The sequence below is a fragment of the Pelmatolapia mariae genome, linkage group LG4, assembly GCF_036321145.2.
Source record: "Pelmatolapia mariae isolate MD_Pm_ZW linkage group LG4, Pm_UMD_F_2, whole genome shotgun sequence".
NCBI lineage: Eukaryota > Metazoa > Chordata > Actinopteri > Cichliformes > Cichlidae > Pelmatolapia > Pelmatolapia mariae.
This window is the reverse complement of record NC_086230.1, coordinates 9,875,100-10,118,892: the sequence shown is the minus strand read 5'-3', so window position 1 is coordinate 10,118,892 and position 243,793 is coordinate 9,875,100. Positions and strand designations below refer to the sequence as shown.

At 42.2% G+C, this 243,793-nt stretch overlaps 7 protein-coding genes and 1 non-coding gene across 14 annotated transcripts; 4 read left to right on the top strand and 4 right to left on the bottom strand.

Moving 5' to 3' along the window:
- Nucleotides 1–225: 225 nt before the first annotated feature.
- On the bottom strand, nt 226–1,846 carry fmc1 (formation of mitochondrial complex V assembly factor 1 homolog). The gene is made up of 2 exons (XM_063470508.2): nt 1,669–1,846; nt 226–671 (listed from the first exon to the last, which is right to left on the bottom strand). The coding sequence occupies exons 1-2, from the start codon at nt 1,795–1,797 to the stop codon at nt 468–470; spliced, it is 333 nt and encodes a 110-aa protein (XP_063326578.1). The 5' UTR covers nt 1,798–1,846; the 3' UTR covers nt 226–467.
- Nucleotides 1,847–2,406: 560 nt separating this feature from the next.
- Nucleotides 2,407–140,702, top strand: LOC134625956 (glutamate receptor ionotropic, NMDA 2B-like). 2 transcript variants are annotated; one of them, XM_063471376.1, is made up of 17 exons: nt 2,407–2,501; nt 9,632–9,770; nt 10,956–11,063; nt 40,405–41,043; nt 78,409–78,552; nt 79,351–79,621; nt 87,053–87,245; nt 98,424–98,538; nt 105,870–106,078; nt 106,499–106,670; nt 112,455–112,608; nt 113,951–114,076; nt 117,412–117,641; nt 117,756–117,916; nt 118,809–118,996; nt 126,404–126,642; nt 132,885–140,702. In XM_063471376.1, exons 3-17 carry the CDS (start codon nt 11,037–11,039, stop codon nt 135,165–135,167), a joined length of 5,151 nt encoding a protein of 1,716 aa, XP_063327446.1. In that variant the 5' UTR covers nt 2,407–2,501; nt 9,632–9,770; nt 10,956–11,036; the 3' UTR covers nt 135,168–140,702. The 2 variants fall into 2 exon arrangements, with proteins under 2 accessions (XP_063327446.1, XP_063327445.1); XM_063471375.1 differs by lacking the exon at nt 2,407–2,501 and adding an exon at nt 3,105–4,023.
- A 16,856-nt stretch (nt 140,703–157,558) lies between these two features.
- On the top strand, nt 157,559–172,906 carry tcf20 (transcription factor 20). 2 transcript variants are annotated; one of them, XM_063471374.1, is made up of 6 exons: nt 157,559–157,837; nt 159,797–168,230; nt 168,496–168,589; nt 168,724–168,773; nt 168,936–169,036; nt 170,911–172,906. In XM_063471374.1, the coding sequence occupies exons 2-5, from the start codon at nt 161,025–161,027 to the stop codon at nt 168,993–168,995; spliced, it is 7,410 nt and encodes a 2,469-aa protein (XP_063327444.1). In that variant the 5' UTR covers nt 157,559–157,837; nt 159,797–161,024; the 3' UTR covers nt 168,996–169,036; nt 170,911–172,906. The 2 variants fall into 2 exon arrangements, with proteins under 2 accessions (XP_063327444.1, XP_063327443.1); XM_063471373.1 differs by having other exon boundaries at nt 168,724–168,787.
- Nucleotides 172,907–175,852: 2,946 nt separating this feature from the next.
- LOC134625290 (germ cell-specific gene 1-like protein) lies at nt 175,853–181,871 on the top strand. Of its 2 annotated transcripts, XM_063470506.1 has the most exons (6): nt 175,853–176,027; nt 176,515–176,837; nt 179,539–179,586; nt 179,687–179,851; nt 179,957–180,068; nt 180,962–181,871. In XM_063470506.1, exons 2-6 carry the CDS (start codon nt 176,543–176,545, stop codon nt 181,440–181,442), a joined length of 1,101 nt encoding a protein of 366 aa, XP_063326576.1. In that variant the 5' UTR covers nt 175,853–176,027; nt 176,515–176,542; the 3' UTR covers nt 181,443–181,871. The 2 variants fall into 2 exon arrangements, with proteins under 2 accessions (XP_063326576.1, XP_063326577.1); XM_063470507.1 differs by lacking the exons at nt 179,539–179,586; nt 179,687–179,851.
- A 345-nt stretch (nt 181,872–182,216) lies between these two features.
- Nucleotides 182,217–192,217, bottom strand: LOC134625954 (epithelial membrane protein 2-like). Of its 2 annotated transcripts, none has more exons than XM_063471372.1 (5): nt 192,091–192,217; nt 185,113–185,200; nt 184,461–184,569; nt 183,610–183,750; nt 182,217–183,509 (listed from the first exon to the last, which is right to left on the bottom strand). In XM_063471372.1, exons 2-5 carry the CDS (start codon nt 185,188–185,190, stop codon nt 183,343–183,345), a joined length of 495 nt encoding a protein of 164 aa, XP_063327442.1. In that variant the 5' UTR covers nt 185,191–185,200; nt 192,091–192,217; the 3' UTR covers nt 182,217–183,342. The 2 variants fall into 2 exon arrangements, with proteins under 2 accessions (XP_063327442.1, XP_063327441.1); XM_063471371.1 differs by lacking the exon at nt 192,091–192,217 and adding an exon at nt 186,720–186,843.
- Nucleotides 192,218–195,223: 3,006 nt separating this feature from the next.
- On the top strand, nt 195,224–206,755 carry LOC134625952 (uncharacterized). Of its 2 annotated transcripts, none has more exons than XM_063471367.1 (14): nt 195,224–195,745; nt 196,089–196,244; nt 196,422–196,540; nt 197,680–197,851; nt 197,964–198,082; nt 198,240–199,899; nt 200,169–200,279; nt 200,861–201,036; nt 201,164–201,255; nt 203,377–203,510; nt 203,622–203,802; nt 204,639–204,768; nt 204,898–204,958; nt 206,666–206,755. In XM_063471367.1, exons 1-14 carry the CDS (start codon nt 195,238–195,240, stop codon nt 206,683–206,685), a joined length of 3,639 nt encoding a protein of 1,212 aa, XP_063327437.1. In that variant the 5' UTR covers nt 195,224–195,237; the 3' UTR covers nt 206,686–206,755. The 2 variants fall into 2 exon arrangements, with proteins under 2 accessions (XP_063327437.1, XP_063327436.1); XM_063471366.1 differs by having other exon boundaries at nt 200,858–201,036.
- A 73-nt stretch (nt 206,756–206,828) lies between these two features.
- Nucleotides 206,829–215,039, bottom strand: zgc:65811 (uncharacterized protein LOC393524 homolog). 2 transcript variants are annotated; one of them, XM_063471368.1, is made up of 9 exons: nt 214,945–215,039; nt 214,529–214,643; nt 212,616–212,721; nt 212,430–212,527; nt 209,887–209,961; nt 209,692–209,793; nt 209,327–209,422; nt 209,119–209,202; nt 206,829–208,861 (listed from the first exon to the last, which is right to left on the bottom strand). In XM_063471368.1, the coding sequence occupies exons 2-9, from the start codon at nt 214,592–214,594 to the stop codon at nt 208,655–208,657; spliced, it is 834 nt and encodes a 277-aa protein (XP_063327438.1). In that variant the 5' UTR covers nt 214,595–214,643; nt 214,945–215,039; the 3' UTR covers nt 206,829–208,654. The 2 variants fall into 2 exon arrangements, with proteins under 2 accessions (XP_063327438.1, XP_063327440.1); XM_063471370.1 differs by having other exon boundaries at nt 206,829–208,058.
- Nucleotides 215,040–236,597: 21,558 nt separating this feature from the next.
- Nucleotides 236,598–239,402, bottom strand: LOC134625289 (uncharacterized). The gene is made up of 3 exons (XR_010573639.1): nt 238,452–239,402; nt 237,084–237,302; nt 236,598–237,007 (listed from the first exon to the last, which is right to left on the bottom strand). It is a non-coding gene; the product is annotated as an uncharacterized LOC134625289 (transcript).
- Between the last annotated feature and the right edge of the window lie 4,391 nt (nt 239,403–243,793).

Below are 243,793 nucleotides of genomic sequence, written 5' to 3'. Positions count from 1 at the left end.
GAAATCGAAATAAAGGACTTATTTAACTGACAGTTTAAATAACACAACATGTCTGATGATGTTTTATAATTTATAAACATCCTTCCAGAAAAGGTGTCAAAATGATTCCTGTTTTAATAGAAATAAGTCAAAAATAAAAATGTACTTACATTTATTTTTAATCATTGCATTTAAACACACAGAGCTGTGGATAAGTAGTGTGTGTGTGGGGGGGGGGGGGGGGGGGGGGGGGATATATTAATCAGAGATTTTAACTGCAGCTTACATTTTCACAGTACACTGATTTTTTTCCACCTCTTGAACACAGGTAAAATAATCTCTCAGACAGCTCACATAACATAACTCCCAACCTGTCAAAGAGTTTGATTTACATGAGGTCGACTGTCCAGATGAGTCAAACACACACACACACACACACACACACACACACGTCTCTTAAGATTTTAAAGACTGTTTGTCCAGAGTCCTCACTTCTCCCAGCCTTTGCCTCCTGGCTGGGTGGGCAACCTCAGCCCCACGAGACTAGCCACCTCTTCTGGGCTGCGCTCTCCCTTGCCATGGTAAAGATTGTGCAGGACCAGGTGGTTTCTGGTGGAAGCTAGTAAACACAAGTATGTGTGTGAGGCATGGTGCGCTTCCTGCTTGGCACGGCAGTACCTTTCTCCAGTCACCTGTGAAAGGTTGAATATAAAAGAAACAAACGGATGATAAACAATAACATAATAAGAGTCGGGGACAGAAACTGTTCCTCTAGTGCTGTTTACAAAAAACGTCACCATAAAGAAAATACAGACGAATAATGTAGAAGGTACCCTGGAATCAGCATAAAAAAATAGCCGCTTTATGATAAACAGGTATGATTTCATCAGTCTGTATGTGTGTCCCACCCCCTTTCAGGATTTCTAACAGCTGCATGGACAACATGCATTTAGTTTAGTGCCCGCAGACCAGCAGCTATACATTATAATGCCTTGGGATGCCTTTAAAGGACGATAAATGTAAAACGACAAACAAGAGTTCCTCCCAGCTGTTTTGCTTCAGTGACTGCAGATTCAACCCCCATGTTAAGCCACACTCTCCCAACCATTAATAATACACAGTGTATGCCTGTACGGCTAAATAGAGATAGAGAATCGCTTAGATGGAGATAACGTCGTCTGGACTGACTGCTTTAATGAAGCGAGTAGTTTCAGCAGCTTTGGTTCCAATTAGTTTAAATGCAAAATTACATGAATATCAGTAGATATACATTTGTGTTTGTTGTTGTTTTTTTTAAACCCACAAATATATTTAACTTACAGTTTTCCACGGAGTGAAAAACACTAACAATTTGAATCAACAACGATTTTGATGATTTTTAAGCGTCGCCTTAGGGTAATTAGCTGCTAGCTAACGTTTGCGTGCCCTTCTGCTTCAGTCACCTTGCTTTCAGGTTTTGAGCACGTGTCAAGTAGACAACAACCACTTTTCAGTGTCATGTTAGGCAGCAGGTCTGTTAGCACTGCTGTAAACGGCTGAAATATGTCCTCTTAACGCCAATAATAAAACGAAACGGAACGTTTTCATTCAATAGTTATCGGCTAGCCAATGACTGCCATGCGAGCCCAGTGCAGCAGTAGTTAGCAACTGAGCTAACATTAGGCTTTGCGCACTTACTGGTACGCTTACCTTATTCTTGCGAAACTGGTCCATAACATAGTTGTAAGCTAGTGACTTTTTGTAACTCGGTCCCTGAATTGCACGCAGTTCTTTCAAGATTCCGCGACACACTCGCAGCGGAGATGACAGCGCTGCCATCTTTGACCTGTGTTGTGATTGTAGCGGCGCACGCCTGGAGCCAGGGATGCTAAATCACACACCGCACAGTCGATCTGTTACATATCGACCACAAGGCGGCGATAAAGTTACACCGGTCCTCCTAAGTTGACTGCGTGATCGTTTCCTCCTTGCCACTGGTTGTTACCCTGCAACAGCTAAAGGTAACTTGGACTGAATTTAAACATGCACGTTGGTAATGTCGCCTTGCTATGAGAAAATACACATGTAGGTATGCAGAGACGAGCTTATGTCCGGCACTGCTCGGTGTTTTCTTTATGAACCTTGCAGGGTAAATAGAACTTTAACTCTTTATTGTCACACTGTGTACAATAGTATAACGAAATGGTCCCACATCGGTGCTTAAAGAAAAAGCAAGCATTAATCATAATAAATAACAGAAATGAGATATACAGCATATGCACAGATAAAAATAAATATGAGACTAGGGCAGGTATCTGCATTGGTTAGGCTATTGCTCTGGTGTATATAGTGCAAACACAGAGTTGACTGTGTTTTATTGTATTTCCACAGATACCTGAAACTCTGTAAATGGTCATCACAGATCTGATCTTGACATGTCCATCCAAGTCTGGCCTATTGACAGAAAAACTGCAGTAACTGCTTGTCCTCTGCCACATTTTGAACCTCTTTCACATGCATTCCACCTCCAGCTTCATTGCAAGGTAATTATTCACCTGTAATTTGGTAATATGGACCAGAAGGCTTTTGATGTTTTTGTCCACCATCGGTTTATAACGGTGCTTTATCACGCAGGAATCCTTTCAGAGAAAAGCAAATTTGATCTGTAAGACTGAGCACTGAACTGTTCTGTAAGTGGATTACAGTAATGCCGTGCCGTTGGGAGGCACGCTGCAAAACTGAGGCAGAGAACGTGTCCTCACAGGTTCTGACATCAAAGGTTTGGATGACCTGAAGTCAGGTCACGGGTCCCCGTGCTGCACGTTCCCATGGCGCTCCCAGTGCTTCCAGTTTACTTGCTCGTGTATTGATGATTGACTCTAGGGGGAGCCAGTCTCTTATCAGTTTCACACACCGGTTTGGTTCCTCGACATTTGTTGGAAGGCACCCCCTCTCCTCCTCCACCTCCTCATGTCTCTCTCCCTCTCTCTCTCTCTCACTCTCACACTCTTTCAATGAATACTAATGCAGTGAGTGGGCCCACCTCCCATCCTCCCATCTTTTTCGCAGGAATGGGCGGGAGAGGGGAGACAGAGCAATTCCAGCTCAGTATTCTTCCTCATGAGGTAGGCAGTGCTTGACTAGCAGCAACCCCAATGCCTTTTTTTTCCTCCCACTGAGCAATATTGGTGATACTGTGCGTTGCCACTGCAACAATGTCTAACCTGTGTGAGTGGCGTGTGATTTCTGACCAGAGTTGAGAGAAAGAAGGACGTCTGTGCCTGCTGCTTTTTTTCTTTTTCTATTACCCCCTCCTTTTTTTTGTCATCTGGATGGGAAGTCTTTTTTGGGAGGAGAGAAAGAAGAAAGCAGAAGGCAGCCGGGGAAGGGGAACAACTGGCAACAGCCAATCCCCCCTTCCACACACAGACTGGAGACAACGGAGGCCACTGGAGTATTTGCTTTTATCTTTCGTTTTTTGTTCTTTTTTTTCCTCATCGCGCTGCTGGGAGGTGCTTTGCCTTTCCATTTGCTCGCTCTCTCGGTCCTCTGTCTTCTTATCTATTTCGCCATTTACCTGGTCAACAATTTCTTCTGTTTATGAGCGAGACAAGGAGGGAGAGAGAGGCAGAGGGACAGAGAAAAAGAGGACGGGGATTTATTTTTTTTTGGCCCCTTTTATCCTCTTTTTTTCCCCCCTCCTCCCCTTCATTCATTCTTTCCTGCTTTCCTCTCCATTCTTATCACTTCCAGCCTTTCTATCCCTGTGCAGCCCACGCTCTCTCCTTCCTCCACCTCCCCCCTTTTTCCTCCTCCCCCCAACCCTACCACTCCAGTCACTGTCCACCCGTAACTTTGGCTACTTTTTGACTCCACCTGTTCTTTTTTTAATTTTTTTATTTCTTCGCTTTAAACAGCTCCAGTAGAGTCATTTTAATTGGCTTGCTTGTATTTTCTATTTATGCCTTTTTCACTTTTGTACCTTTTTCCTATTTTCCCCCCTTCTCTTTTTTCCTCCCACCATCCTATGCATCTTTTTTGGCCGATTCTTAATTCTAACCATAGGTAGGTCTACTTAGTGTTTAGTGTCTGTCTCAAAGTCTTTTGTTCCTTTTTTCCTTCCGTGTGTGCAAGGTGTTTTGTGTATGGGTGCACACCTGACATGCACACACATGCACGCACCTACACACACACACGCTCGCTGGCCTCCGTTCTAGCTTGGGTACGGCTCCCCTCCCATCCAGCTCTCAGCTGATTCTTGCCTCATGCCATGTCCTCTCTACGTCACCCCTCCACCCTACCCACCCACCCCCACCTCACTTCCATCTGTGTTTTCAGACTTGTTTTTTTGTGTGTGTGCGAGTGTGTTCTTCTCAATCAGGACCGCGGTGACTCATCAAGCAAGCACCTTCTCCGGTTGTCATCACGGAGACGCATCTTGATCGTCTTGTCATTTTCATGTTGTTGCACAAAAAGTCTGTTCTTCCATTAAAACATCTGAAGTGCCCCCCCCCCCTCCCCTTTTTAATCCACACACACGTACACGACGTCCTTCCTCACACCCTCACGTGATTATTCATTTATTTATTTTTTTAGCAGTCGTGCACATTGACAGACACCCAAACTCCACATCTGTTCATTAGAGGAAATGCCCGCTGGCAAACCAAGTTTTCGCTGGCTTCATGTGTATCAGGTGAAGGTCAAACTGAGCAAAAGGTCCGATTCAAGAGCGGCAGACGCACTGTTTGTGTCAAAGTACAATTCAAAGTCCATTCTGTCGGGGTGTCATCTGTGCTTATATGGTGCTCTGCCTCCCTTTTTTTTGCTGCCCTCTTTTCCTCTCTCTCCTCCCTCTCTCTCTGTCTCATATCTTTCTGAACTGACTCTCATTTCTGCAGACAGACACACACAAGCACTCAAAGAGAATGGACTAAAAAAACAAAAAGCCTGGCTTTATCATCCAGAGGATTTTTTTTCCCTTTTTTTCCCTCCACCATAATTTTCACTTTTTTCCACTTCATTCACCTCTCCGTACATCCTTTTTTTCCCCCTCTCCATCACCCCAACCTCTCTGACTCCATCCACTTATTTATTCGTACGTTGTTCTGTTGTTGCTGTTTTTTCATTTGCCGTGTAAAGAAAAACAATATGTATATAGATATATGTATTCATGTCCTGCCACTCACACCTCATTGACTTGCTTGCATCAGACTTGCTAGTTATTTTGCATTGGGACTGTTTTGACTGTTCACATTTACTGAAATAGAAAAGGCAGATTTTCCAGAAGTGATTTCCCCCCAAAAAATAATAACAGAAGATACGAGGCTTTATTGTACTACGCTGGCTTAAAAGTGACGGAATAATTTGCGTGTGTGTGCCTGTGTGTGCTGTGCAAGCTACAGAGAGAGAGGCACAGAAATAGACAGATGCATAGCAAAGTAAAGAAAATCACATAACTCATTTCTTTGTCCATCTTCTTCTTCTTCTTTTGTTTTGTATTTCCATTTTTTGTGCTGAAGGAGATTTAATGGCGCTCCTCTTCATTACACGAAGATGATGGGAAGTAGGACTTTCGAGCAACCACGATAAAGGCGTTCTGGATATAGATGTTTTCCTGTGGAATTACCCTTTAAATCCTGGATTAGATTCCAAACGACTAAAACAAAATAATTAACAATTATTAAAAAAAACCCCAATACAAACAAAAAAAACTGGTCTAAATTCTGGACTTTTTTGACCTTTTTCTCTCTTTTTTTAAATGGACTGAAGCTGATTTCAATATTTCTTTTTCAACTATTGAATCCTAATGGGATTTCACTATCGCGGATTAAAGACTCAAGCGACGTCTTTGTCAATTAGCTGATGTAATAGCCGTGATTCTCACAATTTCTCCATCCTTCCAAATCACATTTAACATTTCTCAGTGTTAAGGGTTAAATAGGTGAGTACGGACCTTTGAATCCACCCATGCTCTTGCCTTTGCATGTCTTGGATGATTATGAATGGATGCAGATATTCATATATATGTATATATATATATATATATATATATTTTTGTGAGTGACCCACTGTTTTGCGTGTGTGTGTGTGTGTGTGAGGGTGTGCAGACTCGTCCGGGATGTGTATGTACAGTAATAAGGGTGAGGTAGAATTTAAAAGGATACAGGCGGATTACCAGAGCTCAGTCATTTTCCTCACACTTCACCACCGTTTATCCTTTGTAGTATTTTCCCCTTTTCCAGTTAAAGTCTGGTTTAAAAAAAAAAAAGTTCTTATGTAAAATGTAAATCCCCTTGATGCAGAGTGTGGGATGATGTAAAAACAACATAAAGAAAAACTTTACATGCTGAAATAACGTCCCATCTTTCACCTTGGGTTTTGCACCTCCACTCTTCTTTCTGCTCTACCAAATCTGTTCAGTGCTGCTCCACGCTCTTCTTTAAAACAGCGTGCGTTAGTGTGAGAGGAATATATACGTAGATCAATAAAGTAATCTACCTGAAGAGATGGACTGCGCTGTGCTTTTCTCGGTGAAATTATTTATTTATTTTTATCTTCTGTTACTCCAATAAAATGCTTCGTGGTGGAAGAATGACTAAATCTTATCTTGCGGTTGACAGTGGCCGGAATAAAATTTGACTCTGTGTCTGCAGCAAAATGCACTTTCACATCGACTCTCTCCCTCTCACACACACACACACACACACACACACACACACACACACACACACACACACACACACACACACACACACACGCAGACTTTGTCCATCTGTCCATCGTCAGTGCAATCCTATCTGACCCCTTTTCTCTCATGAACTTTCCTGTCATTTGGCTGTCAGAGGTTTTGTATTTATTCCACATGTGTGCATGTACACGTGTGCACACCTCACTCAGTCAAGGTTAAGGCTTCGTACCTGTGAACCACACCTGGGATCTGCTCTCACAACCCAGGACGATTACCCATTCTGCTTGGTGCTGAAACACATGTGACCTCAGTAGCCGAGCTACAGATGGGCGCTTAAGCTCAGGTAGTCTGTCAAAGCTGTCACAGCCACCACGCTGCAAAATGGACGTCTCTAGCGCGAGCTCTGCCTCTGACAAGTGGCTCGCTGCTGTCGTTGCTTTTGCTGTAACGTACCCCGAAACAGTGTTTAGAAAAAGGTAGAAGCACACTTTCAGACGCACTGGTGTTGACCCGGCGATGTGTGGTTCAGGAAAGCAGTGATGTGAATGTTGTGTATGGTGGTCAAAAACAGCTGATTTGAGCTGTGATTTTGAGAGGGAACGCAGACCTCTATGAGCACAGCTGGATGGTGGATTGAGCAATTGCTTGGAGCACGTTTACAGCTGAGCATCCTTTCTATTTAAATATGGAGAACTGTTCTTTTTTTTCTCCGGATCATTTTCTTACTTTTACGATAGATGTACGCTGTTCCTTCAAATTGTTAGATTATGGTTTAAAGAGACAGTTCACACCTTATTTCTCTTCTGCTCTGCAGTGCATTTTATCCTTTTAGATTGTTTTAGGGGACATTTTCCCAGTTTTGGAGTTATCATAAGCAGCACAAGCCTCCTGTTGTGTCAACAGGATGCTTTCTTCTGTGTAGCGATAGTGCTTGATGGATGTTGACAGTGGAAAGAAAATAGGTCCTACATTAAAGTAATTGAAACCTGCTTTGTGGATTCCTTCGAGTAGCCAGGTCATGATTAATGTTTAGTTTTTTAAATGTAATTTTTGCAAACTAGCCTCATTATGTTCAAGAGATGGAAAAAATGGGTATCTTACACCAAAACAATGGAGATGAATAAGTAGCACTAAAGGGCAGATGAAAAAGGCATGCATTAGATTTCGAGGTGACTTGTCCTTTTTAAGGTTCTCCCGAGGATCCTCGTTCATTGTCACCTATTTTGCTCGTTACCTGAACAGGTGTGTCTTAATGGTTGGTGGCTCTAGGACATTTTTCATGCATCCTGTCAAATTTTTGGTGTCTGAAACTGTGCGATGCCACAGGATCTATGTGGGGGAAAAAAGTCTGCAGAACATCTTGAATCAGAGCTTAAGAGATTTCACAGGCAGCGTGTTTGCAGTCGTCATTTATAAACAGGCCAGGAGAGGAGACAGCAGGGGCTAAGGAGATTCATAATCCTATCCCCTCTTCCCACTGATTCTCTCTCTCTCTCTCTCTCTCCCCCATGTGCTTGCTTAATGAGACAACAATGCAACTCCTGCGTCTGGCTCCGAGCGCCGCATCTGCCTCAACGAAGCCAGCAATAACAGCATTTAGATACGTTACAATCCAGCTAACTTCCGCATGCGTGCCATCTAGGGATTTACAGCATCACGGAGCACCGCTTGCATGTTACCGTGTGCTTCAGAAGTCAGAACCTAAAAATGTGCAGAGATGATTTTTGATTTTTGTGTTACAAGCTAAAAAAAAAATAAAATAAAAATAAATCTTGGATTCACACGAGTGTGATTCTGCAGTATGGCACCTCACCTCATTCATCTTCTGGGTATAAATGAGGGAATCAGTCTGCGGAGCTCCATCTAAAGCTCGTGACACTCTGCGGCGCGTGCGTCTGAATCCCGAGAGCGAGCGGGAAGACTATGTGGGACGACTTAAAAAGCACATCTCAATTTTATTGGCAGTATATTCACTTCAAGGGAGCGGAATATGGGTCATGATCTGATATAAAAAGGCTACTCAATAATTCATCGGGGCTGATTAAGAGGACTTGTATCGACACAGACGCTGTCCAACGAGAAGGAGAGGGTGTACACAAAGTGCACGGAAGAGCATTTAGGCAACTTTGTAGGATTAGTATAAGCTCAGAAACAAGCTATAGTAGAATAAAAAAAGCCAGAGAGGTTCATGTGTACACCTTCTTTGATGTCTTAATCTGCTATACGTTCTTGCCTTCTGTGCCACGCAGGCGTGCGTGCGATGAGTGTGCTTTAACGGCGAGCGTACATGTTGTCATAGTTTGTGCGAGGCCCATCAATCTATTAAATATGAAAAGTACAATCTGTTACCCCGCAGAGACTGGTTCATTATTCATCGACATATTTCAATTAATCATTTATTTACCTAAAGTATGGTTCGCCCCCCCAACACACACACACACACACACACACACACACACACACACACACACACACACACACACACACACACACACACACACACACACACACACACACACATATGCAATTTGGACACTCATATGGACTCCTGATGTATGAGTTATGTATAAGAGGATTAACAGAAGCTGTTTCTTATTCCTGCTGCACATACTGTAGTTTGAGGGTGTTGTTAGGGATGTAGGAGAAGACATTTTTTGTACTACAGTGGATTTGGAGGAAATGTGTTATTTAAAATATTAGGCTTGGCTTCCTCTCGGATCAGAGAGCAAACACGCACACGGTTTGCTGAAGATGAGCTGTGAGATGCATTCAAACAGGTTTTCATTCAAAGCTGAGAGTTATGTCCAGATGTGCACATGAGCACGGCAGCTCTTGCATTTTAAGTTCCCATCATTTAATCGGGTTTATTGATTCTAAGGGGAGCGGGTCAGAGGTCGACCAGGCGTAGCAAGGCTTTATTAGAGTCTAACTGAATGTGACCTGCTTCTAACCCGCTGTCCTCCCTTTTCCCCTCTGCAATAACAGACTGGCGGTCGTCGGGAAGACGAGCGACTCCAAACGTCTTTCCAGAGGAACAGAAGTGAAGCTGCTCCTGTGGAGTACAATTACCTCGAAATTGCTGCTTTACCCCCTTGACCCGACGAGGATTTTACCTAAAACCGCTGTGAGTTCCCGGTGCCAGCTCCTTGTCACACAGTCACCGCTGAAGGGATTAGGATGCGGAGGGGGGGCGGAGATAAATGCTCAGCATCGGCGCCTTGATTTTTAATCTTACCCATCCATTCACGAACATCTGTATTTACTTCGGCAAACCCCACACACCTAATGAGGTGTCCTGGTAGAGAGTAAAACACATTTGTTTGATTAAGTGCAGCTGGTTTAGCCAAAGACAAACCTGCTGGTAGAATGACACCTGAAAATAATGAAGGGCTAATTTATTGTCCGGTTGTGAGTTAATTAAACTCGTCTTTCTGTTAACCGGCTAATGACTTTGTCATGTGGTATCAATCCAGGTGATTAATTATGTCAATCACAGGGAGAAATTCTTTTCCTTTAACGTGAAGCGCTGTTTATCTGTCTAGATTGTTGTCCTTTTCTGGAATTAAATGGCACTCACCTCATGTTTGCCAAGCAAATACATTTAAAAAACTTTATGCAGCTTTTTCAGAAATCACAAAATCCACAAACCTGGACGTGAGCGGTTTCATGTGGGGACTATATTCTTTCCAGCCAGCACACCTGCCAAACATCACTGTGCAGGAGGAAGTGCGCTTCTACCTGTGAGTGGAGGCTCCTGCTTGTGACAGCAGGACAGGATGTAAACATTAATAGTGTGTCCCCCCCCCCCCTCAGCTGAGCCGTGATGTCAGCTAGCTGCACTCCTCCGTCGGTTGGCAGATGTAGATGCGGACACTAGAATGCAAAGAAAGTTCCTACGTGAAACTGTTCACAACAAGATCTGGGGATTTCTGTTTTTCTGGACAGAGGACAGTACGCTCAGGAGAAGGCAAACATGGTATCTACAGAACAGAGCAGCTCACACCAAAAGGTTTCGGTGCTCCTCAGATCTAATTGTGTAATTTTTCCACAGGGATAACATTTCTAATCATTTCCTGTCACTTCCCGCTCTATTCCAATTTTTCCACCGCTCTGCATCATCATGGCCTGTTATGAGAGGCAAAATCACGGGAAACCCTTGAGGGGGAGACTGTCATCACCCTCGGGGACAAGCTGTGATAACAGAGAATGCAGCACTGTTTATGTACAGTCAGGAAAAAATTAGTTTTTTTTTAACAGCAGCCGCTCACATTCAATAATCATATTGTCTTTTCTCTCATGTTGACTTTAGTTCGGCCTCCCTCAGTCTGAGGCTATGAGAGGGAGAGAGGAGTCCCAGGCCGCACCATCATGCTACTTCTGAGACGCTGGGATGAGACTTTGGCTGGCAAAACACAAAGTAAGACAATATTGATGCATGGGGCCTCTTTACAGGTGGAGCTCTTCTTAGTTTTCTCGTGTTGTCCCCGTAGAGAACCGCTGAAACAGACCATCTTATCTCGGCTGTGTGTGCCTCTCCTAACGCTCAATGATGGATGTTCTTAAACTTCTGTAGTGTGTGGTTTTTTTTTATTGCTTTGTATCTTATGCCAGGTTTGCTTGCGGGTCAGGATAATGGTTCAAGGTGGAACTTGCAGATGAATGGTTTAATCCTTGGTTTTTAGCACAGTGTGCACTTTGATCAATGGCACGCGTCAGCACATGGTCATTCAACCCGACCCCGCCCACCTCGATCGACTATCGGCCTCGTTTACACTCCACAGGCATTGATCAGGCAATTAAAGGATTTGTTGAATTAGTTTTTTTTGGTTTTTGTCGTTTGTGTGTGTGTCAGCTGTTCTCATGTTTTCATGCGCCGCATGTTTGTGGACGACAGAGAGATAGATGAAAGAAGACCTCGTTCCCACTCTCACCCAGGACCAGATTACACAGAGCAAATGTTTTTACCAGGGGCAATGAGAGGTCATCATCATATCAGTGGATTTCATCATTTTCTCATCCATTACTCCACAGTAACTTTTTTTTCTCTATTTCTTCTTCTCCCTCTTCGTCTCTCTCATCTCATGCACCGTTAATCAGCGGTGAAGTTAGGAGACTGAGCCTTGGTGCAAATTTAGTCTCCTCTTTTTGTGGTGGGATGGAGTGTGTGCACACTGTGTGAGCACACTACAAACAGCACCATTGCACAGACACTCCTCTACACCTTTAACCTGCTGCCTTTTAGCCAGCAGCAGAGCAACGGCGTGGCTTTGTAACCAAGAGCTTTAGCTTTAGCCTCGGCCCTTTAAGCATCAAGTCGCTTATCTGCTTCGGCTAATGCCACACAGATATATTAACAGCGATGATGCATCTAATTAACAACAACGCCCCGCTGTTTCTGATTAAACAAAAATATAGCATTCACACGTACGCTGGCAGATTATTAGTCTGCTGGGCTTATTATTCGAGCGCGGCGTGCTTCCTGCTCTTACATAAACTGTTTAGAAAAAAAAAGGCTCTGGCTGGAATAATGGCCTAAATGAGGACATATTAGAATAATAATGTCTCATGAGTTTTTTAAAAGCTTTATCTCCAACCTTTGTGTACCTAACCTAAATGGGATTCTGGCCCCTCGTTATATCGGCGCCGTTCAGCGCCGCTAATTAAGTGCTGCATAGCTTTTCAATCATTTTTTCAGTCAAATCCATTTAACAAGAGACTTTTTATTTAGACTCGAAGAGCCCACGTCACCAGTCTGAAATGAAAGCCGCAGTCTTTGACGTGTTAAATGCAATTTGAACATTTTTAGGGTCAGCCTTCTTCTCTCTCTGCTAATGTACGGAGTGCAGTTAAAGGTAGATTTCGGCGTTGAGGTGTAACAGTAAGATAAACGTTGTCTTTCTCCTGTAATCCTGGTGTTGCAGTCTTTTGCTGAACAGGCCATTATTGCGATCGCCTTATTTTTACTGATATAATTTTTTTTCAACCTCTCTGTGTCTTTTCTAAATTGGAAGAAATTCAAGAGGCTGAGAGTCAGGAAGCTTCTGATAAAGAGAAGCACTCATAAAAAGAGACAATAGGAGGAAGAGAAGAGGGGAAGTGTTTTGGTAGTTGTTTCTGGGGATGTGGAGTAGAAGATAGAAAAGAGCGCAGCTGTTTTTATTTTTTTTCAGGGGGACAATGATATCTGTGCTGCTGTCTATTTTGTTTTTTCACCTCGTGTGAAATTACACAGCAGTGCGTGTGGGCATCTCATTGCATCAACAGCTCGCACTGGCACGTTTCCCTTTGTAATGAATGCCGGTCACATTGTTAGTTTAAAGCGTCACTGATGCTCAGTCCGCTTGCAGTCGAGTAAACTTGGAAGCTACAGAAACCCAGTCATGCAGGATAAATGTCTCAGGTGTTTAGCTGTCTCAGAGTAATGCGATGCTACATATATTAGCATTAATTAAAATTTGACCGCAAGATCACATACATGCTTGACCTTAAAACACGGCAAAGATCCATGTGGTGGAATCGATTGCTTTGAGAAACAGCAGATCAATGTGGCTTCACTCATCCTTGTCTCCAGCGGTGGAGCGGTAGCATAAGTCACCTGGAAAACGGCCTGCGGATCCAGTCATTAGCTGCTGCACATCCAACATTTGCTTTGGTGGCATCTGTTATTTTCTGGCACGTCCTCAGATGCTGCTGTGGGGAGGCTTCAGGTGCTGTCAGTGTTTGTGCTCCAATTTTTTGGACTGAACAAGTGCTGAAACTGTTAGTTGATGTTCAAGATTTGAATCTGTGACAAATGATTAATTGTTTACATGATTTTCAGTGTCAACATATAGCACAGCTGCTTTTTCTGTTTTAAATGCCTGCTAATTAAGTAATTCAGGCTGCTAAGTGTGAAAAGCTAACAATCTGATGATGTTGTCCTGTGATTTGTGTGGGCATGGGCAGATTCCTGATTTTTATAGACTAAAATAAAGAGGTCAAAGTCTATCCTACTTGAAATGGCTCAGGTGATTTGGCTATGACTCCCAGCTAATTCAGGCCAAATCAGTAGGATGGACATTGTTTTCATGCTCCAGCTTCATTTATTTTCTTTAATGTCAATGTGTGTTAATTCATTATTTTATACTTGTTTGAGTTTGTTTCCCTTAAAGAAAGCAGGGAACATAAAAGACTGTACATAGACGATGGATGCAAATGTGACCAGAACCTTACAATAGCTTTTAATACCAAATTTCTGAAAATGTGACAATGCTTAAAAAAAAAAAAAAATTGTAGTTTTGTAAGTAGCATCTTGTTTACCTAAAATATAAATTATTGTTTTTATTTTTTTATTTTTAGCTAGCTAAAATTGCTTTGGGTAAAATGTTTGCAATGGTTAGCACTTTATACATGCTTAGGCTTAAGCTAATTTAAATTAAGGCTACTTGGAAATATCCTAACATTTCAGTCTGTGTCCTGTCAACAGAATAAAATGTTGACATTTTAAAGAAAGGTCTGCAATTACCATGTCAGTGATTTAAAATGACTTTTCTGGTTTCTTTGGCAAAGCAAACCTGTTTAGCACAACAGTACATTCAGGCCAAAAGCTACATGCTAAAGAAGCAGAAAATACTTTTTAGCACAAAAGTTTATGCTTAAGCACATGGCATACAAATTGTGTAATTCTCCTGGTGTTAATACTGACTAGGCTACTAAATTTCTGGTCCATTGGTTTGTTGACTACCGTTTTAGAGGTCCAAGTAATGCTAATGCTAGCTAGCTAGTATGGTTAGCAAGGTGATTCCTACGTAATTTGGCTAGTAAAAAAAAAAGGGGGCTTAAAACAAAAGTGACACCTTAGTGTGTTTTAAGTATAAATAGTGAACAAGACAGTGAGGGCCACATTTACTAAATGCTGAAAAACAGTGTGTCAGCACAATCCCCAAATAGCACTCATAGGTGTGGTTAGTGTTATGAGCGGTTTACAAAAGTGTGTTGTTTTGTAAACAGGTGCAGTCAGATTTTGTTCATCAAACAAATCATTAAACAATTCACTGTATTTTTTCCTATATTTTACAATTGTTTGTGAATATTTTTATTAATATTAATATTAAGCTGTAATCCTGTCTTTCCTGCTGCCCACATGTGCATACGTGTCCACGTTTCCTCAAGTTTTAACTGTAAGCTTGGACAGGTATGTGACCAGTGCTCTATAAGAGCAGCTGTGCGCTCCGTTTTCAGTTGACTTGTTGTTTCACCTAGAGGTTGTGTTGTAGGAGCGTGTGACTTATTTGTTTCGGCGTGTGAATGCCACAGGTCAGCATCTTTATGCGGCCACGATAGACAGGAAACGCTTGTGCTCGTGCTTTGAGGAGTGACGTGCGGGTGAGAAAAGGTGATTGCAGCTGAAAGATGAAACGCACAATCATTTGTATGCTGCAGATTGACAGACCAGTGAGACAGGGAAATTCATATATTTCCAGGGTTTAAAATGAAAGGGGAAAAAAAACCTGTTTGCTCTTAGAACATGTAATGACTGAATCTGGGTTTTACATGACTTTATCCAACTTGGTGTCATCCCTGATTTAAAGGCAGCCACCAGGATCCTGCTTTAATTTGGAATAATAACACCTATGTCCTAGTGTGTGATTAATCCGATACTAAGAGATCTGATTAATGTGCTGTTGTGCAGGAGCTGCAACTAAGTAACGCTATTTAAACTTCTTTTTCTTTCTCCCAGCTCCACTAAGCACTGTTTTTCTTTCCCATTATCAAAGCTGTGCCAGACAATAAATCAGTGTATACCAGAAAAGAGATTACTTTCCCCAATGCAAGAGAAAGTAGTGCCCCCCTGCCATGAGACTGGATGGAGGTGCATCATCATCATCATCTAAGCTGTGCACAAACACATACACACACACACACACATACACACAAAAATCTCTAAAAGCCTGTTTGTGATGTTGCAAAGATGAAATGGTCAAGCACGGGCAGTGACCCTCAACCATACCTGAATGCACTCGCTTCTGCAAGTTGAACCCGAATGCACGGCGCTGTCTCGCAGCCCCGCTGCTGTTGAAATGTCATCGGTAATGCTCACCGCGCTTCAGTGGGCTCACTAAAGCAAAGCAAACTCCACAGCATTTTCTACTCTGCCTCTCGCCTCCGAGGCTCTCAGCCTCAGCCTCAAAGCCACCTGCAGCTTTTTTCACCCTGACTGTGTTTGCCAGAAGGTAATATTAAAAGTTATTGATTGGGTTGTGTTTAAAGAAAAATACCCAGTAGGAGTTTAGCAGAAAAAGACCCGATAGGGAGCTAATGCCTCCCTCAGGGACATCATCCACATACTGTCAAAACCCATGATGTGTGGCAACCGGGATGCAGAGCAAGGGAGGGGGAAGTGTGGAGAGGGGCAATCTGTGTCATATAGAACAACCAGATGCTGTAGTGCTTCCAACCAGGCGCACAGACAAAAGGGAGCGTGTGAGAGAGGCGATTGCGATGTGCGCTATTATACAGAATACAAAGATAATAGTTTTGTCAAAGTCTGGCTGATTAAACTGAATGGACCTGAAGACGGTGCAGCTCTCATGCAGCCATTTAACTCCTTCTGTGTGTTTAGTCGATTGTTCCTGTTTGCATCTCACATCGATTTGTGAAAGCCGGGACCAGAGTTTCAGAGCTACTGATAACGATGTAAGTGTCCATGTAGGATTGTTGAGTTGTAAAAAACGTGGCCAATATTTCTTTGCACAAGAGAGCCGATTGATTAATTGCCGATCATGCCACAGAGAAGACAGTGCAAAAAAAATACAAGTTGATCTATAGAAATTTTTCAGTTGCACTTTCATTTGATTTAAATATCCATTTAAACATGTTGCATGTTCAATATTGCTAAAAGGTACTGTCACACATCTTGGTGTTTAATTGGATTGAACTGTTTGTCATCTAACTGCATTTGGAGGTTTTTAGGCTTTTTTTTAATTTGTAGCAATAAATAAACCACAAATACAACACAAAATTATTTTGTTTCCAGGTTTGTGACAATGCAAAAAGGTCTATAGTTAAAGTGTTTGCAGACCTTAACAAACTGTTGGATCTGGCTGATTGCGAGCCGTTGAAACGATACAGACTTCTTTCAAGAAGGAAATCCAACATAAAGTTTGGCTGTTCTCAGCTGTGTTTTAAACAAGTAGAAACAAAGGGGGTTAAAGGGAAAGCGTAGGGGTAGCTGGAAGATGTCAGAGCACCAGTGTAAATGAACTGTCGAAAATGCACAAAAACCAAATGTGCAGCACAGGAGCCAGTGTTTGTGACAGAACTGCAAGAAATGGACTTAATGAAGAGGGATTTACATAAAGACAAGCCAAACAAAAACCAGCACTCACACCTACACAAGAGAACACAGTGGGATAAAGAGACGCGTTACAGCACTGTGGATGACTGGATAAAAGTGATGTTTAGTAATAAATCACAGGTCTGAGCTGGCACTGGATTTATAGTCCAGTGCTGGGGTTGAATGTCAGGGAAAGGACCAGGAGAGATTTCAGTCATTATCTCACCAGTAAATGCAAAGGTGTACAAACAAATTTTGGACATTTTGACCCCCTGAATTATTTTAGCTATGGAGACCAATACTGTTTTTTAGTATTTGTGATTTGAAGTTGGGGCCTTTAAAGGTAACGTGTGTAAAATCTCACTACTAGATATCAGTTTTTTTGCAAACTGCAGTCATATGAGTTCTGTTTCTTTATCTCTCTCAATTCAAATGTGCAATCGTAGCTACGGTAAGGCAAACAAATCGGACTGCCTTCCATCTGTAGTGAGTGTAGCCTGTCAGTCTGCTGTTTACCTCAGCTGTAATGTGTTTGTGTCTATTTACTCTGGATAGGGATAGATAACTTTGTGAAAGGAGTCCGATAAAAGTTGATAAATCAGTGAAGCTCACATCTGTCAGACGACAGAAGCTGAGGTGAGTTGTTGAGAAAATCCTGAACTTTTCTGTCGGCAAGCGCTGCTGTTTTTGCTGCTGTTAGCCTCTGTTAGCTGCTCATAGCCTGTGTTCTTTAAAGTGGATCTAATATTTTTGGAGTGAATAAACTATGTGCCATAGCCTCAAAGTGTGGTCACCTCTGGATTTAAAATAAGAGTGTGAAAAAGTTAAAGATGATCAGAGAGGCTGACTGCTGTTATAAATTCTCTGTAGCTCTGCTATTTACACAAGAGCATGGCCATCAAATCAAATCAAGTCAAAGTTTATTTCTATAGCACATTTTAAAAGACTAGTGTACATCAAAGTGCTTCACAATAATACTGCAATGCAGGCAGAACAAGAAACAAATAGTACAATTGCAATTAAAAATTACAATTACATGGTGTAGTGCAGGCTGAGTGAAAGTCAAACTAATTTGCTTCAAAAGCTAAGTTTTTGAGCTAAGTTTAAGTACGATTTGAACGATTGAATAGATTCCAAGAAATTATTCCAGAGTCTATGAGTGGCAATAGCAAAGGAACGGTCACCTCTGGCTTTTAAATGAGATCTTGGTTGCATTAGGAGCAGTTGGCTGGAGGATCTTAGTGCTCTTTTTGGGTTATACAGGTCAAGGAGATCAGTTAAGTAGCTAAGGGCCAAGTTATTTAAAATTTTAAAAGTGAGCAAAAGGATTTTAAAATCAATGCAATATTTGACGGGAAGCCAGTGTAAGTTAGCAAGGACAGGGGTGATGTGATCATGCCTTCTAGTGCCGGTTCGGAGGTGTGCTGCAGCATTTTGGACTAATTGCAAGCGCTGAAGGAGGGAGAGTTGGAGGCCCAGGTAAAGAGAATTGCAATAGTCCAATCTAAGTGATGAAGACATGAATAGGGCCATGTGGGGCTTTATTTTTGAAAATGAATTCTGAATTTCACCCGAAGCCAGTGATGGGAAGCAAGAATAGAGATGATGTCTGATAGCCGACTAGTTTTTGTTAGCAGGCTAGCTGCTGCGGGCTAATTAAAGGATGGATGTATGAATGGATGGACGTCCATGCAGAAGATCTGTAGGTGGTGAGTTAGCACCATCAAGTGTTATGCACTACTTGCAAGAGAGTGACACTTGAGCATAGTGCTAGAAGTCAGTAGACTGTCAAAATTAATTTTAAGGCAAATCCAGATGTTGTTTTAAGGCCAGTTGTTTTGAAATAAATAAAATCATATTGTGGTTGACCTTGTTCTATTCGTGTTCACAGGCAGAATGACAAGTGTGTGTGTGTGTGTCTTTTATTTCTAATGCTGTTAGTAATGCATGACAACAGCCTGCCAATTAACTTACCATTAGCAGAGATGGGCTGTTGTTGGGTGATGGGACATTAAGGGAAAGATGAGGGGGCACAGAATGATCGAAATGACAGCGACTGGTAGAGATGGGTGATGGGGAGGGGGCAGGAATATGTTTAGAGGTGTAAGTGGAGGGTGTAAGTGCGTTTGCATGTGTGCGCAGTGTTGATGGGACAGAGTGTAAATAACAGCAGCATTAGAGGTGGATTGGGTGTGAAATTAAACCTCGGCCCAAAAATGTGCCACCTCGAAAGATGAGACAATTAGAACACGCTCGCACAGCCAGACCTTGATGGTACCTCCATTAAAATGTGTACGTGTGAAAGAATACCTGTGAGTAGGTTTAAGTTCTTCTACCTAAGATTTTAAAACATGTTCTTTTTCATTACAGATCTATTAAAAACCATAAAAATTAGTAGCTGACCAGCAGAAACTTATGTTCCAGATGTATTACATACACATATATATTTAATAGTACTATAAAAATCAGTAGAGGGTAGAGACGCTTTAAAGTGTCTCAGGCCAGGAGATCCATAGAATACATATTAATACTCAAACTAAGAACTCAATGCAACATTCAGGCTTCTTTTTTCTTATAGGGCTCTCATACAATGTAACCATGTTTGGGTCTGATATCGGTTACAGATATAGAGGTGGCTTGATGACTGACAGGTTCCCTCCCACATGGGCAAGCACTCTATGTAATTCTACATATTAATGATATGTTTGCTATACCACAAGAAAGGAGCACTTTCTTGCTGCTAAGTGGTGAGTTTGAGTGTGACAGCAGTCTGCTGGAGCTCTAATATCTGTCACGACAGAATTGCTGTCTGACATTATCTGTAACTGCTGCTCAAGTGTCTGACATCTATTATGAAGAAAGGAAACCCTCGGGGTGACCTAAAATAGTTCAGAAACAATCGAGATTTACAGTTCTGCGCATGTGTGCAGAGAGAAGTGAAATGTCTGAAAGGGCAGTCAGTAATTTTGATGGGATTTTATATAGAAAAAAAGGTTATTGTTTTCATTATATAGATTAGTGTGTAATTGTGTCTTCCAACAAATTAATGGGTTCTCGTAATCTTAAAATTATTCCGATAAAAACACGTGTGAGTCGTCACCATTTTGTGGAAGCATCCATGTTCTGCCACCATATTGAACTCTCCCTTCTATTGAATCATGTTTCAAGTACGTGGATACAGACCGGCCACATGCACTAAAATGCCAAAGGTGGAAGGGAAGATAGGTCGCAAGATATTTCAATTCGTGCCCACACCTTTAGACTCAAGGGTCATATCTATGTTTTATCATTTGAGAAGGAGTCTCCTTCACCGAAGAAATGAAATGTTGAGGAAAGGGACAACGCCACCGGCGTCTTAATAAAACATCATCTTTTTCCTCCTCACTTCAAGTCTCATCTCCTACAGCTTTAACACAAGAGATTGTGCATAAACATGCATATTTTTTATTGCATATATTATTGCAATTACTGTCAACAGAGATGTGACCCTGTCTCCGGACAGCTGACTAAATTACAACAAGCTAGTTATGAGCAAATCCTATACCAGCTAATATTAATTTTGTGTCCTAAAAATCACACTTTCCCCCGATAAACAGTTTGATTACATTAACACGTATGAGAGTTTATTTGCTAAGTATCCAACAATCAACTTTAAAGTTACATCAGCTTCAAAGACAGTGTCAATAATGCTAGCTAGCAGCAGCTAAGAGAAGTTAACAGTGGCTAAGTGATGCTAACACCGGCAAAAACAATAGTCTTAGTGACATAAACGTTCAGGATATCCTCAACAACTCATCTCAGTATTGCTATCATTGGTTGAAAGTAGAGCTGGGCGATAGAACGATAACGATATGTATTGCGAAATAACTTTTTCTCGATAGAAAAAATAAACTATTGCGATAGACCTTGCTCTCTTAAAAAAAAAGAAAAGAACAGCCAATCAAAATTAAGTAGCGCAGAGCCGAACCAATCACAGCCGCAGCATCACGTCACGTGACTTGTTACGTACAGCACAAGTGCCAAGCCGCACATGTGTAGTTGTTTCGGAAGCAGCCAGCCGGGCTGCCCAGGTAATGGAGGAAATGAGTGTGCCGACTAGAGAAAAATCAACCGAGAGCGTGGGTGACCAGGTTACGGAAGAGAAAAGAGATGATGGTTCCAATGCCGGAGAGATTGTCGAACGGAAGGGCCATAGAAGTTCCGTAGTGCGAAGGTATTTCGTAGTGATGTGTCGGTCGCGACTTTTGACGTGAACGACGCGATCCGGCTCCTTATCGCGAGCCGTGGGGTTTTTTTCTTTCCTTCTCTCACCCTCTCTCTCGCACTTTTTTCCACTTAACTCTGCACGCGAGCCTTGTGCTTTGCGCTGGGAAGAGGGGGGAGGGGCGGTAGTTACACTCGCAGTAGCACAGGAACAGAGCGGGAGGGAGAGAGAGAGAGAGCCAGGGACAACAACGTCACATTAGAAAGGTATAGTAATCATCCACAACTATTTTCAGTTGCGGATGATAAAGGATTCAGAAAGTTCAGAAAGCTATACAACAAGGAGAGATTGAAAATTTCCTTTTAGTTCTCAGTTTATTTGATATTGATAAAAGTTAGTCAATTTTGTCTGTTCTTCTGTAAAACAAACTAAGATTTATTTTTAGAATTAATATTTTGTTTCTAAGTGGAATTGACAATTTAGTAGTCTGTTTGTTTGTTCTATTTTGAAACTTAAACGCTTTAGCGGCTGGCTTTTGTGTAGTTTGCAATATTTGCCTTTATTTATCTGAAAAAGTCTCATGTTCCTTAAGTACCCTGTTGAACTTATTATGGGAAATAAATATTAAAATCAAGACAAGCTGCTGATTATTTCACATTTTACTTGTGAGCAACGGCACATTTAAATCTTACAAATATAGTTATTTGGCTTATATCGTGATATATATCGTTATCGCCTGAAATGAAAAAAACATATCGTGATATGAAAAAATCTTATATCGCCCAGCTCTAGTTGAAAGTGAACTTCTTTGACTCTTTGTGTATCGGACTCCTTTCAGAAAGTTTTACAGCCTCTTAAAGAAGTAAATAAAGATGGACCCTTCTCACCCGGCATTGACAGCTGAGGTAAACAGTGGATTGACAGCCTTCCATAAATAGGGAAAAATTCCTGGGTGGATCCAGTCCAAACAGTAGAAACACATTGCCCAGCTGCAGCTGTTATGGGTTTAAGTCTAAATGTAATGTTTTTGAGCTCTCTTGGGTGACTAAAACATGTTTATCCTACAGCAGCCACCATAGCTAGGATTAAGCTCTTGAATTGTGAGGGGTAAGAAAGCAGAACTCGGCTGGCTGCAAACTACAACTTAACTGACATCTAGTGGCTAAAATTTTAAGCGCTGTAACTTTAAGAAGTGACTTTTTGCCGAGCCCTCATGATTCACAATGTTTTTCTTTCACTTAAAAGCGTGCGTCATGTATTAACTCGTATAATGACAAGAGTGAGATGCTTTTAAAATTGCTAGTTATAATCAAACAAATAACAGGTCTGTATTTTAACAGAATTGGCATCTACTTATCTTTTTCTTTCTTTCTTGTCTTTTTTTTTTTTTTGCTGAAAAAGGTCAGTTGTGTAATTTAAGAGGGACTAGGCCTGTGTGCACGCTCGAACGGTCTCAGTTGAGTGGCAACGTTTTTATGTTCATTACTTAACAGAGAGCCTGCATATAAATGGATTATTTCAAAGTATGCGTATGCATCGTTTAAAGTGATGCAGCCATCTTCCGTGTGCTTGCGTTTACCTGTGTGAGTTGGGTCAATGCTCATGATAGTGCTTTTTTTTTGTACGCGTGTGCGTGTGTGTGTGCACTTTCACTGCGGTGTTTGGATGTGAGCCAGAACTTTAAAACAGTCAATCAGCAAGAGTGACAAAAGAACAGAGAGGCACAGAAGGAAGCAACAACACATGCATACGGTGAAGCCCTAGAACATTTAGGCACTGGGACAGAAAAAAATAAAAAATGCAGGAATAAGTAATGTAGAGACACACTGTGCTTTTCTGTTTTCACTTCACTGCAGAATGAGCTCTTACTTTCCACTTATCTCACTCATGTAATCGCTTTCTTTCCCCTTTTCTGTCACTCACTGTTCTATCTCACTTCAGAACTCCTCTGCTCTCTCCGCATCATTTTTCTCATCTAATGCTCCATCTCTCTCTCTCTCTCTCTCTTTTCTGTCATGCTGTCTCTGCATTTATCTCTCCTTTCTCTCTCAAAGTTTTTTTTTTTTAATTAAAATCTGTCTGTATCGAGGGATTCTGTTATGTGGTGATTTAAATGGAGGGCCTGACATAAACGTAACATTACTGTCAGACCAAAGCAAATTCCATCAGCCCTGCTTAAATTTGCAGTGCTGGCTGTTTTCCAAAAGGCTTTTTTGTTCTGCAGCCAATATCTATACCATCTACTATCTATCTTCTGATACTCCTTTATGCTATTCTTTTTTTTTCTTAAAGTTTTCTGTGTCAGGTCAAAGGCATGAATCATGAAGGGTAACTGTTAACGTACGTGCTGGACTTGGACTGACTCTGCAGTCTTTAATTCCGATGCTGATGCTAATATTTGAAAGCAGGAACGTTATTGTGAAATGAAAGGTTTAACTGTGATAGAAGCATGCGAGTGTTTCTGCTTTGGCTGTTTTTTGGACATAAAATAAGAACCTTTTAGTCCCCTTCCTGCCCCAAACAATGCACATAGTTCATTACGTTTCTGATGTTCACTTAAAGTTCAGAAGCTTAAAAGCGCACAGTGCTTTTTCATTGGTATGTGAAGTGGTTTTCTGGCTAATCAGGGTTTTTCCATCTCTTGTATTCTCTTCTCCTGAACCCACTCCTAAATGTTTGTAAAAATAAGCTCCATTTGATTAGCTGTTTAGTTTCCAAACTTTTTGTAGCTAGAGATCACTTATAGTAAAGTAAGTTTTCTAAGTTTCCCCCCTCATAATCCTGACAGAGTTGATCAAGCATAGGCTTTTTACCATTTGCACTCTAAAGGGGGTTAGACACACAGGAAGAGATTAACAGCGAAGTGACAACAAGAGATGAGGGATTGGCAGTGAAATTCTTTGACTTACAGCAATCACTGCTACATAGGCATTAGTGATGTGAAGTCGGTGGATACCTAGTTTAGTCTACCTCTCTTATGCCCTAAGACTGCTGGGATAGGCTATACATCCTCTGCAATGCTGAACTGGGTAAGTGGAAGATGGACGGATTGACGAATTTATCCATGCAGTGGATTCCTGGGATGTCCGCTGGTCCAGAATGTTGGGAAATGAGTGAATCCCTTGAACATGGTTATAGAACCATTATATTTTTCATTTGTTGCAAATTACAACCTTTTCCACAACCAAATACTTCGGATGTGGTACAATCATATCAGAGTTTCTGTTGTCCCAAAAATAATGGGGGCGGTGGCGAGGGACTCAGGAGTTCTTGTTTTGTTCATCTGCACCAACATATAAATATTCCAGCACAATTTTATAATTTATAATAGTAAATAATTCAATTATATATTTAAATTATAAATTATTTTGCAGAACCCTTGGCTATGGATTACAGACACCTACAGGCCCCAAAACCCCACTCAAGAGATCCAGCCGTCCACAGCGGTTTATTTCCGCAGCCTGTTTCACGGGCGTTGGTTGTATCATGCACCAAATGTGACGTCACCATTCAAGAAGTTTAAACAAGAAGCAAGGGGAAGTTTAAGGAGGTTTTAGGAAAATTCTTGTCAGAAAAGTTGTTGCAGCATCGCCCTATGCGTCTAAACTCTGAGCTCCTAAAGACCAACATGGCCGTGCACTTGTGCAAAGTCTCCAGCGTGACTGAGTCAGCATAAACTAGATGTAACTGTTTCTTTGACAGTCAAAACAAAAAGGATGTGATGCTGTCATGGAATTGCAAATCTGGCGCCAATATTAGCTGTATCAATATATCGATGAGCCTCGCATGCACAGAGACAGACCTGTAGAGCTTGTCATGCGCCCGCACTCTGTCACACTTGTACTGAGTTATGTGCCCACAGTGCCAGCCACCTTGCTGTGAGAAATGAGACACTTCACCTCCTCATGAGTGTTAGCACTCCCTCCTCTCCTCTCCTCTTCCCACCCGTCTTCCTCTTGAACTCGCTCTCCCCTGGTGGATGGGAGCCTGTGGTCGGGTCTCCATAAATCAAAATGTTACCACCGGCACTATAAGGCTACTTTTTAATTAAAACTGTGAATCAGTCGGCCCTGATTATGAATTGTACTCTGCTGCCACTGAATAAAATATACAGGGCTCATTTGCTCTCCCCCTCTGACTCCTCTCCGTCTCTTTGTCTCATTCGGTCTGCTTCTCGCTCTCACTTTGCCTCTTGTTGCATGCTACTCAATTTTCCACCAGAAATTGAGAGTGTCCACACAGCAAAAGCCACGGCTACGCGCAGCCACTGAAGACTGTGACAGCATTGTGAAATAGTTGAGGAGCTTACTGGTTGCATAAACATAATAACTCAATATGGAGGGTCTGGCGCCACTGGGGTCAACGCTATTATATCACAGAAATAGCCAGGAGGACTACTAGGCCAGTGGGCCTTGTTTATCATATCATGCCACTCTTTTAGCTGTGCCGCAACAAGTGAGTTAGTAGCTGTTGAGTTGGATGCTTCCATTAAAGAGAAGCGAGAGCATTCAGTCCAGGTCACGCAATTCAAATCAGCTCTGCAGGGAAAGTAGCTCCTGGTTTTTAGCTGGAAGATGTACAAAGAATAGCGGCAAAGACTGGGGACAATGGCCGTGCTTTACTGTCAGAAACAGAGCAAACCCAACTCTATGAATACATTTATATGCAAAAGAGTGAGTCTTAAAAGCTTCTCTTTGGAGTACCATCAGGTTGAAGCTGAACAGTATCTCTCATTCAAAGGGACCTTATTGCTAATTTATGACCTTTGCGTGTCTTGCAAGTACAACTGACATCGTCTTAGGGAGATATGGGCATGAGCAAGGCCTCGGCGGAGTGGAAATTAGCTCAATGGAGCGCGGTGCAGGGGGGTGCCGCTGTGGCGCTGCCACCTCTGCTACCCTTAACTTTATATCAGCAGGCGAGTGCAGGGAGGAAGGACTAACTGGAGTTCCATCTTACAGCTTTGCACAAACAAACTCATGAATGATAATGGGTTGCTAATTGAAGGTACTGGAGCGATTCGCCCGGCTGACTACGCCACTGCAAATGGAGTCCTCCTGGTAGCCATGGCGACAGGCGCAGAGAGGCTCAGGAGGTCTCCTGACCTGAGCTAGAGTCAGATCATCTCTTACACCCGCTCCCCGTAGTCTCCCCACCATGTGGATATATTTGCATCAATGAATATTCATAAGTAAGCTGTTGGTGCATCAGAGAGCTTTTTGAAAAGTTGGTTCAAGTGTTGGGTTTGTATCATACGACGGCATTTCAGATGCAAATGTTCTGATGATTTTTTTTATTTTTTACCCTCTGTGTAATTGCAAGCAGTTAAGGTGTTAAACAAACAGAACAATTACACTTTACTTGTTGTATCCCTATTAAAAAAGATAAAACACCTTCTAATTACAGTAATTAGGAAACAGATTGTTGCCGCCTGTTTTTTATGCCTGTATCAAAGATCTCTAATGATGTGCACTGGATTTCACCACTGATGAGCAATTTAAGGAGAGCAGAAGGTTTGCACAGTAGGAACTGTGATGACTGTCTGACCTGCAGAGGTGTCCTTGAGCAAGATGCCGAATCTCTACTAGCTGGAAGGCTTTTTTGTGAGTGAAGATGGGACGGGAGCAAGCGGAGAAGAATTTCTCTACTAGTAACAGGTTCTTTTAAAAGCTGAGTTTACATACTGGATAGCTTTGCATCAGCTACATTAAAACTGATGAAGGAATAAGATCAATAATCTATTTGTCTTAAATGGCACTCCCCAATGGCAGCAACCTCATAGCAGGATAGTACACCCCACCACACTGCTAAACCTTTCAGGAACATCTCCAGAGAGCTCAAGATGTTGAGCTATATGCATGTCTCGGTGAATCGGAGCTGCTTCGGCGGCACAGGGCAGATAAATGCAATATTAGGCAGGTGGTTGTAATGTTGTGGCTGATCGCTGCATCAGTAGACATCTTGTCATACTCTTCTTTGGATTAAAAAAGCTGTCTTAGCTTTGCAGAGAGCAGTTTCACTGTGGTGCCACCCACTATGCTTAGGTGTTCACCTGTGGCAGTGTGTTTGTTCCTGTCTGCTTCCATTCCTGCTGGATGTCTGCCGATGAGCTGGCCGGTCTGACCGACTCTGCCTCTTTGTGCATCTCAGCGGCTGCTGCCTGTCGAACTGGCAAAGCTGCCTGTCTCTGCGTGTCTGTAATGTTTTTGCTGCTGTCTCTTGGGTGCATGTCTCTCCCGGGCTGAGCTTTGGGTGCGATTAAATCCAGGGGACATCCATTGGAGAGGCGCTCTTAGATGTCATTATCCCTGTGGGGAGTCTCATCATCATCCTGCAGCAGAGAGAGAGAGGCGCTCGGCACAAGCAGCCCGGGAAGGCTGCAAGAGAGACAGCCATGACAGCCTTAGGCCTGCAAGTAAATTGTGATGATCATGCGAAAAAACATCACCCCCACCTAAAAAAAAATGCCGGATATGAGGTCTGTATGTATGTGTATGTGCATATGTGCATTTGGAGCTCTTGCTGGAAAAACAGCAGAAAGCCCCGAGATAGAGAAAACCTAACCCTCCTGGAGCTTCTAATCATAGCGACTCCTGCGCAAGAACACCTGGAATTAATTGAAATGTGTAAAATTAGCAACATGAATTGATAGCCGAAAATGAAAGTCATCAGTCAATATTCAGCCTGAGGGGAGAGCAGGGAAATATAGCTCTCCTAGAGTGTGTTAGCCTAGGTGGTATGAATTAGACAGGTCTATAAAGGATTATTCGTGGATGATTTTTTTTACATAACCTCTTTGCTATTCTGTGTTTTTTTGTGAGGTTAGCTGACCAATTATCAAGTTTCCTTTTGTAAACAACTAAAATAAAAGTGTGCTAAAGTTCCTCAACACAAAATTTTACCTCTATGCACACTATTTATCGTCCTCTACTTTAGTGGTGTGTCTTGTATCGGCAGACTCGTTAGACATAGTACAGTAGTGGATTAGGCTATGTTCTTGCATAAGCATATTTCAGGGCTTGGCTTTTTGTGTATCCAACTGTTCCCATGAGATTTTTATTTCCACTTGAGGAGGCAGATTCAGAGCGTGCAGACACATTATGTCCCTTTAAAAAAAAAAGAAAAGAAAAGAAAATGGTTCCATCAAAACATCCACCTGAGGTTATTTATCCCCACAATATAGGGGAGCATGTAGATATCATTCTGTACAATATTGTTATTCCTCACTACACATAAGGACTCTCATAAAAGAAGAAAAAAAACCCAAAAAACTTGCACTCCTACTAATCCAAAAAGGCAGAATCCCGATGCCAAAAATAACAGCTTGGAATGAGATGGATGGAGGAGGACAGATTATTGGTGGCTCTAATCTGTGAAAAGCTGACAATAAAACACATTTAAAGTGATTACAGCGCTGTTATTGGCACGGGGAGGTCAATGCATCACGCTCTTCCTATCCTTAGCATTGCGTTTCCACAACAATGCAGTCTGCTGCGTAACTGCACCCATATGAATGCTGCTGTAAAGGTCTTTCACAATGACACATGGGCTGAAGCGCTAATGCTGATGTACGGCGTCAGAGGGGAGAGAAGGCGAATAGATGAAAGGAAGCAGAGGGGAAGTAAGAGACAAGTAAGGAAGGAAGAGGAAAAAGAACAAGTGGAAAAAAGGGATTTTGGAGATGAAGCCACAAATCACAGGGAAGATTAAGCGTCTCTTGTGTGCGGTGGAGGAGGTGTAAATAGAAACATGTCCCAGGGAGAGATCCCGGAGACCAAGCGCTTATCTCCCTGAGTGTTGTCAAAACACATTTGTCAGTCTGAAGTATTTAAGTGTCTCAGTGTCTATAAGAGACTTGATATGCAAAAATAAACAGCTGATAGTAGTTGGAAGATGTTTAGCTGCAACATGAAACATGCCTACAATGACACACTCTGCACGAGCACGCATACACACACCACCCGAGACTATAGGCAAAACTGCTTTCACTCCAGTGTGACCCTTGGCTTGATGGGAGATGTGTGGATGAGCAAGCTGATCATGCATTATCCCTGCATCTGACTCCCTCAGCTGAAGTACCAGCACATCATCAAACAGCTGCTGGCGCTTGTACCCGTTCAACAGCTGCCACATTTCACAAAACGATGAGGAAATGCTTCACATTGTGACTGTCTCTGCCCAGTAAATTAGCCAAGGGAGTATGGGGCCCTGGCGTTGCCGTACTCTTTCCCCCACTGGACTGCCACCTGTGGGAGCTTCCTTGAATGGTTTGTGGACTCACTCTGCAACCCTGTGGCCTGCAAACTGCCAGAAGCAGCTGCTGAGAGAATAGAAAGCACATCTGCACTGTGGTTACTTCGTTATAGGCAATATTTGGTATCAGTTGCATCATTTCTATCCTGAAGTGGCAAAGTTTTGCTCCTGCACTTACAGTCATATGAAAAAATAAGCACATCCTGTGGAAACAGGGTTCTTAGTAATGGTGAAATATTCAATCAAAGTGCACATCTTAAAGCTGCACAAATTTGAAAACAAATGACAGGAATGTTCATCTCTCCGAATTTAGCAGCCCAGCTGATAAATGCAAAGTGAAGTCTCCAAGAATCCCCCAAAAGATCTGTGGGTAACTCTTGCAGTTGTTCTTTTTCAAGTTACAGTCAGTCAGAGATTTCACTTGCATTAGGAGAAAACCTCTATGCTGCAAAAAAAGAAAAAAGTTAGAGAATGAGAGTAAATCTAAAGTTTAGTAGAGACTATAACTTTTAGAATAATGCACTTTTGGGGTTTAAATCAGTGAAGAACAGTTCTGTTGAGATATTTAAAGAAAGGCAGCAATTTCAAGTGGTGGCGGTTGTGTTATCACAACTGTAATTGTATCAATAACTTTTCTATTCAGCCAAACAAGCTTCATAACTTAAAAAATAATAATTTTGGACTACACCTCACGTAAACTATATGCCTGTTTTGGCTATATCATAGTCCCTCTACTGTATATTAGTCCAGAACTAGAATTCTGACTATAGTGCAAAATATTTAAGTATTTTCAAGGGTCATTAAAGCCACATTTAATTTGAGAGGGTACCGATCCTGACGGTACAACTTTAATGAGAACTTGGTTTAGATGCAATCCCAGTGGCTGGTGGTCTCGACAGAGGTTAGCCTTTGAGTTTGTCAATGATTTTGTTCATAATTGTTTTCCAACACCCCACCAAGCTGTGCAGGTTGTTGGGTCTGATGGTCTCAGGATCTTGTCTCTGCTTTTTGCAGACAATATGGTTCTGTTGGCTTCAATGAGGAACAACCAGGCTGAAGTGGGACAGTTTGTAGCTGCCGACATGAGAATTACCACCTAGGAGGTTCTGGCTATCCATGGTTCTGAATCAGTAAAGGGTATAATGCGCACTCCAAGTTAGGAATGAGCTGCTGTCCCAGGTATCTCAGTGTCTTGTTCACTAGTGAGGAAAGGACAAAGCGGGAGACTGACAGACCAGTCTGCTGTGGTGAAGAGAAAGCTGAATGTGAAAGTGAAGTTGTCAATTTACCGGATGATCTGCTTTCCCACCCTCACCTGTTTCCACGAGCTGTGGGTAATGAGCGAAAGAATGAGGTCGTAGCGAAAATGAGCTTCTTCTGAATGCTGTCAGGGCTCAGCCAAAGAGATGGAGTGAGGACTTCGGTTGTTTGGAGGGGGGGGCTCAGAGTAGGGCCACTATTCTTTTGACGTCAAACGGCAAATGTTTAGGATGCTTCCTGGACTTGTGTCTCCACAAACCGTCTTTGTCTTCAAACCCGGACATGCAGCGGTGGATAGATGCGTGGATAGTGTGCAACAGTCACCTGATTGACTGATTCAGCAGGACACCTTTATAAAGCTAGAATGAACAATGCATAAATGAAGAGTATGTGTCTAATATTATCAAGCCAGATAAATAAAGTAAAAAAGTTCCTTGTATTTTGGATACAAAGCATAATCCAGTAGAGAACGGAAGCACAGAAGCTTGGAGTGGATTCTAAATTCATAACACTTAATCCACAGACAGGATAATTAACTCAGTGACTTGCTTCTGTGCTTTGAAGTTTGGAATTATGATGGATAGTTGTAAATATCCAGTGTTAACTTGGGCTTTTAAACAGTTCTTTGGTTCAGTATTTACAGGGTTTTCTTCTGCTTTTTGTGACCAGTCACACATAATTTTGGGTGGCTGGAATTTATATCCTCAAACTATTATCAATTCATTAAGAACAGTTACTTCAAGCAGTCTTGTAACTGGAGGAAAAACTGCATGATTTGCTTAAGGGCTAACCTTGCATTGCATCCAGTGCAGTACCTATGATCACTTAACCGGAACAGCTGTAATTCCATTTTAACTCGTCATATTGGATCCATTCTTAAGCAATTTACTGCAAATTTTAAAAATCATAATGCATTTAATAATGCTTTATTAGGATCTTCCTATAGCTTATACTGTAGCCTGTTATTCAATAACATGCTTATATCTATCTCCTTATATCTATCTATATGTATATGTATATATATACATATAGCTGAGCACGATTGATATAGGATTTTAAAAACTGATGCAATACAGATTGCAATACAAATGTTAAAAAACCCATTTCTTTCAGACACATGAAAAATAAACACATTTCTCTAACATTTGTTAAGTGTAGTTGTCCTTGCTAAGTTAATATGACAATCAATCTTAAAAATAATATTGCTTTATTGTCACAACAAGTGGTGGATTGCTCTTTTAGGCTTTGCCTAACTCTGCTCTGATCAGCTGTATGTTTGTAGTGCTCTAAACACCTGTTGTCAGCAGGGAAGTTGCAGAGAGCCCCCTGGTGGACAAACTACGTAAACTCAACACTCAAAAGCGGTTTGAAGGGTGTTTCTCCTCTTCTGTACTTTGAAATTTTCACTTAACAATGACTGATATGTTGAAACTCATCATATCACTCCTGCTCTAATTATAACAACTGTTCTAACTGAACATAAACACACTGCCAACATATCTGTATAAATAAATGAAGGAATAACAACAGTTTAATATTAGTAGTTTGCTCCAGAGGCTACCTGAACCTCATTACTCTGCCAGTGAAGAAAATGGAGTATTAACCTTGAGCAGGACTTTCTCACCAGTCCTGCAGCAGCTGCAGAGAAAGGCAGACAGAGAGATTCACTTTTAATGTCAAACCACATCTTGTCCAGACAAAAATGGCGTAAAATAACACAGTGCGGCTCTCTAAGTGGGATTTCTGCAGAGGGGATGTCAGTTAGGTTGCCCAGTACTCTACCTGCCTACCTACCTTCACAGCAAAAGCATCGACAACAGCAGAAGCCGTACAGAACTAAACTTACATACACATACACTCGAATTATAAATACAGTATAAAATGCAGGCGTAATCATAGACCTGAAGAAGGTGATAAAGAAGGCCCCCCGCTACTTTCCTCAACAACACCTAATCTCAAACCTGTAAAAATAGAAATAAACTTATAAACTATTTTTAAATAAAGACTTGAAGGTAACAAGGATTTCAGCTTAAGGCCTGAGTAGTCTGCTCCGTTCCTCCCACCCACCACAGTGTCACCAGTTGTGTGTGTGTGATCAACCGCCCCCGTGTCTCGCTGCTGTGTGGTCAAAGAGGTTGTCCAGGTAACGTTTTCTTTCATCACCTGTCAGCAAGGTGCTGCCTGAGGGTTTAGCCTTGGATCACAAAGAACGCGCAATGTGATGCCAAACAACTCAACAGCCTTCGATTACAGCTGTTAAAAATAGTCTTTTCCCCTTCCAGAACATTTGTTTGCTGTAATGAAATCACAAGCTCGGACTGACAAACGAATTACACTCGTTAGTAGCCTCAAGTGTGCAAAAGCGGGCTATTTCTCAAACTCCCGGTGCTTATCCTAAGCGCTGCAGCTCCTGACATATGAGCCTCTCCTCACGACATTCTTATTTCAATTAAAAGGAGAAATGAGGCCGTCGCAGCACGCCTGACTTGGCGGTTAAGATAATGTACATGCGCCACAGACATTTGAATGCCATCGTCTGCATGTCTTTCCAAATATCAAAACTGGGCAATAATTGTGAAAAATGACCGAGCGCCTTTGTCCTCCAGTTTTCATGCAAATAACGCCATCGACAAACCTGACACTTACCACATAATGAGAAGAGCGTGATGAGAGAGTGCGAGCACAAGAGAGAGATAAGTGGGAGAACTGAGAGGAAGCATTGTTCAGAGACAAAACCCTAAAGCGAGAGAACGAAAGGGTTACACCGAGTTAAAATGGAAGAAAGATAAGGAGGGAATTGGGGAGGAAGGGCACGATGGGTGCTTCAGTGTCCCCTTTTTCTGGAAATAGAGACCATTATGTCAGTAGATTGGTCCTGAATCCTCAGTGAACATGTGACTGCAAAGCCTGGCCGGTCTGCTTTGCTGAGGGGGCTGGTGAGTGGCTGCATCAGAACATCATGTTCAGAGACAGGCCCAAACACATAATCACACGCACACGCACACACACACACACACACACACAGCACCTTCCACCTCCACAGTGGGCTGCACAGACAGTCTGCATGAATATTTATCAGAGCAGGTTTATAATGAGTTCACACATTAGACAAGCATTTCTTTCACATGCTCACGTATTGTAGGTTTGGCAGCGATGCTGGCGTCCAGCTGACTTCTCCTCTCATCAGTATGCTGCGCGGTGACCCGCTATGTGGCCTGGTCATGTTCCCCGGGGCGGCAGGGGCTCGCCTCCTCAAAACGCTGCCAACAACCGGAAGATATTCCTAATATTGTCAGGTGCCGGCGGATCAAGTTCAAATCAAAAGGTGTCTCTTCAGTAAAGTTTAGCGGCGAGGAGAAAGTCTTCCTGCTGGCTTTCATTTGGACAAAAGACATAAATGTCAGTTCTAAAAACGCATTAGGGAGAGAGCAGGCCACTGCGAGTGCTGTTCACAACCTTTCAAACTAAATTCATCAGCTATACACACAATTATACTACCCGCAAGCACACAAACCGTTTCTTGGCAGTAGTGTTTCCCGTCCTGTGTGGATTTATTGCTGCAAAAGGAGAATATGTTGTGATTGGAACAGATTGCTGTTCAGTCAGATATATTAAATAGAAACTGACTTTTCTGATTGACATGAAATACAATTTTCCTGATTGCATATTTTGTGTGTGTTTGGTTTTTTTTTCATACAGGACCACTTCATTTCCTTCCCTGTAACATTTACCCTGTGGACTCTTTGTTAGTTAGAAGCATGTGATTTATAGGTAGCAAAGACCCCAAAATAACAGCAAAAAGATGAACAGGGAAGCCAATTACGGCACTACAATATCTGCGTCCCTTCCTCTTTCAAAATTCCTGCAGCAGTATGAGCCGTATGTCTTTGGCGCAGCGTTTTGAGTTATGGGCTTTATTTTCTGCTTGATTTTTATTTCCTGGTTGATTTGATCTAGTTTTACATTCTCAGGTTTTCTTAGTTTTGCAGTCTTGTTGTTCCTGTTTTTAGTTCTGTTTATGTTTCATTCCTTGATTCAGTTTATCCTTCCTCCCCTGTGCTCCCCGTGTCTTCTTGTTAAGTCTCTGTCTCTGTTTTAGGTGTTTTCATGCTTTATGTTGATAGTCATTTTGTCCCTTGTGCCTTGTTTTTAGTTTTACTCCCCCCCTTGACTCATTTTCTGATTCAGTTTAGCTGTCTTATTTTTCCCAGCTGTGTCCAGCTCCCCTCGTTGCCCTTTTTTGTATATATAGTGTCTTCTGAGGAGTCTTCTCCTTAGTCTTTCTCAGTGTCTGTTTTCATGTCCCATGTGGTTTCTTGATCAATGTTCCTGTGCTTATACTTTGTGGTTCCTTTTTGGATTTTATGTTGCAGACTGTGCTTCTCCTCTGGGGCTTTGTGTTTTTGCCTTGTGTACGTTGTTACAGCCTACTAAAACGACTTGCTTTCTGTTATGTCCTGCCTGCTTTCTGTGTCTGCATTTTGGGTCCTCATCATCACGCTCTGTGCAGTCTGCATCTGACACCGTGTTGGCCTACTCTTCCCGGTTTATTGGCCATTTGGGCACACTTAGTAACAGCAGGCTTTTTTGGTTGGGATGCATAACTACTGGAAACAGTGTCTTCCTGCCTAATTGAGCGAGGCCCCAGTCACACATTCCTAGAGACCGGTCAGTGGCGCCCTGGCAACACCAAATCACTTGGGAAAAAAATGTGTATTCCCTAACTGGTTGATTTTATTTTATTGTGTTTTTTCTTTATTTTTAACAGGGACAATGCACATTAACCCATTATCATCCAAGGATCAAACAGGCTGCCTGGACCTATTTTATAATTTCAGGAGCCTTTTGAATTTTCTCTCTATCCCAAAATGTTTGAGGAATGATGGTAATGTGAAGCACACACAGTTACAGTCATTTAAAGAGTGCTTGTAAAATGGGCCTGCTGACATACCAGTGGTAAAAAAGAGTTAATAAATATTGCTGTACATGTGCCTGAGTTAGCAACAGGCTAACATTCATCCATAGTTCCGAACCAGATCTGAAAAACAACCTAAAAAACCCCAGCCTGGAGGTAGCTAGCTATTGCTCGGTAAAACGGAGTGAAAAATGAGACTGTTTGCCTTCAAAGTAAAAGTTTAGCTTTTTGAAATAAATTGTTTGTAAGGCACCACTTTTACTTCAAAGGTGAAGGTTCTCCATTTCCTTTTATAAGTTTTGCTAGTGATCGGGGTTAGCTAGTAAGTGCTTATAGACAAATTCAGCATTTTTTCAAACATACTACCGGCAACTGTGCCAATCGGCAAGTGAAAAAGGCAATCACACTGAGGTTTTTGGTACAGCAGCCTCTTTGTGAGGGCAGCCAGCAAACTCCAGGAACCGATCAGTGAATGAACATTTACCGTTATAACTGTTATAACAGTTCTCTAGGCCCCTAATGTCTTGTGGCATTACAGCAATGGAGATTGAGGCAATAGTGACTATAAGAAATGTCCTCTCCTTGATCCTGTGCATTTTACCGTAAGCATAGATTCATACTCTATAAGAATATGTTGTGCAAATTACACCAGCATTGCATCTCCAGTCATTAGGATAGTGGATGGTTTGCTTTTACATAGTCCCTGAGAGGCAAATTTGCTGGACCTTATTTTAATCTTTGGCTATTTTAAAATTTCCATAACAGTTTAATTTAGTATCATAAAAGAGGCTGATATATTTCCTGTTAATTAACCCATTGATCAGTTAATGGGCTCCAGCATACTCAGAAGATATTTGGCTCCTCAGCATCTTGACCTGCACACACACAAAATAAAGTATATGTGTGTTTATGCTGGTGTATGATGAACAGCATAAGTGCCCACCATAAATGTATATATAAGATGATGAACATGGTGTAAAGCCAAAACAGGAGCTCCTTAAGTCTGCATTCTTTCTAATGATCAGCCGGTAATGATTGCAAAAAGACCAATTACATAAAAGTCTGTGAGAAAATGATCCTTTAGCTTCCTTGATCTACAACCTCATCTCACTATTTGAAATGGGTTTATGGTCTCTAATACTAGTTTCACATCTTATTGAATAAAACATGATGTCCATTTTGTAAATTAAGTTCTCATTAGAGCCAAAGAAGGAGGGCCCACTTAAACCGGGCCTACGTTGTGAACGACAAGTTACTCCTGTATAAATGTGTGGTGTCCCTGAAGTTTCTCAGTTCGGTCCAACACTCACATATAGGAGATAGGTATTCATTTGCAATGAAAGATGAGCGTTTATAGGTGGTTCCCTCTAAAACTGTTCTTCCCTTTGTGTGTGTGTGTGTGTGTGTGTGTGGTTGGGGTTGGAGTGGGGTGGAACCTATGTGGCCTTGAGCTGGTGGAGGCTATCCACGGTCCATCCGTGTGTAACTGATATGGCAGCGATGTGCACTCGTGTGGCTAATGGAGCAAATGATGGGTGAGATGTGAGGGCCGGGCGACGGCGAATTGGGGTCATTTGGTGGCGGAGCCTCGTCCGTGTAATCTACAGTTTCATACACGCCTTTTGTGTTTCTTTGTGAAACAAGCTTCGGCTCGCTGTGGCACTTTTTAATGGCCTCATCTTTCTGAGTGATCGTTGGAGTTACACGGCGCGTTGGCTAATATAATCTGTACCCCAGGGGTGTGTGTGTGTGTGTGGCTGCAGGGTAATATATATGTGATGCGGAGAGAAAGGGAGAGCAAAATGATGAAAAAAAGTAATTGTATGTGTGTGTGTGTGTTTGTTCACATGCCGGCTGTATCAAAGGTCTCCATGTTAATGGTAATAAGTTGGTGTGTGAACTACACCCACTTTAAGGACGCGCAGCAGTGCTCTGGACTTCTGCTGCACTTATATGATCAATGCTTATTACAAAATGTGTGAGTGTGCGTGTGTGTATCCGTGTCCATCAACTGTGTCTGTGCGCATGAAGGCTTATTTTAATTGTTGCCATGGAAACAGAGTGCTGCCAGAGAAGTCCAGATTCAAAGAGGGCATCTCTCTCTCTCTTGCTCCCTCTCTGCTCGTCTTTTTCCTCTTGTTTCTCCTCTTCTCCTCCATCCCGCTCTCTAATCTTTGCCTCTCTCTCCTGCTCCTCTCTTCCTCTCACTCCTGCTTTTTATTTTTCTCCTTTTTTAAAAAAATCTTTTATGCCTCTCACAGAGGTCCTCCTCCTTTTCGTTTCCTTTGCCCGCCCTCCTCCTCTCCTTTTTTCTTTCCTCATGCCTCTTATCAGCCCTCCCTCGATCCATCCCTCCCGCTTCTCGGGTCCTTCCTGGAGAGTGGTGTGCAGTTGACTATTAACACAGGGACCTGTAATTAGCGCTGACGAACCTCCAGCAATTAGTCTCGGCTAAAGAAGTTGTTCTGTCATCTCTGCGCCCGTCCCTTTATCCCTCTTTCAATCTCGTCCTTCCTCTCTGTCATTTCCTGTCTAACTAGCTGTCAGCGTCGCTTTGTTTTAGCGGTTTTTGTTCTTCTTTGTACCTTCCATCTGCCTTGTTAACAGCAGTCATGTACAAGAGACACGCACAATACACTGCTCAGAAGCAAGTTTATGAGAAACTACACCCCCATCGCCCTGGGTATGTCTGCCCACGAAACCAAAGTGAACATCTATTCCCTCCGACTGTTACACCTACACCAGCTATATGCTGATAAGCTCAAGAGGACGCATGCCCTCCCACTCACTCAGATGTAAACACACAGAGAACACAGACATCTTCTTTTTCATGTCCGGCTTCATCGCTCCAGCTGTCTTTTTCACCTCTCCTCCGATCATTTCTCTCTTTTCCTTTCCTTCGGTCGCTCACCTGGCCCCTCTGCATCTTCGTTAATGAAAAGCTCTATAAATAATGCGCAGGGAAGAGGGAATCAGACAGCAGGCAAGAGAGAGAGAGATACGGTCAAGTAGAACGTGGGAGGGAGGTGAAAGGATGGAGGGACGGACAGCAGACGAGTGAAAGTGCTTAAACTAGGCCAATAGGGGTTGAGTGAGGTGGGCGGGTATCATATCAAAGCCTCGCGAGCTGCTCCGAGCACCTTTGCCGTCAATCCCTTAATCAATTCCGGCGTCAGTCGGTTTGTCCTCGTCTCAGGTCGGCGTGTCAGTCATCTCGCTCCAGACAGTTAGTCAGTCAGCTGAAGTTGGCGAGGAGCCGTCTCTCCCTCCATGTGCCCTTTATGGTTTTTGAGTTTGCTCGCTCTGTTCATCCCTCCTTCCTTCCCTCTGCTGCACTCTCAGGCGTCTCATCTGGAGGGAGAGTTTATATCATCCTTATACTATAGTGCTGCTTCAGGAGTCCGCATGAATAATTGATGCTTGTGAGATTATACTTGAAAACTCTGAACTTTAGCTAGATATTCATTAAAAGATAAATATAACAAAGCTATATCATGACAACAGCAACCAGCACTGTGGGTGTGTGAGAGGAGGCGCAGCTAAAGCAGTGCTTTATGTTTAAGATGAAATATAAAATATTTCTATAAACTGTTGAAATGACCAGCAGTTTGGATCTTTGCTGATATTACGCAGAGTTGTAAAACAAAATGAATACATCCAAGAATATATTTACTGATTTAATTAGTAAAACAATACATGAAAAACACCTCAAATCAAAAACTGTATTTGGCTTATTCACCTTTTCTCATTTGCACTCATTTCACTCCAACTCAGTTTTTTGCTTTGCTCCCATTTACTGCTGCAGCGGTTCCTCTTTTCTCTGCTCTCAGTGTTTGTTTATCTCCGCATACACAAAATAGATCCGACAACTCGCAGGTGAAGTGAAGGAAGCAATGATTTAGTTGATGCTGTAAGGAAGCATAAGTATAATAAAGTGTAAGTGCTTCCTATCAAGTGTTACACCCAATGTAACGTAATAAGACGTTTTTAGTCACCTGAACCCAGTTTGCAGTTAAATCACAAACTACTCCAAACAAACAGAATCTCTTAGCATAGCAAGTTTGAAATACCGCCAAACTTCCATGCTCTCGCTTGTCTTCAGTAGCCAAGGCTTTGTTATAATTTCTAAAGTGGTCATGCACAGTAGTTCTCCAGACTTGTTTCTTTCAGTCCTTGTACTTAACCATTTTCAGAGGAATTTTTTTTTTATTTTTAAGCCATTGAAAACTGACCTATGAGTCATGAGAACAATCATGAGAAAGCATCTTATTGACAGCAGCTTCGTTTTCAGCATGACAATGACCACAAACACGCTGCCAATGTACTAAAATCATACCCAGATAGAAAAACACACAGGGGAACACTATCAGTGTTACTGAAGCAGTGTTAGCTTCCCTACAAGTCGGTGTGAAGTGATGATGGGTGGAGTAAACACTGCATGAACTCAAGGCAGAAATGTAGCTTTTCAAATCGCTGTCAGTCCAATTTCTGATCCAAATATCGGATCTGTGTATCCATACCAGAAATTTGACCTCATCTCTTATCTCTATTTTCCTTTTAAAGTTTGCTTTGTCTTGATATTTCTCTTCCTTCTTTGCCCCATTTCTTTGAACTGACATTGAATTATGCTTTGATTCATATGATGCATCTAGCCCTGATTGGCAGTTCATTTGTTAACCTCTGTTTCTCTTCATCTCCCTCTTCTTTTTTTCTCTTTCCTTCTTCTCTGTCATCTTGTTTTGTCAAATCTCTGCCTACCTCCTTTTCTTCTCTTTCCTATCTCCATCTTCTTCTCCTCCTTGTCTCGGCAGGTATTACTCTCCCACTCCTACACCATGCCTGTCTGCGGATGCCGCGGCTGCTCCCCACCTTGCGGCCATGCCAGGGCTTGCTCTGGCACCCCCTCGGTTGCTCAGGAGCAAGAACGGGTCCCAACCCTACATCCACCCCCGCCGCCATTCCACCACCACCGCACCGGTTTGTCTCTCTGCCTGTCCCTCCTTCTCCTGCTCCTCTGCCTTCTCCACCTGCCCCCGGCCTGCCACTCACGGAGAGACAAGCCCGGCGGAGGAGGTGGTGGCAGCCACTATATTCCCATCCCTCAGCCTCCTCCCCACCACATGGCCCTGCCCAACATCTTGCACGTCTTCAGCATCGCTGTCGTCCTGGTGGGCAACTCCAGTGAAGTGGCGCTGGCCGGGGCCCGAGAGAAGGAAGACTTCATTCACATGGCGCCGAATGTTGAAGTGCTGACCATGAATGAGACTGACCCTAAGAGCATTATCAAGAGCATCTGCGACCTCATGACGGAGCACTGGCTACAGGGCGTGGTGTTTGGGGATGACACTGACCAGGAGGCCATCGCCCAGATCCTGGACTTCATTTCAGCCCAGACGCATATCCCCATTCTCGGAGTACGCGGAGGCTCCTCCATGATCATGGCTGCCAAGGTAGGTCACTTCCACACAAGAGGACAGCTTTTGTAAAAAGGAATTAGCACCATTTATGTGTAGGTGGTGTCTTAATATTAAGTGCCGGTCTGACATGAAAAGAAAATACAAAATATCCAATTATGCCAAACCACACTTACACCTCCATTTCAATTCCTGTCTTGTTACTGGGTGACCGGCACAGACAACTTATCAAACTGGCACGCTAGAGGAGAAGGTAACGCTGTTTTTGCTTCTCACAAGGCCAGTCCTCACTCTAACCTTAAATCTCAGCTGCGTTTCATTTCCGATTGGCTGCTGTCAATCACGCTGTTCCCGCTGCTTTCCCCCCGTGAAATCTTGTCACGGATTGATTACGTTTTCCAATCAACAAAAGATGGATTTAAACTCTCCAGACGTAGCCTAGGCAATGGAAAGCAACCCCGGCCTTAAACCTCTGCTATCAAATAGGTGAGTTTGTATTTGGCAGTAAGAGTAAAAAAACTGTGGTTCTGCACTATTCATGTGTGCAAGTGTGACTTAAAAATGACATAAAGCACTTTCGTGTAATTTTATGTTATAATGAAGCCTTAATAAAACAGAGAAAGCATAGCTTGACTGTAACAGAGGGCTTCTTGACTCTTCCTCCACCACCTTCCTGTTCCTGTTTGCAGACATGCAGACATGCAGACAGACAGACAGCAATGCTAAGCTGGGGTGTCTCACTTGAAAGACAAAGTGCCAACAGAGCTGATGCCAGTGACAGGATCAGCTGGAGATTGCACCAGAATAGAGAGCTAGATCTCTGCCTATTTACTACGCCCCTGCCTAATGGGATAAAACAATCTGCTGCTGCTTTATCTGTGTCCGCCTGGGATCTGGATTTGGACTCTGCTTCTCAAAATCAGCTCATTCATTTGGTACTGGCTGGGAAAAAAAACACACAGTTAAGGAAAAATGTATAGATCTATGATGGAGAGTGAAACCTGGCGTCTCAGTCTTATCTCTGCCATCCACGTCTTCATGTAGTCATCCTCTAGTTTGTCCGCGTACCCTCTTGGTGGCAACAGGTCGTTGCGCCAGCAGAGATGTGAGCTGCAGTGACACGCCGAGGCCAGCGGCCACCACTGAAACTCTTCTCTCTGTTCCTTCTCATTAGAGCTCTAAGGAGCGAAGTGGCAGAGAACCGTCCGCTCCCATTTAAAACTGCTCCACTCCAATTGCAGACACTGCTGCTCGGCGGACACACCTATGCTCACAGTTCAGTCCTCGTACAGACACGCACCCCCACACCCAGACCTGCTAATCACATTTTTTTTAAAGAAAAAAAAACTGTATAAATCATTTCAAGAACTCCAATCGTCATCCAACTGTGTTAACTATTAAAATTTCTATTTGTGCTTCACCGAATGCAAAAACACAGGCTGAAGAAAATCCACGAGAAAGAAGGAATGGGCCCTTGTGAACATGTTTGTGTGTGTGTGCAGCAGCGGTGTTGTTAATTAAGTGCACGTGCCCCTAAGTGCACCAGGCGGTGGAAAAAGAGCAGCGTTTTGTGGAGAAGGATTAAATGGATTTCCCCCAACCGCAAGCCAGAGACTGCCTCCCCTGAGAGCTTCCTCCTGGCTGCGCTGAGGTCCGGGGGAGTCAGGAGGGACGAGGTCGCGCTAAGGCTCAGTGTCCCCGAACGGATTTGTGTCTGCCTAATGGGCTGAGACAATGGAGTGCCGAAAGTATAGCAAGGAAGGATCAGAAGGCAGGAGAGTGAGGGAACGCAAAATACATGAGTGAAAATAGAGAAATTGAGATAGCGGGGGGAGGAAATGAGACTGAGGGGACTAAATTCTACTTTGAGGGAAAGTGGGTAGGAAGGGAGAGGTGGGACGTGGATCAGGTGGGGTTCAGATGGGGGCTGCCTGTAGACGAGACGGGCAGATGTGGCCAGAGGGCACAAAAGTAGTCAGTTTAAGACCATTCAGACTTGAGGGGAAAGGGGGGGGATACTGTGTCTAAAAGTGAGTGGTAGGTGCTGAGAGAGATAAAGAGAGAGGAAGAGGAACGGGAAAAGTTTCCTCTCCCGCGGACAGCTGCGATGGAGAAAAAGCGATAAAGTATGGAAGATAAAATGAAAGGCAGAGTTATAGAGCTTAAGAAAAATTGGCTTGTGGTATTTGTGTTTTTTTTTTCTGAGAGAGCATCTCAAGGAAATGGACTGACAAAGATTGGGAAATAGGGATGGAGTACGGGGCGTTTATCTTAGGGCTCCTAATCATCACATGCTCGCGCGCGCGCGCGCACGCACACACACACACACACACACACAAATGAGTGCATCCGCCAAGATTGAAGGCCAAATGCTGCTATTACAGTTGACAGGATAACCCCTCCTTTTTCATTACACATCCGAGGAAAGATGATAACAGGAAACGACGGAGAAGGTGGGGAATGTTGTGTTTGGGGTTTTAGTGCGTGCTGGAGAGGAGAGTTTTCAGGACTGGTACAAGATAATTCCATAAAACGGGCACTCTGCAGGAGAGTAAGTGTGAAGAGTCAAATTGGATCTTTATCAGAAAAATACTCTTTTTCATGCATGCATGAGTGTTACTTACAAAGCAGTATCATTACCAAGGAACATGCTTTGGGGCTGAAAATGACTCAGAAAAAGCAGAAACTGCAGTTCCCTAAATTTCCACTAGAGGCTGACTCCAGATGTGAGCGGATCCTCATGGAATCACATGTTCAGTAGACAGTAGACAGCGGAAAACACGGACCTAGCTTTGGGGTGGGAAAAACGCCAATGCTAAAAACTTGCATTCTATCTGAAAACCACCAGATGGCGATACCTGTGGGTGCGCAAAGACGTCCTCTAAAAGTCTATGCGAAAACGGATTTCTGTTCTGACCTCCACAAACATTTTCCTGCAGAGTTTATGAGCGCACTCGTTTGGAATCATTGCAGAAAAAATTTGGTCTTTTTTTTAGTAATCTCGGTGATACTATGTCTCAAAATAGAGGATTATCTGTGGTGTGAAACTGCACACAGTGGTTTCAGTCAGACTCGCCATCATATCCGGCTATTTGCAGCTGAGACGCCAATGGTGAGTAGCTCATCTCATTTGCCAAGATGCAAACGAAAAGCTGAGTTTACCAAAATACACGTGCACACGTGGACAACAGCAAATATCTGGTTTAATGTGCAGTTAACTTTAGTAATAGCTTATCCTAAACTCCAGCTCAAGTCAAGGTTTCACAAAGCAGTAGGTGACATCACAGCAGTTACATCCATCTTTGATACAGCCTACAGTCAGAGATCATTACCCAAAACACTAAGACTCGTTTGACATCCGTAACAAACAAAAAGCTCCAAGTGAAGGAATTACCCAGGAATAAGTGGGACTCTAGCTTCCACATTTGTTGTGTATCTCCGAATAGCTCTTAGTTGTAAGTGCATTACTTTAACAAAAGTAAGCTTGTATGAGCATGAAAGCAGAAGAGTTAAATAGATGAAAGGCATGGGCGGAGGAATCCAGGTGGGTCCATATTAGCACAAAATGAGGAAGAAGGCGGATGAAGAGGGGAAAGGTGAGCGATGGATCAAGGCAAAGGGCACTCACATCTCCCAGAAAGTTTCATCACTCAACCAAGTGACTCCTTAAGTCCCAGCTCATATAAACAGTACACAGTTCCATTAGGACATTAAAACTAAAAGTAAAACCTTTGCCTAACAATAAGTCACAAGCTTAGGTTCTTGATTCTCAATATACAAGGAGGCCTGCGGGAAATGAGTCTTCTATTCAAGAATTAAGGCATTTTATCCATGTCTCATTTACAGAAGCATTTTCTTCCATGTCTAAGCCTTTTCTAAAATTCACACTCAGGGTTCAGTATCTGCTATATTTTAGCATGCAGACTGGAGAAGCCAGGGATCGAACCACCAACAAACCAACCACCAACCGTAACCACATTGTACATGTGAAAGATGAACTCTTAGATCCCCTCCTTGGGTTAACGATGGTCATTCCCTTTTCACGTAAATGGACTCTTTGACTCCTCATTCAAACCAGTGTGCCTTCTTTTTACACTTACAGGCCCATTAGGTGTAAATACAGAGCAGAGTCCTATCCTGATGAGGTTGCTCTTCTATTTTGTGCCATCCACTTTGTCAGAGGTTCCTTGGTTTCCCTGATATATAATTCCCAGGAACCACGAACCACGAACCCGTTTTTGTAGTATTTTGGGGTTTGAACAAATGCATCTCAGCTGTTCCGATACTCCTGACACATAAAGGATCACCAATGGCTTTTGCTTGGGCAGCGTTCGTTCTTCTTCTCTTCTGAATCACCCGGAGCTTTCTTTTGGCCTCTTCCCAGCTTTGTTAAACGCTCAGCTGGGATAAGCACATTTACTCAGGGCCTCTTTGATATGATGTTCTCCTGCTTCCCTGGCTGCTGTGTCTGGCAGGGACGGTGTTCGCTCTGTGTTGTAGCCTCCTGATGACACCCAGTTTATCCTCCAGTGGATGATGATACGAGTCAAACCTTAAATACTGCTCTGTATGTGTCCACAACAGAATCAACTTTCTGGGATTTCCTTTCCTTTACTATTAAGCCTCCATTAACACTCTCACATCTATATCAATGAGTAAGATAAATGAGGTAGGGAGGGATAGAGGGATGACGATAAATAAGAGGATGAGTGCTTTGTGTGGATGGCCACATGACTGAGAAAACAGAGGGAGAGAGGGGAGTTGGGGAGTGACACAGACCTGTTTGCAGCAGTGGTGTTGCCATCTATCCAAACAAAAAGAGAATCTGCCTATGCCTGGATGGAGGAGGACGGAAGAGGAAGAAGAAGAAGACGGATCGAGCACAGCTGTCTGCACGTCTGTGAGAGACTGGATAAGATAAAGACGAAAGAGAAAACAGAGGCACTCATCTAACTGTTTAAGTGCGTGCGGGTCTATAGGCATCTGTGTGTTTGTGTTCATGTAGCCAACATGACTGTAGCTGCCAGTCCTTTTGTCACTAGTGATTTCCAGCACCACCCTGTTTGTTGTAGCACTACAGTGTCTGTTGGACTGCAGTAATCAGCATGATCTAAAGCTCTGGCTAATGCTCATATTATCAAGACATGCGGCGCTATTTTCCTCAGCTTGTCTAGAAGGTACGGCTTTGTAGTGGCACAAATAATTGTAGTTGTTGCCGATCACCCCCAGGGCCACTACGCAACAAGAATAGTGAACCAATCTGAGGGAGGAGGCAGTCGTTGTAGATTAGGAGGGAGATAGCATCTGCTTGTGCATAGGATTTAGCTATAAGATCGTCAGCAATTAACGAGAAAAAGGGGAACGCAGCCAACCCTGATTACTGGAAACTGTAATATAATATGAATAACATTTGCACACATGCAGGAGGATGCAAAATGATGGCACACATGCTCCCCCCCCCATAAATGTACAGTAACATGTGTCACAAGGGGGATTAATGGATGCATATTAAACAGATATTCTAAGAAAGTCTAAACTGTTTCCACGACACCATCGCATCCACACACAAAGAATCCACGGGGGGATGCTCGGGCGCTCGGGCACACAAACAAATCTGTTCCGTCACATCCATTGTGCGACTGGCAGCTTTCTTCAGAAGCCAAACAGCAGGATGCGATCAATTAACTTTTGCCCAAATAATTCAGCCGTTTTCACCGCTCCAAACGTGGTCATTTGCACTGCGGGTGTCCTGAGCCTTTTGTGAGGGGAGAGAGAGAGAGCAATTTCGTGAGCGCAAGTCGTCCCCGTCTGCGTGCCTTTGTGTTCAGAGGAGACCGGGCTGATGTTGAACCGGAGCCAGGCGTAATTGCCGTGGAGTGCGCAAGTAAGCCAGTTGAACCATTTAATCACAGCGCCAAGAGGGAATTCAGTGGTGCAATTAACACCCGTACCTCCGAAGAAGCATGTTCCGGTCATTCTCTGTGTGTATGTTTTACCCTATAGTTAGGAGGAGCTGTTCTTTCAAATTTTGGGCCCCAAAAGAAACAGACTTGTTTAGGCGTCGTTTCTGTGCGCTCACCGTGCCCTCTTGGGGTTTTTATCCGGGGCGGTTGAACATAAACGTTTCTGCATTTATATTCCCAATTAATGTCCTACAATAGCACCTATTGTTGCAGCAATCACCGAGGTCCTGTACTCTATTAATGTAATGTGCCGTTCGGCTTGGCAGGACCGCGTCCTCGCTAAAACATAGATGCAATTAGGAGCAATTTGTAAACGATAAGAGAATTAAAAAGCGAGTGTTCCTCTGCCTGACGTCTCTCTCTCTCTCTCCGAGTTTCTCTTTGTCTGTTTTTATTTCTTTCTTCATTCTGTTTCTGTCTGTTCCAGTCTCTCATCTGTGTCCCTCGCCTCTAATTGTTTAATTCATTTGTGGATTTTATTATTTTTTTGTGTCCAGAAAAGCATATTGAACCCCATCTAACAGCTTTCTGATCTATCCTTTCATCCCAGCTATGTTCTCTTTACTTTCTTTTCCTTTTTTTTTTTTTGGTTTCATCCCCAGGTGCATCTCGGTCAGCTCATTTACTGTCTGTGTGCCTGTAGCAGTGTCCCAAACGGCTGCTTTCAAATGCAAAAAGATTACTGGGAGATTTCTTTTTCTGGAACTTTGCACGTGTTTCGAGATTGTATATATACTTTTTACTGTTACACAAAAAAATGCTCATTGAGCACATATATAAACGCTCAGCTGAATCCCGAAATTTACATCGTGGGCCGCATACAGCCTACTTTGATCTTAAATGGGCCAGACCATTGTAACTCACCCTTTCTGCCAGTGTAAAGAAGTTTAATTACACTTTTAATCCCTGAGATATCATAACGTAGAGAAAAGAAGTGCAATTTCAACTGTATGCCTCATGATAAAGAAATACTGCTGTAATAAATGAAAGAAATCTGCCAGAATGACTTTTTGGGCTTAAACTATAAGAAATAAATGTGTAATAATGCATAAAAACGCATGTCATTGCCCAGACTTAAAATAAAAATAAAACAGATAGTTTTGGTCAACTCACAGAAAACATTTTTTGTTTTGTAACTCTTTGTAAGAAAATAGAAACTTCTCAGTTTGACAGTGAAAAAACAGCCATTTGGTTGTTTAACTGTTACTTAATTACCTTAATTAGTATGAAGTATGGGGGAGCTGCAAAACGTCTTAAAATAAGGTTAAATTTCCCAACTTTGTGCCCTCCTTTACATTTTCCAACACACTCCGATGGGCCGGGTTGGAGTCTTTGCTGGGCCTATTCTGGCCCCCGGGCCTTATATTTGACACCCCAGCTTTACATGAAGAGGATAAATCCAAAACTGTAGAAAGTTTTCTTAATTTCTGCATGGAACTGTCCCCTCGGTAGTCTGTTCTTACCTTCTCATTGTCCTGGTTTAGAAAATGTGACAGCCCACTGTGTGTGTGTTCCCCTTTCCTTTCCTCGAGCGAGAGAGGGAGCTAGGAAGAGGTAGTGAAAAATATCGAGAGCCCTAAATTTATGTGTCCTATTTTCTAACCCTGTTGGTCTCAATTTACTCCGACCATTTAGAATGTGGCCATTTTTAAACCTGCTCCATAACTTTTCATTCTACACCTCTCCCTCTCTGAACCGGACTCACTTTTCACTCTGTGATTTTTAATTTATTTTAATACCTGAAGACTGATTAAAGAAAAAAAAAACGCTGAACGCTGATTTGTCTGTCTTTTCATTCATCAGGTTGTAATGTTCTGCTGTTTTACTCTTCCTCTCCGTCTTGATTTGTGAAATTGGATTGTTGTAGATGGTCTCCTTCGTCCCGTGGCAGCTCATGAGCCAGACGGACAGATTTACACTAGATGTATGGGTTAATCCACCTTCCATGCCCCCTGTTTTCCACGCCTTGTCACTCCCCTGCCTCTCCCTGTTCTCAGGTGCCAGCAGAACTGAGCGAAATTTGTCAGGAATGGTGCATTAAACTGGGACAGTTCATCCATCCCTTACCTCCTTTTCTTTACCTCCCCTCAGGTTCAGGCATTGTCTCAGTCTCGCCCCTCCCCTCTCTTTTCCTCCTCACTTGGCCTCTTTTTTCTTAATTTTCACTCTCTGTCCCTCTGGTATGGGACCACACCTTTTCCTTCCACACCAGCCATCCCTTTAGACATGCCTTTACACCCTGCCTCAGCCTCTCCCCCTCCTCCTTCTCTTCTCCCTCTTACTTTATTACTACCTGCATCAGCCTCATCTTCTGTCCCTCTGTACTTTCCTTTCATGACTACTGCCTCTACACCCAAACGTCTCCTTCCTCTAGACACCAATAACCGAACACTCCCATCCTTTTCCCACTTCACCCAACCACTGCCACCATGATCTACTCTAAGCAACTCCTCCCTTCTTATCCGCCCCTTCTCGAACCTCCATCCTTCCCTCCTAGCCTCTTGTGGATCTTTACACCAACCCTTTGCTGGGACTCTGATTAGTCTTATCTCTGCCTGCCTCCGGCCTGATTCAGGGGTGGAAAGGGAATGTACCGCTATCTGTTCATAGGCTGGGATGAGTCAGTCCTTTTCTATACAGTATATATGGAGAGGGGACAGAAGCGGTGCAAATTCTGAACTCTAGTTAATTACTGCCTAACGACACTTGGGATACTGATGAAGAGCTACACCTTCCTGCTACATCTGCAGGATCTAGGATGATCTTTTTCCCTCCAAGTCTTTACATCTGCAAGGTTATGACACGGCCCTGTTGACATTTCCCAGCTGATCCATGATTGTTCATCTCACTGATCAGTCCTGGTCAAAGGTGGCGCGAGTATGATTTGAACATATGCAGATCGGCTCTTCACTCACTTTGCCTTATGAGTATATTTTCTGGGAAGGCGCAGGAGCACTGAAAAACTTGGCAGCATCTGAATTAGACTTTATTTTGTACTACTTGGTCAAATTTAGCCAAGTTTTGTGGCACAAAAACAAAAACATTCAGCTCATGTTTCCCAATCTGTTAGAAAGGTACGAGATGGAAATGATCACGTGCATTAAAAAGAAATAAAAAACAAAACAACAGAAATAATAGTAATTACTCTAAGAAAACATACATATTCATGAGGATAGTCATGAATATTCACCACTTTTAAACTGCGTGTCAGTCTCTGAGTGTTTTTTTCTGGCGTCGTGACAAGGCGCAAGAACAAAATGAAACTGCCGCTGAACACGGCGCTGAGACTTGAGGTCTGTTTATGCAGTAGCAACTTGGTTTCAGAGTCTGCGAGTCGAGAGGTACAGTCTGAGATAGGAGGATCGCTCTGTGTGAGTCACACTGCCTGTCTGGTCATGTCAGCGCTCAAATCCTCCACGACTTCAGCAAGTATGATTTCAAGGTGCTCTGGATATGAGCGAGAGAAAATATGGAGAAGATGGGAGAATGCATTTCCATTAGATTAAATATTTGGGCTCCTTTATTAGAAGGCACAGTGAAGAGAGAGAGTAGGAGAAGACAGAGGGCCTCGGGTCACGATCGATCTGGTCGCCTGCTCAGCTGGGGAGCTAAACGGTGCTAAAATTCAGTTTACTTTAATTAGCATAGCACCAAACTTTAACAACAGTCTTCTCAAGGTAGTTTGTACTGTAAGGTGAAGAGCCTACATCCTCAACCATCCGGAAGAGAACAGGAAGTGAAAAAAACAACTCCCTTTTCCTTGGGTTGCAAACTCATAGTGCTAGATCATCATAGATGATCCAACAAGACCATTTCTAATATTAATACATGCCACATAATAGCAAATATATTCACATTAGATTAAGTTCTATCAAGGCTTTTGGTCACGCTGCGCTGGTCATAAATTAGACAAATCTGCCACGCGACATCAGTAAGTCGATTTTATTTTAATTGCAGTTTGCTTGGATTCATTTATATGTACAATAGCATTTTATAGAACAATAACAGAATATGAACACAGCTTTGAGCGCAGTGAATACATGGAAATGTTATCGCCCACGTGTCAGTGTGAACAGTTTTAATCCGTTTTCCTCCTGATGCTTTATTTAGTCAACAGGTTCTGCCTCCTTTCACCTGCCCTTACGGCGTCCACGCTCTGCTTCACCTTTGGCCTCCTCTCTTACAAGCCATGCATCGGTTGGTGGGAGAAAAAAAAGCAGAAGAGGAAGACAGGAAATAGACAAAATTAGGACGTTAGAGGGGAAGGAGAAATGCAGATGGAGGGATAAAGGAGGGGGATATGTAGTCAAGAGGCAAGAGGCAGGGATGTGGAACAAGAAAGGCGTAAGACCACAATGTGCTCACTCAATTACTCACCAATGCTGAGCCAAGCTGGCCGTCATCAGAGCCACATGCTGTGACACACACACAGCTGCAGCTGCACGCAGCAGCCTATACATCAGACCAATATGTTCAGATGCGTTCCTGCTGACCCGCAGAGTAAAAATTATTCAACCCTGGACACCCTTGTCTTCCACGTTTATGCTGACTTAACCTCCCCCTTCCTCCATGTTCGCAGCCGTCCAAGCTCACATATACCTTAAACGTGATGGCAAATGCAAACGTTTTCACACGTCCGCACAAGCCGTGCGCCTCCCGGGTGACAGTGTAATCTCTTTGGGTGTGTAAGGTTTTCTCCCCAAGATGGATTCCAGGTGGGAAAGAAGCAGGCCAGACCCTGTTTGTTCCCCGCAACGTACGGGCGGATCAGGAGGGAAGAGAAACGCAGCTCTGCAGTGAATGTAATCATTACTGTAAATAAATCGTAATCTGTGCTCGGATGTGAGTTTGCAGATGGTGAAATCACAGGAGCGAGCTCATTTTTCCTCTTTTTTTGTGCAGTTTGTTTTAAAAGCTGCTCAAAGGGCACTGTGGTTTACCCGATAATTACAAATAGAAAAACGCACTGTTTGACTGGCAAGAATACCATATTTGCTCAGGTTGGAAAACCCGGTGCCTTGTATTTATAGATGCTGCTTCACTAAAGTATTTCTGGGGTAGAATTTAAAAAAAAAGAAAACAAGAAACACAAAAAAGATCTTTTTGCTCAACCCCATTCTGTCTCGTCTCTCCCTCTCTGTTTTTTTTTTTTATCTCAAACCGCTCGGCGCTCTCCTTCCCCTTTCTCACTTTCTCACGTCATGTGAATTGAAGCAAGGCGAGCTCCTGTGATGAATGTAAATATTGCCCATCCCCTCCCTTGTTCTCCTAAATTACAGCAAACACCACCTCCTCTTTAGTCTTCACTCCCTCTGTCTCTCCGCATTTACCCACAACCCCGCAGTTCGTCCTAGCGCGTCGACCGGCAGGCAATCTGCCCGGCCTTCAGCTTCCATACAAACACATTTACAGATACAGTACACAGACATATGAGTCAGACGTGATAAATAGACAATACTCCGAGAGGAAAAATACACCTCCGGCATGTATATTGCTCACTTTGTGGACACTATCAGTACAGCGCGAAGGCCTGGGCTGCCAGCACATCACGAATACGCTTCATCCTTGCATTGATAATCAATAGATGGTAGCCATATTTTTGTATTGTAATTACTGGGATGATTCACTATGCTCCAGCAATTTGGGGGATTGCAATTTTCTGCGAATGTTCAGACTCTGATGTGACAATGACAATGGATTTAGTAAAAATAAATAAATAATCACACTGTTAAAACTTAAACTGCAAACAGGATACTTAAATATAACAGAGTCACACAAGTAAACAGAGTTCAATCTCTTGTGTTTCCTTCACCCTAATGATACAAGCTGCAAGTGCTTTCAAATGGTATCGGACAGCAAAAATGAAACGTAATCACGGGGAAATCGCTGAATTTGGATGCTCCCTTTTATTTTTACCCTAGCCTTTGAGCCATTAAACAACTCGTGGCAGAAAGCAGGATAACTTTCTGGAGTTTACAAATTAAATTCAGCTCTGTAGGAAGCCGCTGGTGCATGCTGCTACCCATGGTGACTATTTTTTGTTGCAATCAGTTATGCCCTTGTGATGTTCAAAAAACTCCAAATCTGCTGCCAATATGGCTGACGTGCTGCCTGAAAAACAGCTGTCACCACATTAAACTCCTCAAGTCGTGCAAATGGCAAGCACTAGAGAAGAAGACACTCACCCTCGCTCGCTTTGCCAACTTGTCTGGTAGATGATGATATGTTTTGCAGGATATATTTGACTCTTTTGCCTGTAAGTGGCATTAAATAAAATCTGATTGGAAAATCAGTATTAGCTATCGTATCAGCAGTAAGAGTGTTTATACCCAGTGCCATAAAAATCCACGAAGCCTTGTTGAAGTGGTTGACTAACCAACAGACTAGCGCATGCATTGCCGTTTTAGCTAAAAATGGTTGATGAAGAACTGAAGGAGGCATTAAAGAAGTAGAAAGCAGTACAATGTAGCTGCACACAGCTACAAGCATTTGTGAGCTTTTTTTGATCATCTCTAACACCATTTCCGTGTTCAGTACCAGAAGTTATGATCGTTATCATTATCACTAAAACAACCCCCACTGGGCATTAAAGTTATTTGCATTAGTTCTCTGGCACATCAGTGTTGTGTCAAGCACTTCTTGGGTGGACCAGAGCTCCTCTCTTCTCCTCTGAAGGCTGATTTGCATTACCAAAGTCAAACAGGCTTAATAGACTTTTATTGGCATGAGGCGGCCGGGCACGGAGGGGGGGCTTTTGTACAATGCAATATGCTAATAGAAAGAACGCTCTGTACTAGGACATCAACTAGCACATCAACAACAACAACAACAACACAAAAAACAATCCCATACACATGCATGCGTCTCATAAATGAACCCAATGGCTTTTTTAAAGAGACGCTTTCAAATTAAACGCGTTGTAACTGTGTTTTCTCAGCAAACAATGGGCCATAATTCGTGTTTAAAGTTTATGCCTCTATCGTTGTGGTGTGCATCTCTTACACAGACAGAATCACAGCTGATACTGTACTAGAAGTCTTTGCATTGTGCTCTTACTCATGCCAAGGTTACCTCGTTCGATAGGAACGTGGAAGCAATAGCATCACGTCTGTGCCGTATTATCTCCTCGGTCTGGATGAGAGCCAGTTGATAGTAGCACCTACCTACAGCATGTGGGCATCGCCGTAGATTCTCCAGCACGCTGTAGCCAAACTTTTATCTCGGGAAGTGAAGCCAGCGAGAAAGACAAGAGGCCAAGTTTGCGCGATTAGATCTTGCTCCTTGTACAACATGATTTATGCGAACACACGTGTTACTTGAAAATGTAAGGGTCATGTTTTCCCCCCAGAGTTTAACATGTCCTTGGATTTCTGCCGTCCAACTTCTGAGTGGTTTTTTTACTTGGAAATCCATATTTCTATGTGCTTGCTTAAGTTCCAGGGATGTTCCGGTGTGGTGAAACAGTTTCTGTGTTCATGAAAGCACTTAGTATCAAGGCCATTATCGTCTTGAAACATGCTTCCACCTCGAGGTACAAAACAGCGGTCGTACAGACGTATGTCTTGGCTGTTATGTAACAGCGGATGATTCCCTCAAGATGGTTGCTTGTGTATTATAGATCTTTAACAATATTTTTAGGCCTCCGGGTATAAACACAGAGCTTAGTATCGTACTGTTCTTGGAGAATAACATCAATATTCAACACCTGTATGTGCTAACAGTGGACAGTGGGTTTGTTGAGGTTGGGGTTGTGCGTGTAGAATTTACAAAGTTCTTTTTTGTTGTTACAGCAACTTGAAGTAAACATGATGTGTTTCTCTTTCTATAGCCGACCGTCTCTTCTTAGTGCAAATTCTGGAAGATCCAAAATGTCTGCGGTCAGTGGAGCCAACAGCCACATCCTCTTATAGTCTGTTAATTAACCTCAATTTAAGAAAGTGACTTGTGGTATTAATTTCTTAATTTGTCAAGCTTTGCCTGTGTTCCTGGTGTCAGGTGGACTTTGAGGCTATTTTTGAGTGTGATTTTCTTTCTTTTTTTCCCCCTTTATCTATAGTTAGTTCAATCTTGTGTCTTTCAGGCATCCATATTAATATGTGTGGACTGTCAGATGCCTTTTAAAACTGACTGAGCTAATTAAAATGGCCCTTTCTTTTGTTCAGGTGTTTTTGCTGTTGGTGATCGAGTCTTTTCAAAATTCTTTTTTTACAGTGATATTTCTGTTGCGCTCACCTCTTGCCTATCCCTTTTTTGTTTGTACCTAAAGTGGTAATGAGCTTTTCTGGCTCACTAGTGTGTTAAAAATCATAATCGTTACATGGATATCTCATTAGTGGTGTGATTTTTCCTTTGACTCTAAAAAGCAGGGAGTTAAACAGAAAAGAGAGTATTTTGTCAGCGTTTGATCCAAGGTCAGCGGGGGGACGCACAAGGCTCCGGGGGTGGCCGACTTTAACCACTCAGCTATCTCTGGGCACAAGCACAGCTTTTTTCCCCCCCCACCCCTGTTTGCACCCTGCAGGAGTTTCTGTTATCAAGAAGCCTCTTCGTGCTTCTGTTTAAGTGCTGTTCTTTTTTTTGTTTTTTCCAACAAAATTCCTCCCACGCCTCTTCTTGCTGACTTAGCCGGTAGCATCGACTGCGTCGACAGAAGTGTTTGTGCCGCCGATGGATGTAACCATGAAACAGGCGGCTCACACAACCGCGCCACAAACCTTCACCTTGCACGCGCAGCTCATGCACCAATCCTGGCTTTAGCAACGGCAGCATCTCTTCTTATGCCGGCCTTTGTGTACACAATACATGTGGTACGCTGGCATGAACTGCAGTGGTTGTAATCTATGATCAGATCTGTGTTGGAGTCCCAAGTACTGACAAAGGCGCTGTGCGCTTAAGCGAAGAAAGCACAATGCACACACATAGTGGTTGTGGAAAAAGTAAGTGGACTCTTGGGTTTAATAAAAAGGCGAGCCTCCTTGGCAGCAACAACTAAAAGCATTTTAGCGAGAATTTCTCCTTTAAAGAAACTGCTTCAGCTCAGACAGGATATCTGCTGTGAACGACTTCTTGAGATAATTCCACAGCATCTCTGGGCTCTCTGGTGGAGCCACTCCAAATGATGGATTTTCTTCGGTCAAAGTGATCCCACAGAAGATTTACTTCTTTGGTTTATTGTCCTGGTGTATCGGCCAACTCCTACAGAGCTTTCGGTGGCAGACAGCCACCCTGACATAATCCTGCAAAGCTGAAGCCTGTGCACGGTCAGGAGAATCAGCCGGGGTCACTGTCCAAAGTTGTCCTTTCTTACAGGCAGCACACAGCAGGAGACGGTCTGCTTCAGCTGCTTTTTCACTGCTGTTTGGTTTGGGTGAGAGAGCCGCCTGGGTGGCCACTAGCTGTGAATTCACTGGGCTATTAAGCGCTCTGTGCTCAGATCCTTGTGGAAGTTCTGCAGTGCATGTGTGAAAAAAAGCCCTGTAACCCCAAGTGTATCATATTTGATTTATGAGTAAACCATAACCCCCATATATGCGTTTGTTTATTGTGAACAATAATTTGCACTCACATATGCAAACTGATATTTATAAATACTCTAGTTTTAAAAAAATGTGAATTTTCTGGCATTTTTTTCATCGCTCAGACTTCACAGGGTTAATGTGCTTTGATAAAAACTGATGGCGAGCTGTGTAGAGGCATCAAACCGCCTCCAAATCATGACACTCTCTTCACTGTATGGAGGAAGATTTCGTGTTGGCACTGTGTGAAGCCCTTTTTATGCCGTACACACTCCTCAACCTCAGTTTCATCAGTAAATCTTGTGGACCTTCAAGGACAACACCCATCTGTGACCGGAACAGTAATAAAGACAGATTTTTACCCAGCCCCGGTCTGTTAATCTGTGCTTTTTTAAAAACAAAATTAACTGACTGAGCAGTTTTGTGCTGTGCTTTTGGATTCTTTTTATTTTGGAGCCCATAAAACTTAATCATCTCTTTTACAGACAGTTTGTGCACCTGTGGGCTGATCAGTATCTAAAATCTCTGAGATGCATTTTTCTGACTTTCTCCAGCTTTATGCAGTTCAACAACTGTTAATGATACGTCTCTTGATGTCTCTTTTTTGCATTGCACGGCAGATTCTTCTTTTAAATTGCGAGCTCCAAACGTCTGCTTTCATTATAAGCGAACGCAGCTCTAGTCAACAGCTCAAATTTCGCTGGTTTTGTATGTCTGAACTACATGTTTGCTAACTCTTTACTGCATTTATCTTCTGTTGGTGTTGGCTGCCAAGCTACACCGTTTTTATGCAGTATAATGGATTCATTGTTGACCACAACAATACTGTGATTTCACAGCTGAAACTTCCAAAGTGTCCTTTTATTTCTCTCCTCATCACTGTACATAGACTTGCGCCTGGCCTACATGGATCTAAACAGTGTTGTAGCTCTGCGGCTCTATATGGGAGCAGCGCATGCTTGTATGGAGACAAACAACGTCTCCCATGGCCCAAAGCAATGCTGAGGTTTGAGAACGAGCTGCTACTTATACCGATATCAGCATCTTTACTCTCAGTATCAGTCGTCTGATTACAGTGCAGATACCCATGCAGTATCGGCCTACTATTTGTTCTGGCCACTTCAAGCAACATTTTCACGAGTAATCTGACCCGTAGCCAGCGAATCTTCAATCACTTTTCCATCACAAGATTGCAGGGTGCATGATTAAATGTAAATGTAATAGCGTAGCCAGATTTACAGTGCAGGGATTTCATTTCAGAGTGCTCTAGTAACTGATAGTAACCCCTGTCATGTTTTATTTTCATGCCATTACTTTAAAAGCGCTTGCCAGTTTTTTTTTCCAGTTTCATTTTGGAATGAGACCGTTTTCAACATTTGTCTGTTTGATCTCCTTTGGCAATAAGGAACAAAACAAATCACAGTGTATTTTGAGATGGAATTTCACTGACATGCAGTAGATTACGAACAAGTTCTGTTTGGCTATTCGGCCCCTGCAGTGGAAACTGGGTTATTGTCTCTGATGCCCTGGAGCAGAGCAGAGAGTGAGCAACATGCCTGCTGCCTACAGTAATATCAACATGCTGTCTTGTATCCGGGCTTAGAGAGGGTAATTTTGCACAGTGCGCATTTTAGCATCATCACACAACATACTGTTTTTTTTAACCTTAGCGTCACTTATATACTTTTTTTTTTCTAAAGTGAGGGCTCTAAATCAGAGCCGACACCCAACAAGAGACTCAGTGACTTGGCTGATTTTATAAATCAACATTACAAAAGGTGAAAAGCTTTGCTTGTATTGCATCCTCCTCTCGGCCTCTTTGTCCTGTCAGTCATTTCAAGATGCTGTTGAGCATCACTGAGTGGCGATGCAAAGGGTCAGCAGCATGCCTTCTGTATAACAAACTATCCACTTCTCTTCTGAATACTAAAGAAAACCATTTTCTGTCAGAGTCCTGTTTATTCAGCTTCTCTATGAGGCATGAATATTCTAGGTAGGAACACGTTTCTCCTGCAGTCTTAGCGCCGCTGCTTTGACCTTCACACTCCTTACTGGTGTCTGTCTGCTCGGTACGCCAGTGATTTACAAATGTAAAAGCTTTCTTGTGTGTTTCTTTTGATAAGCGAGCCAGCTGAAGGCTTAAATGTGTGCTTAAGGTCAGCAATGTGCACAACATGTGTATCAGACATTCCTTTAGCATCTTTCTTTTTAAAAAACACAGAATATAGAGGCCCCCGCAGCATAGCGGCTCAAAGTGTGGAAAGACTTTTATATAGGAGGCACAGCAGGACACGTTGCAGGTGTGAGACAGATTAATATATGTCTGTATTCACTCCTGTGTGGGCAGTGGGGAAGTGGCAGCAGGATGTGTGTTGTGAGTTGAATGGAGGGGGGGGGGATGAAACGCTGTGTGGGTGGGTGCATGTGTGTGTGAGTGTGAGACTTTTGAGTGCTTCTGAATGTTTTATTTGTGTAGTTTAAAGAAAAAAATGCATGCAGGAGACAATTGTGTTTTCTGTGTATTGTTGTGCTCCCTGAGTGTGTGTGTGCGACATGTGTGTGTGAGACACACACACGCTTGCCATACAAGTGGTGAGCGGCATTCTTTTTGTTCCCGACTAATGGCATCCTTAGCAGGGCTGTTACGATGGAAACCACGTTGCCACGGAAACGCAGCCCGTCTCTGTGAATTAGAAGCGTTTCGCTCCCTCTCTCAACCTTCTCTCACTTTGTCACCCTCTCGCTCTCTCTCTCTCGCTCTCTCTCAGTCTTTATGAGCCTCCTTTGCCCGCTCCATCCTCTCTCCGCTTCTCCTCTCCACCTGTCTCCCCCTAAATCTGACAGGACAGCAGCTGACGCCTGAAGAGAGGTTTGCATGTACACGAAAGAGCGAGGGGACAGACTGACAAGGGAAATGCAGGACGTGAGAGATAGGGAGAGATAGAGTGTGAGAGTGAGAAGAGGGGTGAGAGTGGAATTTTTTTGGTGAGGTAAAAACTCTCAGAGCGTGAAGGAAGGTGTGTGTGTGGGGGGGGATTGAAATATAGAAACAACGATGCAGCAATAAGTAAAAAAGAAAAAGACTAAAAGGCCACAAGTACAAAGATGGCTGAATGTGAGTATGTCACGTCAAATCATTTAATGTGTGGGTAGTGAGGGCATTGTTTTTTTAAGACACAGCCACAGATGCCTGTCTACACCAGTGATTTTTCCATCACTTGTCTAAATTAATTAGTTGAACCTTCGCAATCAATTCCATTTTACTAGTAAAAAAAGTTTAAAAATTATTGCTTTTAACATTACAGGGAATCTAGTATCTCTATCTGATACTTTATTTATATTTTGATTTATGTACGTTCTTTAAGTTTCACCTGTTGATTTTAACTGTTGATTCATGACTTTTCCTGATTCAGGATTCCAGATTTTGTTTTTATAGCCCAACTTTCCGAGTCCACCCTGTGAAATATTTTGGACTGTCTCTGCAGGATTTGGTTAACTTTAATCCACAGAATTATTAGCGAACTTCAGCTCACATTCCCTTTCATTCCAAAGGAGAAATGACAAAGAGGTTCAATACAGGAAACTGTGAGTGACAGTGATTTCGTTTGTGCTTCATACATGCTTTGTAGAAGAAGGAACCGCTGTGAAAAAAATGTGTCCTATACTTTTTTTGAGTTTCCCACCAGTACGCATCACATGTCCTTCACATAGACTGTATATAAAAGATGTTCCACCACGACGTCACCCATTGATTTCTAAACTCCTCTAATGAGACCCTCATGTTTGGTATTTTGCCCATGACAAGTGAGACACTGCCTACATCCTTAAGCATTCGCTGCTTTAACTTTATTTAACAGTAATTTCCAAAACAAGGATCAGCCTACACTACTGCTGAAGACCATAAACTCATCAGGGAAGTGTTTACTGAGGCCGTAAATCATGCGTCACCCACCTGCACGTGCGCCCAGTATCATCCCTGCTTATGATGATATAAACAGACATCTAAGCGCTCCCTTTAATTCCCTAATTTTCTTAATTGCAACAAGGGTCAAGCCAGGCCGTGTTGTATATGATATCGTGCCGCCATTAACCGGAGAAAGACACTGAGACAGCAGGGGTAAAATAAGGAAGAGGGGTATATTAGAAGGGAGTGTTGAGATAGTGCTGAGAATTAGAGGAGACAGGCAGTTTGAGTCCTGTTCCACATATGGAGGGAATACAAAATAGGGTGTGAAAACAAAGAGAAGGAGGGCAGGAACTGAGCGCGAGAGAGTGAGATTGATTATGTTCCCCTAAGTGCTTTCGGCATTATTGGAACTGTAATGTCCTCCCTAACCAGGCAATTTGAATTAACATTGAAGGGAGAGTGATTGAGGGTGTAAAAAACAAAAAAACAACAAAAAAACAACAACAGAGAAGCAGGACAAGGGAGAGACAGTGGGAATGAGTGAGAAAAAGAGAAGTAAGGAGGGCGAGGGGATGAAGGGGCGGGTTGGCAGGGAGAAAGATAGGAAGAGTGAGGGTCTGGAGGGAGGACAGAGAGATAGATAGAATAACTGGGTTCAAAAGTAGGACAAAAGAGAGAGATGGCAAGGGACAAAGGGAAAAAGCGTGAGAGAGGAAAGAGCATCCAGGGCTCCGAAGAATCGCAAGACAAGCCAAATTGAAAAAATCAACACGCTAAACTCTACTTTATACATTCCAGCTGGGTGCTGTGCATAATAATCCATTTGGAGGATAATAACTTTAGAAACTCCAGTTTAAATATTCATTCAAAACGCTGAATCGTCCGAACAAAAAAGCCCATTTAGAGGATAATAATAATCCAATCAGAACAGGAGGGAGGGAGAGAAAAGTAGGAGAGGTGTAACTTAAGAATGGGCGGATGGGTTTGGATCGAGTTCGGATATAAAGCAGAATGGTGTTCAGTGTACTTCCAGCAGAAATGGAGGGTAAGGACAAATGAGGACATACAAGTAGAGATGGTTCAGCGTGGGAAATGATGAGAGAGTGTGTGTGTGTGTGTGTGCTGGAGATAAAACATGCAAACAAGATAGAGACTGATAGAAATGGAGGAATGGGAGTGACGCATGTGCAGGACAAGCACAGATGGGAGGAAGGGAGAGGGATGTGAAGCGACAAAGCTGGAGGAACAAAAAGAGTGACGAGTGTTGGGGGAAAAAAAACGTCATGCAAAGTTAAACAAGATTTAGAGCATTTGTCTGTTTTCTCTGCTGCCTTCACTCCCCGCTCCCTCTGGCATCTGACCTTTTCTTTCCTGGGTTGCTTCGTTCCTTTTGCTTCCTCGCCCTTCTTCACCCCTCTCCACCTCCTGCTTTTGTACCTGCTTTCTGATTGAAGACGAGCGACCCCGAGCCCAGGAAAACACGCCACACATTAACAGGGGATTTTTGCTTCGTGTTAAATCTGTGATGTAGTTATGTAGTAATGGCAAACCCCTCTGAAACCCTACACTGTACCCTGCACTGTGCTATGATGTAACTACACCGTATCCTGTGAGGTACCTTATACTGTGCAGTGTACACTATGTGATACCTCTAGCCATATCCTACTCCATACCTCACACCACATTATAGTGTAAGCTATGCAGTTCTTTACACTGTGCATGTCGACATGCACCTCTATGCAATGCTACTGCACCTTGCTTGGACCCAGCTTTTGTGATTGGCCTGTTCAGTGCTCTCAATTCATCCTCTGCGTTTCTGGCCGCACAGTTTTTTAATTTGTCTGTCAGGAAATATAATACAAGGGATATATTATAATATATAGACTTAAAGATCACAGCAAATTCCATGGTGAAATTGCCCAAACTATCCAAGTGGATGTGAAAAAATGTACAAAATGGAAAAACTTTAGGGACAAATATGTTTGCCTCAGGAAAGAAAAGACCACAGCAGAAAGTGGGGACCCAGAAGGGAGAAACTCACAGTATTTTATGTGTTTGTATTGTGGCTGGCACGGCATATGAAACACTACTTATGTACAGTAGGTTATATCTTAGACATAACCTACTGTACCTCAGAAGTCTAAATCATCCATAAGTCACGCTTTAGCCGCACGAGCAGCGCATTACTCTGAGGAGGACGAGCGGTGGCCTGATGGAAATGAAATGCCAAATGATGGAGCACCTGCCTCTTTAGTCTAATGAGAAACATTGTCAGGTGGTTATTTAATATCACAGAGAAGGAAGGGACAGGAGAGGAGCCAGGATGCTCTACATCCGGCCAAGGGTTTTCAGGTTATTTCGGATTATAGTTCTCTTCCAGGAAGAAGAATTCAACAGATTGATGATCACAGTTTTCCCTCAAATCTTACTTATGTAAAGCTACAGGTGCATGATCAGCTAAATGTACTCAATTTCATGTAGAAGCACTTGTTATGCAGTGAAATGACATTTTATATTATATAATGTCATTTGATTGGTGTAAGCAGCGTTTAGCTCTTTTAACTGTTTTGTTTGTAGTTCGATTTTTTAGATCCAGGCTCCTCCTAAGAGCTTCATATGGACATAAAATAACAAGATGCTATTACCTGGTAAAATTTTCAGGTGAACATTTTCCTTTAAATTGCAGCTAATTTTAAAAGTGCATCTTATTTTTAATAAAATAAAAACTACATTACTTCCTTCAGAAAACTAGTGAAATGTGTGGTTAAATATATTAAGGCACTTTCCACAGCTGTTGAAGGCAAATTGAAGTTTGCATGCCAAGTACGTCGTTTAGCATTTGTCACTCGTCCTGTGTTGACAAACTGTATATGTCCATCATGTCCCAGCTGGTTAGCGTCAGCCTTGTAAGAATCTATTTTTAGACATGCAGTTTTTTCGTGTCCTGTGCACCTGCAGTTTATGCACTCGTTTTGGCCTCTTTGAAGCTCGCTCGTCTCATGATGCGTTCAAACAGATCGTTTTGCAGCCAGCAAACGCTGCTCATTTGAGCTGATCCCTGTGTGACCTGACTTCGTAGCCGTGAGCGTTGCCGAGATCATCGTTTACTTTTCGGAGATTGTTTTTAACTTGATTTTTAATACTGTTCATAATTTCCTCATTTCTCTGCCACTTTGCCGTGTGAGTTTGTGTAATTAGCCTGCATTTATTATCTGAGGAAAAGCGTGTATGACATAGAGTTATAATAGAATTCATGAAAAAATGCCTATAGCATATTAGAAGGTTGTGTTTAATAAAGCATTGTATATGCTGTGACTGTATGCCGCTCAAGTGTTTGTGTTTGTGAGCTCTAATTAAGTCTTTAATTGAATATATGCTGAATGTGTATATGAGCATGTACATGAATGCATTATTGCCACTCTGCTAGCTTTTTTACTGGACTGAAGCCCAGCTTGCCTGCTCGGTAAATACTGTTACCCTTACTTACCCTCAGCTGGTAATTGTGCAATACATTATGTCTGCTTTTAGAGTTCATACCCTGAAAGTACTCTGAGGTGAGGTAACTCATCACCCAAACTCACAATAATGCAGAGCACACCGCCTTACGGTGCAGGACTGTACCTCCATTACCTGCTGTGGGATTTGTCTGGTGAATGCCAGCCGGCCTTTTTCAGGCTGATTCATGTCATGCATTGCTTTTACTCTTTAGATGATAAGCAAAGTTTAATATACTTACAGTATAGTTGTATTCCTGTATAATTTTCATATATATATATGTGTGTGTGTGTTTGTGTTTGAAAGCTTTACTCTTATGGTGCATGGATATAAAACTGTGCTCAAACTCCACAGTGATATCATGCTCCTGATATTTTTAGGATCTTTTTTTTAATTGATACATTTTAATGAAGAATTCAGATTGTCTGGATGAAGAAGGCAAAGACAAAGCAGAGATGTGATGAAGCAAACAGATGAATGAAACACAGCAGGAGAGTAATATTAGCAAGGTGATTAAAGCCAGGCAACGCACACACAGCACTAAACTGTAGTGTAGTAGCTGGGAAAAAAGCCGGTATTGAAATCCATTCAGACAAAGAAGCTGTAATTATTTTTTCACATTCTGACATGAAAACTGGAAGATCTGCACTGCCAGTATGTCAAATACTTGTTTCTATAGACATGCACAGCAGTGAAGCGTTTGCCACTGGCATTTAATCGGCTCTTTAAGCGTGCACGTGAATGAGCGAGAGAGTCACCAGCGCGGGCTCCAGAGGCAGCTTCAGTTGTGTGACACAGCATTTAGGCAGGCAAGAAGACAGTGGATTCGAAAGCCAAAAGCTGGCTCTAGTGTCCCAGCTGGTGTGCCTGTGAAATTATACATAGGTGCACCTTATGCATATGCACGCTTAATTTCAAATGTGCTCACTCGCGTGTCCTGCAGCACACAAGTCGTGTGTCTGCGTTCATCCGCGTGTGCGCGCGGAGCCTCAGCGAGGGAGAGGAAGAATAGTTTGCACCTCCGCTGTGAGCATTCGCTGGCTGCTGTTGCAACCAACTGTCAAGAGTGGAGGAAGAGGATGGGGAGAGGGAGGGATGTGAGCGGAATGACTTTGTGTGAAATCATAACCAGTCCTTATGGATGTAGAAAACCATACATCAGAGGTGTTTATGCGTGCGAAATCACAGCCAAGGGCTTAATCGGTCAGTAAAGGGTTTGTGGGCATTCACTGTTCGCTATAAACCGAGCTGTAAATCAGAGGCTGGGAAGAGGTGCTCTCATTGAGTATTTCTAACCAGCATCATTCAGGAAGATTGAGCCCTTCTTCTTAAAATGTTTGATGCGATGCCCAAAACCTTTGGTTAATGTTCCCATCCCCGCTGCTTTATGTGCCACTGAGTTTTAAGTCTGCCGGATGTTTCAAGATCTTTAGTAAACACTGACATTCTGAGTAAATAGATTTAAAATAGGTAGGTTCACATAGATCAGGAAGACCCAAATCAGGTCAAGCTGACTATTTTTACTTTCTTTATGGAGCTCAGCTTGGCTCAAATGAACAAGATGTGATTTTTTTTATGTTGAGGTTTTAAATCTGTTAAAACGTAATAATCCACTATATACGACCAGACCAGCTGGATGCTTCTATGTCAGTAACTCTGTAAATAATTTTTTGGAAATCTAATTATATGGAATAACAACAAAGTGATTAATTGTTCCACTTAAACTAAGTCATTGCAATTATTTTCTAGCATAACCTAAAGAGGTTTTACAAGTGCTTCGGGGAATTTTAGCTGTGTTTATTACAGGCAGTAGTGAGAGAACAGGAAATGAGCGAGATGGAGCAAAAGTCTGCATTTCATTATCAAAATATTCTTTACTCTCTGTGAGTTGGCATTAAAAATGTAAGTTTTTTTTGTTTTTGATGTCTTTTATGGTTGTTTTACAAGAAAAAAAAGCAAAATGCATATTTATTTAAAAAGAAGAAGAAAGGTGAATCTCATCTGGCCTTTACTCCCTCCCCTTTTCTCAAGGATGAGCTTTATTAGCGTGACCGACGGGTGCTGTGGCCGGAGCTGTTGGATCAAAAGTGCACGACCAAAGGAAAATCTCTCTTTTATTCCTAAACATGTATCTGTCGCCTCAAATTCACGTTCTATAGCTTGACGTGCTTACGTGGCCGTTGCATCCGACTGACAAAGCTCACGACAGTGGCACGCTGAACCTTTTTCTCCCTGTTCTCCTCATTATTTTGGCCCGCTCCTTCTTTTCATCTCATCTGATTCTCTGTAAATACCGTGTCCAGCAGTGTGAAATCTGTTAATCGATCGTGACGCTGATTGCGGGGCTCTCTAGTACGGGGACTTTGGCGACAGAGAGAGAGAGAGGCTAAAACACCGGGGGGATAGAGAAAGAGAGCTGATTGGTGTGAGGTATAGTGAATATGATTGAGTGTGCACGTGCAGCTGGCAGGGTGAGAGGATGGGTGAGACAGAGGAGAGGAAAAGATGAAAGAGAGAGGGAGCATGTGCAAGAGAGACAGGAAGGGAATAATGGGTGGGTGGAAGGTGTGTGTGTGTGTGTGTGTGTGTGTGTGTGTGTGTGCAGGGGAGCGAGGTTGAATGAAATATTCCTAATTGCCAAGCCGAAGGTTGCCGGTTGCTGGTTTAACGGCTTGATGACTCTAATGGGTCTTTGTGTGCCATTTCGATATTGTTGTGGTTAAAAAGCTTTGGCAGCTACAGAGGACGCCTGTCACGGCGGCACGCGGAGGGAGAGGAAAGACGGGCTACGTGTGTGCATGCAGGTGATGGGGGTGTATGTGTGCAGAGAGAGAGGCAGAGATGGAGCACGGAGTGCAGAGTTGTGAATGCGAGAAGTAGAAAATGCAGTTATTCCCTCTTTTTTTAACAAACAGCACAGCAAAATGTAAGTGGAGTGGGGCAAAAGCAGAGACACAGACAGGTGTCTCACTCTCTCTATCTATATATAAAGCATTGGAGGTTTTCTTGGTTTGTAGAGCTGTGACCATAACAGTTTGACCGAAACAATGTACAGATGTGGTAAAAAGAAAGAAGAAATTCTAGAAGAAATTCTAAAGTTTTCCATGTCAGGACATAATAAAAATAATCTGGTCCTTAACAGGTCTTTAAATGTGGTAAATACAACGTCAGATGAACAACAACACATGAATCAAATGTAGTTGATTAACTGATGATCAGAACGTGTGAGCAAGTGGAAAACATTCAAGTCAGCAACCAGTCTTCCCAGAATGGACCAGTGGAATCACTCGGAGGTCAGAGGACTAGAGTGATTAGAGGAACTGCTAAAAACCCAAGAGCAACATCTCAGACTCTACAGGCCTCAGTTAGCATGTTAGCTTTAGACTGATAGTGGCACAGGGGTAATGTTATGTAACATAACCACCAAAAGGGGAAAATGAAGAAAAGCAATTTTAGCCGGCTCTTCTATGAGGCTGAAACTCTCTAACAATACGTGACCTTAGCACAGTGTGGAGCAACCAAGTTACATTATAGCCAGATAAAAAGAAGTACATCAAAGTCAACCGCTCTCAAACAGGAAGTCAAAGCGACAGTGTGGACACTGTGAGTGACCACAAACTGTTTTTTGTAACTGGTGGAGAAAGATGAATCTTCCAGCCCAGAGAGAAGAGCCGCTCTTCCATATGAATAAACCCTGCAGCACGAATAAAGACAAGGGAAACAAACTAATATTGCAAGAATATGACAACCAAAAAAAGAGAAAACCTGACATCGCCGAAGAAGAAGCAAAACGTGTCAGAGCCTCTTACAGCCGGAGGGGAAAAACCAACCAGCAGAACAACATATGAAACTGCGCTGATTCTTCTTTTAAAATGATTTATTTATCCTCTTTTATTGCTCTCACTGTTGTCATTTAGCTGTAAAACTATATCTCATCTCATCTTCTCACACACGCACATGTGTATATACAGACAAGATGAACAAGGTCTCTGTAAACGCGATCCCATTACGCTCTGATTTTAGTTTCAATCCATCAGAAATCCTTTTGTTTTCTTCATTTGATGATGGTGATGATAGATCAGTGTAGCTGCTTCACGCACGTTAACTTCAAAGCACGCAGAAGTCTGGTCACGAACTCGTGACTCGCAGACACGTCTGTGATTCAAGTGTTGGTCATATGTGGAGGTCCGACTTGAAACTGTGGCCTGGCAGATTTAATTTATTATGAATCTCTGCATAATGACAGTTTTAATTTAATGCATCTGTGGGGAAATTAGATAGAAATTGCCTTGATTGGCGAGCCATCGTCATTAACTTTGACCAGCTCTCTGACATCATCGTCCATCAACACAACCCTAGTGTGAAGTGTGGAAAGAAAGCGATACGTTTGCTTCTCACTGGTTGGTATCGTTGCATTAACAAATGCGAATTAAAATTCAATGAGTTTGCAAGCATGACCTTGCCTTTGACCCAGTGGGGGATTATTGTGCACAAGTTTCACTAATATCCAACCAACACTCTAGCAGGAGCAGCGATCCTTGTTGATTGCGGATGCCTCACCATGGCAACTCATCAGTCTTTGGCAAGATTACCTAAAAACTACTTTGGTTGCCGTTGTTTGTGCATATTCTTTTCTCAGCTATTGCTAGACTGGGCTTCAACAACAAAAAATGACCGGGTACAGTCCTATGGCGTATTGTCTGTCTTGTCTGTTGGTCTCAAAAGTGCCATATTTTATTACTCTTCAACTATGAAAATGTTGCGTAGCCTGAACCCGACATCAGGCATGCAGCTGAGCCTCGTTCCCACCGCTACATTTTTCTGTCAAGTGCCCTTTGAGCTGGTTTTTACCAACTTTGCTGTCAGCTTTAATACATTATTAAAGTGCATAAGAGAAAGATCTTGTATGTGTCGTTATTAGAATAGGGATTTGCGCTGATATGTGGGTGCATGTAAGATTTAGCAATATGTTGTTAATGGAAGTTACGTGACAAGGCATCTCAGGCAGTATCGCCGAGTGACGCAAAAGTAGTACGAGAACAGAGTAAACAAGTAAGGTAATGGATTAACTGTATAAAAACAATGAGTAATCTGTGAAAAACTGCAAAGAGATGACTAACAACCCCAACACTGCTCACGCAGGAGAAGGCAGTTTGAATTTTATGCTTTTATGTCTGCTTCTTACAAGTAACGACTACTCTGAGTGTAAATACATTTAATGGCCACACTTGGCAAACATGCTGTCAAAAATAGGCTACGTTTGAAAGATTTCGACTTTAATATGAGTGAGGTAGGGGAAGAGGAGCGTGCAGATTGGCTTATTGTCTTAGCCATAGTTGTTACATGTTTCTGTTGTGGAGACAACTCACACGCCAGCAAAGCAGATTTGAATTTTAATTGTCATCACAGTGAATGAAAGGAGTCTTCACTGGGGGAGCCTCACTTGTGTAGCAGAGACAGAGAGGGTGGTCTGTGTGAGTCAGAGATGAGAGATGAAAACATCAACCTCTTTATTTTTTTATTTTTAACACGTGCTTCTCAGTAATTTCTTCCAATCATAATTTCAGCGTTCGAGAATATTTGTTAGATTCGGTGTCAAAGAATGAGACTCTGCAGTTGTGCCCGTTAAGTCACTGTGGATGAGAGCAGCAGCTAAATGCCCCAAATGTAAAGGCAAAAACACAGGGGATGGGAAAAGAGCAGTGGAGATAAAAGACGAGGGAGATAGAGAGGGTAGTCTTTTGCTTTGGAAAGGATGGGGTGAGGAGGTGGAGAAGGAGGAGGAGGAGGAAGAGGGCGAGCGGAGATAGAGAGGGTGGTCTCGCTACAGACAGTGACTGAGAGCGAACCTTTATCGTGTTGCCAGGAAAAGAACACAGAAGCACATATCAATAGTACTGTTATTTTTCTCGCTGCTCTTCATCTCCTCCTCCTCCACACCCCTCCATCGTTCTCTACCTTGTGAAGATTCGGCGTTTTGCGTGTTTCGCCGGTTTCTACGATTCTTAAGGATAAACGGTGACCCGGGCCTTTGTTTTCTCACTGCACCACATACTGACGTATTGTAGATAAACTGTGAATCTGTGGGTGAGGTGAAGAAAGCCCGATAGTGGGGAGATGGGAATCTGTTTGAGTGTGCGCATGCATGTGTGTGTGTGTGTTTGAGCTTTCGGTTTTTGTAGTGTGAAGTGGTGAGAAACAACCCCAGCGTGACGATGGCTCGGGGCCTTCGGCTGACAGCGCGGACCAGGTGCACCCTGGGATGCATGATAGATGGAGAGAGGGAGGAAGAGAGGGATTGAGCCAGAGAGGAACAGAAAGAAAGCAGACAGGGACTTTAGCAGGGGAGGCCGAAGACGAGAAGGAAGGAAACAGTTAGCGGTTGTACAATACAGGGGGAAGAGGAAAGGGCTAGAAGGATAGAAGAAGGGACCTAAGGAGGGAGAGTGGGGAAAGCTGAGGGCAAGCCAAAGCTGGAGATCGAAATCGGTAGATATGCCTGGAATGGTGGAGATAGCAGCAGAAGAATGGAATGAATGGATTAATAACATCCCTCATATGGATCTCACTGACCTATGCCCCGCTCTACCTACTCTGCGTCGCTTCCCTTTGCTAAAGCTAGCATCACCTTTCCCCTCTTCCCTTTTGCTTGAACAAGGGACAAAACAAATATGTCTGACTATAGAAGCATGCTCACCCCTCTGACTCTCTAAACCACTTTACAGCCACTTTGGGACACTCTGTGGTGAACCTCAGAGTTTCCTCCATCCCCGCTTCCACTCATGAATCTGTGACTTACTCACACTTTTTATGACGGTTGTGTAGTTGCAAATAAGAGAAACGAAAACAAAGAATCATTGATCTTTTCCCCATACCGCTTCTTTAACTTTCACCATGGTGGCTTTGGGTAAATCATTTGAGTATCTATAGGCACAATGCTTCAGTCATCATGATCTGATATGATGGACAGATTAGCTTGAGGTGATGTAATTTTGTATTTGCACTGGATGTTTCCTACTTGTTTTATTTGCTGTCGCTTCATTTTTGTTTTGTTCGTACTTTTAATGGTACTTGTATACATTTTGAGCAAGCCGCATTGCTCAAATTCAAATTAAATAGTTAATAGTCTTTTACATGTAACTTGTATTGCCTGTGTGAGGTCTCTATTTTGGCTGTGCAACATACTACAAACCTCAAGTAATTAATTGTATCGAACAGCATGAGTAAGAAAAAATTGCCAGAGCAGCCTGTTCGTTCATTCACACAGGACATATTTTCCAAATCAAAACAACATAAACAGCTTTTAGGGTACATTTTAGTTTGGTACATTTTGTCCTGTCCTGGTTATCTGTTGTCTTTTTTGTTAACTTAACCTTTCCCACAAAAAATTATCAGCTAATGAAATTCTGCTCGGTTCTTACACTTGCTAACTTCTTTAACAAGTAAGCTAGCTATCGATTGCTAGCTAAATTGCTAGCATGTCCCAAAGCTGTGTGTTGCTATTTAAAGGAGTCTTTAATCTGAGTTAAATACCTACAACTTGTTAAGGTTCCACACATGAAACCTCAAAGCAAGAGAGCTTCTCCCAGTGGCTCATTCACAGAGACACAGATATAAAAACCAGAGTACACCAATTTAATTTGTAGACTCACCTTTCCCTCTAGCCACCCTGTTCAGTCTTCTTAGCCTAACTCTATGAGACACACAGACAGACACGCACAGAGAAAGACCTATTACCGTTCTACAAGGACCAGGGGACAAACAAGAGCAGCAGCAGGAAGGGCATCAGACTGCAGAGGCCCCTCTGTGGGTCGTCTGCTAAACTTAGAGCAGAAATGGGCCAGAGAGAAACAATCTGTGCATTTGTGTGTCTGTGCCTGAGTTTGTGGCGAGTCTGAGTGTTAAGTGCTATTACCTTTCACTCAGACGCTGTCTGATTGTGTTAAGACGTGAACTGAAACACCCGTTTGTTAAATTTGTTCTTTTCATCCTTTAAATACCTGGAAGGGGACGTAGCTGTCACGTCGCAACGCAATTATGTTAAAGAAAAATCTGTCAAAAATTATAAGTGCGACCTGGGCTCTTTTTTTTTCTTTTTTTAATTAACTTGAAAAGTACTTAGAATAAGGTCAGTGTTAATTAGATGATGGTCTGACAAATGTGTGAGCTAATTAAGCTTGTATGTGTTTGATTAAAGATAAGTAGACTTCCATGATAAGAAAAGGGATGATGAAGCATGAGAAGAGTGAAGTACGGGAGGGGAAAAGAGACACCGCGAGTGAGGCGAGGTTTAATTGAGGTAGAGATAATAATTGTGGGTGAAGCGAGAGAGGGGGAGAGAGAGTGCACGAGGGACGGGGAGGTGGAGGGGGGGGGAGAGGGGAGGATTCGTCATCAATACGTAGTGCATATGGTGATGGTGGCTTATGCTCACGGGCCTTATCGGAAACGAACACTTGTGTGTTTGTGTGTGCGTTGCCTCGCCCTGCTTCTAGCTCCACTGCGTGCCTGTGTGTGTGTGTGAAGGCCTGTGGCTGTGGCGAGTTTATATTTCCTGCCCACTGTCTTTTAAATTCACTATATTCAAGCGAAGGCCAGCTGTTCCCTCTTTCCTCCCGCCTCACCTCCCACTCCAGCTCTCTGTTTTTCATCCCTCCATCCTCTTTTTCTCTGTCTCAGTCGCTCTCTCTCTCTCTCTCTCTGGCTGGCTTCTCGTTCCATCAGGCAGTGCAGCAGCAGTCAATAGCACAACCCCCCACCCCCCTCGCTCAAGTTCAAAAGATCCTTTATAGGCAGGATAGAAATATGCATTGCCAAAAACCTCCCAGCAACAGACACCATCATCTCACTCTCCCTGGCTTTCTCTACCTCAGTCTTTGTCTCTCTCTCTTTCACACACACTCCTCTTTTTTTCCCTGAATGCTACTTCCTCACTAAAAACAGATGCCTCAATGACACATATTGCTCATAAAGTTAAATAAAAATAGCAGTTCTCATGAGTTAATTGGGATCTAAGCCTTGCCCCACATTCTCACATGCTGTTAAGGGGTTTTCTTGCTATTCTATGCTTGTGAATTTAGGATAAATATTCATTCTTAATATGAAGTCTGTTCCATTGTGAGCCGTGGAATAGACACGGCATAGTTAAAGATATGTAAAGTAAATACGAACCTACAGGCACAAATTACAGTGCTGCACAGTAGTCTTGAGCCACCCTTTATTCATATCATGCTTCTTGCTTCCACGGGCCAGCAATAGTTCTCCAGGCTTTCTGAAGGTCCGCTTTTTTACTCATTTTCAGTCCAGCATTTACACCTGACCATTTTTAGAGAAATGTTTGTTTATTTGTTAAGCCACCAATAAATCATTCAAGCATAAAAAAGACCTTACCCAAGTGATAAAGGAGTGTTGTGTCTACACATAACAGCAAGCTTAGCAAATAACCTATTTTAAATGTTATCTTTAGGTGCTTTGTTACTAGCAGCCTGTCACTACGGCACATAATTTGTTCCCATTTCTTTAGTTAAATCTGTGAAAAATGCCAAAGATTACACAGACAGGCATAAACTAGTATTTTTGCACCAACAAGCTGATTCTCAAAGAGCTATTAGCTGAAAACCTGGCATATCTCGACATGGTGTACAGTGTGTCCTTAAACATTTTTAACCTGGACAAAAGGACAAAAGAAGAAGTGGTGGGACTAAAAAGTATCTCCAGCAGATAAACAATATCTGCATCTGTCATGTCCTTAAGAAACAGGAAAAACAGACCAGCAAAGACTTGACACAGGACCTGCAAGATGCGTCTGACCCTTCAGTCGATCCATCTACTGTTGACTGAAGCCTCATTAGAAAGAAGTCTCAATGGAAGGGAGGCTGTCAAGAAGCCATTATTAAGGAAGGGAAACAGGGAAAAGGCTGTGTCATGCTAGATTACACAAGAACTGGGCTGAAAATCAGTGGGAACAACTTTATGGAGTGATGAATCCAGATTTGATATTTTTGGTTCGAATCATCATCAATTTGTACAGAAGAGGTCAAGACTGAGCTAAAAAAAAGTGACTCCCCTTCATTTTTAGCACACTGCCTTGTCGGAAAAATATACCTGGATAGAAAAACACAAAATTGGCCCGGACATCAACATTATTGAAGCAGTGGGGGATCATCCTGACAGAGAACCGAATAAAAGGCAGTAACATCCAAAGAAGAGCTTTAAATGTCCTTCAGAAAGCCTGGAGAACTATTCCTGAAGACTACTTAAAGACATAACAAGAAGCTGCCTAAGAGAGCTCAGACTACTGAAGAATAAAGTTCATCATACAAAATATTAACTCTCGATCTTGTTAAAGTTAAACAAACTATGTCTCTTTTATTGCTGATATTGCTGAAATATCGGCTTGGCTAAGCTAAGCTAAGCTAGCTAGTATGGCTAGCTTAGCTTAGCTTAGCCAAAAGGAAGGAAGGTTAGTTTTCTTTGCCAGGAAATACTAACTGCTTCCAGGATGGTATGCTGTGATGTAATAATTATGAGGATACAGTTAGCCAGAAAGCTTGCAGTTACAAAACAAGTTAAGCTTTCCTTTTTAAATGGTTAATCGTGCATTTACAGGGCCGTGCAGGGATAACATAGCAAAGCAAGAAGATTTATTTCAAATATATTGCAAGCATGCTTAAAATGATAAACAAATAGTTAATTAAAATTTAATTACACAAAAACGTCTTCAGAGCCACATTACATCAGCACAAACTAAACCAAAAATAAATAAAATGTTCACAATAGATCAGGTGACGAATGGACTCGCACACCTTACCTTGGAACTATATTAGTCCACTCCATTAGTCCAAATTGCTTCCCACTAAAACCTCAGCTGACACGTATCCTCCGACAGCCATGATTTATCTTTACGCAAATGACGCCATGTTGGTTTTCAGTTGCAGTAAAACATAAAGGAGCGTGAGCGTTACATCTGTAGCTGCACGTAAACATGTAGCTACAGAAAGCAAAATGCAGCTAATGTAAGCGAAAAATGCTTGCTCTTGACCCCTGTGTTCCCATTTAGTATGTGCTTTATGTGATCACGCTGCGATGCACTTTCCCGTTTAACGGTGCGCCTCATGTTGTTTTACTATGTCATTATTTGTGTGGAGTGTGCGTGAGTGCCTGTGTGTGTCTAAAGCAACACCCTGGTATTATTCTGTGATTGCGGTGTTGATTTGTCTTTTTGTGTTGGAATCCTCACTTGGAGGGTGGGTTTCGATTGCCGCTGCTACTGCTGTGTATGTGTGTATGCTAACAAGAGATTTTGTGCCTGCCTAAATGTGTTTATATGTGTGTTTAAAGCGAATTATGTGTGTGTATTTTTGTATGTGTGTGTGTGCATATTCCAGAGCGAGATTGGAAGTGGGTCTATTTCTTTTGCAGTCACTGATGTGCCCCTGTGTGTGTAATTGAAATACCTGAGTTATTGACTCTCCCTCCTCTCCAAGTCAAATAACTGCTCCAGGAGTGTGTGAGTGCACTCATTTGGAGGCTCTGGGGCAGAGCAGGCAACTCTGGCAGACCAAGACCTATCAACCACAGAATACACACACACGTGCATACCTAGTACAGAGCCTTTATGAGGCTAAATCTACTCAACTGCAGACACGCAGGCACACTGAGGCAACGTTAGAGGCAGAAAATCACACACATATGTATTAATAGAGGTGCTCACACGCACAGTCGTATGCCCAGAATACATTACATTAACTTTAGTGGATCATATAGGAATGGAGATTTGCAGATGACATGCGGCAGCCAGTGCATTGCCTTTAGTTTCCTTATTAGTCTGCCCAGTTGATGGATGAGGTAGGGGGAGTCTAAACCTAAGCTTATGCCAGCCTTTGGATACAAATTAGAGTTTTTTCATGGGACTTGCTTTTTGTCCTCATTAGAGGGATGCCTCCCATAATGTGACAGCATCCCTACAACCTGAGTAATACCTGACTTCTCTCCCATCGGCACACACAAACACATGCTCGCGTACATACATCTCTATTTTGCACAAACACACACGTTTCACACAGAGGAAGGCACACGTGTCTCTCCTCTCTCTTCCTCTTTCTGACAGCAGAAGTCCTGTCTCTGTGGTTGAACAACTCAGGCTTAGCCTCCTCTGTAAATGGGTGGCTGACTGCCTGACACACACACATACACACACATTCACATACGCGCTCACACACCTCCGTTTGCCTTCTCCTTCACTGACTCCTGGCTTCCTGCCCCTCACTCGCTCCATGCAGGATCACAGCCGTCTGCCAGCCTGCCCTGTTCTTCTCCATTCATCCCATTGTCACCACATTGTCCTCTGCCTCTGTCCCTCTGGAGGCTTCAAATCTCAGCTACATCCCCACTGCTTTTTTTAAAAACATTTTTTGTACATCTCTATCTTTTTTTCCCTAGCTTGCTTAATTCCTTTTCCCTCCCTTTGGTTTCTCTCTGCTCTTTTCTCTTATCAGTTCTCTCTTCTGTGGTTTTATCTGCTCTTTCTCTGCCTCTCCTTGTATCTCTCCATCTCTCTCTCTCCCCTGTCTCCACCGGCCATTCATCCTGGCGTATTGTGTTGTATAGTGTATTGTTGCCTGTGTACAGTATCCAGCACTGACGTCAGCTGTGGATCCACAGAGAGGACAGTGAGCGGTTCTGAGGCGTTTTCAAAGCCTTGCTGGCCGGCTTCTTGTGCCTGGCTGACTGACTTGCTTGCCCTCGAATCCCCCTGTGGGAATTTTAATGCTCGCTAATCGATCACCTCATGCCAGCAGAGGTGATAATGTGGCCAGGCCCTAATTATTGTTGCTGTAAATGAAGAGTGGTGTTTGCAGCACTTCATTTTAGTCAAGCTACCAGCGTCTTTTCTTTTTTTTCTTTCTCCAGTATCTCCAAACCCCACCTCCTGATTTTGCATTTGCCTTGCTCTTCTTTGAGCGTGTACTTTTCTCAAAGGCTAATGAAAATTCTGCAGACCTCTGGCACTCTGAATGAGTGTGCTGGACAGCACATTAATACTGCTCTTAAGAAAAGAGAGATAGAAGGAGAAGGCCAGAGGAAATGGTGGTGGGGAGGCAGGGCGGCAGGGGTGCTCTATAGAGGATAAAGTGGGGGGGAGCGGGAGTGCACAAGTCTGGAAATTCAATTATAACCGTGCCCTGGTAGTAATTCCAGTGGTATTAATGGGACGGCAGAGCGAGAGACGAGATGGATAGAGATGAAGAATGAGAGAAGAAGGGGCGGAGAAGAGACAGAAAGTTGAGCAACAAATGGATTCGAGTTAGCAGCGAAACACGGCACGACGTCAGAGCTCGCATCATTTTTTCATGATCTCGAGACACAGCTCCTGCGCCGGAGTTGTGTTTATATTTCAAGCAGCACGGGGATAATGACATGTTTTCACCCTCATGGATGCAGCACGTTACCCTCATTACTTGCGAGAGTTCTCATCTTACATGCTCGCCGTACACCTCGACATGCTGCCTCAATCGCGCAGCCCTGATCTCGTTAATGCAGCAACAAGGTAACAGATCAACCCACGTGAATCCCCTGGGAGGGCCAGGTTAGCCTTTGATGATGAATGAAGTGCAGAAAGAGTCCTAAGACGCTGGCACCAGGTCTGCCTGTTTGCCTGGTCTTACTGTCAGCTTCAATTTGCTCACATGCAATACAAAAAAAACAAAAAACAGCCTCATTCTCATTCATATCATTTGCCATATTAGAAGCATGAATGCTGTGATTATAAACACACTACTGTACATTGTGTACACGCAAGTTGGACACTCACAGAATGACTCACAGACACAAACACACATGCAAAATAACCTGCTCATGTTGCAGAACTGCAGAGTCCTGTCTAGACGAGTATTTCTCACCTCCTCCTCTTCTTCTGTCCACCTCGGTATTCTGTTTCAACACTCACGGCAAGACGCAGGCTCGGATATCAGTATGTAAGCAGTGTTTATTGGAGTGTCTGTAAAGCTGTTTGGTTTGGTGTACATTTAACGTCTCTAGACTGAGTTTCTCCCAGCAGACAGACTCGGTCAGGGGTTACTGTGTGCCATTTCTTGTTTGTTATTTAAATCTAGTACTGTGCGGGCTAAAAAAATGGCCTTGTTGGCTTTAATAAAACAAAAATGATGAACACGACCTGTGAGATTAAGGACAGCAGCTTGAAGCCCTCAGAATTTGCTCCAGCCACCCCCGTGTACAAACTCATTAACGGAGTCATAAAGGCAACTAATGAAAATCATGACCGGTATCATTACAAGACCACTGGTGTCCTCTCGCCTTTTCCCTCTGCGAGCGAGAGAATAAAGGCAACTAAATTAATGTTCACACCAATAATGTTACAAAAACACCGCCGTCCTTTAAGTAGTAGCTATTCTCCTCTGCGTGTGCGCAGCCACCTAAATTAAAGTTCAGACCAGTGTTGTTGCATAACCGTTTACACTCCACATCTTTGTCCTTCTGTGTGTCTTTCTGTCACTTTCAGGATGACAACTCCATGTTCTTTCAGTTCGGCCCCTCCATCGAGCAGCAGGCGTCAGTCATTTTGAACATCATGGAGGAATACGACTGGTACATCTTCTCCATTGTCACAACGTACTACCCGGGTTATCAGGACTTTGTCACCAAGGTAACCGTGCAGCTGATACAACACGTACAATCAATCAGGATGAAAGAGATGCAGAACTTATGATGTGGATGTGTTCCCAAAAGCCTAGGCATTTTAAATATCTAATATCTAAGTCAGATATTAGTCAGAATATTCACTTATACTCCCAAATCTTTGCAGTCAGGGATAATAACAATTAAATAATAAAAATAATAATTCAAAAAAAGTCCAAAAATAAATGTAGTTACAAGTAAGATTAAAACATAAATGTACTAACAAACAGACAAAATATATATAATATAATTTTGAATTTGATTTAGACGCTTGATTTTAACACATAAAGCACTACAGTTTTACTCACAACAACCATAAGCAACTGTGTGTTAGCCCTGCGACAGACTGGCGACCTGTTCAAGGTGTACTCCGCCTCTCGCCCTATAACAGCTGGGATAGGCTCCAGCACCCCCCGCGACCCTGAAAAGGATAAGTGGAAGCGAATGGATGGATGGATGGATGGATGCTCCAAAAGGCACGGACACGACAAACGCACTTCAGTGTTCATGGACTCTGGTTAGCCTAGCAGTCAGCTATCAGCTACAGAGGCCTGATTTAAGCCTTAAAAGTTGTTTTTAAAAAAATCACCCTCTGTATAGTTGTCGTGAGTAGAAAGATAAATTAAAAGCATTTCGTGTACCAGACTGTAAACACGTGTATTTCAGCTGCAAAGTTTTAACATGGGAGTCTTTGGAGACAGACTTTCTTTTGAAAGCGCTTGAATAATTGTCCATTGTGGTAATCAGCCCCTTCTACCCACTGCAGATTCGTAGTACCATCGAGAACAGCTTTGTGGGCTGGGAATTAGAGGAAGTTCTACTACTTGACATGTCTGTGGACGACGGTGATTCGAAGATCCAGAACCAGCTGAAGAAACTCCAGAGCCCTGTTATTCTTCTCTATTGCACAAAAGAAGAGGCCAACACTATCTTTGAGGTGGCCCACTCTGTTGGAATCACTGGCTATGGCTACACGTGGATCGTGCCCTCGCTGGTTGCTGGAGATACTGATGTAGTGCCGGCCGAGTTCCCCACAGGTAGGAAATCTGAAACTGAACCAGAATTACGACTTAAACTTGGATAACACTGTAATCTGACATAATCAAACATAATAAATTATCTTTGATTGCTTTCAGCTTAAATCCTGCACACGTTGACTATAACATTTACATAACATTCAGTGATTAGGTGAGAATTTGGAGTGTTACAAATGCATCCATTTTCAGTATAGAAGATTGTAAATGAACCACGGCAGACCCGATCACATTTTTACGCTTTTCAGCGTACTTTGTTATTACTCCGGTTGCTGTTCACAATCACAGTGTTGCAGCTTTGCAGCTTGCAGTCATACACCTGCCAACAACAACAACATAACAACAGGACCCAGTTCCCATTTTCTGCGGGGAGGCGTGATTGCGGATGCCGCTCAGGTGTGTCCACCTCCCCTGCAGCGGCACTGCAAACCACGCCCACCACAAAGATGTTGCCCTAAAATGCTTGTTTTAAATCATAATTGTACGTACCAAAGTTACCAAAAACATGTAAACGGCCCAGCTTTTATTGCTAGTTGTGCCAGCTTTAGCAACAAAGCTGCAACCGATACCTCCGATAATCAAAGATCGGCCTCTGGCATGGCTGCTGTGGAAATTTTGCCCAGTCTTCTTTGCAGAACTGCATAGTGGATGCACACTGGATCTGTTCTTTTCTCAGTTTACGCTGCAGCATGTCAGTAGGGTTCAAGTCTTGACTTTAACTTCACCATAAGTTTAGTTTATTGCTTTTAAGCTGTTCACAGAGGCGGTAATTCTTGTGTTCAGGATCACTGCACCACTGCATACCCCAGAGTGACAGACTGATGACCTGCCATTGTCCCCACTGTCACTGTCAGAGACTTGCTTTAAGGGAACAGAATTCATGTTTTCTGCAATAATCACAAGTCGGCCTGTAGCAACATAGCATCTCCACTTCATGCAGCTTTCCCAAGCTTTGACTGTAGGTATAATGGTTTGTTTGTGTTTGTTTGGTTTATGCAAACTGTGATGAGACTCTTGGCCTTGAACAAATCCATAGAGTTTTCTTCCAAAAGGTTTTGTTGAGGCAAAATTAATAAAAGCCTTAATGTACTGTTGGGATAGCACTGATTTTCACTTTACCACTTCTCGTTGCCATTTTAGCCCAGAGCCTTCAGGTTAGCAGAATAATAAACTGACCTTTGTTGAATTTAGACGTGACTTTCTTTGGATGTTTTTGTTGGGTTGTTTGAGACTTTCCAGAAGTTGTCACTGTATTAGAGGAATTCTGGAAGGTCAAGCACCTCTTTGAAAGTTCAATCTTGTTTCAAAATCTCCTTTTATAGATAAATCCTTTGTGGACGTGCCTTAGAAATAGTCTCATAAACCTTTCCAGAAAGATAATTCAATCACATTTTTTCCTTGTCTCATTTCTTTTGGCACACTGTGCTAATGTTGAGACTTTTTAAGCTAACTCCCTGCTTTTAAAAATGGTCTCCTTGGTGAGTCAATGTGGTGATTCAGTACAGGAATTGGGACTGGCAATGTATATTGTGCAGACTATATATGAAAGTTAAAGATGGCCACTCAAGTGAGGCAAAGAGTTTCTCCGCCCATAGACGTCCTTACAAGTTGACAGCCTGAGGACTCGCCCCCTGCTGGCACTTAGAAAGAACACAAGTTTTAAGAAATTTCTTCATTTGCTACATTTTTCATAAGAAGAAGCTGCAGCCGAGCTGTGGTATTTACTGCACCACATTACAGAAAAGCCTTTTGTTTCATTTCCAAAACAGTGATATGAAATATAGTAAACTTCTTTTCGACCTGTCCTAAAACCGACTCCCTGTATTTGACCACCATAATGATCCGAGTAGAAACAAAAACAAAGACGGACACAGATGGACGGCAGAACCACTGAAAAGCTATTCCTTAAATTTTCTTTGCAGTTCACTGTTGGATTGTTTTGTAAGACAAACTGACCTTTTCTAACAAGAAATGAGGGAGCCTCTTTCCTCCACAGCACCACCGGAGGTCAATCTAACCTTTTCAGGTCAAATGTGAAACCAAAGTGATGTCTAAGTTGGGGCATATTAAAACACTCAACCTGCTCACGCAATTTGTCAGGCAAACCTGTCAGGTTGACTCATCGAAAACGACACTCAGCGCTTGGGGGTGGACAGACACTTTTTAGAAAGGCCATCTCTCAGTGGGAATCAAACCTTTAACTGTTAGTGATGTCCCCACCGTGCTAACTAATGGAACTTTCCTCAACTTTTGGCTCTCTGTGGGAGAGAAAACTGTAGAGGAGGTAGTATATCTAAGCTAGACGTATGAGCACTGTAATTTGTTGGTATTTGGCTGGTTGATTTACAGCGGAGGGGAGAAATTACACTGCCGCCTGTTCTCAGCAGTTTCTGGGAAATGGTTTTCCAGGCGGAACCTGAGACCGTTGTCCCGTTCAGGCACCGTAACTCAAACCTTTTACCTCTGTTCCCCTATTGGCACCCACAGATGATTTACTCTGAGTGGGAGCTAGGAGTGTGTTTGCAGGCCGGTCTGTATGTGTGTGTGTGTGCTTTTGTTTTTGTTTCAGTGTGTAATGTCTATGTGCATTTGTCTGTGAAAGTTACGATTGGTTCAGGGTTTAATTTGCATGAGAAAATAATGAGCGAATGTAATCAAATGGGTTGTGTGTTTGCGCACTGCCGTGTACTTCACATGGTGAAGGACGACCGGTGTTTACTCGTTGGACAGGGTGAACCGAATCCTGTGCGCGTTTGTGTCCGTGCGTGTGCGTTTGTGTCACTCTGGCTGTTACAAATTAGGGTTCCACTCTATAAAGTTTGATATATCACCGTATCAGTTATGTAAATCACACAACAACGTCCCTCTTGATTTATGTTGCCGCTGAGATAATCGCGTCTCGCTCATGTACCGCCTGGATGATTGCAAAGTAGAGCTGCGTCGATGGACACACACAAACCTCTTTCAGTTAACACTCAATTATCATGACATGACTCACATGGGACAAAATGACACATTTCAGGCTAAATGTCACCCTCCTGTTTCATGCGTGATGAACAGGATACAGAATGTGCCAAAATAACTGCACAGAATTCTCAAAGTAAGACGACTTTTTATGACGTCGCTTGTGTCAAATACAAGATTATTTAGATCATACCTTTACTTAAAAATGTCATTAAAAATGGCATATTAAGAATATAATACAGTGTTGTAAGACAGCATGCAAAGAAACCATGAGTATCCAGATGGCCAAGCTTTGATTCACAGCTCTTCTCCTGTAGGATCTGTGCTTGTTCGTGCTGCTCCTGCCAGAAATATGAAAGTGATGGTTAGCTGATGAGTTTCTTTTAAACAGCTTCAGCAGTGACAGTCTGTAAAACCTGTACTGAGAACAGCCTCACCTTTCTAATCACTAAAATGCTAAAGCTTTCCAAATGCCTCTGCTTTGTGGTTTTGTCTGTCTTGAAGTGCAAAAACGTAGAAGAACAGCATCAAAATCCTAGCAGCCTAAGAAAGTTAGCAATTGTTAACTCGATATTGCCCTGACAGATATTTATCAGCTTGATGACATATTGGCCTATAACAAACACGAGTCTACATATGACAACATATGAGTTGTCCAGAAAGACGCCAATTTAAAAACGTTATTTTTTCTGGAGTGAAGCAGCATCTTTGTTGCTGGATCCTTTTTTTTAAAAAATTATTCTTATTTATTTTTTTGCCTTTCAGCCTTTATTGGGTAGAAACAGTGGAAATAGTCAGGAAAGGGGGGAGAGAGGGGAAGACATGCAGCAAAGGGCTGCAGGTCAGACTCGAACCCGGGCCTACTGCTCTCTGGTCAATACTTCCAGGCATGTAGACATGAGTAAGAAGATCTGCTGAAGTTCTAACTGAGTATCTGAATGGGGACGAAAGGTCATTTCAGTGACCGAACGTGACGTAGCTGTTGTTGTCAGAAATTGCTGATCCACTGGGATTTTCCCACACAACCATCTCTAGGGTTTACAGAGAATGGCCTAAAAAAGTGATCGAGTAAACGGGTGTTCTGAAGGTGAAAATGAAAATAACCCCTTATTACAGCCGAGGTATTCATATAAACACAAACACATTAAATCTTGAAGCAGATGGGCTTCAACAGCAGCTAAGAGCAGGAAACTGAGGTTACTGTTTTCACAGACTCACCAAAATTGCACAATAGGAGGTTGGAAAAACACCGTCTGGTCTGATGAGTCTTGATGTCTCTTAAAGCATTCCATGTGAGTGTCAGCTTTCATACCGTTAAGGTATGAAAACATGGATCCATCCCGCCTTGTATCAGTGGTTCAGGCTTGTGGTGTTGGTGGAAATGGTGTTGGGGACGTCTTAGTTCCAATTAAGAATTACTGAAATGTCACAGCCTGCCTAATTATTGTTGCTGAACATGTCCATCCTTTTTTGACCATAGTGTGTCCATCTTCTGATGGCTGCTTTCAGCATCATAATACATCATGTGACAAAGCTGAAACCATATCAGTCTGGTTTCTGAGTTTACTCAGCACCTTGTTAATTCTGAATAAGCAGTTCTGAAGACAAAAGGTGATCCAACCCAGGACCAGCAAGGTGTACCTAATAAAGTGGCTAGTGAGCGCATGTAGGACATGTTTGTATGTGTTTTTTTTTTTTAATTTTCTGTGTGGCATTTGACATAAGAATCCTGTATCAGTTGGGATAGTTCTGGACAAACCAACATGCCTAGTGTAAGCATCGAGATCAGAAAAGCCACATTAAGCCTGTAGCAAGTGGCAGTCAAGCGCACCAACTTCTGAATCAGCACAGAGTGAAATGACACCACGACACCGCATGTGACTGTTGGTTTCGCTGGTTGTGTCCTCTGTGGACTCTGGCGGTTCAGGGTTCACCAGGAGGTGCACGCTAGCTGTGGGCCTAATTTGCTTACAAGGCACACTTAATAATTTGCACCGTGTGTGATGAAGAGCCTCCAAATCTCACGGGTAATTCCGCTGATCCCTTCCTTAAGTAGCGCTTTGGGAAACCATCTCTTCACCCACTCCTTCTTCCTTCTTGCTTCTCTATATTTTGCTGCTGTTCCCTCACTTTTCTGTTTTTTTTCTTCTGTGTTACTATTTCAGCCTCCTCTGACTTGCTCCCAAGTCTCAGCTCCCTTCATCTTCCTGTGTTTCTTGAGTCTGTATCTTTGTGTCTCTGCTGCTGCCTGACTTTCTCTCTCTTCTGCTCATTCTGTCACTCTTTCCCCTCCTCGTCCCTCTCAGCTCTCTCTCTCTCCTACTAACAGCCTTTCTGTCTCTTTTTTCCCTTGATCAAAGTTGCACACTACTGCCACACACACTGTGTTAATGTAACCACCCAGTCTGACATCACTGGCAATAATAAACTGTTTTCAGAAATATCTGCTGTTATGCTTTCCGATCAGTTTGCTTATTGTGGATACGTTATGTCCGCAGTATGATTTTGGTTGTATGTGTGAGAGGGAGATGTCCTGCCACATTGTAATGCCTTGTTACACGCCCAAAAGAGAGCTGCGACAATAAGACATCAAACCGTCCGCCCGCGTGCTCCCGACACACACGTCTCGCCTATGTCTTCCTGGGAAGAAAGTCGCGCCCTTAAAGCAATAAAAAGTCAAGCATGTAAAAAGGAACGGGGAACGGAGCGAGTGAGCGGTGAGAAAGTGTCGACAATGTGTGACATGAGATGTGGTCCTGAAGGGCCCGAGCTGTCAGTGCAGAGGCCCCGTGAGGAAGGCAGGTTGCCAGGCTGCCTGTCTATTTCTGCACGCTGACATGGTAGCGGGCTGGCTGACATGTGGTCATACACTGTCAGATAGATGCAGACCTGCTGATGGACAGAAAGATGGACAGATTAAATAGAAGAGAGTCAGATAAATTACAAGCTTACAAACCCTGAGAGCTTGAACCCAGGGGGCCTCTAGTGGCTCCTAAACAATCAGCTGTTGGCTGTTTTCAGAAGTCATAAAGGCATTTTTGTAGCCAATTTTAAACCTGGAGGTAGTTAAGACTTTTGACTTGAAAGGTTTGAGCATTAAATTGTTTGTTCGGCAATGCCTACCACTGATTCAGCCACTGCTGTCACACCTTCTCTAACATGACCACCGAACACAGAAACGCTTGCTTTTTTCTTAAAAGAAAAAAAAAAGATTTCCATGTTTGCATGTTTGCTGATTGGATCCTTTTAGTAATAATTGGGTGGTGAACATCTTTACACCACCCAATTAATATTAAAATTACACCTGCTCCAACTTTGAACTGTAACCTAAGCCAAGAAGGCATGAAATTGTTACCAAATGATGCTCCAAAATGAATCCTTGTGTACCTTGCTTAAGGACAATCCCCTTGTTAAATCCAGCATGATGAAGTCCTGAACCGCTGAACTTAATGACTGGTCATTAAAAAGAGATAAACACTGTGCACAAGGTTTATTGCTGGGAAACATGCACCATGAGTAATCAATTAATGATGACTATTAGTCATGGGTTTATCGTTATTAAAATTGAATATTGTAATGGATTTTATTGCCAATAACAGCAGTTTAATATCAGTGAAACTCATTTTCATAGCATCTGTGTTTTAATACATCCAAAAGAGCCTAACAGTAAGTTAATGCCTTTTTTTTTTTTTTTTTTACAAAAAATGTAACATTAAGAAAATATTTTCACATTCATGCAAGTTATTGTCAGGTTTTTAGGATACCTACAGGAAATTTTGTGTTTGCGATTCGCTGCCTGCCACCAGGCTGTTTACATTTTTCAAGCGACTCTAGACCAAACGAGAGACTTGTAAAATCGAGCGCTGTCCTCAGCCTCGAGAATGCTTCGAATACCTACAGAGAAGGACGTGGTGGAGGAACGACAGGTATCCTGGCAAACAGCTGAATGGGCTGATGGGCACTTGGAAGGGCATCGGGAGAGATGGGCATGGCGGCACACAGGCAGAGAGAGACCTGCAAATAAATGTTCCTAAACATTTGACAGATTGTCAAATGCGAACAGGAGTCGGGCAGACAGAAGGACAGATAAGCAGGCGTGCGGAGAGTGCAAAGGCCGACAAACAGACAGTACAGAACGTACTTTAGACAGACAGATGGACAAACACAGCAAGGTGATAGACTCTTAGTTAGTCAGAATGGGAGTGCTATTCATCTGCTCTCTGAGTCACTACGTAGTGTATGCTCTGTCTCTTGGAGTGTGTTCAAAGCATGTACACTCTATATATCCTAGCAGACTGATCCCCCTGTCTCCCCGGTTTAGTTTCCTCCATCTGCCCGTCTCGCTGTGTCTTCACTTTCCTCCGTAGAATCACTCCTTCCCTTCTCACCTCCCTTTAAAACAAAAAAACCCCTCATCTACCTTCTTTCTGCATTTCCTCTAAATTGTCTCTCTCCTTTTCTTGCTTCCAGGCCTGCTCTCTGTCTCCTATGATGAATGGGACTACGGCTTAGAGGCGCGGGTTCGCGATGGTGTGGCGATCATCACTATGGCGACTTCTACCATGATGATGGACCGCGGGCCTCACACCCTCTTGAAGTCTCAGTGCCACGGAGCTCCTGACAGAAAGACCCCCATCTCAGGCAACCCCAACGAAGTGCTCAGGTGAGTGAAGGTGGAGAGGGCGTAGCATGTCAACGCAGCATGATCACACTTAATGGACCCTGGTGAGCAGTCTCAGTTAGTTTATCTGGTTTGATCGGCACTTATAGTATTGCACGCAAAGCAACACTGTGACATTTAGATGTACGATTCATAATGATTGTTGTCATTATGCAAGGATAACGAAATTATAGTTTTATTTTCATTTTCATTTTTCTACATTTGTGACACAACTTCCAGTGATGCTGGAAATAATTAGAGTCCGTCTGCTATCAGTTTACAATGAATGGAGTCGAGTTGGCAATGGCATGCAGTCTGTTGCGGTGATTAACACAGTGAATTAAATCAGTGAAAATCACAAGTCTGTTGCTGTCTGCATATACAGAAATTTGCATTAATCACAAATTCACATTAGCCACTTATACTCAGAGTCCAGCCAGAAACAGAAATTCATGCCCCTTTACTGTTACCTGGACAAATACCTGTTAGTTAACAGAAGTCTGAGATTGAACTATGATCCGGCACATCTTCATTCAGTTCTGAAACCGCAAAAAAACTTTTAAGCAGGGAAAACAAAAAGATTAAGTAGTATTAAGTGACATCTTGGATCTTACTTTTATTAATTACAGAGCTTCTGGTGGTGTGGTTTGCGTTCTTTATCAGTAAGCCTGCTTTCCCATAAAACCAGCTCTGTGGTGCAAACCATACACTTCTATACAATAAAGAAGAAATGCCACAAAGCACTGGTCGTGTTTGTTTAAAGCTGCTTATTCACGCTAATGTGTCTGAGTTGATGTGGGAGTCATTTGTGGATGTTGCTTTAAAATCGCAACGTTCTGGTGGTCTAACATCCCCACGATCACCATGGCACCGTCATCATTGGTGCAGCAGATGTTGCAGCACGCGCGTGCAAACACGCACGATAGCATCTCCATCCCCTGCACGCTGTGATCATCCTCCCCCCACGTAATAATACCCTACGCGCACAAACACCCCCTTCACATGCTGCCATCTTCAGGAAAACCGACCCCACCCCTTCAGCTGTCCGTCCCAGCAGCAGGCCTTTTGAACTGGATGTGAAGCCTAGCATTCGGCTGCGCTTTGCTCTGCGCGCTGCCTAATTGGTCCCAATGGCGTTTCAGTCGGCGAACACTATCCCCTGTCGTGCTGCGCTCCAGAGCTCAGCGCAGCATTATATTCAGTGGCGGTTTCACCCCTCCGCCACTCTGCGCGTCTGCTGGAGATAGATGTGCGTGGGTATGTGTGTTTTTATTGCCCTAAAGAGAGACAAACTGTCAAGGAAAGCCACATGTGCATGTGTGCACAGGTGTAGTACAGGGCAGCATATGTGTGTATGCTTGCTAAAGAGACTGTCAGTATCGCTTCAGGACACCGGTGGCAGATCACAGACACTCGCACAGAAAACGAAATACACTGACCCCTTTTGGCTGATTCAGACAGATGTATAGATGCATAAACAGTCTTTTTCTGCCTTCTCTTGCAATTTTTCTGCTGATTGCAAGCATGCATACATCCCGAAATACTCTTCTCACGCTCATAAGATGCCAGAGAAACCTGGAGCCTACTGTGGAAACTCGGGCTCTTCTTTTGGGATGTGTGTAATTTTTTTGCTCATGGTCCGAGCTTAACTGCATCCTGCACAAAGGCAACAAAGCTTTGTTGTCTGTTCCAGTCTACTCTTTGGATGTCATTTCAGCCCCTGCCTGTTGTTCTCTCCTTTCTGAACCTTTTGCATTTGTTTCACCACTGCTTACTGCTTTGAGATAACAGTGGTGTTTATGGCAGCTGCTCTTGCCCCAGAATACAACCCCCCTCCTCTCTCTTCTGTTCATGTGTTTGCCTCGCTGTGGTCCGCTGCGCACTGCTTTGTTCTTCTCAACTCTGCTGTGGTCTCTCTGCCGCGTTCTCTCTGCTCTGCTCAGCTTCCTCGTAACTCTGTCCTCTCGCGCCCCGTAGACTTCTGTTTTTGTTCTGCCCTGCTCTGCTTCTTTTTCCTCCGACATCTGCTCTGCTTTGTTCCACTTTTATTCTGTTCTGTGGAGGGCTGCTCTACCGTTTTATCTTCTCACACCTCCTCGCCTCTCCTCTTGTCTCCTCTCCTCTCTTCTCTAGTGATTTTTCCTCTCATCTCTACCGTTCTGCTCCTCCCTAGCTGGTGCCTGCGCTGCAGACCTGCAGTTTTATAATCAACTTAGCTGTGTTGTTGATTAGATCAGTTGCAAGCACTGCTAAGATCCTTCACCCCTTTTCTGCTTTAACTAAATTTGTTTGGTGATAACCTTTGTCTTCAAGTGTTCAATCAAGAGATTAGCATTTGGCCTAGAGTCTATATATTAGAAAGTGAACGAACGCCTAGTTGCCCGGCTTGCGTGGCTGCTTGGCTGCATGGACCGATGCCCTCCCGCTCGATTCGTTCACTACTAAGTGAGTCAACAAATGAAAGATGGATGGAAGGCAGCTCAATCAAAAAGCTCTTTCCTGCGTCTGGGAAGCCTTACATTCTGTGTTCTCTCCAGTGAATACAAACTCCATTTGTAAAAATTTCAAGCAGACCTTTAAAGTAAATCATTAATAAATCAAGCAGGGGCACAATTAATTCTAAGCTGTCAAAAATGGCATTTAGCAGCTAAACCTAAAAACAAAGCCTTCATCTCTAAAGCTCAACATATTAAGCTGGAAAAACATCCATGGAAAATGGACCAATCAGAAACTTCGGCGATCAATATAGGTCCCGAGCTTGCCCCACAGCTAAGTCACAATCCACATGTGCCAATCTGAAACATTTAGGTAAATAAACTAACTATTAGTGCTAAAAAAATTGGGTGCTTTAATGTTTACACACACATGCTACAGATTTTACTTTTAAACCCATATTTTTACTGTGATCTACGGTGGCCCTGAGAGGTCAAACGTACTTAAGAAAACAGCAGCAAATAGAAAAGTGCCGCAAAACACACGAACCACAACGGAAATAGAAAAATACACAGCAAAAGCTCACAAAAACCAAAAACAATCTCACAAAACACAACAGGAGTGTTTTCAGGGACACAAGAATGTGTCGGACCAGGTGCAGAAGTGACAAGCTAACAGTAAGCAAACATGCTAACAGCAAACATGTATCTACAGTATTATATGACAACACGGATGAATCCTCAGCTTCTTTTCTCCATGCGATCCTTTGCATTTCTTAGTTTCTGGTACATTATAAACCACGGCCACTGCAGATAGCCTACAGGGTAGAAGTTCTCTGGTTGGGGATCTCAGGTTTAAAGAGTGGTAGCGAGTAGCGAGAAGTACCCGTACCTTGTTCTTGCTTTAGATATATTCCACAACATTTTTTTTAGGACATCTTTGAAGGGCGTGGTTAAGAATCTGAAGCAGATGGTGAAGAAATCAAGGAAGGACGGTGGCAGTTATCCATTTTTAAACCTTCTTAAAAGCCGATGATTATATGGAAATACATATGTCCCAAAGTACGAGTGAAAAATTTGTATTGTAGCTCCAACACAAGTTGGTCCAGCTTGTGGATTATACATGAGCTAGGTCAGTAAGAGATGCATGGGGAATATGTAAATTGAATCTAGTTTACATTTCAATCTGCTGGTGAACGAGGAAGACTGGCTCTAAGGTCACGGTCATCTACTCGAATTTATAAGCCATACATTAGCATTTTCTTGTTCGGCCCTCAGTGCCTCATAGAATACCACAAGAGAAGGACGCGTCACTCCACTAAGTAAATTAAGTCCATTGTAGCCAGCGCTGTGACATTCCAGCTAATTCTACAGCATGAGCCTGACAAATGAAGATAGCAGGAAGGGGAAGAAGAAGAGTGCAAAGCACAGAGGAGAGGGAGGGAGAGGTGGCAGTAGAGGCCAGCAGCGAGCAATACACAACAGTGTGAGAATCATGAGTTTGACAACACTGGCCCTGACCTTGCCAGGCGTGGACAGGTTCCAGATGAGGTTGGTCTTGGAAAGGTGTCAAGTGCTTTTAAGCTCCGTGGGCATTTTTGAACTTCTGTGGCCTCAGTAAGGCTTTCAATATGGTGTATATATATATATATATATATTTAAGTATATACACATGTGTGTGCGTCAGTGTGTTGGTGTGTGTTTGCACGCGTACTCTGGATATAGAACAATCTGCAGTTGCATTTTGACCCTGTTGCGCTGAGAAATGCCAACTCAATGGGACTGGTGTGTCCGTGTCCGACTCGGTGTTTGCGTGTGTCTTTGTGTGCGTGTGTGTGTGAGTCTGTGGAGCCCAGCTGGATGTGTGTGTTTATGGGGCAGGCAGTGGGAGGTGGCAGAAAGGTACCTGTTTTTGATGGGGCTTGATTGGAAGTAGGTCAGGAATCCTCTCTCCTCTTTCTTCCATCTCCCGTCTCTCCATCTTTATTGCCTTGCTCCTCCTAAATCTTTTCATCTGTCCTGTCACTAAATCTCTTTTTGTCTGCCAGGTTTATCCAGTCCTCTGCTTTTTTGTGTTTCTTATTTTATCTCACATAATCTTTTCCTTTCCCCAGTATTTTTTATTACATCCTTCCCGCTCTTTTTTTCCCCTCCCCTCTGCTGCATCCCAGTTTCACCTACCTCCTTTTTGCTTCAGGCTATTATAATTTTCAATTTGTATAGCAGTACAGTACATAGGTTTGTCTTTTAAGGCTTTTGAAGTTTTATTCCAAAATGCTCTGAAATTAGAAAATCAAGAGGAGGAGAATATTGCCTCAGGTATCCATTATCTGTGCAATGTAGACAATCCAGTCTGTTCGAGGGCTAGCGCTTTAAAGAAATTTCACTGTAATTAGTTTTAATTAAGTGCTGTCAATCATGTGTCAAAGCCACATATTGATGTCCACGCTTCTTCCCTCTGCTCCTATTAGCGCAGCTTTGTTTACACATTCACTCGTCGTATATGGATGCCGCTGAATGTATATAGTCACACCTCCCCTTGCATTCACACACTATACCCCAAGTGTGCACGCAACAAAGCCTCAGTATGTTTTTCTACCTCAGCCGCACGGAGCCCTACAAGGCTTGTTATCACTCTCAGTATAGATCCCTCCTCTTCAGATCCAGTGATTACACTGTACCACAGTAATTGCTAAGGAGTGTAATTCATAATTAATTCATGTCAGGGTTAATTTATTAAAACTGACTTATCAATATTTTACACAACTCCTCCATTATTCACACCAGAACATGCGCTAAAACCTATCTGTGTCAGGCCATGGAGTTAGCATGGGAAGTGTGCTGCTGCGTGCCGTGTTGTTGTGGCACAGCGTTGTTCTGGTTTGTCTTTAGATAAACCTATGCATGCAAATGGATTCGCTGCATTGTGGTTCATGCTGCAAAAAACATGAGCCGTTTCCTGAATATAGAAATCGTTTTCTGTAGATTTGATTGGAGTAGTACATGTCGGACTCCGGTCAGTGTTACTAGCTCTTGTTCGCCAGGTGACGACAGCTGCTGCTGTTTGAATTTTAATTCACCTCGTGTACAGCACAGCTGAGATACTCTCCTCCGGCTCATGCAGGAAACTGACAGGTTCAACAGGATATCAAAATATGCATTTTAGTGGGGAAGGTGGATGTGATTCTGTCTTATTATGCTAGTCACACCTGCGTATTCAGATTCCTACCATCCACATAACTTTATACCATCTCATGACACATACAGTAACTTCTGGAAAAGCAGGGATCGGTTTGTGTTCACATTACAGGAAGGCAGCGATGGTGACATGCAATCATCCTGTCACTCAGCTTTGGAATAACAGTCACCGCATGCTTGCAGCTCTAGTCTTTATATGCCTCTGTGAGTTTTACTGCATAGTAAACTGCATGGCCTGTAAATAAAAGATGGAGATATCCACCGTGAGTTATTCACTGTCTTTTAAAGATCTGTTTTCAAGCCTACATTTGAGCCATTTTGGGCTTTTTCATCTTGGTTCTTTAGAGACAGAAGTGACCATTTTTGGAGGAGAGGGCAAATACCTTAATAGTCACAGCCCGTTCTCACTCCTGAGGCCTAACATCCTGACGATTTGTCACGTCCCGCAGCGTTTCTGAGGAACGCGAAAGGTGACCTTCTGCAATCTTATGCTAAGCGCCGGGTTATGGGTGAAATCCAGTAGAATGACGGTCCCGCGGTAATACACATTCCAGCCATGTATTCCAGCCCTAACCCTAACCATAACCTTATCCCAAACCTTAACCAGCACTTTAAGGACATCAAATAGTGTTTTCCAAAGCAATTTAAGTAAAATGAACGAACATGTATAGATTGAGTCCAAACAGTTCTTATGTTTCCTCATTTTTCCAGTCTCACCGTTTAGGGACGTGTTTGGTGCCCGGAAGCGTAATATGTTGACGATTTGTCACCTAGCGTAAAATATTACGGTTTGGGAGTGAGAACGTGTTGGTAGTTAGCTAATGCTAACAAGCTGCATATGTGGACTGTACACCAATCAGGCCTCTGACAGGTGAAGCGAATAACACTGATTATCTCTTCACCAGTGGATGGGATATTTTAGGGAGCATGTGAGCATTTTGTCCTCAAAGTTGATGTGCTAGACGCAGGAAAATTGGGCATTTTTCACATCATGTAGATGCGTGTGTGTGTTGCTTACCTGGAGAACACCTGGCACCAGGATGCACTAAGGGAAGAAATAAAACTGACGGAGGCAGTCTGTTGCTTTGGACAATGTTCTGCTGGGAAACCTTGGGTCCTACCATCCATGTGGATGTTACTTTGACAAGTAACAACTACCTAAGCATTGTTGCAGACCACGTACACTCTTTCATGGAAATTGGTATTCCCTGATGGCTGTAACCTCTGTCAGCAGGATAATGAACCCTGCCACAAAACAAAAATGGTTCAGGGATGGTTTGGGAGCACAACAATGAGTTTGAGATGTTGAGTTGACCTCCAAATTCTCCAGATTTCATTCCAATTCCAACACAACATTAGCAAGGTGTTCATAATGTTATACCTGATTAATATACCTATACCTGTGTGTTGTACCTATATATTAATATATAGGTACAACACACAGACGCAGACAACTGTTAATTTAGTGCTAAGTTACATACATTTAAAATACTACATGTTTATTTGGCAAAACTACACCATACAAACACCTGAAAAGAAAGCCATTTTAAATGTCATAGTTGCATTAAAAGGCTCCAGAGGGCACCAAAAACATGACCCAAAGCTCAGTTCAGTGACCACAATGTGCTGAGGTGACACCTACTACACCGCTTGTGGCTAGTCACCTTTGTAGGTATACAGTCAAAGCAGCCACGCCCCTAATTTTGAGCCTTCAAAACCTGAAAAGGCTGAGTAACAGGAAAAATTGTCTGGTACAGTTGTTATAAATGGAGAAATTGGCTACGGAAACCAAAAATATTTTTTGTACCAAGCAAGAAACATACTTTTTTTGAACTTTTAACAAGGGACCCTATGGGGATTGACTCTCTTTCTTTTTAAGTCTCAAGTGGTCTTTGAAGGAGCTGCTCTTCTGCTTTGGTTTCATTTGTCACTCCCAGAGACTGCTGCTTACTAAGCTGTTATCACTGTGTCTGGAGATACGTGTAGGTCCAGTTTTATTATATTTACAGGAAGTTCAGAGAATGTGCTTGAATGAAGAGAGGACACAGATTGCTTTCCTGTAAACACAGAAGTTGCAGGATGATGAGGGGAAGAGAGACGTGTGTGTTGAAATCTGCCTGTACTATGACCCATCCCCTCCCTCTTTTTCTTTGAATCCCACCCCTCTCACTCTCTCTGTGTCTCTTTCCCACCCTCTGCGAGATTACCATTACCATAGTAACAGTGGTTGTGGCTGCTATGGCAACACACATATGCTTGTGTTTCCTTGCTGTCAGTGTGTAGGATGCTCACGTGCACACTCATAGACACACACACACACACACACACACAGGCTCTGAATTGCAGCATGTAACAATAGCTTGCTCAGTAAAGATTAAAGGGACCGCAGCGTCGAGTCATTTTGTAAATGGCTTATGATTTATGCAGCAGATTCTATGCACTTTGTATCAGTGCCAACGCTCTACAGGAGCGGCTGTAAGCCGGACACATGGGGCTGCATGAGACGGTGTGATGGTGGATGAGTGTGATCATCACAGCCCATTGAAAATATCAATTTTTGATAGAGAGGAAAGAATAAGAAAGCTGGCATTAGAGTAATTGCTGGATTACATAAGTCATTTCATCATAGATAGATAGATAGACAGACAGATAGATAGATAGATAGATAGATAGATAGATAGATAGATAGATAGATAGATAGATAGATAGATAGATAGATAGATAGATAGATAGATAGATAGATAGATAGATAGACAGATAGATAGATAGATAGATAGATAGATAGATAGATAGATAGATAGATAGATAGATAGAGAGATCCCATCAACATACAATCCTCTACATGCACACACTTTCAGATGCAGTATCTTTTGCCATGTATTTATTCATCTCCATATATATATAGCGTGCATGCTTTTGAGGTAGAGTGTTTCCATGGAAACAGTCACAGAGCGGGAAGGCTAGGGGTGAGGGAGTGAAATAGTTAAGAGAGAGAGTGTGTGTCTGTGTGTGTGTGGGATGACAGTGAAGTGAATTCGAGTTCATCTGACATAAACATTGCTGTCCTCATGTACATGCACTTACACACTCCCACGCACAATAACCATACCCTCTGCATGAGGGTATGGCACTGCTGAGTGCTGTGTGTGTGTGTGTTGTTTTAGTTGCAGGGAAGTGAAATTATTCCACCTGACACACACTTCTGACACCTGATAAAAACTGCATTGCTCATATGTGTGTCCCTTCAGCTCCAGGAAAAATTAATTTCAAATTGCTCATAGATTTTAAATTATGTCCGAGCAGTTATTTCAAATTGTATATTTAGTGAATATTTAAGCTGTTTGGTTGTAGATTTTTTTTCATCTCTTTGTAATTATCTTATGATGAGGACAATGGATAAGCTGGATTTTAATAATGTTTTTTAATCACAGTTCTCATGGCTGTGTTTGGCAGCCGTTCATGCAGAAATCTCCCCCCAGACAGGATGACAGAGAACATAATTTAGCTTAAAGTCTGAAAACAGAGTGAAGCAACTACCCCGTCTGTGTGAATAAAGGTAAAAAAAAATCCACCTGCCAGAACCTCTAAAGCTCGCTAATTAGCTGCTTTTTTCAGAGTGTGGTCTGACTGCTGTTTCTTGGTCAGAAACAGTAACTTAATGGAATCTCTGCTGTTTGCATGGCAAAAGATTTCAGCCCAGAATGACTGCTATTTTCAAATCACTTGTTCGTGCGCTTGTTGCACGTGTTCATATGTAATGTGCACTGGATTTGGTCCTCGACTGTGTTAGACAGCAACCCTTCGACTTGATTACGATTTGGGTCTCTGACAAAGAGGACAGAGAAGCAAAATTAACCACAGAAGGAAAATCCTGCCAACGGTGTGTGCTGCCCCTCGGCGACAGTCACAACAGTTTCTGTCTTTTCTTCTCAAGGTTGTCTCTTGTGTTACAGTCACCATAGGGAGAACAGTGACTAGAGACTGTAGCAGAACCGCAGTTAAGGCCGTAAACAAAGAACTTGTAATCACTCGCAGTTGTCGTCTCCAAAGTGACTTTGGCACATTAAGATGATGATAAAATGGCAATAAGACGAAGTCAGTCTGCTATCAGTTTGATTGATCGTGGTCGAATTGGCAGTTACATGCAGTCTTATGCAGTGTGATAAATTAGCTTACAGAATTTCGCATTAATTAGAAATTCACAGAAACTAATTACATTCAGAGTCCAGACAGAACATGAGATAGATTTGAGACATTCCTCCACAAATAGAGACATCGTTGCGGCAGGATTGTGATTTAACTGTAAAATGATTAAGGAGCTTGGCAGCCTTTCTTTTTAATATAAGAATAAAACCAGAACACAACTAGCTGTGTCTCCAATTGAAAAGAGACTGGTTGCAGACTTACTCGGATTGATCGCAATGTGTTGGGAGTCTCTCTGCAAACTTAAGCCACTCTGATCATTTTCATTGCACTCACTCTGCTTTGACAGTCTGATCCTGTGAGATGAATTCACAGTGTGCGCACTGGTAAATGTCACAAAAAAAGCATATTCCTCGTCCACGCTGACCTTAACCGTCACCTTCAGGCACTGCAGATTCATCCATGTAAAAACTCCTGTTTGCTTCTAATATTGTAGTTGCAGAACCAGCTGTCATTACCAGCGATGATCAGAGACATGGTAGCTGACTCAGTTGGACACAGATGTTCTTAAATGATGTATAAGTGGTGAAATCGCAGACTCAAACAGAGAGACTGATCTAAAAAGAAAATAGCAGCTACTATCAAAACAATCCAGAGATAGGTACATGTATGTGATTGAATGATAAGGGTCAGTCTTCAAAGTCTGATTGATATGGTTGTTAATTGTTTTTAATGCTGGAGATGTCGAATTTTTTTCTCACACCTTGTACAACGTGTGAATTTCCGTGTTTGTTACGTTTGAAGGATGAAGTACTGAGTGACTAATGTTTCCCTGTGTATCCAGTCTTTGTGCTAAGCTACCTACCTGCTGACTGTAGCTTTTATTTAACAGATAGAGGTTTGGTATCAACTTTTTCATCCAGCTCGTGATGGGGAAATATCAGAGGGCAAATACACAAAATATCGCACTGAATGTCACAACAGAAAAGGTGAACTCATTGGCAGCGATTGAAATGTAATATTTGACATTTAGGGATGACATAATTTGCTGAAATTCATTTTCTTTAGTCCCGTCTTAAAGACATCATCTGCTGTTCTGTTGAAATGTTTATCCAAGTGATGACTAATGTATATCTATTTATGGAAGAGCTGGTTCGACATTAGTTGATAGCTGTTTCTTGGCAGATGACGAATTTATGCAATATCACTGGGTTTGTCAGAAAAGATGCTTAAAAAATAAGTCGATGTGCAATAAAACTTTAATGATTGGAGAACTGAGTAATGGAACCTGAATGGATGTAGATATATAGAACAAATAAGACATTTGTGAAATGCCAGTGACAAGGATATTTTCCAGCAAGTGATATATGCGTCAGTCTGTTTCTCTCCTCAATGTTTTCTTCTGCAGGTACCTGATGAATGTGACGTTTGAGGGACGAAATCTGTCGTTCAGTGAGGACGGATACCAGATGCATCCCAAGCTGGTCATCATTCTGCTCAACAAGGAGAGACAGTGGGACAGGGTGAGACAGAGGGAGACACTGACGGTCTGTGTGTGTGTCGGGAGGGAGGATAAGACACTCATATGAAAAAAAAAAAACAGCCGATGTGCATAAAATTATAAGTCCTGACTAACCTAATTGTCCTCTGTTGTTAACAGTAAAACATTTTGTAAACTGTTAAAATGAATAGAAGCAATGAGTTAGCTGTTCCCTATGAAGTCCGCGAGTATCTGTGTGTTTTTATCTGGATCTCTTATCGTCTGATTTTCACTTTTCAAGCATTTTAAGCCTTAAGCCTTATAGACGCTACTCTGATTAGATATTATCAGCTCAGTGAAGGTGCCTTTGAGCAATGCACTGCAGCAGAGGCTCCAGAGTGGTGATGTGTTATTTGAATGCTGCTCCACAGCTGTTTTAATTTCAAAACTTGGTTAACAGTTGCCTATTTATTATGCGTCTTTTTTTTGTTACAAAATCATTCCTGGTTATGCGCTGTCTCCAAAAAAATCTGTTTGTTTCACTAAAAAGATGTCAAGACACCCTTAAGAACTAACAGGCATCGAGTTATTGTAAAGGCTGGGTGGGACAAGGAGATCAAGGTAAATATATGGAGTGAAACTGTATTGCCTGAGTAAAATTTGTCATTTTTTTATACCATCCCATACATACAGATATCCAGAATTCACCAATCCTCATCTGCTTATAAAGAAATTATTCATTTTCACGTTCATCTCACATGTGATGATGTTATTAGTGTCAGAGTTGGTTGATATAGCATGTTCTTCCCAAATACAGGCTTGTTAAGAAAGTGTACCCTCATTCATTTAAAAATGTTTACATTTACAGACATCTTGATAATAAAAAAGTATAAGGCTAAATGCAGAAGCAGTGTGTGAAAAATTAAATCTCTCCTTACTGCTTCCGTAGGAATGGGGGGGTATGTAACAGGCAGGTGCCACTCACTGGTCTGGAGCATTCAGTTTTGTTTTAGAAGGCCAAGAAGGAAAGACATCAATGATCTTAGAGAAGCAATTGTTGCTCCGCATCAATCTGGCAAGGGTTATAAGGTCATTTCCAAACAATCTGAGATGGATCATTCTGTTATTTACAAGTGGAAAACTCTCAAGACCTACACCAAACTTACCGGGAGTGGAGGTCCCAGTAAATTCACCCCAAGGTCAGATCGTTTAATGCGCAGAGAAATTGCTACAAACATTAGAAAGGTGCTATATCTCAGACTCTTCAGACCTCAGTTAGCATGTTAAATGTTAAAGTTCATGACAGTACAATTAGAAGTCGACTCAATGACCTTACAGCCATTGAGTCGACCATGACTCCTCTGCATACCAAAGTATTCTCGAGTCAAATACGAGTCCATGTGTCTGACATCTAATGCTTGGCTTAATATTGGGCCATGGAACAGGACGACGATCCCAAGCACAGCAGCAAATGCTGCAGCAAAAAGAAAAGTATTGCCCAGTCACATACAACCTGATTAAAATGCAGTCGAATCTTAAGTTAGCTGTGCATGAATGAACACCCGCAAATCTCAATGAACTGAAGCAACATTGCATAAAAGACTGGGACAAAATTCCTCCACACCGACATGAGAGAAAGTCATACAGAAAACAATTACTACAAGTTATGCTGCTAAATGTGGTTCTACAAGCTAGTGAATCATGTGGTCTACGTAGTTTCTCACCGTGCATTTTGGCTTGATTTTTGTTAAATAAATAAAGATACGGTGTAATGAATCATCTATTCTGGTTCATTCTGCTTACCTAAACCTCGTGCAGACTAGATATTTAAAACTTAGAACTGACAGAGGATGGGCATTTTTAAAAACTGCAGGGTAACAATGTTAAAAACAAATAACAATTTAAAAAAAAAGTTTCTTATTAATTAAAAAAACGTTTTAGAGGCAGCAAAGGCAAAGAATGTTCTGGACAAAAAAATGTAAAAAAAATCAATGAATCCACATGATGTCAGAGCTACTGGGACACGCCCACCCTGTGGGCAAAAACAGTACTGCTGTCCTTTGCCTTCCACTCATCCTTTGAATGTCCTTGAACATACAGCTTTACAGCTGCTAGAACTGTGTAGACATGGCACCAACATGTAAACACACCTCTGCTAACCCTGCCTTACAGGCCACTAGTCCCGAGAAATGAACAATTTCTCGTTCTTCACCTCAAAAAAAACAAAACAAAAACAGAGAGCTGTCCTTACTTTGAAAGCTTTCATCCTGGCAGCAGTTTAAGGTGAGGGATTTTTTTAAAGATTCTCACTGAACAGGAGCTCTGCAGTGGCAGAATATGGAGCACAAATCACCAAAAACACCTTCGTTTTTCCTCCATGGATAGATGAGCCAAGTAGTTTTGACTCAAGACAGGTGAAAAAAACAACACTTTTGTTCTGCGTCCATTATTTGCGCTCATGTTGGAGTAAGGTTTGCCTGCCAGGGTAGTGAGACGGTCACATGACGATCACATGACTGAAAACTATGGATTCATAAAATAATGTAATTTTGGTCCTGTTGAAACAAAGAACGCCTTAAGGGTGTGATCTGGACTTGCTGCCATTAGCAAAGAATTTACAGTCAACTGACACAACGTTGAGTTGAGCCGTGATTGTGATGACATTATTTAACACAATGTGTGTAGAACAAGTTGCTCAGACACTGATAATATTCTAAATGTTACTTGCTGTGGACAAAAGTAGACTCCCAACTTCCAGTGGCTTTTTTTGTTAGCATGTTCTGCTAACGCTTCCGCGCTCCCACAGAAGAAAGGCATGCAGGTTTGAGTAACTGTGTGGTAAAATTGCCTGTGAACACAGAGGTGAATGGTTGTCCGTTTATGTGTCAGCTCTGTGATTGACTGCCAGGCTGTCCAGTTTGTATCCTTCCTCTTGCATAATGCAAACTGGGATTGGTTTCCACCTCCTTATACCCGTCACACATAAGCAGTTATAGCTAAAGAATGGAGAGATGAAATTGAGTCTGATGCACCGAAATGGTTCAGGCACCGCACTGTGCCACAGGCCTTTAAAGCTGAAAGGTTGAAAGTTCAGCTGTGAGGGACTTGCTGACTCGCGTATCGAAACGTACGACTTAATGGATAACAACTAAATGTCAGTCAAACTTTAAATGTAAAACTTCCGTTCAGTGAATGAAGGTGCAGATTTTTCATTGTACAGACTGGGAAAAAAGTCTCCAAGCACAGGTGGAAAAGAAGATGGTAGTGAACATATGGCAACAATAATCCCGTGTCCACAACCTTAAATGAACCTGACGCATCACCACCTGCCAAGTCACCGGCATGCATCTGTGTTTCCTGATGCTTACCCTCCATTGTTTCTGTGTCCTGCAGTCTGACTCCTTTGACTCTCCCTATTCTTTATTCTCTGTATTTCTCTCTTTCTTCTGCCTCTCTAATCTATATTCTGTCCTCTGATCGGAGAACAAGGTGAGACTCTCCCCTCCTCTCTACCCCACTCTCTCTCTCCTTTCTATCCCCTTCTCCCCTTGCAGCCCGAACCACCCCACCCCTTTTCCTCCACCTCCTCCTCCTCCTCCTATTCCCTCGCTCATGTTTAATTCTTAGCTTGACTTCCAGCTGAACCACTTTTCTTGGATCCTAATGAGTTCCAGCTACAACCATCCTTCCACTGTACCTTTGAAGTAGCAGGTATACTGTAGTATCCAGTCCTGTCTTTTGCCCTGGCTGGTTGATTTTTACCCTTCTCCTCCAATACACCCCACTCATTTCTTAAAGTCCCCCACCTCCATCTCTGTCTGTCTCCATCACTTGCTCCAGCTCACTCCCCCCTTTTTTTGTCCCAACAGGAAAAAGGCTGCATTGTGCCCCAGAGATACACAGCCTTAGTTTGTCCACTCCAGGCAGCCTTGCCAAGTTTGTGCTCCCCAGAGTCCAATGTGTTTGAGCACATTTACATATTTAATGAGAGTGCAAACCTAACTTTACATACTCACACCACAGCTCCCTGTCCTCCCCTGCCTCGCATTATACCGAGTCCAATTAGCTGATGATCCATTCCCACTTCCACCCACATCTTTCCGCTCATAAAAATGGCCTACTTGGCACAACCAGAGGAAAGGGCACAGGCATAGTCTCCAGGTATGGTTTTATGTGAGAGCCATCTGGGAGAAATTGACTAATTGATGACGCCTATTCAGTGGAGTAGAGCCACAAGGGCTAGAGGGCCCTCCAGACCTACAGCTGGACACTCCTCTACAGAAGAGCCCGTATTTTGCATTTGAATGAGCTCCATCTCTGGCTTTCTTTCTCTGTCATCCAGACACTCACTTGGCTCTTTCTCTTCCTTTAAACTCTCCCTTTCTCTCTGCAAAATTAGCTGCTTCTCATCTCTTTTTTTCTTCAATTAATCTCTCCATCCACTTCTGTATTTCTCTACACGTCCTCTACGCTCTATCTGAATTCTGCACTTTGCCTCTGTTTCAGTCTCGCCCTTCAGAATAACCTTGTTCTCATTCTCTACTCTGTGTCCCAGTCCTCTCCTCTCCTCTTTTTTTACACACTCTCTTGAGATAGTAATTTCACTAACTGAGTTGAGAGGTGAACAAACAAAACAAAAAAGTTATGGCATCTCTCTCTGTGAGTGTTCTGCTCTCCTGTTAGACATGAGGCTAGAGTGCAAGGAGTTGTGCACGAGACTGACGAAGTGAAAGGTAGAAGCTCTGGTCAGGATGACAGAGAAGTGGAGGACAGTGAAGGTAATGGACAGACGAGAATAAAGGCAGCTGAAGCTGGAAATCAGAGCATAACTACAGGTTGTTTTAATGCCATAAATCTTGAAAATAAAGAGTAATAAATGCTTGAGGGTGAGTTTTTGTAGCAATCCTCAGATACTGTATCATGAGACGAGCGTCAACAGTCGTACTCCTGTTACTTTTTTGATAAAACCCTTGGAAGATCGTCTGTGGGAGTCAGACTTTTCCCCAGACTTTTCTGTTTTAAAGATGAGGAGAGCAGTTGGTCACAACCAGCTAAGTAAACAAAAAGGGTTTTGTGTAAAGAAGATACTGACTAAACTCAGGAAGGAAAAACGGGGGAAAGCTCATATGACAATAAAAAGTGTGAAAAACAGAAGATAGTTTGCTCTTGGAAGGGTTTCACTGTCCCGTCTTTCTTCTTTTTCCTCTCTGCTCTGTATGGGAGATTTGAGGATAGGAACTTTAAATATCAGTGGGGGCAGGGATAGAGAGACAAAACTTGCTCAGCTTGGTTCTCCCCAAGATTTCTTCCTGTTAAAAGGGAGATTTTCCTTCCCACTGTCGCCAAGTGATTGCTCATTGTGGGTCATCAGGTTGTTGAGGCTTTTTTGAGGCACACTGAGACAACTGCTGATGTGATTTGGTGCTATATAAATAAAATTGACATGAACTGAAAAATTAAATGATAAACCAAAACAGTTAAATAACAGCTCAGTAGTAGTGGGATTGTAAACGTACCACCCATCCTTCAGCTGGTAGAATTACAGGGGAACCTTATACACCTTCAGCTTCCCTTCTGTCCACTGTCATTATTAAAAATGGTCTTAGAGACATCTGGAGGAAGCTTCATCCATCAGTCAGAAAATACACATATGTGGAATCTGTGAAGGCAGCTGGAGGGCAGCCAGGCTTGATAGAATTTAGGTTAATCAATTTTACAGTAATACGCTGGTTAAAGCAGCAATACCACCTGTTGGTTTCTTTGATCACCATTTAGTGATTTTTAGCATCTCTTTGCTGGCATGCTGTTACCATATTGTCACTTTAATGTGCGACTGACCCATAACAGAGAGTTCTGGCAGGCTTTCTCTGACTTCTGGAGTCACTGGAGACTTGAAAACAAAAAGATGTTGAAAATCTGTCTCAATGGTGAGATCTAGGAAAAACACAGGTTAGTTTTGTTGTTGGAATTCTTCTCACCAAGAATACACAGTGACACAATAGCTATTGGACAAAACTGTTTTCAGGAGTTAGAAAAGGATATTATTAGTTTGATAGTGAAAACACGACGGGATAGCAGGAAGTGGCTTTAGGTGGGGTTCTTCTAAAAATGTGATTTAATTAAAACTCAGGAAACTGGGGTAAGATCTCTACAACTTCTGGACAAGCTACGAGAAGAAGTCTGTAGAAGTCCCTATTGCCTCTCTAAAAAGCCATCCTGGTATCTTTAGAGAGAAAGTAGGGACTCATTTTCCAGACAACAAGTGGATCTTGGTGCTTGACTTTCCATCATTATTCATTTGTGCTACAGTCGGGGAGCAGGATGAAGAAGGATCGCCATTATCTTTTTTTAAACCTGAACTATTTAACTGGTGTTGAAGAAAGCTTTGTACGCCGTGGCTGGCCAAGTTGTCAAAAAAGCATCACTGGCCGGTTGAGGTGGTTTGGCGTGTTGGCTTGGGGGTCGTCTCCTAGGGGCAGTTGGAGATCCTTGTAGAAACCTCCCATAGAGAAACACCGTGTGGATCTCCAGTGGTGTGTTCACCAGAGAATGGTGTGGCTAGAAACAGACATGTGATCCAAGAGCAGGAAGTCACTGTTTTCTTTCTGTTAGAAAACATTGAAACACCTGTGGCTTGTCTGTCCCACACTAGCTAACCTTTTTTCTTTGCTCCAGCACTGGTTCATGGGTAATTTTAGGGGATAAGCTTTCTGCAGTGTAGGAAGGTTTGTTTAATGACCATCTAATAGACTAATATAAGCATGGGCTCATGAAGAGTAACCTAATGAAGGAGTGAGGATCTCTAAATGTTAAATTTATGTATTTTTTTAGTATAAAAATCAAAGAATATGCCATCTATTTTAGTGGGTTTCTCCTTGGGTGGGTGGAGCAATTGCACATATATTAAACTTTCATTTGAATTTTCTTGTTTTTATTGGAAAGTTTAACCGATAAAGAATCTGTCAAAGGTAAAAGTCACCTCTCCTCTCATCTCAAAATCACAAAAATACAGAAAGTAGAAAAAGAAGCTCTAAAATTATATTGAGATATTTTTGCTTGAACACCATGCAGGATCGCTGGTGATATATTTCAGAGCTGTTTGCAGTTGCAGAGCTGCAGTTATTTTTTTATGGTCTTGAGTTACTGCAGTGTGAAATTTAATCCAAATTCTTGTTTTTATTTTGATTTCTGCCAGTTGATGTGTTTCACTGTTATTTTCGGCACTTCAAGGCTCAATCACAAAAGACGAAAATAAAAAGACTGCAAGTCTCTCCATGATTGCTATTAAGCAACTACATAAAGGAATAAAGTCTTACTTGGTGTGTGATTTTAAAGGCAGACTTACTCTCTTTTGTTTTCTCAATGTTTCTCCAGGTGGGTAAATGGGAGAACGGTTCCCTGTCCATGAAGTACCATGTGTGGCCTCGCTATGAACTATACGGGGGACCAGCAAACAGAGAGGATGACCACCTGTCCATCGTGACATTGGAGGAGGCTCCGTTCGTCATTGTGGAAGACGTGGATCCGCTTAGTGGGACGTGCATGAGGAACACTGTACCCTGCCGCAAACAGATCAAATCAATGTGAGGCTCAAATTTCACGTGTATAAAATCTGTGTCAGATTAATGCTGAAATGCCTGAGAATCAAACGTAAGAATGCACTACAAGACAAAAACGAATTTCCACCGAGTAAAAGGTTAGATTAGTGTGAGTTTTTACACATATTTTTTCTGCCATCTGCCACAGTAGCTCACAGATCCACCTACTGCAGAACTGACCGAAGCAGAAATGAAAAGCCTGGCAACTGCCTAAAATTTGCTTGTGAATGATGTTAATTTCCCACGGCAGCTTTGCGGAGCCCGAGGTGGAATCATTTCACACATCATCGGTGTGACAGTGACAGTGCCAGAAACACCAAATCACTTTTACAATTAATGATTCATGGCCATTCACACAGATGTACATTTTTAATTAAATAATTGTCCATCTGTCCTTTTATGCAGCAATCAGACGAAAGAGTCAGGGATCTACATCAAGCGTTGCTGTAAGGGTTTCTGCATCGACATCCTGAAGAAGATTGCCAAGTCAGTCAAATTTACCTATGACCTTTACCTGGTCACCAATGGAAAACATGGCAAGAAAGTCAATGGAACTTGGAACGGCATGGTGGGAGAGGTAAGGATACGTCTGTTTGTGTCTCTGTTGTTTCTTATTTTTTAGTTTTGCACACCTTGACTCCATTACATGCAGAAGTGACAGTTCTGCATATCATCAAAAAGGATATCCACTAATAATGTTCTGGGGAAACGGAATAAAAAAAACCTTCTCATTGTCATGCATGTGCAAATTATATGACAGTTGCACTTATTTCCATCAGGACTGCTACTGTCAAAATAAAATTATTCCCATCTGCAGTCATTTCTTGCAAGACCCCCCATACAAAACAGAGCAGACATCAATGACAGCAGAGACAGCATTGATTAAATAAGGGCTTAGTCATACAGACCCGGAGGCCAACCAACTGTCAACCACCAGTTGTGACGGAAAGATAAAAATGGATGTTCCTGACCAGTTGCGAGTGGTTGGTGGAGTTTGCTGTCTGATGCTAGCATCAAAAATTCCTTGTGATTTACTCTCCGAGCTGTAGTGAAACTTGAAAAAGCGCAATGCAAATCAGAAACTACCCACCAACCAATAACAGAATATGCACTGGCATATTCTGCCAGGGAGGTCACCGAACTACCAGAAATCAATCACAATCAGTTTAGACACATCATACATACATCGTGGCCTAGCAGACCATTGTCGACATGTTGTAGTTTTTCACTGTCACCAGGGGGCAGTGTGACAAACAGTCTGTGGGCTACTCTTGTTTGTGTTGTTATTGGTCTATTAACCAGCTATGGAAAAGAACAAAGGTATATGATACATAGAGCTGAATTGAACCCGAATGTTAAAAACAATGAAAAATGTCCACTACAGCCACCAACCAGTGTTCTCATGCTGTATTTCTCGTGCTTCGCCCATTTGTGGTAATGGCCGCTGTTGCTCCCTTCCCTGTTCTGACCCACTTTTCCAGTCAGTCAGCATTGTGTTTTTGGAGGATTGGACGCAAGTATGTTTCCTTAGGTTGAAAACCCCTCTCTGGAGGGCACAAACATAACCAAAATACCACAAAATAAGAAAAACACTGTGAAAAAAGTAGCTGGGGGTGGAGGTGGGTTGCAAAGTGGCTTGGAGGTGCAAGATCAACTTTAGGCAGGCTACAGCAACTCTATAAACCCAACTGAATGAGTATGAAGTATATTAGCTTAGCCATCAGTTGGTGTGGACTGGCACTGAGGTTTCCTCATATCCACTGATCTGCTCAGAGAGCAGGCTGAGCTTGGTTTGAAGTAACAATAAACGGTGCCATTTCAAAACTATTGGCGCTACAAAATGAATTACATAAATTGGACAGCAGAAATAAAAAGTCAGAGCTGTGTACCCTTTGCCTCTTACTGCATGGTTATATCAGCTGCTTGTTGTTTTTACCATGCAGCCAGTGTGATTCTTTTTTCTCTTGTTCTGCTGAGATGAGCGGACCGCATTAGGATGCTTGGAGTTACTGCCAAGATGGAGGTGAAGGTGAATAAAAGATCAAAGGGGAAACAAAGTTACTGTCTGCTTTCAATGTCCTGAGCTATATTTAACTTACACAGGGGCTGCCTGAAGGGTTCATTTCCTCTTTGAAGCGCGTTTTCATACCTTGAATTACAAGCGTCCCTTTCCGGGTCAAGCTTCTGCCACATGGGCCTAATTCTTATGTCAGATGGGTTAAGCACCTCACCCCAGGTTCAGCTCAGTCAGCTGCAACAATTCACTGCGGGCTTGAAACATTTCCTAATCGACATTGCTCCCAAGGTAAGGTCGTTGTCAGTTCTCATACTTCAACCTATAAGAGCGAACTGCACTTGTGCTGTCTGACGTTGGCCATTTGTTAATGAAGGCAAACAGATCAATAGGACCCCAAAGGTCACGGGTTGAGGACATGCTTTGTCAGAGATGCTACTGGAGGACTTTGGCTTTGCTCAACTTTGCGTGGATAATAAAGTTTGAGCAGCCTTCGGAAGTCACAGAAGACAGAGACGAGATGAGTTTACGTGTCTGCTTTTTCCAGCGTGGACACTTTTGCTATTCAATTTACTGACACATTTAATCTCTTACATAAAGCCATTACAGTCAACCTCTCTTTAGTGGGCACCGAGCTGTAAGTGTGGCCACCTGTAATAAACTCTATCGCCCTGACTAAAAGCGTCGTAATGTACCATCTCCTTCTCACCTCCACAGATGAATGGTCATTAGGAGAATAGAGGGGGGGAGGGGGGCATTTATCCACCTCTCTTACACATGCAGACAACAGACTCTAATGTCTGAGTAAGCACAGAAAAACATGAACCAAAGCAGATATGTAGACACAAAGAAATCCTATTTGGTGAGACCGTTTCTTTATGTTGCTCTAAGAAAAAGCACTTGTAAGGTCAGATTTACACTCTCACACTTCAGCAAAGCTCCGCCATAACTGCTGGATCTAACTAAATCCGACCTGCGTCCTTCTCCGCTTGGAGAACAGCCAAAACTGCAGCATATCTCACATTGACGGCGGACCGAGATCTGGACCGGCGGCGACGCACGCTTGCACGAAACATGTCTGAGCGCGCTCCTGGATATCTCACAGAGATCATCGAGGGCGTTTTCACAATTTGCCACATCTCACAAAGACAAAAGATCAAATTAAAAAAAAAAAAGAAAAAGAAAATCAATGAATGTGATGAGAAGTCCTACATTTTGTCCTAACTCAATTCTAGCAGTTAGTGTCACATTTCATGGGCTGCACTGACTTGCGCTGCCCCCAGTACACCTAACCTAAAATATTAGAGGCAATACGCTTGATTACATGAATTTTATCCTCGCTAGCAGAGACACATAAAGACTGGCACGCGCGCACACACCAGCCAAGACACATAAACACACGCAAACGCAGAACCTCGCTCACTCATTCTCAATAACACCCACACGGGTCACTTTCATAACACGGAGAGAACAAGTCGTAGGAGGGAGATGGAGAGAGCGAACGGAGAGAGAGGAAGTGAGTACGCTGCTGGTTGGACTCGTTGTCTTCCCCAGGGAGATGTTCGCACATTAAGACACGCACACACAAAGGCAGTCACGCACATCCATACTCATATGCTGGCAGAATAAGCAAGATCGGAAAGTTACAAATGCACACATGCTGCACACACATAAACACTTGACCAAAAAAAAAAAGCATTGCAGATAATGTGCAGAGCAGATGTGTAATATTCTCCCTGCCTGTAAAGGTCCACTTCACAGGTAGCGAACAAAGGTTCACTCGCTTCTCTTTGTCTTTTTCCCTTTTATGACTCACTGTTGTGTGCGCGCACTCACTCTAACACTGAAGCACACAGCGGAGCTTTGACTCACACTAGTCACACACACCTTATTAACTCAGAGAGACAGTCCTGTCCCACTTTACCCCCCCTGTGCTGTAGGGCTGTAGAAATTTGGGGCTAAATATACTACCTGTGCAGAGGTATGGAAGGGGAGGGAGGCAGGTAGAGGAAGGCATTGGGGCGGCTATTTCAAGCAGCCCTGACCCACTGTGGTAACCCACTTACTTCCTCCCTCTTTGTGTCTTTCTCCCCCTCTCCGTCCCCTGGCGAGCGTCACGAGTGTCCAGTCCGAGTGCTATATATGTGGAAAGTGTGCTGTCTCGATCTACCGCGCTCCATCTTTGTCTCCGTTGCCTCCATTTTCTTAGCCTCATGTTTCTTTGCACACTTTTGTATCCTTTCTTTCCTAGCCTCATATCAAATTTAATCTCCCTCATATGCCGGAAAACTCATTTGGACAGCTAGCAGATAGAGAGTGCCCTGTCTGCATCATGTTTTATACATGTTAATGGACAAGGAGAAGGGAACTACAAAGGAACTACAACTTTTCTCCCTTTCTCAGAACAAAGTTTAACTTGAGGAACTGAGCTGTGGTTATATTCTTTGGAGAGGTTGGTGTTTCAGCCTTTTTTGCTCCGTGTGGTTACTGAAGACGACGGTAAAGTGTTGTATGTATTCTGGGACAGATGTTATTGGAAGGAAGTGAGCAGCTTGACAATAAGACCAAAAGTAAGGTCCACTCCAAAGTTTAAAGTGTTCACCAACCGAAAATCAAATCTACATGCTTTTTCCTCCAGCCTGCAGTGCCGTCTGTCATTGAGATTCTTTTAATGTGCATTTTAAAATATATCTGCTGTGGAAATGTCTGCTTTCTCTTCAATATTCTCTTGAATAAAAAATCACTTTAAAAAATCCACAATCCCTGTTGTGAGCAGTTTAATATAGGAACCAATTTCTTTCTATCAAACTACACCCGGCAATTGTATCAGTCAGCCGAAGAAAGCATCCATCCTCCCTTCAGGAGAGGCTCGTGGGTACAACAGCGAGACATTACTGCTAAATTTTTCAAATGTGTTTTTTGGAACTTTTTCCCTCATGAAAGAAAACTGCTTTCAGCTGCTCCCTTATTAAAAAAGAGTCGCCAGAGCGGGTGGTGCCACATATTTGATTTGCCAGATTTGCCCTTCCTGACACAACCGTGAAGGAGTTTGTGTCCATTCCTGGGATCAAACTGGGGATCTTTTGTTTGTTAGGTGAATGTGCCAAATCAAGTCCCATTTATTTCTTTTATATTCAAGAGAAGGCCGACATCCCTTCAGCTGATATCTTTAAAACTGTGAAACTGACAAAAACACTAGGGGATAAATACAGGACAGAGAAAAAAACCCTAAATTTAATTTTGGTCCCAATAATCCCTTTAATATGTCTTCCATAAACAAAACATAGGTCTAACTCATGCTTTCTATGACCTTTAGATATCTGGAGCTAGGGAGGCAGTACATAATCGAGTCTGTTTGTTTGTTTGTTTGTCTGTTTGTTAGCAGTCTAGCATCCACAGTTTCAGAGATATCATTTTCAAATTATTTGTGATGGTAGATACCAATAACAACTCGAGCTGATTGGTGAAAATCAGGTCAAGGTCACACCAAAAGTGAAAATCAGTAAAACCTTTACTCACAATTTATTTTATGGGTCATCTTCAAACTTTACAAAATACTAGGCCTTAAGGGACATGAATACCTACAAGTTGGCCAAGCATTTGACCTCGACCTTTATTATTAGTGCCAGAGGTCAAAGTGGACCTTAAAAAAAAGTCACATATTGAGTAATGCATCACATAAAAGGGCACAGAGACAGCTGTACAACACACTTTTTATTTTTCGCGCTGTCTGAGTGCTCTTGTTAACTCATTAACTCTGTGATTACACCAGCCTTGTTTATCTACATAACAACCTGTGACATAGGATGCCGCCATATGCTTATGAATTCAGACCATGTGATCATGTGATATAACATTGATCTTAAAGTCAGTACAAAAACATGTCCTATCGTGAAATCTGCTTGTTACCATTGACATGTTAGATAATCCAGAACTTCTCTGCTAAGAGGCTCATTTTTCATTCATCCTGAAGCAGAGGGGAAACTGAATAGACGGTATAAACAGTATTTGCTTTCCACATTAATGATCTTAAACTATAAGGATGTCCACCTTTGTCTCTGTTACATCTCCAAACAGGATTGATTCACATTTAGAAAGACTGCACAGTCACCTTCAAATGAACCGATGGCTGTGATATGCTATTTTTATGCTGTTTTATGACCATAAGCTATTCTTAACTATCTCCATTGAAATAGTTTGTTTGTTGCCACAGTACATAAGACTCCATTCATGGCCTTACACTGCCTCTGTTATTGATAGCTGCCTGACGGATGTGTTGAGAAACACAGATAACAGACACACTTTCTCTCTTTCTGTTTTTTTTTTTTTTTTTTGCGTCTTGCCTAGGTGGTGTTAAAAAACGCTCACATGGCCGTCGGCTCCTTGACCATCAACGAGGAGAGGTCGGAGGTCATTGACTTTTCCGTCCCCTTTATTGAGACAGGCATCAGCGTCATGGTCTCTCGCAGCAATGGCACCGTTTCGCCCTCGGCTTTCTTAGGTGAGGAAGGCGAGCTGTAAAAGGTCGGGGGAGGGCGGCAGAGATGGATCAGGGGAAGAGACCAAAGGCTGTGTTTTGACCTGTGTGAGGACTGATCCAGGAGAGACCGGTCAAACTTGTAGGAATGTCTTCTTTTGTGCAGTTTATTGGAAAAAAAACAAAAAAAACACAATAATGGATAAGCCACCAGGCATTTAAGCACTATTCTTAAAGGATTGATCTTCATTTGTACTCTGTTCTGGCAGGTTTTGGAAAGTTATTTTTTTAAATCAGCATTTTGAATGTAGGATGGCCTAATGGCCAACTCTTCCTGCATAAAATTTGGCATCCATCAAAAAGGTTTTGGCCTTCACACAAATGAAAATCAGGATTTTTAAGACATTCTGTGTTCAGGAAGTGGAGCTTAATTTAGTCATTGCTTAAAATGCATTATTCTTTATCAAATGGCAAAAAATAAGAGGAAAAAGCATGCATGTTTGTTAAGTTAGCATAGACAGGCTCCTTCCTTTAACTGTATGTGGACCAATGGTGCTTTTGTCCATGGTCAGCTCCACCAAAGCCCCTTTAAAGAGAACAAAATCCCCTCTATAGTACAGACCCATATAGTGTATGCAGTTTGTACTGGTGGTGGAGTCCAAAATGATCCATAGAGTCCACCATAGAGGACAAATTGCATTTTAACATCTTTATATTTACAGGTACAGTAAAGCTGCATCCTTTTGAACTGTACAGACTTTTTCACTTTCACTTAAATGGTTCGACTTAAAGATTTCAAGAATTCTTAGGAGTTAAGTTTATAAGTAATTTTTGCACAAATGTCTTTTCATTAGCCTTCCTGACAAACAGACAGTGATGACTTTTTATTACGCTGTTTGATTTTTTTCCCCTTTAAAAGTTGAACAGAAAGAGATTTAGTGGCCACGCCGAATGATAGGAGCCAAGTTTCAGCACATTTGCACAGCGAACAGTGGAGTGCATGATAATGCGGCTAACTGTTTTGCTCCCTGTCTCTTTGCCCTCTTATATTTCCCACTCCCACTCCATTTCTCTGATGCTTCCTTCCTCTTCTCAATCTGGCGCACCACATTTGCATATTTCTCTTGCCCTCTCCTCTCTCTTGCTTCATTTTCTCTTTCTCTCCGCCGCCCTCGCTCTTTTTCCCTCTCCCTCGCTCTCTGCTAATGTCCCTTGTCTATTCCCCGTCTTCTGCCTCCTTACACACCCCACCACCGCCCCACCCGTTTACTTATCTCTCTCTGTCCATGCTCTCTCTCTCTCTCTCCCCCCCCCCCCCCCCCACCCCACTTCTCCCTTCATCTTTCTCTCCTCTCTCGCCCTCCAGAGCCCTTCAGTGCGGATGTGTGGGTGATGATGTTCGTGATGCTGTTGCTGGTGTCAGCAGTGGCTGTGTTTATATTTGAGTACTTCAGCCCTGTGGGCTACAACCGGTGTCTGGCTGACGGCAGAGGTGAGAGGCTTCAGCGCAACATGCACACACACACACACACACACACACACACACACACACACACACACACACACACACACACACACACACAGAATTACCTGTCGGTGACTAAACCATTCAGTGATATAGATGTAAATAGTCTTATAGCTGGGTTGCTTTATTCATCTGTTTATCTATGTTTAATATCCACCAATAAATAAACCAGCAGTATTTATATTTCTGCATTTCAGCATTTATATTGATTATAAGTGTGTCAAAGCACTTAGTTCACGGGTGAAAATGTAACGTTTTCAGTCTTAAAATTAGCACAACAAAATGACAGCCTGGTTGAAAACTTTGTTCTGTGTGCTGCAGCTGCTCTCTGTGACCTAGAAGATTTTCAGAAAAAACATGTGCACGTAGCCCAGGCAGCAGGTCTATTCAGATTTCTTTGATAAGGTGAGATGATATTTTAGTGACCTTGGGTCCAAACATCACACATGTTGAAAGCACATACTAGGTACAGGAATAGCTGATAAACACTTTGATATACGCAATACACACTTGCATGTTCATCAGCACTACCCAGCATTTACTTGTCTGTTGTCGGCTAGATTTTTTTTGAAAGCATCTGAACTGACAGCCAAGTTGGAAATTGTGGATATGACACTAAACACCTAATAAGATCCACAGAAATAAATGTTGTGGATCAGTTCACAGGTTACTTGTCTTAGCTGGTGAGGTTTATGAATGAGAATGGTGGCCAGTAATTTGGTTCTTCAGAGTAGGAGTGTTCAGTGAGATTTGTAGTCCAAGTAGCTATTTGCTCCAAAGAAACAAGTGCAGGTACAGATGCTTCCTTTCTGTAACAATACAAGAGTTGGCCCGTGTTGTACAAAACGTTTTTCGTTGTTCACAAAAAGTGAATGAGACACAGAAACACATTGCAGGCCACCTCCACATATAGCCTAGACCAGCTGTCCTCACTGACCCATTGACTTCATTCTCCTCGTCCTCCTTCACCGGCCTCTCTTTTTATCATTTACAGTTGTGTCTGCAGTGCACAGGTTTCAGCAAATCCTCCAGCGCTGCTCACACCGGACAAGTCATTTGCATTCATTTTCATATTTCACACGTCAACTCTGACAGCACGGAGCTAGATTCGTCTTAGATCTCCTCAGCTGAAAAGATGAGAAACAAGGGAAAAAAAATCAATGTCTCCCTCAACTCTCTATCTCTAATGTGGCTATATATAGACAATAGTTATCTTTTTTTCATTCCTCTCATCTTTCATCAGCTTCTGGAGAAGATGTACTCCTCCCTAAAGCGCTGTTTTCTTTCTATGTGCCTCCTTGTTTTATCTGCTTGTAGCGCTGTGGGAGTTTGGTATCATGAAGAGTGCAGATCGAAGTTTGGAGTCAGAGGATTTGATGTAATAACATATCAATGACTCGACTGCAGATTTGTAAAATCTCTGCCCCAATTCATTGAAGTAACTTTCTTGTAAACTTCACAAAGGAGATTTTTGGCACGGTAAGGACAGTTTGTCCATGAACAAACGGTCCACACAACAATACACACCCACACGGTTGCACACAAACACCCTCTCATTCTCTCTCACACAATCACACATACCCACACAAATTATGAACCAACTGCTAATCACAGCATAATGGCTGTAATGCACCAGTCTGTCAACTCATAGACGAATGGAACCAACAACGCTCCAACAAATTACATAAAACAAAAAAAATCTACTTACTGCAGTCACATATAAGATTATATAGGTGACATGAAACAGCAGGTCGGGCTTGTCATCATGTAAAGCTGTATTATATCATAAAAATACCAAGAATAAATCAAAGTAACATATTAATATGTACGACCATGTGAAAAATACACTTTTGTTACTTCCATAAAAAGTAACAGGGAACGTAGCAGCCAGGTTAATAATCCACTTGATCATCAGACAGTGTGAGCGCCTCTATAACAGCAATCATTTTGGCAGTTAGCTTTTCTGCAATATTCAGGTGTGTTAACACAATGCCACAATCTGTATTCACATCCCAGCAAAGTCACTCCTAGGTCAGACCGTGGAATACGGAAAAAAATATTTTAAAAAAACCAAGAGCTACATCTTAGACTCTGCAGACCTCATTTAGCAAATATTAATGCGAAAGTTGATGACTGTAAAATTAGAAAAAGACTGAACAAGTGTCACTTGTTTTTGATGGGTTTGCAGGAGAGAATCTCTCCAAAAAGGTTTGAAAAGTTGCCTCTGAAAAAACCACAAAACATCTGGAAAAGTTCCGTTTGGACAGGTTTGTCCATAATCCACAGTGACAGCCAAACATAGCATAACAGGACAAACACCTCATACCAACTGTCAAGCAATGGCGGTGGAGGGTGATTATTTGGGCTCGGTTTGAAGCCACAGGACCTGGCCACCTTGCAGTTGTTGAGTCTACCATGAACTCTGTTGTATACAAAATACTATCCAACAGCAACAAATCTAATCAAATAAACAAGTCAAACAAATCTAAACAGAATGTATGACAAAGAAAAGAATCAAGTTGGTCCAACGGCCCAGTCAAAGTTTAGACCTCAACCTGTATCAAATGCTGTGATAGGACCTTAACAGAGATGTGCATACACAAATGGCTGCAAACTTAAATGGACAGAATACACTATGCAAAGAAGAGTAGGCCAAAATTCCTCCACAGTGTTGTGAGATAACATCATAAAGAAAACCATTACTTCATGTTACTGATGCTAAAGGAGATTCTACAAACTAGTAAATTATAGAGCATGGTAAGTTTTCATAGAGTCCTGTGAAAACCTTATTTTTCACAAGACTGTATAATACGGTGGCTGGTTTCAGGAATGTAGTTGGACAAGAAGGTGGAGTGTCACGCTATCAGCTAAATCTAGCTTCTTGGTTGATACAGTGAGTTCGTATACTGTATGGCTGCGAAGCACTGACACAGTGCTCAGTAAGATACAAATAACATATTGTAAAGTTACAGTTTAAAGATGAATGTGTTAGCAACTCTATTTTGAAGCCAGATCCAAGTGGCTACTCAGATCTAGCATATTAGCGAGCAAGCGCTTGCTAATTAGCACTAAACCAAAGCTAATTGTTTGTCTTGAAGCAAAGTCCTGGATAAATTTCTTTCTCAGAAACATAGAAGGGGAAAAATTGAAACTCCTTGATTCATACTGAAATCCTAAAATAAATATATGTAGCAAATTAATTCTAATTTTCAGTTTTGTTCTTCTAAATAGATCACTGATGTCCTGGAGAATTGCTCCAGAAGTGATCTATTGTCTTTAACCAATAACTCTATTTAATTTAGAGCCCCATGGTCCATCCTTTACCATCGGCAAGGCCATCTGGCTGCTGTGGGGTCTGGTCTTCAACAACTCTGTGCCAGTGCAGAATCCCAAAGGCACCACCAGTAAGATCATGGTATCAGTGTGGGCCTTCTTTGCTGTCATCTTTCTGGCCTCCTACACTGCCAACCTGGCTGCTTTCATGATCCAGGAGGAATACGTGGACCAGGTATCCGGTCTGTCAGACAAAAAGGTAAGGTGAAAGGTTTCTGTTTGATGCTGTGCCACTCGCTCGTCCTTACCCAATGTTGTGTGAAAACTTATCAGAGTTTTACACCCCTCTCCGTTCTCTGTGTTTTATGATCAGTTCCAGAGTCCCAACGACTTCTCGCCTCCGTTTCGTTTTGGCACCGTCCCCAATGGAAGTACAGAGAGAAACATTAGGAACAACTACCCAGAAATGCACTCCTACATGACAAAGTTTCATCAGAGAAATGTCAATGAAGCTCTGCAGAGTCTCAAGTCTGGGTAAGCATGTTCACAACAAAGTGATTCATTTATTTTCAGTTAAAAAAGAAAAATGTCAAAATGAAAATGACCACATTTATGTTTAAACTTCACAAATCCATTACTGGCAAATTATGTTAGAATATATTACTTGAGATATTGAAAAGAGTATTTCGGTCAGTGTCACCCCTAACTGGTCGCACAGATGACTGCCCTTCCCTGAGCTTGGTTCTGCTGGAAGTTCTTCCTAATAAAAGGGAGTTTTTTCTTCCCACTGTTGCAAAGTGCTAGGGCTTAGTGGGCTGTCTGATTGTTGGGGTTTTCTCTGTCTTATTGTACGGTCTACCTTACAATATAAAGCACTTTGAGGCAGCTGTTGTTGTGATTTGGCATTATATGAAAAAATTGAATTAAACTGAATGGTGCATTTCTTTGTTTTGGGCACAGTATTATTTATTATGGTGAAATCTGCTTTTTGTTCATTTTAATTGATTGAATACTTTTTGGAATGGTCCTAATCACGTTTTAAAGTACCGAGAAGCACTATTGGACTCACTATGATGATCAGAATGTCTATTTCAATAGAAGTTTAAAATTCAGGCTACGATGACTTAAAAGGTAATCACTGCTAAATTCTTTTGTTTGTCTTGCTTCATGTAAATATATCTCAGCTGAATACGTCCAATAATACTATCACTCCCCCTCTTCAGTTTCATCAAGTGCGCCTTTTCTCCAGTTTGTGTGCCAGCTCCAGCCTTTGGCAAACCAAGTGGAAGTCTATTAGACTTATCAGCAGCTTAGAGCTATTTAGCAGGTTAATTGGAATGTTGTAGCTGTGATGTCTGACTCCCAAGTGCTAATTAATTGTAACCTATCTCTCCTTCTCTTTGTCCCTCGCTCTCTCCTTCTCCAGCAAACTAGACGCTTTCATTTACGATGCGGCCGTGCTGAACTACATGGCTGGCAGGGACGAGGGCTGCAAGCTGGTGACCATTGGCAGCGGCTACATCTTTGCCACCACGGGGTACGGCATCGCCATCCAGAAGGAGTCGCTCTGGAAGAGACATGTGGACCTGGCCATCCTGCAGCTCTTTGGAGACGGTGAGCGAGCGAGCTGACACTCCACCGTTTAATGATGTCACGCGCGCAGCTGTGCTGATGCGATGAGTTGTATAATTACACATAAACGGATCGGATAGACGCAGAGATAAGACCACCTTAACACAGACGTTAACAGATCAAAAACTTCTCTGTGACCTTGAAGCAAATATTAAAGGATAGGTGTGCCCAACTTATTCCGTTGACTTATTATTTTGAGATAACATTGTGTTCACCAAACTGTTTAAACTGTGTTATGACAGCAGGACAAACTGAAAAACAATTATCAGATGAGCTAACCCAGGTTACTTTCAGGCAAATTTGAAATTCAATGCACCTGAAAAACCTGACGATCCCTTGTTAGACACGAAAACCATTTGTGTGTACAGCTGTGCAGTACTGAGGGCATCTCACATATAAGGGGTAGGGAACTCCAGGCCTCAAGGGCCAGTGTCCTGCAGGTTTTAGATGTGTCCTTGATCCAAAATAACTGATTTAAATGGCTAAATTACCTCCTCAACATGTCTTGAAGTTCTCCAGAGGCCTGGTTATGAACTAATCATTTGATTCAGGTGTGTTGACCCAGGGTGAGATCTAAAACCTGCAGGACACCGGCTCTCGAGGCCTGGAGTTCCCCACCCCTGTCACATATGAACGAGCAGATAAAGTCCCAGACAAGCAGCTGAGAGTTCGGATCTGACAAACGTGGCTGACCTGTGAGTTTATTTGAATGACTGAGTGCCTCATGTGTTTTTGCACCATTTTACTTTTCTAATCTTAGCTAATGACTTCATGTCTACAGTTTTCATACATCATTGCCAGCAGGAAAAAGAACTAAACGTATGAAAATACGATTTAAGTAAGAGCTATAATGGAGGGAAGAAAACTAAAGCTCCATCAATATGAACAGCTTTAGGTTTTGCTGTAGGCTCGTTCTTATGAATATTGTCCAGTGTAGACTTTCTTATTCTTCGGGTTCTCATTTTTGATTTAAAAAAAGAAAGAAAGTGGACGAGCAATGATTCTCTGTTTATACTTACTGACCACCAATTAGAGTTCTCAGACAAAAGCAGGTAAATTCAGCAGCTTTCCTCCCCTGCTTTTTTGTTGGCATGTGAAATAGAGCTCACTTTAAGTGAGATCATGTGACTGAAGCAGGAAGTTTAGGATGCTCCTCTGCCTGAAAAGCCTTTAGATTACTTAGGACAGGGGTCGGCAACCCTGGGCACTCGTGCCACAGCTGGCACACGAAGGGTTAACTGATGGCACGACACGCAGTGAATTAATCTGAGAAGGTACATTAAAAATAAATGGCCGGGCCACCGGTGCACATCGCAAATTAGCTTGCATAGACACATTAGTTGTGCCACTTCTTAATAACGGTATCTTAGCTAACAACCTCAACTACCAGATTCAACTTATAATTAGTTAAAAAATTTAGTCTACCAGAAATTTTAGATGGTACTCATCATCAGAAAGGTGTCCGACCCCTGACTTAGAAGTATGTTTAAGGTTGTCTCGTCAAAAAACCCACAAAGTTTCTTCTGGTGAATTTTGCTGAATCCGATCGTGCAAACTGCTGTTTGATTGACTGTTTCCTTGGCAGCCATGCACGCTTAAACAGAATCTCCACCAACATTTGACAGAAGAGGAGGGTCAGGGTCATTGGCTATACCTTTTTAACACAGCACGTTTGTCACTGGCTAGTTTTAAGGGTCATTTCACAAATTTTTACAAACTGCCTTTTCTCCTCTCTTGATTTTTCTCTCATGAGTTTGGCGGCAGTGAATCCACTGAGGTTAAACTAATAGACTTTCAATCCTCGACAGCATTCTTGACTTGCTGTGCTGTTATACTGAGATTTTTCTTGCCATGTGCTCCTCTCCGTCTACCAGGCGTTTTTTGCTTTTGCTTTTGAGTATGAACCCAACTGTTGATTTTGGCAAACCAACTAGCTTTGATACGGCTCTAATAATTTCTTATCTTCTTCACTTGCTCGGCCGACTCTTTGCTCTGCATATTGCCAGGCTGCTCCCACTCAAACTAAATGGTAACTGAATTAGCTACGAGCCTCATGTGAACTCTTCCACACACACCCCAAAAAAAGAAAAGCCAATTTCCTTTTAAAACTGCTACAATTCTGGCACTGTGTGATAGAAGAGCTATATCTCCCACACAGTTCTTTCTGTATCACTAGTGAGGCACAGAGCCTGAAGACTAAGAAATGTGTAACTGTCTATATACTTACAGTCTGGACTGTATTAGCGTGAAATACAGTATTTTCATGAATGTTTGAAATCCCTTCCCTTCACTCATGCAAGAAAAAAAATCTCTCTCAGACTGTAAAATTGTTGATCTCACCCACTCCCATCTGTTCAGGAAAGGATTTTGGAGAGAGCGAGGATAAAAATCATACTTTTTCTTGTGCGTCTGCTTGGCTCTGCGAGTCAAATGTACTGTAAGTCCACTCCCACATATTGTATCTCAAATGCAGAGTGAAAAAGTAAAACATTAGGAATACAAGTTGAGATTTAGCTCCCACTGTGGGGAGCCGGTGGTTTATGATCATGTCTGCCGTTTATGGGAGACTGTGCAAAGAACTCCGGGGTTTGTTCTTTAGAGACACACTTCGTCCCAGCTGTAGCTGCAGCATTAATGAGTCTGTGAATGAGCAGGAAATAAAATGCGTTCCAAATGTCCATTTCTGAGCTCTTCGTCACACACCAATTAAAACGTCACCAACAATGGCTAGTTGTGAAGTTTAACCACTTTAACAGCCTGGTTTTGATATACAGCTCAATTCAGTATGGGAAGTGTAATGGAAGTTTTGTGTGTGTCTGTGTGTGTGTAGGTTCAAGTGCGTGTGGTGTAGCTAGTTTTCTTGGGCACGGTCCAGAGTGTTGTGAGAATCCTGAGCCAAGGGCCCTCAGGGGCCTGCTATAGTGTGTCCCAGTTAGAGGTGCCAACATAGCTCCTGGTGTATTTCTAAACCGTGTGTGCATTAGTGTGCGGGTTTGTGTGTGTGTGTGTGTGTTTGCGTGCACATGTAAATATGGGTCAGCCCTCCAAAAATGAGTGCCTGCCTGTGTGTGTGTGTGTGTGTGTGTGTGTGTGTGTGTGTGTGTGTGTGTTTGTGTGTGTGTGCTATGGGCTATAAAGTAAAAGCAGTGTAGAGATTCTGATTATTTATGACACAGGTTTATTTTTATCAACCTACATGCGATTCAGGAAGAGTCTTTTGTGCGCTTGTTGCTTATTGATGATCAGTTAGGTTAGTTGTAGAATTAACTTAATAACCCGTCGAACTTAGTTGAGAGTAATTTATGTGTCTGCTTGCAAATGTGAATGTGGGTCGGCTCGCTGTAACATCCCCGTGTGCCACTGCAAAAGCATTAATACAGAAACCGAGCGGCCCTGTCTGGCCCCTCTCAGGATTTCAATGTCACTTTGCCACGCCTCGCCATCCACTCCCCTCCTGGTGGCCTAGAAAGTGATCAGACTCACGCGGCGAGCGCAGTGGCCTGATACGCAGGCTGGAAAAGAGTCGGGGTAGTTTGACGCAGGCCTGAGCAAAAAATATATCACAGCTGTCCTGAAAGTTAAACTGCAAAATTTCCCGTTTCACTTTTAAACGGAATGATTCGTTTGCTTCTGATGAACTTTTTGCCCTTGAAATCAGTGAAAGACCTGTTGCATCATTACAGAGATACTGGGCATCGGTGATGTAATAGTTACTTCTTATTCAGTCATAAAATATACTTCTTTAAGATTTTATATGACATTTTGTAACAAGGTTATTAGATTTTAGACAGTGACTAAAATTAAGAATAGGAAAGATGTCTGTATTTTGTTTATCACATAGCAAAGCTCCATAGAAGTTAAAGATGTAGTTTCTGGCTTAGATGAGACGAGAGAGCCAACTCAGGTATTTAGTGTGCATTTTAATCATTTACAGTATTGGCTCATAACGTGGCATAAAATAGCAACTTAATGTTTTCTGCAGATTAAACAAACAGATTATGCTAAGCTACTAGCTAAGCTAGTAGCTTAGCTTATATCATACAAAAATCAAAGAAACGACTGACTTTGACGTGTAACTCTCTGCTCCCACAAAAAAAGCATGTTTCAAAAAATGTTGTAATGCTGCTTTAAAGTGTAGAAGTCTAGCATTCCCTCAGAGTTACAGCAGATTGGTTATGCTACGGTCACACTAGGGAAAACAGTTGTTGGGAGACCGCGGCATGACCGAAGTTATTAGAACATGTGCAAATAACTGTGATCTCATTCCTTTTTTAAAATTTGCTTTTTGCTTTCGAAGATGGGGACCTGGTTTGCAACCACTCGCAGTCAGTTGCCAACTTCTAAGTAACTTTGCTGCTTCGAGACATAAATAAGACCTAGTTGCTCTCTTAGTTGCATGCAATCTGTTTATGACAATATGGCAATAAACTGTAATAAATCAGTAAAAATCAAGAATCATTGCCATATACATAGATAGAAATTCTGAAATAAAAATTCAGATTAACTACCTAAGTCTAGCAAGAACCTCGTAACCTCAAATTTTGACATAGTTGCTGGAGGATGATGATTTCATTCGATTATGTAGCGGCAACCTTGCTTTTTTTTTTTTTTTTTTATAATCCTATAACCAAAATACAATCATATAGCAACCAGCTGAGTTGAGGAGTCCCCCATAGGAAAGAGACCTCTGGTTCCCCAGAGGTTGAGTGTGCAACATCATCAACCAGTAGGAAATAGTTTGCTACTGCAACATCTTCAATTGCCAAATGCTAAAGCATTTCTGTCACCAGGCAACCACCAATTTTTTTTCCTAGTTGTAAGGCGTTTGTTGTCCAATTTTTATTTTAGTGTGACTGAGTCATTAAATAACTGAACCAAACAGTGAAAATCCACTTGAATAGACCTAGATAACTGAAATTCCACTCACTTGATTTTGCAGTCTCATGTCATGGACTTGATCATTAAGCAGAGATAGCTATCATTTTCATCTGAGTCAGGAGCAGGTGACACGAGTCATGAGATTCATGTAAAGGCTAGAGGTGGGCTGATCGATCCAAATTTTGATAGTATCAGTACCAACACTGGTATCGGTATTAGATCGATACTAATGCAATTGGATCGATACTTTGTTTCTATCCTCATAGTTCAGTATGAATTGTGTTGAATAGATTTTTATTATCATTTTTTTAAATTAAAAAAAATGTCTGAACCTTTTTCTGTTCACTGTTACATCAATTCTTTATAGCCTATAGCACGTTTAAACAACTGAAGCTGACACAAAGTCCTTTAAAGACAGGCACATTTACATTCCAGCTCTCTTAAAAAAACAGTACCAATATATAAGAACAAAATCACAACATTGTCATTTGATGTTCGTTAAAATCTCTTCAGAATTTGGCAAATCAACGACGATTCAGCTCATAAATCATGACACACTTTTATAGGTTAAAAGTATCGGTATTGGTATCGGCAATACTGCCCTTTAATTCACTTGATATTGGATCGATACCAAAATTTGCAGTATCGCTCAGCACTGCTAAAGGCTCCTAGAGATGTTAGTGAATCTTGAGTTGAATGTTTAGAGGGGTTTGTAGGGAGGGGTTTGGACGACTGGAGGAAAGGGGTTGAAGTCAAAAAGCCGTCAGTTACATTAACCTTTATTAACACTCCTTACAAGTCCTGAACAAACACTTAGGCTCAGGTTCCTTTATCCATAGGTAAATTTGTTTTGCAGTTCAAAGTGCAGGCAACCCTTCTACCAGACATCAAACGCCAATACTGGACAATTGTCACATAGACACAATAAGAAAAATAAAAGGGAAAAAAGTGAGAGTGTTCCAGTAAAAATAGTACAAAAAAGCATATAAGCAAATAAATAGATTCAAATTTAAAATGAATAAATAAATGAAACAGATAAGTGGACAATTTGCTATCGCTTAATAAAGAGTAGCAACTAAGACAAAGTTGTTTCTCTAATGCTTTCTCCTGCATTTAAGGACTACAAACCTCTGTCCAAAGGGAAGAAGCTGAAAATCCCCACATAAGGGGTGGGAGTCATTATTTAAGATGGAGCTGGTCCTTCTCTGCAGCTGTCTGGTATACAGAGACTCTAAGTTGAGCTGTGATGTACCTCGCAGCTTCCCTGACCGGTTCACAATTTGCATCAGTTTGTTTCTGTCCTTCAGAGATAGGTTACCATACCATGACACCAAGGAAAAGATAAAACGGACTCAGTAAAAGATCTATTAAATAGTGTCTTAGTCTCAGTGTTATCAGTGTGAAAGGAGGACAGTTTCTATATGAGAGTGTAAAACACTGTAACCGTGTCCTGGATTTAAAGCCAGTCAACTACAGTTATTGTCTCCTCTCACTCTGTATTCTCTGATGTCCACTGAACAACAAAAAGATGAGCAGGTTTTTCCACTAAAATCAGCGCTAAATTAAAACAAATGACAAAGTGGCATACTGACTCCCAGGAGACTGCCCTAACTAAAGATGCCACTGTCAGAATAGCTGCACAAGGGTTCCAGTTACTGTTTATCAGTAGATCTAAGTAGAGGCAGCTGGGTGATGTATCTGTATTTATGCCTTTGTGTGCAGTGCCTCTTTTTTTTAAGTTTACATGCTGCGGAGACGCTTGTTGATGCTCAGAGGCCAGGCTGGGCTGTGTGTTGGTGGAGTTGCGCTGACGTGGAGCGACAGCGGCTGAATGTATGATTAATTAACCGACGCCTGTCCTGCCACAGTCGGCTTTGATAGAGAACAGCTCGTGATGAAACAGAAGGTGACCCACAAAAGCAAGCACAAGCTCGGGGACTGGCGTCAGATGCATACCAGACACCTATAGATGCAATTATTTGGAGAAAACAATGCAAATAAGACTAATGTGATTAACATGTGACTGGTGGCATGTGTGTGTTACTCTTCCTCTGTCTACTGTGAAGCTGCTGCAAGATTTAAGATCTGTATTTCACTTCTAACCACCCTGACCCCCCTTTTCTCTTCTGCCCGCCATCTTCCGTCTTCTCTTCTTCTGTTGCATCATTTTCTCCATCCCTCATGTCCTCCAATACCCATCTTGTTATTACATCATGTCCCTCTTCTCTACTTTATATAATACTTCCATTCCCTCTTTTTCACACTCCTTTCTTTACTTCAATTCCACATCTCAAACATAAAAACACTTCCCCCACATATCCTCACTATGCCCTTCTTCTTCTTCTCTTGTCCGTCCACGTACGCCCTTCCTGTCTCACCTCCATCCAATCCCCTTCTTGTTGGCCTGCTCCTCGTCCATCTCTTCTCACCATCTGTTTCTTCCTTCGTCCTGTCACTTTCTCCCTCCCTTCGTCTTCTTTCCCCAAACCTCATGCCAAAACCTCTATCCAGGTGAGATGGAGGAGCTGGAGTCCCTCTGGCTGACAGGGATCTGCCACCACGAGAAGAATGAGGTGATGTCCAGCCAGCTGGATGTGGACAACATGGCTGGCGTTTTCTACATGCTGGGTGCTGCCATGGCTCTTTCACTCATTACCTTCATCTGTGAACACTGGTTCTACTGGCAGCTGCGCTTCTGCTTCATGGGCGTCTGCTCCGGCCGGCCCGGCTTCGTCTTCACAATCAGCAGGGTGAGAAAGGGTGGGGGAAAGTGGGCTGTTATAGCAAGAAAAAGGCTCTTTGTTAATACTTTGACCCTAGCTATCCAAATAAGATAATAGCTGCATGTTGGAGTACCATCAAACACACAATCTTTCAATTCAGATACTTCAGTAAGTGTATTTCATGTTGTACCCTTCGTATCATTGCTACATATTTACTTGTGTAGTAAGCATTGTGAGTTGGGGTGCTGGTTTAGCTCACTGGAATGAGCAGGCGACCATATGCCGCATAGCAAAGGGCTGTGGCCCTTTGCCGCATGTCTTTCACTTTCTTATCAGTCTTCACTGTTTATATCAAAAAGAAAGGCATAAAAGGGCCCCCAAAAATATTAAAAATAAATCAAATATTCTGAGTTAGTGCTAGTTACACAGGCCTAGAGACCTGTTAGCAACCTTGACTGGTTGCAAGTGGTAGATGGTAGTTGCTGTAAAATCTATTGCTAAAGCTAAGTCACCTAAAGCAGCGGTCCCCGACCTCTTTTGCACCACGGGCCGGTTTAATGTCAGACAATATTTTCACAGAACGGCCTTTAAGGTGTTGGAGGATAAATACAACAAAATAAAATGATATAACCAAGACAAAAACTGTGATATGTTTTAAATATAATAATAAACGTGAATTCACTGTGTAATTGTGTAACTTTATTAGCAGCGTCCTCCTGAAATGCGCCAGCAACATTGAGAGTAATATCCTTCTCTCTGCCCCTTAATGCTCTCTGGTCGCTATGGTAATGCGCAAATATTTCTTTCAAAATAAGACACACAACTACAGCATGGGAAAAGACCCAGGGAAACTGAGTTAACGCTAAAAACCCTGAAAAAAATAAAATTTCACTCCCAAGCCTGAACTCTCGCGGCCCGGTACCAAACGGCTCACGGACCAGTACTGGTCCGTGGCCCGGGGCTTGGGGACCGCTGACCTAAAACCCTGGTAACCACTGGTCACTGGGAAAAATTTGTATTCCCTAACAGACTGGCCAGCAGTTGTGGGATGTTGCTTTCCGTCGCTAGGTAGAATTAGTCACAGTATACAGTGTTGCATCAAAAACCCATTTACAATTGCTTTGAACTCAATTCTAGATTTAAAAGGAAGCCAGTGAAGAGAAGCCAATGTGGGAGAAACATGTTTTTTCTTTCTAGATCCTCTCAGTACTCAAGGTGCAGCATTTTGGATCAACTGACAGCTTTTCAGGGAGTTTTTAGGATTTCCCGATAATAAGAAATCGCAACATTCACCCTAGAAGTAATAAATATATGAACTAGCTTCTGAGCATCAATATGAGACAGAATATTTCTAATTTTAGACAAACTGCACAAATGGATATTCGTTCGTTATATAAGAACACAGAAGGACATATTCTGGTCAAAAATAACTCCAAAATTCCTCACAGTTTGGTGCAGCGCCCTTTTTGCCACTTATTTCACCCAACAACAGCCAGCAAGCAATTGCCTAAAAGTTGGGAAATATAAATTTTTTCCCTAGCAACCTGTGGTTGCTAGATGGTTGCCAACCAGTCTCTAGGCCCATGTAACTGAGCCCTTAGCTTGTATTGGCAACAAGGCAATAATACAACAATATGCTTAACTTACAATATAAGGCCTCAATTAACAGAGTTTTAAGTTTTCTACAACGATGTCGGGGGTGCAGCTCCATCTGGTGGCAGATGGCTGCATAATATATTGGACACAACAATTTACTGGTATTGTGCATCAATTAAAATGTAAACAATTAGATTAAATGACTAGTACCTCTTGAAGGCTTAGAACTAGTGATAACAGTTTCCACAATTTTCTTCATTGTAATAATTATTATTGTCAGCTCACAGATATGAATGACAGCACCCAAAACAGTACAGTTATTTGGTAGTGGAAAGGCTGCTCTAAAGTAGGTGGTACAAGACATCCAGCTGGCTGTAATTCAAATTAACCTCTGCGTAACTGAATCGTCCTCGTCTGTGAAGTCACCATCATTACTCATTACTTCATTACTGTCTCTAATGGCTCACAAATGAAGGTGCTTTACTCTTTAAGGCCTAAGAGATTCTAAAAATTCAAAGATGCATTCCACTTAACAAAATCAAATGACCGCTGCCAAAGTACACACACATATAGAGAGAGCTTTCTCCTTTACTTTTGATGCCCTGGCCTTTCTGATGCCCATGAGGTAAATATTTACAAAATGCTGAGCTGAAATCAATACTTCACTCAACAAAAAATCAGCCACGGAACCGGAGAGGGTTGATTACTGGGTCCCAGGAGACCAAAGTCACCCCCAAGGTATTTGATTTGCATTCCAATTGTTTTGACATGGCTCCGGTGTAATTCACTGTGCGCCTGTGAAGGTGAAACACTGCAGGCTAAACCACGTGGCTAATTTACAGCAGAGAAGCCACACACTGCTGCTTTCTGCCTCCATTTGATATGCTGTTGTGGTGCTGGGTCGGCTTGTGCCAAGAAAACAAGGCTTTCTTTGTATTTAAAAAAAAAAGGAGAATAAAGTACCCCTCCTTGCTCTCATATTCCGCTCCAGTGCTCAACTTTGATTATTTTGTGTGGTGTTAAGTTTGCGCCTGTGCCGTAGCGTCGTTTATGCCTGTCCGTGTCTGTTTTTTTGTAGAACGAGCACGGCATACTTGTTGCTAAAATGTCAGCCGATTTCTCCTTTCCATAGATAGGCTGGTTGTTGTTTTTCATTATTGCATCATTACAATTTGTATGGGAACCGGATCAGAGACCAATTAGGCTTTGTGTAATATTCAGCGATTGCTCTTATTTACAGAAATTACCGGCGTCTTTGCTGCGATGTGACAAAATAAATGAACGCTGTGTGTCCGCAAATACAGCCAGATGATTCAGCATGTTAAAATATTCAGGGGAAATATTCATTGGGAGCGTCGATTTGCATGTGTAGCACAGATCACGGGAATTGTGGAACAGTGGAAGCTGCTGTTTATTATCTTTTGGCCAAGACGTCGCATTGTCTCCTTCTCATTTACTTGAGTGTTTTCTCTCCAGCCGTGTGCTTTCTCTTCCCTCTTTTTCTCTCTTACTCTGCCACTCCGATTGATTCCGCTTTTTTAATTTCACAGCATAATCCAATAAACCTTATTGTTATTGCAGCAATTAACATTTAAGCTCGGTGGTGTAAAAAATGAGACATCTGCCACGGCTGGTGTGAGTCACGTGGCTCCGGTCATGGCTTCACGGTCGGGTAGCGCTCCCCCCCTCGGCAGATCTGTGAGCAGTTCTCCCCCCGGCTACCTGCTCCTCCAGGTCCCACCTGCATCACTGAAACAAATTAATTATATTGATTTAAAAGCCTCTAATGACTTAAGAACTGTAAATGTATTAGAGGTTTAATCGCTCCACTTTTCACAGGCCTCAGATCGCGTCACGGCTAAGTTCGTTTGCATTAAGGAACACATGCTTACAGCACGCTCAGGCTGTATTAAATTATACGCCGCTACCTGTTCAGACGCTGTTCTATTTGCAATCAGGAGCTCTTATAGATTTTGATGTGATACCTTGGATTTTGAGGAGTTCTCTGGCCGCCGTTATTTCTTTTACACATCCTGACCAAACAATCAGCTACTGTGGAACCAGCCCTGCCAACTGTTACTTTATGTGGGCCTGCAGAGTAGACAAAATCTGCTGGTGAAGATTAAGCATGCAGTCTCGTTGTTATATGTCCAAGATTCAATGCATTACTTCTCTCTTTCTCTGACTGGTTGCTACTGCTTATTCATGCATAAAAGAAATCTAAAAAAAAAAGTGCAAATATTTATCTCGATCTCGCCCTGTAAATCGTTACAATGTTAATTTTACCCTCCGCTATCAGGTTAAGTGCTAATGAGGGAAGCTTGCCGGCAAATTAAGCTGAATGTCGCAGAAAAAAAATCTTCCCAAAAGTTGATTATATCATAGATGTCACGGGAGGGAGGATGTGACAGATTCAGCAGCAGGTGGGGTGTAATCAGAACAATAAAATAAGAAAAACAAAAGAGATGAAGGGATGACTAATTATACAAACAGCCAGATGGAAAAAAGGAAACACAGATGACATGGAGAAGGACCGGATAAACATTAAAAGATGGTTCTGAGTTTGGGGAAAAGAAAAGAGGAATTTCACAAAGGTGGGCGTGTGCTCTTTCCTGAGTACTGTTGAGTCATTTTGTATTTATATTAACCTCTTAGTTTTAGCCACTGTCAAGCTTTGCGTACTTGGCTGTTAACCGACTGTGAAATTAAAAGAAGTAATAACATTATTTAAAAAGAAGAATGAGGGATGAAGCCTTTCTGCTGCAATGCAGCCACTGTCCGTGTAGCTAATTAATTACTAGAAACAAGTGGCTTGGGAAAGGAAAAGTCAGGGTCAGGTGATGATATTGTTGGGTAAAAGAAGGAGGAGAAGAAGAAGATCTGACATCCAAGACAGACTTCGCCTCATGACGGGACCTTGACCTCTGCAATGGGATGATCTTTGATCTCTAACAGTGGTTCCCGTCGTCATCTGCAGGGAAAAAAATGAGTAAAATCATTGTTGGGAATTGATCCGATACTTTACAGTCCCCATCTGTCATGCCTGGTTTGCGCTCTGCTGTACATCCATTTTTATCTGAATATTGTATCGTAGATCACTGAATGCAAATGGAGCAGTTTATCTTTCTGTCACTATGATGCTCAGCTAGTGTCTCCTTGGCTTGGCCTTTCTCTTCATCCCTAATAACTGCCGAAGGATATTGTTCAGCTGAATTCTAATCACATTGATTAAAGGTATTGATCGGCGGGGTCCGAGGAGTTCTTCCAGCCACTTGGCCTTTATCAATCATCACCCATCAAGGTGCACTATCCTCTCTGAAGCTTCACACTGTTTGCTCACTCGCACTGCCCCACTTTATTTCACATCAGTGAATATGTCACATTTCTGTATATAAAGGACATCTATTTCCCTTACCGTATACAGCGAGGTGTTGACAGAATCGATACCGAAAGCTGTAGCGTTTTTTTACGTTTGCTTGCTTTGCCGTCTCAAAGTTTTTCATTAAACACACCGACTCTTTTTTTTCCCCTTCATCTTTTTTATGAGACGACACATCTGATGTCATTGGCTGTTGGTTGTGTTTCTGTGCCATTAACTACCATGAAACATAAATTTTGAATCATATCAGTGCATTTCCAGTTTTGTACCCACTGTGAAGAGATGACATAAAATACGACAAAAATAAGATTGACTGATTGCTGGTGGGTTTGTGTGGTTTTCAGTCATAAGGCCAACAGTTCATCTCTCTATCCTCTCCAGGTAGCTTCACCCCCCATCTTTAAAATAAATCATAAATCTAGTGCCCTTGGTTACCTGGTCTATGTAGACAACCTGGATTGACTGATGTAAAACTTTATCGCCTCTGTCAGATATGTGGGATGGATGGGTGAACACTGTGGCCAAAACACCTCTGTTGGCTTGTGTTACAATTCAATTCAGTTCAGTCCAGTTCAATTTTATTTACATAGCACCCAATCAGAACAACAGTCACCTCAAGGTGCTTTATGCTGTAAGGTAAAGACCATACAATAATGCAGAGAAAAACCAACAATCAGACGAGCAAGCACTTGGCGACAATGGGAAAGAAAAACTCCCTTTTGACAGGAAGAACCCTCCAACGTTGGGGGCAAGGGGAGGGAGACAGAATAAAAAACGCACTGTTAAAAAGAGCCAAAGATTAATAATAACGAATGATTAACTACAGACTGGCATATAAACAGTGTGAGTGAAAAGAATTGAGTGAAGAAGTGCATTATGGGAAGCCCCCCGCAGCCTAGGTCTATTGCAGCCTAACTAAGGGAAGATTTAGAGTCACCTGATCCAGCCCTAAATATATGCTTTATCAAAAAGAAAAGTTTTAAGTCTAATCTTAAAAGTAGAGATAGTGTCTGTCTCCTGAATCCAGACTGGAAGCTGGTTGCACAGAAGACAGGCCTTAAAGCTGAAAGCTCCCATTCAACTTTTAAATACTCTGGGAACCACAAGTAAGCCTGCAGTACAAGAGCGAAGTGCTCTATTGGGGTGATGCGGTACTATTAGGTCTTTAAGATAAGATAAGGCCTGATTATTTAAGACCTTATATGTGAGGAGAAGGATTTTGCAGTGTCGAATAACAAATATTTGAAATGTGCACCCTTTAATGCCTCCTCTCACCTGTCTTTCTCCCACACAGGGTATTTACAGCTGTATCCATGGGGTGCAGATCGAGGAGAAAAGCAGCTCTGCATTGAACTCGCCATCAGCCACCATGAACAACACCCATTCGAACATCATGCGCCTCCTACGCACAGCCAAGAACATGGCGTCCCTGTCAGGGGTGAACGGCTCACCACACAGCGCTCTGGACTTCATCCGTCGTGAATCTTCTGTTTACGACATCTCCGAACATCGGCGCAGCTTGGCGGGCCACTCTGACTGCAAGCCACCCTACATGCCAGAAGACAACATGTTTAGCGACTACATCAGTGAGGTGGAGAGGACGTTTAGCAACCTGCATCTTAAGGACAGCAATTTGTATCAGGACCATTATCTACACCACCATGGTTCAACATTAGGGCTCAGCGGACCTCCTCCCAACAGACCCCATAGTTTGGGTAGTGCTAGTTCTTTGGAGGGCGGCATGTTTGACTGTGACAGCCTGGGTGGAGGGGTGACCCCTATTTTTACCACTCAGCCCTGTTCAGCACTGACCCACAGGAACATGAGCAAGTTTGACCTGCTGTCCGGACAGACTCCTCCCACGGGCCAGAGCTTCAAGGGAGGCCTGCCCGACCTATATGGGAAATTCTCCTTCAAAGGAGGTGCCTCGAGTTCCACTTACATCCCTGGACATAGCTATTGTCCAGGGAGAGGAGATGATGATGGGAATATACGCTCAGATGTGTCAGACATTTCCACGCACACGGTAACGTACGGAAACCTGGAGGGTAACGCGAAAAAGCGCAAACAGTACCGTGACAGCCTGAAGAAGAGGCCGGCCTCTGCCAAGTCCAGACGGGAGCTAGACGAGATTGAGCTGGGCTACAGGAGGAAACCTTACCACATCAGTCACCACCACTATCACGGGCACCGCTCTGGTTCCCCACCGCTGCTGCCCTCTGAACGCAAGAGGGGTGGCGGAGGAAGCGGGGGAGGTGGAGGAGGGAACAATGATGGGAACTCTTATCTTTTCAGAGAAAAGGAGAGCGTTAGAGATTTTTATTTGGACCAGTTTCGGCCCAAAGATGGTGTCCCTCAGTGGGAACACGTGGACTTGACGGAGGGTCCCGGGAACAGAGACGGAGGAGTAAGTACCTGCACCTCCCTGGTACCAGTGGATGACTTTCTTCAGAGCAAACCCAAGAAGTCTGATTCTAAGAGCGGGGGAGGTTCTGGATTGGCAGGGGGAGAGTGGGAGTGCAGGAACTGTCGGGCTAGTGGGGGACTGGGGAGCAAGCAGATGTCATTGCATGGAGGTGGCTATGGTGGCGGCATGAGTTGTGGGTCCTCGGGAGGGGGAGGCAGTCGTCCCAGCTCCGCAACCTGCATGCGTTGCGAAGGCTGTAAAAAGACAGGAAACCTCTACGATATCAGCGAGGACAACAACCACCTCTTGGAACAGATGGGGGGCGGGGCGGGTGGGGGAGGAGGGGGTGGCATGGGCGCAGGCCCTCAGTCTCAATCTCAGGCACAGCAGAGGCGGAAGAGCGGCGGTTTTGGTAAGCCACTTCGGCGGCAGCACTCGTATGACGCATTTGTTGACCTGCAGAAAGACGAATTGGGTGGGATGGGCAGTTTGATGGGAGGCTTAGGAGGAGGTGGGGGCATGAGCGGTGCAGGCATGGGTGGAATGCTGCCCCCACCCAGAAGTGTTAGCTTGAAGGAAAAAGAACGCTACATGGAGGGCAGCAGCCCCTTTGCGCACATGTTTGAACGCCACGGGGGCTCCGAGAGGGAAAGGGAAAGAGACAGGGACCCATTGTTTTACGGAGGTGAGAGCCGGTCGGGCCTCTTCAGAGGCGGAGAAGGTGTCCACCGCCGCTCAATAGGGGAAAGAGACATGAGAGACAGGGACAGGTCTTTGATGGAAGGAGGGGGCGGGGCAGGGTTCTCTTTATCCAAATCACTTTACCCCGACCGGGTAAACCAAAACCCCTTTATACCCACCTTTGGCGATGACCAGTGTCTGATGCACGGCGCCAAACAATATTACATGAAAAAGCAACAGCAGCAGCAACAAGTTGCCAAAAACAGCCGAAGTGACTTCAGGAGCCAGATGAGTGCAACTTCGTATCTGCCAACATCTGCCACGGCGGCCGGGGTGATGTCCAGCGCGACGCCCCGGTTCCCGAAAGAGCTTAGCCTCGGTGGAATGAACCACCACGGTTCCATGCTGGGGGTCGGACCCCCGCGTCCCTTCAACGGAAGCAATGGCCATGTGTATGAGAAACTCTCCAGCATTGAGTCTGACGTGTGAAAGACAAATGTGGGAGGAGGAGCGGAGGCGAAGGAGGGGGGAGTGAGGAGAGTAATAGAGGCGCATCTAGTTCTAGGAGATCAGGGATGACTTTAAAGACGCTGTAGACACACTTTAACCCTAGCCCATATTGAGATGTTAGGATTGGGAGGAGGGGAGGTAAGGGATTAAAGGAGGAAAAGACTGAAAGGTGGAGACTGAAATATAAAATAATGCGTAGAAGTTTTGATTTTTGCAAGAAATAATGGGTAACAAATCAGGACACCCTGAGGAAGTGTGGGATATCGCCCCCTTCTCTCAGAAATGGCCAAAGCTACTCTACTTTTCGTGTCCAAACACGGTCAATAAACATCCTCCCCTTAACTCAAGTCTACCATTTTCCATCCGCCAGTGTGGCAGAAGTCAGTGTACTCGGTCGGCGTTGCGATGAGGCCGACACCTCTTCATAGTCTGCTATGGGACGTGTCGAGCCTGCTGCGATTCCATGGCTGTCTGAAAGGCTCCCTGCTGAGCGCTCACGAGGAAGGACAGCGAGAGCAGAGACGGGATTGAACTGCCCATCTGCCCCAGTGTCACAGCGGAAAAAGTAGATAGGGTCACGTTTGCTGGAGCGGCGACACGGGACGATGACTGCTGCTTCCCCGTCTTTCTCACACTCTGTCAGGACGGAGACAGCCCCGTCTGTCCATCTCTCTTCGCAGTGCACTTCAGTTCTCAATATCTCCTCTTTCTCTCCGCCCCACACCCCCCCATGCTTTTCCTCCTCCTCCTTATCCTCGACGCCAAAAGAGCTGATCTCGTTTGCTGTGAGAAATACAATCAATGAATGATAATAAGATATTCTTATAGAAAACAGGGTATAAGAACAACAGTAATACTGATACAGTTGTGAATAACAGAGATGTTTAGTGCTGATTATAATAACACTGCTTATAATATCACTAAGTTTTTACTTGTTTTGTGTTCTCGCCGTAAAATCTTTCACTGCTGTTTTTAGCATCTGTAGTTGCAGTCTGTCTGCCCCTAGTGGCAGCAGGAAAGTTGTTCTCAGCTCAACCAACAAGCCAGAAAAACTGATTTTTTTTTATTTGAAAAAAGAAATATTTGGTTTTGGTTTTCTGTAGAATGCTCTTACTACATGTTCATGCATTTATTTGCTCCTTGTAGAAAAACAAGATCTTGAAGATGTATTTGGAGTCGGCAGAAACACGACACTTAACATTTCAAGGCATCACAAGTGCACAGACACACGCGCGCACACACGTTCGGTTTCTGTCCATCTGAACTTGTGTTTTTTTGAACGATGACGTGCCAACGGGAGCTGAGGATGCTTGGGAGGAAGGACGTGCCTTAACGGTCTCCGGTGGAAGTGTCCTCCAAGTTCACAAGCGGCCCTCGCGCAGCAGCAGCCACCACCAGGACGGACCGGCAGGCTTCATAAAGGCCACTCGGCGTTCTTGGGGTCACATTTATGAGCCAAAACTGCAGTAAAACAAAATCAAAGATTTACAGCGGGCTTTGAGGCACTGCTGCTGCTGCTGCTGGTGGTTTAGATACAAGATACCGTTTAAGATCTTTTATAACTTTGTAAAACAGTGTATTTCATATGTCAAGTGTGGGCAGCGTTTTATGAGCCACCTGTATTCAGGATGTCCCATTGTCACGGATAGACCGATGAGTCTCAGTTCACAACATTGGCAGCCTTTAGAACACTTGTTTTTATTCAGGTTACACAATGACAGTCATCAGGCACTTAACTTTTTCTCGGCCTCTTCACCGGTATCCTGTCGAAGGCGTTACTTTTCGCTGAGCGGGCCGAGGGGCTCGCACAGTAAGCTTTTGTTTGGACGTCACGTGTGATTAATATTTGCGCTGTCGTTTACGTAGGCGAAACGCTGCAAAAAGAAAAGAGAAATGTGTAGGAGGAGTGTTGTCGTCCCGCGACAACAATGCTGATGGAAGTTTGAGCAGAGAGGAGGATGTCTATTTGAGAGACTGGCTGATTGCTTTTTACTTTGACTGATGTACATAGTCTTTTTAGCTGAAGAGGCCTAATTTCTTGGACAGGACCTTTTACTCAGTGTAGGTTCAGGCACTCAGTAGACATGCCTTATCATCCCATTGCCCTCGCCCCCACCCTGAGCTGTCTGATGATGACTCATCGCGTTACTGTACAGAACAGAGGGAGCCCTGGTAGTTCTTTAAAGGTCTGATCTTCGATTAGTTGGTGTCAGAAAGTTCAAGGGCTGCTGGAGATTGCGCGGGGAGCGCCAGTCCGAGGAGTGTGATCTTTATCATTGTCGACCACTATATCTTAAGGCACCAGTGGAACGGACTGGGGAGGATATGCACGCGCACACGCGTGGAGGGAAGCAAATCGGGATCGAGCGATAACAGCTGTTCTTTTTTTAAACACTAACTCTGCTGACAACTATTCATAAATTCAAAAACTTGTCCTCCTCCTCTTCCTCATCCCTCGCTCCACAGATCACACTGTCAAAGCGAGACTTATCGAGCTAGCCTTAAATCCGACTCATCTGCCCCCCACACACACCCTCCTAATAAACAGATTGGGATCTCTGGAATTTTTATATGCACATATTTTGAAAGTTCAGGTCAACCATTAAAAGCAAGCTGGTATAGGAAGGAGAACGGCCAATGGGGGTGGGGGGGATTCGACAAGGAAATAAGAAGAAGAAGGAGACTTTGCAGTGGGTATCAATCAGCGTCAGCATTAGTATGTTAAATCTTTACCTTGTAAATAATAATATATTTAAAAATCTTTTCACTTTGTACAGTAAACAGACAGACAGGATGTAACTTTCAATATGTTTTACAGCAATTTAAGAAATAAAGAAAACAAACATAAAAACTCGTAAAAACTGAAAAAAAATCACACAAACAAAAATATGCAAAATATAGTTAAGACACAGATATTACTAATCATAAGTGATATAATTGAAGCTCTTTTTTTCTTTCGATCTCATGTTTACTTAATTATAATAGTTTACCAATCAGTATACTGATTATGTTAAGAATTATGCTTTTTTTCCCCTTTTTTTTCTCTTATTTTCACTCAAAGTGTCGGAGGATAATTTTACTGTAGGTGTAGACGTTTGGTGATTTGAAAAAAAAAGAAGAAAAAACAGAAAAAAAAACAAGGGGGAAAAGTTTAGTTTTAGGAGTCTTCGCTAAGTTTCCCTTGGATTGTGTTAGATTCTCTCTTTTTAAGGTAAGCTATTCTTCATGCTTTTCGAGCGCAGTTCAATTATCTACACATTTATGTAATACAATATTACATGTATACAGAGATGATATTTGCATATAGAGGCAGTATATTGTGATCCTTCATTTTTAAGCAGCGATCCTTGTTAAAAAAAAAAAAACTTTAAAAAAAAACCCTAAAAAAACCATTTGTGGATTTTTTTTTGTTTGTTTTGTTTTGTTTTTGTTGCCCGTTTCTTTTTCGATGTGGGCTCTAACGGTGATTGCACACAGAATTTAGAGCCATTGTCAGTCCGGCCTATCCTGTTATATCTCTATGTTTGGGATAGACATCACTGTGGTAAATAAGGAAGATACACACATGCACACACACACACACACACACACACACACAAATGCACACTGGACTTTCCCCAGTGTTGATATTGTGATATTGCTGAGGGTTTAGGCACAATCTTGTGGAGAAAACCGTGAACGAGTGCAGTTTCATCTCAGTTATGTGAAGCTGAAATGCATTTGTACAACCCCTTATTAAAAGGTGAAACATCTCTCCCGTCATGTCTCTGTGCAGCGGTTTCTTTGTTCTTTTCTCTTTGCTATGGGTGAATAAACTGCCGCTGCACCGTTTTCACTCGCTTGTTACTCAACTGTGTTACTTGACAGCTGGAAACAACTCAAATGCTTCGGATCCTGATTTGTTTTGTGCGCCACCTTGTATTTGTCTGTTTGAGAAAGGAAGTATCGTTTGTAATCTGTTGTGTACATATGCAGGGTTTTTTTTTCTTCTTTCTTGTTTTCACACAGTCAGAAGCGATTTCCTCGCTCTTGTTCTGTATGGTACTGATGCCAATAAGTCTCTATAATCTTCTCATCAGCCCCGAGAGGAGAAATTCATCTCTCTTCTGTTTTGTCCCCCCCTCCCCTTTTTATGTCTAGAGGGCTTGATTGAAAAGTGAAAAATGTATCGGTGTGCACATAGACTCTGTTAGGTTTGCAGATTTTTTTTTCTTATTCTCCTCATTTGCAATAAACAGCATGACCAAACAGAAAATCTTCTTACTGTACGCCACATTTTATTTTATTTCATTTCATTTTGTCAGGATTTGGGAGGCTAACTAGTTTGCTACCACTGGTTGGGAGGTGTACCTGACGCTGCGGTGCGCATGCTATCATCAGACCTTTAGCACCTCCAGCTTCAGATCGGGCAGTGCTGCGGAGTAAGCAGGGCTCATTTGGAAGCCTTTATTTCCCTTAAGGCCAAATTGTTCCCAGCTTCCCTTCTCTCTGCACACATTTGTTCAGATGGTTCACGTAGGGCAAACACTGTGGCACTTTTTCCCCCCTTTTTTTCCTTTTCTTGTCTTTTTTTTTTTTGGCAAATTAGCAGGCTGGAACATCCTGAGAGTGGAGGATGTAAATATCACCTCAGATGACGTGTGTGTGTGGTTTTTTTTGTCAGTAATAATGACACACGGGACCAAATACCAGCCTGACAGTCATCTGCAGGGAGCGATGTAATGGTTAATCTGACTTGTTGAAAATGCTTTTTTTTCCCCCCTTCTTTTTTTCTATGTGTATGTTTTGGATAAAGGGTATTTGAGAAGTTTCTCATATTTCCAGTTTTCATAATTGACTCTGAACTGCTAATTTTGTAATAAGTAAGTGTGATTTCACCCGGTGCAGACAGGAGGAACTATACTGTGATGTTATATAGCTGATTTATTCTGAAGGTCCGTGTGATTTGTTCATTCTTATTCATGACAGAAAATATTTTAAGCCTCTCTTTATGTGTGTTACAGATCTCGCTTTTTACTGACGCACACAAAACTTTCTACGAAACTGTGTACAGTTTGGTTTGTTTTTAATATTGCTATTTTCCACCATCATCATTCACAGATTGAGAATCGGTCGCGCTAACTGGGTGAAAATTGCCGATGACATAAGGGGTTGCTACCAAATGTATTTCACAAGGTTAACAGGTTTATGAAATCACAAACATAGCCTGATTGAATTAACTGTGGGTGACAAAAAAAATGTAACATAGAAATAATATCAATTGTATACATAATATTATTCTTGGCCATTCTTTTCTCTTTTTGTGGCCCTTTACTTTGAAACAATGCCAAAATTTTTACACCATACAAACAGAAAAACCACACAAAAACAAATAATTGTACAGGTTGTGTATATACTGAATACTGGGGAAAATATTTACCTTCATTTTCTTTTTTTTATGGAAACAAAGTAATCTCAATAACAAAATTAACCACATCATGACAAAGTTGCAAAAAAACATCATTAAGGTACTTCTAATAAGGATCATACTGATATCTACAATTATAAGTGCTGACATAAGACTATTCTTTCTCTTTGTACATGATGAACAAAATGAAGTGTTGAGTATTAATAATAAAAAACTATAAGTTTCACGCGTATGTGGTGTCTTCTTAAGCTTTTTGGTGTTTATCTGAATTTCAAAGAATTGGTGATAACCTGTAGATAAATGATGGACATGGCCACTATGACATCATTGGGAAGTCTCATTCTGAGCCTTTTGCCCAGTACCATCTTGGCATGTGATAAAGAGAGGGCTTGACTAAGGAGGGATAGAGTGTGCCTACATGCTAGTGACTTGGCAATCATTAGGTGCAGCAAACTCTGCTTTATTGTCTTTATGGACACTAATGGGGACCATAATTTATAAAATCAGCATAATGCTGTAGTCCATATGATCTGAAACTAGTGACTGAAATCATAAAGTCACCAAGAAGGTGTTTACTGAGGTCAGAACAGAGAACCACAGGGCTCTTTTCCCACAGTCTTTTCTTTGTACCCTTAACAACACCTCAGTATATATCAGGGATGCGCAACTCGAGGGCCGTTGTGCTTCAGGTTTTAGATGCATCCTTGATCCAACACAGCTGATTCAAATGGCTAAATTACCTCCTCAACATGTCTTGAAGTTCTCCAGAGGTCTGGTAATGAACTAATCATTTGATTCAGGTGTGTTGACCCAGGGTGATATCTGAAACCTGCAGGACATCGGCCCTCAAGGCCTGGAGTTTCCCACCCCTGGTATATATCAATAAAAATGTGGTTTGATAAACCATGAGCCCATTTTCAAGAGTAGCTGCATAGACAGAGATTACCCTTGCTAACTTCTGATGTCACAGCCAGTCATTTTGGTCTATAAGCTGGCCTGAAATGTCATAGAAACTGCTCAGTTTAGAAAAGAGCTTCAAGAGTTACCTTATTAGGCTTCCAAATGGTAAAGAGTTACAGCACTTGAATGTTGATTTCACTTTCCAAGCTATGTCCATCTTTTATATACAGTCTGTGGCACTGAACCATAAATGCACACACTTCTGGACCCCCCTCACCTCAATATGTATCTATGCAAGCTTGGATAGGGCTGCATTCAAAACCGACTTACTAAGAATACCGTCAATGAAGATGAATCTTACAGGGTTACCTAACTCATTAGAGTACATTACCATAATTAGCTTGCTCATGTGGGTTATACAGTCCACAGGGTGTTTAGCCTATTGTACCTTTGAGTGTGATAACTTTACCTTTGCATAGCAAGTTGATATTTGCAGCGTGCCCTCCAATACATCACTAACCACAAGATTACCAGCTTTGGCTGAATGCCAGCCACCATGGTTTCAGAGCTGAAGGGCTGGCATCTCCTCTTCAATGTGCCTCACCACCAGGGATGTGAGATGGCACTGTAGGTGCTTTACTAAATATGAATTAGAGCCCCTTAACAGCTGACAGGTGCTTAGTTTCACCCAGTAACAGATTGTTTATTTGAGACTAACCCTTTTTTATGCCGCTACGAAGAAGTAATTTGAGTTTTTACTTTACATTCATTACTTTAGTTTTATGCTAGAGAAGCATCTCTTGCGTATAGCTTTCATGTCCCCAGGCTTTCACACAGTTGGTCTTTCCACTGGGCTGGAAGCAGTCGGTTTAGTTCTATACGTTTCCTTTATCCTCCCTTGTTTGAGCATACCAGCCTAATTTAAAACCCTTCATGTGGGTATTCTCTTCCCGCTCTCGTTCATAGACACATTCGTCATGTTGCTTGCAAATGCATCATCTCTCTGTCACACACAAGTTGGCTCTCTATCTCTCATATCTGGCAGAAATGGCAGGAATTCCTGGGAGAGGGGAAGAGCGATGGAGAGGGCTGAATGAGAAACCAGGGCCATATGGTGACGGTATGGTGGAGTGCCTGGGTCTGGGTCTGCCCTCTCTACAACCCACACTGCTGCTGGCAGGCCGCACAGCCTCGTCTGATCCCGTCCAGCCCCCTCGGGGTTCTCTCAGGCTGCTCTCTCAGGCTGCTCTCTCCTCTACCCCATCACTATCTCTGCTCTGATGGACCCTCACAGGACTTTGTCAAAGTGAGAGACCCCTGTCCTTAAGCACAGCTGTTGCTCTCAAACATAAGAGGTCCAAACTACACTGGCGCTCATTAATTCACCTCTAATGAAGTGTTTTAACACAATGTACCCACAGTGTCTTTTAGAAGACATAAAAGGGGCCTGTTATGCTCATTTATGGCTCCATTTAATATGTGTAACCAGTTTTACATAATTACTTGTTCAAAATATCCTTATTTATCTAATACTGTGCCTAGGTAGAGTCCTCTCATTTTCACCTTGTAATTTCTAATCATCACCATAGATAGATAGATAGATAGATAGATAGATAGATAGATAGATAGATAGATAGATAGATAGATAGATAGATACTAATATGATCCAGTGGCAATATTAGAAATATGCATTCTTACTGATATCATAGAGAGGATAGAAAAAACTGTGTGAAAAATACAATTATCTGCAGTCTCAAGCCTGAGCGTGTTGTTAATGCAGGTTCTTTGTAAAGTAGGATGACTGTATTATTTTTTAACTTTATGTTTAATATGAGTATCCATCATTGTAATAGTATATATAGGATAGTAGGAAAATTAAAGTGTTCCTTCGGGTCAAAATAGCAGGACAGGTAGCAAAATCTGGATGATGAAAGTAAATGAACAAAACGCTCCCCTGTCTCAACAGTTGCCATCAAACTGACATTGAGAAGGGCATTTATCTTTCAGCAGTCTCCAGCAGTGTTATATTGTGCTTGTACTGAGCAGGTCCCTTGTGCAAATTTATTTAAATGTATGAATAATAAACAGGACATTCTGTAAAGCCGGATACAGACAAAACCTCCCGGAGGAAATCAAAGCAGAAAGAAAAGTTGCATTTAGCTAGGCTACTGATGTCTGGAGATATATAAACTCCATTTGATGCGGGATTCATGTCTTGTACAGCATTTGCATGCACCTACAAGGTTAGTCAAATTTGAATTCATTTAGCCATTAACTGTTCTCGTCACTACACTGGTTTTTTTTTTTTTACCTTTTTGTTTCAAAATCGACGTCAATCCAAAAGAAAAAAGTTCTTGTTTTTCACTCTTGTTATGAGCTGGGCTGTAAACTTCCCATTTTGGCATTTTATCAAGCGCGTCTTATCCAGAGTGACTTAAAGATGCATTAGGATTTTTACTGCTCCATAGTATAGAATGAGTGCAATATATCTGCAGAGGTTTGATAGGGTTGTTTGTCAGTAGCAGTGACTCAAAGATTGCTTCACAAGGTACAGTACTGAGACTTACAGCACACGCGTTCCCTCTCCAGTGCACACTAACTCCCGACTGCTCACATTTTCAACATCAGGTCTATATCATGTCGAGTTAACCTGTGTGTGGCCTTTCTGGTCAGACTTCTTTCTCGTTTTTAACGATTCTTTTCAAAATTAACTTCTGTCGATATCTACTCTATGTTCTGTCCATAGACTGTATATAAAAGATGGACATGGCAACGGTAGCATTACACGTGAGAAGTAGTTAGTCAATAAGCATTTCTTGGTTAGTCTTCCTTTATGACTCGTAGAATGATCAGACCTTATAAAACAGACTTAATACTCAGTGTGACTCCAAACATCAGAAAATGGTTGTTACTGTTGTTGGGGTGAAGGCTGTTTTCCCATGGATTCCTATAGCAACCAAAGACTTTTTCCAGCAATAGCGCTTGACCCTTGGCTATTATAAAAAAAATGTCAGTTTAAAGTACATCTGGTTTCACTTTTCAAAAACAGAAAAAACCCCAAAAGCCGATGTCCCCCTATGAGCAACCATTTGGTGACAGTGGGAAGGAAAAACTCCCTTTCAACAGGAAGAAACCTCCAGCAGAACCAGGCTAAGAGAGGGGCAGCCATCTGCTGCGACCAGTTGGTGCGTGAAAGGAGGGAGACAGGACAAAAGACACAGTGTGGGAATTCTGACATAATGCAACCCAGTAATACAGCAAAGAATGTAAAAGACACACATGCAGAATTTTGAGTAAGCTGGTGCTTTATTTACAAGGTAACAAACGTTTAAAGACACATCACTAACACATTTACACATAAATACTTATCAGTCATCTAGCTTAATCTTACCTGGGATAGAAGGAGCATGTACGTCATACCTTCTTTGGTTAGTAGTGACTTTTTGCCTCCCCCTGGTGGTACTGCAACTTCTGCATACATATCAATTTAGAGGCAAAGCGTGATTTCCACACAGGCCATAATGATAATGCTACTATATAGAAAGCACTTTCCGTCACTATCTTAGCTTATTTAATTTTACCCTAACATCAGAAGTATACATTTGTTTTGCTTTGTTTTGTTGTTTTTTTGTTTTTTTTTATTCACCTAATTTTTTTTTTTTTTTTGGTGGGGGGTAGTAAGAAAAATTAGATGAATTTAAAAAGCAATTGAATGTGATTTAAACATGATTTGCACTATTTTAAAATAAACTAAAACATTACATTACATAATATGGGAACTTAGAAACAGTGGCTCAGTTTAATCAAAGGGGGTGTCCAAATTCATGGGCCGCATTTGTAGGCTGATTACATTACAGCAACGCGACGAAGGCTGTCCAAATTCATAGACTCCTCTGAATGCAGCCGACAAATGCGTCCTCCTTTTCCCCTAATTTGAAGGATGGGTCAGGTGTATCCTTCGTGGCCCACCATATCCCAGAATTCCCAGTCACAAAATAAACTTTTAACATATTTTCAGGCGAGAATGTGGGTGTCTAAACTTCAAATATCTGCTCGGTTTATCAAGATATCACATATTTGCAAAAGTGCTCCGAAGTTTTCGGAGACGTCTGCTACCCACCAGCTCGATAGCTAGCTGGGAGCTCGAGGGTCACTAGAGCTGCCAAGAACAGCAAACTCCTGGCACATCATTTTCAGATCACCGCGGACTTTCGCTACTCAGGTTAAACGTAATATATAAGTCACTTAGACAACCTAAAAATGTTATTGTTTGGCTTTTTTCAGTGTTTTATTTATTTCGTGAGTAAATCGGTTTGGCTGAGATTAAAGTTATTAGATTAGATAAAATAAAACTTTATTAATCCCCCGGGTGGGTTCCTCCTTGGTTTTCACACAGCTGAATAGACAGAAGTGTGAGATGGTCGAGAATTTACACCAGTGTCCTGTTATATTTTAGATAGCAAGGAGCAGACGGCCGAGTTTATTAAGCTCCACCGAGACTGCGGTGACGCATATCTGAAGGCTAGACCATCCAATTTTACAGCCGTTTACTTCCGGCCTACGCGACCTTCTGAGGACCCGGCCCACATAGACCGCGAAGGCCGGGTCCTCAGGAAGATGCAGCCCATGAATTTGGACACGACAAAAGTCGACCTCAAGGAAAAGTCACTGTGATTCGTTCTCTGGGGATGGATGTTGGTTTAAAGAAAAGGTTTGTCATAGTTTTTAAGATATTTTAGCTTTGACCAAAGCAGCAGAGCAACCATAACCAAAAAAGTACACTTAGAAAGAAGGTGGTGGAATGAACGGTTTACAGAAGAAAAGTTGTGGGTGGGGGGAGAGAGTGTAAGTCATGAAGGAAAAGCGAGATGCATGTAAGACTCGAGACCATCAATTCTACTACCTTCCAAAATAGTAAGGATGAAAACAGGAATCTGCCAAAGACAAAAGCAAACCTGCTGACAAGAGCAACCTTGGCAAACGCAGTCAGGTGCTTCAAACACGCTAGTGGTGATGGTGCTTCAACTGCAATGCATGTGGCTGCGACTAACTACTCTGGCATCAACCTGAAATGCCTCCTCTCTTCTCTGTCTGTGAGCCTTTTGCATATTCCTCCACACAGCAGGCCTCCTGTCACCCGCCCTGGCTATGATGACACCCACCTCCCCATCCATCATCCCTCGAACCTCCACCCACCCAACCACCAATTCTAGCTCCCATTAATTTTCCAGTCACACTGGCAAGCAAGACTTATTTAATTATTGATGATGGGAGTAAGGTGTGAGGGGGAAGGGAAAAAAAGAGAAATATATTAGTAAGATTCACGAGTAAAAGTCATTTGAGGTAGCGCACCTTAAATATGAAATATGTCACAGTTTTGTATTTTTGCCTCGTTGAAGCTTCCACAACTCAAGAGCCACTCAGAGCCAAAACCTTGCTCTCTGCCTGCCTCTCAACATTGCTGCGCTCTGTCGCTCCTTCCTATTTATCTGCCTATCACCTAATCCATCACCCTATACTCTCTTTATCCCACTCTTACTCACTCTCTCTCCGAGACCCCCTTATATTGTGCGTCAGCCTGAATTATTAGGATGGTGAGAGAGGTGGAGGGGCCATCGTGGTAATAAAAGAAAGAGGGGCCAGTGAGTTATGGATGAGAGTTCACTGGATTATGGAGAATGAATGGGCGAGCTGGATGGCGGGAAAATAGAGGTAAAAGGGGGCAGATTAAAATAGTATCGGTGCTGCAGCACTGTAGTCCAATAAAGCAAGCCTCCGTCTGAGTGATACAAGTCACTTCATCCTTTAACCGCGCGTCCTTAGAGGAGTAATTTGCTTGCATAATGTTGCTCGGCTTTCTCTCTTACTTTCCTCTATTGCTGCCTGTCCCTTCGATTTCTACTTCTCATGAAGTGCCTGCATATTAACAATTAACAGTTACCTAGCAACAGGATATACTGTATTATGTCAAAAAGTGAGTGCAGGAGGCTATTTACAGCCAATAATGACATGCCAATAATGCATTTTTGGCCTCACTGTGCAGTAAATGTAAGACAGAATCAATAAAAGACTGAATCAGAGCAGCTTAATTGTTTAACTCAACCTAATTCCTGCTTTTGTTCTAGTGGAAGGCAGATGCATTGTGTTTGACACGTGCCTGTTACACAGACACACACACTGCTCACTGTGAACCGCTGCGATCGCCTTTGTTACCGTGTATCGAGATCCTTTTGGAAGAACATCAGGTGCTAATTTCACGCCGCAGGTGGACAGCGCACACACCAGCATTCACCGTGCGAGCAGCGGAGCAAGACGATGTGGCAAAGACTGTGGCTTAATGAATGACGGCATATTTCATGATCCTGTGATTTGCAGACCTGAATAGTAAATACTGGAAGTCAGCAGCAGTCAGTGTGGTTGCTGGCACTGGTTTTTTTTATGACTTCTAAATGTCCAGCTTTCCATTTGGCAGACGTCCATCACAGCAAATAGAGGAGCGATTTTTTATTTTACTTGTTAATGTCAGTTTGATTTGATTTGGCCTGAAGTTCTTGCAAATCAAAATTAGATCAAAATACAGTCAAGATAAAGGAATGATAGAAAATTTTAAAAACAGAAGCAGGAAATCTAGCCAGGCTCAGATTATTTAACATGTTCAAAAAGTTTGAACATGTCAGATCTATAGATCAGGTCTGTTCACTGGCTGGGATTGGTTGGCAGATAACTAAAAGGTCCTAAAGGTGGAAAATGGTACGATCCTAGCCAGTGTGATGTTGCCCATTGGTTTGAAGAGACTCATTCTGAAACCTTGAGTTCAGAAATTTTGCGATCGTCTTATTTTTTTAAATTGTTTTTTATTTCGCCATTTAAATTAATGAAGACGAAAAAGGGAAGATCCAATAGTGACATATTTGTGACATGTCAGTCCAGATAGCAAAGGCCTTAAGCCTGCAATGCTTTAGCTTCCCTTTTGACTTTGATAGGGTCTTTAATTTATTACATATACAAAGTGTTAAAGAAGACCTTAAATATAATTTGTGATTTACATAAGTTTTCACAAGTGTTTACTGAGGACATAAATGAGGCAAAAAGAAGGGTCAAATAAATGTAATCCCAAACCATTCCTGTCAGGAATGGTTTGTATACCTTTAACCAGCAAAACAAAGATATTTGAATGTCAGGTGTTTTCTTTAGCCTGTGTTAGCGAATGATCAAGTAGTCCCTTCACTGTAAGACTTACATGTAATATCACAGTTTAAGTAACGTGGTACTCACAACAAGCTGGCGTACTTCGAATATTTTGCCATATCACTGACATTTAATGTGTACACTAATTCACATACTTCAAGATCTGCACTTTTTACTGTTTCAGGGTAGACAGTCACCTTCCCACGTGCCAGCAGTGACTTTCTTGCACAGCGTGTTGAAGTTTTCAAGTGATCACTGAAACCTGACTTGAAATATTTAGTTCCTGATACGGCACGAAATGACTCACAGTCAACAAAGCACATGTGTGCAGACATGACAGGTGGGCCAACATGACGAGGATGAATAATCAAGATGAAGAGGATACAGAGTAGCTCATGGTTCAGGATTTTGCATTACAGGGAGAAGTAGACCTGCGAGTAGAGAGAGAGAGAGAGCTGGAGAGCAGAGAGATGCCTGGAGACACAGAGAGGGACAGATGGGGTGATAGAACATCAACAAGTGAGAGATCACTGTGATACAAAGACAGAAGGTGAAAAGGAAGTGCTGTGGAGAAAGGGTTAAAGAAGAGAGGGGAGAGAGATGGTTGCCTCGGCAACAGCAGCCAGCGTTTTCGCTCTTCATCAATGTCTCACACGCATATGCAGACATGATACACGCGTACAGATACATACACATGTTCTCTCTTTTCGGCCTTTATCTCCTCTGTAGCGTAGTTTTTCAGGCACACAGTATATCTTCCTGGATTTCTCCAGAGGGTGGGCTGTTTTTCTGATATTGTGGCAATGCTGGGAAGTACAGGATACACTTTTAATTCAGTGGTTCTGTTGAATTTTTGATTTGATTTGGTTACATTTTATCTATATAGCACCAATCGACAACAACCTCTAGTTGCCTCGGGGCACTTTATATTACAGTATTAGAAAGATGCCTGAAAACTACATGACCCCCTGTGAGCAAGCAGTTGGCAACAGTGGGAAGGAAAAACTCCCTTTAAACAGGAAGAAACCTAGAGCATGGAGAGTCAACCATCTACCATGACTGGTTGGGAGTAATAAGCAAGAGAATGAGCAAGAGTTTAATAATTACTAATGAGGGTAACAGTTGTAGTTTTGTATCCTTGCATCACATTGTTTCAGTTCGTTTGGCTCATCTCGTGTTTCATGGCATTGCATTGTACTGTATGGCTTACATTGTATCAATTCGCATTACATTGTTTCATCTCATGCCGTATTGCATGGTATTGTATTGTATTTTAACACACTGTATCATACTATATTGTGTCGTATTGCACCATATTGTATGTTGCATCGTATTTTGTATAACATCATATCCCACTGTGTGTACTATATACAAAGATATACAACTCAAAAAACTGTCTATGACCAAAATGTTGACTTTAAGTAATTTGATTACATGTAATTTTCAGTGTAATTTTGTTACTTAAGTACAATGTAAAAAACAATGAACTTTACTTGATTAGTATACATTCGGGTTATAGCAAGCATATTTCCCCTAATAAATAATTATTTGAATAAATAAACCTTTAATTTGATATATTTCAGTTGCATTTTACTCAAAGGTACTGCTTCATGTTTATTAAGGGCCAGTATATTATATATTTTAAAATCTCCTATTATATCACATCACATTAGTTTGCATATCAAAGATGAGCTATATTGTATATTATCATATCATATCTCATAATGCATCACACTACATCACATCAGAGGCTGACTGGTATATGTACAGGTATGGTTTGAAAAAGCTATATGTAAGTTACGTTTTCTTGATATTGTTCTTTAGCTCTGCATATCCATAAAGTAAACCTGTTCTCTGTGCTCTCTGAATGCTTTGTGAATCCATGTGTCCACATATTTGATCCACATAACTCGACTAAGCTATCATAAATAGAAAAAACAGTTGCTGTAGTCAGACAACCTTAATAATATTAGTAATAGTTCAAAGATTATGATCATTATTCTCATATCTTCATGGGAATTATTTCTCCATATATATTATTGCTGACCCGATGCTGTCCTGTTGCGAATGAATTACAGGGTAGGTACAGTAAATAATACACCAACCATTTAGGTTGAACTGTATTAGCAACTTTTATCTCCAGTGCCACAACACCCCCTCTCAACACCCCCACTCAACTGTATTTCTTTAATATAACATTCATAATTTTCTCTGTGTATTCACCATTTCCTGCAGGCAAAATGTTGCACCTTCTCTTCAAGCATCGTATTTGTTTGCATTTGCTGCAAGCCGCACACAACCTGTCAGCCTTCACCCGGGTGACTCCTGTTGTGCATTAACCTGACACGGATCATGGCTCCGTCTTCCTGACTAAACTCTGTCATGCGTGTATCTGTGTGCCACATCCCCACATGACAGCTGCCACAGGGGTTGGGAAGGGGGAGGGCAGTGTCTAAGGTCACTGTAGCCTCGCACAAGGAGCGTGTGAAAGCTTGTGTTTTGTTACTGTGAGTGACGAGTACTGTGTGTGGGCCTGCGTGCGAGGTGTGCCCGCTCTGTGTTCGGCGTGGATGACATATCCGCAGAATGATGCTACGTGACGTGGCGTTGCGGACAGCTGCACGTGTACACGCGACATGTGCGTGATGTCGTGCGGGACTGCATGTTATCCATGTATGTGCACATTTTTGCACACGCGCGCGGTCACCGAGAAACATAGATCACGCAGACAGATAGGGCACGGACCCCCCAAGGAAGAAGAGCGGAGTCATAAAGCACAGGGGCCAGCCGCGACTCACAAGGACAGAACACAGATGATGATGGCACCATCAAATTTAATGGGCTACGGGAGAAGGTGGGTGAGAGTAGAAGAAGAGGAGTCGGGAGGAGATGCTGAAAGAGGAGGGACTGTGAGCTGTGCAGACTAAGCAAAGAGGACCCTCAAGACAAACTGGCTTAATTGAGGCAATCACTCTCCTCCACTTCACAATCTGTAATATGGCTGATTTGAATTATGATCCCAATCTGTCCCTGAGAACCTCGGCTTCATGATTTACCTTTCCTCGCTCATCTCCCCCCTACCGACACACACACACACCCTACCCCACCCACTCTAGAAAACCATTGCTTCAACTTGCTACCTCAAGCTCCGCACACTTTCAGTTTTGCTAGCTTGGATGCTGATGCCAGGCCAGACTCACCACCTCCTCTTCTTCCTCTCCCCCCTCTCCCTCTTCCTCACTATCCCACCCTCCCTCCTTCCCTCTCGGTATCCGTAGTGATTGGAGGCAGGGTTCGGAGGTTGCTAGGAGACGGTGAGAGTGTGGCAGCAGGCCTCAGTGTGAGAGCGAGTCGTGCTAGAGCGCCGAGGGATGTTAGGAGAGAGCGCTCCCTGCTGTCCACTGCTTACCACTGCTCACCACTGACAGTGCTGTGGATCTGTTCAGTGCCTTAAACTACCTCTCATTTTGGTGAACAAGCAAAAGGATCAGAAACAGGTGAGTGCAGACGTATCTCTTTGTTTGCGCGAGTTTACAAGTTTACACACTTGTTTAGAGTGTGTGCTTTTACACTGCTTGTGCTGAAAATCACTGGTTCGATGGGGGGAAATCACCTTAATGTTGGTGGACAAAGGGAGTACTGAGCATGTCCCTTTCAGGGGAATTCTTCTTTGCATCATCAGACCTTGTTAAGGTCACAGATTCAGAGAATTGCTGCTGCATTTCAACTGGGCTGCATCATACTCTTTGATCTGAAGGAGTTTCACTGAGATTGTGAGAGGGTCACCACACCTAGGAGCAATCAAGATCTCATTTCTCTCTGTCCTCAGAAATATGTTCTCAGCCATACATTATCAAAGCAGCCCCACTGTACTGATATAACACTTAATGTCCGTGGGACACTAATTGTGATATTGTAAGACACTTGGGACGGAGAAGGATCAAAGACTGTGAAATTGTACTAGAGCATAACTTTAGAAGCATGCACTTCAAAGGGATAGATGGACACTGATTTATATATACACACACACATATATATATATATATATATATATATATATATCTTTCAGTCCACTGCTGAAATGCAAGGCCAGCTCTTGAGCATTAGATAACAGCTGAATGTTTGTTGTATGACTCTGACTCCATGTGGTCATCAAGGAAACTGCAAATTATTGCTACCTTGGGGCAGATCACTAGTTGCTGATGTGTGAACCGCATGGATGCTAATGTAGCCTGGGACTGTGCCATGTTTTCAGTAAACCTTCACGTATGAGGTGCCAAATATTTTCGATTTTCAAAACCAATTGTTATTAACAGTTTTGCAACATTAAAGCCAATTACTTTTACTAACAGAACCTTCAAATTAAGAGTGATTTATTTTTAATGTACAATCCTCAATGCAAACAAATAAATATTAGCTTACATATTTCAAACAATAGTAACCAAAGTGTCATACACAGTACATTTGTCCTCTCAGAATTGGCTGCTCTCTTCTGGGAACCACTGACTCTAAGAAATGTTATAAAATAGTCAGTAGGCAATAGGAACTTTCTAATGATTCTCGTGCTTCTAGATACAGGTGACACTTGAGAATGGATTGTATTCAGAGCGAGCGGTGAGAGCACAGTGCAACCATCTATTCTCTGCATGTGCCGTTGTTATAAAGCTAAGTTCCAGCTGAGCTTTAATTATCCATTCGCTTGCCGTAATGGCATTATCTTGTCCACATATCTGAGCTGTAGACCTTCTGTATGCTTTGATGTACTTAGTTTTGACGTTTCAAGGGAAATGCCTTTAGTGGAAATAGTGGCTCAAATTTCTGTAGCTGGTGTCAAAACGTGCCTGTTTTGCTTCTGTCAGGCTGCAGTGATGTAGTCGGCTTATGGCTCAGTTCTCAGATTCATTCCAGGATCTGTAAAATCTCAATCTTCACTGCAAGCACGTAGTGTGCTTCAGAGGATTTCAACTGTTCGCGTAACAATTGATATCAACCTTGTTTTTTCTGTTTAAAATACCTTTTTTTTTTTTTTTTTTTAAATGAAGTTAAGTCAGAATCACTGCAGTCAAATCAGGATTGTTAATTTCATTTATATTTGGTGACATGAGTCTGTTACAGGAGCTTGTGCCCTGGAAAGTATAAAGTGGTACAGGTTTGTTCTGGGACAGCAACACCAAGACCTCAGCACTGAGCAGAGCAGGCATCACTGACAACAGGTGTGATGTCAGTTAACACGGGTACAGCATGAAAGGAGGAGTTGGAAGGGTGGTGGGTTGCACAGCGGCTTGCAGATGAGTAGCACCTGTGGACACGCTAAAGCAACTTAAATAGTGGACTCTGTATAACATGTGCCAATCTGATGACCGTCAGCTGATGTGGGCTGGCACTGAGATTAGCTGATCTTGACTTTGGCCTGCTCAAAGTGATCTTATGCCCAATTTCTTTCTTTCTTTCTTTCTTTCTTTCTTTCTTTCTTTCTTTCTTTCTTTCTTTCTTTCTTTTTTTGGTTGAGAAACATTATTAACAGATAAAAACAGGAAGGCCAGCCAGGTCACTGGTCCCTGTTTAGCATTAACCTGCGCTCACTGGAAGTCATTTTCAAGAATAAACAACATAAAGAAAATATAAATATTCAAAGTTGCGTCAGATTACATTGAACTGTATTCAATTACTGAGTAAATCTCATGTAAGTTTTTCTAATTAGTAAAGTAAAACATTGAATAAAAAAGGATATAATTTCAAAGAGCTATTAGCCTTGTCATATCTTTACATGCTGTGCAGTGTGTCATTAAAAAAAAACAACAACAACTGAGGAAACCTGTGGAAGTGGAAGAAAAAGAAGTGGCAGGCCAAAGAAAAGTAGCTGAACAGTATCTGAAATTCATATCTATAAGAAATACAGGAAAAATCCTGCAGACTTGAAACAAGATGTGAGAGATGCATCTGGGCCTTCAACTAATCCGCCTACTGTTCACTGAACCCGTATCATAAATGGTCTCAGTTAAAAAGGCAGTGTTTAGAAACAGGAGGAAAAGGCTGAGGTATGCAAAATCACACAAGAACTGGATTGAAAATCAGCATCAACAATTCTGATGGAGTGATTAATCCAAATTTGATATTTTTGGTTCAAATTGTCATCGATCTATACTGAGGAGTTCAGTAGAGAGGGACAACACTGAGTGTCTACAGCCATGGTGGAGTCTCTGTTATGCTTTGGCCCTGCATTTCAGCCAGTGGCGATGGGGATCTTGTCAGAATTGAAGGAATTACAAACATGGAAAAGTACCATCAGATTTCGATCCACCATAGAGTACCATCTGGAAATTGTCTGATTGGCCACTGCTTCATTTTCCAGCATGACAATGATCCCAAACACACAGCCAGTGCAGTGAAAGCATACCTGGATAGAAAAACAAAAACACACAATTAGCACTGTCAGTGATGGACTGGCCTCAACATTACTGAAGCAGTGTGGGATCATCTTGACAGAGGACAGAACAAAAGGCAGCCAACATCCAAAGAAGCGCTTTGAATGTCCTTGAAGAAGCCTGGAGAACTATTCCTGAAGACTTCTTAAGGAAGAGAGATCAGACTGTGTTAAAGAAAAGCTTGTGGTCATACCAAATATTAGCTTTCAAAGACTACTAGAGTTGTAGAGATTTTTCCTTATATACAGGGTTTTCATTTATGTGTGCAAGATCCAATAAGTCGCTGCACCTGTTTCCCATTGTCCAAGCAAAAATTAAATAAACGAGCGGCTCAGCGAGTGAATAGGTGGTTCAAGACTTTTGCACACTACTGTAGTTAAGATGCACTGTTCATGAGTTAAAAGCGCTGGTTGTCATAAAAAAAAGATGTAATAAATGTCACAGTTCTAAGAATTAATCATCATATAATGAAGCAATCTGTGACAATGTAGCTATAATTGGATAACATGTCTCCTCACAGGTTATACAGGTTGATTATCCCAATTACATGTAATCAGAATACCCCCCCCCCCCCCCCCCCCCAGCCCCATACATATCATATGTTTAAGTATAATTATCATTATTAAATATACAATGATTTAAATTGAATATCTAAAGAAAGTTTCATAAGTTAATACAGGTTATGTGGGTATAACATTTTAATGCTAGGGGGTTTGGCTTATTCATATAAGTGTGTTCAGTACCGGTTGCTTTCTTTACAGCTGTGCCTTTGACACTGGTCTGTACAAGATTTAGTGACCTTGTACATGATGGAAAGAGTCTGTGTGCATCCCAGCAGGCGCTCGTGTTGATTGGATAGGCCTGGCTAGGCTGACTTGCCAGCCCAGAGTATCAGCGCCCTTTATGTCGCCTCTCAGCTCTTTCAGTTCGACTTGGTGGCGATACAAGTACACAACTGCTCGCGAGCGATTCGTGCTTGAACATTTTTCTTTTACCAGCAAACAAGAGTGTCTGCATGAAATCGTTCATAGAAGGGAAAAAAACACACACACACAGAAATGTAGATACGTAGCCTTAAAAATTATCCACAGTTAAGGCTCTGTGATGCAGTTGCTATGGCAACTATGATAGAAATAGACGTGTATCTGCAAGGGAATGAAATGTATTGAACTGCTGGTTAGAAAAAGAGAGGTTTTACCGTGGTGATTGGCAGGTTAAATGAGTGGCTGCATGCGGATGTGCACGCTTGTGTGCAAACGGTGCGCTTGTGAGTTTCAGACTGGAGTTTTGGGATTGTGTTGTGTTTTGCCAGTATGTGCGTGTGTGTGTTTCCATGCATGTGGTGAAAGGAAGAGAGAGAATGAAGAGAGCTGCACACACACACACACACACACACACGCACAGGCAGAATGTGTGTTTGCATGTATGACACACTGCAGTATATTAAAAGTGCAGCACCATGGATGGAGGGCATAGGGCACGTAATTATGATGGCAGGAGAGTGTGAGTGGGTCTGTACTGCACTCAGTGGCCCTGTGTGAGAGCAGAAAAGCTGAGGCACAGACAACACAATAAATTTAATGGGAAAAGGATTGTTTGTAGCACCTCCATTGTTGTCCCGGCAATGATGATATTCTGAGTGTGTCCTGTCAAACATTAACCAGTGGTTACATATTATTATCATAATGACTTAAGTGGCTTTTCTTTGTGCCAAAACAGGGGAAATACAGCTGCACTGTGTGTGTAATAGATCTGTTTGAGCATTAAGAGACCACTGTGAACTTCGTCCACTGCACTGCAATCTTCCTCTAATACAGGCGCACCTCTTTGCTCACAAATTGCGTTTCATTTGTTGCCTTCTTCATTAACCTACCATTCCATCCAGCCCCGTCTCCTCTCCATGTTGCCTTTGTGGCCATGGTGCCTTCATCAGGCTAATTCACTTTCACTTGAGATGAAATAAGAACAAAGGGGCAGAGGCAACATACTCAGACACACATGCAAAATTTGCCTTTTGCTATATTAGGATAGTCTTGGATTTGATTGTAGACATAGGTAAAAATCAATGAAATAGCAAAAGCTTGAGAGAGGGAGGCAGGGAGGGAGGGATGTGATGGAGACAGATGAGGGAGGGGGTGCAGGAATATGAGTGTGTATGCATTTTTAAGGCGGTCTTTCTGTTGCAAGAAGAAGGGGAAAAAAACAGTAGTCCAACAGGAAAACGAATGAGTCGAGCTACTGATGAAGGCATGCAAATGCAATTTAGTGACGGAAACTGACGTCTGAAAGCTTCGCGTGCTGATGGAGGCTCGTGCGAGGGCAATGTGTTTAATTTTACTTCGAGATAGGTGGAATCACCTAAGCGGTGTGTGAAAGAGGGGGGGAGAGAGAGAGAGCGAGAGGCGAGGGAACAAGAGGGGAGGGGGCGGGGGTGTATGGACCTCGCTGGTTACGGGACCCACAGGCACCCAGATTGTGCTCCGCTCTCATCATTTTTTGGAGGTGAGGACAAAAGAAAAAAGAGGGGATCGGAAGAAAGGCCCGGGATCTAAGTGTCGTGACGGGGCCCCCGACTTCGCCGCCGCTGGTCGGGGTTGTCTGGACTCAAAAGCGCTGAGGGAAAAGCGGCGGAGGAGTCGACTCTAGACTGGGGTTTCCTGCCACAGCAGCGGGATTGTCACAAAACAGCCTTTCACTCTTCGAGGGGCCTTGTATTGCTACGTTTTCAGGTATGCATCTACAGTGTGTTAGCTAGCCTGTCTCTGAGTGACTTGCCTCTCCCTGGCAAACGTTAGCTCTGTTTATTCAAGAAAAATATCTGGCTGCGTGACGGCAATTTTTTCTGATGCAGTGCCCACACCAGGTCTCTTATTTATGCTAGCTAACCCATTTACTCACAGCCCCACTGAATAATGTGAGGGGGGGAACATCTGCACCTAATCACTTCTCTTTTTGTGGCTAAACGCTGCTTGGCTGCCCCTGTTCCTTTAGCCTGCTGTAACTACTCTTTTGTGCAGGGTCTTAAATACAAGAAACGCAAATTAGCTGCCTTGCTACAATGCTAACTAGAGGTTCTAGCTTAGCTAGCTCTCAACATATGCGGCTAGCTTACAATTTTAATATGCAGCATTTGAGGTATCGTTGCTAACGCTAACCTAAAGGAGCTAAAGAGAAAAAAAGAGGCAACACTACAAGGCTAATTGTAATGCGTATACCTTGCTACTGGCTAATATAGCCACTAAGATTGTGGTGCAAAAGCCTGTGTTTTGTTGATGGCAGTCTGAGACGACAAATTGTCCAGATAAAACGGAGCTAGCGTTTGATAATTATCTGCAAAAACATTGCGTCTGCGTATCAATTAGGCAGCCATGCAGCTGATTGACTTGCTGACAGACTGCACTGAGCCAGTTTTTATTATTGCTGCTGCTGCACTGTTCTCTGTGTTATGAATGCTGCCGCCTGGTCGTGCTCGGCGAGCTGCTTTGATTAATTAATAATCTGTCCATAACCTAACCGTGAGCTCACAGAAGGATGGAAACCAAGTGTCTCCACCTAACTTTAGCTGTTGCTCTGCATCGCCGGTGTACCTTAACTGTGACCCTCGGAGCATTTGATCAGACCTGTTTGATGGTGCTGTGTGGTTTGACTCAGTCCGATTGACACGGTGTGATCGGTTTGTTTTGCAACCTCACATGGTCCCTGCTCATTGTCATGTTTTGCTTGCAGCTTCTAGTGATGACCAATAATGTTGCTCAGTTAAAGTCCCCACAGTGGGAGAAGCCACCCAAAGTTGTTTTAGGGCCATTAACAATTTTACAGTGTATTAGAGACATACAATTGAGGCTTATGTCACACATGACAATTAAAGGCACTAACCCCATAAAGGTGGCATCGTCCCTTTAATTATCACCCATAACAATTAAATCCTTTAAAAACAAGTTAAGCACATTAAGGTTAATGGTCTCCTTTTCTCATTGTAAAAAGAGGACAGATGGACTGCTTCTGTCTTGACTCCACAGGGTTGGTTGTTTACCTGTGAGGATGAGTATTTTGTTGCCTCACTCAGAGACTGTTGATTACCCTCCTTTCAGCCACCAAACCTGTTTATCAGTCACAAGAGACGCCTTAAGCATGCATTGTTAAAGTGTGGACCAAAGTAAAAGCTGTACTCGCAGAGAATGATAAAAGAGAAGCGATGATACGAGACCAGAAAGCCTTTTAAGTAGTGAAGACAGAAGTTGAATGAGATTGCTTGTGCAACATTAAGTCAGGTTTAGATTATTGCCCTTTTTCGTAAATGCATTTGCAATAGTGCAGCGTAATATTTATGTGGCTGACTGGAAAATAAAGTGCACTTATGAGAAATGCTGAGATAATATGTGACCCCAGATCAATCATTTGAAAATAAAGTATGAGGGTTTTTTTTGTTAGTGTTACTTATATGTTGTATTTACTACTGAGTCGCTGCAGTTAATTAATTAATAAAGTAATATATACAATATATAAGTATAAAACTGTCAATTAGCCCAAAATGCATTTTGCTATTGCTCTGTGAGCACAGTCAGTGCATTTCTAGTTATAAATATTTAATTACGACAACAGAGCTTTAGCAGGAGGTATATTTAATAAATGTTGGCGCATTACGTCTGCACGCATTTGATTTATCTTTTCTTTTTTTTCCACAACAGGTTTTTTTTCTGGTCAGCAGTTCATGGGAAATGAACACATCTGCATGGAAATACAGAAGAGAAACAGAAAACAGGAGCATGTATTGACTCAACCTGAAGTGGAATAAATGGATTACCCTCCTTTTGGAAAACTGTTGCCATGGAACTAGGTAGAATTAAATGATGGTTGACAGAAAAAAACAAAGGTAAGATGGCTAAGTGCTGAAGACACAGGAAAGCATCAAGATGTGCGGAGGCAAGGAGAGAACGGTCACTATATAGGGATCAAATACTTCTACAGTCCAGATGATTGCATGCAGTTGCAAAAAACTAAAAAAGGAAACCGGCATCCAAAAAGGAGAGACCGACAAAACGAACGCCTGAAAAAGCGTTGGACTCTGTATCCAAGAGCCGATGAGAATATCCATGGAGCGTTCGCCTCTGGGATGATGTTGAGTGAGGGTCTTGATTCAGACCACTTGATTCCATTACTGGAGTTTTTGTCTCACACAGGTGTGAGTCAAGTCCCAGCAGTCTTACACGCTTTGACGAACTGAAGGATTGCCGCGACGGAGCACAATCTCGATGGTTTTAATGAGATATTTTTTTGTTTTTTTTGTTTTTTTCCATTTTGCAAGACCCTGTTGGATCGTAACACAGTTTAAACCCAGAAATAACTCTGCCTGCTTGAGCTGTTATTAGTGTGGAGTTCATATGCGTAAAGACATTTAAGGTTGAAAAACTCACATGGTGATGTGGCAATCATCCATATCTTTTGCCTGTTCCGTGCCAAACTGCTTCAGCTTCATGGGAATGACTGCTCATTTTTAATCTTGTTATTTTTTTTGAAGTAGAAAGCTGCTTCATGACATAGATCTTAAAGAAGAATCTGTTTTCCAAAACCCAGCTGTTAAGTGAACATTTTTTCCCCATTGGAAAGTACACTTTCACATTTAAAAAGTACAGTTTTTGCAGTTTGACCTTTTTCCAAAACTGGAGATATCATCCTAAGTTTAACCTCCCGATCCACTGCTGGCACTACAAAAGTGATTATTACAGCTGCAATATATACATATATGTGTGTGTATGTATTGCTTTGCTCTTTGGTGGATTTCAAAAGCATTTCTTTCTTTTCCTGACAGGCCATAGACTCTCTCTGTCATTTATTCATACTGTCATAAGCCTTCCAGTTTCTGATCGGAATCATTCCCTGATATAAACACTAACAGATATTTTAGTTTTCTGAACAATGCAGAATTTTCCTAACAGTCCAGTTCCCCCCTCTCTCCCCCCTGGGTTCAGTGGGAGGGGTGGAGGCGTACCTCCCTATCCCCCACAGCCAGCAGAGCCCCAGATATCCCCGAGGATGACAGATGATTATGCAGGGATGCAACAGCAGAGCCTGCACAGAGGCCATCACCACCCAAGTCAAGCCAGCCACATGCTTGTTTACAGTGCTAGAAACAGAGGAGCTGTGGAGCCAACACCAACACAGGGTAACATTCACAGTGGCAGCAGTAATAACCCTTACAGGAAAGAGACCATGGATTACTATTTTCCAGTGGGTGGAAAGGACAGGCACAGAAGGGGAGGTATGGGCTACGGGGCAGGTTTTGGGTACCCCAATATTGATGGACATATACCTCACCAGTACCGGCATCCCGGATCTAGCTCTGCACCGTCATCTGGCCTGATGTCGCCATATCCAGTAGACTATCCCTCTAGTGCTGGTTCAGGTGGAGGTACTGGAGCGTTCTCTCCCTCTCATCAGTATAATATGAGTCAGAACCCTGCAATGCAGCCAGTGCCAGGTTCTCAGATGCAGCACCGCCAGCATGGGCAAACCTTCCCAGCTATCCATCATGGACAGCAGCATAGGAGCTATCCACACTCTGGACATAGAATGACCCATCAGTACCCGCACTACTCTCCCCAGGGTGGCGCATCCACGGGGTCATCAGGAATGTACAGCCCCCCTCCACAGAGATATCTCGACGGGGCTGCCAGCACTGGGTTCGATCCCAAAGTCAACAGTTCTCCCAGTGTCAACTCCAGTTCAAACTCAGTCTCCAGTTCAGTTGCTGCTAACAATGTGGGGCCAATGGAGAATGTTCAACAAAGTTACCATGCTTCAAATTATCCTGGATATTCCCCACAGACACATTCACTTCACAAGCAAGCCACACTACAGCACCGCAACTCGCAGCACAATTTAGGGATAGGTTATGACACACCTCTCAAGATGCAGGGCCAGTCTCCAGGCTCTGTATATGCTAAACATCATCAGGCCTCCAATCCCAGTATACCTCAGCCAGCATCCCAAGAAATAACCAAATCTCCAATGCATCCTAATGCGCAACAAACTCAAATTAACCAAAACTTTAGCCCGATTTCCAATCCCTCTCCAGCTGCATCGGCAGTGCACTCCCCCAGCTGTAGCTCCTCTCCTTCCCCTTTGATGGGTGTCTCAGAGGCACATGGAACCCCCTCAGGTCATGGTCCTTCACATCCTCCTACATCAAACCCTCGTAGCAGCCACGGTCATGGTAGATTACTGCAGACTATGCCTCAGTTAAGTCCCACACCCAACTCTAATAGCAGCATCAGTAGTTGTGGTAGCAGTGGCAGTCATAAACCTCACAGCATGAGTGCAGCCGGAGGGAGCAATCTCCCTCCAACAGGCCGCAGTAAAATGGGGCTAGGCACGGGAATTGGATCCCGAGACGAAGGTTCTTCTGTTTATTCATCCTCTTCAGTTGACAAAATGCAGGATGCCGGCTTGAATAGTCTTAATGCCTTGAGCTCACAAGTAGCCAATTTACCAAACACAGTTCAGCACATGGTCCTTACTGACACAGTGCTTTCACCTAAGAAGAAAGAAGGCGGGCAGATGCAGCAGGCGACGCATAGCGTGCTCCCATCGCAGCCGAGGAGTCGCAATGCAAGCGCAGCCTCAAGCACCAGCACGGTCAAAGATGGAAGTGCAGTAGGGGCCGGAGATGGAGCCAGCATAGATGTCGGGGTGGATGAAGACTCCTCATTGTTGTCAGTCGAAGGCTCCTCAGCGACCAAGGTGGAGCGAGAGGAGCAGTTTTCTGAGGGGGAACATGGGAGAGTGAGGCAGATGAGCGGTGCAAGCAGTGGATCTGAACCAGCTGGCTCTCACCCTCAGTCACAGAGCCAAAGCCAACCGCAGACTGGACAAACATCAAATGTCAAAGTAGTCACCTCTGATTCATCAAAGGATCCAGTTGCCTCTGAAGCGAAGGCAAATGAAGCTCATATTCCTGCTTCATCGTCATCTCCATCCTTTGTGTATCAGTCGTCAGAGACTGGCCCAAGCTCACATCCAATGCCTCCAGTTTCCTCATCCCCCTCATCCACTTCCTCCAGTATTCCCCCTCAGCCAAACTGTGTCCCAGAGTCTGGGGCAGCATACAATGACCGCAGAGGTGGCAATAAGAAGACACTAGAAATTAAAAATGAAGTCATTAAAAACGAAAGCGAAGGTGTAGCTGATAAAACCGTGAAAGGCAGCAGCCAAATGCAGCGGGATGGGGAAGTCGATACACAAAATGGACAGGACAAAGAGAATAGGGTGCAATCCACATCCAGATTACACAGTAACGAGAGGGAAGAAAAGCACACGTCTGAGGAGCAGCAGAACGCCAGTAGTGTTGGAGTGATTGTTTCCGCTCGGTCTGAGGGAAGTCTCACAGAAAAAAGCAAGAATCCCCAGGACAACTGTATAGAAGAGAAACACTCACACTCTTATTTAAGAGAGTCGAGCAGTCATAATGGCGATGAAGGCGTAGACCTCAGTCTGTATTCATCCCATTACCAGAAATCAAACTTCGGACGGCCTCATAATCCTTCCCAGTCTGGCCCGCATAAGTATGGCTACCCTGAATCAACATATGGCTCAGATTTATCCATGAAGAACAAAGGGAGGCCTGGCCCAGTGGGTGTGATGGATTCGAATCCAAGATATTTAGGATACCAACAGTCACAACCTGGTTTCGGACCTGTGCATCAGAAAGACGGTGGTTCTGTAGCAGAGGCCTTGGTGAAGCGAGGCCAGGGATCAGGGGTTAAAGGTCTCGAGGAGAATGCACAGCTTCAGCAATTTCCAAGCCTTTTGCAAGAGGTCCTTCAAGGTTACAATTTAGATCGTCGCTATGGGAGACCAGAACAGGCATTTTCTTCACATCTTCAAGTTCATCAGCAGTTTCAGTCCAGACACCCATCATATGGCATGGCTGAAGGTATGAGAATGCAGAGTGGAGCAACTGAGGGTTCAGCTCAAATGGGTAGCGCTGGAAAACCCCAAAACCAGCGGCATGGAAGCGAGCCTGATTTTACCACAGAGCCTCAGTCCTCAGTGAAGTCAGAAATGTCAAACGCTAAGATTATGCAAAATGCTGAGAAAACAGAGGTGGGTGTGTCCCAGGGCCATTTACCACAGCCCGAGTCTCAGCAAGCAGCAACAAAACACATAAACTTAGCTGACTACTCTCTACCACCGAGAAAAGCCTTATCTAATGTCTCCACTCCATCCTCTGCTGTGCAGGAGCTCCTTTTGCAAGAGCCAGAGCCACTAACCGGCAGCGGTGGTCAAACTGAGCCTCAGAAATCATCAGGCTGCATATTAGCCCCATCAGAGCGACGCTCTGTCATCTGTGATGTGTCGCCAAACCGACGCAGCACACCAGAGAGGGACAGAGAGAGCGACAGAGAGAGGGAGCGGGAGAAAAGTCAGAGTGGAGCTTCTGTGATTCAACAGCCATTTTCCTCTCCAGCAGCAGCAGTCAGTGATCTAACTAAAAAGGATACTGGAGAGAAACAAGTAATGAAAATGGAAACTGCATCAAAAGAGACTGGGGTGGAAGCTCCAAATTTGCAAACTGAGCAGCAAGGCAGTGGTGGGGCTAATGAGGCAGACACGGAGTATCATTCCAAGTCGATCCATTCATCAGTTGTAATGAATGCTGACCCCTATAGGCGAGGTAATGTTGATATTCCCCCCTTGCCTTCTCATCCTATGAACACTAATCCTTTAACTTCGCCGTCAAGGCATCAGCCGTACCTTCACGGCGTTGATCTGTCAGCTGGCAGCAGCAGCACATTTCCTGGATATCGATATGGAGATTCAAGAGAGGGCAATATGATGTCACGCAGCAATCCTCATTTTCCCTCCCACCATCCATACCACAGTCTGTCCCCTTCAGCTCAAGCTGCATCTAAGCTTCAAATGTATCCTCACCCTCACGGCCCTCCTCATCACCATGAAATGAGTGACTGGGTAAAAGCGATGAGCAGGCCCACCAAGGAGATGATGATGCAGCCCAGCTCGTCCCCTGGAAGACATAAAGTCAGCCAGTCAGAGCAGAGACAGAGGATGATCTCCCAAACTGACATGCCAAGTGAAACGCACGCTGGCAAACCTTCGCTCCATCATCAAAGCGCCTACTATGACATGAAAATGTGGGAGTCGACACACTCCGGAAGAGAAGGTGTTCGAATGATAGAGGGGGACTACTTCAGAGCGCAGCCTCCTCCTCCTCCTCCCCCACCACCTCCCCCTCTCCTTCCTCCAACTCCTGTTTCACACGGCCCCGTTCTGCCGCAGATGCCTCACGGCCAAAATGCGGCCGAACCTGAGGTCTCCAGAGTAGCCACAGAAGAAGCCAAACATCCCTGCCCACCTCCTCCACCGAGCTCCACCAAGTCTCCTGCTGACGTGAATTCCACCCAGCCACAGGTGCAGCATCAGACCAAAGCTGGGGGCTCCGGAGACACAAATCCGCTAATATTACGGAGGAGAGTTCGCTCTTTTATCTCTCCCATTCCCGCCAAAAGGCAACTCCAGGATGTGTCTCAACAGAGGGCCGCCACAAATTCACATCACTCTCCTGGGGCCCAGTCTGAGCCTGGCCATCACAACGAAGATGACTCATCCAGTTCAGATATTCCATGTCCCAGGCTCTCATCCCCTCTGCCAAGAGAGAGCACCTATTCCCAACCTCTGTCTCCATCCAGTGGCAACACTAAGGTTTTGCCTCCCAGAAAAGGACGCGGTTTGAAACTAGAGGCAATAGTGCAGAAAATCACACCAAATATTAAAAAGCCAGCAGGCCATGCTGATGATGAGTCAAATCATTACCCAGGCTTCTCTCACTCCGAAATACCAACATTTAATGACTCGCAGGACCAAGACTTGCCACATTTCCCCAGGGTTCCAGGAGGGGACGATAGTTACATGGATGAAAGTCACTCATTAAACGACATGATTCCCTTTAGAGGGGTCGACGAAACTGGGCCTCTACCTCCATCAGCTTACCCATGCGATCCCCACCAGACGTCTCAGCCCCTCAAACAACAGGACTTTGACTTTGGATTAGGTGCTGCTGTGGCATCGGCATCTGGCGACAAGGAGGATTTCGCTTTGCTCGGACCACTGCCTCCTCCTCCACCTCTTCCTCGCCCGGTTCAGGGTTCCCCACCTCCATCTTCGTCTGCCCTGTCAGACATTCAGCATTTCACCAACACGTACCAGCAGCTTGAGACGAGGAGGGGAGAGCAGTCTGCCGCTAACCTTCTTCGACAGAAACTTCAAGAATCTGGCATGGGATTCGATGATTATCCTGGCAGCGACTACTATGGCACCACTCCGCCCCACCACGGCCAGGCTCAAGGGCACATGCTCAACAGGCAGCATCAGATGTCCTCCGGTAGGTCCAGTCTGTCACCACAAGATTCAAAGCCGCTAGAGAATGTTGTGCCTAAAGGCTATTTCCCATCTGGCAAGAAAAAAGGCAGGCCTGTTGGGAGTGTGAATAAACAAAAACGGGCCCAAAACCAAGTCCAAACACAAGCCAGCGCTCAGTCTCAAGTCCAAACACAGAATGCAACTTTGAGCGCTCCTCCAGCACCGCCCATTCCAGCTACAGCTGATCCCACAACTCCACCAACAATGCAGACTACCAACAGCAGCAGCAGCACAACAACAACAACCACAACAGCCCCGCCAGCACCCCCTCTGCCAGACAGTAAAACCACTCCTCCGCTGGCCCCACCTGTGTTAACCCAGGTAGTGAAGGTGGACGTCGAGAGCGAGGACACCCAGCCGGAGATCGAGGTCAAACCTGTGCGGCGAAGACGCAGAGGCGTCAAAGACGAAGACGAGCCCCTGGAAGCAAGAGGGCGGCAGAGGAGGAGGCGGCGAGGAGCGGCAGCTGCAACGCCCTCAGTGGCCAAAGACGATCCAGATACACCTTTAGGCGCAAATAGAGCTTTTGCGGATCCTAACAGAAAGGGCTTGTTTGTTCCCCACATACACGTGGAGAAAAAAGTACCAGAGATTGGGGCGGTGTGCACCATTGTGAACGCTGAGGAGGACAAGATGAAAGGAGAGCGCAGCGCAGTTGGAGGGAAAGCTGGTGGGAGTGGAATTGAATGCCTCCTGACCTCGGCTCTTTCCTCCCAGTTATCTAGGAGAGACAGAGAATCAGAGAAACGGGAGACAGACGAGGTGGAAACTACACTTCAGTCAGGAAAAGCACTTCCTTCATCTGGCTATGTTGTTTCAGGCCCTGTGATTACGGAGACCAATCACTCCGGCCGCCTGCTGTGTTGCCTGTGTCAGAAATGGGCAAATTACAAACACCTCGGAGATCTCTACGGGCCTTTCTATCCAGCTGAATATGCTGCAAAGCTCCCCAAGAATCAGCCCCAGGTCAGGCAATGTCAGGCAACCACAGGCACAAACAAAACAGGACCAAATTCAGACGTGAGCTCAAACCCTTTGACTACAATCCAAGACACACAAACACAAGATGCTCAGTTTACCAAGCCCTCATCTGAGAGCGACTATGCCTTCAATCTGGATTCAAACCCTGCTTCTCTTAACACTACAGTCAGAACTGCTTCTCCAGCTGGGAGGGAAGAAATGATGACGCATGTGGCTGACAAGCACAGTAACGCTGCCTCTTCTTCTTCCTCTTCCTCCTCCTCCTCCTCGTCCGCTGCCATTAAAACATCTCTAACCTGGGATACGAATCTGGATATCAGACCTATTCCTGAGCTTAAGAGAGAGCCAGACCTCGAAACCGACCAGCAGCAGGCGCCGAAACAGCAGCCTGCAGATGAAGCTCAGCAGCGACCTCAGCACAGAAAGCTGACCTCGCATCCCCGTTTTAAAAGGAGACACAAGTCGAGTGAGGATTCCCCCAGAATGGTGCCAGCCAACAGTAAGGCCTCCCTGCCGTTCCAGCCCCCTCCACCGGCCTTGGACTCCCTGGGACCCTTGGCACAGCTGGCACAGCTGCCTCAGATGCCCATGGATCCAGAGGAGCTGTGGGTCCATGAAGGATGTATAGTGTGGACCAGTGGAGTGTACCTTGTCAATGGGAGACTGTATGGCCTGCAGGAAGCACTAGATGGCGCCAGAGAAACAGTGAGTTGTACATATTTGGCATTTTTGGGGTGGGGTGGAGGGGGGAATTACAGATTTATGCTTTTTATTTAAATATATGTAGGTTTCACTGCTTAATAAAAGCACATGTATACATGCATGTTGATAAGTCACCCAGTACTGCAGTGGATCATGTACTATACAGTATATCAAGTGTGCTTGCTCATCAGTTTTTTCAGATTGTAGACCTTTATCTGTCTTTCTGTATCTGATGGTTTTTATATGTATTTATATCATCTTTTCTCAGTCCTGCTCATACTGTGAGATGGTTGGCTCAACCCTGGGCTGCTACAGTAAAGGCTGTACACTTCGCTACCACTACTTATGTGCTATTGAAGCAGGTGAGTGTCGGCATTACTGCACAAGTGCACTGGAAAAAGTAAGGTGATGTGAAAGTCTGTTGTTGGATTTAAAAAAAAGAAAAAAGTCTATGCAAGTGTTCTTAGAGTCTTGATATTCTCTGTCTGTTTGCCAGATTGCTCTCTGAATGAAGATAACTTCTCGCTGCGGTGTCCGAAGCACAAGGTAAAGAAGGAAAGGTTCGTTTTCTTTTTGTAATTCAGTGCGATATCTTACTTTTCATGTCCAAATCGGTGCCCGAACCCTTCAGGATCTTCAGTCTTCTTTAATTCACACTTTTGTCTCGTCCTGCTTTTTTTTTTTTTCCCCCCTCTTCCCTTCTTTTAGTTTACCCAGAGCATCCGGCCTGCCAAGTCAGTGTACCTGGAGCAGTCAGAGAGAGGCTGAGAGAAACAGGGAGGAGGAAGAGACACAGGAGTCTGGGAGCTGTAAGTTTACAGCTGTGTATGTAAGATGCAGTAGTGTGCAAAAGTCTTGAGCTATGGTAAAATGATAAATAGATGCAATGCAATACAGTCCTAGCAAACTCCGACCACTTTTATTCTTCTTCTATTCAAAGCTTTTCTTTGGACGATGGTCGCCTTTTCTCTGTTCTTTTGATTTATTTCCTTCTTTTTTCTTTGTCCCATTTCCTAAAGGATAAACTGCACACCATGCTGAGTTTATGACTAATTCCTCATCACCTTGTTGATGTTTCGAAATACATTTTTTGTATTTTTTCTCTTTGGCATATTCCACAGATTCCACTTTTTTGCAACAGGCTGCTGGTAACAGAGTGCCCAAAGATACATTTTAAAAATTGCCTTTTTTAATGTCTGAATGGTTCATAAGTCAGTGTTAAGTGCTTTAAACACAAAAATCACATTTGTCTGAATAATCAGGCACAATAACTGCACTGAATATGAGTAAATAAAACCAGCCAATGCTCAAGATCACTTTAAAAAATTAATCTGTCTCCTTAAACGCAAAATTCAAAGAAAATACAGCGATACTGTTTACTTTTCTTAAAATGATTTTCATCCTTTCAAACGTTGTCAGATCTCATCCAAAACCATTTACATGTTTACTTATTTCTTTAAAAAAAGCCTCTTAACCCTTTAAGACCGGTCTTTGCAGCAGCAAAAACATAATATTCCAGAAACGCGCTTTGCCGATCTGATCAGCTGTTCGTAACACTTCCTGCGTTGGAAAACGACGTCAGCGCGAACTATTGCATGTCCGCCATTACCTGCCCGAAACCGGAAGTGACGTCATTTTTTTCTGTATAGTTTCTGGGATGCTTAGAACTCAAATTGCACTGCTTTAAATAGTTTATTTTGATGCACATGCTGTTTTTTTTGCAAATTTGCATTATAATATTTATTTTCATTTTTCCTGCAGTATATAAAAATTGGTGTATCTCAAAAATAAAACTATTAAGACACTCAAAATGAATTTCCTGTTGTTGGAAACTATTTTGTGCAACTTATTTGTATTTACATTTTTGAGGGATAAGCCTCTTAAATTTCTCTAACTAGAAATATATGTAAAAACAAAAACGATTTTCAAATTTTTTTGTTGTTTATTGCACTTTTTTGCAATTTGTGTAGTTACTATGCGCTTAATGCATACATATTATTAAAATTTGGGCTATAATGGTTGTATTGATGTATAGCAACTTGAAATGCTGCCAAAAATGGCACTACAGCATGTAAGAATATAAAGATAAGCTCTGGCTCTTGGTTCTATGCTTGGTCTTAAAGGGTTAAACCTCGTAGTTGTCACAATGTAAGCTTGTGTGCTAGGAGCAGTCATCTATATGTAATCATGTAGAAGTGGATGTTGGTGTATAATGTTACGTTGTCTCGCAACCAGCTCCAGTGTGAAAGCCTGCCTCAACAAAGGGCTTCAGTTACCACATAGAAACGTTCAAACACATGCTGCATTTTATTTTTGTTTAATTATTAAAAGATGTGGAGACACTTTTGTCTCATTAATGGATGGATTTGTTGCCTCTGGCTTGTTTATACCTTCTCTGGTCATTTAAATTCCAAAAAGCAACACAGCAGCCACTCTTTGTTGGCAGGTTTCTTCGAGTAGCATTGAGGGGAAAAAAATCATGCAGCTCTCGCACTCCTCCTCACCTCACCTTAGTGGCTGTACTTGTGCCTGTCGCTGCCTCCCCCTCACTTCCAATCCAGCCTGTCCTCATGGAAACTGATGCCTCTCGTCTCTGTTTTGTACAACGCTGCTGGCATGCTAAGGTTTTTCCAAACTGCAACGTATCCTCTTTGCTTCATTATGCCTTTTCTTTCTCTCCTAGGTTAGTTTGGGATAGAAGACCGAGAAATGTGAAAAAGACTGGCCTGTCATCAGCGGCTGAGGACAACAAAAGGGAATGTACAATTTCTCACCAAGATTCAGCATTATTTACATTTAAGACAATGGAGGGAGAAAAATCATTTTTTTTAGGAGAATTGTTGCTCTTTACTTAAAAGCCGGAAAAAAGAAAAAAAAAACAACAACAAAAAACCCCATGGACATGCAACACAGGGGCATGGAGCTACAAGAAAAGGACTACAAAGATGGAAGTAGGATGAGATAAAACATCAAGACTGACAGAGGAACTAAAGGAACTCTGCTATAAAGAACAAAAGAAACAACCTTCCTCTCTAGGCTTACTTTAATTTTCCAGTGACACCCTTAAAGTGTTTAACTCATGCTTATCATCATCATCTGTATTTTCTATTGTTTGCTTTGACATATTGGGAGCAAGTTGGGTGATAAACCCAAGAAAGGAGAGTACTTTGTATCCTCTCACAATTAGTATTTTACCTTTTATGATATTAGGATGATCACAGTTATTATTTTAGTCCTCATTATTTTGTAACCTCATCAGTATTTACTCATGGAAATGAAATGGATGTATCTCATTTTATATTCAGTCTACGCATTAATTGGATTTTTTTCCTCATTCCTGGAGAGGGGGGGCAGAGTGATGTTGTCTGTAATGTCAGGGTCATGTTTGCCACAAAGACATTATTGCCTTGGAGAACGGACATCTGTTGCCTTTCTAAAGTCGTGTATGAGTGAGCAATTGAGTGCGTGTGGAAAAACTGAAAAAAAGAAAAAATGCTGACTTCTGGGTCTTTGATTCCATTTTTTGGTCCTTTTGAAAAGTGTTCTTATTTTTCATCACCGGGGTTTTTACGGTACAGATAGTATTCACGAAAAATGATGGACACAGTCTTATTTTTCAAGTACAAAAAGTTCATAATGTGCAAAGAGAAGGACAGACGCTCGTAAGAGGAGCAGATAACACTATGGACTAAAGCGTGTCTGCCATCTTTAACCGCGCCGGCTGGGAAAAGGTGAAGGACGGGACACTGAAGAGGTTTTATTGGTGTGGAACTGTGTACTGGATGCACACGTTTGTAAGACGTTCGTGCAAAGTTACGTTCGACTGACAGACGTCAGACATTTTTGGAAGCGAACTTTGGAGAGAGTGTCATATGAACGAGGGCGAGCCTAACCAAGTACTTTTGAATGGTTTCAAACTTCTGTGACACGGCAGCATTCTAATCGGGAGATGCAAAATCCATTCAAAAGAAGCATTGCCATAAAAATTTAAAAGTGAGTCGTACATGGTGTTGTCTTTATCATTTTTTATTGTTATTCTTGTAAGAAAAAAAAGGTCAAGCTGAAAGACAGTTACACTATCAAAACCATGCTGTATTAGAAACCTGTCAATATGTATATGAATTATGAATACACTTAAAAATGCTTCACGTATGTTCCTCTTCTTATGCCTGAAATATTTGTTTTCGCTTCTGTTCCTCTGGGAAACCCGCCTGTTTCAAGTTCGTCTAACATGGTTATCCCCCGATTTTTCTCTCTACTTTTATTACAAATCAGCCGCTCTATCTTTTTTATGTTCTCAGTCAGTTCTTGGAAAATAACCACATTAGTTGCAGTCATCTCTGTACACATGCACACTTCCTTTCTTACTTGTTTCTTCTTGACTTTGGTTGACTGTGAAGTTTAGCCCCATTCTGATGTAATCAGGTTTTAGAAGATGTCTCAAATGGTTTGGGACTGCAATTTCTAACACCAGCAGTTGCTGGACATGGAGACTGGTCAAAAAGGGGGAAAACATGTGAACCATTGTGTGCTTTAATACGACTCTCCTGAACTCTGGATGGAAGTCCATTCTTCTAATGCATGTTTTTTCATAGTAATTAAGCTATTCCCCACCTCATACCCTGTAGATAAGAGCGCTTTCACTCAGGGACACCACTCCCATCAAGACGGAAATGTTCAAATAAAGCTGTTTTATGGCTGCCACAGATACTTGCAGGTCACTCAGCTCATGTAGAACCTTCTTAAGCAAACTGACTGTCCAACCACACTGCGTGGCATGTCAGTTACCTGCTTTGTATGATGAAGTGCACCTGTGTTGAATCGTATGCATTCGTCATTTAGGTTTTTCCTATGCGACTAAAATAGTTAAAATACCTAACACTGGGGAAAGGGTTGAAGGTTAAAATGGTTTATATGAAATGGAAATATTGAGTGAAGTGGGTAATACTGGGTTGCTAGATAAATGGTACACATTTGCTAAAAGTGGTGATAGTAACAATGGTTATTTTACACAAAAAACATCAAAGTCCAAATACCTCTGTGAATTAAGCTGAAAAAGCACAGACATGCAACACAGTGGAATGGAGCTAGCTTTAGCTATGCTTTAGTTATGATTACATAAGCTAAAGTGTATCAAGTACAACATGGTGAAATAGCATGATCGAACAATAATGGCTAACATACCTAACAGTAGCTAAAGGATAAATGGTCAAAGTAGTTAGCATACATTACAACATAATGAATAAAATAGCGTACAATAGCTAAAGGATAAGTGGTTCAGATTTGGTATAAAATAATGGTTAAAAAAATAGCTGAAATAGTTAATATTACCTAAAAACAATGGGTAAGATATCTCACATTAGCTAAAGGCTAACAATTGAAATATTAAGCATTAAAAATAATTGATAACTGAAGCTCTTTAATACTAAAAGTGACAATTTAGCAAATAAATAGAATTAACTGACTAAAGGCTAAAAGAAATGCAGCAGTTAGCTTAAAAAAATAATTGGTGATACTTGAGGATAAGTGTGGGCCTTGTACTGTCATCAAGCCCAGGTTATCTTTCTGTTATCTGGTTTCACTCACCCCAACATGAACATGGTTATCGACTGAAAAAGTGAAGCCAGAGTTTTCCCAGTCTAGCTGCAAGGGCACAAAAGAGCCGTCTTTGGCAGCGTTGTTGTCACATTCTTTAATATAAAAAGTCACATTGGTAATTTGAGCTATGGAGGTGTTAATTGACAGCTCTCATGTCATTGCAGTATTTTTCAGGGAGAGCTGTTGCTCGGCACGTGGACAGGAAAACACCACATTAACAGCAGAGCAGGAAACTAGATGTGTAACTATTTATTTATTTACTTATAAATATGTTCTAGAGAGTTTCCTCATCAACCGGTTAGCCTCCTCGCAGATCTTTGTGCTCTTGCTCCTTCATCTGTTGTCGTAAGGCCTCATCCATGATGCTGCCAGGATCACCCAACTTCTCCTCCTTCCTCCTTCTCCTTGGCCTGGAAGGAGACGGTCAGAGAAACAAACTGACTCTCATCCCATATACGTGTACTGCACATGCTGCATGTCTGAGCATGCAATAAAGGTGGGTGTCTGTGGGTGGGCTGCACCTCCCTCTTGTGTCTGCACTTTAAGGTATTCTGGGTGCATTCTTTCATGCATCTCTCTTATCTGTAGTTTATCGCGATCTTTCACCTCATCCTGCAACAGCTTCTCCTCCAGCTGCTTCTGGATCTGCTCACCAATCCTCTGCCTTAGTTTGATATAACAAACACGAGGTGACAATGCCTCTAATTTACATCCACTGACTTCAGCAGCATGATGATTGCAAAATGATCTTGTGACAAAGCTCATAAATCCTTTCGGTCTCCAACCTATTGATTCTCCTGTGTATCTTGTTTGACTCTGCTGAGCGCTCTAAACCAGCTGAGGTAGCCACACACCCATAATAGTGTATAAGAGTAGTTCATGTGAATGTACACCAGACCTATATTAAAAAAAAATAAAAAAGGCTTTTCTCATTCACATATCCAGGAGCTGCTTCCTGCCAAGTGCTGGGCCTTGACCTCCATCTCCCTCAGGCCGTTCTGGGTTCTGGATAAATCAATTTAGTATATTTTAGTTTCCTCTGCTGTTTAGATTTCTGTATGAGGAATAAATAAAAGATTTAAGAGGTCACTGTGGTGTTATTAATCTAGAAGTCAAATTATACATTTTTACTAGAGCCATGTTTCCTTCCATTTTCTCTTCTTTCTTACTTTGAAGAGCTGCTACTTGGCCTTTTTCCTGCTCCTTGGTGAGGTTGATCTACTCCCACTTTCATGTTTTCTATGTGTCTTTTAGGTCGTAGGATAGTAAAATCACTGCCAATCCACTTTCAAACTTACAGACAATGTCAACAGTGTTTGCCTGCCTGAGTGCGAGCAAAGTCTGTACTGATGATGTGTGCAGTCTTTGCTTTTTTATCTGTCTGCATCTTTAGCTTTAATAAATACATTTTCATGGATATTCATCTGTGCTGATACAGATACAGTGATGATATTTGTAATGGCTTCGCTAGTGTTACAGCTGTAAAATGTGTTTTTCTTTTCCATCATGTGGATGTCTGGGCACGTGAGTGTTTCCTCCCATATTGCAACCTGGCACCAGGATGCAATATGGGAAGAATGCAAGCCTGAAGAGGCAGTGTGATGCTTTGAGCAGTGTTCTGCTGTTAAACCTTTGCACACCTTCAGGGGTCTAGTGGACCCCCTATAGCCAATCACAGTGGAGTAGCCACGTCTTAGAATCAGAGAGTTATGGTGCACACATATAGTACTGGGTAGCACTATAGCCCCTGTCAATTTTTCTCCACTGTTTTCAAGGTCATTTTTGATTTCTACATGAAAACAGAGCGCTGCTTGCGCTTACAGGCTGGAAAGTGTTGAAGGAGGGTGGAGATGAGAGGCAAGAGAGATGAATGAAATAGATCAAAATGAGTCTAGGAACCAAAATAAAAACAGATGGAACAGAGTTGTCTGTTTTGGATTTATAAGGATGGATTAAAGAGGAGGAGTGTGTGCTTGTGTGTGTGATGCTCACAGTTGTGTCTGACTGCCGGGGTCGGATCATAAAGACTGACAGACACACTGCTCGCAGAGGTCAGTGTGACGGCCAAAATCCTCCATCACTCTCAGTATCTCATGAGGAGTGAGAGGGAGAGCAGAGCTGTGAGGGGAGCCAGATTTCTCTTTCACCTTCCACACTCACTCAATGATGCGACTGAGGACAAAGTGAGGGAGGCTGAAGCAGGTGAGTGCGCTTTAATTCACCGCTTGACACAAAGTGCTCAGACGTATTAGTTTGAGCATCTGTCTCCCGGAGAGCTTCCATAGCGACAGCTATTTTCACCCGTTTTCCTCCTCTGATTTGGCTGTCTGTCTTCCCACCAATTACCAGCAGTGTGTGATTTTCTGTCACAGTCTTTTTATTCTTTAAATGTGATTAGTAATATAAAACCAATCACGCCCCCTTCACTCTCTCTTTTAAATGCCTCACTAATCATCTGAGGCTGTTGGGCAGAGCTGCTTCTCCTTGGAAACTAATAACAGGCTGCTGGTATTTTTAGTGGCATACAGGAGTTATACCTGACGTCAAGCAAATTAACAGATTCCCTTGTGAAGCATTTCATTTACATTGCAAGATTTTTTTTAAAAAAAAATTTTTAATTGCTGTTTAAATCGAGTCAAACACATCTCAGTATCCGTGTTGCTCTCATTCCCTGTTTCTCCTCCATCAGCCCAAGCCCTCATTTAAACCCTCGCACGATGGCATTCGTGCAGCGGATGCGCTCCCCTTGCCTCTCCTTTGTCCAGACATTTTTGTCTCTCCTCCTGAGCACCACGGCCCTCATGTCCTCCTACTGGTGCGTGGGTAAGCAGAAGGTGCCCAAACCGCTGTGTTCGCCCACCAAGCAGACCAAATGCATCCCCGTTCCCGGCGTCTCCAACTCCTCCAGGATTCAGTTCTTCTGGGAGACCGGCGACGACCGCTTTGTCTTTCCCAACTTTCACACCGGACTGTTCATCATCTGTGAGGAGAACATCTACATAGATGAGTGGGGTGAGAGAGAAGAGGGGAGTGGGTAGAAATGTGACAAGCCTAGAATATTATGATTGATTTCTGTTGTGTAAAGGGAAAAAAAGTCAAACAGAAGTCCTTACTGACCACAATGGAGAGTCAAAGGACAAAGTTGCTCAGTTTCTTACAAAAGCCCAGACGTGGCACCGCTGACCCTGAAGAAGATTAACAGGAATAGGCACTAATGAATGAGAGAGCACTGGATTTGGACAAAGAAGCTAAAAATAAGCACCAATGCTCCTCTGTAATTTATCTGGTGATGCTTTTAAAATTCAATCAGTATCACCAGAAGGTTTTTTATAAGCACGCCCTGATCATACTTGATGATTAAACTGCGTGGTGAGTAGAGGATACTCCCAAGGTTAGTCAAACATCTGCCCAGAAACAGGAAGCGAAAGGAATCCTTAGTCCAGCATTAGACACCGAAATGGGTCACAGGAAGAGAGGAAATGCAAGGTGGTAATGTGAAGTGAGGACTCAGGTGTGTTTGTACGTGTGCGATTGTGACTGTATTTGGGTGGGCGCTCGGCACAAAGAGGATTATCATCGGTGTTTGTGTTCTGCTAGCCGAGATTTAGACTTCAACAGCATGACTCAATTATGGATTAAAACCCAGAGAGAGAAAGATTGATAGGATTCACAAACATCGACCGGGTATTCACCGTCTCATTTGCAGCTGATCTGCAGCAGATTTGAAGGACGATTATCAATATTTACGTTAAACCCCTCCAAAAATTCACCTGACATATATGGTTAATTAAGTAAAACTCCACATTACAATACACGAGCTGTGCATGCACCCTAATCTCGTGGTCTCCAGCTATCTGTTACCATGTCTGCAACAGAGTATAATCAAGTCTTGAGAGAGAAAAGGCTTTCTCCTAGCAGCCCATCCAAACAAGCCATACTTGTTCAGTTGTTTTCTAATCGTACTGTCATGAACTTTAATATTTAACATGCTAACTGGGGCCTGTAGAGTCTGAGATAGAGCACTTCGGGGGGTATTCAATTTCTTTGAGCATTGGATGATCTGAGCCCACTCCTTGGAGAGGCGTGTGGCTCAGGAGGTAGATCAGGTCATCTACAACCTTCATATTAGTCATCTACTAATTTGTGGTCGATTCCTGATTCCTCCAGTCTGCATACCAAAGTATGTTTGGGCAAGATAATGAACTCTGAGTTGCTCCTGTTAGTATTAACGTGTGTGTGTGAATATTAGACAGAGAGCACTTAGTTTAAAAAGGGGTTGCAGTTAGGGCTGTTACCTCACAGCAGGGCTCAAATCCACAATCTCGCCCAGGCCTTTTCTGTGTGGAGCGTTCTCCCAGTGTCTGTGTGGATTCTCTACAGGAACTTTGGCTTCTTCCCACAGACCAAAGACATGCAGTTAGTGGGGTTAGGTTAACTGGTGGTTCTAAATTGTTCGTACGAATGTGAAGTTGAATGATTTACTGTCTGTGTTAGCCCTGTGACCCTGTGGTAGCTGGGATAGACTCTTGGGTCCCTTCTGTCTTCAGATTGTTTAGAAATGACCTTATAACCCAGATTGATGGGCAGTAACTTCTCTAAGATCATTGATGTCTTTCCTCCTTATCATTGTGTTAACACACCTGACTGCTCCAGACCAGCAGTCCTCCAAAACTGCTTTTACAGAGGTGCTCACACTCACCGATGGTCGGTTAATCAAGTGCGTTTGATTACCATTCTCTACTCTCTTAATTCCAATGAAATCAGTAAGGAAGGCATTTAGCCTTAGTTTTGGTTTAATAAATAATATCAGTGTAATAAGTCACGTGTTTTTTACAACCTCCTACAGATGAGAGGATGCTGTTTTCTTATAATTATGTCCTGACACATAACACCGTAGAATAGAAAGAGTTTGCACTTTCTCTTTCACACGACTGAAATTCAAAAATAATTCAAAGCAAGTGCGGCGCGGTGTCCTTGGGAGCTCTGAGCACCAATCCAAAGATAAAAATAAAACAAAGCAGATGAAGAAAACCTATAACAACACAGAGGGGAGCGCAGAGTGACGAAGGCCACGAGCACGCGGCTGTGTGTGTTCTTTATGTGTTTCTCTTAATGCACGTTGCACATGCGTGTTCAAGTTAGTAAAAATCTGTTCCTCATTTCTCCCCCTTTATTTGCATCTGTTTTTCTTAAGTCTCCGTATGCTGTACTTTCAGAGCCACCTCAGTCTAGAGCCATATGGTACTCTAATTATTTCAGCTGCCATGTAAACAATTAGATAAACAGGCTACAAAGAGGCTTAACCCACTACTGGCACACGTTGCTACTGTTTTTAACGCGTGTCCCATTTGATTGGTGGAAACAAAATGCGGCAATATTGAAACGAATCCCTAATGTTATAAAAATGGAAAACACAACAGTCTCAATGTGTGACCCTGTAGCCACAATCTTTCGAGATCTGAGCTAATCTTTTAATCTCCTATCACCAGGTTACCTCAGGCCATTACAGCACTCATGCAAGCGGTCATCTCAAATCTGGTTATTCACACAGTAATTAGATTGCAGTGTTTGTTTACGCTGAGAGTAATTACGCAGGGGCTGGCGGATTTTGGGGAGGAGAGACAATGCTGCAATGGCTGCGATTTAACAGCTGAGGGTCTTAAATGAAACATTTCAGGAGCAAACTCTTCTCATGTTTTCTTCTGATTTCTAGAGGAGAAGTGTCGAGGCTTTTACACACTCCCCCCAGGATCTGAAAAAGGTAGTTTTACGGTTTCTCCCGCAGTGTCGTTTGAAATCCGTTCCCTCATCTGTCTCTGCTCGCTCAGCCTCTCCTCCTCCTTCTCCTCCTCCTTCTACAGCAATGCTTTGGCTGTCGCTGTCAATGGAGCTCGTGAATATCGGTCTGCTGTTAATCAGCTGCATACTGCTGTCCATGCAGCTGTGTATCAGGGCCTGGTTTCCCTCTACGCAGCACTGGGGCCAGCTGCTCAATGCTTTTGCAGCTGTCTTCACAGTCCTGGGAGGTACAATATTTAGATGCATACTCAAATCAGAGTGACTTCTGTTAACACCGTAGAAACACCGACAGAGTGACCAGGTTGGCACATTTCCTCGTTTTGTCCTCTCAGGTCTGCTCGGGATGGTTGGTCACATGATGTTCATGCAGGTGTTTCAGACCACTGCCTCGATGGGACCAGAAGACTTCAAGCCACATAGTTACGGGTACTCCTGGGCATTCTAGTGAGTTCTTTAACCATTTATATAACATATGAAATGTAGAAGATCACAATGGTTCACTCAGCCCAATTAGTTGTTCCCTCTCTGACTCAGACCATACTGGTATGATGATAATCTATTCCTCATGTCTATTGCTAAGTGCTTGTCTGACTGACTAAAATTCTTGTTTTGGGGATGAAAACAGGAGAATAAACATTCTTTTCCTGGCACTTATGTGGACCAGACCAATTTTTTCCACACCAAATTCCTTGAAGTGTTTGTGTGGGATTCTTTGTGGGACCTCTCAGTCAGCTGGGGGATCAAGTCCCTCCAGCTTGTCACGCTACTGAAGTGTCCTCAAATCATTAGCCCACTTAAAATGACAGTTTTACAACTCTCAGCTTCTGGAAATAAGTTCTTCTGCAAACACACAGTTGCTTGATGCATTTTAGAGACACAGTATTGTGCAAAAGTCTTGAGTCATCCCTCATTTTTTTAATATATATTTTTTTAGGAAAATCGGAAATAGGTGCATCAATTTATTGCAACACATTCCAACATACATAGGATACAATATGTGTATATTCTATGTAGAAATACAATATAGCAAAGTCCTGTGTCAGGTCTTTGCTGGATTTTTCCCACATTTTTTAAGGACATGACTTTCAGATACTGTTTTTCTGCTTTAGGCCTGCCAATTCTCCTTTTCCACTTGTCCAGTATAAATAGTATAAAAGTCAGAGTTTCTGAGTTCTCCCTTTAAGTCCAACTTCCAAGTTGAAGTTAACAATCCAAGATGGTAGTAGGGCACCTAAAAGCTAGTCGGAATAATATTTGGTTTATATTTAGTTGTCATATGTGAAAAAACACAAACGTTTGTGATCCCGTTTCTGTTTCTCCTCCTCTGCCTCCAACAGTGTCGCCTGGCTTGGCTTCACCATCTGCATGGCTGCAGGTGTTTCCACCCTGAACAACTATACCAAAAAGGTCCTGATGGTGGGTCCCAGACGTGCCTCCGGCCTCAACCCCTGCAGCTTTAACTTTATGGGACTCCTGCCACCTGCTCCTTACTACACACCACCAAATCCTGCCTCCAACCTCACCTGTCCCCTGTCTCCTCCGCGGATCTCCCACTTGTCTCCCTACTATGCCCCCCCTTCAGAAACATTGCCACCCTCCGCCCCCACTCCGAGGCTCACGCACTCCCATTCACTTCCTATCTCGATTTCTAACTCCTTCCCTCCTCCCCCCTCTCACCCTGCGCCTGGATCACCTTTTCACCGTCTGTCCCTGCCCTCACCGTCTCCTTCACCGACACCACCCGTCTCTTACCACACGACCCTCCCAAGACACCAGGAGAATCATTACGAGCCAGAAGAGGACTACAGCCCCCTCTGAGGACCTACACCTGTCTTAGCAATGCTGTGTGCTGGGAATATTAAACTTTATAGAACATGGTCCCAAATTCCCTCCATTTCTCAGTTTGAGGTCCTGCACCCATAGGTAGGTAATAATCACATTTACACAATGTTAGAAAACACAAATTCTGTACTGAAAAATATGTAATATTAACTTTTTCTGCTTGTTGTAAATAAATGCAAACACAATTTTGCATTCTCCTGTTTGTTGTGGAGGAATTTTGGCCCACTTCTTTATAACGTCTGTGAGCACAGGGGGATGAATTGTGTTAACACATAGAGGCAGTTAATGATATACTTAGGTTTTCCCAACTCTGTAGAGTCCTCTCTCTTTACTTCCTTCTAAACCCATTCATGTTACTAATGGACGTTATCTGTTGTGAGATGTTGCCGTGTTTCTTCATAAGATTACACAACTTTTTTGTATTTATTAATTTATTTATTCAGAATATTTGAATATTTGTAAATTAAACTTTTTTTTTTAGAAAATAATAAAATTTTAACATTAGATGTGTTTCCTTTGGACTGCTTTTGTTTTTAAATAACATTTTAGTGATTCATAAACCAGTGTATTCATTTGTTATTTACAATCTGCAGTGTCTGTTATTTAAATGAAGAACATGTGGATAAAGACTGAGCATAATACAGAAACTCCTCATTATGTATATCAACCTTCACTTTGTGAGCCAGTATAGTTAATTAAGAAATCCATGTCATGACAACTGGAGAAGAAAGAAAAAACACCTCCAATAACTGATTGAAAATCACATTTTAATATTGTAAAAATCACTGTCAGTGTCATTCATCATGATGTACAAAGGTAGCAAAAATAAACAAGAGCATACAGAGCGTCATGGGAAACAAATTATATTTACACATTACATCTCATACACCAAGAGTAAAGCTGGTTGCCTTTCAGTGTGGAAGCAGGTTTAATCTGGGTGATTGAATTTATGCTTTTAGAAATTAATATGATTACATTTACAACCAGAGAAGCCAGCTGAGTCTTTGAGTTATGTAAAATGGCAACTTTCAAACACTCCATGAGAACGTAACCAAAAATGATCATCTCTAAGGCTTTTATGTGTTTTCTGCATTCACGCTGAAAGAAAGTAAATTCCTTTTGCCTTTACATTTAGTATTAAACTGTATCTCCAGGGTTTAGCTTGATTTGGTGTCTTCCCAATTACAAACAATTACAACACAACCTCAGCGGCATCATAATATCGGCTTTCCACCGTATATCTTTGTATAGTCTTATTATATTTTTATATATTATATAAGACTTCAAACAGATTAGCTACTGGTTGATTGCATTATGTTTTCACTCTGTTTATTCAGTGGCACACTGTATGAAGTAATACAAGGGCAAATTAAAAATTAAAAATCAATAAACTAACAACAAAAAAAATTCTAAACAATAAAACTCACCCATTTCCATATTATAAATGTACATTACAAACGGCTTTTTTTTATATAATAGAGGGATATTAATAGGTCTTAGTCTATGATAGCATCTTATAAACATTAAGGCCTTTTTTTATGTAATTAAAAAAAATAAAAGATTGTTTATCATTAGATGCCCTCTATAAATCCAGCCCCACTCTGGGCTGGAAATACACTCAAATACAGCTGTGATCGACTGAGCCTGCAGAAATAAGCCCGAAACTCCGATGATCTGAAAGCAGGCTCAGTTAAACACCAGTATGTATTTGAGGAGGATCAGCAGATCTACTATATCTATCGCTGAATACACACTAGCAGCTCAAATCTGATGTCCAGAACAGATACATGTAAACACAGACCACACACTGTAATTAAAGCCAGATTTTAGCTGGAAGAGCAGATTCAGTTAAGGATTCCAGGTTTGAATTCTGGAGCTACTCCGCAGTCTTCTTGCGTAGCACGAAGTAAATGATGGAGGAGAGGAATGTGAGGGCGAAGGCGATCCACGCCAAAATGAAGCAATGGCCGTAACTACCCAGATTTTGTTCATCAGTATGGAAGCGGTCTGTGTAGATGGAGGCTGCGATCATGATGCACAGGCCTGAAGTGAAGGAAACATGGAGACATCAGCGGACGTCATACAGAGAGAGAAACACCCTCAGAGAAAGGAATAAAATATAAGAGAAAAAAGAAATACTCACAGGCAAGGAACTGAAAGACACCAGAGACGAGGAACCTCTGTCCTTTGGGGAGGGTGAAGAGCTGAGCCACAAACACAAAGATTCCAATGATGGAGAATATACAAGCTAGCACCGAGCTGGCCTGCACTGCTTGGAGGTAACCTGCAGGGGGAGCCAGAGAGAGCAAACGCAATGAAGATACAGAGTGTGTGAAAGGGCGTGGGGGGGGGGTGTAATAGCTTAAGGACACTCCCTGGAAACGGCAGCACTGCAGTCACATTGAACCTTTGAAAATCTCAGACACACAGTTGCAATGCTGACAGGCAGGAACATTACGTTCAAACACGCCAAATGCTTTACGGCAAAAAAGACGCTGCTCACAAACTGCTAAAACAGTCTTGTTTGTTTGACTCAAGGCAATAACTGCATATCAAAGGATTAGGAAACAGTCTTCATTTGCAATGCAAATAATACAGAATTTGGGTGATTGTAAACTCATTGTGTGTCCCAGCAAATGATGCAGATAAAAAGCATGTTCCTGGGTTCAACTCTCAATGAATGGTAATAGATGGTTGTTATATTCAATATGTGAGCTACAGGTCCTAAAGTATTGTTTCAGATAGTACTCTTACCAGAATGCACTGTATATATATATATAAATGTCAAATATCTTCCCTTATGAATGGAGCATCACTTTTTAAAATCACAATGCAGTCACAGTGTGTTTGTGTGTCTAACTCTGTGCAGCTCTGCTTAACTCAGCAGACCAGCTACATGTCATAGCATTAAACTATTACTAATCTCTTACTTTGATTTTACACATAAGAAAACGTAACACTGAGCGCTGCCAGCAGGGAAGCATGTTCTCTTACTCTCTGGGTAGGTTGGTGGAAGATCAACAGAATGCCATGAGTTATTCGCGAAAATCCAGCGGGCCCATATATCAGTGGGCATGTTTCCGGCTGTGATGACCCACCAGGCCTGACGGGGAAGACAAAGACAATATTTGCAAAAATATTAACAGAATTCTTGTGTGCAGTATGAGTAGAAATTAAACAGGTAGATACTGCAGCAGCAGAGCCAGAGCCACCCTGAGTTATGGTGTGCATTTGCAGGGGGAAATTATGACAATTTGACGAAGGACTTCACACGTTCCTTTAACTGTGACAAATCTCACTCAGGTATGCAACAATGGCTGCAACGCAGGTGAGACTCGCATGTAGGTATGCGTACTTGTGTGACGTATCTGGGTAAGACCCTCAGCAGTATGGGGTGATGACACAGAGCTCGTCACCATATGTCGCACAGAAATGTCAAACATGTGGCCATTCAGAAGAACAGCTGGCCGCACGCCGAGAAGGAATGAATTCCTCAACAGATGAATCAGTCTCAACTCTTTGCCCATCCATCATGTCAGAGATGCACAAGGCCTGAAGCTAAGGGAGGAGGCTAGCAGCAAGGCTGGGGCAATTATGCCTCGAGCATGGAAGAAGTCCATACACGGATAACAAGAATTGCACTTACATTGTCAATAGTGGCCGTCAGGAGGATGATGATGCAGGCGATGTGAAGAACAAAGATGGCGGCGAGGAGAATCAGCATGATGACTGTTCTGCAGAGAGGAAGGCACAACTTTAACATGTAACAGGGTGAGTAAAATAAAGCAAGCAGACGAGGAGGGAACAGTCAAGCGTGGCCGACAGCTAACTCATTGTGTTGTTTGGTTTTTCTTTAGTAAAGGAAGTCTTTCGTGCGAGTCCCAAGTGTGTGCGCGCGCACACATCCTCATGAACGCACGCATTCAGTGCACCAAAGCTAGGCCCAAACCTGGCACCCACTCAGGGCGTGGCTTCTTAACTTCTAATTACCCTGGTTTACGGCTCCCAGTAAAAGAATCAGAGGCGCTGATGGGCAATTGTGTTTCAAACAAAATCAGTGTATCCCTGGGAAAGCAGATACCTCTGGTATAGAGAGACAACTGTGGAGGAAAGTTCATGACAGGCAGATGAGTTTGGGCTTGTCTCGGGGCATGGTGATTACAGTGGAGGAACCTGCCACTCCCTAAAATAACTGTAGAGACTACACTCTGTTCTCTGCACCTTGATGCTCCACACCTGATCCCCTTAGTCTGAATCGGACTGCTCGCTATCTCCCGACTTAAAAAAGAAACTTAAGCCTAGCTTTAAAAACTGTTCCCCCTGACTGATTAGTCAAAAAAGATGGCCCCACCCATGAGATATCAGTTAGATTAGAATTTGTTAATCTAATGTATACAGGAACTATGTTTGGCTGTATCTAACAATAAGGCTGCATTGGGTGTGAACAGAGAAAGAGGCACATCTGGAATGCGCTGGTTCTCTCAGCTGGTAAAGGAGTGTTCATGGGATGGGTCCTCATACACGCTTCACACGCCCGCCAGTTCCCTTACTTTCACACGCAACCACGCACGTATACAAAAAGAAAAGGGGAGGGGGGCTCGTGCACATGTGATCGCACATACTGACACATCCCCGCAAAGTAATTTCCCACGTTTTGCCCACTTCCAATCTAGTGACAGCGAAGGCAAATATTGGCTCTGCGGCTCAGCCTGAAGGCAGAGAACGCAAATACAGAAAGAAGGACCAAACTTTAATGAAAAAAAGCTGTGAGCAGAAAAACAACAACAATAACAACAAAGTTAAAGCTGATGCTTTCATTTAAAACACGCACACTGAGCACTTTGATCAAAGAAGACATGTTGACTGCTCCTGTGGGCTTTTCCCCCGGACTAAATCTGAAGCATATTTTCCATTACACAAAATAGACCACATTTGTTTGGGGCAAGATCTGAGAATGTAGCAAAACCACAAGCCCTGATGCAGGAACTGAGACTGGAGCCTAACCTGCTGAGGAACGAGTTGCTTTAATGGTAGAGCAAAGAAAGGTAAACAGGCTCTACTTCACAGATGCACAGACACACACGTCTCCACACTTTAGCCTTTTTTATCATTAGCTTTTCTTATCTTCCAATGAAAAAAAACCCCAAAACATTAATGCAAAACTACAAAACAAGCTTCTATTCAAACATCACTCAAGCTTGATGAAACACTTGTAGAAAAGCAGCAAAAGAAGAAGAAGAATCTTTGACTTACTGTTAGGTGGCTGTTTGTCTCTTCAAGTCTAATTCCTCCTGCTCTCAAAGACACCGATTTCAGACTGTGTCCAAATGTACAAACACAAGTTCTACTCAATCTGCCCACTATTTTACCCTGCCCTCTTTTTAAGTCCACACCCAGGACAAGCCTCTTGCTGACTTGATCACATAATCTCTGCCCCTTTTTCTTTCTGTCCCGTCTCCACCTCCTCCTACTCGACTCTTCACTCGTCCCACCCTCCCTCTCTCTCTATGTGTACACATACCAACGCTCAAACGGACACTTAGTCTCTCTGTGTTTGGTGTGTTTTGCCTTTGTCACTCAGCTGATGGTGGTGATTTTCTCTGGGAGGACACACATGATGATTCACTGACATTATGTGGGAAAAGCAGTGGTGGTGGGGGGGGGTTAAAGTCTTGGACAGTGATTTTACGCATGTTGCCATGGCAGCAGACTGTAACCACCCAAAACACAATCACATTGTTACTAGTGTGTGTATGTTATGTACCAACAATCATAACTTAGGTGCACGGATGCACACAAACACACATAACTGCGAATTTATTGTTTCTCCCTAATCACTGCCATTCGCCTTTTCCAGCTTTTGTTACAGAGGAAGAGGTTTCAGGATAAAGGAATGTTGGTGCTTGCCATCGAGGGAAAAATAGCTGGAGGCCCAAACGAGTGCAGCTCGTTGCTTAAGTGAAAAAGATGGAGAAGGGGGAGGAGGTTCTCTGCAGAAAGTAGGGTGGCAGTGAGGTATTTCGCACCGCTTGAACTTCATTAGTTATTACTTATTATTACTCGTCTGTTCTTGCTGATGATTGAGGTTCTCCCAATGACTCCAGTGAGTCAAAGTCATCTGCTTCTTTAGCAGATCGCACAGATTACTCACAGGAAGAATCTTACAGAGGGAATCTATTAGGCATGTCCTCTTTTTCAGTGCCACGCAGGCTGTGTGTACTGTAAGAATGGTGGACGTATGGGATCAGGGTATGTGCAAGCGTCCTTGTGAGCCTTCGAATGAGCCTAGCAGCATGGCGGTTCAGTGGTTAGCGCTGGCCCTGGGTTCAACCCCAGATATAGGTCATGTGTGGAGTTTGCATGTTCTCCCCATGCTTGAAGCGGTTGTCAAGAGTTTCACTGTAGCTAAATTAAAGTTTAACACTATGAAACCACAGGATTTCATAGATAACCATAATAAGTAGGATTGTTATCTCAGGTACACATCATCTCAGTTGTGACAACCGTAGCCCGACCCGCCTTCTGTTTACGAGGGGAAACCGTTCTACCTGTGACTCATGCAGAAGCCACCCTAGTTTGAGTCAAAGAATAAGAATTTGAAGCTGAACTTGAGCATGACAGGTTTCCTTTCAAAGGCTTTATCGGTCCATATCATCATAAACTATTTCGTTACGGCCTAAAATGTGTTACACAACCCACAGCAAATCAGACATTAACAATGCAGCGTGCTGGTGTCAGAACCTCATAACTACATGTAACAGCAGTTACACTGTACATCCTGTAACGCTTTCCCTCACAGTAATGGACACAGTAAGAGGCGAAGGCAGAATTAGAAAAACTAGAATTTCCACCTCATGGTTGTATGCCTCTACTAACCAGTCAAGTTGAAACATGTTAGTTAGTCGTCCAAAATGGTGTGAGAATAGATGCTGTCTGCTTCACAGAGTATGAGGATAAAATTTTGATTTCTGACATCTACAAAAAAAACAAACTAATTTGACCTGGATTTCTTAAGCTCTCTTGTAACTGTTTTGCTCTGTGTGTAGTGTATGAGTGTGCAAGTTCAATGGGTGATAGAGCTAATGTGTGAATAACAAAGGCTTACACACAACAGTAGACAAAGCTACAAATATAGATGCTGCTGCAAGAAGCTGCACATTAAGAGTAGATGCTTCATGGAGCACCGGACGACTACACTATACAACAGTCATGCCGTTTCCATGTGAGCAACCAAGTCTAGTGTGACTAACTCAGAAAAAGAAATATGAATTATAGCCACAAGTTCCTCTTTTTAAAAGAGTTGCTGACATCACAGCAACGCGTGCCTTCGACTTTTTGAGTATGAAATGTCATCATATTTTAATTTTAGCTCATTTTAAATTTGTGTAAATTGTTCCCACACAGTTAGAACTTGAAATGCCACTTGCGTTGTAAATCCCTATGACAGGTGAACTTACAGTAAAGCACGATGATGTCAACCGCTCGGAAGCACGAGGGGCGGAGACTAGTTCAAAGTTTGAATTCGGTTACTAGGCAACTGCAGCAAGTGTAAGGGCGTATGGCGAGGTTAAAGAAGAGCTGATAAACAGCAAAATTGATAGAGTATTCTGCGCATGATCATTTAGACTACTGATTATATTTAATTAGCAAAGCAAGATTTTTTAAATCTCTGACCATTTGGATGTTTTGATCTTTAAACGAGGTTTGCAGCAGAAGGAAGTGGAAGGTGGCACTTCCTGAAAAAAACTATAATTTGATAACAAAAATAACAACAGATGCAAGTAGGTAGGAAAGTCAAACACAACGTAGATGAAGCATCCAAAAATAATCTGGGTGTGGACTGGGAGGCTGAGATCACTTGTTTGCTTCTGCTGAGAATTAAAGTATGGCCAACAACATTTCTGAGTCAAAAGCTTGGCGGTGAGTTAGCATCGTATTAGGCTACCTCGGCCTCAGGTATGAGCCAGCAGGATAATAGCACACTTCAAAAAATAGCTTCTTCAAGGTCACAGCAGGGCTCACTGTGTGGCTCATAACATGAAAGCGCGCACACAAGCATGCTTCCATACAAAACACTGTTGTCTCACATTGTTCTTTAGTATGACAAGAGCAGAATCAAGACTACAGAAGCCTTCAGATGAATGAGTGGTCTTTCATTCATTCACTCACTCTTTCAACACTCTCTATTTCTGATGCCGCGCCTCGGTCACGTGACCTAACGTTCCACGTCCCGCCCTATGGGAAAGCATCCGAGTCCGTTAAAATTGCGCACTTCAGGTTTTGGAATGCAATTGCATACATCATCCAGCAATGTACGCCAAACATCATCTGTGGGAAAACTGGGAGATCGGTGCATGTGATCATATCAAGTCCTGTAATTTGTGCAATGTGACTTCAGATAAAAAACTGCAACTGCTTAAAATATACAATCAGAAAAAAACGTGATATTGGCTGAAGAAAACAGGAGGAGAAAGGAGAAGACAAAGCTGTGAGAGGAGAATGCGGTTGGGCCTGCTCCTGTTCTGGGCGTGTCGACCCTACCTTGCAGCGAAGTTAAGCTCAGGTTTGCAATGTTCTATTCAGCGCGACAGGCCACTCCCTTCAGCCTGTTCATCTCGCCATAACATTAGAAAAGTGTTGGGAGTTTCTGAGGAAAAAAACCCCAAAACAAAACAAAATGAATGCCTGGACAGGAAAACTGACTTCTTTGTTTTTTGCCACATTAGTTATGCAAGAATCATGCCACCCCCCCCCCCCCCTTTTTTTTCTAAGTTCTCGGTGTAATTTTGGGAGAGGAAATTGCCATGAGTCATGCATCAGTCAGCTATCATTTTTTTCAGAGTGAAAAACTTAGCGGGTGTTTTGCCACACCGCAGTTGTGCATGCAGCAGGAGGGGTGGGGAGGGGGGGTCGGAGCGTAGCCACAGCAGATTTCTCAGATCCAAACACAAGTCGACAAATCACGTGCCTCCATAACTGTTAAAGGAGAACCAATCAGGTGGCTTGCTCAACACTCAGCCCTTTGTCGTGCTGCTGTTTCGGATCAGTGCTGGAAAAGCCAGAGTAATAAAGGATCACTCAAAACAGTCGTCATACTGTGTGATCGACAGAGTGTTGTACTAATACTGATTCCTCCTCAGCGTAGGCTCATTCATGGCGGTCCAATTTCAGTTTATTACACACTGTGGGTTCATTAAAGAGCTGAAAAGCAGAGCTCAATCTGCTCTGCAACAATCGCAGGAACACACATTACTGAAAATGAGCCATGAAACCTGCCAAGACAACGGCTTCTCAATCATGGATTACCTGTCTCACCTTGAGGCCTTGAGCTAAGCCCTGCATTTTTGATTTAGCGGTTGTTTGCGGCACTGGTATTGCTAATCATTTATCACTTTGACACATGTTAAAATGTTCAGGAAAAGTATTGGAGACGAGCCTCAGATACAGCCCAGCCATGTGATGCGGATACGTAAACAAGGCGTACAAAAGAGCAGATCGCTACGTTTTGGTTGGGCAACGTCAAAATCCTTTAATGAAGGTGGTTGTTAGGGGCGAGGATTTCGACACGACCGTGTGAAACAAAGCCAGCCCAGCGGTGCTTACATGCCAACACAGTGAGCCTGACCACAGCCAAGTCGCTGGCGTATTTACACAATAGTAAAGCTCTCTGTCTGTGGTTAGCCGTCTCACTCGCCTCATTCCTGTTCCATCTCACAATATGTCACACCCTGCTCTGAGATTTCTAAACCTCTCCTATAAAAACAGTGACTGGGACTCCTTGGAAGAAGCCAGAGCGAACGAAGGGGTCCAAAAAAGTCGATGTTGAAACTCTTGATTTGCCAAGGGGCAATTGTGTAATTTCAAAAGTAGACCATCACCCTTATCTCTGCTCCCGGTGTCACCAGACTGGTTCTGATGAAAAGCCACGGAACAGGCATGTCAGCCAAGGCGTGAGCCGCTCGCTCAGTCACATGTACATAAAAGCGTTTATAAGCACAGGGATATGTGAGCAGAGCATCTTGAGAAAAGCAAATATGAACAAACTGTACTCCAAATTAATCAACTTCTAAGGGAGTTACCCATCACAGACAGAGAAACACACCAACACACAGAGTTTCCATTCCCACCCTCCTTTTCTCTGCTGCTCTGGGGCAAGATGGTCATCAGTTTCAGTTTCCAGTAAAACTTTTTTTTTAAAAGTCTTTCTTTAGACAAAGACATTTAAGATACTGTTCATTTAGGAACCAAAATGAGCAGCAGGGTAACACCTGTGATGTAAAAAAGTGGGTTAATTCATATTATTTATGACACTACTTTTTAATCAGGTGTTCTTTTTATCTAAGACCTGATAAATATGGCCCAAATAACAATTGTTTTTACAAAACTGGCCCCAGTTTTTCAATTTTAAAATACATGTTACCATTTAAGCAAAGTTACACTATGATATGGTGTTAGTCTTCATACCTGACACACAGCTGTACACAGTGTTGAAATCTACTGACATAAACAGCTCAAAAGATTTCAGGATATTTAATACAAACTATTTTTTTTATATACAAATCATACCAAACCTTAGCTTGCTACCTTACTAGTACCAGGTTGGACCCCATTTTTGCCTTCATACCTGCTTTAATTCTTCGTGGCATAGATTCAATGAGGTGCTGGAAACGTTCCTCAGCAATTTCGATCCATGTTGACATGACAGCGTCACACAGCTGCTGCACATCCATGATGTGAATCTCCTGTTAAACCACACAGAGAGACCTGGTGACTGTGGAGGCCATTTGACTACAGTGAACCCACCGTTACGATGTGTTGTCCTGTTGGAAGCAGCCAGCAGAAGATAAACACGGTGTGGTTATAAAGAGATGGACATAGTAGGCTGCAATAATCAGGCAGGCTGTGGTGTTTAAATGATGCACAGTTGGTCCTAAGGGGCCAGAAATGTGGCATGAAAATATCCTTCACATTGTTACATACCACAACCAGCCTAAACCGCTGCTACAAGACAGAATGGATCCATGCTTTCATGCTGTTCACGCCAAATTCAGACCCTACTATCTGAATGCCACAGGTCAAAGGAGTGTGCCCAGTCGTCTGACCGAACACTGACATTTCTACCCAGAGGACTGCTGCTTTCTGGACATTTTCTCAGTAGATCAACAGCTCCTGATTCACTCAGACCAGCCCATTTGGTACCAGCAACCATGCCACATTCGAAGTCACTTAAATCACCTTCATTCTTCATTCTGATGCTCAGTTTGAACTTCTCCATGTCTACATGCAGTGACCTGCTGCCATGAGATCAGCTGATTAGCTATTTCTTTTAACAAGCAGCTGAAAAGATATACCTGAAAAATAACCTCATTTCTTTAAAAACAATCCTGAGTTCAACCTAATCTTTATTCTGAAAACATAATTTCAGATTGTTCATGCGCGATGATGCTAATTATTTAAATTGCATATACATTCATGCATATTTTTAACTACATTTTAAATACTACATTATGAATATTTCAAAATTTCCACATTACAAAAACAATCGAATTTCAACGATTTCATCTCACTTTTAGTTGTAAGGTTTTGAACATACAGCTGTACACACTATTAGTGCCTAATATGAACAATTTTAAATACTTTAAACTGATGTCTAATGCTTATTTGTACAATTTCATTTTAAACATATACTTGTAGGTGCTTTACAGCATATTGTTCTGTTTTTTATTCGCCTGCTTAGTAACAAGAGATTTATTTATTCATTTACTGTCTTATTCACAACATACACTGTATATTTGAGCAAACACTGCAATACCTATTGAAGCAGGAGAAGAGAAGCTGAGAACAGAGGTAAACACTGTGTGAAGGGCCAATCAAAATCAAATTAAGACATCAAAGAATCGGCTAAACACACAGCTAAGAGAATTTATCTCTGAGCATTTGCTTGTGCCCCGCTGGCTGCCTGCCAGTGGTTTGAATAGAAAAGTGAGACAGAAGCAGCTTCGGGAGTCTATTATGAACTCGACACAGCCGAGGTTTTCTACAGTGGATGTGAGCCACTTCACTTTTGAAGGCTGCAGAACAACTTTGTGTGCGGTGAACGTTTTGTGTGTCGACTGTGGTGCCCTAGCCACCGTTTACATTTAATAAAAAAGAAGAAAAAAAAAAGATAATGCCTCATAGTTAGCTGAGCCAATCCGTCTCCATGGTTACTGGCTAGGGGTTTTCATTCTTGATTCACTTCCTCACCCAGGGCGCTCTTTCGTAGCCCTCCCCCTTCTTTCCCTTTGCTCTTATTACTACATTTAACTCCAGTTTGTCCCCGCGTGGTTTCTTCTTCTCTTTGGGACGATGTCTGCTCCTCCCGCTTCCTGCTCGGTGTCACCCCTGCGTTTATGCCTCCCACACAAAGCCCTGCGATCTCAATGAAATCCAGACATGCACACTGTACTCATGCTCTGACTCTAAAGAAAACAACTCGTGCCTGTAGCTAGGCAACTCCAAATATGAGTCATCCCACTGCCGCGCCCATCAACTGATCAACACCCCCCCACTGCCACCACACAAACACAGAGCTCTGGGTCTTCTTTAAGAAGCGTAGCTGTTAACATTATCTCTGCAGTCTCTTCTAACCTTCATGGTAGCTGCGGAAACACAGCACTGATGATAACGCTGTAAGGACGCAGCCCCTCTCTGGCGTCAGTTGATCTGAACCACAATCTGATGGCATGACTGATATCAGCTCCACACTCACTGCCTGTCGAATGGAGTTGGTGGCAAACTATCGCTGACCGTCTTTCTCTGTTGCTCGGTTCAGTTTTTCTCTGCTGACAAAGCCATTAAACAGTCTTTTCCACGAGCAGGTCTCTCCAAAGGGAGTTTATCAGCAAGTTATTAAAAATGAATGGAAAAAAAATGCAAATGAATGAAAGGAAGTGGAGTCATTGCAAGTAAAAGCAGGAGTTATGTGGGGAAATATTCTTCCAGTGTGAGTTACTTTTAGCCTCTGACTAATTTTTCTGTCAGCTGATCAGAAAAATAAATGACTTACAAAAAAAGAGGGCAGGGGTCAAACGATCTGAATTTCAGGGATGAAATGGCATCTATCAGAAAGACAGAGCCACATGTGTAGCTGAGCAAATGCATATCCAGATGTTTTAAATAAAATTAAAAAAATCAGCTAGTCAACTGTATTAGAAGATTAAATATATACAGTTAGCCAGACTTACAGATTAGTAAGTCTACATGATTTCAGTAGGGTTCATAAAATAATGCTCTTCAAATCTTCGGTGACTTTGTGAAATGCAGTGCTGCCCTCTAGTGGACAGAGACGTAAAGACATGTTTAAGATTTCAAAACTAGGATCGCTGAAGCGACACAATGCTATTTTAAATTTAGCAATAAGGCCCAGAGACATCACTCACAGTCATGTCTATACACAGTGTGTGACCAAATCAGTAAAAAACCCCAAAACAAACACGAAATATCTTGTGTGTGTTTAGGGAAGTATACAAATAAGACTAACTAGTAGTATGCTAAGTTGATAATATCCCACACGCTATCTGACTAGACGGAAAAGGTAAGATTAGATTAGCAGCTGGATGCTAACAGCGCCAACATAAACACTTGGGACAGTAACGGGTAAGAGCGCGTGCCTCTTTGCCAATTAAGGCTAATTAAGTGACCAGGTGCGCTGACAGGAAGTCTACAAAAATACTGCCGCCCATCGTTCCGTCCCAGTGTTTTGGTGCAAAGACAAAAACTCGTATTGGCAATGCATTTCAAACATAAAGGATACTTCGGTGTTGTGCTTATTTACACCATCACAACAATCGCTTTGCCTCCAGTAAGCCGGTGTGAGCCTACTGCGTCCTCCTTCCAATCGAATTCTCCTCCTGATGACAGCAAAGCTCATTTAACTACGGAAAGCAGCAGCAGTCATTCCTCCAACCCTGACGTCGGAGAGCGGCTGGACCTTGGCTCAAGGCGCGCAGAAGACCTCCTAAACTCCGACGACCTCCACGGCAGGAAAGAGAAACCCAGCAGCAGCCCCGAAGAAAAGCCCGAGAAGAGACTAAGACCCAGAATGGCGTCTTCTTCGGGTCCTACAGGTGTCAGTGATCGTCACAACCCCAGGCAAGCCGAGGACGAGCCGATTTATTCATATGGAGACTGCAGAGAGGGGAAAATTAAGCACGTAGTTTACGGCAAGTTTGTCATCGCTGGCCAGCTGGAGCCAAACGTCCCAACTCTCGACTACCAATCAGATTCCTCTGCTTCAGGTAAGCTACTGTCCTGAACTCACCTGACCCCAGGCTCCTCCTCACTGTGCTTGCGTTTTACTTTGCTACTTTAATACTCCCCCAACGAAACCAGTTTGATAATTTTAGTCCTTTTTATAAAGTAGTTGGTGCATTTTAATCCCTCATGATGATTAGAAACTATTCTACCACTAAAACTAATCTTTTCACTATAAGAGGCATTTTGTGTCCAGTTTTCTTATCCATTAGTTTGCTACATGAAACTCCCAATCTCCCTCTTTCACTCACGCGCACACACTTTACATTCTGTATAATCCTCACACTAACACCATATTCTCAGAGGTGGTTTGTTTTTGTTTACCAGTCCGGTCTCTGGGAAGCCAGACAAGGCTCAGGGGTCACAGGGTCAGCAGCACAGTGGAGAGCTGGCAGAGGCTGCTGCCTGTGGTGGAGTGTGAGGAGGACGGCATGACCCTCACTGTCAGGAGGAGACGAGCTGCACAGCTCCTGCTGGACCGAGGTGATGCTACACCTTCTGCATGTCTATGCACTCCAATAGCCTGGATTTTATACTTGCACTATATTGCAGTGTTTCTTTTTTTCCCTTTTTTTTTTTTTTAAGGTTTCTCTTGGGAAACCCAAACAGTTTCTTAATATTAGTAAAATTAAGATTTTGTGTCGTCTATTTGTGTCGCAGCGAATGAATCATCGGTGCCTTTGTCCCAGCTACCACCACAGTGTGGTTACACTCTTCAGACCACATGGAGAGACCTCCGTTTGATGGCTCCATATTACGCTTGTCATGTCATTCAAAAGGTGCGTGTGTCTGTGTGCTACACTTAGATTTTAATTTTTTACATTTTTTGAAAAAATTTGAAAAAGTTGTTGTAATTTTGCCTTCAGACACCACCACAGTAAATTTTAAGTCACACGATCTAGATGTGATGTCTGTGTTGCTTTTCATCTATGTGCACTGTGAGCTGTCCTAACAGTTTAGCAGTATAACTCAAAAGTTGTTGTTTTTTTTCCCCTCTGTCTGAACAAAATTTGTGCCACATTATCTCCACCGTGTTTGACAGATGATGTGGTGTGCTTCGGATCAGAAGCCCTTTTTCTCTTCCCATCATTCTGGTACAAGTTCTTGGTTTGATGGGTCTAAAGGTTGTTTTTTGCAGAACTGTGCAGGCTCTTTAGATGTCTTATGACAAAGCCTAATGTGGCCATGTTGTTGTGTTTATGACAAGACAAAACCTAGCAACACAAACTCTTTTCTTTGTTTTAGACTTTGACAATGACCCGTCTGCTTCCTCCAGAGTGTTCTTGTTGTTTAGATGTTGTGCAGTTGGTTTTCCTAACCATGGAAATAATTCTGTCATCATGCACTTTAGTTGTCTTCTGTGGTCTTCCAGGCCCGTCGCTGCGGCTGAGCCAGTCAATGCAGTCATTCTTTTTAACACTGCACCAGATTATTGATTTGGCCACTTGTAAAGTTTCTGCTGTTCCCAAGTCTAAGCAGTTTATGTGGAACCTCTGAAAAATGTTGGACTGTGTATAAAAATGACTGTAATTCCCAAAGAGTTAATGCAATTCTTTAGTAAAGTTTACACTTCAATCACATGGGTTTTTTTTTTCTTCATTTTCCCCTTTTAAAGCCAGAGAGGCAAAACAGCCCAAACTACAAAAAATAATGTACAGTGCATTTGTTTTTGGCTGCATTGATACAGTTTTAAGTGTCAAATTATATGAAAAACTGGGCTAATTGTTCTTATTTAGAAAAAACCTTCCTTTTGTAAAACCTTCCTCCTTTTGTGACTGTTCAGAGGAGTTGTACATTCAAACTAAATCTTTGAATCTGGCAAATGTTTCTTTTTAAAAAAAATAAATAAATAAAAAAAAAAATCCTGAGCATGTATGGTCTATGGTGGGGTGTTTTTTAGCTCTCTGCTTTTATTCAGGATGGCAGTTATGTGCTGCCCCTGCTATGGAGGGGAACCCCAGTCAAGATGTCCTGTCCAGTCTCTCAGATCAGCCCTCACACTGTGGGGCTATCCTCCCTCTGCTGCTCTTCACATGGGATGACTGTCAAAGTACACGAATCGACTCCTTTGGAGAAGCAGAGAGTAAATGGTAGGCTCCCCTTTCTTTCTATTGGCATCAAACATAATTTAGATAATAGTTTAGCCTTTCCCTCTTCATATGTTGAATCAAATATGAACCTTTATTTCTCTTCTATCTGCAGTAAGAGGAGATTGGACCCCTCTAGCTCTGTTGGCTGAGCAGTGTGGCTACACTTTGGCTAAGCAAGATGCAGATACTGTAATTGCTGCTCCGTTTATTACATGTGGCATCACAGAAAAGGTGAACTTCAGAGCATGCTATGCACAAGACAGACTACTTGTTTTTATTTCTTTAGCCCATCTGGTTCTCCAGCATAATCGTCATATCTGATGATTACTACATGTGCACATTGTCATTTCCTGTGGTCTTTAAATGTTTTGTTTTTTTCCTCCTCCAGGATGGAGAATATACACTTCCTCTCCAGATAGGCAAGGAAATCTTCACACTTGCCTGCCCTATGTCTTCTCCTGAAGAGCTCTCCATTAACACTGAGCCTCTGGTCAACAGCCCAGCTCATCTAACCAGGGGGACAGAAGAACCTATGTTAGGGGCTCAGGAGCCTTTTCCATGGGCCCCTCCTTTCTACCTGGCTCCACCGTACTATCCCCACCCTACATATCACCATAATTATGCCCGTCCTAAAGTACATGCTTCATATGATTCTCCTACTCCAGCATCTTTGACTCCTGAGCCCACTTTTAGCTCTCAGCTTCACCCTCCTGTTGATTTCCAGCCAGATTATCAACCCTACTACGTCTACCAGATGCCTTTCTGGGAGCCGTATGACAGCCCTCCGTCACTCGTTGAAGAAATGGAAGATTTACGTCGGGAGAACCCAGAACGAAGAAAAAATCAAGAAACTCCTTTTTTGGCGTTCTCTGAGAAGCACAGTGTCTCACCTACAGGTTTTCCAGCTCAGCTCGAAGCGCCGCATTTCCAGCCTCTGAGACACGATTTCAATCCATACTACCACTACTACCATCACCCCAAAATCCCCCTTTCTGGAAAACCTCAAAACCCTGATTCAGGTCTGGATGTTTCTCACGAAATCTCTTTAGCTCACTTGCGTAAACATGAATTTTCAGCTTTGGCCCCCAATGTTCAACAGTCAAAGAGCATCAGGAAAGTCACCTCGGACCAGTTCCCTCCACCTGTGTCAGAGACTACCTTTTATCCCTATGCCCACCCGGAAAATGCTAAATTGGTTGACAAAACCCTTGAAACTCATGCTCCTCACCTTCTAAACCCATATCTTTACTACTATTACTATTACTTTCCACATATTTCAAGGGGTGAAGCTGAAAGACTGGTTCCATCACATCCCGACATGCCTGGAGAAACAAACTTGTCAAATTCCTCCCCACTTCCTTTTTCGCAAATTCTTCCAGTAAATGAGCACAACATGAATGCCTACATAAATGCACACAAGAACTTTGAAAAATATAGCACAGAGCAGATCAAACATCCGATTTTGTCTGCTAAAGTAAATTTGGAGCACAATGATGCAAGTCGCTCTGCATCTGTGTCTCCTGCACTGCTGCCTCCAGTCCCACAAGGTCCCCATCATAGACTTGAGCCTCAACAACGCCCTCCTCACACTCAATCATTCATCAATCAACTGAATCCTTACCAGTACTACTACCACCCTTATTATCATTACTCTCAGATGTATTACAGACCTGGAAACCAAGTTTCTCCAACTTCACCCCATCTTCTTCAAGCACCTTCTGCTCCAGCTCAACATCTGGCTCCACCTGCACAATCGGTCTATGGTTTTCATAACTGGATGCATAGTCCTTTCTATTACCTATACTACCCATCTAAAGTACCCGAAGACAACGAGCTCCATCCTACAGGCAGCAAAAACTCTGAAAACAAATCTGCTGAATCTCAGCTTCCCTCAGACTTCGACTATGGCATGATGGCAGGATATTTTAACATCCCTCTGCCACTGCACAATCCTTTCCATAGTTCCCATTATATTACTCAGCAGCACCATAATGAGCAATCTGAGAAACCTGATGAAGGTGCAAAAGAGAATCTAGACAAAGTGAGAGGTAAATGATCACATTTAAGGGTTTATCAGTCTTGAATGCCTTGCAGTTTAAATGTTTGGTCTTACAGTTTTAGTTTGACTGCACTGAAATGTTGTGCTTAATCAGACATGCAGTGTTTTGACTTCAGATCACCACCACAAGGGGGCAGGAAACCCTCGGCCTAATGTTGTGGCTGTAATTACACACCTGTATTGCATATTTTCCATCTCATGCTGCTGAGAACAGTCATCCATAACGAGCTCTCCTTGCTTTGTTTGCTTTCCTCTCAGATTACCTCGAGGCTCACACGTACACGCCCTCCGCCTCACCCTGCGGCCTTGGACCTGTGTCAGATACTGATTGCAGTAACTCTTTAGGCTGCTGTTCAAACACTGTGAAGGGTGAGTCTCACACAATACAAAGCTTGTAAACACTTGTCTAAAAGGATGACGACTGTAAAGGGGGAAAGCAAATGACTAATGCACCGACTTTCAGGCTTGAAGCCTGAAATGAGTATTTGATCCCCAAGCAAAACATGACTTGGTGCTTGGTGGTGAGATCCTTGTTTGCAAGCACAGCGGCACGATGTTTCTTGTAGTTGGTTGCTGGGTTTGCACACATCTTAGGGGGGATTTTAGCTCACTCTTCTTAAAAGAAACTCTCTAAACCCTTTTATTTTTTGGCTGCTGCTTGTTTGAAGCCAGGAGTATCTGTAATTGATTGCCTGTGCCCATGTGCCACACAGATTAGCCTGTGGCTGGGTTATAGTGGATCTAATATTTATTTCACTCAGTGACATGCAAACCATTTTTTTTTTTTAGTTTGTTTTTTGGCTTACATTCTCTCTCCATTAAAGTGAAACTACCATAAAAATTAGACTGTTCAATTTTTTTTTTTAATTTTTCTTTTGTAAGTGAGCAAACTTACAAATTTAGCAGGGGATCCAATAATTATTTCCCACTCTGTGTATGTGTGTCAGCAGGCTGTACAGTGGGACAGTACTGCATCTTTGCAGTGCCTGACTCTGTAGTACAGCCCACAGTTGCTCCTCCGGCTCATTCCCCTGAGCACATTAATGCTTCCTGCACGCTGCAGAGGTTGACCCCTGATCTTGACATCTACATTGTACCTCTGGATGGCTGCGGAGTAAACAAACATGTAAGGCACATTCCTATGTTATCACATCATGTAGACCCCCCACCCCCCAAAAAAGAAGGAAAAATGGACAAACACACGCCACTGTGGCAGGAGAAATTAAAGCTTTTTAAAAATATATATTTGATAGATGCTTGGCGAGACGGTGGTTCATCTTTTGGAAGTTCGAGGTTTACATCCTTACCAAAACGGCGATTCTGCACATGAGAGTTCTCCTTTCAGGTATGTCACTGCTGTTTACAGGAAACTTGCTTTTGTAACCATTGCCAGCAGCCTTGTAGTACTTAGCTTTAAGCATTCCGCTGTAGCAGGAAAGATTGTGCTTTCTCTTAAAACAACACTGTCCATCTGATTTGTTTTGGCTGACGTGTTTTTTCTTTATGTTAACAGCCACCTGTTATACTCATTTCCAGCTCCACATTTGTATTTTGTGACTTAAGGAGTAGATTTGTATGATTCACAAATCTAATTTCAAATTGATCCTTAATTATCTTGGTGCTACCACTCAGTTCATCCTGAAACAGTCTTTCTTTCCTCCAACTGCCCGTCTCAACTAGGAGGCTTGCACAGCAGGTGGATGAGGCTCTGTGTGTCTGAGATGACCACACTTGGGATATCTCCTCCTCCATTTGTCTTCTTGAACATCCATATCTTTAGTTTTAGAAGTCTTTTAAACTCTGAATGCAGAACCAGTTTGGGGCTCCTTTATCACAAATGATCAGCTCATGATGCTGCTGAGATGTTCCTGATGAAGCTCAGGTTGCTTTGATGGCAGCATGTAGTTTGTTTCTGTTTTTGGGTCTGGTCTCTCCTCTTCAGACCTCAGATTCTGTGTGCAGTTCAGGTCAGGCGAGAGAGCTGGCCATGCATGCTTGGCAAAATATGTGGTAGTTTTGCCCCATGTGGGCAGGTGCTGAGTTATGCACAAAGGCATAACTCATGCTTGTTGTCATGAGCAAGGTTGTCGTCATCATCAAGTGCTCCAAAATCTGGTAAATGCCTTCATTGACTTGACACCACAAATCATCAGACTGCAGAGTCCTGATCTCGATGTCCAAATTAAATCCAAAATCTATTTTTATCTAAAAGGCAACTTTGGACCGTTGACTGTTCTCCTTCGCGTAAGTAGGTCATCTTATGTCAGCAACTTTTCTTACTAAATGTTTCCCTTCCAGTCAACATGAATCACTTGTGCTTCATGAACAGCCATTTCAGCAAAATCCTTCTGTGGTTTATACTCCCGTCTGTCTGAAGGTTGTCAGACTTCTGATTTGACCTCAACATGACCCTGCTTGTGTGTACTGAGTTGGACAAGGATACAGTATTTATACTGTTTGAATAGTAACTTGAACTTGAAAGAAATACCCTGATAATGCTATACTGGATTCTAACTGGACTTTGACTTTCATGAGCTACAATTATCAAAATGAATCCAAAAGTTTTGAGACACTGAATTTTATGTGTAATCCTACTTGTATGAAAGTCTACCTTTTTGTTTGGGAAATATTTTTTTTTAATTTTTGGTGATGATTATAACGGGAAGCGAGGAAAAGCAAAGTCAGTCCTGTCAAAGTCATTGTTCTGTGGTTTGTCAACAGTTTGAGCAAATTTGCTCAACCTTTCTCAACCAGTGTTTTGTAGTGTTTTCAGCTTTAATCCATGTCCACCATTTTTGATGCCATGACCATTGTCCAATCTTTAAACTGTTCACTTTTAGCTGACAGATGGAGTGTGCTGATTCCAACACATTGATTTTTTTTTTAAACTATATTTCCTTTAATGACAAACTGCAACATGAAAGAGAAGTACCTCGTTTTATATCATTTCTCATCCCTATTTAAAACTCACAGCTGTCAATGGGTTCAATAGGAAGTGAAAGATGGAAATGACTAAGTCTCAGCTGCTCAGAAAAGGCCCCCAGATATCCAGAAAGATGCCTCCTACAGCTGCTATGACACTCATCAAAATCTCATAAATATTAGATCTTTACAACTGAATTATGTGCCTGGCCCACTGTATAGTGGCCATTCTGTATTTTCTTTGTGGTGGTAAATGTTTTCCCACGGCTTCTGTATTTACATAGTCACTTGCTTCTTGTGTGGAGCAGTTTGGCACCAAACCAGCTGCCTTTAGGTAAATAAGAGACCAGAATCTTGTATAAGGTTTTCTAATCTCATAAGTGCGCCATCAAGGCTTCATTATCAGCTTGTTCTTGTTTCCATTATGTTCTCTTTTGTTTTTGTTCTTTAAGCAGTACAGTGCTTTTATCAACAGCTGCTTTTCAAATGTGTATTGTTTCAAAAAAATTCACGTATGTGTGTGTCCGTCTCCTTCCCTCCACAGGTTTATGGTGGGATGTAGTTCCTCAGCAGATTCTCCAGGTGAAGTGAAGTTTCATGTGATGGATGAACAGCCTCCTCTGCCTCTCATACAGCCAACACCAGCCGCTGTCACTGTGCAACTGAGAATTGCCGAAGGTAATTTTTCTTTAACATCTGTGTTCTGTTCAAGGACCAGATCATAGCGTGGAGCCAATAGGCCGAGTATTCTTAAACACTTTATTAAAGCGTTTTTCTTTTTCCCTGCAGATGAGTCTTTCACCAGCTACCACCCTGAGGCTCACCTCCCTCTCAGCCTCTTGCAGGGCAGAACAGTTTATGTGGAGGTTAGCCTGAAGGACCCCTCAGAGCCCACACTTGTGCTGCTGGTTCACTCCTGCCTGGCTTACACTGAAGCTCCATATCCCAGTGGAATGCTTGTTTATGATGGGTATGTTTATACAAGGAGGAAAATGACATCCTCACAGATGGTCTTGTTGTTGTGCATATTGCTGGCTGCCCCAGTGACCATTTCACATGATCAGTGGTTTAGTGTGCTGGGGGATATGGACACACTGCATGAAACTGTAGTTGTATTAGTAAGTACTAATTTTCTAGTCTAAGTTAATTGCAAAACAATTTCTCTGTGGTTGCTCATGTTAAAGGACACGTGTTTAACAGTATAAACAGCCATTTGAATTGTAAATTTGATAGCTGTGCCAACAATTTAAGAAATGCCATTGACTTTGCAAAGCTTACTAATCAATTAGTGCACTAATAGATGCCAGTCATGCCTCCGCAAGTAAATGAGTATGAGGTTAAAACCTGTTCCTGAAAGCTGCGTGAAACTCATAAAATATGCAAAGAAAATGGCCTTATGCACTGGACAAAAAGTATGGTTTGATCTTGAGTGAAGGAGCTGGCTGGCTTCTCATTTTTCCATCATGAACCAATATCAACATTTACCCTTGAACAAAAATCTAAACCATCTTGGAGGAAATGATTGGTGGATTTTTACTAAAGACTCGTCTCACAAATTCCACTTTTTCCAAATTCAAACTCAGTCAGGTGGGCATCACTAAGTAACACAGTGCGTGGATGTTTGTACTGCTTTGATTTTAAAGTCCTCATGATCTTTTCAATGAAGATTTACGTTGTCTTGCCAAAATTACTGCTGACACTGTGTGAAGGCAACCTTGCAGCCACAAATCTCCAACACCCCCTTCTATAATCCCAGTTGTTGGTCAGTCTTTGGTTGTAAAGGCATGTCACTGTTATGTCGTTCAGCTGCAGCAGCCTGGGGGTTTTGCAGATGCTTCCGACCTCGGACTTGCAGGTCCGGAAGATCGCAATTTACAGCTTCCTCTCTCTTCCACCACACATGACTAAAGGGGGCTCCTTCCGAGAAGACCCAGAGGTATTTCCCACCTAAGATGCACACAAGTGAACAGCTGTTTGTGTATAAGTTGCATTCATGTTCAGGCCCAGTGCAGATAAGTGAACTTGGGTAGTAATGCTATTGTTTTGGGTTTGTCTTTCCCTCCAGATCCACTTCTTGTGCCTGACAGAAGTGTGCTCTGATGACTGCACCCTAAGATGCCTCAAAGGTAAGACCATAAAGAGAAATGAAACACTGGGCAGCTTGTTCATTTAAAAAGTATAAAAATACTTGTTCCAAATTTGAAAAGTTTGATTCCTGACTGAAAATTGTTTTAATTTAAACACTCATTAATAAAATCTGATATCTGCAGACTTCTAGATAAACAAAGTTTTCTAACTTTTCATTCTATACGTCACCCAAGATTTTACATGCTTCCTCAATTTTCACAGGCTCAAAACTAACTGAGCAGTTGACTCTGTTATTTTATATTTGGTGTTTTCTCATTATATGACAAATGCAAATGATAAAAGCTCTGGGATTGGTCCCAGGGGTTACGTTTGCATTTGAAAAGCTGTTCACAGGAACTCTCGATGTGAGGTGCAGTGTCAGTATTTCACTGTGGCCAAATCGTATTCTTAAACTATCAAAGGTTGAAAATAACAGCAGATTACTGCAGAATTATTCTGTAGTGCAGGAAAACCTCAGAACATGATGACGCAAGTTGACATTTACGTTGTGTAATGTGGTAAAACTCAAAAACAGAGGGGCCAGGTGAGACTTAACTCGTCGCATCTAAATAAACGGCTTCTTTGGAAAGAATGTTGAGCTTGAAGCAAAGAACGAGCTCTAAAGAATCACATGTTCAGTATGGTGGAGGCTGTGTATATGTGGCGCTAAAGGAACTCGATGTTCCATTGAGATTCAGTCTAATGCTCAACCTGAACGGCACTTCTTAAACTACAAAGGCCAAGGCACCGCTGGGTACTGATGGGCGATAACTAAACATGTGAACCCGGTAAATAAAAGAATGTGCCTAAACGGGGAAGTTGATCTCAAGACTTTTCACTACCCGAGGCAGAAAGGTTAAAAAACAAACGGGACCTGAAAGCATCTGCAGCCAAATTTAAAAATTCTTACGTCTTTTTTGTTTTTTGGGGGGTTTTTTTGGTCAGTTTCCATGAGCTTCAGCAGTCGGTGACGCCAGAGGGTTTACATCAGATTACTGACGTTGCCTAAGTTTGTGTATCAAATCATTTTTCACTCTGTGAAAACGTAACAAAGTGGGGGGGAAATGGCAGAAATCTGTCATTTTAAATGTAATATTTTTCTCAAACCCTTAGTTAATATCCCCAAAAAACTATAAAAGGATGGGAAATGCTTTCAGATTCTAGTCTTCTGAAATCACGATGATGCAGACTTGCACATTAGTGCTTCCTGTTCTAACACAAAGTTTTCTCTGTTTGATCCGTGAGGGGTTTGTGACCTTGCTGCTTCACATTTTAATCCTGAATGTAGCCACTGTTGTTGCTAACCACATGCAGCAACGATACCCAGATTCGTCGTTGCGCTGGTTATTTGGTGGTTAAACAAGCCAAAAGAACAATTCTGAGACATTACACCAAAGCCAGAAGCCTTACCAGTCTTTGGTTTTTTGTTTTTTTTCTTTAAAGAGGTTAAATGCAAAAAGTGGAGGGTGGCATGATTTCCTGCTTCGCTGTCATTCTGCGATAAACTTCCTCAAAGTTGTACAGCATGGTGTGATGAGTAATGTAGCTATGGCAATTATCCTTGGAGCTCGTATTACTGGAGTTCCCATTCACAGAAACCTTCTGGTCAGGTTTCACACAACTACCCAGTGTTCCTAATAAAGTGCTCAGTGTTTCTCATTTATTACGTGAAATTACCTCATTAGCTTTTTTTTTTTTCTCCACAGGTCCAAACACTGGTGTGTAAGCAATGAAATAAAGATTTTTACACAAGTGCAACTTGATTTTTGTCGCTTAATGGAAACGAGTGTCTCTGGAGGTTTTGCTTCTATAACTAAATAGTACAAATAAGTAGTACAGGGCAAGAAAACAAGTGACAGACAACTGGAGGCATTTAGCCATTGAAATTTATTTTTTTTTTTTATCAGCAAGACAGTTAACATTGTGTCATTTAAAAAAATGTTAACAAGCAAAACACAAAGGAATGAAATGTGAGCTTAATTTTTTTCCCTTTTCTCAGGATGAAAGCTTTTAAGCTTTTACGGAAACAAGTCTTCTGAAGCATTCGGTCTGGAATGTTTAAACAGTTTGACCTAAAACTGAACCTCTCACAGGTACCTGGCTGTCGTTTGTTTTTTGGTCCTGCTCTTTGGCCCTCTGTAACCTCTACCATAAATCTAAAAGGAATGCACTTCTTAACAATACTCTACTTTTTAGTGGCTGTATACTAATGTGAAATTGAAGCTCACATTAGAGCGATGACACCCAACATGCTACACCTTGCTGTAATTGGACCTCTACTATAACAAAGATGATACACTGACTCCCTTTTAACAGTCATAACTGACCATATCCAGTGACTAAACTTTTACTGTGTGCAACAGACACAAACTATTAGTATTAGGGTCACATGAAGGGGAAACTTTATTCTCAAAATTAATAATAATGAAAATGTGGAGATTTTGTCATTTTTATTCTACAGACTGCTTCATGGAGTTAAGCTCATGAAACATCATCAGTCCTTGTGTTTTTTGGTACAACATCTGTACTGCATAAGTGTGACCATAAATGTCCTTGCATCTGTCCATCTCCAGCTATTTCATTTTAACCAGATACATATTTCTGCACCTTCAGTGTCTGTATGCTCATGGTCACGTTGTTTCTCTTCCCCTTTAATGTGGCCCTAATACTCATTCATAAATAAACAGCATAACTTTTCAGGAGAAAAAATGTTTTTAAAAAATAAAATAAAATTCATGTCTTACCAGCTGAATTTGTTAATGTGTTCCCATGGCTGGGTTTGGCCACAATAATCTAGAGGCCTGTCAGGTTAGTGCACGAAATGCTACAGGATATATTAAGCTAAATGTTTAAAAAAGGCCTTTTAATAAAAATATGGTTCCAAAGTAATGTAATCGTAGCTATAGAAAAGGAAAGGAAAATATGTAAACACTGATGTGCTGCTTGTATGTAAAGCAGTGGCCTTTGTTGACATGAGGTGGTTAAGGGTGTAAAACCCCAATCCTCCTCTTAGTACACATTTGAATAGTACACTGTCCTCTCCCGATGGGCATTCTTGAGCTGGTTCAGGAGAACTAAGGCGCAGATCATGGCCGTCATCTGTTGTGCAGACAAAGGAGGAGGGCAAGTAAAGAGCAGGGATGGGATAAAGAGCTATGCAATGACCAACCCACTACATCATCCCGAGAATTGAACCAGCAACAGGTGAAAGAGTGTAAAGGAGGCTAGACCTTCCAGCCACAGCAATCAGATCGCATACAGCTACAGAAGTGTGTGTGTGAGAGAGAGAAGTCGAAACAAACAGGACAAATCCAACCCTGTTGATGTACTGGCCGTGTGTGTTTAAAGGCACTAAAGTAAAGATTAAAGAGTTGACTAGTGGTGGAGGGAATATTCAGAGCACCAGAGGGTTTCTTATACTGTTTTGCCAGCAAATGTCAATCCTTCTGCAGAAGAAGCAAGTTCGGTGATTAAAAATGTGAAAACTCATTTGCTAAATGCTGTGATGTGCTGTCAAACCTGTCAACTGTAAGCTGAGTTGTGTTTGTTAGGTTGGATTTCTCCTATAACAACTGCTAATGATAAAAATTTGAGACAATGCTGAGAGCAGCAGATGGAGTATGTGTAGTTCACTCTAAAGCAATGTGGAGTAAAATCAAAACGGTGTGACAAGCGCAGTGAGAATGAAGAGTGCACTAAGCATAAGCCACGGGGATGTTGGCTGCGCTGAGAGGAGTGAAAAAGACCGGGTCCTGGTCAGCACATGTGCTGGTGACTACTTCATGCTGAGCTGGCTGAAAGTTAGCCCGAGTAGAAGTGGTCTGAGTCAGGATAATGTACTGAGGTGTTGAGGCAGAAATAATCTTTCTGCTGAGGGTAATGCTGCAAATCAGAGCGATGATCTTTGGAATGATTGGGGAAATAAAATGAGAAGAAAAAGTTTGAAAAGGGAGGGGAAAGAAGTATTTAAGAGAGAGAGGAGTGCAAAGTGATTAATGTATGGCCATTGACATGAACAACAATATAGAACCTTTAGTACTGTGTATAGACTAATAGTAACAGGAACAACAGACTGTACTATCTTCCCTACTATTTGTAGCATTTGCCAACTCATTTGAAGCTTTACTTGTTGCAAAGTAAACGTGCATCATTTGCCTACCAGGAGCACTCCAGTTCCAACGAAGATGCCCATCATCATTGGTGCTTTACTGTTAAAGGCATCTGCGATGATGCCAGGACAGCTCTGCAGGAAGACCGAACAAACTGAGCATCTAGTACAGTACAGCTGAGTGAAAGAGGTAAAGCAGTGCAGTTTGCAGTGGTGGCAGGACCACTGTAAACGGCTTCATTTATTGGCACCAACTTACATCCATCTTGATGCTTTCCAAAAACCCATCTGGTTTGGGGCAGGTCTGCTTAACGAGCTCTATTATGGAGACACCAGTCGCTCCACAGCAGTGAAGCTGCAAAGAAGGCAGATGACGGAAGAGGTGAAGGGAGGCAAAAAACAAGTCTTAAACACTACCCTGCGCAGCCCTGTGGAGAAACTAAACACCCTTACTGCTTCCACAGGAATTGAGATGGAAACAGCTGACAGTGACGTCTTCTTGGTGTGTGATATTAGGCATATAACTCGTATGCATAAAGCGGAAAAGACTTGAGTATACAGGAAGCAAGAGTTAAAATTTAGTATTAGGTAAAAATGAAAAACAACAGCAGCTTATATACGTACAGTGTTGTGGATGAAGGTGAGTGTGACAGCAATTCCTGGGTCTTGATTGTGCACATAGAGAGCATACAAGGTACCATAGAACTCAACTAACTTGCTTCCAACCTTTAACATGAGAGATCAAAACACAATCTTATGGTCAGGACATACTGGACACATTAATTGATTTTCATTCCTTTTATCAGTATTTTCTCTCACCTCATCCCTTTTGTAGTTGGCAAGCACTCCAACAACAACTACCACAGCAGCCAGTATGGCCAGAAGGGCGGAGAACTGAAGGGACAGGAAGAACTGTTAACTTTAACACTTTTAAACACACAGGAACAGGAAGTGAAACAGCTTTTCCAGTTTTATGTGGGTGCATCAAGAGAAGACGAGGCTTAACATTGCAGTAAATTCTAACAAGGACCTGTTTCAAGCTTGACTAAATGTTTTGCTCATTCCACTGTTTTTGTTTGGAGTCATTTCCTTGTTAGAGTCGCAGAGCCTGTTATGAAAATCCCTTTGCTGCATTACTTCTGTGTATCAGGTCACGCTTCCAACTGGCTTGCCTTTGCAGTACGTAACTAACGAGGAATGCCTCTCAGTTTTCCTCTCAAAAAAGATAGATGCCAGAGGTCAGAAGTGCAGACTTTCAAAGATTAAGCGTGCTCACCAGAGCTATGAGTAACTAAAGTATCAGCTCAAGTTCCCCATCCCTTCCTTGCATCTGGGATTCTGCCTGCAGTTTTGATACAGCCTGAAGATTTCAGAGCAAAAAATTAACTGGTACTGGACGTCCATTAATTTCCTTTAACTTTAACAGCCTTAAAAACCAAGAGGGCTTGACCCGAGGATGTAATTTACAGTTAGGACACAGCCAAAAAAACAGCCAAGATGAAAACTGAGAGGTCACTGTGTGATTATTGCCAGTTGCCTGTTTCGTCAGCGTGATTACACACAAAGTTACAAAATATCCTCTGCCAAGGCCAACTGGGTAATACACTTCTGTTCTGTGTATCTGAACCTGGATAAAGGTCTGAATCAAAAAGCGAAATGTTTAAGTGGTTCAAAAACCTCTGCATATTTCAGACCTCCCAGAAGTAACTACAGCTATCAGCAAGATGTGAAGAAACAAATTCTGCAACTTTATGTGCAAAACATCTGTATGTTGTGTTGAAGAGACATCAACTTGAGTTGAGCTAGGGCTATGCTGTACTTTTGATGTAATACCAATCTAAACCAAAAGATGGAGCAGTGAGTCAGTGTGGTCTTTTGGGTGGTGAAAAGAAATAAATAACCAGATTCTTTTCTTTTATCCAGCTGGTCAGAATTTCTTATCCATATGTTGGCCTTCTGTCTTTAAAAGAAAGCAATTAGCTAGCTTTCTTGAAGTTCCTAACTTCGGTCATCGAGGCTAACAATTATAAACCTCTTTTAATATTTAAAGTCATGATAATATTATAGTGCATGATCCGTGGATGGAATTGTACAATTCAATGCAGTTGCGTGAAGACCTTGTGTGATTGGTGGGGTTGGGACAGTTTGCATTGCAAATCTTTAAACTTGTAGCCATGCAGCTCCTGCAGACCAGAGACACACACCAACCTTTCTGCACTCTATTTCTACACTGTGTTCAGACTCACACAGGATAAAATACTTGCACTGATGCTAAAAACCTTAGTAGGTTTACTGATCTGGCAGCAATAAGGGGAATCAATAGGGAACCAACTATATAAACACCCAATAATGGGAAATAATTGGAAATTGGAAATAATAATTGTTTGAACAGGCCACAAATAATTCTGGTGCATGATTTTAATGTCTAATCTAATAAACATTCAATACGCATGCAAAATGTAGCAAAGCTTTTGGTTTTTATCACAATGCCACGCTCGGCTTTTGTTTGACTTTAAACAAAGTCAGCTTAGTATGCCGCATGACGTTAACCTGCCTTGTATCTCATATCATCTTAGACTATTTGACTCATGGGGGGAGCAGAAGCTCTGTGTAAAAGGCCGTCCTTCCTTCCTTCCTTCCTGTTTCATTGTGTCATCAATGAATGGAGAAGACTGAGTACTCGGAGAGCAGCTTATTAATTACACTTTCCTCTGGCACTCTGTTGACTTGTCTCTGTGGTTCCACAGAAATTATGTTGTAACAACTTGTTGAACTTGATGTACACGTTAGAATCAAGGATCTGATCTGAATAACGACTTTACACAGGTTTTACCATTTGCACCAGCATGTAGGTGATGCATGTGCTCTAACATTTAAGCACCATTTCCAGCATTCACCTTAACCTCTGATGCTGGCACTGGGGTGGTTTTAAAGTGTTTCACCATCTTCCTGTTAAACACAGATAAAAGCCTGAACAGTAACGTTAAAATTTGCCATAAAGTTAATGAACAAAGGAGTCCTCCAGGAAGCAGCGGGGTATTTAAGCTTGTTCTGAACATGTCCTTGCAGGGCACTTCTTGTTCAGGGCGGTTTGTTTTTTTAATGACTCCTAAGAAACGGCACCAAATGGGATTACTAGAGGTATACTAAATGTTACTAACACATTTTTGTTTTGGTTTCTCTAAAACTAAAACTAAAAAGCAACCTGAAACCTTCCCTTAACACTGAGTGAGTTAAAAGGTGTAACCACTGTGCGAGACAGGGTTTTGTGTTCACAGCACAGGAAACAACTGTTCTGACACCCATATTTACAGAAAAGTGAGACTGTAAGCCAACATGAATTACCCATCAAAACAACTCACCACTTGCAGAGCGCATCTCTTCTCGTTGCAGGCACCGTAGTCTCCAAACATCACCACAAACAGCATCACCGCCCCGAGAGCGATCAGCACAGTCACACCTGTTAATAAAACGGAACGGTCTGTCGGTAAATATGCATCGGAGCCAAATGTTCCATCCTGATTCTTCGACCTAATAAATGTACCGACCCATAACAAATGCGCTGGAGCTTAATTCCTCCACATGGAAAACTGCTCTTGTGTTGTCGCTGAACCTCAGCCACAAGCCAAGTCCAAGGAAGGCAAACCCCACCACCTGTCACATGAGGAAATAAAACCAGGACAAAAGTGTAATTAACAAAATTCCTGGTTACTTTCACATCCTCTGGTTACTGAAATATAGGTTTTTAGGGTCTATATTTATAAACCATGCTGTGTCACGTGTGACAGATGAGTGTTTTTCACACTGTGCAGAACAGCTGGCAGAGGGGACAAACAACAGGAATTGGCATTTCAGGAATTTAAGACGGCTTTCTTCTGATTGGCTGCCCCTCACAAGCATAACGTTTACACAGGAAGTGGGCAGGTCTGATGCTGTGATGACCACATTAAGGATTTTGCTCTCATTGATGTCATACAGAACCAAGAAGAACAGTTAGAATAGAAAAGTTAAACCATTTAGTATTATAGTATATAGTATTATTTAGTATTTTATCCAATACCATAAAGTTCTCTCACTTTGTTTTTTTGATTGTCAAGCATACCAACACTGGCACTGAAACAAATGTTGCAATAAGACAGTTTATAGAATTGAAGAAGTTGAAAATGTCGCAATGATACCATGTTGTATCAGTCTTTTCGTCCAGCACTCAAAAGATTTTATTTTTAAATATTTACATTTATTACATATAATTTACGTATCGTGTTTCATAGAAACATGTTTCAGGTCTTGTTTGGTCAGAATGATGTGATGGCTAAATGAGGCTGACAGGATTTTACTCAGAACTCTGGAAGTGGTGTCAGGAGATGAGGTGGAGGAGGGTCAGAAAGAAACAGGTGAAAGCTGAGATTGAGGACATACCAGCTTTTGAGGAGCCTTAGCAGGGACTACATGATCCAAAGTCTATTATGGACTTTGAAGTATAGTGTAAGCTAAGACTCTGACGTGGTGGCATTTGGTTTCTCAACTGCTGTGCAAAACACCGAGGTGTGAAGGGTAATCATCTATCCGTGGCAGCATTGTTCATGCTGTTTAAGAGAGTTCTCACTTTCCAGACGGCTTTATTCTTCTTCCACTCATCAGAGATACTGCCTTATTTTAAAGAGTCTGTACAATTTAACCTCACATTTCTGAAATCCCACTAAATAGCTAAGAACAAAAATGAATTGGTGGGTCTTAATTTGATCCCATCCCATACAACTCCTATTTAGTTATTTTTGTGACTGTATATATATATATACATTTCAAAAATTAAATACTGTTGGGTTCCTATCAGCTTATAGATGTGCACACACAGTTTACACTGATAGAAACGGTGATACCTGAAAATGAAAGTAACCTCTCTTGGTATCCTAAGAAACGAAACCACAAGGAAACCTGGTGTTGTTCCAAAAAGTGATCGTGTGCAAAACAGTCTACATTTCTACGTGGGTTGTTTTTTTTATCTTATGTCTTTGCTTATATCGGTAAACTAACTGTAGCCAATGTGATTTATGGGATTATAAATAAAATAAATGACCTGTTTTGTAAGTATCTGTAAGACTCTTTTATTGTACCCACATTGTAACCATTCCAGTCCTTTCCAGACCACCTATAATATCTTTGGAGGACTGGTTATATTTATTGCAACTTGAAATATGTTTTACAGATTAGAGTCCAACAGTTCATTAATAGAAGTTCAAATTGTTTGGCAAATACCGGAAATCACTTTTTGGCACAACACCCCTGTTTAATCGCAATATGACAACTTTTAATCCTTCATGTAAAAAAAAAAAAGCGCCTTTTTTCTGCCCGTTTATCTCAAGAATTGATCACAAAACAGCCGAAAGAAAACGAAAGCCATGCTTGGCCCCTCTACCCTCCCGTAATTAACCACGCAGTATTAAAATCGAGCCGGACTTACCGCAAAGATGATGTTGAAAATGATGAGGATATATTTGCAGAGCAAGCCACATCCATCCAGAGCCATGATGATGATGATAATCAGCGGATCGTTGAGCTGAACACACGGTGAAAGTCTGTAAAGTGCAAAAAGCAGAATTACCTCACTACTCCGAGCAGGCCTGGCAGGTTATGCGCATTTAAAAAAATACAAACGTTTTCTGTGCTGCTGTGTTAGTTTCTACTATTTCACTCTATTTAATCCGTTAATCGCGCATTAAGCAGCCAGTATTGCGTTTAAAAGGTTTAGTAGTCTTTTTGATTTCAAATAGATTACAGCGTGGCAGAAACGCTCGCTGTGAAATCATCTCCCAAACCAATCGATCAATACTTTTATCGATGTTTGTCTGCCTGATCAGCGGCCCTCGGTCAACTCACCAGGTGGGAAACGAAATAACTAAATCTTGAATGCTGCTGCGTGTGCTTTTCCAAGCCTTGATCTGCGTCACGCTCCGCCTCTTCGTCCTCGCTCGGTCTTCTCATTGGGCAAACCGCGTGAGTGACACATGCTTTGACCCAATGAGAAGGTGCAGTAACGGATCTTTTTTAGAAAAAGAAGGAAGCATTGAAAAGGAAACTTACGGAGAAACGAGAGCTAAAAAGACAGTGATAGTGTGATTTACGCATACCAGCAGACAGACGGTGACTGTTTGCGTCATTTAAAATGTTCTAATTTTGTATAAACATCAAAAAACGAAGAATAGGGATCTAAGCTTTTTTGTCTATTACAGTTATAATCTTTCTTGTTTCTTTCTTTCTTTCTTTTGTTGTTTTTTTTGGTTTTTTTTTTTTTTGGGGGGGGGGGGGGGGGGGGGAGTTGTTTTTGGTTTTTTGCTTTTTTGTAAGCTTCAAACAGGAAATGAGGAAATGTAGGAAGACAAAGTATTATTTCTTTGAACAGAAAGTGATCCATGCTGCACACGTGTGGTTTCCGTTCTGTGCACACAGCAAAATACAAAAATAATACCAAATATTTGACAATTGTGTACTCCAGATTTTATTGCTTTATGCCTCCCGTGTCAGTTCTCAGTTATCTAGTAATAAAGCTCGGCATATATGGGCAGAAATCTGTGCCATCAGAAACTGAATCTGAATAAGTTAAATTCGAATTTGAATTGCTCGGATTGAATCTGAATTGTAACTTGAATAAATGCTTTTAAAAACTGAATTTGAATTAGCCTAATTTGAAATTCAATTTATTGGTTTGAAAATGATCATCACTAAATTGAAATTGAATTTTATATTTTGAAAATGAATTCATTGCTTTGAAACTGTATTTTATTCTTTAAAAATTTAGTTCTCGAATAATTTCAGATTCACTTCTCACCATTCAGTTTCAGTTCTACAATTCAATTTCAGTTCCAAAATTCAGTTTTTTGGGACTTGCATCCGGTTCCGGTTCAAGAGTAATCGAGCGCAGATTAATAGAACTACGTTTTACTAGCGGACCGAAAGTGTTACTGAGGGGAATCTACAGCATCTTGAGCTGAATTAAGACTTCAGAGGTCGTCCGACCAGCGGATAAACTCTCAGGTTGGTAATAAATGTATTACATGTATAAGAACAAGCGTCATGTTAACAAATGATAGCCGTACAGTAACTTTTCTGCTTATTGTAGCTGTTAGCATTACTGGATCACCTCTGTTTGAAGTGATATGATATGTGACTATCACTGTGTTTAACTACCATAATAATTCTTAGGGTACTGAGCGCATGCTTAATTAGGTTTTTTTTTTTTTTTTTAACATACTGTTGCAACACACCTAGTAGGTCATTAGCAAGACTATAGACCTTGACTGCATGCTGAGTTGGCAATTCAGCCATTTGATTCATGTTACAGCAGTGTTGTAGCATTTCCAAATACATACATTTACTTAAATTTACTTGAGTAGGGTTAGGGGGCTGCCACCTCAGCATGCAGTCAAGTTCTATACTCTTGCTAATGACCTACTAATTGTATTCAGGTGTGTTGCACCAGGGACACATGGAAAAGTTGCATGACACCGGCTCTTGAGGACTGGAGTTTGAGACCCCTGTCATACGGAATATGACAGGTGTGGTTTAACTGTGTGAAGACTCTGAAGTTTCTCTTCTCTTCTGGCAGGACAGGAATGTGGCCTTGTCCTGTGAGCCACCGTAAGGATGTACTTGGAGTAGAACGGGACTGTCACCGGCCTCAGGCTCTTCACCTTTTCAAAGACAAAGCAGTCATTTAGATAAAATATTAGATATTGTTTACCTGTAAATGCACAAAGTAAATTTAGAAATGTAATTCTTGTCAAGAGTGATGAAGCACTGATAGTGTAATCTACAGCTGTGGCCAAACGTTTAGAGAATGAGAAGTGTTGTTTGTTTATTTACAAAGTTTGCTGTTTCAGTGATAGTTGTATATCATATTATATCACTTCAAACAGAGGTGATCCAGTAATGCTGCACTAATGAATTAGACGAACTATTCACTTTAGCTAAAGTTATTAAGTTAGCTGAAGAGTTGGGATGCTGTGTAAGACATAAATAAAGCTAAAATACAAAGATTTGGACACTGTTTTGCATGTTTCCCTACTGTAGGGGTCTCTGCAAGCATACAGGGCTCTGAGAGGGTACAAGATGACAACTTTGGAATTCTACTAGAAACAGTCGATCATATTTGTCAAAGCTGAATTCAGGGCAAACTACGCTAAATTAGCGTTTTTAGCTAACAGCTACAATAAGCAGAAAAGTTACTGTACGGCTATCATTTGTTAACATGACGCTTGTTCTTATACAAGTAATACATTTATTACCAACCTGAGAGTTTATCCGCTGGTCGGATGACTTCTGAAGTCTTAATTCTGTAGATTCCCGTCAGTAACACTTTCGGTCCGCTAGTAAAACGTAGTTCTATTAATCTGCGCTCGATTACTCTTGAACCGGAACCGGATGTAAGTCCCAAAAAACTGAATTTTGGAACTGAAATTGAATTGTACAGGGTGGGCCATTTATATGGATACACCATAATAAAATGGGAATGGTTGGTGATATTAAAGTCCTGTTTGTGGCACATTAGTATATGTGAGGGGGCAAACTCCTCAAGATGGGTGGTGACCATGGTGGCCATTTAGAAGTCGGCCATCTTGGAGACAACTTTTGTTTTTTCAATAGGAAGAGGGCCATGTGACACATCAAACTTATTGGTAATGTCACAAGAAAAACAATGGTGTGCTTGGTTACAACGTAACTTTATTCTTTCATGAGTTATTTACAAGTTTCTGACCACTTATAAAATGTGTTCAATGTGCTGCCCATTGTGTTGGATTGTCAATGCAACCCTCTTCTCCCACTCTTCACACACTGATAGCAACACTGCAGGAGAAATGCCAGCACAGGCATCCAATATCCGTAGTTTCAGGTGCTGCACATCTTGTATCTTCACACCATAGACAATTGCCTTCAGATGACCTAAGTCTAAGGGGGTCAGATCGGGAGACCTTGGGGGCCATTCAACTGGCCCACGACGACCAATCCACTTTCATCTAGGAATGCTCGGACCTGGCACCCATAATGTGGTGGTGCACCATCTTGCTGGAAAAACTCAGGGAACGTGCCAGCTTCAGTGCATAAAGAGGGAAACACATCATCATGTAGCAATTTCAAATATCCAGTGGCCTTGAGGTTTCCATTGATGAAGAATGGACCCACTGTCGTTGTACCCCATATACCACACCAAACCATCACTTTTGTTGTTCCAACAGTCTTGGAGGCATCCATCCAATGTGGGTTAGTGTCAGACCAATAGCGGTGGTTTTGTTTGTTAACTTCACCATTAACATAAAAGTTTGCCTCATCACTGAACAAAATCTTCTGCGTGAACTGAGGGTCCTGTTCCAATTTTTGTTTTGCCCATTCTGCAAATTCTGGGTCATCCTCGTTGAGATGCTGCAGTAGCTGGAGTTTGTAAGGGTGCCATTTGTGAGTAGCTAATATCCGCCGAAGGGATGTTCGACTAATGCCACTCTCCAGTGACATGCGGCGAGTGCTACGCTGTGGGCTCTTGCTGAATGAAGCTAGGACAGCCACTGATGTTTCTTCATTAGTGACAGTTTTCTTGCGTCCACATTTTGGCAAATCCAACACTGAACCAGTTTCACGAAACTTAGCAAGCAGTTTGCTAACTGTAGCATGGCAGATGGGTGGTCTCGTAGGGTGTCTTGCATTGAAATCTGCTGCAATGACCCGGTTACTGCGTTCACCAGATATCAACACAATTTCGATCCGCTCCTCACGTGTTAACCTCTTCGACATGTCAATGGCTGTGAACAAAGAGAAACTTGTAAATAACTCATGAAAGAATAAAGTTACGTTGAAACCAAGCACACCATTGTTTTTCTACCAATAAGTTTGATGTGTCACATGGCCCTCTTCCTATTGAAAAAACAAAAATTGTATCCAAGATGGCCGACTTCTAAATGGCCACCATGGTCACCACCCATCTTGAGGAGTTTGCCCCCTCAAGATGGGGGGTGCCACAAACAGGACTTTAATATCACCAACCATTCCCATTTTATTAAGGTGTATCCATATAATTGGCCCACCCTGTAGAACTGAAACTGAATGGTGAGAAGTGAATCTGAAATTATTCGAGAACTAAATTTTTAAAGAATAAAATACAGTTTCAAAGCAATGAATTCATTTTCAAAATATAAAATTCAATTTCAATTTAGTGATGATCATTTTCAAACCAATAAATTGAATTTCAAATTAGGCTAATTCATATTCAGTTTTTAAAAGCATTTATTCAAGTTACAATTCAGATTCAATCCGAGCAATTCAAATTCGAATTTAACTTATTCAGATTCAGTTTCTGATGGCACAGATTTGGGGCTCTGTTACATTTGTCCTAGTCTAAAGAAATCTCAACCTGCTTCATTAAAGAGGACATGAAAGGCTACACATATAAAGCACTTTATAAATGAGGACTGTGTGGAGGAGAGCGTGTTTGAGACAGGTGGTTCATTGTGTGGAGGACTCCTCCACACAATGAACTTCATACAGTGTAAGTCTATTACCCACAACCAACCGGCCACATGACATGTCAGTCCCTACATCGGTGCCAGTTTTTGAGAGGAGGTCTCCATGACGTAAATTAGCCTTTATATGTGTAGCATTTCATGTTCTCTTCTTCTGAATCACTTTGATGCCATCTGATATGTTCTGTGCTGGTTTGAGCACATTTAGCAAGCCTTTTTAAACTCTAGGACCAGGTCAATCAGGTCTTTTAGAGAAGCCCAGAAGTTCTAGACTTGAGCCTGTCCTTTCTTTACCTACCTGAGAGCCGCACACTGTAGCAGCTAGCTCTGTGGAGGCTGCACGACGTTCGGGGATCAGTATGCCCATGTAGACTTTCTCAGTTCAGAATCCAAAACAAATGACCCTCTAAGACAGTCAGATCACAGGGTCCTCTTACTGCCAAGTGGCAGTCAGTGATCTGGTTTTCAACTCTTCTCTGTCTGCTGAATGGAGACCCAGAGAAGAATGGACTTTTTGTACTAGCTGGCTGGAAAAGTATCACAGCTGTTACTGACTGATTTGAATACCCTGTAAAATGCAAGGACTTCAAAGTCCTTGAGCAAGGATGCTGAATCAGAGCTGTTGAGTTTGATTCTCTTCATGGTACAGGGAAAGTCTCTCCCCCTTCGCATGACATACTGTGGCATTCGAGGGAACCCTGTTCAGGCCAGCCGAGCAACTTCAACACTAAAGGTGCATGTGATAGCTGTATTTGTATATTATTACCAAACTGATGACAAGTTAGTCAATGCACATTTCTTGGTGACACAGATTGTATAAGGCTCAGGGTGAGGCGTGCTGCTACATGTGGCCTCCCATTGGTTTAGCAAGCCTTAGAAAAGTCACCCTTTGAGACCAGGACAGGATTGCCCCAAAGAGAGAGGTCCAAGCATAGTGCTTTTCTTTTGGCAGTTATGGAAGCTGGTGAATGAGCTGTGTGTCGTCTTTGTCAGCCGTATGCGGACAAAAGTTGTTTTCCCCAAGGCCTTGTCAGGAAATGAGCCCATAGAGCATCCATTTCAATCAGAGTGGGACAAAAGGGCTCATTTGCTGGTCGGATCACTGCGGCTGCACATAACAGCAATACAGAGCTTCAGGCGCTCAGAGCAGCTCCTACCTACGATCCTCTCCTACCTTCTGTTTTCCTGCACCTGTGTTTAGCTTTTTGGAATGATTTTTCTGCTGTGAGAATGGCACTAAAATGATCAAGAAAAACTGGAAATAGTTTTTTTCATCTCTGTCTCCTTCCCCACCCAGGACAAATGAAAAAAGCTCCTTCCAGTTTGTCTTGATCATTTTAGTGCCATTCTCATAGCAGAAAAGCTATTCTCACTATAAGTTCTCAAATCAGTCACACATTTCCCACCCTGCACTTCTCAGTTGAATGTGAAAACTCAGCAAAACAGTTTGTACTCTTGTCAAACACAGCTCTTAACCACCCACCTTGCTGAATAGTGTCCAGCATTGCATTCGTGTTTTAAATCAAATTACTTCAAACTTTTTTCAAATATTATTTTTGACAATGTCTGTATCCTGTAATGCTTTGAGTTTCTGACTCATGATTGGCTAATTGAATATTTGTATTACTGTAGCGAGCAGTGGAACAGGCTGTGCCTAATAAAGTAGTTGCTGATTGTACAGCGTGACTATACCGGACTATACAGTAGATGGTGCTATGGTCTCAGACTTTATGCATTTTCTTTGTCTGTTTTCTGACGCGTATAGTTTCACAGATATCATTTCGCTTTCTCCATTAAGGTAATTTTGTTTTGTATTTTGTTTCCAAAATAATCCTTCACATTTCATTTTTGTGTCTGAACACTTTTTACTCTACATTAGGTCTTCGTTTTTTCAGGAACTCTTTCCCAAGTCAGTAAGTTTTTGAGAAAAACACTAAATATTTTGATGACTCCGTGAGTCTTTAAAGGGTGCTGAAAAGTTTCTATTCATTCATCCCAGAGTTGAATTATTGACTGACTACTCATGTTTTGCCAAATGTGAAAAAGGCTTTGATTGTTCTTGTGTCTTTTGCACAAGTGAATCTGTGTTAACTGATTCGAGAACTGCGTTAAGTGCGGTGAGATTGACTTTTCTGCTGTGAGAAGTGTACCAAAGTGATTGAGAAAAACGTAAAAGTTCAATTCAATTTTATTTAAACAGCGCCAAATCACAACAACAGTCGCCTCAAGGCGCTTTATATTGTAAGGCAGACCCTACAATAGTACATACAGAGAAAAACCCAACAATCATATGACCCCCTATGAGCAAGCACTTTGGTGACAGTGGGAAGGAAAAACTCCCTTTTAACAGGAAGAAACCTGCAGCAGAACCAGGCTCAGGGCATAACGAGACACAGACCTACAAAGTAAAACAGGAAACTCACAGACTGTTTTACAACACAAAACTCGGGGACACGAACAGAGCACAGAGGAAAGACACAGATAGGGATAATAAAACACTAAACACCAAAACCAACCCTAAAAACAAATACAAAATCAGAATTAACACAAAACACAAAACGCTGGCTCAAAATGACCCAGGACCATGACAAATACACCATTAAATAATAATAATAAGAGTTAGACAAGTGCACCTTACAAAGTGGCTGGTCAGTGTAGAATGAAGTGTTTGATTTCAGAATTTTAACAAAATACTGTATTAACTGGGCTTTGCTTTAATGCCAAAGAATGAAAGGCTAAAACCGTTTTTGTTGGATGTCAGTCGAAGAAGGCGTCTATCAAAGCTTTAGACTTGTAGTCTTGTGAGTTGAATTGCAGCAGTGCTACATCATGTCAAATAAATGCTAACACTCTGTTTATTTTATTTTTTTCTATTTATAGGAAAGATGTGAAAAAAAGGGGAAAAGAATACCATCGTCACATCTTTCAACAGGAACCTCACTGCCAGGAACGATGCTAACCCAGCCACTAATGCTTTTGTCACTTCTTCTGAGGTAAGAAGTTACAGGGACCACACACGGTCTTTCTCTGAATGTTTGTGACCTTAAAAAAAGTCACTTCTACCTGTCGACCCGTTGTGTTACTTTATGTAGATATTCACTGCCCTGGCCCTTGCCGGGACCCTCAGCTTCAACCCTGAAAATGACTACCTGACTGCTCCAATGGGGAGAAGTTCAAGCTGGAGCCCCCCACTAGCTCCCCTCCAGAGACTTTGACCCAGGCCAGGACACCTACCACCACTCCCTTGCTGAGAGCAGCTCAGTCAAGGTGATAACTCTTTTCAGATACAGAACCCAGTCTACAAAGATTTAACAAATCCTGTTTGACTCACTATATTTTGAAAATACATAGAGCCTTTATTTCTTTCCCTTATTTGATAATGTTCAGGTAGATGTAAATCGTTCCACTAGCTGCCTGCAGCTGCTGGAGCCATTCAACAAGTGGAATGGAAAAGACCTAGGACATGACAGTCCAAACTATCACAATGAAGTGATCCTTGTAAACCTGATAGAATATCTCATAAGCTCCATTTTGATGAAAACTATTAACTGTTAACTTCATGTATTGTGCCCTTCATCCATACACATTAAGCCAAACAGCTAGACAGTTCAATGTTGTACAAAGCTACAGTGTCCAGATGTTTTCATATTTAAAAACAAAATATGTGACCAGTAAGTAAGATTTGTTTGTGGTAGGAAAGGGTGAATTTGAGCCTAAGAAAGAGGGCAGAGACATTGAAAATGAGTTTAAAACACATCTGTTGTTTTAAGAATTAATAATGGAGAAGGGAATTGATAATGGGTTTTTATAACTGGTAAATATTTTTATTGACTCGCCCTAATTTCCCCTTCATCTCTTCTTTCTCTCTTCTGCTGAAATGCTGTAGGTGAAGGGAAACTGCACCACTGACCACATCAGTGCCGACAGGCCCTAGCTGAAATTTCGCGGCCATCTGAACAACATCTCCAACTGCTGATCGGTGCGGTCAACATCGAGAACGCCGCCGTCAACAAGATCAAGAACCAGCTGACAGGAGAGTATGGTGGGGTGCCAGATGTGGCTCGCTACTACAAGGTAAATGTGATACGAGACCGCGTCAGGTTAAGATTGATTGAATTTGCACACCTTCCTTTTGATGTTTCATCTCTTTCTAACAGACTATTTCTCCATTTTCGGCTCAGGGCTTTAAGAGCAGATGCAGTTAAAATGTTCCTCAGATATTCCTTTTACGTTACAGGCTAACGGAGCAAGCTGGGTGGTAGTTGGTGACGAGAACTGTGGAGAGGGATCCAGCAGAGAGCACGCTGCCCAAGAGCCACGACACCTGGGAGGACGCGCCATCATCATTAAGAGCTTTGCCAGAATCCACGGTCAGTGTCATGGCATGGGAAAAAAAGTTTTTCTGGCATCTCTTTCTCACATATGCAAATATTTTTATGTTTTAGGATCTGATGGTTATTTATTAAAATATGTACATATGTACTACATTGTCTGGCCTAGATGCATGATCTTCCTCTCACTCTCAAGGATGATGATTTATTTTGTTTGTTTCTTTTTTCAAAACAATTCAATCATGAAAAATCTTTGTATAATACTTTTCTATCAGTCTAATAATTTTACATGTAACTTCGTTATTCATTATAGCATTATTCATTATACACTGCATGTAAGATGCATGTATGACATCCCTGTCTGTACATCATTTATTATTTGTTTCAGCACACTTAGTCCAAACAGCTGCGTTCCTTCATCCCCAAACCTTGAAGTCAGAAGATGTGGAGGTTCAATCTCACACGGTTGTTGGGCGATTGTCCCAGTCCCAGTCTTTCTGTTTGCCCTCGCCATCACCCGGACCTGCCAGTTAGTGTGTGATTTCCTAGCGTAGCTGTAATGGGAGATTACTGAGTGTCTTTGAGCCAAATGTTTCTCTAATACACAATCAGATGTTTGTACACTAGCATTTTATAGAGACAAAGAAAGAAGTTTAAGTTTAAGGTTGTTTCACCATGCAGTGTTTCTCCTCTGCAGACCCTCTTGCAAACACTAGAGACCTTAATTAATGCGGTTTCTGTTGAGTGACACTTACGGAAACCAGACTGAAATTTGTCATAAATTTCATGTTTTTCTAAAAAAGCACTAAGTTGATCTGCAACGGCTTTTTCCAGAATTTTTGACAGCAATGGGAGCTTAGAGATAGGCCTATAATTCTTTGTCGAGTAGGTTTTATTCACATTCATCATGTAGGAAAAATAAATGGAGTGTGAAACACTTTTATAGAAAATGTTTTTGTTTTAATTTTTTTTTCTCTCTTCTTTTTTTAATAATGTAAAAAATGAATATGTTACAAAGAAAATGAATTGACCCATACAAAAAATGCAAAACTCATACAAAAAAAACAAAAAAACAAAAACAAACAAACAAACAAACAAAAACAAAAAAAGAAAAAAAAGAAAAAAGATATCAACAATAATATAGTAGTGCGTGTCCTTATAGTTTAATATTAACATTAACATCTGCTAGCCTCAAAAAACAAGGTCTTAACATTAATCAATATTGATATAAATCTTAACCAATATTAACAATAGTAGCAATATTAATATTGTTCGTTGTTGTTTTCCTGCGCCCCCCCCCCCCCCCCCCCCCCCCCCTCAGTCTTTTCACTCTTTTCACTCTTTTCACTTCTTCACCTCTCATAAGTAAATGGGGATCTGCCAGGCCCAGGAGCCGACGCCAGTCGGCTTTCCCCAAATCGCAACTCAATTTATGTCTAAGCCATTCACCTTTGTCTGCTAAAAATACTGTCAAAACTAAAATGAGGATGTGGGCGTACCTGAGTGAAATAAGGGGAAGTTGAATGAAGCTCCACCCCCTCATGTCACTCATCTGAGAGAAACGAGGAATCAGGCTGTTCCACTTCTTTATTAAAGACAGACGCACAGACCATCAGACTGAGTTCAGAACAAACTAGCTTCTTCCTGTGAGTGAGGTCAGCTACAGGAGAGAAAAGTGGAAAACTCCAACACTGCTGCTTCAAGCTGCTGAGGCTCCACACACTGAATGTGAGTTTGAGCAAAAACATGACTCAGTGAAGGTAGCAGAGGGAGGGGAGCCAGGACTGACTGTACTTCCTGTCTGCTGTTTTCAGCTTCACTACAGACTCAATGGCTTCCAGGTCAGAGGAGGATCTCTGCTGTCCGGCCTGTCAGGAGGTCTTCAGAGATCCTCTTCTTCTGTCATGTAGCCACAGCTTCTGTAAAGACTGTCTAAACAGATGGTGGAGAGAAAGAACAACACTACTGTCCAGATTGTAAGGAAATATCAGTGTATGAACCACCTTTAAACCTGGCTTTAAAAAACCTGTGTGAGTCGTTCTTACAGGAGAAAGATCAGAGAGCTTCAGAGGCTCTCTACAGTCTGAGAAACTGTTCTGTCTGGACCATCAGCAGCCAGTGTGTCTCGTCTGCAGAGACTCAGAAAAACACACCAAGCACAGATTCAGACCCATTGATGAAGCTGCACAACAACACAAGAAGGAACTTCAGGAAACTCTGGAGGCCTTAAAGAAGAAGTTAAAGGTTTGTGAAGACGTTCAAATGGAGTTTGATCAAACAGCAGAACACATTAAGGTCCAGGCCCGGCACACAGAGAAGCAGATTAAGGAGCAGTTTAAGAAGCTAAACCAGTTTCTAGCAGAGGAAGAGGAGGTCAGGCTGGCTGCACTGAGGGAGGAAGAGGAGCAGAAGAGTGGGATGATGAAGGAGAAGATGGAGGCTCTGGGCAGAGCGATAGCAGCTCTTTCAAACACAGTCAGAGCCACAGAGGAGGAGCTGAGAGCTGAAGGCAGCTCATTCCTGCACAACTACAAGGCTGCAGTGGAAAAAGTCCAGCGCTGCCCCCTGCTGGATGATCCACAGCTGCCCTCAGGAGCTCTGATAGACTGAGCCAAACACCTGGGCAACCTGACCTTCAACATCTGGAACAACATGAAGGACATGGTCTCCTCTCATTCTTGACCCTGCTCATCCAGACCTTATCCTGTCTAAAGATCTGAACAGTGTGAGAGAAGGAGAGAGGCAGCGGCTTCCTGATAATGCAGAGAGGTTTGATTGGTTCTATTCTGTCCTGGGCTCTGAGGGCTTTAACTCAGGGACTCACAGCTGGGATGTCGAGGTTGGAGAAAGTACAAGCTGGATGCTTGGTGTGGTAGAAGAGTCTATCAAGAGGAAGGGAAACACAGAGTCTGGATTTTGGGGAGTAATGGTCTGTTTAGGTAAATACTCAACACGCTCACCATCAGCTGGAGTCACTGCTCTCTCAGTTGAGAAGAAGCTCCAGAGGATCAGAGTGAATCTGGACTGGAACAGTGGAAAGCTGTCGTTCTCTGATCCCAATACTAACACACACATACACACCTTCACACACACTTTCGCTCACAGGATGTTTCCATTTATTCAAACTGGGGATGATGTGAAGGTGTTGCCATTGAAGGTGTCAGTGTCAGTGGAGCAGATGAGTTGAGGATGATTATATTTCTCATGTTGTTTCCTGTCAGTGAATTGAAGCTGTTAAACTGCAGCTGTCCTCCTGCTGCCTCTTGGTTCCAAAGCCCTTTGTTTCTTTTTTAGTTCTCACTGTTCCTGCTGTCCACCTTTTCACATTGAAAATCATTTCACTGTTTCTCACTGAATGACTCCCCAAACCAGATTTGAAATTCTATCAAGTTTCTAATCATTACAAGTGGTTCATGTTTCTATTTGATGTGTGTAAATGGAGACGATTTAATTTGCTGGGATATGGACTGACGTGTTGAATGGGAGGAGCAGATTGTTGTTGTCTTCTTGTCTGTTTCTGAAAACAATAAATATATTGTTGAAACAATGATTCATTTTTAACTCCACATATGAAATGTTTCTGATATTTGAATTCTGTTTGATTAAAGACTTTCATCATAACACAAATGAGATTTTAGTGTTTTTCAGTTTTAATCGATTGCTTAAACACATTTCTTGAAACTATGCCTCGTATTCTCAAAACGGTAAACAGAAATCCACCCAGTCTCACCCAACTTCATATTCATCCATTCACTTCCACTTATCCTTTTCAGGGTCACGGGGTGCTGGAGCCTATCCCAGCTGTCATAGGGCAAGAGGCAGGGTACACCCTGGACAGGTCGCCAGTCTGTTGCAGGGCTAACACATAGAGACAGACAACCATTCGCACTCACACCTATGGGCAATTTAGATTTTTTTAGAATTAACCTAAAAAAATCTTGCATTAACTTTGCATTAAAGTTTGCAAATTTGCATTAAATTATTAGCAGCAAATGACTGCTTCTTACCCTTTTAATTCCTATGGAAACAGTAAGAGTATAGTTTTTCACATACTGCTTCTGCATTTTGACTCAACTTTTGCTAAATAAACTGAGATGTAGTGCAATATGTGATAATCTGAGGTTGTATTTACTCATTTTACAACCACATCACTGATACTAACTCCTGAGCGGACTGTATGTTAACATGCACCACAAATAAGGGTCATATTTGGATTTAAAACAATCATCGAGAAGCTTCCACTCAATACTACTTTCCCCTGCGTGACACCGAAATCATTAACACATACTAACCCTCCATACCCTGTAGGAAACTCACTTCCTTGGAATAACATTTCAACAGGGAAAGAGTTGAGAGCAAATGTCCTTCTCTTGAACCTTCTGTCAGTCAGACAAGTGTAGCTTGGGCTTTGTTTGCACAGGAGAGGATTAACAATGGAGACAAAAACGAGCTAACGAAGCATAGAAACTGCAGAAAGGGCGTATGGCTCCTGTGTCAGTGAACCCAAACTACCTCTATATTTGAACAAATCCAGTTACACCGCTCAAGAAAATATTACTCTAACAGAAGAAAAAGGCAGTAATTAATTAACAATATGTGTATCAGTAGTACTAAAAAGCTATTATATCAAAACGTAAAGGGAAAACAGTCTGATGAGCTGTATGGTGAACTGAAACTGAAACAAAACGAAGCCTATCATTACTGACTTTGTTGTAACGTCTGTTTGCTTTTTACAGCTTCAGTTCTTTTTTCAATCAGCAGGTGGCAGCAAACTACAAACAATGGTTGCATTTTACACTCGTCCGTTTTCATTAGAGGCAGAACCCAGAAGCACATCCAGGTTTAGGTCTACTGCTTGGTGCTACACAAAAAAGGCTGAACAGACTGAAACTTACATGGATTTGGACAAATCCAAGTAAGAATGTCACTTCTGCTCTTCAGTTTTCTCAGAAATGGATTAAGCATACACCTAAACCTACGGATATGTTCACTGACTTTTTCTCTTAGTCTGGAAATACTTAGTCAGCCCATTACTCAATTGAACTGATTATCATGACCCTCACTAATAGTCACTTAATAAGTTAAGAGTAATGTGCAAAACCCATTAGCCAAAGTAGTATAAATATTTTAACTTTTAGCAAATCCAGCAGGTTAATTAAGTGATTTCACATCATATGTTCAAACGACTTGTCAGATTTTAATATATCCCATGTGCACATACTTAAGCTTTAAAAAAAAAAAAGTACAGTCCAATGACCTGATAGATGTTTGCTGAACATTGTGGTTTACATCAGCACCTACATTAAAATATAAAGACCCTGTTTTGTGTGGGCTGCTCAATACCATGAAGCAAGACCTCTGAACATCTGTTTTTACACACACACACGCACACACACACACACACACACACACACACACACACACACACACACACACACACACACACACACACAAGCAAGCAAACGGTGTTTTATGTGCTGTCGTCTAAAATATTATAAAATAAAATTGCCTAAAATAGAAATGTTTAAAACTTCTATACAGATTCTGTGTGGCTGCAAAGCAAAAATAAAAAACTCCCTCCAGGCAGAAGCGGCCATTTTTGTATGTGGGGAAAAAAACAAAAAACAGAGGGGACAGGCTGGCACCAGAACACCACGGATGTGCCACGAGATGAGTGTGAAAATGTGATTATCATCTAGCCCACCTGGGCTTCAGGTAGGCCGCATGCTTGTCCAGAGTTCACTTTGTCTTCAAGCATTTTAATTTAAAACATAAACTGAGGCCTACCCCAAGCTAAAAGAAGGCAGATTATGTTCTCAGATAAAGCAAGCAATGAGGGCGAAGCAGAGAAAGTACCTGCACAATACATTCACATAAATCAAAATGGAATTTCTTTGAGGACACAGAAACATCTGGGGAGCAAACAGCTGTTTCAATACCTAATCACAGATTGTGCTCTCTGTTGTACACGTTTTCAGTAAGGCATAATTAACTAAAAGGCTAGAGAGATGAAAGGATGCCAAGCTGATACCAGGCCTCAGTCACATGGATTGTTTCTTAAATTCTGAAATTAAGTGGACATGCAATAAAGATCTGGCACTTCATATATTAAACTGATGAGAAGCTGTGTTGACCCCAGAAAGCTCCCAGAAATTTGGGCAAATGTCTGCTGTGAAGTTTTTAGTCAAACCAAATTGCAGGTCAGTTTAAAGTGGAAAATTGTGCAAGTAGTCCAAACTAAACCGTTCTTGAGATGCAGAAATGTTCTCACACACACAAAAATCAGACGATTGTGCCTCCAAACAAATGCTTGTAACATAAATGAAAACAGTAACTGCAAAGTTGAGACTGAACAGTGTTACAGTTAAAGTGAAAGAGCTCCTTCAGTGACAGACTGCTACAACCTACATGCATGAAGGAGTGTTTCCGCAGGTCCTTCCTCCCTGCAGCTGTCAGACTGTACAATCAAAACTGCTTCCAACAATCATAGATGTTTACATCTGCGCTGTAACTGCAATAATTTAATCAACCGATTCGCACTACAACCTGGTTTGACTCTTATCTGTAGTTTATTTTATTTTATTTAATAACTGTATATTGTCCTTGATGTAAATATGTAAGAAAAATTGTGTATGTTTCTGTTCTGTGTCCTGTTTGTTGTATATGTGTCTTTCTGGCTGCTGTTACAACCAAATTTCCCCTTGTGGGACAATTAAAGGATCATTCTATTCTTCTATTCTATAGCTAGCCATTCAGCTGACTCATTGGTGATTGTAATGATTGCAGGTTTCATTATAGAAGAATATCAAGGAGAAGACAGACGGCAGGGAGTCAGAAACGGGGGATGGAAATGCAAGATGTTGAGGACAACTTATGAGCCCAGGCGTCAGGTGTGAACAACAACAATAACTGGGCTGCATTTAGGTGTACAGATCACATTACCATCAAAAGAGCAGTGTAGGGGAGCTCACAAAGAGCTTTATGGACACAAACTGGGAGAGGTGGTACGCCCAGCTGATCAGTAGAATACCACACTAGACTTTCCTCCAGGAGGGTTGAGGACCCTGTTGTGGGTGCGAGGCTTGGGTCCCAGATGAGGCTCGTGGTTCTTCAGCGAAGTGTCATCAGGAAATGAGGAAGGCGTGGGCTCAGGCTCCGAGGGTGCCGAGACAGCAGCCGCAATGGCAGCGGGTGGCTCTTCCTTGACTGGTGCATCGGCTGGGGGTGTTGTTTCTTCTTTCACCTCAGGCTGGCTGGCTTTGGCTTCAGGAGCTTGAGGAACTGAAGCAAACACGCTGACATGTGATATCAAATCGGACACAGCCACCGTGACCCGACCCCCTGGTTATTGCACTCTGTGTTGTGTGTAGTGTGATGGACACCACCATGTTGATTTTTTTGTATCCAGAAGTGATCATAATTAGACAAGAGCATGGAGTACCAATTTATCATCTAAAGCCAGAAAGCTTTAGTTTATGTAAGACACCACAAGATCATCGTCCCGGACCCACCCTGGGGCAGCCAGGCTACCAGGTCACAGACCTTCCCCTAGCCCCGCTGCACGCAGCCACAAGGAAACCTTCTCTATGTAGTGCTCGCTGCACTACATAGAGAACTGGAAAATGTTTTGCCCATTTTGTGGCGTTAGCTTCACACTCTTCACCCCTTTTTGTGCTTCCTGTGGACGGTCTCTGGAGCTTTTGCGGGACACAGACCAGGCTGAAGGATCAAACTCCCCAGGGACATCAAAACAAACAGAAAATTCTGAACAAAGTAATTTTGATATATTACTCACTTTTTGTTCTCTTCAGACAGTCTATGCTGTTTCAGTTAAATAGCACGTTTATTTACCTTTTTGGCTCCGGTTTCTTTTTATGTTTCCTTATACTGTATTCTCGTCTACGTTTAGTAATGGAGAGTGCTTATAACCCCGTTTTGATGTTAAACGTTTTTCATTCAACCAGAACAAACATGTCAGTCATACAAGCAGTTCATGGAGTACAAAAAATCAAAATCCAAAGAGCGTCAGGCCTTCAGCTGTGGAGCAAAATTAAAACTCAAGCAACAGAGTAAACCTGTCAAGGTAAGCCATCACAGGTAACTTTATAAATGAGGATTTGGCAATTATTCTTAAAGTGATCTGGCTTTTATTATTTGTTGATCAACATAGGATTTATGGTGTCACAACAAACCGACTTAAAACCGCTAAGAGGGAAAACACTGCCCTTGTTTATTAGCCCTGAAATTACAGCCCCCGACCTCCTGAAGCAGGCTGTAGAAAAAATGAGAACATTCAACAAGGACTTGGTGGAGGGACCATATGTCCTTTTGTATCCCGACTGCACAGAGGTGATAAATGTGCCTGGGACAGAAAGGCCATTCCGATTGGCAGACTACAAAGAGGAAATAGGAAAGAACTACAACAGGATTTCTCTTTTCATTTGCCCAGAGAGCCACTTCAAACGAGGTTTGTTAATTTTATATTTTGATGTGTTTACATATACAACAACTAATAATGTGTTTATTTTCTCAGCTCTGATTGCAGAGGATGGTACCTCAGACTCAGACCCTGAGATTGTGATTACATCAAGAAGCACAGCTGAGTTCAACCAGGCAGACACATTGGTGTGTACTTTTTTTCCCCCTCCACCATGCCAGAGGCCTGTGAGTGGCCCTGGCAGAGGTGCATGTCCTCTGAGTGCTCTATTTTTTTTCTCTATAATGATCATAATTCTGTAACATCCATGGGTCGATTATTTTGTCATTGTGTGATTATATGTTCTTTAAATTTTTTTTTTAAGTATTGATGAACTATCTAAATCCGATACGAAGTTGGTGAAAGCTTTGAAAAGTATATATTTTTCATCTTAGGTTTTCAAACCACAAGACCAGAGTACCCCTAATGGTAAACATGCAGAGAAGGAGTAAGTTATTTCAGAGCTTGTTCTGCTATATATATTAGAGTTGGGCAATACAATATTTTCTCATGTCACAATATTTCTTTGTTTTATTTCAGGGAATATTGATATACGTCACGATATAAACCGCTAGATTTGTACATATTAAATGTGCCGTTGCTCATGTTAAATGGTAAATGGCCTGTATTCGTATAGCGTTTTACTAGTCCCTAAGGACACATCCAGTCATCCACCCAATCACACACACATTCACACACTGGTGATGGCAAGCTACATAGTAGCCACAGCCACCCTGGGGCACACTGACAGAGGCGAGGCTGCCGGACACTGGCGCCACCGGGCCCTCTGACCACCACCAGTAGGCAACGGGTGAAGTGTCTTGCCCAAGGACACAACGACCGAGACTGTCCAAGCCGGGGCTCGAACCGGCAACCTTCCGATTACAAGGCGAACTTAAAATTTCACATAAGTAAGATGTGAAATCCTCAGAAGCTTGTTTTGATTTAAATATTTATTTCCTGTCATAAGTTCAGACAGACACATGTATTAACATATTACATACGTTTCAGATAACTAAAAAAAGGTACATGTTAAAAACTAAATAAAAAGTCGGGGATAAAGATTTCCAGTTTCAAAAGACAACAAACACCAGATCACTAAATTACATTTAAAAACAAAAAAGAATGATTCTAAAAATAAATCTAAATAAATAAAGTCACCCTAACTGGACATGACGCTGTTCCCAGAGCGATTGGTTGCTGCGCTACTTGATAAGGATTGACTATTCTTATGTCAATGAAAAAAGAGGGATTAGAGGAATAAGCAGCATATAAAATGGATGGATGAATGGATGGATGGATAGCTCTATTGGAATAGTCTCATATTTCCATTGAGAGAAAAGTATACTGCATTGTTGTTATTTTATTGCCCCGCCCTAATATAAATAGTTATTGGTTTCATAGCCTTTTTATAATGTTGGTATCATAAATCATATCAAACTGTATGAGCTACTTATCTGGACATTTTAATTCCAATGCTTGTATTCTGTTTCAGACATGCTCCAGGACCTTCATCTACCATACAGCCATGTCAGGTATTTGGGCAATTTATGTCAGCATGAGGTTTTTTGCTATTGTTGAAATAATACAATGCTATGTATGTTTATGTACAGTATGCAATCTTTGTTGTTGTTGTTTTTCAGATTGTATTATCTGATACAGAGGAACTTGATCACCAAAACGAAACAAATCCAGTCATGAGTCCCTATAGGTAAATATAATTGTGTCTTATATGTAATTTTAAACCTGTAACTATAGTACACATTTGGGTTTGTGAAATGGGTAAAGATAATTAAAGGGTGAATAGAAGTTATTCCAATGTTGGAATTATAATTTCTCAACAGTAAATATGCAGACCTGTGTGCCCCCTGCATTGAGGACGAGGATGAAGAGCTGGTTGAAGTTGCCTCACCGATTGATGACAGAGCACTGTAAAATATTAAATACTACTTCAAATAACAACGCTAAATTGTATAGTCTTGCATTCTGTCTTTCATTTTTGTGATTACAGGGAAGACGTTAACATTACTCTACCTGACATCATTGCAAACTTATCCAGTGCTATTCATCATGGAAGTGTCAGCAGATTCAACATCTCAAGAGCAAATGTCTGGGATGGAGCAGTCAGGGGTTTCAGGCGGTTGTCATACTCTGAAACCAATGACATGCTGGTTAAATTTACTGATGATGCTGGCATTCTAGAAGAAGGACTTGATGCAGGTGGCCCAAAACGAGAGTTTTTGAGTCTGCTAATGAAACACATGAAAGATCGTCCCATTTTTGATGGACCAGAAGGATGTCGATTCCTCGTCTACAATGCAAAGGGTATGCAATGGTCAGATGTTTGATAAACTTAAATACTTTTTTTGAACTTGTAAATCAATTTGTTTTTAATTATTATCAGAAGCAACTCATAATAATTTTTTGGATTATTTCAACACAGCATTAGTCTGTCTATCTGATCGATCGATCTGACATCGATCGGATCTGATCGATCGATAGAGAGAGGTGTGTGTGTGAGAGAGTTTATCATTTACTGTATTCATTCACAGCTGTAAGGGAGGATGAATACTACCTAGCAGGAAAGATGATAGCCGTGTCAGTTGTGCATGGTGGTCCAGGGCCCCATTTCCTGTCAGAAGATCTGGTACATTATCTTGCAGGCCAGACTTCAGTAAAAGCAACAGTTGCCTCAGTCACAGATGACGACATAGGGAAAGCTTTACAAGAGGTGAGGACAGCGCAGGATTTGAATGCAGGATAGAACTATAGCTTCTTCATCGGTGTGAAATTAAAATATTTTTTCTTTGTGTAGGGAAAAAACAGGAATTAAAATCAGACGCCTAAGCTTACATTGTGTATGTCCATTTTTATGGGTTTTTCAGATCGACAGTGCTGGTTCAGTGGTTCAGTGGATGTGTCATAAAACACAGTACTATGCTACAGGTGGCTGGTTGTCTAAGGCATGTTTCCACAGTTGAGGAAAAGAAAGACATTGTGTCTGACTATCTCCGGTGGTATATAATTGCTCGAAACTCATCTGTAATTGACAGGTGAGACAGGTGAATTATTGTTATGACAGTGTTGTGCATAATTTCCGACTGAAATGTTTTACATTCTCCAAGGTTTCCAAAGTTCAAAGTTTGTCCATAGTTTGTGCATGTATTATGAACTGGTAAATGACACAAAGTTCTCCTCATTCTTTAGATTTAAAGAGGGTCTTTCAGCACTTTATTTCCTGAGTGCGCTCCAGCAACACCCTACTTTGCTTTTCCCCGGTCCTGTGTCACATGGAAAAGAAACTCACAGCTCTTGAACTTGAGAGACTTTTCAAACCTGACTTCAGCCCATCTGGAAGTAACAGGAGACGTCTGGAAAGTCAAACTGTGGGCTACTGGTCCGACTATCTGCTTGACTGTGAAGGTTTATACCAGTATTTCTTTTAGTACTCATTACAAGACAATGTGTTGAATTCACATATACATATATAATTTTTTTAATTTATTTTTATTTTTTGCAGAATCACAAACTGCTGTGTTGGTGGGCGATGTTCTGATGTTTGCAACTGGGCTAACATCACTGCCACCTTCTGGATTAGATCCACTACCAAGCCTACAGTTCCTGGATGACTCTTTATTCCCGATGGCAAATACATGCTTAAACTTATTGAAACTACCAATGATAACCTCATATTCCGTGTTTAAATCCAACATGGATTTTGGAATTCAAAACTCCCCAGGATTTGGATGTTTCTAGGATGTCTGGCCTTGTAGTTCAAACCTGCTGTTGATTTATTCCTCAAGTTTTTAAGTCAAGATTTGTTTTAAAGATGTTATGAATAGGAGAAGGTGGGACATGCTGGTAGTACAGCACAAATCCATTATAGTTTACCAGGTTTATTGTAGTTTTATTAGATAACCCAGTTACTTACAGCTGCTTCTTCTTGGCATTACATTGTAAATTCTGTAGGTTTTTTGCTTCGGGACTTATGCAGAAATCAGTTATGTATTTGAGCATGTTTTTTTATTCTAAAATGTAGGTACATCTGTTCAAAGGAGATTGAACAAATCAAGTCAAGCCATTGTATTTTAAAAGGTTTGACAGTGCTACTAAAAGTAAAGGCATTTAAAGGTGTACTGTGTTCTACTCTTAAAAGTTGTAATAAACACACAATACAGTGCAAGATTTGATTTTGATTTGATTTATTATTTATCTAAATGTTCAGGACTGTATCTCAACTTCCATCAGCTAAACAAGGACCAGAATTAGCAAGACATTCAGTAAGAATGTGCTTTTACAAACACAAACTTAAACTTTTGGCATCTTCAGCCAACTCATGTAGCCTAGTTCAAAAATACAGCATGTGCTCTAGGTTTTGGTAAAAACAACAAAAAGACAGTTTTTTTTTTTTTTTTTTTTTTTAGAAATGTGCAATTTCTATTAACTTCATGTAAAGTTCAGTGGCAGACTCCCAGCACACTGGCTTTTGAAAATGATTTTGCTCCATTACAAAATTCAGATACTCCTGTATGTTTGAGTCCCCACATACAACTACTGACAGCCTAGACTCAGGAAAAGCGTCCAGTTCAGATTGTTGAATCAGGAATCCACAGTCCCTGGAGCCATATCTGTGGTCAATGGAAGACAATTGCATTAATATAGGTTTACACATAAAGTAATTATTTGATCATTATTATCCATTACCTGTGGGGTAGGTAGTACAGTTCATTTGGCACACCTCCTGGACATGAAGCTGTTCTTGAGGGACGAATCCAATGAGTGTTCCACAGCTTTACACATTCATCAAGATCCTTCTGAACAATGTCAGTGAAGCAAAATCTCAAAAGGCACTGATGCTCGTGACTTCCATTGAAGTGTCCAGCGTCTCGAAGATCTGCAAACAGCTCCAACCAAAACTGAGCCCTACAGAAATTGTTAAAAAAAATTGTTTAGAAATAGTTTAGTTTGTTTACATGGCATCGTTTCACAACACGTCATCGCATGGCACTTTACAGTTCATTTTAACTGAATCATATATAGACTCCAGTCAGTTTAAATGTTTTCTATCGAAAGGGATTGCATACAGGCAAAACTGTAAAACATTTGAGTAATGTGCAAAAGTTCACTTATTTTAGTAATTCAAATTAAATGTGAAATTAGCTATACTGACTCATTACAAACAAAGTGAGGTATTTCAAGTATTTGTTATAATGTTAATGATTAAGACGTAGAACTTATGAAAAACCCAAATCCAAAGTCTCTAACAATTTGTATGTTCTATTTGTTTGGGTCCTTTTTGCATAAATTACTGCCTCCATGCAGCGTGGCATGGATACTATCAGTCTGTGGATCTGTTGAGGTGTTATGGAAGACCAGGATGCTTCAGTAGCAGCCTTGGGGTCTTAGCCACTACACTATGTGACACCCCTTTCATCCAAACTTACATTAGACAAAACTTTCTATTAATGTGCTTTGATAGTCTCTGTGAACATCCAACTTCTTTTAAGGTGTTCTTTATGGAGGGTATCGATTATGTTTTTTCCCCCCACAGCTGTCAGGACAGCAGTCATGTCCATCGTGTGAGTCCTCCTGAATTAGAAAGACCATTTAGAGGCTCAGGAACCCTTTGCAGATGATTTGAATTAATTAGCTCATAGTAGAGTGGCACTTTAAGTCTAAAATATTTAACCTTTTCACAATATTCTGGTTTTGAAGTTGGGTTTTTCTTAAGTTCCAAATCATAATCATCATAATTACTAAATGGGCTAAAAATGTCTAGTTTGGCATATAATGAGTATTTAATATCGGTTTTACTTTTTAAGTTGAATTGCTGAAATAATAAAAATAATAACAATAACAATAATAATGGATTGCATTTATATAGCGCTTTTCGAGGCCCTCAAAGCGCTTTACAGTTCCACTATTCATTCACTGTCACATTCACACACTGGTGGAGGCAGCTACAGTGTAGCCACAGCTGCCCTGGGGCAGACTGACAATAAATCAACTTTTGCACAACATTCAAATTTGTTACACCTTTAAATATCATGCAAAATTAAATGTTATATTTACCTTCCTTTTCGATATATGGACCACCAGGACTCAATTCGCTGGTTATTCGTTGATGAACCAAACATGTGACTGGACTCTCCGCTGAAGTGGTCATCATGATGATGACGTAGTGTGCACTGAACTGCAGCCATAATGCCGTTTTCTGTCCCACAGTCCGTTCTCAGTCTCATCGGTACAACACCAAGGCTCCCAACACATGACAAGTAATAGTAAGCTATAACCACTGGATTATTGTTGGTTGGTCCACATTCTAGCCACAAAACCTTGAGTGAAAATCCATCAATGCACCCTGAAATGGCCAAACCGAATGGTTTGAGCTTGTCATAACCATCAGCATGCCACATGTAGTTGGGTCCCAGCGAATGATAGGTTCTCCTAATGAATCTTCTGCGTGTTCTCATCTGGCATCCATGAGGATTAAGCTCCCGGAGTATTTTCATCACATCATCCCTCTTCACTTTAAGATGATGCTTTTGTTTAATTACCTGCCACATTGTTCGATACCCAAACAATCGCCCAGGTCCTTGAAGCTCCGCTCTGATTGCGTTAATGATCGTTGTTCTGGAGTGAAAATGTTTTCTTCGGTAAAGTCCAGCATTATTGAGTTTACTTTTAAGACTCCTTAAACTCATCTTTACACCATGCAAACTTAACATCATGTCCACGATAACACTATATGAGTGACCTTCGTTGAAATATTTAATGCAGTACTGTAGGTTGTCTGACCCTTCATCCTGGTCTGTGTCCCGCAAAAGCTCCAGAGACCGTCCACAGGAAGCACAAAAAGGGGTGAAGAGTGTGAAGCTAACGCCACAAAATGGGCAAAACATTTTCCAGTTCTCTATGTAGTGCAGCGAGCACCGTCAGGGTAATAAGGAAGCGCTGTGAGGAGTGAGTTTCTCAACGTTTGTTGACATCCCGAATCACTTTTCTGAGCTAAAATATGGAGTAAGCCTAATCGTTCTGCCACTTCCGGTATTTCAGACAATCCCTTTCCGTCAAGGATTTTTAATTTGTTGCGGATTTTTAATTTGTTGCGGTTTTTTAATTTGTTGCGGATTTTTAATTTGTTGCGGTTTTTTAATTTGTTGCGGATTTTTAATTTGTTGCGGTTTTTTAATTTGTTGTGGATTTTTAATTTGTTGCGGTTTTTTAATTTGTTGCGGATTTTTAATTTGTTGCGGATTTTTAATTTGTTGCGGATTTTTAATTTGTTGCGGTTTTTTAATTTGTTGCGCTTTGCACTTCCCAGCCACCGTAGCTAACACACAGGGACAGACAATCATTCACACTCACATTGGCTGTGTCCGAATTCAGGGTATGCACGCTTGAAGTACGCACACTACGCGTACTACGTACGGTGCGTACTACAAGTACGGGAAGTGCGGAAGTGCGAGGCTTGTGAAATGGGACGGTCTAGCCTTCGTCGCGTTGTTCAGGTTGCCTAGCAACCATGATACTAACCGCGAGAAATGTTTCATACAGCTTTGTGTGACAGAAATGAAGGAGAAAAAATGTTTTGTTGGTCATTCATTTTTGTCATGACATCACTTTGATTAGCTGAGATTAGTTAGTAAATAATAATTAGCTAATGTTATTCATGAGACTAAAGTCATCTCACTGTGGTAATGTTAATATAATATGGACAATATTATATGTATTGTCAGATTTTATATACATGTATATATATATATGAGCTTGAACTCTGGGTCAAAGATGTAAGTAGCAGTTAATTATATTTCCTATCACCTTAAATCTTCACTCAGAGACAGGTATCTCTGACAGTGTATATACAGATGTATTATATATAAGAGACAAACATTGTTCTTTTAATATGTTGGCATTATTACATTTGGCTCAATGCTTACATATATGTGTAAAAAGAAAATGTATGAGCTGTGATAACTGTTGCTGATAGAATGAAGAGTAGACTGATATATGAAATATTCCTTTATTGGCTGAGAAAATCAGACCATGTCATAACTGCTGTAAGTCATACAGAATAGATATCAGAGCCTTAAACAGGCTGACTTCTGCTAAATGGGTCAAACTGGGCAGAAAGTATACAAACACATAACATCCTTATAGAATATGATGTAACACTATAGATCAACTTACCTCAGAATATATAAAGCATATAAACAATTACAGCAATGTGATGCAACAAACACAGCAGTACTACTAATCCAAAATACTCAAAGCTTCATAGAACTGAAACAAACATTTATTTTTAGCTCCATTCTGCTGCTGATACATACTTTAGGTTTCTGAACATTAAACTTGTTGCTGCCTTTCATAGTGTGTAACTTGAAGGCCCTGAGTACTTTCTCCCACACTGAAAACACTGGAATGATAACATTATTTGAAGGTTACCTAATAAGACTGATTCAGGACAGACAATTAGTTATGTTAAACTTTTCTAGCAGTCCTTCACAAACAGGGAACAGTCTGTCTATTCTCAACATCTGTCAGCTGCTGCTGGCTCTTCCTCCTCCTCTTCCTCACACACTGCTGAGTTTGTCCTGGTGGATCATCAGGGGTGCAAAGCCTCACAGATGATGTGCAGCAGTGGGTCCCTCAGTCTGTCCTCACTCTGGACACTTGCAGTTGTCACACATGGAAATCAAATGTGTGATAAGCTGCAGGATTCAAACACAAGTGTAACTTATAAATACATGTTCATACTTTTATTCCACAATCAGAGAGAAAGAAACAGAGAGAGAGTGCAGGACAGACAGACAGGTGACAGTCTCAGGTGTATACACTGCTACAAAACAGCACAAGAGAAGGAGGATTTAGTATTTGTGTTATTACGAGTGCTAAACAAGAAGAGTTCCCAGATGGTACGGTGGACACATGTGTGACTCCTGTGATTAAAGCATCTTTCTTTCAGCTTAACGAGTGAACCGTCAGCTCGTTCAAACACACGTTAAAGTCCGTTTGGCTCGACACCACCGAACAGAGGCAGCAATATAACATAGCTAACATTAACAGTGCAGTGAATCCTGCTTGTGCCGTGATATTCAGGACTGCAAACCGAGCAGCATCACTGACTTTCAGCTTGTTGTGTTTGTGGATATATGACTGACTTTAATTATCCATATCACATTCTCTGTAAGATTAAGGTCGACTATATATATATTTAGAAGTAAAGGCTTTAAAACCAAGCTGACGCTGAAAGTACAAACATCACTAATGTCACATAACTTTGCTGACATGTGGCCAACAGTAATGTTTTAATGTTCTTCGTTATTAAACATTCGCACATAAATAAGTGACATCATATTCAGTACTTACCTTTGCCAGTTCACTCTTCGGCCGCTCCCGTCTGCCGTATTTTGCGGCAAAATTATCCACACCCACCGCCGCGCTGTGGATTGTGGGATATATGGGGCCACGAAGCGTGCACCGGACCACGCTTGATATTTGGGGAAATCGACGGCGCATTTGGAGTATGCGTTTGAAGTACACTTTGAATTGGGACAGCCGGCGTCGCGTGGCGGTGACGTATTCGCACTTGAAATGCGTACTTCAAGCGTGAATACCCTGAATTGGGACACAGCCATTCACTCGCACATTCACACCTAGTGGCAATTTGGGTTTTCCAATTAACCCTATCCCCACAAGCTGCATGTCTTTGGACGGTGGGAGGAAGCCGGAGTACCCGGAGGGAACCCACGCAAACACGGGGAGAACATGCAAACTCCACACAGAAAGACCCCGGCCTGATGGTGGAATTGAACTCAGGACCTTCTTGCTGTGCGGCAACAGTGCTAACCACCTTGCTGCCCTTATTAACGTATTTATTTTAATTTCAATTCAGGTTAGTTTTTTTTTTTTTTGTGCAACGCAGATTTTCTGTGCGCGGAGACCGTGCCAACAGTGCGCGCAGGTTAGAGGGAACATTGCCTGCTTCCTCAAGGTTGGTTGATAAACAGAGTTATTGTTCGAATGTGTTGTTTAAAAAAAACGCAAGAACGCGATTACGTCGCAGAACGTGGTGACGTTTAATGACATACGTCACGGAACGTGGTGCTATCATAGTGACAGTCCTTTGATCTTTGATGTTTAAAACCCCTTAAATAGACATGAAACCTGTCAAAATGAATTGATTATTAAGCTATCGTTTTGTTGGAGTGATACAGCACTTATAAAGCAGAAATGAGTTCAAAACCTAAGAAAGACAGAGACGTTAATGTCTTGAAAAAAATAGTTAACCGTCTAAAAGGCAAAAGTGAAAAAGAAAAAGAAACATATGCCAGCCAGTTTGACCAAAGACTGCACCCAATGATTGATGAAGTTGAAAAGCTTAAAACAGAGCTTGAATACTTCAAAAAACAACATGCAGTCAATAAGAAACGGATCGAGGATCTAACTGAAAAAAACAATGAACTTTGTCAGAATAATAAGATGCTGTCTTCGGTCGTGGAAGACAGGACAGATATCACTGACAGGTTAAACGAGATAACGGATGACCGCGAAGCTCTCATAAAGTTCCGCGCAGAGACGGAGAAAACTCTGGCTGAACTTAAACAAAATCATGAAGAAGAGCTCGAGGTACTAAAAGGACTGTTGGAAACAGAAAAAGAAAAGGTGGCACGTCAGGAATTTCACAACAGGCAAATTGTTGAATTATTACTAAAACGCCACAAAGAGGAGAAAAATAAGATGCAGCAAATTTACGATGAAAATACAAAAAACCTCAAAAACAAAGCTGATGCTGCAGAAACAAAGTTAAAAAAGGTCGTAGAAATTTATGATAATCATATAGAAAAGCTACAGAATCAAATAAAAATTGGTAAAGGTGTGAGCGTCAACGCAGTTAAAGAACGCGAGGAGGAACATAAATCCTCGCAGTTTTGGATCGAGAGCCTTTTAACACATAATATGAAGCTACAGGACGAAAATGAATTAATGGATAAAACCGTGAACGAGTTGAATGACGAGAAAGATCAAATGGGCAAAGTAATAGATGATCAAAAGGCCCAGAATATGGAGATCAAACGCAAATGTCAGAGAAATATTAGGGCTCTGGCATTTGAAAAGAAAATAAAGGGCATGGTCGAAGATGAAGTTGTTTCTTTGAAAAAGAAAAATGAAGACCTAAAAAAGGCCCTAAGCACAGAGAAGGAAGAACACAGAAAGACAGCAGTGGACAGGTATAAAGTAAAAACGGCACACAATCAGGCAGTGAGTGAAAAGGTGGCGCTCGAAGAGAAACTGCGCTCCACAATAAAGCAACTGGAAAAATTTATAACCAAAGCGAACCGGCTGGAGAAGAAAGAGCGCTACTTCCAAGAGGAATTGTACCAGTGCGTTTTGTCCTTTGGAAAGGCATTTCC

Coding starts and splice junctions, on each gene's coding strand:
- fmc1 (XM_063470508.2), bottom strand. CDS start 1,797: ATGGCAGCGCTGTCATCTCCGCTGCGAGTGTGTCGCGGAATCTTGAAA. Junction 672..1,668: donor ACCAGTTTCGCAAGAATAAG/GTAAGCGTACCA, acceptor AACCTTTCACAG/GTGACTGGAGAAAGGTACTG.
- LOC134625956 (XM_063471376.1), top strand. CDS start 11,037: ATGAGACTTTGGCTGGCAAAACACAAA. Junction 78,553..79,350: donor ATCAGGACTTTGTCACCAAG/GTAACCGTGCAG, acceptor TACCCACTGCAG/ATTCGTAGTACCATCGAGAA. Junction 114,077..117,411: donor GTGTCTGGCTGACGGCAGAG/GTGAGAGGCTTC, acceptor TATTTAATTTAG/AGCCCCATGGTCCATCCTTT.
- tcf20 (XM_063471373.1), top strand. CDS start 161,025: ATGCAGAATTTTCCTAACAGTCCAGTTCCCCCCTCTCTCCCCCCTGGG. Junction 168,590..168,723: donor CTTATGTGCTATTGAAGCAG/GTGAGTGTCGGC, acceptor TCTGTTTGCCAG/ATTGCTCTCTGAATGAAGAT. Junction 168,788..168,935: donor CACAAGGTAAAGAAGGAAAG/GTTCGTTTTCTT, acceptor CCCTTCTTTTAG/TTTACCCAGAGCATCCGGCC.
- LOC134625290 (XM_063470506.1), top strand. CDS start 176,543: ATGGCATTCGTGCAGCGGATGCGCTCCCCTTGCCTCTCCTTTGTCCAG. Junction 176,838..179,538: donor CATCTACATAGATGAGTGGG/GTGAGAGAGAAG, acceptor TCTGATTTCTAG/AGGAGAAGTGTCGAGGCTTT. Junction 179,587..179,686: donor CCCCCCAGGATCTGAAAAAG/GTAGTTTTACGG, acceptor CTCCTTCTACAG/CAATGCTTTGGCTGTCGCTG.
- LOC134625954 (XM_063471372.1), bottom strand. CDS start 185,190: ATGCTGATTCTCCTCGCCGCCATCTTTGTTCTTCACATCGCCTGCATC. Junction 184,570..185,112: donor TGACGGCCACTATTGACAAT/GTAAGTGCAATT, acceptor CTTCCCCGTCAG/GCCTGGTGGGTCATCACAGC. Junction 183,510..183,609: donor TGTCTTTCAGTTCCTTGCCT/GTGAGTATTTCT, acceptor CCTTCACTTCAG/GCCTGTGCATCATGATCGCA.
- LOC134625952 (XM_063471366.1), top strand. CDS start 195,238: ATGCATTTCAAACATAAAGGATACTTCGGTGTTGTGCTTATTTACACC. Junction 201,256..203,376: donor CATGAGAGTTCTCCTTTCAG/GTATGTCACTGC, acceptor TTCCCTCCACAG/GTTTATGGTGGGATGTAGTT. Junction 204,769..204,897: donor CCTTCCGAGAAGACCCAGAG/GTATTTCCCACC, acceptor CTTTCCCTCCAG/ATCCACTTCTTGTGCCTGAC.
- zgc:65811 (XM_063471368.1), bottom strand. CDS start 214,594: ATGGCTCTGGATGGATGTGGCTTGCTCTGCAAATATATCCTCATCATT. Junction 212,528..212,615: donor CTCCAGCGCATTTGTTATGG/GTCGGTACATTT, acceptor TTTTATTAACAG/GTGTGACTGTGCTGATCGCT. Junction 209,962..212,429: donor AGAGATGCGCTCTGCAAGTG/GTGAGTTGTTTT, acceptor CTGTCCCTTCAG/TTCTCCGCCCTTCTGGCCAT.